Source organism: Stegodyphus dumicola, chromosome 9 (assembly GCF_044657685.1).
Source record: "Stegodyphus dumicola isolate Sdum_Otavi_A_Nest chromosome 9, ASM4465768v1".
Taxonomy (NCBI): domain Eukaryota; kingdom Metazoa; phylum Arthropoda; class Arachnida; order Araneae; family Eresidae; genus Stegodyphus; species Stegodyphus dumicola.
This window is the reverse complement of record NC_140776.1, coordinates 47361144-47649501: the sequence shown is the minus strand read 5'-3', so window position 1 is coordinate 47649501 and position 288358 is coordinate 47361144. Positions and strand designations below refer to the sequence as shown.

Genomic DNA, 288358 nt, shown 5'->3' with positions numbered 1-288358 from the left:
ATAAAGGGTCCGATACGTAATATTCTGGTAAGCATTATAAACGGGATGGTGGATAAAGAGAAATAATAAAATCCATAAGAGGATCGATACCATATTTTTGTTTTCTTTGTTCTGAGTCAGAAGAGAAGAGATAATAATAAAGTAACTCATATTAATTAAAAAAATGGTTCGAAAGGATAAATCCAAATCTGATAAAGCGGAACGAAAATTGCTTCGAATGGAAGCAGCTCCTCCTAATCATGTAGGAGACCCAGTCGTTGACAACCTCCTTAACAATCACCCTCCAAGCAATCCATCTAACCATCCTCCTCCAATCCATGACAATCCTCCTAATAATGATAATGTAGGCAATATTCCCATGGACGTGGATGAGGAAATAATTCGTCGGCATAGGCGAGATCTCCTGAATTACGAAGAATACTACCCCGATCGAATGAAATCAGATAAGCGCTATGCCAAATTGGCTGACGGAAATGAGATTTATGCTAAGAATCGACAAGGAGATGAATTTTATATGCTGGATCCCGATGCAAATATTGTGTTTGCAAAACAAATCTCTCCCATCACCGGTAAAATAACCCCTGTCTATGCCGTCGATCATCTGAACCGTTCTATTTTACCCGTCGACGCTCAAAACCGTCCCGTGTATGGATTTGATAGTGATGGGGAACCCATGTTTCCCATGGAAAACGGAAAAATGGTGTATCTGTTCTACGGAGGAAAAGAATGGTATCCGGAAAATCCTCAGACCAAAGAACAGATCTATGCTTTAGACGAGCACCATCGACCCTATTTTGCCAAAGACGAGCATCAAAAGCCTTACTATGCTCGAAAACTCGATGTCAATCAATTCCCTATCGAATATGCCCCTCTCGATTCCAACGGTCAACGGATCTATATTCCCTTAGAGAACAATAAATTCCAATACCCGTTTAATCTCGTCACAAAACGACCGCTGTTTGAACTCTCTCCGGATCAGGACGAAATGTATTTCCGAAACAATACGCTAGGCGAATATTATCCCGTCAACGAATTCAACGATGAAATTTACGCTCGAGATCGTTTGCACAATGAAATGCCGGCTAGGAACATCGATGGAACCCCTTATTACGCTAAGAGAGCGAGTGGGGACGAATACTATCCCAAGCAACTCAACGGTCTCGAAACGTATATTCGAATTGGAAATAGGGACGAACCGGCCTTAGATGCTTTAGGAGGAGGCATTTATGCGAAAGATGAAAACTTGGACGAATATTATCCGAGAATTTACCGCGACGACAATGACGAATAAAGCAAAACGATTACCAAAGGATCTTCGATGGCAAAAGATGAGTATTATGCAGTCGACAATCTTGGAAATCAACGATATAGAAAGGATCGAAGGGAATTTGAAACATATATTACCACTGACGATCCCAGTCTACTGTATGCCTTAGACAAATATAAAGTTCCCCATTATGCTAAAAAACCCGTGTATATCGGTGGAGAAAAAAAATTTGAGGAGTATTATGGAAAAATCAATAACTTGCCCGTCTTTCTAAAATACCAGGGTCGAGAAATTTATGCCAAAGAGCATTCCGGGGCCGAGATGTATCCCAAAGATTTGTTTGGGAACGACATGATTGCTCGAGATGCCGACGGGCGGTATTATTATGCTAAAGATGAGACAGGAAATGAAAAATATCCCTTGTTGGCCGACGATACGGAACACAAGCCCGAATACATGTCTTACGCCCTCGATAAAAACGGTATTCCGTTCTATCCTATCAATTCTCAGGGTAAACCCATCTACCTAAAAATGCTACAGGCGATGAATTTTATCAAATCCTTCACCCTTTCACTCAGCAAGTCATCTTTGGAAGAGATACCGATCAGAACCAAGTGTATGCGCGGAAAGCGGATGGAGGCGAAATTTACCCGGATAGCGGTCAATTCGCCATGACGAGGCTGAAAGAATTCTTTTATGCTCATGATAAGAACGGGGTCATTATTTACCCGGTCGATCAACACGGCAACGAACGATATTTAGTGACGGACAAAGGATCGTACGATCAATTGATGAAAGATCCGGCCGTGAAACGATACGCCAAAGATGCAGACAATAATGAAATCTATCCGGAAATTATTCATGCCGATAAGCGCATTACCCAAAAACCTTTAGGAAACCGGTACGCTCAAAATAAATTGGGTGAATATTACTACCCGGTCGATCGATATAATAACGAGTACATTGTCCAGTTCAAGAAAGTGAGTGAGGAACAAATCTTTGCGAGTGGATACCCCATCACGTGTGATCAAATCATCATTGTTCCCAATTTAAATGACAAGCCCTGGACGCCTGCGTTTATACGAGACCCTAGAATTGAACCCGAAAATTTGATAGGCTACTTGTACCGATCGCATTCGAAACCGATAGATTATTTGACCAATTTGAGATCTAAACGCGCTTCTCGACACGGGTTCCAACCCTATAAAGTTATATATAATAACTCGGAGGGTAAAGTGGTCGAGAAAGTGGAAAGTGGTCTTCCAGGACAAGAAGATCCAGTGGAAGAGGAAGAGAAAAAGAAGAAAAGAAAGAAGAAAATATATGGCAACCCGATACAGTCTGACGAAAATAATCATCAATCCACCACCAACTGGACTAAAATCATTCTTTCTATGATAGGTATCTTGGTCATACTTGCGTTCCTAATCTGCATTAATATACTGTTTAAAAACTAAAGTCGTGAGAGAAAGAAAAATATCTGAGACAATCCATTCTTAAAAAGATTAGGATGTCTTTTCAATCCAGTCGGTTGGAAAAAATTTTTCAGAACTAAAAAAAAAAAAAAAAAAAAAAAAAAAAAAAAAAAAAAACTTTTTGGTTATTTTTATCATGTCTTCTAGACATGATAAAAATTAACTATCTACTCTTTTTGTCTAGGAATGATGTCTCATCCTTTCGAAAATTAGACCATGACTCACCCTTTCTAAAAATAAAATTCCAAGAAATAAATGAGTCATGGTGTATTTTTAGAAACATGGTGACACATCATTGAAAACAAAAGGGGATAGTTAATTTTTATCATGTCTAGAAGACATGATAAAAATTAACAAAAAGTTTTTTTTTTTTTTTTTTTTTTTTTTTTTTTTTTTTTTCATTACAGAATTTTTTCTTAGCTCTGAGAAATTTTTTACAGCCGACTGGATTCACAAGTCATCACCATTTTTTTTAGGAATGAACTCTTTCTTATCTATTTAAGCATTTCGAGTTTCGCTTCAAATGTGTACGTGCTGTTGAAGAGGGACCCACCTACATCCTAGTTGACTCATTCATGGGGAAGGAAAAAAAAAGTATTCTATAACGTGTTGGATAATGTTGGAGGTAAGTCTCTTTCTTTTTCATTTTTTTCTAAAGATTTATGAATGACAAACGGAAAGGTTTCTTTCTTGTACTCTTGAAGGCGATGAAAATAAAACAAAGCTTCTTGGAAAGCACAATATTTGGTCCGACCTATATGTTTCGGACAAAACGATGAATATTCATAGTTCATTGGTATGGGCGCGGTATGAAACGCCTCCTTGTTCTTGGAGACGAAATTGAAATAAATAGGACGGGCCAGTATCTGGTACAAAACATTAATTTTCCAATAATGAGGGCAGTAAATGTTTTTATATCCTGCCGTTAGAGCTACGAGAAACGGTTTTAATTGATCGTACGGCAAATGACCCTCATTCCATGAAAAGCCATGCGTTATATCCGCTAACGGTAAATGAACACTCGATACACTTTGTTTGGCGGAATAGGATAATTCAGACCACGGTATGGGTGGTTCCACGTAGATAATGCCTTGGGAACGATCATGGGTGATATAAGCCACTTCTTTAATAATATAGTCGGAAAAGTCATCATTATAAGAAAGATTAAGTTCTTTGGCGAGAGGATCACCATTCAATTCGAAACCTTCGAAATTGAGAACGATATAGGATTCCATGTTTTATTTTTATCGGTCATCTTGTTTCAGGAGAACATTGAATCTAAAATCCTCTACGGTTATCACATGAAAATCTCTCAATTTGCCTTTTAGATAGGTGGCTCCAACTAAGTGGATGGATTGAGTTCCATATTTTTTCTTTAATTGTTGGAAACAAATCCGCTCTGATACTTGTACTGCAATAGGTCCTAGACGTATCTTATCCTTGCGAGTGAACAGAGTTATATATTCTATACCCACTCGATGTTGACGAAACTTTTGTAGAAATTGTATTAAGGACCAAGATTGAAGACCCAAGGTCGATTTTAAATCTCTTTCCAAATTAAACGTGGCAGTATGGGAAATAAGAACAATATATCGAAAGGAGGGACCTATTTGTCGATTGAACCGTTCGGTGATTCGCCATGGAAGAAAGGTTGAATGATTCATTTTTTTTTTTCAATTTAATTTAATTTTTTTTTCTTCTTCTTCGGTTCGAAGGATTAAACAAGCATGGCAGAGTATTACGATATTTCTGTTTTGAAAACTATTCAATTACCGATTGATCGACTCATCCGATTCGTGATTGGGCAAAATCCTCAACTTGAAAACTATCAAGCGACGTACCGGTTTCTGAATTTATTTTTTGAGATTACGCCTCGACTCGTTCGAGATTTTCAATCACAGGCCGTTGCTCATATCCGTCACGTGTTAGATAATATGTCGCAATATGGACACCTATATCTTTTAATCGATCAGCAGCCCCTGTTTAATGCCCTGGAATGGAATGATGAAGAATTTATTTTATCGAATGAAGAAGTCTTAGACCCTATTCGCAAAATGGCCAGTCAGTTTTTTCCTAAAGATTCTGCTCATCACCATATCACTTGCATCTATCTCTTATATTTTTACGCACTACTCGCGAATCCGAAATATACTTGGATCACAATGGATTATTTAATGCACGGCAATAAATATCATCAATATTTATTAGCTAAACATGCTCACGAAGAAAAGTAAAAATAAAATCATTAGACGAGAAATTTATTTTTGAAAAGATAAAGCAATATAATGGAATTTTATCCGAATCGATATGGTAGCGAATATTACAAATATCGAAAAAAAGATCCAGTCTTTGTGAAAAGTGAATATGGTCATGAAAGGTATGCCATTCACTCCCAAAAGGGGGAAATCTATCCCGACAAAGGTGATCCTTTCGCTAAAACTCGAGACGGCCTTCCATATTATGCCAAAGATCGGAAAGGAAATGAAAAATATCCTCTACAACGTAAAAAATCCCTCGTTATTCAAATTCAAAACGAATTCGTTCTGGCCAAATACGCGGACGGAAAAGAACGATACCCGGTGGATTTCCGAGGGAACGAATATTATTTAGTGAAAAATGAAGAACCTTACGTCCTGAAAGATGCCCAAGGTGAAATCTACTTTGCTAAAACATGTAGTGGAAAAGTCCTCATTCCCTGGAATTATTTTGAACAGTACAAGTATCTTCTCTCAGAACATTATAAACGCACATGCGATGCTGCAGGAAACTGCGTTTATCAATCCACGGTACCCGTTGAAGAAATTCTTAAAAAGTTGTTTCCATGCCTCTGTTTGTGCTTAGCTGAAATACCTACAATGGCTTTTATTCTAGCAGCTACGTTAATGTCAATACCAGGACTGTAAGAACAACGTTCTTATATATAGTCAGTGAGAAGAGAAAGAATGACTCGAAGCTGGCTGAGAAAAAATTCTATTAAAAAAAAAAAAAAAAAAAAAAAAAAACTTTTTGTTAATTTTTATCATGTCTTTAGACATAATAAAAATTAACTCTACCCCCCTTTTTTCTTTTTGTTGTGAATGATGTCTCACCCTTTCTAAAACTAGATTTCTAAACAAAAGAATGAGTCATATCGTTCTTGGAAATTTATTTTAGAAACATGTTGACACCTGATTCAAACCAAAATAGGGGTGAGGGGTGGTAAAGTTAATTTTTATCATGTCTAAAGACATGATAAAAATTAACAAAAAGTTTTTTTTTTTTTAGAATTTTTTCTCAGCTGTTAAGAAATTTTTCCAACCCGACTCGATCGACCGGACATCACCATGTTTTAAGAATGGACTCTCACTTATATATTTCAGCATTGCGAGTTTCACTTCACATGATTCTGTGTTTTTGAAGAAGAAACATCTTGAAATCTGGCTTTCTTCAGTCAACTTTTGTTTTTTCCAAGTCATTACACAATTAAATGTTGGGAACCTACCTCATGCATATGTAAAAAGGTTAGTAATTCTTGTCTTTTTTCAGATTTTTGATGATAACGTTATCGTAATAAATAACTTGTCTTTTATGCTGAGGCAGATCAATGGGTTCATCGTCCACTTTTAAATGTTTCGTGGTTGAGTGTTCTCCCTCTTCGTCGTCATGCTTTCGTTTGAGAGACGAATTCAATTCGGCATTTTCAAACTGAAGGGGTTCTACTATATCCAAAGAAGAGGAAATATTATTTTCGGCTGAAAAGGAACTGAAATCCATTTCGGTCCGTTTCAAATGTCCAAATTCATCATTGAAACGCATAATGAGTTCCGTTTCGTGGATGGAGGTGTCGCGCATCGTTTTCAAAAATTGTCGAATGGCCGATTTCAGTTCGTTAAAGGTCGTAACAGAACAGGGAATGATTTGTACATCGGCATACTATTTGAATTGTGTAAAAATATCGGTCGAAGATAAAAATTCTTTTTTGAATTCTACTAATATTTCAGGTTCGGAACGGTAACGGATCATGCCGTCCTCCATGTTAATATTGTGGGCCAGATGCAGATAAATCATTAAAAAGAAACCTTTATAGGAATCTTCGACGATAGAATCTTTGGTTTCGAGTAAATATTGATCCTGCATCACTTGTTCTGAGGTGAGGGATGGAGCATTTTTCGTAAACACGGCGTCAAAAGGAATTGCTACCACGCGATCATTAAATGCCTCTGTGGCCGTACACACTGGGAACGTATTGGTAGAAGCCATGAGTTTGGCACTGGGAATCGCTCCTACATTTTGCTCGTACAAATTCCGAAAACTGGTGGTCGAATTACCCGTGATTTCTTTCATGAGGTTTTCGTTTAATTTTCCCGACATTTCTTCAACAGTCACTACTCGACAACAAAATAACGAAGAGGCCAGTTCGGGTTGGGCTGATAGTCCTTGACCACTCGTCGTTTGTAAATTGACGGCTCGAATACCATGACTATAGCCTCCAAAGACCTTCGAAATCATTTGAAAGAATTTACTTTTTCCATTGCGCGTGTTGCCTTTCAAAATAAAAAGTTTGCGACCGTAATTGGTCGCAATGAGAAGACTGGCCAGGACATCTAAAAGGTACATGAACAAATCGTATTCGAAACACGTATATTTACACATGTGCACATAAAAATGAAGCATGCTTTGAATGAGCGGGTTGGTTTCTAGTTTGTCATGAAACTCGCGCACGTTTTCCCGCAGCGTATCCAGTAAATCGTCCGTGAGGTCGAGAAAACAGCTTTTCAGGTATTGTAGAAAAAATTTCCGGTCGGTTAATAAACGATAGATGGCTATCAAATCCGGATCGTGACGAAATTGCATCAACTCGTGTCGACTAAAATTGATGCCCAGACGTCGATCCAATAGGTAAAATTCCGGAACCGTCCCTCCTACATGACCCGTCAAGAGATTCAGAACCCCATCGTGGGTTCGAATATGCCATTTATGTCGATCCATTTGAATGATTTTACGATCAATGTTGGTTCGACTCAGAATGGACGAGACCACATAATTAATGTTGACCTGTTTCATAATGTCTGTGAAAGGACACATGTTTTTAGTTTTATCGGCAAACTGATTCCGAGCATAGGCCTGAATGGAGGACCAGATGGCATTCATCAGGTTTAGAATTTCTATCTGGTGGGGCACTTCTTGCCAGTACTCGTGGATATTATTCCACATATAGCGTTGAGGTTTCTTACAGGAATTGTGCATGGTAATGACGAGAATCGGAAAATATCGCTCTTGAATTCGATGAATTTGTTCCACGAGCTGATCTCCAGACACCGAATATAAAATAACGCCTTTCATGGTTTTGATAATAGCTTCCAGTTTATCTTTAAATTTGTAAATTTTAGGATTGAGATTCGAACCACAAAAGAGGATCGTGTCGAGAGTAAAATCTTGGGAAATGATATCTATAATTTTACTGTTGATTTTTTCTACAGAATCTATGAGTTCGTGAGATTCTAATATCGTACGCAAATGGGATGCGAGTGTATGGGAGGACATTCGTAAATGTTGACACAAGGCACAAAAGACAGGTAAAAAATAGTAACCTTGATTGTACTGCATAATCGTACGAAGGGGATTGGGATCGGAATGCAAACTAGGATTGTCTAACTTGAGAGCTTGATTCACCGTCTGGAATACATCGTTTTCGATGACGATAGAATTTTGACTTTCCCGGTACCATCGTTTTAGAGCCCGGTTATTCGATTCAAAGTCTGAAATCACAAACCCGTTAAACTTCATAAAGTAAAACGTTTTTAACCAATGATGACCTTCGGTTCCAAAATCCTTCCCTTTGTAAATATACATCGGGGTTTTTAGTTTATACACAAATGTAGCCACTTTTTCATCGTCGGGTCCAGCTTCCTCATCTTTGCTAATAAGCGTGGGATACGATACTCGATACAAAGGATCGTACAGTGTCACCACAGGCATCATATATTCATAAAGTTGTTTTTGAATATCCATTGGCTGGAGGTGGAGCAGTTTACGAAAAAAGGAATTGGTATTATCCTTGCGACGTTTAAATTTTGATTGAATGCCTAACAATCGCATGCTGAAAGCATTGGGATTGGTCAAATCTAAACGCCAGGTGGTTTGTTCGTCTACATAAATAATCAGCATGGGTTCGTATTTATTCGTATAGGGCTTGGAGGAATTCACAAGCGTCGCATTCGCTAAAACGTCCAACTGGAAAATAAATTCAGATGTTTCGTGATAGAACCGGGGTTGAAGTTGGCTGCAGAATTGAATATAATCATCATGAGCGATCGAGATTTCCGGCAAATGGACATGAATACCACCTCCTGGACGAACAGCCACAATAAAAGTAAAATGCTTAAGGGATAAAAAGTAAAATTTTAAGGTTGAGAGAATAACAGAATCTACATAATCGTAGAGCATAGATGAAGGAAGGGATGCATCGCATTCGGTTTTAATATCAATATCTAGGATAAGGGAATGATGGGTCGTCGAGCAAAGATCCATCGTTAAAAAAAGATTTTCGGCAGACGTTCGAGTATAAAATCGAGAAAATTGTGCGTAGTCTTTTCGGTTACAGTAAAAGATTCCTCCCGACATCTGGTAGAAAATGTAACCATCGTTGGGCGCATCTCCAACCGAATTAATCCTTGTTAAATAATGGAGGCTCTGCGACATGATTATATATCTTTAACTTGATTAATATTTCTTAAAAAAATACAAGCAATGCTTTGTAAGTAAATATCCTATAAAATCTCCACGTGCTCCTCTAAAGAATAAATAAACTGAGCACTTTTACCTTCATAAAGTCTGTTCCTATATAATGTTGAATTCACGGCACAGAATGATTTAAAGTGAAATTCGTTTCGCACGTCTTAAATAGATAAACCAAAGTTCTTTCTAGCCAGAGCTCAGAAAAAATTCCAAAATGGATATTAAAAAAAAAAAAAAAAAAAAATCTGAAAGGATTCAGATTTCAGATTACGTCCAAAGGGGCATTCTCCCCGAAGGACTTTGATTGTGATTAATGATATGATATTTGTTTTTCAATGCAAATGATTTTTACAATAGTTTTTTTTACTAAGGTCTATTTCAATGGTTTCTTCTTACTGCGGTTGCTTGACTACCGTTTTATTGAGAATGATTACTATTCTATTGTTTCATACAACGGGAAATGGTAACTATATGGAAATGGAGGACAAGAGTGGAGGATGAGAGAGTGTGGATGAGTAGAGAGAGGAGGAGGATTAGAGAGTGGAGGAGGATGGGAAAGCGAGTAGGATGGGAGAGCGAGGAGGATGAGAGTGGAGGAGGATGGGAGAGCGAGGAGGATGAGAGTGGAGGAGGATGGGAGAGCGAGGAGGATAAGAGAGAGGAGGAGGAGGATGGGAGAGCGAGGAGGATGAGAGAGTGGAGGAGGATGGGAGAGCGAGGAGGATAAGAAAGAGGAGGAGGAGGAGAGAGTGGATAAGGATAAGAGAGCGAGGAGGAGGTGAGATTGGATCAGGGTAAGTGCGTTATTTTGAAAAGTGATTCGCCGTCTACAGTTGTCAACGCAAAACGCCCAAACGAAACTAATAGTCCTTCGGGGACAATGCCCCTTTGGACTAAAAAAAAAAAAAAAACTTTTGTTAATTTTTATCATGTCTTTAGACATGATAAAAATTAACTACCTTCCCCTTTTGTCTGGGAATGTTGTCTCACACTTTCGGAAAATAGAACATGACTCATCCTTTCTAAAAATAGAACTCCAATAAAAGAATGGGTCAAGGTATATTTTTTAGAGAGTGAGACATCCTTCCCTGACAAAAAGAGGGGACAGTTAATTTTTATCATGTATAAAAGACATGATAAAAATTAACAAAAAGTGTTTTTTTTTTTTTTTTTTTTAATATACATTTCAGATTATCTGAGAAATTTTTCCCAGCCAGCTTTTACTTTTCTAGACATAAACGTCCTTGTTTATGTCCTTGAATGACGTCATCTCTCATGTATATATAAAGCGTGTAAGTTGGCTCTGTAGACTTATTCCTTTCGAGGAAGAAGGCGAGATAAAGTAAGCTCTGTCATGGATAATGAAAAGTATTACAATGTTTCGGATTATGTGGAAGTGTATGGAAATGTTTATAGACAATATTATTTTATAGCTGTTCGTTTCAAATTACCCATCTTCCATGTCGATACTTTGAAACATTTTAGCCCGGGTCTCGTTCGAGCACCTTGCATTCTCGTGGTCAGTGAAAATCGACTCATTTTCCAAGGAGAAAATTTAGACAAAGACTATCCGTTTCCTCGTGGGTCTTTAGTCTTTTGCGTGCATGGAACAAAAGAGGATCCTCGTTGGATTAACGTCTCTAGAGATACGACCGATCAGTTTTTACAAAGTTTATTTCCCCCTCGAGATTTTATCAAGGTCTCCTATGAAAATAATACCTTATTTGTTTGTTCGACCATCAATCCGTTTTCCTTGTTCTGGAAAGTACTTCCTCGCAATATGGCTTTTCGCGCCTTAAGCGATCTGACGATGACCTACATAAAAAGAGAACCTTTCCAGTTAGAGCATTGCATGCGCCTCCGATTTTTCAAACGAAATACGCACGTCTGGGAATCGTGGTCCAACTGGTATCACTATTTACATCCCATGCTCATCCTCCACTTCATACATTTAACGGGACAAGCTGCGAGTGCTCAATTGGCTGCCAAACTTCATAAATTGTTTAAACGCTCCCTTCCACCTTACCTGCATACGGATTCTATTCCATCGGACTTTTATACTTGTGAAATTACTTTTGACGACACGAAATTAACCGGTGTTTGGTTTGTCGTTTTGAATATGTCTTTAGTGATGTATGTTTCGCCCATGATTGCGTCATTCCATCATGAAACGTTCCTCGACGTGAATCGTGAACAATGTAATTATTGGCTACCGTTTTACCGAAATAATGAATTATGGACCCGAGAAGGATTTAAAATATACGTTTCCCACTTTAGAAAGAATCGTCGCTACTTGAAAGAAGTCATGATTTGGTTATCGTCCCGCTCCGAAGAAAAATATCAATATATGTTGCTCGATTTGAACAAAGTAGCCTACCTTTTAATGATTTAAAAAAAAGCAAAAAGAAAAGAATGTTACGAGAACTGGTTCGATGTCTTATTCAATACCAGTCCGACCCCACTTTTATATCTTTAAATGTCGTTGATGGTCTCAAACAAAATCTTCGAGACGACGTGATCGATGCTTTTCTCCTGAGTCGACCTTTACTCCATCTCTATCCTCAACTGTATAAAAAGAGTTCGAGCATCATCGATTTCTTGTTTCGCATTTCGGGCTTGCATTTGGAAGAGATTGTTCCGATGGAATCGCAGGACCTGGAAAACAAAATCGCTTCTTTGGAAACTCAATTGGAGGCAGATCGGAAAGCTTTTGAGAAACAAATCGAGACGCTCCAACAAGAGCACAGGAACGAAATGCGTTATTTTCTAGCGGAAAAAGAACAATATGTGAATACCGCTCGATTCGGAAAAGAGCATTCAGTCGTGGATTTGCAACGGCAATTGGAACGCCTTACATGGGAGAAAGAAACCCTGCAGACTGAGTTGGAGCAGCTGAAACGGAATCACGAAACCTTACAAACTCAGTGGGAGCAATTGAAACGAGATCACGAAACCTTACAGACACAAATTCGAACGCACGAGTCTGAAAAAATACAATGGCAGAGGCAAATAGTAGAACAACAACAACAACAACAATTGAATAATAATAATAATAATAATAATAATAATAATAATATCGAGTTTCCAAACCGTTTGATGAACGAATGGCAAATGCTCCACCAACGCTACGAAACGGGACTTGAAGAATGGATGCAACGAACGGAAAGTTTAATCCGCCCTTTGCAAATGGCTTTACAAGAAACGATCGAGCAACTGAAACTTCCTCCTTCTTCTACGACTACGGTCATTGAAACTTTACCGCTCGAATCGCCTCCTTCTCAGCAGCTCATGATCGAGTCGTCGCGATCTAAATTAGAGCAATTACAAGAAACCCTCAACCAGTTTTTAACATCGTATCAATCGGAACAAAAACAGCACGTCCAGCAATTGAACGAGGAACTGAAAGGACAATTGACCCTTTGTCAAAACGAAAAACGGATATTGGAAAAGCAGTTGGAGCAGGGTCAGAAAGAACGAACCGACCTCCTGCAAAAATGGAAATTCGAGTCCGAAACACATTTCCAGGAAGGTATTCAACGCGTTCTTGACACGCTGCAAAAGAAAAATCCTCATATCGAGACGATTCTTCGAGACTTATGGCTAAACAAATGAAGGAGTTCCACGAAACGCAGTTTATGACGTTTTTACAGACGATCCTTCCCCCCTCATTTTGGAAACCTTTAGGTGCGAGCCAAGATTGGAAAACGTTTTTCTTCAAGCAAATTCAAACGTACATACAGTATTTACAAAATTGGCAAACCCAGCTTTTGAACCAATTAACACTTCTCGGGAATGCTTTAAATCAATCGCTAACGCCCGACAATTTAGCTCATACCATTCTTCACAGTCTCCCTTCTTCCTCTAAAAGCATGATGGAAGACACGACCATCTTGCAACGACTGCACGATCTTCAACAATCGATTGAGAACCAGAACGAAGCGAAGGAGGTCCTACAACAAATCCAAGCTCAACTCCATCGGGATCGTAGCCAAGAACATAAAAAATTACAGCAAAGTCTAAACGGCAACGCGTCGCTTTGGAAAAGAAACTGGAGGTCCTGAAAACGAATTTGGTAACTCTGATACGGACTAAATGGAATGCGTATTTTGGGGCCACGGATTACGATCAGATTCTCTCGGAACTCGAAAAAGTATTCCATTTCAAAGAAAATCTAGAGAGGACCCTCGAAACGCAATTGGCGCAACTGAAAGGTCATTTTCCCGAAATACCGGTCGTTCAATTCGATAATTTGGCGTCGAGCATGATCGAATGGGCTCGACAGGTCGAGAATCACAACGATTGTGAAGTCGAGCTCCGTAAAACCAAAGAACAACTTTTCGAATTGAAACAGAAACTCGATCAAGTCGAAAGTAATTATACGAAATGTAATGAGTACCTCCTCTACGCCAAAACGAAATTAACCACGTTCCTAAAAACGATCCTTCAGAATGACCCTAGTGATCAAAGAGAAGATTGGCCGCAAGCTGTTGTCCATCAACTCCAAAACGTGATTCACGAGCATCGACAATTTCAAGATCTCGTTTATAAACAAATTGTCACGCTTCGAGCCCAGTTTCCGAACATACCGGATCCCATTGAAGAATTGGCGAATTCGGTGATTTTATATTTCGAGCAGGAACGAGACCTGTATCGACGGCAGTTGGAGGAACGTCCTCACATCACCGAAGTGAAAGAACCCACTACTGTACCGGCCATTACGTATCCTACGGATCAAGTGGAGGAATTACAGCGGGAAGTGAAAGATTTACAAAACCAACTGGAAGTGTCTCGGTCTCGAAACCAAACTTTAGAAAACCAACTGGCTAAAGCTCTCGTAGCTCCGCAGGATGTAGAAATGTCCGATACTTCGAAATATAAACGAAAGCACGTATCGACGGTCGACGAAGACTATGTAAGAGGTCTGTCATTGGATTTACAAGAGGCCAAACACGCTTTAGATCGATGTCTGGACGAAAAAGCCCACTTGCAAAAGGAATTGGAACACATTAAAACCGAACCAACACCTTCTCCCTCCGTATCGTCCGATTTCAAAATGCTCAGCGACCTGTTTTATCAATTATACGTGTCCTATTTTCGATTACGATTTGATGTCGTGTACGGAAAAACCGTTTTTTCGTCGGAGGAATATATTAGATCCGTGCTGAATAAATTGGATTTCGTGGATCGAAGCATTCGATCCAATATGACTGTGAAAGAATGGACCGATGTTTTATTGCAATACATCAAGTGGGACGTACAAACTCTGACAGGAGGGTTAGATTGGCAGGGGTCGCATACAGCCTACATTAAAGATGAATTCTTAACCTATTGCATGAATCAAACGATTGAAATCATTGACCGGTACGCGAAAGAATTGAGGAAACAGACCGAGATGTTTAGAAGTCCATAAAATAATAATAAAGGGAAACTATGGAATATTCAGAGTTAATCGATCGTATTCTTGCGCACCCGATTTTAAAAGCGGGGATTGACGAAATCGTTGAAAATATCCCGAGAACGTTAAACCTCGTGAGCCGGGAATGGAAAAATATACTAGCCAACAATCCTCAGTTTCAAGATTTTCAAGCTAAAGCGATCCCGTTCCAGTATCCCGTAGAAAAAGGTTATATTCAGATTGAAAATATTAAAGATTTCAATCATCATTATAATATTCTCGTAGCGGGGTATTGGGTTCTCTGCGCTACTAATTATAAGAGGAATCTGAATGCCCATTCTTTCATATGTAAACTCTGTCCTCCTCTGGTGGACATTACCAAAGCCGTGGCCGCCGATCATTCCCAAATGCTGATTTCAGAACAATGTCGGTTCTTCATTGAAAAATGTAGACCTTCTCTCTGTAAAGCGTGTCGGCAAATGAGTCAACGAAATGATCAGAATTCTCAGATGTCTCAAAATCAATGGTGTTTACGCAAAACCAAAGTGTTTGATGGAACGACCCTTTTAAACGTGTTTCAAGAAACCCTGGACCAAGAATTTGTGAATAACGATATGTTTATTGGTATTTTAAATATTAAAATTAATTCGCGGTACTTTTACGAAACGGACGCTTTGTATTGTAGAGTAGGAGGCATTTGTAGAGATATGATTCTCTTTCAAGAAGATGCTCTGAATATGATCGAAAAACCCGTGTTTCAGTTAAATATTTTAGAACCTTCTTCGAGAAATATTATTAACGAAACAATTTTCACTACCTTCGATAAAGAGAAAATCAAAACTGAAAAGGTGGATCCAGACCAGGTTCCCATCAAAAGCAAGATCAATCCAGATCTGTGCAAACCATTCAAGAAAGAGAAGCCTAAGAAGGAGGCTGAGGATGTAAAAGGCAATGAGGATCCAGTCTATTTAGGTGAGGTTTCTGCCAGTTCTATGAAGAACAAGTTTAGTAAATTTGCGTATAAACCGTACGCTCTCAGGTCTCGTCGTGATCTGGATTAAAAGTTTAAAAAAAAAAAAAAAAAAAAAAAAAAAACTTTTTGTTAATTTTTATCATGTCTTTAGACATGATAAAAATTAACTACCCTCCCCTTTTTTTCTGGGAATGTTGTCTCACTCTTTCGAAAAATAAACCGTGACTCATTCTTGGAATGATTGCCATTAGAAAGGATGAGTTATGGTCTATTTTTAGAAAGTGTGAGACAACATTCCCGACAAAAAGGGAAGGGGGTTGTTAATTTTTTATCATGTCTAAAGACATGATAAAAATTAACAAAAAGTTTTTTTTTTTTTTTTTTTTTTCAGCCGACTCGATCAACAAGACCATCATTTTTTTTCAAGAATGTGTTCTCACTTATCTATTTAAGCCATTCGAGTTTCATTTCAGATCGTTTGATGCTGTGGCCTGTGTACAAGCTTCTACATGATGAAAACAGATTCTGTGTCAAGGTATATTACCATTTTGTTTTTTTTCCTTTTTACATAATAGAAATTTTTCTGTACTGACTTTTTAACCCCCCCCAACCAAATCAATTTTTTTCTCCAAACCTTTTCGCATTTAGCAAGTTAGGAACCGCGTATCAGAAAACTGCATGGCATTTTTCATAATGAGATTATCGGGCAAATCCTTTCTCGTCAATTGTTTATTTAAAGCCGTTTCTTTGGGATACGTGATGCATTTGGATTGATAGAGATACGAAGATCCTGTTTCTTCTCCCATCACAACAATCGGTTCAGGGTGACAAATATCTTCTAACGTATAAAACCCAACCCCTTTCTTGTACGCGACATTCGAAATGACGGTTTCGGGAACGAGGTCTAAATTGGGTAGTTTATGAAAATCGAATAAACAATGCGCCAGCAGGAAATTGTAGAAAGGAGAGAATTCCGTTTTAGGGTCGACAAAAAGACCTCCATTCGCCATGTCGGATACCTTTATCTTGTCGAAGAGCGTCGCTACATTTGAATTATTAATATAGTGGTATAAACCGCAAAGACGTTGCTGAAGCGTGCTCTTGAAATGCACCATCATTTCTTCTTGCATCTTCGTGGTATTGTTCACGCCTAAACCAATTTCGTTCGTGTTGCCAACACTTAAATTCCGTAGCAGTTCGTAATGGAAACGCCGATCAAACACATCCATGGCGTTATTGCGTTTCAAGTCGGTCGGGTCTTGAGAATACAGGTGGTTGATATAGTGCTCGATGCACGGGTTGAGTTTAAATGTGAGATCGTCCAACTGGACGTCGTGTAAATCGGGTCGGAAATGTTTATCCAGGAACTCGCGTGTCGGTAAAATGACAGTATTTTTCGGAAACGAGAAATTTTCCTTCACAATCAGGAAAGGTCCAATAACCTTGGTATGCGATTCCGATTCCATTCGATGATAATAAATTTGCAATCCATAAGGATTTCGAAGATGGTTCAGGCAGAGAATATTCCGAAACGCCGAAATATTGTCCGACCCACAAGGAATTTTTCGATTACTAAAAATACAATTGGATTCGTTCATTGTCTTGGTTTCTGAAAATCCGGCAAGGGTCAAGAGACATGCGATTTTTTAACAAGTCTGGAGGCAAAGTCGCTAAACAATTTAAACAATTCGACATTCCTGTCAAACGAGCAGGGGAGGTCGCTAAAGTCGTCGCGAAGAATAAACCCCTTCAAAAAGCTTTTGATAAAGTGTTTAGTAAGAAAGCTCTTCTGACCGCAGGAGGGGTGACGGCCGTCGCGCTCGGTTCTCAATATGTCAACCAATACATTCGGGACAATTCGGGCTGTTTTCTCTACAACGGAGGGGACATGGTTTGTAAACTTAAAGAATTGAGTTGTTGTCAACCCGAACCTGTTCACGGGATCGAATCGTGCACGGGATTTCCTATTCAGCAATGGAATGCGTGTGAAGGGTACGACAACGAGAAAGAGGATACGTGTTGTCGATTATGTGATTGTCAATATCACGATTGTACACCGACGCAAGAATTGAAATGCCGTCGACCCACGATCGGAGAAGCTTTAACGCATTTCAGTCAAGACGTGACGGGTTCCATCACGAGTGGTATTTTGGATGTTTTGGGTAATATACCGTACCTAAAACCAATCTTGTTGGGAATCGTTCTTGTCATCATCGGCCTTATTATTTGGAAATTCGTATAAGAAAAGATGGATATCGTTACACTTCAATCCTTAAAGACTCCTATTGATCACCTTCTTCATCATAAATATCGTCCTCGACTGAATACCGTGGTACCTCAATATATCAAATTTCATAAATTTCCGCCCTTCACGAGCCTCGTCACGCTCGAACTGGTGCGCGATCCAGAAGTACGGGAAGCGGTGCGAGACTATATTCAAACGCTGTTTCGAGAAAAAGAGAAATACGGCTATTTGTATTTTTTGAGTGAACAAAACCTCGTACTTCCATTTACAATTCAATGGAATACAGAATTGGTCGTGGATCCATTGAACTTTTTTGAAAAAAAAAAAAAAACTTTTTGTTAATTTTTATCATGTCTTATCATGTCATGATTCTGATAAGACATGATAAAAATTAACTCTCTCTTCTTTTTGTCTGGGAAGGATGTCTCACCGTTTGAAAAAACAAATCATAACTCATCCTTTCTCATGGCAATCATTGCAAGAATGAGTCACGGTTTGTTTTTCGAAACGGTGAGACATCCTTCCCAGCCAAAAAGAAGAGAGAGTTAATTTTATCATGTCTTAAAGACATGATAAAAATTAACAAAAAGTGTTTTTTTTTTTTTTTTTTTTTTTTTAAGTTCTCAGAAATTTTTTCCAGCCGACTCGATTCACAAGACATTTCAAGATGACGTCATCGTTTCAAGAATTGTGTATATCAGTGGATAACTTTCGCACTTCTTGTGAGTTGAGTTCCTAGCTGAGCTAAGGGAATCACCATTTCTCAATCTACAGATATTTGTTTCGTTTTTTTTTCTCTTTACAACAGAACACATGGAGAGGAAACTGGTCGTTCCATAAATTCAATTCTTAACCGGACAATATCGAGAAATTTTCGAGCTTCCCGGCTTAGGCGAATGACGATCGGGGACGATGAATTTCTTGGTACAATGATACCTTCTTCTTCTTCGGTTTCGACCGTTTCGGCCGAAAAGCATATTTTATGTCGAGCCAAAGTTAGAGCCAATTGAAAGAGTTTCAGATTGCCGTACCTGATTTCTGGATCCGTGGAACGATTCTGATGATAAAACTCCAGCCATGATTGAACCAGGTAAGGTAGATGAGCATAGGGTTTAGCAAGTGGAACTGGTTTTTCTTCTTCGATTTTGGTCAGACACCATAAATCATGAGGAATGGAAGCATATCGAACTCGGTGAAGCGCATGCTGACAATCGTATTCGTAACTCTCGAGAAACGTCAATTCGCTCACATCTGTGACGGGATGGAACAGACACGCTGTGTTTCTATTAGCAGGTTGTTTCGGATGAGATTCGAGCATGACATAACTTAAACATAAGAAAGCCTTTTTGTATTCAAACCCGATGATCGTCGAACAGAGTACGACCGGTTGAAGTGGATACGTGGTTTCTGGTTCGTAAAGAATAGGAATCCAGTGCACGGTCGTGGGGATGGCTTGATATTCCATGTACCGCTGATACGGTGATCGAACGTATAAAATCGTTTCCGGTTCAGAACCGTTGACGACGAGTCCAATGCATTTCCCGTTAGGATTCGATCGAGTAGCATTTTCGAACCCGATTTGAAACGGGTATTCGATCAAGAGTCCGACCTTCTCAAGCGAATTTCTCTGATCGTACGTATTCAAAATATCTTGGACAATATATTGAGGATGGTGCTGATAAGTCCATTGTTTTTGAATGAGCGCCGTACTCTTATTGTACTCAATGGGAAACGGGACGGGTTTCTCAGGATTCACGGACGGTAAAAATTCAATAAAGGAAGACGGAAAAGCCGTTCGCGTTTTCAGAGGATCGTAATAAACGTCCGGTCGATCTTTCCATTCGTTGATGAAATTATGGACGAGGTCATTCTCGTGATGGACCTGGTTGGACAAAAAACAAAGACGATACCTTTTCCCTCCGTCATCTTCTGGTAAATGTAATCTGGGCCCGTTATCATCATCAAAGTAATGTCCTCCTGGATACGGTATATCCCATTCGTCTAAATATAGAATTGTATGATTATTTTGGGAGCGGTACACGTTTTCGAACACGGGATTTTGTAAATAACGTTCGATCGTTTTAGGATCTTTCACAAAAAATGGTGTGGCGAAAAGTTTGAAAAGATTGTGGGAAGATTCCGATGAATTCGGGATCGTGGGGAAAATGACCCGTTCGTTTTCTAAAAGAAGGATCCATGATGTATTGCGTTGAAGAAAAACGGTACACGACAAGTCCGACATTTTACAATAGGCGGCTAGGGCGAGAACGAGTGGTTTCTGACTCGGGACGACTTTATCGAAATGAGCGAGTTTTCGAATCACAGAAGGTTGAAGCCGCATATGGGCTAAGGGAAAAAAATCGTATCTTGAATCACATTGAATCCTCCTAAATGCAAGCCATGAAATTGGCTGTAAAGTGTAGCGTATTTATGAATATTCATTATCCTTTGTTTTTGAGAGGGTCGGATTAAAAAAAGAAGAAAATAGACATCTGAGAAAGTATCCGCAAGTGGAAAAGCTTACGATGAGCCGATTTTATAGTTGGCGTAGTATCCGAACTGACATTCGCTAAGGGGTCTAATAAAATCTAAAATCCATGGCTAGAGAATAGATGGGAAAGTCTTTTATGCTTCTGATAAAAACCGCTCGTTGTAAATCCAGAATCCATTGGTTAGAACAGATGCGGGAAATGTATTTGGAATTCTAATAAACAGACCAAACTGCCTTGAGTATCTGCAAGTAAAAAATCTTACGATGAGTCAATTTTATAGTTGAAGTAGAATCTTGGATCCATTAAGGATATTGATAGAACTTGTATGTAAATAGAGAGAAAGGAATGAACAAGATAAAATGAGTTATGAATCATTTCTCCGATCCGTTTTTGGATCTAATTATAAGACATTTATGCCTTTTATTCATACTATTCAGCTTTACTGTTTATTTGTCATTACATTAGTAATTTGTCTGACCATCTACATGATTTATGAAACACAGCAAGATAAATATTAGGAAAACTATGTTCCCCCTTCATGGTATTTGTTTTTCAGACATATATATTATGGATTAAGTTATTTCTTTATCAATAGCGTCAGATCCTGGCACCCATTCAAAAAATCATTAATAATAATTTAATATCATTAATAAAATTTTGAAACCTTCTAGTATAAACCTTTTTCTTAAATTTTTGTAAAATAATAAAAATAACTAAAGTTCTAACCCTTCTATCATAACCCCATTACTTGATCAAGGTGCCTTGTTCGAGAAATGGGGTAATAATAGAGGGGTTAGAACTTTAGTATGCTTTGTATTTTACGGTTAAAGGATATTTAAAAGGTTTATAGAACCCCTATATTTTTTTAATCAATTTAATTTTTAGATACCAAAAAAGGATTAGATTAAAAAAATATAAGACGGAATCAAAAATAACATATATAATAATTAATATGAAGGGATTGAATCAAGATGAATAATGAGGAATCTACAATTTTATCTGAAAGGAAAAGGAAGAAAAAGGCCTATATGAAACATTATTGGTCATTGGAAAGAGTAAAAGAAGCAAATCGATGGAGATTACGAGAGAGGAGAAGAGATCCAAACGTTCGATTCAAAGAGAGGGAATACCAACGAATGAGACGATGGAAATGTTGGGAAAACTCTCTTCCTAAACATAGACACAAGCATGACAATACAGTATTCATACCATGTCCGTCAATGGAGGAATGTCAAAATATTATTAAACGGATGAATATTTCGGAAGCAACACGAACTAATTATGAATTTTATTTTAATGAATTCTTTGACTGGTATCGAAAACATGGTGATGGTATAAAATATCATTATAAGAGAGCACTACAGAAATATGAAGAGTATCTGACTGAGGAAAAAAAGAAATCGCGTAATCAAGTGAAGAATAAACTATGGTTTTTATATCGTTTATTAAGTGTTAAATGGGAGCGTCCGAAGCAAACTAATATTAAAAGGTGTCGAGGCCCTCTTCTTACATTAGATGACCTAAAGAAACTGAAAGAAATAGTTATAAAGTGCTATGAATATGAAGAAATGGCATTATTTATTCTCATCATTCTTGAAACTGATTTAAAAGCAAAAGAAATTTTAAAAATTCTGAACGAAACAGATCTTCGACGGCATTATGCACAAAAAAAATTGGTATCGTCCAATATATGGGATCAACGTAATCGGTTTTTGTATGAATTTCTGGCTTGGGTTATTGCCGGCCCACTTTTCCCTCGAAGATTAGATAGTTGTTCAAGAAAGTTAAAACGATTCTTTCGAAAATATTTTCCGTATCGACCTTTTAATCCTTCCTATACTATCATTAAACGTTCCATGAAAATTGTAGGTTATCGTAAACATATGCTAGAAGAAGCAAAAAAAGAGATGGAATCAAAAACGTAACAGCTTATTTTTTAAAAATATAGTAACTGTTAACGTTTATAGATTGAGTCGAAATGCTTAGAGTTAAAAAAATGAGAGTGAAGAAATATGTCAGAGAATCAGAGTTATGAAAGAATATTCCATGAAAGGAGTTGGTCAGAGAAAATTTCTTTTAAACAAAATGAAAAATAGGTAAAAAGCAAAAGATTTCCTACCTTTACTGAAGTCTTTGTCATAATGCATATGTAAGCCAATTTGGAAGATGTTACCTCCTTCAACAGCACAGGCGATTTTGAAGCGAAAGTCAGATTACTTAAAAAGATAAGAGAGAGTTTATTCTAGAAAGAATTTTGAAATGTTTTGTTGAATGAATAAACTAAAAAAATTGTCTAGGAATAATGTCTCACCTTTTCTAAAAATAGATTTGTGAGAAAAGATTGATTATACCTTTCTTGGAAATCTGTTCTTGAAACATGTTGAGACCTGATCCAAACAAAAAAGGGGAGGTAGAGTTAATTTTTATCATGTCTAAAGACATGATAAAAATTAACCAAAAGTTTTTTTTTTTTTTCCACCCAACTTTATTGACTTGATCCTAACAGTTCATTATGGTTCCCTATAAAACCGAGCTATATTTCTATGTACACATTGAGGTTTTCCTTGAATTATAGCCTTTACTTGTGGAAATTGACACATGCATTCGTGCTGATTGAACCCCCTATAGATAAATGTACCATTTTGACAAACATCTTTCGCCAATTCTCCACAATCTGGTCCATTGTAAAAAGCTGGATCCGTGCAATAACACGACCACTGATAAAATCCATTTTTTTCCGTAAGAATAATTATTCCCCCCTTTTCAGTTTGACACGGGTAAGGGTTCAGTTTGGGCATACAGAGTCCTCGAACACATTGCATTTCTTCCCCGTTTGTGCAAAGAAAATCACATGTATCCACACACCAGACTTTTTCTCGTCGGCAATCTTTAAGCGGTATCGATTCGTTCATGGGGATGGAATCCGATTCCATAACAGAAGTAGGAAAGAAAAATAGAAAGAGACCAAACATCATCAAGAATATATATATTCCAGCCATCTTTTTTCTTTGGACAGAAAACAAAGGATAAGGATATGGAAAGACGAGTTGATCAACACGAAGAACGTCGATCTTGTCGTCGAACGGCTCTTCAGTCTAAAATTAATACTTGGCGAGATGCTTTTACGGCATGCTTTAAAATCATGGATGATTGGGCCACGATCGATTTTAAAAAATTCCATTTCATATTTGAACGATGGGTCTCGATTCTCAATCGTATCTTGGAAAATCCAATTCGTCGATTGGACCGTTACGAAATGTCCATGTATTATTGTGAAGAGCCAGGAGGACCCAAAGAGATTATTCAGTTATATATTAATGAAACCGAAACCGAGGAAGGAAAAATTCCCGTCTACGTTATTTTTAATCTTTTCGAGTTTATTAAAATTCATCGCAATTATTGCTTAAACTATTCCACTTCGAACAAGATGCTGGTAGATCAAAACAGGGGTACGATCAATATGAACACCTATTATGCTAATCAGGTCAATGTAGATCAAACTCGATTTTATCGTAATGAAACGACATGGCAATTATTATTCATTTTTACTTTACATGCCTTGGCTCATTTAGATGTGTTTGATTTATACGATCACGCTTACTATGATACACACCAGCACGTTCGAGATTCAGTTTTCTTCCGATTATATTTCTATGGACAAGTCATTTGGGATATATAAAGCAAAAAAAAAAAAATGTCTTATCCTTCCAAAGTTCCTATTGAGTATGTTCAAAAAGTGTTAGAAAAGGAATTAAATCGAAACGTGCGTCGTTCGGAATTAACAGGGACATGTTCGTTGGGGCACGTTTTATTCGACTTGTCTCATTTACAAAAATTTTTTCCCCGCTATAGTCCAGAAGAGTTTATAAAGTTTCGAGACGATAAATTTATAATCATTCCGGGAAATTACTGGTATGACGCTATGAGTGAAGAACCTCGTGTCCAAGACTATGTAAAACGTTTCTTAAACCGTAATAAAGTAGAAATAAATCCAAATATGCGGCGTCGATCTCAACGTCAACGTTCTAGAAGTCGATCGAGAAGTCCAACGAGAGTCCGAACACGATCTCAAAGTCCAACAAGAGTCCGAAGTCGATCGAGAAGTCCAACAAGAGTCCGAAATCGATCCCGAAGTCGCTCTTCGAGTATAGATATACCCATTCGGCACTACTTGGCTCCTCTACCCAAAAAAAGAGGGAGAAAGAGAAAGTCCAAACTCAAAGCTCGTGTTGGCTACGATCAAAAGTTTATAAAAGCCCTTGAGACAAACGAATCAGGTCTGATTCTAAAACCGACTCGAGGAATGGATCGAGATTTAAATTTGCCGGGATCTATTTGTCGGGGTATTCGCCAAGTCTGTCGCTACAAGGATCCTCAAACGAAACGTTACATCAATTTTGTTCGTGACGGGAGTGAAGACGATGAGTATGTGCTGCAACTGGAATATTAATGAATGATGGGATTTTCTAACGGGTTAAAGGCCAGCGGGATAAGAGCTTTCCAGTGATCCGAATAATGTAAATTATAAGGATCGTAATCGTATATATAAGACGGTAAAATGGCTTTATTGGTATGATTCTTCCAAGCATAATCATCTCGAAGAGACAATAATACTGATTTAGAAGTGCATGATGATAATAAACCTTGAATCATGCGTGTTTCCAGTAAAAGAGATGAACGCGGTCCAAAATATTCGGGATCCATAGCTTGATGAGTGATCTTGGCCGTTTCATAGTTATACACCCACAGTCGTATGGACTGAGGTAAATATCGAGTACTTTCGTCGTAAGTTAAGTTCAAAAATTCTCGAATGGCAGGAATATTACTATTCAGGTACATTATCAAATTATAAATTTGTTCTTCGAACATCTTGTATTTAAACATATCAAATTCAGCAAGATGGTGGCTGGACAGTTTAACACGAAAACATTTTTCCGGATATTGATTTATAATAAAATGTTTAGGATCGATTTGTCGTCGAATAACCAATTTACTACTATCATCCGAAGTGATAAATTCCAGTTTATACGGATTGGGTTCTTCTAAATATCTTTGATTCAGCTCGAAACATGGAGAGTCGAATCGTTTTACTTTCCCGTCTGATTTATAAACCATTTTATAATAAATATCCATAACTACATAATCCACTAAAATGGGATATTTTTTCTGTTTCAATAAATCGAGGACGAGTTGTTTATAATCCATCTTCTTGTTTATCTCGCAGAAAGCCACGTTCGAATGAGTTGACGAATAGGCTCATGGGGCATGAGTTCTTGAAAAGTATCTAAAACCTCGGCCAGACTGCGTTGTCGACTTTTACAAATCAGTTGATGCGTTACATCGTTGAATACGACTTTCTCGGAGAGAATGCATTGACCACGACATTTCTTCTTAAAATAATCCGGATGCATGAGTTTCACGTACCGAATAATGTCTTGAGTCGTTCGTCGTTTCAAGAACCGATGCCATTTCTTCTCGTTTAAAAATTCTCGATGACCGATGCGTTCTCTCTTTTCCACATTCAGAGCTCCAATATCCACGAGCACGGGATGATGGTCCGTGTACACAAAAGAACATAATTTTAAAACGGGAGCCGTTCCTCCGAGTCGATAACAAATACTACACAAGAAAACAATGAACGTGTAAAACGTTTCTGCTAAATATTCCGGTTGAAGAATGCGAGCACTATAAAGTCCAGGATTCATTTCAAAGAGACCTATTGTATATCCCGAACGTTCTCGGAAATGCGTCGCAAAAGGCAACACATACTCCGAACTCAATTGTCGATGAAGAAGGATCAAATCGAAAAAATGTTCGGGCAAGTCACAAGAGCTGCTGGCACTGTAAGATCTCCACTGCATCGAGTGGGAAGTAAACAGGCAGTGGAATCGTCTTTGATTGAAATTATTTAAAATGAGAAAACAGGCATAATCAAAATGCCAAGGACATTTGGAAGGAGCATAATAAACAATTTCTTTCACGTGTTCAATAATAGTATGAGTGGTGGATCGACTCATCTTCTTCTTTCTTTAAAAAAGAAAGATGGTGGTGGTCTGTGTCTTAGATATGGATGAGACGCTTGGATACTTTGAAGGAGAAACATTTCAAATTCGACCCAAAACCAATTTCCTGATCCAGTTTTTACGTCTTTGCAATATCGATATCATTTTGTGGAGTAAAGGTTCGGATGATTATGTCGAGCGAGTGATCAACAGTTCATTGCACGATATTGCACGATATGCGTATCGGATATTTGGCCGCACGCAATGTGAAAAGTCGTGTCTAAAGTATAATATTTCAAAATGTTCGGAACATATCAGAGTCTTGTACGATTACGACATTCTTTTAAATGGGGTCGATGATAACGTCAATGAAAATATGGACGAGCGCTATGATTTAAGAATTCACGTGAAGCCGTACAAGCAGATAGATCCCCGTGATCAAGAACTGTATAAAGTCGTGGAAAAAATTACCCAATTTTGTATAGATCATCAACGAGAGTTGTAGATGAAGCGATATAGGGTTTTTGCTATGTCAGCTGGGAACCCCATTCCGTATAGAGAAGTGAGTACGAGAAAGTTATGTGTATATAGTTCTTGAAGCAATGACGTCATTTTTAAACAAACCAATAGTAAGCCAGTTTTAAAAAATGATTATTGGGAAAACGTCGGTTGAAAATCTGGCTGGAAAAAAATCTGTCAGGAAAATTTACAACCATTAAAAAAAAAAAAAAAAACTTTTTGTTAATTTTTATCATGTCTTCTAGACATGATAAAAATTAATGACCCCCCTTTTTTGTTTTCAATGATGTCTCAGCATCATGTTTCTAAAATACACCATGACTCACCATTTCTAAAAATAAAATTCCAACAAAAGAATGAGTCATAGTTTATTTTTAGAAATGGTAAGACATCATTCAGAGACAAAAGGGTGGTAGTGTTAATTATTATCATGTCTCAAGACATGATAAAAATTAACAAAAAGTTTTTTTTTTTTTTTTTTTTTTTTTTTTTTTTTACTCTTCAGATATTTTTCTTCCAGCTCTCACAAAATTTTTTTTTCCACTCGACTTCATCAACCAAACAAGACATTGCAAAATTCTTTCTAGAATGAATTCTCGCTTATCTATTTAAGTCATCCCATTTTCGCTTCAAATCAGTTTGTGCTGCTGAAGAGGTAACATCTCCTAAGGCCAGTAGTCTAATAACCAAGATACTACATTCTACTTTGTTCGAAAAAAAGAAATCTATTGAGTAAGAATGGATTATTCGTTGATTATCAAGAATATTCTTTCTTCTCCCATCCTTGAGAAAGCTATCGACGAATTAAAAGAACGTCAAGGTGCTCTCAACTTAATATGTCCCGACTGGGAAGATGTTTTAAATCACAATCCGCTGTACGAGACACATTGTCAACAAAAAGTTCAATTTTCCAAAGGAACTCGAAAAGATACTGTTCACATCCGAAACATTATTGGTTTACAAAATTGCTATAATATTCTCGTGGCTGGTTATTGGTATTTGAAACCGGGGGAGAATAATAAAACAGGAACTTCGTTCATGACTCGACTGTGTGCTCCTTTAACTAAAATTGGCGAAAGCATGAAAGAGAATCCGCAACACAAATTTGCGGAGAATTGTCGTTTTTTCATGGACCGGTGCGATCCCGCGTTCTGCTCTGCTTGTAAAGGAGCCCAAGATAAATTTCAAATTCATAGAAATATGTGGTGTATACGAAAGAGTCGGATCTTTAATGGAGAGGGTTTAAAAAATACTTTTCAGTGTTCGATTGAAAATATGTTTGGTACGATGACTTCTTTTCTAGGTATTCTAAACCTTCAAATTTCTAACCGGTACACTTTCGGAGAAAATTCGTACAAGATAGGAGGTTTAGTTCGCGAATTTATCTTATTTAAAGAATCTGTCCTGTTCTCGACCGATCTGGATATTGAAACTCCTCTTTCCCTCCCTGTAGTCGAAGAGATGGAAGAAGGGGAAGAGAAGTGTCCCGAAATTATCGGCATTCCCAATTACTTCAAACCCGTTACTCATTTTTAAATAAGAAGAAAGCATTTAGAAATGGATTTATGGAAAATCCATCGTCGACATTTATTATCCAAACGACGTTACCGATTTTTTGCCAAGATGGCTCAAAAAGAAATGGATCAACTTCCCTATCTCACCCCTCATAATATGTTTATTCATCGAGGTTTATCGGAATCGCTGTTGAGTAACAGTTTTGTGATTACCGATCATATGCTTTCCAGCATTATACACCGAAAAGATAATATTGATCCTCAGTACAGTCAATATTTGAACAAAATCGTTCCTTGCCGCAATTTTAATCAACCTCTCCTCCTTCAGTTAATAGCCACCTCGATCGCGGAAAAGGTGAAAACGGAACAGAAAGAATTACCGATGGACACAAGAGGACTTCCTAAAGACCCAATAGAGGATCCAAACGCTAGGAAAGTAAGTGTTATTAAGGGGGGTCCAGGAACCTCCACGGAGGATGCACTGAATCAAATGTTTGGCGTAAACAAGTAATTTAAAAAATAATGGACGACCCTGTCAAAATGGTGAAGGTTCAACGAAACGATATGGTCTACAGTGTTCGAAAGTATTTATTATCGATCCAGAATCTACAAACCAAATATAAATTTTTGCAATATTTTGAACAAATAGGGGCCCAACGAGATAATGCCGGTCTGGTGCATGAAGATCGAGGCGATAAAATAAAAGTTGTGAACCTCTATTGAAAAAAAGAAGATGACGCTTTGGATATTTCTTCTCGTCTTTTATCTTTACCTGATCATGATCTACCTGTTTCGAAACGAGTCACAAACGACTACAACCCCTCCTTGGCAATCCATTTCTTACCACCCTCCTCAGCGGACGACGCTTTATTCGACTTGCATTCACGCAACCGATTGTGACGACGATCAAATATGTTTTCGGGGTGAATGTCTTCCCAAACTCCTTCCCCATGCTACTTGTTCTTCAGCTACGGGAGAGTGGGTTCTGGTGAATCAAAAAGGATTGAAATTCGCGACCTGTTTTTGTAAATATCCTCATCTCGTCACGCAAAAAGAACGCGGGGGGAATTGTGACGTAGACATTGCTTGCGGACCTCACGGCCGATTAGAAAGTTTAGACAAAGATCCTTTGAAAGAAGGTAAATGTGTTTGCGATTTTGGATACAAACCGCTTTTGCAAGGTTTCGGGTGTGAAGAAATGACCGCTCACGAACGATTAGCGTTTTCGAAGGAAGAAGAAAAAAACAACGTATGGGATCCGACCGTATTTTCCGAAAAGTATCTCGCGTCTTTCCAAAAACCCGGTTACTTCCAGCAGCCCTGTTCCTTCGATGCTTTTACAGGTCAGCCTTTAAAACATACTTTTTATCATGCAGAATTTGGAAGTTGTGTGTGTGATCCGAGGTATGGGAATATTGGGGTGCGACTCGATCATCCCTATTATTTGAAAAATAACGATAAGGGCTATAATGCTTGCGCGAATATTTTTAAAAGCGAACCCGATTCCCCGATCCATCATGTGAAACTGTTTGCCTATTTCTACATGTTTGATTATTCGCCGGTCGCGTTCATCGAATTTGAGAATTTAGACCCGACTCAATTATCCTATCCTTTCAATTATTACGTGGTCCAATCCAAGAAACACCATCTACAAATCGAAGAAACGTGGCCTTTTGACTACATGCAATATTAATTCAGAAGTCAAACAACAAAAATCAGCGTTAATTTACAAAATTTTCACAGGACTAGTTTCGATGGTTTTACCGAACCATCATCTTCAGCTGCAAAACCGCAAATGAACAAGATAGGAAATAATGTTTAGATAAGATAAGAAAGCCCGAACAAGAATAAGCAAGTGGCGCCATCTGTTGGCGAAACCAGAACTAAAACATAATTTCTCTAAAAGCCGAAGGCAAATTTGGATTGGAATTAGGATCGTTAACTAGAACAGAAAGATTTTTATGAATGTGAAATGCCTCTAGAAAATCCAGTTCTCCAATGGAAGATGTTTTTTGAATAATTTTGGCAGCAGAAAAATTGAAAGTGTGATTTTCGGACCAACAATGTTGAGCAACAGAAGACTTCTGTGTTTCCTTTTTTCTAACATATGCCTCATGTTCTTTGACGCGAAATTTTAAGGCTCTCTTAGTTTGGCCAATGTAAATTAAACCGCACTGGCAAGGAATCCTATAAATACCCCAGGAATTCATATCCGGAATGGGGTCCTTGAGTATAGAAGTTGGAATTTTATTGATGGGAGAGTAAACAACCCGAAAGTTAAATTTCTGCAAAATATGTGCAACTTTATAGCTAATTGATGGAAAGAAGGGAATGACAACAGAATTTTTATAATCTCCTAAAATAAGAGTGTGGCTTTTAGTGTGTTGAGATGAGAATTTTTTAACTGCTTGATTAATAATGTTGGGTGAAAAGCCCCTGTCAATAGCTATTGCTTTTAAATAATTTAGTTCTTCATCAAGGGCTAGTTTGGAGGAGCAAACTTGAAGAGCACGGAAAACATAGGAATAAAATGAAGCTAACTTTTGTTTAGTCGGATGACATGATTTAAAGTGTGGTGGAAGGCAAACCGATGAAGGTTTACGGTAAACTGTAGTACTGAAGTTGGATGTGTTACGTGTGACCAGAATGTCGAGAAACGGAAGAGAATTGCAAGTCTCAAGTTCAAAAGTGAACTGAATAGCAGGATCAATAGAATTCATTGTTGAAAGAACTCTATTTAACTCATCTTTATTACCTTCAAACAGGGTAAAAGTATCGTCTACGTAGCGGAACCATGCCGGGAAGTTTAAAGTTTCAAATAATTTTGATTCATAATAATGCATGTAGATATCAGCCAGGATGGGACTGAGGGGGCTTCCCATGGCTAATCCCTCAGTTTGCTTGTAATATTTATTTTGGAAAACAAAATGTGTTTGTTTCAAACAGAGTTGAGCTCTCACTCAACTCTGTTTGAAACAAACACATTTTGTTTTCCAAAATAAATATTACAAGCAAACTGAGGGATTAGCCATGGGAAGCCCCCTCAGTCCCATCCTGGCTGATATCTACATGCATTATTATGAATCAAAATTATTTGAAACTTTAAACTTCCCGGCATGGTTCCGCTACGTAGACGATACTTTTACCCTGTTTGAAGGTAATAAAGATGAGTTAAATAGAGTTCTTTCAACAATGAATTCTATTGATCCTGCTATTCAGTTCACTTTTGAACTTGAGACTTGCAATTCTCTTCCGTTTCTCGACATTCTGGTCACACGTAACACATCCAACTTCAGTACTACAGTTTACCGTAAACCTTCATCGGTTTGCCTTCCACCACACTTTAAATCATGTCATCCGACTAAACAAAAGTTAGCTTCATTTTATTCCTATGTTTTCCGTGCTCTTCAAGTTTGCTCCTCCAAACTAGCCCTTGATGAAGAACTAAATTATTTAAAAGCAATAGCTATTGACAGGGGCTTTTCACCCAACATTATTAATCAAGCAGTTAAAAAATTCTCATCTCAACACACTAAAAGCCACACTCTTATTTTAGGAGATTATAAAAATTCTGTTGTCATTCCCTTCTTTCCATCAATTAGCTATAAAGTTGCACATATTTTGCAGAAATTTAACTTTCGGGTTGTTTACTCTCCCATCAATAAAATTCCAACTTCTATACTCAAGGACCCCATTCCGGATATGAATTCCTGGGGTATTTATAGGATTCCTTGCCAGTGCGGTTTAATTTACATTGGCCAAACTAAGAGAGCCTTAAAATTTCGCGTCAAAGAACATGAGGCATATGTTAGAAAAAAGGAAACACAGAAGTCTTCTGTTGCTCAACATTGTTGGTCCGAAAATCACACTTTCAATTTTTCTGCTGCCAAAATTATTCAAAAAACATCTTCCATTGGAGAACTGGATTTTCTAGAGGCATTTCACATTCATAAAAATCTTTCTGTTCTAGTTAACGATCCTAATTCCAATCCAAATTTGCCTTCGGCTTTTAGAGAAATTATGTTTTAGTTCTGGTTTCGCCAACAGATGGCGCCACTTGCTTATTCTTGTTCGGGCTTTCTTATCTTATCTAAACATTATTTCCTATCTTGTTCATTTGCGGTTTTGCAGCTGAAGATGATGGTTCGGTAAAACCATCGAAACTAGTCCTGTGAAAATTTTGTAAATTAACGCTGATTTTTGTTGTTTGACTTCTGAATTAGTATTTATTCGGCGTGTCATTGTGTCTTAATTACATGCAATATGTTTTTAAGTACCTTCCCTTTACGGTGCATACGCGTCACTGCCACGAAGATCCTATTTTTCATGTTAAAACGTGCTACGAAACCATTATTCGACAAAACCAGCTCACACGTTGCCAGTTGATCGAGAAAGAACTGGATGGAAAATTAAGTCAACACGCGAACGCCTACACACTCCTGTATCGATATCCCGTATGTCTTTTTTCAGAGGAGGATCGACGCGTTCCCGAAATTTATCAAGGCCATGTCGTTCTCAATCCTTTCCATTTACTGTTGAAAGCCCTCCCAAACCTTCTTCGATCGAACGGTATTCAGATGAAACCGAATGAGGAAGGCATGTGGCATGTTACGTTCGCTCGAGCTCCTTATGTAGAAACATATGCGGCGACGTTAGATCCAGCCGTCTTTCCCGATATTAAAGGAGAACCCACGAAAGCGTTGGAAAAAGGTCATTTCTTTTAAAGAGAAAGAGAGAGAAAATCAAAATAAAAGAAAGGGAGACATATAATCAAAATAAAAATGAAACGCGCTCATGAAGAATCCGAAAAGGAAATGGACCATGAAGAGGGGGAAAAGGAGGAAGAAGAACCTACCCATAAACGAATTAAAGAGTCGGACGTGTCTCTATTATTAGAGCTTCAAAATAAACACACAGATCCCGGTCAGCAAATGAATCGAGAATTGGAAACGGCTCGCGAAAAATATCTCGTTTCTTATCTACGGAAAGTCATTAAAAAACTGCCCATGAGTAAACATGTTCTAGATTCAACGACCGAAATTCCAGAAGGCTACGAAGGATTTTTAAAAATGTACAGTATCGCTAAAACATGCGTCCATTCGGAAATTCAGTTAAAAAATTGATGGCGTTTAATTCCATCTTTGACATGTTGAATGGCGTGATCGGGAAAGTCATTCACGATAAATATATTGCTCCATATTTAACGAAACTTGTTACCGATCACGATTTGAATCGGGCTTTTGCCGTATTCCAAGAAACTCTGCAAGCAGACGATACGAACGTATCCACGGAACTCCATTGCGTTTCGTTTTTGATTCAAGACGAATTGTCAAAGAAGGAACGTCTCAAAGTCCCCAATCCTTTGTATAATCGTTTCACGCAGCAAATGTATGCCGTCAGTAAATACGTGACAAGTATATTAATGGCGATCGCAGCGAATCATGCAACTGCATCTACGCCTGACTTTGAAATGATCGGAACACCTAGAAAAGGAGAAAAATAACCAATGAAAAGAAAAAGCTTAGGAATACGAAAGTCCATTAGTAACAAAACATGACAATGTCAGTTGGAAAAATTTTCTAACAGCTGAAAAAAAAAAAAAAAAAAAAAAAAAAAAAAAAAAAACCTTTTTGTTAATTTTTATCATGTCTTTAGACATGATAAAAATTAACTCTACCCCCTTTTTCTTTTTTGTTGTGAATGATGTCTCACACTTTCTAAAACTAGATTTCTAAGCAAAAGAATAAGTCATATCGTTCTTGGAAATTTATTTTAGAAACATGTTAACACCTGATTCAAACCAAAATAGGGGTGAGGAGTGGTAAAGTTAATTTTTATCATGTCTAAAGACATGATAAAAATTAACAAAAAGTTTTTTTTTTTTTTTTTTTTTTTTTTTTTTTTTTTTTTTTTTTTTTAATAGTCAATTCGATGTGGACAAGAAGTTACCCTTTTTTAACCAGAATAAACTTTCACTTAACTATTTAAATCGTCAGTCAGTGCTGTGGACTGGATCCAAGCTTATACTCCATCATAGGAAAAACCTTCTTATTTGGGTCCATATTCTTAAAAGAATTTCTTTTTTTGAATGTCTATTCTCCATTCGATAAACCACGCAACCAACACCAGAAACACGATCCATCGAAACTGAAATATATAGAAGAGTTTAGGAAAGAAATTAAATCCATGGAATATAGTTTCGGCCGCTTCATGGTATCGTAAACGCCGATCAAGGTTGACGAGCTGTTTAACCGGTTCAGGAGCGATTAATAATTGTCTGTCTTGATTCACCAGAATCACGGAATGAGCCCAATCCACCTCATTTAAAGAATCCACGTTGAATTTTTCTGCCGAGGGGTAATTGGGATAAACATGTTCCGTTACATATCGTAAATGCACGTCTAAGAGTTGAGCTGTAAAAATAATATTTTTGGGATACGTCAATAACAATTGACTTCTTAGAAATTCTTCCTGATAAGGAATCCAAGCTGATGAACGATCAAGAATCGTTTCCATCATGATATTATTTCATGTACTCTGTTTTTTTCTTCTTTACCTATTCCAATGTTTCATGTACCGAAATTTACTCGTCTATTATTCGGGACAATCGATCCCTTTTCATTTCAATCTTCTTCAATGGTATCGACAAGTCCATCAAGAAATCACATAATAAAGGAATCATTAGTGGATAAAACAATGTTTGGTTTTAATCTTCGTTCGACTCTCGCCATAACCATTTTAATATGTCTGGTGACAACACTGGTCATCATGGCCCTCATCGTATATCGTCTCTCCTACGGCAGTGTGGCTTTCGTTTACGATGCTGCTGATCCGAATAAAGTCACGACCAAAGGAACGACAGCGAGCGATTTCTGGGCCAACAATAAAATGTTGCTCATTGCTCCAACGGTTGTCAATGTGATCAATATACTAATGGTCGGTTTATTACTTTACGTGTAACCGAAAAGAGAATAAAGACTAGATTCAAAATTACATCACGATGGATACAAAGGCTATCATGGTAATTATCTTATTAGGAATTGTATTTGTCTCGTTACTCAATTTCGGCTACCTGGCAACAGCTATTTACAGTGATGCGACACCCAAAACAGGAGCCGAACATTTTAATCAACGCAATTGGATGTTTTACGGAAATTTAATGCTACATATTATTGCTCTAATGCTAGGTGGAGGCATTTTTATGAAAAAGTAATGATTTAATTTAAAAAAATATGACAAGACCTACCCAAGATGAATCCAAAATCTTTCAGAGAAATGCTTTCATACATAACGATGAGTCACTCGTATTCATAAACACGTTCAAGGTGATGGACGGGCGTAACTTCAATCCAAGAAGAAATATACCAACAAGTGCTTTTATTGACATCTTGCCCACTCAAGAAGGAAGAACAAGAATGATCAGAGTCAGCTAGAAAAATTTCCCAAAAGCTATAAAAAAAAAAAAAAAAAAAAAAAAAAAAAAAAAACTTTTTGTTAATTTTTATCATGTCTTCTAGACATGATAAAAATTCACTCTACCCTCCTTTTCATTTTGAATGATGTCAACATGTTTCTAAAAATAGATCTCTAAGAATGAATCATACTTTTCTTGGAAATCTATTTTTAGACACATGTTGACATCATTCAAAACGAAAAGGAGGGTAGAGTTAATTTTTATCATGTCTAGAAGACATGATAAAAATTAACAAAAAGTTTTTTTTTTTTTACTAGAAAATATTTTTCTCAGCTCTCAGAAATTTTCCCAGCCAACTCGATTGACCAGACATCACCATTTTCTTACAATAATGAACTTTCACTTATTTATTTAAACCATCCCAGTTTCACTTCAAATCAGTTTGTGCTTGAATACAAGCTTCTGTTCAGGTATGTTAATAATATATTTTTTGTTTCTTTGGCTTTTCGCGTTTAGTTTATGTGATTCGTCTTTCGCTATAGAGATCCAATATTTTATAATGGCAATTTTGATTTAAGATGGTCACCATTTTCGCCATTTTCCGTAGCGCTTGATCTGCTCGAGTGTCCATGTTGCGTCTATCTTCATAAGACATATCTAAATACAGCTCATTGGCGTTCGGTTCAATATTTAGGTGATACACTTCATGATTGCGTTCTTTGTCCATGAGAAACTTGAACACATCAAATTCATTTGGTCGGCGATCGGATTTGAACGGTTTCAGGACTCTCGGACTGTAAAGTCGTTTCCCCTTCGGATCAAAGACGAAACCCGGACAAGGTCCACCTTTTTGAGAACGAACTTCCACCTCGTCCGGTTCAACATCTTCTTCGACCTGTCGGCCATTGTCGGAACGATACTGTAATTTAAACCGTCGCCAATTGTCAATAAACGCGTCGAGACTATCCTCCGATTCTGGAAAATATTGTCGGTAAAGCGTTTCGGCTTGAGTTTGTTCTTCGGGTAATAAATTGGCATACTCCACATATTCAGTGAACAATTTCCGGAAAATAGGATCTTTCTCACTTAAATAAGTGGCCATTTCATCCAACGTCATTTCGTATAACTGTTCGACAAAATTCATGATGGAAGTGCTTTTTTCTTCTTATTATTATTATTGAATTTTCAAAGCGGACATTATATCTTCCATTCTCTCACATTGATAGCGGTATTTTAAATATTTGAAAGATGTGATGGCCATGAGCGCTAGAAAAATTACGAGCGTTAAGACCGTGAAATGAAATTTAAAGTGAGTTTCTTCCTCATGCACAATCAACACGCAAATGGAATAGAGTAATCCGCCCGCTAAAGCAAAGATACCGAACGGTTCTAGCTTCGAAATATTCATGGGGATCCTAAAAGCGACTGGGCAACTCTCAAGTTAGTAAATACTTTATTCCAAAATTCTTCGTGAATAGCGAGCGAATTTTCTAAAGAGGCCTGGAACGTTTCGTACTGAGGCAGAGTTTGAGCAAACGATAAAATACAGTCTTTGGGATTCTGCATCGGCGTATGAACTAACCATTCGCGTAACCGGTTCCACGTCTCGGGCCAACATTGAATTTTTTGGTTGAACTGATCGGCAATTGAGGGACCGAACGTTTCATTCAAAAACCAAGAAATGCAAGCTACAGTTTGTTTCATAATCGTTTCTGAATTCATGGTTCCTTATTTTTAAATATTTTTTTTCATTTATTTCAGAAAAAGAAAAAGAAGAGCAAAGAATGAATCATTTAGACGAATTGTTTCAGTACCTTCTCCAACACAAGAAAACAATTGTGTTTGGGAACCTGAGTCTATTACCCTATGTGATCAACGATTACATTTCCAAACATTTATCCCACCTCACCATTTTTGTCATTTGTTCTTTTATACGTACCCGTCTTCCCCTCATGTGCGTGTAATTAAACCGGAAGAATTGAGCACGAACACGTGCGATTTATTATTCTACATTGAACCTTTTCCGCATGCCGTTTTACACCACGACTTTAAAACGGCTCAGCGCCTCGTCATTTTAACGAGCCACATGATTTTTATCGATCGATACCATACGTGTTCCTATTTATCCTATTTTCATTTCCCGGGAAGTTTAGAAAGGTATATGGAAAAAACCAAACAGCTGATGGATTTGGAACAGACGTTCCTTTACAAAACGGATCTACCCGAAGTTAAAGAATCCAAGAAAGCTCTTTCGATCGGTCCTAGTCCTACCCTGGATCGATGGATCAGTCCCGAGAATCCCAATCCGACTCCCTTAGAAAACATGTCATGGATTTTAATCGATCTCACGTCCTTCCGGAATACGTCGTCACTGTTATTTCATTTTTGGACAGCTTTTGATTACATGCTGAATCATATCGATCGCATTGAAGGCTGGCAATTGTGTTTTAAAACGTTCGCGGAAGCTCGTGCTTATAAGAAACTCGTTCAGAAATGGATCGATTATCTCTGTTGTAGGGAATTCCAGCACGGGAACGTGTTACAATTGAATGAAATTCTCTCCCTCACGCCTTTTTATCGAGCAGGGACGGTCGATCTTCCCATTATTTTAGAAAAGAAACGATTCGGACCTTTGGAATATATTCTTTGCACATCGGTTCAAGATGCGTATCGAGCTTCTATGCGATATAACTTAGATCCTGTCGTCGGATCCGTGTTTCGATTGAAATAAAGTCAGAATGAATGATCCTAACGAGGATGATGTTTCGAAGGAAATTCCACCTCTTGGAACACCCGAAGTTATTTATTATGACGATATTCTACCTTCACAAATTCAAAACCAAGTCGACCTTCCCGACGATTTCGAACTTCAATTTCCTCTCCACACGTATGCCAAATCCGATGTAACCACTAGCCCTTACATTATTCGACCGTCCGTTTCTCCTTCTTCTCGAAGTTCGAGTCCAAGTTCAAGAAGAAGTCCAAGAAAACGCAGTCCGAGTCCAAGAAGGAGCAGAAGTCCAAGTCTAAGCAGGAGCAGAAGTCCAAGTCCAAGAAGAAGAAAAAGTCAGAGAAATCGTAGTCGTAGTTTAGAAATACGTCATTCTAGAAGAAGAAGTCCTGTAAGAAGAAGTCGTTCGGCTTCCTTTTCATCGTCTGCATCTTCTTCTTCCTCTCCTTCCAATATCAATCGTAGAGGAACACAAAGACCCATTCGTAGAAGACCTATGAGAAAACGTCGAGGATACGTTCTTGGATCTCAAACCGTTCGTGTGGGTCCTAATCGATTGCTTCATAAATATGGTAACCATTCTATTATGTTTGTGACCGAAGGTGGGGCCCACATACGAAATAAGAAAATTCCCAATAAAACTTGTCGATATCTATTAAGTCATTGCTCACGACGGCATCCAACAGCTCGAGATCGATTGCCACGACAAGCTCGTATTGTTTTGAGAAAGAAAAGAGCTTAAACACAACGAGTTGAAAAAGAAACAATATCCAAGCAATTCACAAAAGCCAAAAAACAATTCAACAAAATAATAAAGTTCACTTACCAAAATGTGTATATAATAGACTTTAACTGAAGATCTTTCGAGGCTGGTATCCAAAGCACAAACTGATCTGAAACCGAAACTCGAGTAATTTAAATAGTTAAGTGGAAATCCTTTTTCTGGTTTTATCGATCGAACCAACTGGCAAAAATTTCCAGAGCTGTATTAAAAAAAAAAAAAAAAAAAAAAAAAAAACTTTTTGTTAATTTTAATCATGTCTTCAGACATGATAAAAATTAACTATCCCCCATTTGTTCAAATGATGTTAATCTGTTGTCTCAATATGTTTCTAAAAATAGAACATGACTCATTTCTTTCTTGGAAATTTATTTTTAGAAATATGTTCGAAAAGATGAGACATCATTCCCAGACAAAAAGAAGAGAGAGTTAATTTTTATCATGTCTAAAGACATGATAAAAATTAACAAAAAGTTTTTTTTTTTAAGCTAAATTTTTTCCTACTACCCAACTTTTGCTTCTCCTTTCTACCTCCCCCCTTTCGTTTCACAGTATATAAACAGCTGGAGCTGAGACGATTTTCTCATTTCATACTGAGGACAAGATGGATCAGGAAAACACTGTAACCCTGGAACCTTTGACATTACCCTTGAAGGATCGTCTCAAGTACGTGTTGGATGAAGTCGTGCTGGAAGAATTTAATCAATCTAATTTGTTTACGACTAAAACCACCGTTCAGTTGAGAGTTTTAAAAAGAATAGCTAATATGATGATGTTTCCGTGGACCTTGATTCAAGATTTGAAACCTCTTGTATCCGTCCATCGATACTGTTTAAATACCATTTGGCGTTTATGGATGGATGTGCAACAGCAGTTGGTACAAAATAAAACCATCTCCACGCCAGATGAATGGAATATGATCGAGAAAGTTTTATCTAAAGACTATTCTAGATCGACCGATCTAATAAGACTTTCCAACATCTTATTCAAACGACAGGAAATACCTAAGATAGAAGTGTATAAATTATTTGCCGTAGACGGATTGCTGGGCGAGGATCTGCAAAAGTATGTTTTTAATCTACAGTACGGAGGAGATGAAAAAACACCTTTAAACGAACAAGAAGTTTATATCACGAAGTTTCCAAACGATCGGAATCTCTTCTCTACGTGGATGTGATTCGACGTACTATAGAAGAAATAATAAACACTACACCTTCTACCAGTGATGAAGTAAGCGAATGGGGTGCATTGTATTTAAAGTATCTTGGAGAGGATCTATTTTCAAATATATTTTACGAAATTAAAGTCTGGAAGACAAAAGAATTGGAACAATACCAGGCGAAAAAGAATCAACAAGAAAATAATTCTCAAAAGAGAAAGAATGTGAGAGAGGATCCTAGAATCAAGAAGAAAAACAGAAATAATATGTCGGACCTTACTTTAGCTTCGAGTGATTATTTCGACCCTTCGATTGTCGATTTGCAACCTGTTCGTTATCCTTCTCCCAAGAGTCCACCTCCATCGGAAAAGGGGGAAGAAGATCCTATTTCTCCCGAGAGTCCACCTCCATCGGAAAGGGGAGGAGAAGATCCTGTAGAAGCTTCCTTCGAAAGACTAGAGTGTGAAGACGAAAATGTAGAAACTACAAGTAGTGAACAAGGCAAAATGAACTCCTAGAGACTCGGAACATTTTTTCCATGGCTCTTTAATGGAATATAAAGAGTGGACAGTCCAATAATACATTGAAGGTATGTGGGAGACTATATATATATTTTTTGGAATAGATTTAAATACTTTAGATGCACAAATATTAGACGAAATGAACTTGTTTTTGTCCTTTACAAGAAGAACTACTAACCATGATAAAATGTTTTTCGAATAGCATCCTTTCCAAAATATTTTTTCATCAGGTTCCATCCTCAACTGTAAAAACTGATTTTGACAAGATTTTATAGATAAGATAGTTCATTAAAAAAAATTTTTGAGAACTGGTTTTTATCGCTATTCCATACGCAACTGTAAAAACTAAAATTTATAGGATTTTATAGTTGAGACAATTTATTTTTTAATTTAAAAAAATTTTTTTTGGAACTGGTTTTTGTATATGTTCCATACGCAACTGTAAATACTGAATTGAATCTCATTTTATACTTGTTACTATACATAAAAAATGAATCCTTTTATTTTTGTTGTTAAAAAAAAGCAACAACATCGAACTTTTTTTCAATATATAGGAACAAAGCCCTCCTTCAAGATGAAATGGGATTCGTTTCAAAATAGAAATGAATATACTGTCACTTCTTACGATCTCGATCACGCTATTCGGTATGCTCAAGAAGCGACTCAACTCTATATTTACGAACAAGCTCTTCAAAGTCAGTACGCTTTTATTTTTAAACATACCACCTTCCAAATAAGAAAAGCCGAATCCAAACGGGATTACTACATACCTAAAACCCTCAATCCGGAACAATGTCACGTCGTCGAAAAATTTGTTTTTACGCAAACGGGATGTGACATGATTGCCTGCTTCCCTTTCCAAGAAAATTTAGAATCGTGTTTCCCGGAAGATGAACCGCGATGGATTCGACTCGGAACGGGTTTCAGTTTAGCTTGCCAACCCGCCTGCGATCGTTTATATTCCAACACGCAGCAGAGTATGGACACGGAATATCGAAATGGAAAATGTGTAGCCGTAAATCTCGCCAAGAAATTATTAGCTCTCTTGCCCGAACAAGTTTTCTTTCAATCAAATCATCCTTCTCTTCCTCGTCATCATGCCGGCCTCAATCTCGTCGAGGGTCATTTACGACTCAACCAGCCTTATTGTGAAGCGTACGGTCTTGTTTTCAACGGGTCTGATTGTGTGACGACGACGGGGCAAGATATTGGCGAATTGTTCTTGGGAGGCAGTATCTATCGATCTATTTCCACTCTGCAAAAAAATCATACGTTACCACCATATCCTCCTCATCTTCCCGACTTTGTACAAAACTGGCCCAAGAAATATGTGAAACGGTCCTTGGTTCATGAATTGGCGATTGATGTAGGGATCGATATCGGATTAGAAGCCGCGCAAAAAATCCTTGAAAAACGGATGCCTAAACTCTTAACCAAATTGAGTATGCAGTCTCTTCCCATTCAATCGGCCATCCTTCAAGCTGTCGTTCGGACCCAATTAAGTACGCTCGCAACACTTTCCAGAATCGCCGCGACAGGATTCTCGGTTACTTCCAATGTGCTGACGGGTATAAGTATTCTGTCCGCCCTACTCGATATATTGGATCCGTTTCATTTCAATAAAGTGCTGACCGCTCGAACTCTTTACGATATCGACTGGCGATTAGACGTTCAGTTTTATCAATCGGAAACGGACCATGTTCTAGAAATCACACCCGATCTTCTATGGGACGTGTTAGAAGAAGATGCGAGCGATCGATACCTCTTCTTTGCCGAGAAAGTGCAAGAATATTTAGATGCTATCCATAAAGTACCCATGACCGATCGACCCCAAACGCGAATGTCATTTCTCCAAAAATCACGAACAGACGAAGGAACCCCGAAAAATTGGATTTATTTCACGATAATTGTTTATTTGTTAACAGGATTCACCTTCCTATTTCAACCCTACATGCATTACTTATGCGTGACCATCTTTTTCCTATTTGTGTTTTATTTTTATCGTCATTCTAAATGAAAGCTGAAGATTTTTGGAGAGAAAAAAAACGAATGACTTGGGGAGTAAGTAACCAGTGAATAAACTAAAAATCAGTTAGTACTTACAAATTATAAGAAGATGTTTCTTCTTTCACAGCACAGAGTGATCTGAAGTGAAACTTGGAGTTTAAATAGATAAGCAAGAATCCCTTCCAAAAACAATTTTGACATGTCTGGTTTTGTGGATCAAGTCGGCTGGGGAAAAACTGTAAGAGCTGAAAAAAATTTCTAGATGAAAAAAAAAAAAAAACTTTTTGTTAATTTTTATCATGTCTTTAGACATGATAAAAATTAACTACCTCCCCCTTTTGTCTGGGAATGTTGTCTCACACTTTCTAAAAATAGACCATCACTCCTTCCTAAAGAATATAATTCCAAGAATGAGTCATGGTTTGTTTTTTCGAATGGGTGAGACATCCTTCCCAGACAAACAGAGGGGACAGTTAATTTTTATCATGTCTATAAGACATGATAAAAATTAACCAAAAGTGTTTTTTTTTTTTTTTTTTTTTTTTTTTTTTTTTTTTTTTTTTCAGCTGTGAAAAATTTTTTCCCAGCCGACTCGATGGACAAGATACCATTTTTTAATAATGGACTCGTTTATCTATTTAAGCTTTCCAAGTTTCGTTTCAGATGAGTCCATGCTGCGAATACTGTTCTCCTGAAGATCTTTCAATAATACCACTTTCTCGGATAAAATTCATCACCATTCGCTTTTTTAGCATAACTTAGATAGATATAGAGAAATTCCTCGTTTTTATGATCTTTCGGGTAATACTCATTTCCATTTTCGTCTCGTGCATATCGGATGTAATTCGTCTCTGGCTTTTCCCGAATTCTATCCTGTATATAATATTCTTTTCCAATGCTGGATTTAGGATAAATCTCTCCTCCCCTGGCATTGACAGCATACGTTTTTACATTTACATCCAATGAATTTAACGGGTATTCTCCTCCATTATTTAATTTAGGATAAAACTCGTCTCCGGAATTGGATTTGGCGTACCGACGAGGAAGCGCTATATATTCATGACCCCGATATTCCACAGCGTAATATTCATTTCCATGCTCGTCTTTGGCAAAAATAGGTCGATTGTCATTATCGAAATAATACAGCTCCTGTTTAGGTTTTTTAGGATCTTTCGGATATCGTTCTTTTCCAAATTCATCTATGGTGTAAACCGAAACCATGTTTTTTTCCTTTACCGATCTTGATATTTACATGAGTCACCTCCGATTATCCAGTTATCTTTTGATACATCTTTCGAATCCAGTCTTCAATCGATTGGCCCGTCGTTTTGAGATGTTCGGAATTATGAACGGTCAAATAAGCCATGTAAGCGGCTAGACCAAACGTGAGGACTAATAAAAATAAAAAGATGAGCCGGTTCGTTAAGAGGGTGACTGCGACTAGGATGATGCTGATATAAACCGTAGAGTAAAACAATATGCCTTGACCTAAATAACGATCCATTTTTTTTCTACTTTATTCCATTTGAATCAACGAGTCAGCCGAGACCGGATAGTCATCGGTCGACGGGCTTTTCGGTCATTTCACCTGTGTACAACAACGTCATGTCAGGATCCGGGAGGGCTTTTAATTTTCGGTCTTCCCAGTAAGCTGAACGAGGATGCGTGACGAGAATTCTAAAAAACAATTTCATGTCGCGCTCGGTCCAAATTTCATAGACTGAGGTAAGGAGGGGGATACCTTCGGGATGCTGCGTCGCATCAAAAACATCTTCTCCTCCATCTATTTTATATCGCGCTCCATGTTCCGGTATAATACGACTCAGCTCTTGAACTTCAAGTCGAAGGGTTAATCCAGCCGGTAAAATCCCTTCATAGGCTTCTTCTTTGGGTACGCATAGGAGTACGTGATACCCGTACGGAGTGACTCGAATTCCTTCTGTGGAGGAAGAAGGACAAAAGACAAAAGGTTGACGCCAATTACAAGTGGCGTATAATACGGAATCGGGAATAAATCGTCCCGATCGTATGCGATGGCCTTCACGACACGTTTCGGGAACACTATAAGTCGAAGCCTGTTTCACGAATCGCTGCGACCAAAATTTCAAACCTTGCCGTCGAACGCGTTTTTTTCGAATTTTTCCCTTTTCGAAAAGACACATGTGAGGAGAAGTGGGTAAATAAATAGCTGTTTTCAATTGTTTGAGGAATGGGTACGGCGTGCAGTCGGGATGAGAATAAATATTATAGCCGGGAATATAAACTTCTTCGTTGGTTTCGTCACAAGAGGAACGAGGTTTATGATCAAGAGTCGTCCAGGGCCGAATCCAATTCGCAACGATCGATAAATGATCGAATTTAAACACATCGTGATGCCGATACTGAAACGCGCCGGGGATGCGCGGTCGACATTCATTTCCGTCAAAAAATGTTTGAGGAGGACACGTTTGAATTTCCCTCTGAGCGCAATCAAAATATCGATCGCTCGTATCGCCTATCGCGAGTTTCGACGACGACGACTTATCCTCACAAGCCCATTCAACCGTATATTGATCCGACACTCGATAGCCTGGTTCTAGAACCGTACGTTTTCGGGTTGGATCACACGTGTAAGCTACAGCTCGATCCAAGGATGTTGAAAATGGATAGGACGGGAGATGTTTCGTATACTCGTGAGCGGGAACGACAATTTCTTTTGAGCTCGGTTGAACATTTTCACAGAAAAGAGGCGGTTGACATGTTTGGGACGTTTCGTCATACACCATCGGTAAATGGAATAAGGCATCGCCGGTCCATGTATCCCAGGAAAGAGGACAGGATATAGTGTCGCGAACCATTCCGTTTTCACAAATCGCGTAACCCGGAGAGTACAGAAAAGATCCTTTTTGGACGATGGGGAGAGGTCGTTGCGTATTATCCGGAAATCCGTCGCAGAGATCAGACACGCATCGCCGATAATGTGTCGAATATTTTTCTCCGGGCGAACATCGAATCATTTTCGGTCGATGGCCACGACACTCGATATACGTCACCTCGTCAATCGGAAAATGTTGACCGTCTTCACAGTAAGATACGAAATGTTTTCGCGAAGTGCAAGCGTCGTAGTAGAAAAATGTCTTGGGCGGACAGGCGATTCGAATCGGTTGTTCGTTCTGGCATTCGTAATAAAAACGTCAATTGGTTGGATCAGGTAAAACCGATCCGTCATGCTGATCGATGCAGGGATTGAGGGGAATGCAGGTAGAAGGAGAATGTTCTTCTTGACACATGAGCACGTCTAGAACACGACCGTGCCGACATCGATAATAATAATACATCATGGACTTTTCGCGGGGTACAAAACTCTGCGATCGTAATAAAAACAGGTAGAGGTTTTTCCCCGTTGCGGGGAGCTGAGTATCATCGGGCTGTCCAAAACATTCATCTTTTTTCCAAATCCGTCCTTCCGCGAAATAATATTCGGGTGGGAGAGGAAACGTCCATGTTTTTCTCGTGGAGGTGTGAAACGAAACCTCGTTGTCGTTTGAGGTCTCGATCTGATATTGGAAACGCGTCGTTGTCGTCCGAGGAGAAGAAGGAACTTTCGGGGACGGGACCGAAAAATTATAGAAATACAAGTAGCAGTAGTATAAACCCAAAACGAATAAAAGTATGGCGAGCATCCAGCCTTTATTCATAAACGAGGTGTGCCAATTATGGAAAGAGCAAAAAATTCCGAAAAAGGACGCAGCAGCGTGTTGTTCCAAACCGAATTATCGACATTTTTTAAAACAAGATCGCGCGTTGGATGAAATGCCGGCTCTGTATCGCGAATGTTTATACTGTCAACAAAAAAGAAAGATCTTGGCGCGATAAAAAAGTAAGTCAGAATGGATTCGTATCGTCTAACCCGACGTTATTTTCGTCAATTGCAACGGCTTCACTTCCTCTCGCAAATGCGGCAACGCGATTGGTATCATCATATCGTCATCCAATACGTGATGGATCCCCAAAAAGGACGCCATTTCACACTTTTTCATCCGGCTATGGATACCCATACAGAAGAGTCGCTAGTTTTCTTTGGAAAACGTCTCTTGTTTCTTACGTTTATGTTGAAACGGATCGTTCACCAAGGTTTGAATGCCGAACAACGGTTACAACCGAACGCGTTATTACCTCTCAAATCGCTCGACGATCCCGTCTATGAAACACAACGCAAGGCTATTCAAAATATTTGGGAGATCGATGCTCATTGGTATACTACGGAGAATAAAAACGATATTGCCGTGAAGAATACGGCTCCTTTCATCAAAACCGAACCTTAAGCTCTGTAATTTAAAATATCCATCGGATGGGTGAGATGATTCGGATACGACACAATTTCAATCGTATGAGGCCATTTTAGCATGTATTTACAATGTAAAAGATCGTGCCGTCTCAGCGTATCGAGCCGGATAGCTGAAATATAGGTTTATCCTTCATTGGTTTTCTCGTACAAATAACAAATACCTTGATCGACGAACACGTAAACGTCTTGAGGAAACAGTTGCAGAAGCGACTTGTCCTTGGAAAAGTGTCGAATCACAGTATAATGAGAACTCGTAGGGATTGGAACCGGTTCTAATTTATAAAGGAGGAAAGAAAGAAAAATGATACACCCGAGCGCGATCATTCTATGCATTGTATTTCTAGTGACTCTCTTGAATCTTTTTTATAAACCCGATCTCCGGATGTCTTCTATTCCTCCCTCATCATCATTAGCCTTACCAGAAATTTCAACCGAGACGTATTGCCCTTTCCAAATCTTTCAGTGTCCCGATAGCCATTGCGATTGTTCTCAGCTCTGTGAAACAAATCCCACGTTTTACGAAAAACTCACTCTTTCTGATAAAACATGGAATCATCTCGAACCGGGTACTTATTGTATTCCCCAAGGAATTCAGACCGCTTGTCTTTCTTCCTAGGAAATTCCTATTTTTTCGGCCTCGGGATGGCTCTGTGCTCCTCGTTCCTCTTTCACCCATCCCTGTCAACATCCAGAAGCCCGTGATCCTTCTCTCAATGTTTTAATAGATCGTCGAACCCAACAACCCGCTCAAGAAGTAGCCGATTATTACGAAACGTTAGAAGATGGATCGTTCCGATACCAGTGTCAATGCCATTCTTTAGATCAACGAGGTAATCGAATGATTCAAACATCTCCGTGGGTCTGTTCTATCGATTACTGCGTTCGAGATTTGTGGAACGTGCCCGGACTAGGATGGGACGCCGAACGACACGTCTGTGCATGTGGACCCTACGTGCATCGAGTTCTGGGCGATCTATCTTCCCCCTGTGTTTTGGAATATACACACATAGACGAAAAGCATAGGTTAACGGGAAAACGAGAATGTATGACCGACCAATCTGTTGAAATCCGACCGATTTATTGTCCAGAGAATCAGTCGGTTTTACGGTTCACAAAACGGGTCTTGCGAGGCAACACAGCGTACGATTATGTCATTGTACATGGAACAAGTGTTCCTAAAATTTCGAGAGGTCAAGAATGACATCTCATTTCAAACGAATCGAGAAAAATTTTCAAACGGACCAAGAATTGAGTCGGTTTGAAAAGGAAGACGAAAGCCCCAAAGAGGAAGGATGGTCGAAGAGACAAACGTTCGCCATTCATTTACTACTGGTAACGGCAGGTCCTACGATTCTTTTCGCTTTACTGGGCAACGTATTGAAGATTCATTATTATGTCGTCTGTTTAATTCTATTATTTTACTTTGGAGCTTTGGCCTACTTGATACGATACCGATTTCAGTGGCTATTGCAAGCTTTTAAAGAAAGCCAGAAATATATTCGTTGAATATGGGACTTGAAGAGTGGATTATATAAAAAAAACTTTGAAAAAAAATGAAGAGGGAGAAGAGTAATAAAAAAGGAAGAAGCAATAATTTAACCATGGCGATGGATCCTGTACTTATTCATCTATCTCCCAAAAATTCTGAAGGTAAAGAGTTAGATTTGGAAATATGGATAAACCCCGATGATACGGATGACAAGATTATAGAAATACATCGTCATGATCGCAAAGACAAAACGAAAGAATTTGAACCCTGTTGTCAAAATCCTTTTTTAACTCCCGCTATCCTCCAACGTAGAGAAAATGAAAAGAATAAAACGATAGATAAAACATTAGAATTGACCAAAGAAGCCATTCACATGTTGAAAGAAGTCTTTTCGGGAAATGGAGAATTCAGTACAATGGAATTTGATGCATCGTCCACTGAGGTAAGAGCTGATTTTAGACAGCCGACCAAAGAACCTGAAGTTGAGAAAGCAACAAGTTGTCAAGGTCGTAAACATAAGAAAAGAGTTAATAAAAAGAAATAGTACATTTAAAAAGACCTCCCCATCCTTCTATGAATTTCTTGAACAATGAACTGTTTTCACGAGACTCAATCCACATCTTTGCTGGATCTAAAGAGAATCTTGAGAGAGACATGGCTTAAACTGTTTCCAGGAGAGTTGAAGTGCAGGCTTTTTCAACAGCACAGAGGGATCTGAATCAAAACTTGAAATGCTGAAATATATAGAAGAGAAATTCCATTCTTAAAAAAAAACTGGGATGCCTTGTCAATCGAATCGGGTGAAAAAAAAAAAAAAAAAAAAAACTTTTTGTTAATTTTTATCATGTCTTTAGACATGATAAAAATTAACTCTACCCTCCTTTTTGTTTTGAATGATGTCTCACCTTTCCTAAAAATAGATTTCTAAGAATGATCATGTTTTTCTTGGAAGTCTATTGTTTACAAACATGTCTAGACAACATGTTGACATCATTCAAAACGAAAAGGAGGGTAGAGTTAATTTTTATCATGTCTAAAAGACATGATAAAAATTAACAAAAAGTTTTTTTTTTTTTTTTTTTTTTTTTTTTTTACTGAAGAATTTTTTCTCCTAGTTCTTAAAAATATTTTTCAACGATATCTAGATACCTCTACCTACTTTTATTTCCCCCTCCTCCTCTCTTAGTATGTAAATGGTTAAAAAAGAAATCGGAGTTCATTCTGTTTCGTAAAAAGATAGCGAACACATGGCAACGGATAACTTAGTCATTTCATGTGAAGAAGATCCCTTTGAGGACATTCCAGATACGGAACCCACTTTCTATGGACCATTTTCACCCGTTTTTAGAGTACCGAAAAAGTCTTCTCCTTCTCCAACTCATTCTTTGGAAATACTGTCTTCTCCTCCCTCGTCATCCACTCATCAGCGCTCTAGAAAGAAGAAGTCCTCACAGACCAAGCTAAACCAAAAAATTGTTCGTGTGTTGGCTGTCACCTCTGATGGATATACTCTTACGAACTGCGTCCGGTTTATAGCCAGATACCTGAAAACACATACGGAGGAATTTATTCAGCAATTGAATGCGGATCTGGAACGACTTCATATTGAAAAACTCTACGTGGCGAATGAACCCACTCGAGAAAAAATTCATCAAAAGGTATATCTCAAGTTTTTATGGACTGTTATTTACAAACCTCAACATCGTCAGCCACAGCAATGTCAATCTTGTCGATCGAAATCTTGTCATCGATTTATGGCCATGCTAGCGCTCCAACAATTAGTGAAATTTGCTGTTCATAAATGTATTCATTGAGTGGATAGGTAATCAAGGAATTTTTCTCTCTTTTTCCTTTTTTCAGATGATCCAGAGAAACAAATACTCTACTTCATATGGTTTAGTGGTAAAGACCTCATCAGGACAGGTGGTGATGATTCATCGAAAAATGCCATACTGTTTTCAAAATTATTTAATTCAGCTTTTAAAAAATAAACGTATCGAACCACCCTTCGATTTGGAAAAAATATCGGTGCTTCAAGATGAATTTGAAAACCATATTTATCCGACTCTCCATCCCAATTTACAAGACGATTATGATCGGTACAAGGCTAAATTAGCTTATGAAGATGAATGGGATTTCCCGCATGGACAAATGGATAAAAGACGTTTCAAGAAAGACGACGACCCTCGATTCAAATGGTTCAGAGTCGCGTATCAGGAATTTGAAGAAGAGTCCGGCTACCGATTCGCCTACCAACCCTCGGACGTGGCTCAGTATCCCTTAATCAAACTAGAATTTACAGGATTAGATCAATGCATTTATACACAATATTTTTTATAGTCGAACATCCTAAACATTTACGCCGTAATACCTACTTTGATAATTATTCTCCTTTCCAATCTCAAGCTGCTTATAGAATGGCTCTCGAACGCAATATCGGGAGTATTGATGATCGGATGGTCTATCGGGGTTACTTAATTAAAATCGAAGAGGCTCTAAAGTATCTAACACGTCAACAGGAAATGAAAAAGGACGGGAAGGATCAAGTGTTGCTATATTTTTTAGAAGGAGATAAATGGAATCCACCCGATTCTATTTGTTATTTAGAAAAGTAAAAAAAATGGAATAAGATCCCTTAGCCACCCCGCATTTCCCACTTGAAGAATCCATTCTATCTATTCTTTTTTTAAATGTCTAGGGATGTCATCCGACGCATTCTCTCCGCCAAAAAAACGAGTTCCTCCCACCTACCCCAAAAAGAAGAAGAAGAAGAGGAAATTTCCCATGAGTCTTTTCGAGAACCCGCCCCCTCTTTCTTCCTATATATAAAAGAAACCGAGAGAAAAGTTGTCTTTTCTTTTTTTTTCCATCTCATCCTCAGGAGAAAGAGAGAGAGAGAGAGAAAACCAAATGCCATGGAGTGGTTACGGCGAGAGTCTTTTTCCCTCGCGATTCGTTTCCGGTTCGCCAAGACAATTCCCCTCACGTTTTACTTGGGGTCGGGCACGCTCTATTTTCGAGGATCGGAACTCGTGACTTGCCTTTCCCAGCAAGGGACTTGGATGAGTCCGAAAGGTCAACGAACTATTCAGCAATGGATCTCTCGAACCCCTTTTCGCCCTTACCGATCCTTAACGACGGATCTCTGGATCGATACGTCGGACCGCCCTAGCCGGATTCTCCGCTATACTCCTTTTATCACCTTCGATTCCCTGGAAATACTGCTCAACGATTTGGGTCCAGACGCTCTCCTCTTTTCGACCTGGCTTCAGAGTGTGATGAGAGAACCTCTTCAAATCCAAGAAGATTCTCAGACCGGGGAAACTTATTTTAGTCCCGTGGAGAACAAGGTGATGGACATTCAGTTTCAAAATTTATCGGAACTGTTTCAATGTGCTTTATGTTTTTATTCTTCTTAAAGAGGAGTGGGGGGAAAGAAAACCTAAAAATTGTAGAATAATCATAAAAAATAATTTTGTTTTTCTTTAAAAAAAATATTGAGATAGTCCAATCTTGTGGAGGAGATGGAAAATTCAAAATTATTATCTAAAACAGATATGGCGGTCAGTCCATTTCGATCCACAGAGGAGGATATGTGTGAGATTCTCTGATCCATTGAGGGTTTCAGGGAAAAAAAACTGCGAAAGTTTCCCCCCTATCTCCAAAAAATGGGTATCCAGGTTGAATGCAGAGTACAGACTGATGGGAAGCCGAAACTCAAGTTCCTTAAATAGAAAAAAATGAGAGCTCCTTCTAGAAACAATTTTAGATGTCTTGTTTGGATGAGTGAGTCGACTGGGAAAAATTTCTCAGCGCTGTAGAAAAAAATTTTGAGTTAAAAAAAAAAAAAAAAACTTTTGGTTAATTTTTATCATGTCTTATAGACATGATAAAAATTAACTCTCTCTTCTTTTTGTCTGGGAATGATGTCTCACCGTTTCGAAAAATAGAACATATCCCATTCTTGAAATTCTATTATTTTAGAAAGGATGATGAGTGATGGTCTATTTTTCGAAACGGTGAGACATCATTCCCAGACAAAAAGAAGAGAGAGTTAATTTTTATCATGTCTATAAGACATGATAAAAATTAACAAAAAGTGTTTTTTTTTTTTTTTTTCTCAGAAAAATTTTTTCTCTGAGCTTTGCCAATTTTTTTCCCAGCCAGCTCCATCCATAAAACAACACCTCTCAAAATCTTTTCTCACTTATCTATTTAAACCACTCGAATTTTTTTTGCTTCCAATGAGTCCACGCATCTTGGCCTTTCTTCCACTCTGCTCTGAGAAAGATAAGGTAGATTGTTTTCGGTGGACCGTCCTGTTGACGCTTCCGATTTATATAGAGAGTTATATATAGATAGGGTCCCTCCTAACTCCCTCTATTATGACTATTAGTCTTTTCTTCTTTTTTTTTCCAAGAAATATACAAAGAATGATCCACAGTGTTTTTTCCGTTAATGAAAAACAAATATGCTTCTACCTTCCGACTTCTTTTTTAGTACCTCTTTAGGTGTCTCCTCCTTCTGGATCTTTTCCTTCTCCTCTCTTCCTCGCGAGCAGGGAATTGGAAATGCTGTTCAGGATGCAACGCTCGTAAAGACTCCATTTTCTTCCTGGAGAGGGCGTCTACGGCAAACACCGTCTTGTCATGAAATTGGAGTTGGTAGTAAAGAGGTCCGTGAATAATGTACACGGAGCGAGCTCGCAGTCGATAGGGAATCATACGATACCCGTCGGCTTCTGATTCCATTTCCCAACCATAATGACGGATAGAAGCTTCTCCGGTTTGAAGAATATGAACCGACTCGGGTGAAACGTAAAACAGTTTTAAAAAAGTTCCAGCATCGACGGCGATCACATTTTCCCATCGCAGATAAGCGTGTAAGCGAAAGGTTCCTGCCTCCATCATCGATTGGAAAGCAAAGTGCTTGAAAACTTCGATGGACGAAAAATAATGCAGTATTTTTCCATCGTAACAGGATAAATAGCACATGGTTTCTTGGACGATTTGTTCCATACGCTCCGGGTCCCGAAACCATTCTTCGAAACGGGAGAGAGGTTCCCATTGATCAGCTACATCGAGATGACAGACGGGCGTGATTTCCACCAGGGTAGGTAGAACTGCAACGGCATCGGTCGACATTTTAGTTTTGCTCGGTTGAGAAGGAAGAACGAGAATGAACCCTGTAGGCAGAAAAACTCGGATCTATACAAATACTAGAGGAAAAAAGGCGGGGGGAAGGGAAGTTCTTCCTTCCTCCCAAAGAATAAGAAAAGTGGGTGGAAAGAAAAAAATCATTTCACTCTCAGGAAAAAAAAAGAATTTTTTTTCTTGTCAACATGTTGTCTAGACATGTTTCTAAAAATAGATTTCCAACAAAGGTTCATTCTTTTCTTAGAAATCTATTTTTAGAAAAGAATTGACATATCCTTCACAACAAATTTCTTTTTTTCCCCCTCCCTCCAGCAGCCAACTGGATGGGCAAGCGTTTCGGGTCAGATCAGTCCGTGCTGACATTATTTTTTTTAAATACAATGGAATTAGTATAGGAATGTACTAGAAACTGACCCAAGGTTGAAAAGAAAATATCAAAATCAATACTCACTTCTTGACGATTTCTTTTTTCCAAAAACCTGTTGAAGAATTCTTGATGGGTTATCCAATCTCTAGACCTGTCTGAAGGGAATCCAATCTAAGGTGAGCGCGCATTTACCTGACGCGAAACTCGGAATATCTGCATAAATAACAAAACGTCCATTCTTAAAAACTCATCGTCTAGTCCATTGAGTTGGTTGGAGGGGGAGAAAAATTTTCTGAGCAATAAAAAAAAAAAAAAAAAAAAAAAAAACTTTTTGTTAATTTTTATCATGTCTTATAGACATGATAAAAATTAACTGTCCCCTCTTTTTGTCAAGGAAGGATGTCTCACCGTTTCGAAAACGAAACCAAAACTCATCCTTCTCATGGCAATTATTCCAAGAATGAGTCACGGTTTGTTTTTCGAAACGGTGAGACATCCTTCCCAGACAAAAAGAAGAGAGAGTTAATTTTTATCATGTCTAGAAGACATGAGAAAAATTAACAAAAAGTTTTTTTTTTTTTTTTTTTTTAATCACTCAGAAATTTTTTCCAAAGCTCTGAGAATTTTTTCCCAGCCGACTCAATGATCCAAACAAGACAGATCCAAATTGTTTCTAGAAGGAACTCTCCCTTCTCTATTTAAACCACTCGTGTTTCCAACTTCAGTTCAGTCTGTGCTGTGAATTCGACCTGGATACACACTTCTCCCTCTTGGAAAGAATTTCTGTGAAGGTATGCGAACATTTTTCTCAGCTCTTAGAAAATTTTACCAGCTGACTTGATCGACGACAGACATCTCGAACATTCTGTTATCTGCGGAAGCCGTTTCATTTTCGTGCAGTCCATGCTGTGGACTCACCTGAATATCCATTGCTCCCTCCCCTTCTGGAAAGGGTCGTAGCTTTTTTAGATCCTCGTCGCTCTTTTTACGTTTCGTTGCATATCTAGGACGAACTTTTTTACCATATTCCTTTCAAACTCTAATATTGAGGTTGGAGAGCCGTCATGGAAAATCAGCCATGATCCTGACGAATCTAAACCGACTCCTTGAAAACAGAGCTATGTCATGTTTTTTTTTTTTTTTTTTTTTTTGATGACAGATTTCCAAGCTCCGAGTAATGAGAAATTTAGAAATTTTGCAGTGTTAACGGAAAGGAGGAGACTGAAACCTGGAGAATGGAAATGAAGCTGAGAAAAAATGCTAAAAGCTGAGGAAAAAAAAGGCTCTTTCCAGGAGGGAGGAGAAGCGCAATTCTAGGTTGAGTGCACAGCACACACGGATCTGAAGTTGGAAACGCGAGGGGTTTAAATAGAGAAGCGAGAGTTTCTTCTAGAAACAATTTTGGATGTCTTGTTGTTTGGATCATCGAGTCGACTGGAAAAAAAATTCTCAGAGCTCTGAAAAATATTTTCTAAGTGATGGAAAAAAAAACTTTTGGTTAATTTTTATCATGTCTTCTAGACATGATAAAAATTAACTGTACCTCCTTTTTGTCTAGGAAGGTTGTCTCACCGTTTCTAGAATTAGATCATGACTCATTCTTGGAATAATTGCCTTGAAAAAGGGTGAGTGATGGTCTATTTTTAGAAAGGGTGAGACATCCTTCCCAGACAAAAAAGAAGAGAGAGTTAATTTTTATCATGTCTAGAAGACATGATAAAAATTAACCAAAAGTTTTTTTTTTTTTTTTCAATCTCATCTAGAGAATTTTTTCTAGCCGACTCGATCGACAAGACATGACATGACCATTGTTTCTTTTTTTTTTAATAATGGACTTTCACCTATCCCTTTCAACCCTCCGAATTTGGCTTTGGATCCGTGTCCTTGCTTCCACATTCAGAGCTCTTTTCTTCAACATTTCGTTGCAGGGGAAGAATCAATTCTCTCACGACGTTTAGATATTCTTTCAGAATGCTAGAAAACTCATTCAAAGAAGAAGTATCTAAGGGTGGAGTTGCCGGTTGAGGAAAATTCACGAGTCTTGGAATCGGATTATGCGAATCCGTCTGTATGCCAAACTGTAAAGGTGAACCACCCGCTTTAGGAGAGCATATAATAGTAAGATCCATCTTTTTCCAATTTTTGATTTGAATATACTTGTTTCTTCTTACTCGGAACATTTTCCTTTTTCTTCCTCCTCATCCAGGAACTGAATTCCAGGTGGAACGGAAGCATTTGTAATAAACTGTTGTTTCTTGGTTCCACACGCCTGACATTTTCCCGTGACCATCGGCCGTCGATTTTTCGACATGCGATAGTGGACGTCGACCGTATCGGTCTTGGTTCGGCATTTCACACACCAAATGGAATACGAAACAGGTTCCGCGTCAGAATGCTCCATTGCAGTAACACACTCTTTATTATTTTTCTTCTCTTTTGAAAGAGAGAGAGAGAGAGATCTTAACCAGAAGTGTAGATATAAAATTTAGGATACGTTTCGGATCCGTCGGCTCTTTTCGCATACCCCACTTCTTCACAGAGGTATTCCGTTTGCTGATCCGCTCTTCGAGGATAAAACTCGTTTCCCCAAGCATCGCGAGCATAACGAATTCGATCGCCGGCCGTTAAACAATATTCGACTCCATCCGCCTTTTTAGGATACATTTCATGCCCCGATTCGTCTTTGGCATAAGGGAATAAAACAGACGTATAAAGCGAATACTCGTCCCCATTTTGAAATTTCGGGTAGTATTCTCGTCCAAAAGCCGTTCGGGCATACCGTCGAGGAGCTAAAATGTATTGGTTTCCGTTTAAATCTACCGCGTAATACTCATGACCGTTTTTGTCTCGAGCCAAGATAGGATTTCCTTCAGGATCCGTAACGTATAATTCGTTGTGAGGATGTTGGGGGTCGGTCGGGTATCGTTCTCTCCCCGATGCGTCTACTCGATAAACAGACATGCTTAGTTCTCGTCGCCTGCTCCTTCCTTCCTCCCACTCGAGACACGTTGAGATGAAGGTATGAGGTTGATATCTATAAAATGGGTTGATCCTTTCAAACTATTCCATTGTTTAAAGACGCGTGGGTTAGGAAAAAAAATATTAATAAAAGCAAATATCTGAACGGTTCAACACAACGGGTGAATGGAAAAAAGGAATAGTTCTCTCTATCCAGTCACAGGATGGTTTATTCTTCTAGAACGGCTCACACTCAACTGAAGCGAAACTCGGAACTCGAAATGTTTAAATAGATCATAGAGTCCATTCCAGAAAGAATCCGGAGATGTCTTGTCCAGCCAAGTTGACTGGAAAAAAAATTTCTGAGTTAAAAAAAAAAAAAAAAAACTTTTGGTTAATTTTTATCATGTCTTCTAGACATGATAAAAACGAGTTAATTTTTATCATGTCTTCTAGACATGATAAAAATTAACTGTCCCCTCTTTTTGTCTGGGAATGTTGTCTCTCCGTTTCTAAAAATAGACCAGAACCCATTCTTGGAATTTTATTCTTTTTAGAAAGGATGAGTGATGCTCTATTTTTAGAAACGGTGAGACAACATTCCCAGACAAAAGGGGAAGCTAGTTAATCTTTATCATGTCTAAAGACATGATAAAAATTAACAAAAAGTTTTTTTTTTTTTTTTTTTTTTTTTTTTTTTTTTTTTTTTTCAGAGTAACAGAAATTTTTTCCAGCCCACTCGATCGACAAGACGTCCCCATTTTTTATTTAAGAATGGATTCTTGTTTATTTGTGTAAGCATTCCGAGTTTCGTTTTAGATGAGTCTATGTTGTTGAAGAGGAAACATGGGTACCCTCATTTTTTTTTCCTATCTGATTGCTAAGATGAATTCAGTGAGTTCACCTTGACCTTTTCAAATTTTGTTTGTTTACTTTTAGCCTAGAGGTCGACGGATAAATCATTCTGATTTTTTATATATTTTTTTTGTGTCCCTCTCTCTCTCTCTAAGAAACCTAACTCGTTCCAAGTCTTCTCGAAGTGCTATTGGTTCGTTTCGAGACGAGGTCATTTCACATCCCCCCTCCTCAAAAAGTATATGTATATAAATAAAAGGAAGTGATTTTCTATACACACACTTCACCTTTTTGAGTGGTGTCACGATGAGCCTATTCAGTAGAGAACGTCTTAGGGAAAGAATGCGTGAACAGAAACGACGCTGGCGAAGCAATTCAGCTAATCGAGAGCGAGAACGAATACTTCAAAGGGAACGTTATGCTGTTCTTAAAAAAAACTCCCGACCGCGAAAGAAACATCTTCCTCCCAAGCAGTGGGAAAGCTATACGAATTTGCAGTATAAGGATATGTGGTCCGAAGAAGCCTATCAAAAATGTATTCGACAATGTAATAAAGAGCAATACAATTTCCTGATCTACGTTCTCGTCCGTTTGTACACCTATTACGCGTTACCTGAATCGAAACGTCCCCCTCCTCTGGATATTATTGTGCAAGGATCTACCGGAACGGGTAAATCTTTCCTGATCCAAGCTTTATACCAAACTCTGATTCGAAAGCCTCTTTTTAGCGAAGCGTGCTCGGTTCTCAAACTCGCACTTAGTGCTCAAGGAGCGGTTTACATTACGGGAGATACTTTGCATCATGCCCTGCGTCTTCAAATGAACGGGACTTTTGTTCGACCTCTGACCCAAGAGACTTTAGACTATTACAGACCCCTGTATGCTCCTTTACGGATGGTGATTTTGGATGACGTTTCCACGATCGGATCCAATTTATTTTCGCGCCTCGACCAGCAACTTCGACAATTGTGTCATGTGCCGGATAAGCCGTTTGGGAATGTGCATATGATTAAATTCGGAGATTTGCAGCAGCTCCAACCGATTCGCGACATGCCCATTTTTTATTCTGAAGGGTGGTGGACGCCTCAATCCACGCTCTACTATGAACTAGTCGAATGTATGCGATTCTCTCTGGATTACGAGGAGAGACTCGATCGTTTAACGAGAAATCACTTTTTAGAACCGGACGATGTGGCATTTTTCCAGTCCCGCGTTCGCAGTTTCGACGAAATTCCTCGCGAAGCTATTATTCTCTGTTTTTCGAGCAAGGATGCAGAGAAATATAATATGAAACGTCTCCAATCCCGAGGGACGTACTGTTCGTGTCTGGCTCGAGACGTGATTTATTCCGAGAGCGAAAAATTGCGGAAGAGGATGATGAAACGGAGTCAACATTTACATCGATCTCAGATGGCGAATCTCGAATCCGTCCTCCATTTACAAAGAGGAGCGCGATATCAATTGACTAAAACGCTCGATAGATCCAAAGGATGGATGAATGGAGCGATTGGAACACTACACCAAATAGACCAGGATGAAGACGGAGTTGTGACGCGAGTCTGGCTGCAATTTTCGAATAGTCTAGCTCCTATCGATCGCGTCTCCATTCGTATTGACACCTGTTCGACGAAAACACTCGCATTTTATAGCGAACAGTTTCCTTTGATGTTAGCCGAAGCGATTACGGCTCATAAAGCCCAAGGAGCCACCTTTCCGTCGATCGCAATTAACATGCACGGACCTTTTAATCGATTTCAACAATATGTCGCTTTTTCTCGAGTGACTCAACCCCAGGGATTGTATATTCTGGACCTGTTTCGTCCCCGCATGAAATTGGCGAGCAAGCAAAAATACGATTGCAAAACATGTCCCGGATTCCGTATGATATATCGGCTCGAGAAGAGAACCAAGATCCGTACGAGTTTCTCATGAACCTTCTTCAATGTGGGAATCGTCTTTCCTTCCATCTTTCCAATAGAAACATCTCCCAAGAAAAAGAAGTCGTCAAACTAGAAGAAAAACCTTCTTTCCATGTAAAACCTGTTATAAAATGTGAATCTTAAATCTTTTTTTAAAAATTCAATAAAAAGAAATATTCTCCATCAAAACCCCTCCATTCTTTCAAAGCTTCACAAAACGCTCAACAATGTCCACACAACGGGAAGAGAAAAATCGATCTCAACGGTCCACACAACATGTTGACTCCTCAAAATATGTCTCTCCCAAGTGACAGGATGCTTCTTCTTCAACGGCTGACACTCATCTAAAGCAAAACTGGGAATGCTTAAATAGATAAGCGAGAGTTTATTCTTAAAAAAAATGGCGCTGTCTTGTCAATGGAGAATCGAGTCGGCTGGGAAAAAATTTTGAGAGCCGGGAAAAAAAAATTCTCTAACTCTGAAAAAAAAAAAAAAAAAAAAAAAAAAAAACTTTTGGTTAATTTTTATCATGTCTTCTAGACATGATAAAAATTAACTCTACCCTCCTTTTGTCTGGGAATGTTGTCTCTCCTTTTCTAAAAATAGACCAGAACCCATTCTTGGAATTTTATTCTTTTTAGAAAGGATGAGTGATGGTCTATTTTTAGAAACGGTGAGACAAGATTCCCAGACAAAAGGGGAAGGTAGTTAATTTTTATCATGTCTAAACACATGATAAAAATTAACAAAAAGTTTTTTTTTTTTTTTTTATATAGAGTTAGAAAATTTTTTTTCCTGGCTCTCAAAATATTTTCCCAGCCGGCTCGATTCTCCAATTGACGACATAGCGCCATTTTTTTTAAGAATGGACTCTCGTTTATCTATTTAAGCATTTCGAGTGTGACTTCAGATGAATGTTAGCCGTTTAGGAAGAAAAACGCAGATTCCCATTTTCTCATTTCCTTCAGAGAGAGAGAGACCTAGATTTTCGAGACTGGATGACATTTCAAGCACTTTTTGTTTAAGCTATTCGACTTCATATTTGTCTGACGTTCAAGAGTATGATCTCTCGTGGATGGATCTCTTCCACCTCATTCTCTTTCCAGTCGATTTAGAAGGGGAAGGGGAGATTTTTTTTCCCTCATGGAGGATGTCTCCTGAATACCGTTCAAAGATTCTATGGGGAAATTATATGGTCAGAATCACGGATTTCCAGGGCAATCTGCTTCTCAACTAAAAAAAAAGGATCTCTCTTTCCCAGTCTGTCTTCGATTGCCTCGTTAACTGTCAAACCCATCGCTTTTCCGATTTTATGGTTCTCCCAGTATAATCAGACAGTCGGTCACAAAAGTATTCGAACACCGGTAGCCTATCAGAAAATGATAAGATGGCGTTTTTTTCCCTCTTTCTCTCTGTGTGTCGTGTTATTTCATCCTAGGTTTTCTTCTCCTCCCATCTTGGAAAAAAACTGGAAAAAATTGGTCACGATCTCTTTTTGAATGGGGAGATGCCATTTTGAGAAAACGCTGACGACCCTATCTTGGAGAATGAACATGACCGCTCTACACACCCTTTCACTCTCTCTCTCTCTTTGAATTGGGAAGCCATTTTGGGAAAAGCGGACCCTCTTCTTTTGATCTTGGAGAACTGGAAATGAACGCTCTACACGATCTCTCTTTGAATTCAGAAGGTATTTTGGGACCTTCTAATGTTGGAAAACTGAAATGGACGCTCTACGCTTTCTCTCTCTCTCTCTCTCTTTCTCTGAAATGGGTAGTCATTTGAAAACTCCCTAACTTTGGAAAAAAAACAGAAATGAACGCTCTACACTATCTCTCTTTGAAAATGGGGGGTGTCATTTTGAGACCTCCCTCCCCTAAACTTGAAAAAAAACTGAAATGATAGCTCTACACTTTCTCTCTTTGGACATGGGTAGCCCTTTGGGGACCCTCTCCTCTTGGTAGGAAAAAAAAAACTGAAGTGAAGGCTCTACACAATCTCTCTTGGAATGGGATCCATATTTCGGGAAACGTGGATCACCTCATGCTGGAAAACTGAAGTGAACCACCAAGATTGGACTCTATATAATATTTTTTTTAATTGACATCATGACCCTCCTCCAATTTGTTATTAAAAAAGTTTTTTTTTGTTTTGGTTTTTATCCCATTTCCGATGTGATTTCAGAAATGCAATTCCATAACAGTTCAATTTCATTCGAGGTTAAATGATCTAAACAGTCTTTGACCCACCCATCCGTATGATTATTTTCTTCTCCTTCCTGTTGCACCAAATTTTGTAAGTCCATATAATCATTCCATACGGGAAGGACTGGATCCTCACAAGGCTGTCTTGAAACACTTGGAGTCTCTTTGGGATGAGTGGAGGGATCTAGGATGTCTGGACCCGGCTGCGATTCTACCTCCATGATTTCTGGACCCGTTGGAACTTGTTTACCCGGCTGAAATTCTACCTCTACGATTTCTGGACCCGTTGGAACTTGTTTACCCGGCTGAAATTCTACCTCCATGATTTCTGGACCCGTTGGAACTTGTGAACCCGGCTGTGATTCTGCCTCCATGATTTCTGGACCTGTTGGAACTTGTGGACCCGGCTGACATTCTACCTCTACGATGTCGGGACTTTTTGAAGCTTGTGGACCCGTCTGACATTCTACCTCTACGATGTCAGGACAGGTTGGAGGAGAAGAAGAAGAAGAAAAACAGGATACTGGAAGAGGTTCTGTCTGTGAGGAGTCCGAAAGAGGTTGCCTGTTTGAACAAGTCGGGGAAGAAGAAGAAGAAGAAGAAGCTTCGGGATTCTGAAGCGGATCTAGCACGCCAGGTAGGTTCCGGTAAGTCGACCGTTTTTTAAGAGGTAATTTTTTTTCTTCCTCCTCATCTTCAATTGTGATGACTTCAATTTCATTCCGTTGCCGGGTCGATTTTGTTTCGGGAAATAACGGTTTGGTCCAGCTCCTCTTATCATCTAAGGAAGGGATGGGTAAAGGTGGCGGAGGGTTTTCTTCTTCTTTTTCTTGAAACATCATCGGCGATTGGAAAGAAATCTCCTCTTTCAATTGTTTCCAAAGCGAGTACGAGCACCGATCGACGAGAAAGAGACTCTTCTGGGTTGTGACGATGAGATATTGCGTTTTTGGGGGAACGACATAGTTTTGAAAAGGTCTTAGAATATATTTCTTATATTTCATCCTGTCGCTGACTTTAAAACTTCTTTCCTTCAGATTGGGGGACGATGATTCGTAATAGGCGAGAGGAGCGGCTGTGGTCTGAACAATATGAACTTCGTCCTCAGCCGTCGTTCTCACTCCAAACGTAAAATATCGTTTTGTGAGAAAAATATTCTTCCACCGAAAACTCGTGCGCGGATCCGTATATCGCCGGTCTGTTTGAATGGGCCGTCTCAAAGCTCGATCCATCCAATTCCAAGAGAAGGGAGATTCCTCTTTGGTTTGTTGCGATTCGAATAAATTTCTGTATATATTCTGAACGAGCAGGTTGGAGGATTCGACATCTTGGTTGAAAGAAACGATCGCTTGATGAGGTGGTAAATGCGGAATAAATGTCGCACAATGACACGCCAAAAAAATTTTCAAGTTGGAGATTTGCTTTAGCGTCTTCAAATCCTCCCCGTTCGAAATCCGTTGAGTTGGAAAAGCGTCTAATAGCGACATGGCTCCCAATGGAAAAGAAATGATCTCGCCCAGTACTCTCGCCTTTTTATATATCTATATAGACACACATAGAGGCTCTATGACGTCCGTTTTATTTGTTTTTTTTTGTTTCTCTCTCTCTCTCTTCTTTCCAAGAAATCTTATCTCCATGACCTCTTTTTCTTTTCTTAAAAAGATGAATGTGTGTGGGAATGAGGAAGTGAAAGTAATAATTTAATAAACAAAAAATTATCCAACCATGACCTTCTTTTTTTTTCAAAGTCAACCTTTCCAATCCAAGGACGTCCAGAGATAGAGGAAGCAGGGAGAGAGGAGGAGGAGGGAAGGGAAGGTCACACTCTCTTTCTCTCCATAAATAAAAGGGGAGAGCCCCAAAGTCGTATTTTTGTCCAAGTGGATCATGAGGAGGCATCCCCAGCTCACTACGTGTATTCCTTTCAAATATAAATATGTTGATCTTTCCTTTTATATCATCCAAGGAGTCGTTTACCTGAAAGCCTCCGATTTTTCAAAATGTGCGGGTTATTATACCGTGGGGAGTTATCAAAAGATGCGGGACGAATTTTTGTCCGACGAAAACGTGTTGATGGCTCGTGACATTCCACCTTTGGATGCACAAATTTTGTTAATGAAACGAGCCAAATATTTTTACACGTCCCACTTTCTAACCGTCTCGCAAATGAATAGGATTATGGATCGTCTTGAGAAGACAAAAGGGATTCTCGTTCATTTTAGTGAATGGTTGCATAAATGTTTGCACGAACCTCTCTCGATCGAGAAGACTGGGAAGAATACCTATTATATTCTTCTCGAGGACTCTCCTCGTTCGTCTCATCATAGAGAGGCCACGACTTTTGAAAAAATCCTCGAGCAAGAAAAAATAGAATGGTGGAACAACTACCCCATCCCTCTCCCCGAGCATCAAGAGGAGCCTGTTCAGAAGAAAAAGAAAAAACCTTTCCAAAAGCCTATCCTCATCCTCCTCGATAATGATGGGGATGAGGAGAAGCCTGTTCAGATTCCTCTCCGTTTGTCAAAACCCGTCGAGGATGAAAAACCTCTCCCTTCCTCAAAACCCCTTGAGGAAGAGAGACCCCTCGAGAAGGAGAAATCTCTCCCATTGTCAAACCTCCTCGTAGATGAAAAACCTCTCCATTTGTCAAGACCCCTCGAGAAGGAGGGACCTCTTCCTTTATCAAACCCCCTCGAAGATGAAAACCCTCTCCATTTATCAAGACCCCTCGAAAATGAGGGACCTCTCGATTTGTCAAAACCCCTCGAGGATAAGGGAACCAAAACTTCTCTCTCTTTCGAAGAGGAGGGACCTCTCAATTTGTCAAGACCCCTCAAGAATAAGGGAACCGAAAATCCTCTCCCTTTCTCAAGACTTCTCGAGGAGGAGGAGGAGGAGGAGAGACCGCTCCATGTCTCAAGACAGGACCCCCCTCTATCTCTTGAGGATCCGAGGGAAACGATTCCTATTGAAAAACCATCTATCGACGATCCCCAGAAAAGGTCTTCGGAGGAGATTAGACTTCCATGTAGAAAACGAATCTGCCACAATCATCATCATCATAATAATAATAATAATAATATACCCCCTTCTCAACAACAGAATCCTACAACATTTGCAGATAAATGCATTCAAACCAATCCCTTTATAGTAACCGTTTTGATTCGAGAACCCGTGCATTAGCCTCGAAAAATAAAATGAGATTCTAGACTGTTTCTATGACCAGAATGTTAAGCCAATAGATAGGTCTAGCTCAGAATTTTTCTTTTAAAAGAAAATAAATAAATAATTCAAAGACTATTCGTAAATATAAATGGTAAAGTCTTGAGTCTTCTGGAAAAAAATTTTCAGAGCTGAGAAAAATTCTACAACTCAACTCTCGACCCTCTTCCCTTTTCGTCTGGGAATGTTGTCTCACTCTTTTGAAAAACAAATCGTGATTCATTCATGGAATGATTGCCATTAGAGAAAGGATGAGTCATGGTCTATTTTTAGAAAGGGTGAGACATCCTTCCCAGACAAAAAGGGAGGGTCATTAATTTTTATCATGTCTAAGACATGATAAAAATTAACCAAAAGATTTTTTTTTTTCATTAGAGAATTTTTATCTCACCTCTGAGAAATTTTTTTCTCCCAGCCGATTCGAGACTTTACCATTTGTTTTTAAGAATGATTTCTCCCTGATCTATTATTTCAAAATTCCAAGTTTCGCTTCAGAACCATCTGTGCTGTTGAAGAAGTAACGTGATATATGTAATTTTTTAATGAGTTCTGTCAAGATTGAATTGTGCAGGATCGACCTTGCGAATTTCTTCTCTGTGTCTTTAAATAATAATGATACCGAACCGCTTTTTGTAGAGCGCAATGGAAAAAACCAATGGTTTATGATCAAGAGCCTTGACCTAAATAACGATCCATTTTTTCTACTTTATTCCATTTGAATCAACGAGTCAGCCGAGACCGGATAATCATCGGTCGACGGGCTTTTCGGTCATTTCACCTGTGTACAACAACGTCATGTCAGGATCGGGGAGGGCTTTTAATTTTCGGTCTTCCCAGTAAGCTGAACGAGGATGCGTGACGAGAATTCTAAAAAACAATTTCATGTCGCCCTCGGTCCAAATTTCATAGACTGAGGTAAGGAGGGGGATACCTTCGGGATGCTGCGTCGCATCAAAAACAGCTTCTCGTCCATCTATTTTATATCGCGCTCCATGTTCCGGTATAATACGACTCAGCTCTTGAACTTCAAGTCGAAGGGTTAATCCAGCCGGTAAAATCCCTTCATAGGCTTCTTCTTTGGGTACGCATACCCGTACGGAGTACGTGATACCCGTACGGAGTACGTGATAGCCGTACGGAGTGACTCGAATTCCTTCTGTGGAGGAAGAAGGACAAAAGACAAAAGGTTGACGCCAATTACAAGTGGCGTATAATACGGAATCGGGAATAAATCGTCCCGATCGTATGCGATGGCCTTCACGACACGTTTCGGGAACACTATAAGTCGAAGCCTGTTTCACGAATCGCTGCGACCAAAATTTCAAACCTTGCCGTCGAACGCGTTTTTTTCGAATTTTTCCCTTTTCGAAAAGACACATGTGAGGAGAAGTGGGTAAATAAATAGCTGTTTTCAATTGTTTGAGGAATGGGTACGGCGTGCAGTCGGGATGAGAATAAATATTATAGCCGGGAATATAAACTTCTTCGTTGGTTTCGTCACAAGAGGAACGAGGTTTATGATCAAGAGTCGTCCAGGGCCGAATCCAATTCGCAACGATCGATAAATGATCGAATTTAAACACATCGTGATGCCGATACTGAAACGCGCCGGGGATGCGCGGTCGACATTCATTTCCGTCAAAAATGTTTGAGGAGGACACGTTTGAATTTCCCTCCGAGCGCAATCAAAATATCGATCGCTCGTATCGCCTATCGCGAGTTTCGACGACGACGATTTATCCTCACAAGCCCATTCAACCGTATATTGATCCGACACTCGATAGCCTGGTTCTAGAACCGTACGTTTTCGGGTTGGATCACACGTGTAAGCTACAGCTCGATCCAAGGATGTTGAAAATGGATAGGACGGGAGAGGTTTCGTATACTCGTGAAAGGGAACGACAATTTCTTTTGAGCTCGGTTGAACATTTTCACAGAAAAGAGGCGGTTGACATGTTTGGGACGTTTCGTCATACACCATCGGTAAATGGAATAAGGCATCGCCGGTCCATGTATCCCAGGAAAGAGGACAGGATATAGTGTCGCGAACCATTCCGTTTTCACAAATCGCGTAACCCGGAGAGTACAGAAAAGATCCTTTTTGGACGATGGGGAGAGATCGTTGCGTATTATCCGGAAATCCGTCGCAGAGATCAGACACGCATCGCCGATAATGTGTCGAATATTTTTCTCCGGGCGAACATCGAATCATTTTCGGTCGATGGCCACGACACTCGATATACGTCACCTCGTCAATCGGAAAATGTTGACCGTCTTCACAGTAAGATACGAAATGTTTTCGCGAAGTGCAAGCGTCGTAGTAGAAAAATGTCTTGGGCGGACAGGCGATTCGAATCGGTTGTTCGTTCTGGCATTCGTAATAAAAACGTCAATTGGTTGGATCAGGTAAAACCGATCCGTCATGCTGATCGATGCAGGGATTGAGGGGAATGCAGGTAGAAGGAGAATGTTCTTCTTGACACATGAGCACGTCTAGAACACGACCGTGCCGACATCGATAATAATAATACATCATGGACTTTTCGCGGGGTACAAAACTCTGCGATCGTAATAAAAACAGGTAGAGGTTTTTCCCCGTTGCGGGGAGCTGAGTATCATCGGGCTGTCCAAAACATTCATCTTTTTTCCATATCCGTCCTTCCGCGAAATAATATTCGGGTGGGAGAGGAAACGTCCATGTTTTTCCCGTGGAGGTGTGAAACGAAACCTCGTTGTCGTTTGAGGTCTCGATCTGATATTGGAAACGCGTCGTTGTCGTCCGAGGAGAAGAAGGAACTTTCGGGGACGGGACCGAAAAATTATAGAAATACAAGTAGCAGTAGTATAAACCCAAAACGAATAAAAGTATGGCGAGCATCCAGCCTTTATTCATAAACGAGATGTGCCAATTATGGAAAGAGCAAAAAATTCCGAAAAAGGACGCAGCAGCGTGTTGTTCCAAACCGAATTATCGACATTTTTTAAAACAAGATCGCGCGTTGGATGAAATGCCGGCTCTGTATCGCGAATGTTTATCCTGTCAACAAAAAAGAAAGATCTTGGCGCGATAAAAAAGTAAGTCAGAATGGATTCGTATCGTCTAACCCGACGTTATTTTCGTCAATTGCAACGGCTTCACTTCCTCTCGCAAATGCGGCAACGCGATTGGTATCATCATATCGTCATCCAATACGTGATGGATCCCCAAAAAGGACGCCATTTCACACTTTTTCATCCGGCTATGGATACCCATACAGAAGAGTCGCTGGTTTTCTTTGGAAAACGTCGCTTGTTTCTTACGTTTATGTTGAAACGGATCGTTCACCAAGGTTTGAATGCCGAACAACGGTTACAACCGAACGCGTTATTACCTCTCAAATCGCTCGACGATCCCGTCTATGAAACACAACGCAAGGCTATTCAAAATATTTGGGAGGTCGATGCTCATTGGTATACTACGGAGAATAAAAACGATATTGCCGTGAAGAATACGGCTCCTTTCATCAAAACCGAACCTTAAGCTCTGTAATTTAAAATATCCATCGGATGGGTGAGATGATTCGGATACGACACAATTTCAATCGTATGAGGCCATTTTAGCATGTATTTATAATGTAAAAGATCGTGCCGTCTCAGCGTATCGAGCCGGATAGCTGAAATATAGGTTTATCCTTCGTTGGTTTTCTGGTACAAATAACAAATACCTTGATCGACGAACACGTAAACGTCTTGAGGAAACAGTTGCAGAAGCGACTTGTCCTTGGAAAAGTGTCGAATCACAGTATAATGAGAACTCGTAGGGATTGGAACCGGTTCTAATTTATAAAGGAGGAAAGAAAGAAAAATGATACACCCGAGCGCGATCATTCTATGCATTGTATTTCTAGTGACTCTCTTGAATCTTTTTTATAAACCCGATCTCCGGATGTCTTCTATTCCTCCCTCATCATCATTAGCCTTACCAGAAATTTCAACCGAGACGTATTGCCCTTTCCAAATCTTTCAGTGTCCCGATAGCCATTGCGATTGTTCTCAGCTCTGTGAAACAAATCCCACGTTTTACGAAAAACTCACTCTTTCTGATAAAACATGGAATCATCTCGAACCGGGTACTTATTGTATTCCCCAAGGAATTCGGACCGCTTGTCTTTCTTCCTCGGAAATTCCTATTTTTTCGGCCTCGGGATGGCTCTGTGCTCCTCGTTCCTCTTTCACCCATCCCTGTCAACATCCAGAAGCCCGTGATCCTTCTCTCAATGTTTTAATAGATCGTCGAACCCAACAACCCGCTCAAGAAGTAGCCGATTATTACGAAACGTTAGAAGATGGATCGTTCCGATACCAGTGTCAATGCCATTCTTTAGATCGACGAGGTAATCGAATGATTCAAACATCTCCGTGGGTCTGTTCTATCGATTACTGCGTTCGAGATTTGTGGAACGTGCCCGGACTAGGATGGGACGCCGAACGACACGTCTGTGCATGTGGACCCTACGTGCATCGAGTTCTGGGCGATCTATCTTCCCCCTGTGTTTTGGAATATACACACATAGACGAAAAGCATAGGTTAACGGGAAAACGAGAATGTATGACCGACCAATCTGTTGAATTCCGACCTATTTATTGTCCAGAGAATCAGTCGGTTTTACGGTTCACAAAACGGGTCTTGCGAGGCAACACAGCGCACGATTATGTCATTGTACATGGAACAAGTGTTCCTAAAATTTCGAGAGGTCAAGAATGACATCTCATTTCAAACGAATCGAGAAAAATTTTCAAACGGACCAAGAATTGAGTCGGTTTGAAAAGGACGACGAAAGCCCCAAAGAGGAAGGATGGTCGAAGAGACAAACGTTCGCCATTCATTTACTACTGGTAACGGCAGGTCCTACGATTCTTTTCGCTTTACTGGGCAACGTATTGAAGATTCATTATTATGTCGTCTGTTTAATTCTATTATTTTACTTTGGAGCTTTGGCCTACTTGATACGATACCGATTTCAGTGGCTATTGCAAGCTTTTAAAGAAAGCCAGAAATATATTCGTTGAATATGGGACTTGAAGAGTGGATTATATAAAAAAAACTTTGAAAAAAAATGAAGAGGGAGAAGAGTAATAAAAAAGGAAGAAGCAATAATTTAACCATGGCGATGGATCCTGTACTTATTCATCTATCTCCCAAAAATTCTGAAGGTAAAGAGTTAGATTTGGAAATATGGATAAACCCCGATGATACGGATGACAAGATTATAGAAATACATCGTCATGATCGCAAAGACAAAACGAAAGAATTTGAACCCTGTTGTCAAAATCCTTTTTTAACTCCCGCTATCCTCCAACGTAGAGAAAATGAAAAGAATAAAACGATAGATAAAACATTAGAATTGACCAAAGAAGCCATTCACATGTTGAAAGAAGTCTTTTCGGGAAATGGAGAATTCAGTACAATGGAATTTGATGCATCGTCCACTGAGGTAAGAGCTGATTTTAGACAGCCGACCAAAGAACCTGAAGTTGAGAAAGCAACAAGTTGTCAAGGTCGTAAACATCAGAAAAGAGTTAATAAAAAGAAATAGTACATTTAAAAAGACCTCCCCATCCTTCTATGAATTTCTTGAACAATGAACTGTTTTCACGAGACTCAATCCACATCTTTGCTGGATCTAAAGAGAATCTTGAGAGAGACATGGCTTAAACTCTTTCCAGGAGAGTTGAAGTGCAGGCTTTTTCAACAGCACAGAGGGATCTGAATCAAAACTTGAAATGCTGAAATATATAGAAGAGAAATTCCATTCTTAAAAAAAAAACTGGGATGCCTTGTCAATCGAATCGGGTGAAAAAAAAAAAAAAAAAAAAAAACTTTTTGTTAATTTTTATCATGTCTTTAGACATGATAAAAGTTAACTCTACCCTCCTTTTTGTTTTGAATGATGTCTCACCTTTCCTAAAAATAGATTTCTAAGAATGATCATGTTTTTCTTGGAAGTCTATTGTTTACAAACATGTCTAGACAACATGTTGACATCATTCAAAACGAAAAGGAGGGTAGAGTTAATTTTTATCATGTCTAAAAGACATGATAAAAATTAACAAAAAGTTTTTTTTTTTTTTTTTTTACTGAAGAATTTTTCTCCTAGTTCTTAAAAATATTTTTCAACGATATCTCGATACCTCTACCTACTTTTATTTCCCCCCTCCTCCTCTCTTAGTATATAAATGGTTGAAAAAGAAATCGGAGTTCATTCTGTTTCGTAAAAAGATAGCGAACACATGGCAACGGATAACTTAGTCATTTCATGTGAAGAAGATCCCTTTGAGGATATTCCAGATACGGAACCCACTTTCTATGGACCATTTTCACCCGTTTTTAGAGTACCGAAAAAGTCTTCTCCTTCTCCAACTCATTCTTTGGAAATACTGTCTTCTCCTCCCTCGTCATCCACTCATCAGCGCTCTAGAAAGAAGAAGTCCTCACAGACCAAGCTCCACCAAAAAATTGTTCGTGTGTTGGCTGTCACCTCTGATGGATATACTCTTACGAACTGCGTCCGGTTTATAGCCAGAGACCTGAAAACACATACGAAGGAATTTATTCAGCAATTGAATGCGGATCTGGAACGACTTCATATTGAAAAACTCTACGTGGCGAATGAACCCACTCGAGAAAAAATTCATCAAAAGGTATATCTCAAGTTTTTATGGACTGTTATTTACAAACCTCAACATCGTCAGCCACAGCAATGTCAATCTTGTCGATCGAAATCTTGTCATCGATTTATGGCCATGCTAGCGCTCCAACAATTAGTGAAATTTGCTGTTCATAAATGTATTCATTGAGTGGATAGGTAATCAAGGAATTTTTCTCTCTTTTTCCTTTTTTCAGATGATCCAGAGAAACAAATACTCTACTTCATATGGTTTAGTGGTAAAGACCTCATCAGGACAGGTGGTGATGATTCATCGAAAAATGCCATACTGTTTTCAAAATTATTTAATTCAGCTTTTAAAAAATAAACGTATCGAACCACCCTTCGATTTGGAAAAAATATCGGTGCTTCAAGATGAATTTGAAAACCATATTTATCCGACTCTCCATCCCAATTTACAAGACGATTATGATCGGTACAAGGCTAAATTAGCTTATGAAGATGAATGGGATTTCCCGCATGGACAAATGGATAAAAGACGTTTCAAGAAAGACGACGACCCTCGATTCAAATGGTTCAGAGTCGCGTATCAGGAATTTGAAGAAGAGTCCGGCTACCGATTCGCCTACCAACCCTCGGACGTGGCTCAGTATCCCTTAATCAAACTAGAATTTACAGGATTAGATCAATGTATTTATACACAATATTTTTTTATAGTCGAACATCCTAAACATTTACGCCGTAATACCTACTTTGATAATTATTCTCCTTTCCAATCTCAAGCTGCTTATAGAATGGCTCTCGAACCCAATATCGGGAGTATTGATGATCGGATGGTCTATCGGGGTTACTTAATTAAAATCGAAGAGGCTCTAAAGTATCTAACACGTCAACAGGAAATGAAAAAGGACGGGAAGGATCAAGTGTTGCTATATTTTTTAGAAGGAGATAAATGGAATCCACCCGATTCTATTTGTTATTTAGAAAAGTAAAAAAAAATGGAATAAGATCCCTTAGCCACCCCGCATTTCCCACTTGAAGAATCCATTCTATCTATTCTTTTTTTAAATGTCTAGGGATGTCATCCGACGCATTCTCTCCGCCAAAAAAAACGAGTTCCTCCCGCCTACCCCAAAAAGAAGAAGAAGAAGAGGAAATTTCCCATGAGTCTTTTCGAGAACCCGCCCCCTCTCTCTTCCTATATATAAAAGAAACCGAGAGAAAAGTTGTCTTTTCTTTTTTTTTTCCATCTCATCCTCAGGAGAAAGAGAGAGAGAGAGAGAAAACCAAATGCCATGGAGTGGTTACGGCGAGAGTCTTTTTCCCTCGCGATTCGTTTCCGGTTCGCCAAAACAATTCCCCTCACGTTTTACTTGGGGTCGGGCACGCTCTATTTTCGAGGATCGGAACTCGTGACTTGCCTTTCCCAGCAAGGGACTTGGATGAGTCCGAAAGGTCAACGAACTATTCAGCAATGGATCTCTCGAACCCCTTTTCGCCCTTACCGATCCTTAACGACGGATCTCTGGATCGATACGTCGGACCGCCCTAGCCGGATTCTCCGCTATACTCCTTTTATCACCTTCGATTCCCTGGAAATACTGCTCAACGATTTGGGTCCAGACGCTCTCCTCTTTTCGACCTGGCTTCAGAGTGTGATGAGAGAACCTCTTCAAATCCAAGAAGATTCTCAGACCGGGGAAACTTATTTTAGTCCCGTGGAGAACAAGGTGATGGACATTCAGTTTCAAAATTTATCGGAACTGTTTCAATGTGCTTTATGTTTTTATTCTTCTTAAAGAGGAGTGGGGGGGAAAGAAAACCTAAAAATTGTAGAATAATTATAAAAAATAATTTTGTTTTTCTTTAAAAAAAATATTGAGATAGTCCAATCTTGTGGAGGAGGTGGAAAATTCAAAATTATTATCTAAAACAGATATGGCGGTCAGTCCATTTCGATCCACATAGGAGGATATGTGTGAGATTCTCTGATCCATAGAGGGTTTCAGGGAAAAAAAACTGCGAAAGTTTCCCCCCTATCTCCAAAAAATGGGTATCCAGGTTGAATGCAGAGTACAGACTGATGGGAAGCCGAAACTCAAGTTCCTTAAATAGAAAAAAATGAGAGCTCCTTCTAGAAACAATTTTAGATGTCTTGTTTGGATGAGTGAGTCGACTGGGAAAAATTTCTCAGCGCTGTAGAAAAAAATTTTGAGTTAAAAAAAAAAAAAAAACTTTTGGTTAATTTTTATCATGTCTTATAGACATGATAAAAATTAACTCTCTCTTCTTTTTGTCTGGGAATGATGTCTCACCGTTTCGAAAAATAGAACATATCCCATTCTTGAAATTCTATTATTTTAGAAAGGATGATGAGTGATGGTCTATTTTTCGAAACGGTGAGACATCATTCCCAGACAAAAAGAAGAGAGAGTTAATTTTTATCATGTCTATAAGACATGATAAAAATTAACAAAAAGTGTTTTTTTTTTTTTTTCAGAAAAATTTTTTCTCTGAGCTTTGCCAATTTTTTTCCCAGCCAGCTCCATCCATAAAACAACACCTCTCAAAACCTTTTCTCACTTATCTATTTAAACCACTCGAATTTTTTTTGCTTCCAATGAGTCCACGCATCTTGGCCTTTCTTCCACTCTGCTCTGAGAAAGATAAGGTAGATTGTTTTCGGTGGACCGTCCTGTTGACGCTTCCGATTTATATAGAGAGTTATATATAGATAGGGTCCCTCCTAACTCCCTCTATTATGACTATTAGTCTTTTCTTCTTTTTTTTTCCAAGAAATATACAAAGAATGATCCACAGTGTTTTTTCCGTTAATGAAAAACAAATATGCTTCTACCTTCCGACTTCTTTTTTAGTACCTCTTTAGGTGTCTCCTCCTTCTGGATCTTTTCCTTCTCCTCTCTTCCTCGCGAGCAGGGAATTGGAAATGCTGTTCAGGATGCAACGCTCGTAAAGACTCCATTTTCTTCCTGGAGAGGGCGTCTACGGCAAACACCGTCTTGTCATGAAATTGGAGTTGGTAGTAAAGAGGTCCGTGAATAATGTACACGGAGCGAGCTCGCAGTCGATAGGGAATCATACGATACCCGTCGGCTTCTGATTCCATTTCCGATCCATAATGACGGATAGAAGCTTCTCCGGTTTGAAGAATATGAACCCACTCGGGTGAAACGTAAAACAGTTTTAAAAAAGTTCCAGCATCGACGGCGATCACATTTTCCCATCGCAGATAAGCGTGTAAGCGAAAGGTTCCTGCCTCCATCATCGATTGGAAAGCAAAGTGCTTGAAAACTTCGATGGACGAAAAATAATGCAGTATTTTTCCATCGTAACAGGATAAATAGCACATGGTTTCTTGGACGATTTGTTCCATACGCTCCGGGTCCCGAAACCATTCTTCGAAACGGGAGAGAGGTTCCCATTGATCAGCTACATCGAGATGACAGACGGGCGTGATTTCCACCAGGGTAGGTAGAACTGCAACGGCATCGGTCGACATTTTAGTTTTGCTCGGTTGAGAAGGAAGAACGAGAATGAACCCTGTAGGCAGAAAAACTCGGATCTATACAAATACTAGAGGAAAAAAGGCGGGGGGAAGGGAAGTTCTTCCTTCCTCCCAAAGAATAAGAAAAGTGGGTGGAAAGAAAAAAATCATTTCACTCTCAGGAAAAAAAAAGAATTTTTTTTCTTGTCAACATGTTGTCTAGACATGTTTCTAAAAATAGATTTCCAACAAAGGTTCATTCTTTTCTTAGAAATCTATTTTTAGAAAAGAATTGACATATCCTTCACAACAAATTTCTTTTTTTCCCCCTCCCTCCAGCAGCCAACTGGATGGGCAAGCGTTTCGGGTCAGATCAGTCCGTGCTGACATTATTTTTTTTAAATACAATGGAATTAGTATAGGAATGTACTAGAAACTGACCCAAGGTTGAAAAGAAAATATCAAAATCAATACTCACTTCTTGACGATTTCTTTTTTCCAAAAACCTGTTGAAGAATTCTTGATGGGTTATCCAATCTCTAGACCTGTCTGAAGGGAATCCAATCTAAGGTGAGCGCGCATTTACCTGACGCGAAACTCGGAATATCTGCATAAATAACAAAACGTCCATTCTTAAAAACTCATCGTCTAGTCCATTGAGTTGGTTGGAGGGGGAGAAAAATTTTCTGAGCAATAAAAAAAAAAAAAAAAAAAAAACTTTTTGTTAATTTTTATCATGTCTTATAGACATGATAAAAATTAACTGTCCCCTCTTTTTGTCAAGGAAGGATGTCTCACCGTTTCGAAAACGAAACCAAAACTCATCCTTCTCATGGCAATTATTCCAAGAATGAGTCACGGTTTGTTTTTCGAAACGGTGAGACATCCTTCCCAGACAAAAAGAAGAGAGAGTTAATTTTTATCATGTCTAGAAGACATGATAAAAATTAACAAAAAGTTTTTTTTTTTTTTTAATCACTCAGAAATTTTTTCCAAAGCTCTGAGAATTTTTTCCCAGCCGACTCAATGATCCAAACAAGACAGATCCAAATTGTTTCTAGAAGGAACTCTCCCTTCTCTATTTAAACCACTCGTGTTTCCAACTTCAGTTCAGTCTGTGCTGTGAATTCGACCTGGATACACACTTCTCCCTCTTGGAAAGAATTTCTGTGAAGGTATGCGAACATTTTTCTCAGCTCTTAGAAAATTTTACCAGCTGACTTGATCGACGACAGACATCTCGAACATTCTGTTATCTGCGGAAGCCGTTTCATTTTCGTGCAGTCCATGCTGTGGACTCACCTGAATATCCATTGCTCCCTCCCCTTCTGGAAAGGGTCGTAGCTTTTTTAGATCCTCGTCGCTCTTTTTACGTTTCGTTGCATATCTAGGACGAACTTTTTTACCTTATTCCTTTCAAACTCTAATATTGAGGTTGGAGAGCCGTCATGGAAAATCAGCCATGATCCTGACGAATCTAAACCGACTCCTTGAAAACAGAGCTATGTCATATTTTTTTTGATGACAGATTTCCAAGCTCCGAGTAATGAGAAATTTAGAAATTTTGCAGTGTTAACGGAAAGGAGGAGACTGAAACCTGGAGAATGGAAATGAAGCTGAGAAAAAATGCTAAAAGCTGAGGAAAAAAAGGCTCTTTCCAGGAGGGAGGAGAACCGCAATTCTAGGTTGAGTGCACAGCACACACGGATCTGAAGTTGGAAACGCGAGGGGTTTAAATAGAGAAGCGAGAGTTTCTTCTAGAAACAATTTTGGATGTCTTGTTGTTTGGATCATCGAGTCGACTGGAAAAAAAAATTCTCAGAGCTCTGAAAAATATTTTCTAAGTGATGGAAAAAAAAAACTTTTGGTTAATTTTTATCATGTCTTCTAGACATGATAAAAATTAACTGTCCCTCCTTTTTGTCTAGGAAGGTTGTCTCACCGTTTCTAGAATTAGATCATGACTCATTCTTGGAATAATTGCCTTGAAAAAGGGTGAGTGATGGTCTATTTTTAGAAAGGGTGAGACATCCTTCCCAGACAAAAAAGAAGAGAGAGTTAATTTTTATCATGTCTAGAAGACATGATAAAAATTAACCAAAAGTTTTTTTTTTTTTTTCAATCTCATCTAGAGAATTTTTTCTAGCCGACTCGATCGACAAGACATGACATGACCATTGTTTCTTTTTTTTTTAATAATGGACTTTCACCTATCCCTTTCAACCCTCCGAATTTGGCTTTGGATCCGTGTCCTTGCTTCCACATTCAGAGCTCTTTTCTTCAACATTTCGTTGCAGGGAAAGAATCAATTCTCTCACGACGTTTAGATATTCTTTCAGAATGCTAGAAAACTCATTCAAAGAAGAAGTATCTAAGGGTGGAGTTGCCGGTTGAGGAAAATTCACGAGTCTTTGAATCGGATTATGCGAATCCGTCTGTATGCCAAACTGTAAAGGTGAACCACCCGCTTTAGGAGAGCATATAATAGTAAGATCCATCTTTTTCCAATTTTTGATTTGAATATACTTGTTTCTTCTTACTCCGAACATTTTCCTTTTTCTTCCTCCTCATCCAGGAACTGAATTCCAGGTGGAACGGAAGCATTTGTAATAAACTGTTGTTTCTTGGTTCCACACGCCTGACATTTTCCCGTGACCATCGGCCGTCGATTTTTCGACATGCGATAGTGGTCTTGGTTCGGCATTTCACACACCAAATGGAATACGAAACAGGTTCCGCGTCAGAATGCTCCATTGCAGTAACACACTCTTTATTATTTTCTTCTCTTTTGAAAGAGAGAGAGAGAGATCTTAACCAGAAGCGTAGATATAAAATTTAGGATACGTTTCGGATCCGTCGGCTCTTTTCGCATACCCCACTTCTTCACAGAGGTATTCCGTTTGCTGATCCGCTCTTCGAGGATAAAACTCGTTTCCCCAAGCATCGCGAGCATAACGAATTCGATCGCCGGCCGTTAAACAATATTCGACTCCATCCGCCTTTTTAGGATACATTTCATGCCCCGATTCGTCTTTGGCATAAGGGAATAAAACAGACGTATAAAGCGAATACTCGTCCCCATTTTGAAATTTCGGGTAGTATTCTCGTCCAAAAGCCGTTCGGGCATACCGTCGAGGAGCTAAAATGTATTGGTTTCCGTTTAAATCTACCGCGTAATACTCATGACCGTTTTTGTCTCGAGCCAAGATAGGATTTCCTTCAGGATCCGTAACGTATAATTCGTAGTGAGGATGTTGGGGGTCGGTCGGGTATCGTTCTTTCCCCGATGCGTCTACTCGATAAACAGACATGCTTAGTTCTCGTCGCCTGCTCCTTCCTTCCTCCCACTCGAGACCCGTTGAGATGAAGGTATGAGGTTGATATCTATAAAATGGGTTGATCCTTTCAAACTATTCCATTGTTTAAAGACGCGTGGGTTAGGAAAAAAAATATTAATAAAAGCAAATATCTGAACGGTTCAACACAACGGGTGAATGGAAAAAAGGAATAGTTCTCTCTATCCAGTCACAGGATGGTTTCTTCTTCTAGAACGGCTCACACTCAACTGAAGCGAAACTCGGAAATCTAAATGTTTAAATAGATCATAGAGTCCATTCCAGAAAGAATCCGGAGATGTCTTGTCCAGCCAAGTTGACTGGGAAAAAAAATTTCTGAGTTAAAAAAAAAAAAAAAAAACTTTTGGTTAATTTTTGTCATGTCTTCTAGACATGATAAAAATTAACTGTCCCCTCTTTTTGTCTGGGAATGTTGTCTCTCCGTTTCTAAAAATAGACCAGAACCCATTCTTGGAATTTTATTCTTTTTAGAAAGGATGAGTGATGCTCTATTTTTAGAAACGGTGAGACAACATTCCCAGACAAAAGGGGAAGCTAGTTAATTTTTATCATGTCTAAAGACATGATAAAAATTAACAAAAAGTTTTTTTTTTTTTTTCAGAGTTACAGAAATTTTTTCCAGCCCACTCGATCGACAAGACGTCCCCATTTTTTATTTAAGAATGGATTCTTGTTTATTTGTGTAAGCATTCCGAGTTTCGTTTTAGATGAGTCTATGTTGTTGAAGAGGAAACATGGGTACCCTCATTTTTTTTTCCTATCTGATTTCTAAGATGAATTCAGTGAGTTCACCTTGACCTTTTCAAATTTTGTTTGTTTACTTTTAGCCTAGAGGTCGACGGATAAATCATTCTGTTTTGTTATATATTTTTTTTGTGTCCCTCTCTCTCTCTCTAAGAAACCTATCTCGTTCCAAGTCTTCTCGAAGTGCTATTGGTTCGTATCGAGACGAGGTCATTTCACATCCCCCCTCCTCAAAAAGTATATGTATATAAATAAAAGGAAGTGATTTTCTATACACACACTTCACCTTTTTGAGTGGTGTCACGATGAGCCTATTCAGTAGAGAACGTCTTAGGGAAAGAATGCGTGAACAGAAACGACGCTGGCGAAGCAATTCAGCTAATCAAGAGCGAGAACGAATACTTCAAAGGGAAAGTTATGCTGTTCTTAAAAAAAACTCCCGACCGCGAAAGAAACATCTTCCTCCCAAGCAGCGGGAAAGCTATACGAATTTGCAGTATAAGGATATGTGGTCCGAAGAAGCCTATCAAAAATGTATTCGACAATGTAATAAAGAGCAATACAATTTCCTGATCTACGTTCTCGTCCGTTTGTACACCTATTACGCGTTACCTGAATCGAAACGTCCCCCTCCTCTGGATATTATTGTGCAAGGATCTGCCGGAACGGGTAAATCTTTCCTGATCCAAGCTTTATACCAAACTCTGATTCGAACGCCTCTTTTTAGCGAAGCGTGCTCGGTTCTCAAACTCGCACTTAGTGCTCAAGGAGCGGTTTACATTACGGGAGATACTTTGCATCATGCCCTGCGTCTTCAAATGAACGGGACTTTTGTTCGACCTCTGACCCAAGAGACTTTAGACTATTACAGACCCCTGTATGCTCCTTTACGGATGGTGATTTTGGATGACGTTTCCACGATCGGATCCAATTTATTTTCGCGCCTCGACCAGCAACTTCGACAATTGTGTCATGTGCCGGATAAGCCGTTTGGGAATGTGCATATGATTAAATTCGGAGATTTGCAGCAGCTCCAACCGATTCGCGACATGCCCATTTTTTATTCTGAAGGGTGGTGGACGCCTCAATCCACGCTCTACTATGAACTAGTCGAATGTATGCGATTCTCTCTGGATTACGAGGAGAGACTCGATCGTTTAACGAGAAATCACTTTTTAGAACCGGACGATGTGGCATTTTTCCAGTCCCGCGTTCGCAGTTTCGACGAAATTCCTCGCGAAGCTATTATTCTCTGTTTTTCGAGCAAGGATGCAGAGAAATATAATATGAAACGTCTCCAATCCCGAGGGACGTACTGTTCGTGTCTGGCTCGAGACGTGATTTATTCCGAGAGCGAAAAATTGCGGAAGAGGATGATGAAACGGAGTCAACATTTACATCGATCTCAGATGGCGAATCTCGAATCCGTCCTCCATTTACAAAGAGGAGCGCGATATCAATTGACTAAAACGCTCGATAGATCCAAAGGATGGATGAATGGAGCGATTGGAACACTACACCAAATAGACCAGGATGAAGACGGAGTTGTGACGCGAGTCTGGCTGCAATTTTCGAATAGTCTAGCTCCTATCGATCGCGTCTCCATTCGTATTGACACCTGTTCGACGAAAACACTCGCATTTTATAGCGAACAGTTTCCTTTGATGTTAGCCGAAGCGATTACGGCTCATAAAGCCCAAGGAGCCACCTTTCCGTCGATCGCAATTTACATGCACGGACCTTTTAATCGATTTCAACAATATGTCGCTTTTTCTCGAGTGACTCAACCCCAGGGATTGTATATTCTGGACCAGTTTCGTCCCCGCATGAAATTGGCGAGCAAGCAAAAATACGAGGAGGAACTGGAGCGATTGCAAAACATGTCCCGGATTCCGTATGATATATCGGCTCGAGAAGAGAACCAAGATCCGTACGAGTTTCTCATGAACCTTCTTCAATGTGGGAATCGTCTTTCCTTCCATCTTTCCAATAGAAACATCTCCCAAGAAAAAGAAGTCGTCAAACTAGAAGAAAAACCTTCTTTCCATGTAAAACCTGTTATAAAATGTGAATCTTAAATCTTTTTTTAAAAATTCAATAAAAAGAAATATTCTCCATCAAAACCCCTCCATTCTTTCAAAGATTCACAAAACGCTCAACAATGTCCACACAACGGGAAGAGAAAAATCGATCTCAACGGTCCACACAACATGTTGACTCCTCAAAATATGTCTCTCCCAAGTGACAGGATGCTTCTTCTTCAACGGCTGACACTCATCTAAAGCAAAACTGGGAATACTTAAATAGATAAGCGAGAGTTTATTCTTAAAAAAATGGCGCTGTCTTGTCAATGGAGAATCGAGTCGGCTGGGAAAAAATTTTGAGAGCCGGGGAAAAAAAATTCTCTAACTCTAAAAAAAAAAAAAAAAAAAAAAAAAAAAAACTTTTGGTTAATTTTTATCATGTCTAGAAGACATGATAAAAATTAACTCTACCCTCCTTTTGTCTGGGAATGTTGTCTCTCCGTTTCTAAAAATAGACCAGAACCCATTCTTGGAATTTTATTCTTTTTAGAAAGGATGAGTGATGGTCTATTTTTAGAAACGGTGAGACAACATTCCCAGACAAAAGGGGAAGGTAGTTAATTTTTATCATGTCTAAACACATGATAAAAATTAACAAAAAGTTTTTTTTTTTTTATATAGAGTTAGAAAAATTTTTTTCCTGGCTCTCAAAATATTTTCCCAGCCGGCTCGATTCTCCAATTGACGACATAGCGCCATTTTTTTTTAAGAATGGACTCTCGTTTATTTATTTAAGCATTTCGAGTGTGACTTCAGATCAATGTTAGCCGTTTAGGAAGAAAAACGCAGATTCCCATTTTCTCATTTCCTTCAGAGAGAGAGAGACCTAGATTTTCGAGACTGGATGACTTTTCAAGCACTTTTTGTTTAAGCTATTCGACTTCATATTTGTCTGACGTTCAAGAGTATGATCTCTCGTGGATGGATCTCTTCCACCTCATTCTCTTTCCAGTCGATTTAGAAGGGGAAGGGGAGATTTTTTTTCCCTGATGGAGGATGTCTCCTGAATACCGTTCAAAGAGTCTATGGAGAAATTATATGGTCAGAATCACGGATTTCCAGGGCAATCTGCTTCTCAACTAAAAAAAAAGGATCTCTCTTTCCCAGTCTGTCTTCGATTGCCTCGTTAACTGTGAAACCCATCGCTTTTCCGATTTTATGGTTCTCCCAGTATAATCAGACAGTCGGTCACAAAAGTATTCGAACACCGGTACCCTATCAGAAAATGATAAGATGGCGTTTTTTTTCCCTCTTTCTCTCTGTGTGTCGTGTTATTTCATCCTAGGTTTTCTTCTCCCCCCATCTTGGAAAAAACTGGAAAAAATTGGTCACGATCTCTTTTTGAATGGGGAGATGCCATTTTGAGAAAAAGCTGACGACCCTATCTTGGAGAATGAACATGACCGCTCTACACACCCATTCACTCTCTCTCTCTCTCTCTCTCTCTCTTTGAATTGGGAAGCCATTTTGGGAAAAGCGGACCCTCTTCTTTTGATCTTGGAGAACTGGAAATGAACGCTCTACACGATCTCTCTTTGAATTCAGAAGGTATTTTGGGACCTTCTAATGTTGGAAAACTGAAATGGACGCTCTACGCTTTCTCTCTCTCTCTCTCTCTTTCTCTGAAATGGGTAGTCATTTGAAAACTCCATAACTTTGGAAAAAAACAGAAATGAACGCTCTACACTATCTCTCTTTGAAAATGGGGGGTGTCATTTTGAGACCTCCCTCCCCTAAACTTGAAAAAAAAACTGAAATGATAGCTCTACACTTTCTCTCTTTGGACATGGGTAGCCCTTTGGGGACCCTCTCCTCTTGGTAGGAAAAAAAAAACTGAAGTGAAGGCTCTACACAATCTCTCTTGGAATGGGATCCATATTTCGGGAAACGTGGATCACCTCATGCTGGAAAACTGAAGTGAACCACCAAGATTGGACTCTATATAATATTTTTTTTAATTGACATCATGACCCTCCTCCAATTTGTTATTAAAAAAGTTTTTTTTGTTTTGGTTTTTATCCCATTTCCGATGTGATTTCAGAAATGCAATTCCATAACAGTTCAATTTCATTCGAAGTTAAATGATCTAAACAGTCTTTGACCCGCCCATCCGTATGATTATTTTCTTCTCCTTCCTGTTGCACCAAATTTTGTAAGTCCATATAATCATTCCATACGGGAAGGACTGGATCCTCACAAGGCTGTCTTGAAACACTTGGAGTCTCTTTGGGATGAGTGGAGGGATCTAGGATGTCTGGACCCGGCTGCGATTCTACCTCCATGATTTCTGGACCCGTTGGAACTTGTTTACCCGGCTGAAATTCTACCTCTACGATTTCTGGACCCGTTGGAACTTGTTGCCCGGCTGAAATTCTACCTCCATGATTTCTAGACCAGTTGGAACTTGTGAACCCGGCTGTGATTCTGCCTCCATGATTTCTGGACCTGTTGGAACTTGTGGACCCGGCTGACATTCTACCTCTACGATGTCGGGACTTTTTGAAGCTTGTGGACCCGTCTGACATTCTACCTCTACGATGTCGGGACAGGTTGGAGGAGAAGAAGAAGAAGAAGAACAGGATACTGGAAGAGGTTCTGTCTGTGAGGAGTCCGAAAGAGGTTGCCTGTTTGAACAAGTCGGGGAAGAAGAAGAAGCTTCTGGATTCTGAAGCGGATCTAGCACGCCAGGTAGGTTCCGGTAAGTCGACCGTTTTTTAAGAGGTAATTTTTTTTCTTCCTCCTCATCTTCAATTGTGATGACTTCAATTTCATTCCGTTGCCGGGTCGATTTTGTTTCGGGAAATAACGGTTTGGTCCAGCTCCTCTTATCATCTAAGGAAGGGATGGGTAAAGGTGGCGGAGGGTTTTCTTCTTCTTTTTCTTGAAACATCATCGACGATTGGAAAGAAATCTCCTCTTTCAATTGTTTCCAAAGCGAGTACGAGCACCGATCGACGAGAAAGAGACTCTTCTGGGTTGTGACGATGAGATATTGCGTTTTCGGGGGAACGACATAGTTTTGAAAAGGTCTTAGAATATATTTCTTATATTTCATCCTGTCGCTGACTTTAAAACTTCTTTCCTTCAGATTGGGGGACGATGATTCGTAATAGGCGAGAGGAGCGGCTGTGGTCTGAACAATATGAACTTCGTCCTCAGCCGTCGTTCTCACTCCAAACGTAAAATATCGTTTCGTGAGAAAAATATTCTTCCACCGAAAACTCGTGCGCGGATCCGTATATCGCCGGTCTGTTTGAATGGGCCGTCTCAAAGCTCGATCCATCCGATTCCAAGAGAAGGGAGATTCCTCTTTCGTTTGTTGCGATTCGAATAAATTTCTGTATATATTCTGAACGAGCAGGTTGGAGGATTCGACATCTTGGTTGAAAGAAACGATCGCTTGATGAGGTGGTAAATGCGGAATAAATGTCGCACAATGACACGCCAAAAAAATTTTCAAGTTGGAGATTTGCTTTAGCGTCTTCAAATCCTCCCCGTTCGAAATCCGTTGAGTTGGAAAAACGTCTAATAGCGACATGGCTCCCAATGGAAAAGAAATGATCTCGCCCAGTACTCTCGCCTTTTTATATATCTATATAGACACACATAGAGGCTCTATGACGTCCGTTTTATTTGTTTTTTTTTGTTTCTCTCTCTCTCTTCTTTCCAAGAAATCTTATCTCCATGACCTCTTTTTCTTTTCTTAAAAAGATGAATGTGTGTGGGAATGAGGAAGTGAAAGTAATAATTTAATAAACAAAAAATTATCCAACCATGACCTTCTTTTTTTTCAAAGTCAACCTTTCCAATCCAAGGACGTCCAGAGATAGAGGAAGCAGGGAGAGAGGAGGAGGAGGGAAGGGAAGGTCACACTCTCTTTCTCTCCATAAATAAAAGGGGAGAGCCCCAAAGTCGTATTTTTGTCCAAGTGGATCATGAGGAGGCATCCCCAGCTCACTACGTGTATTCCTTTCAAATATAAATATGTTGATCTTTCCTTTTATATCATCCAAGGAGTCGTTTACCTGAAAGCCTCCGATTTTTCAAAATGTGCGGGTTATTATACCGTGGGGAGTTATCAAAAGATGCGGGACGAATTTTTGTCCGACGAAAACGTGTTGATGGCTCGTGACATTCCACCTTTGGATGCACAAATTTTGTTAATGAAACGAGCCAAATATTTTTACACGTCCCACTTTCTAACCGTCTCGCAAATGAATAGGATTATGGATCGTCTTGAGAAGACAAAAGGGATTCTCGTTCAATTTAGTGAATGGTTGCATAAATGTTTGCACGAACCTCTCTCGATCGAGAAGACTGGGAAGAATACCTATTATATTCTTCTCGAGGACTCTCCTCGTTCGTCTCATCATAGAGAGGCCACGACTTTTGAAAAAATCCTCGAGCAAGAAAAAATAGAATGGTGGAACAACTACCCCATCCCTCTCCCCGAGCATCAAGAGGAGCCTGTTCAGAAGAAAAAGAAAAAACCTTTCCAAAAGCCTATCCTCATCCTCCTCGATAATGATGGGGATGAGGAGAAGCCTGTTCAGATTCCTCTCCGTTTGTCAAAACCCGTCGAGGATGAAAACCCTCTCCATTTATCAAGACCCCTCGAAAATGAGGGACCTCTCGATTTGTCAAAACCCCTCGAGGATAAGGGAACCAAAACTTCTCTCTCTTTCGAAGAGGAGGGACCTCTCAATTTGTCAAGACCCCTCAAGAATAAGGGAACCGAAAATCCTCTCCCTTTCTCAAGACTTCTCGAGGAGGAGGAGGAGAGACCGCTCCATGTCTCAAGACAGGACCCCCCTCTATCTCTTGAGGATCCGAGGGAAACGATTCCTATTGAAAAACCATCTATCGACGATCCCCAGAAAAGATCTTCGGAGGAGATTAGACTTCCATGTAGAAAACGAATCTGCCACAATCATCATCATAATAATAATAATAATAATAATATACCCCTTCTCAACAACAGAATCCTACAACATTTGCAGATAAATGCATTCAAACCAATCCCTTTATAGTAACCCTTTTGATTGGAGAACCCGTACATTAGCCTCGAAAAATAAAATGAGATTCTAGACTGTTTCTATGACCAGAATGTTAAGCCAATAGATAGGTCTAGCTCAGAATTGTTCTTTTAAAAGAAAATAAATAAATAATTCAAAGACTATTCGTAAATATAAATGGTAAAGTCTTGAGTCGGCTGGAAAAAAATTTTCAGAGCTGAGAAAAATTCTACAACTCAAAAAAAAAAAAAAAAAAAAAAAAAAAAAAAAAACCTTTTTGTTAATTTTTATCATGTCTTAGACATGATAAAAATTAACGACCCTCTTCCCTTTTCGTCTGGGAATGTTGTCTCACTCTTTTGGAAAACAAATCGTGATTCATTCATGGAATGATTGCCATTAGAGAAAGGATGAGTCATGGTCTATTTTTAGAAAGGGTGAGACATCCTTCCCAGACAAAAAGGGAGGGTCATTAATTTTTATCATGTCTAAGACATGATAAAAATTAACCAAAAGTTTTTTTTTTTTTTTTTCATTAGAGAATTTTTATCTCACCTCTGAGAAATTTTTTTTCTCCCAGCCGATTCGAGACTTTACCATTTGTTTTTAAGAATGATTTCTCCCTGATCTATTATTTCAAAATTCCAAGTTTCGCTTCAGAACCATCTGTGCTGTTGAAGAAGTAACGTGATATATGTATTTTTTTTAATGAGTTCTGTCAAGATTGAATTGTGCAGGATCGACCTTGCGAATTTCTTCTCTGTGTCTTTAAATAATAATGATACCGAACCACTTTTTGTAGAGCGCAATGGAAAAAACCTTTTGTATGGTTAGGACAATTCATGTGTTCAATCCCATTGTATTTGAGAATCTCTTGCGTCGATCCCGAAATGCAATAAATGGATCTTTGCAACCATTTCTCTAAAAACCGCCGTTTCATTTCTCCTCGCACCCAAATCATGGAAAAAGGTTCCGTCAACATCGTTAACACCCATGGAAAATAACTGTACGGAATTTCTCCTTCGTACCACGACAAGCCGTGATAATAATCCCTCGCCCACACAGCGGTTCGTTTTTCTTTCTCGGTGAGCATTTGCCATGGAAACGGGGGTTTAAAAACAAATACCCCTCGAGAAGTACCGTCCAATGTGACGTAAGCCAATTCTTTCACAATAAAGGCTCCTTGAGAATCGTAGAAACCTTCAAAGTCGAGCACGAGTTCCATGTTTTTTATTTCTTTTTCTTTCCAAGGTGACCTTTATTATTATTATGATGATGGATGTGTATTGAGATACGCACGATATTATTCAAAAAACAAATATATATACGAATGTGACCTTTCCCAGAATTCATACGACCTGTCACGTGCAACCTTCTCTCTCTCTATATAAAAGAGGAGACGGCGAGAGAACGCTATCCATTTTTTCCTTCAGGACACACAGCGAGAGAGAGAGAGAATTTTGTTTTCTTTTTTTCCTCAATTGAAGAAGATGGACATTTTGAGTGCCAAACCTCTCAAAGATTCCTACATTGTTCTGGACATGGAATACTTTCACTGTTATGATCCAAAGACGGGAGATATATGTTTCATCTTGAAAGAACTGGGCTACATCACTTGCGATTTAACCTTATGCGGATCCATGATTTTTCTCCCTCCTGTCCATTACGATGACTTATCGTCCCGCAATCAAGCTCTGGTCAACCAGACTACAAATAACCGACACGGCCTGCAATGGATCGAGGGTCGTCTTTCCTACGAGCATCTTCCTACGATCCTGAAAATACTGACCGAAAATGTGGAGGTGATCTACGTCAATGGATACGATAAAGCCGAATTTTTCAGCAAGCTCTGCCAGCGATCCGTTTACGAGTTTTATATCCCAGGGAAAACCGAGTGGCGGAACAAGTCGAAATGCACGCGACACCAATATTTTCAAAAGATGATTCATTGTGCCGAGAATAAGGTGAGAAATTTTCGATACCATTTGATGGAGGGTAGTTACGTTTTCCGGAAATTACATTGTTACCCCTTCGAGAGCAAAGCTGTCGAAGAGGAGGCGGAAGAATCTCCCCAGGAGAACTCGTGCGACGATGAGGAGGAGGAGGAGGATGAACTTTCCAATAATAATAATAAATGTCTAAGTTGGGATGCTTTAGAGACCCAAGAATATTGGTCTCAACCCTTATCTCACCTAGACCTGAAAGAGGATCCTCAAGTGTATTCTTTGTGGTCCTCTTCTAAAATTTGGTCTTGGAGAGAACCCTTGAATGTTCATGAATGAAATGGTATGTAAATCCCTAGAGAAAAAAAATAGACGCTCCCACATGATATATGTATAGAGAGAAAAAGATCCTCTGTTCTCTAGCCAATACGTCAAGACTTCCCTAAACTAAGAGAGATCATGAGTACCGAGGAAACCTTAGCAGAGCAAGTGGAAAGACTTTCAAAGAGATTAGAAGAGTTAAGACGGGATAGATTTACAGTTCCGCCGACTAAAGAGGAAACTATCATCGATTTCAACAAACCGCTGTACTTTCATCCCCTACCCCAAAGAATGAGACGAGTGGACTCGCCGTTGAACAGTTCCAATGAGAAACAAAATGAATATTATTTGAATGAATGAATTATTTGAATAGTCAATTTCAACACATGAATATTTCATAAGTATTTTTTCCCTAAAGCGTAGGGAGATCGGATCAGTAGTTTTTCCCTTTTCATCGTCGAAAAAGATTGGGAGGAAAAATCTTTCTCAGCTCTCTCAGAAAAATATTTCAGCCCTAAAAAAAAAAAAAAAAAAAAAAATTTTTTTGTTAATTTTTATCATGTCTTAGACATGATAAAAATTAACTCTACCCCCCTTTTGTCTGGGAATGTTGTCTCACACTTTCTAAAAATAGACCATCACTCCTCCTTTCCTAAAGAATAGAATTCCAAGAATGGGATCTGGTCTATTTTTAGAAACGGTGAGACCCTATTCCCAGACAAAAGGCGGGTAGAGTTAATTTTTATCATGTCTAAAGTTCAGGGTCCATCCATCTTGTTATGTGAAACGATGACCCTGACGAGATCGAGATAAACATGTCCTGTGAGTTGTTTTGTAATCTTGACGCGATCCAAGAAAGACTTTTTATTATTTTTTTTTGAAATAGGCGGGGGGTGGGGAGAGAAAATGTTCTCACGACCCTCAGATATCTTTTCATAAATATATTTTTTATCAAAGTGTTTCTTTCATTCCGATCCTTTTAAGAGGTTGGAATGACCCTGACATTTAGATGGGGTCGCGATCCCCATCCGGTTTTCAGTATATTTCAATACAAATAGAGCTCGATCCAAGAAAGAAATGATGTCTTTTTTTTTTATTTTGTGGACTGCCAATTTGTATTGGAATATACTGAAAACGGGTGTTTGAGTAGGTTTTCAGTATATTTCAATACAAATAGAGCTCGATCCAAGAAAAAAATGATGTCTTTTTTTTATTTTGCGGACTGCCAATTTGTATTGGAATATACTGAAAACGAGTGTTTGAGTAGGTTTTCAGTATATTTCAATAAAAATAGAGCTCGATCCAACAAATAAATGATGTCTTTTTTTTATTTTATGGACTGCCAATTTTGTATTGGAATATACTGAAAACGGGCATTCACGTCGGTTTTCAGTATATTTCAATACAAATGGAGCTCGATCCAAGAATGAAATGATGTCTTTTTTTTATTTTGTGGACAGCCAATTTTGTATTGGAATATACTGAAAACGGGCGTTCACGTCGGTTTTCAGTATATTTCAATACAAATGGAGCTGGATCCAAGAAAAAAATGATGTCTTTTTTTTATGTTGTGGACAGCCAATTTTGTATTGGAATATACTGAAAACGGGCGTTCACGTTGGTTTTCAGTATATTACAATACAAGTGGAGCTGGATCCAAGAAAAAAATGATGTCTTTTTTTATGTTGTGGACAGCCAATTTTGTATTGGAATATACTGAAAACGGGCGTTCACGTTGGTTTTCAGTATATTAAAATACAAGTGGAGCTGGATCCAAGAAAAAAATGATGTCTTTTTTTTATTTTGTGGACAGCCAATTTTGTATTGGAATATACTGAAAACGGGCGTTCACGTTGTTTTCAGTATATTTCAATACAAGTGGAGCTCGATCCAAGAAAAAAATGATGTCTTTTTTTTTTATTTTGTGGACAGCCAATTTTGTATTGGAATATACTGAAAACGGGCGTTCACGTTGGTTTTCAGTATATTTCAATACAAATGCAGCTCCATCCAAGAAAAAAATGATGTCCTTTTTTTTATTTTGTGGACAGCCAATTTTGTATTGGAATATACTGAAAACGGGCGTTCACGTTGGTTTTCAGTATATTCCAATACAAATGGAGCTCCATCCAAGAAAAAAAATGATGTCTTTTTTTTTTATGTTTGGACAGCCAATTTTGTATTGGAATATACTGAAAACGGGCGTTCGAGTCGGTTTTCAGTATATTCTAATACAAATGGAGCTCCATCCAAGAAAAAAATGATGTCTTTTTTTATGTTGTGGACAATCAATTTTGTATTGGAATATACTGAAAACGGGCGTTCGAGTCCTTTTTCCGACTATTTCTATACACATTCCACTATATTAAAATAACGTCATGGTTGAGTCCAAACAGAGTCGTCCCCAGATAGAGTCGTCTCCGGACAAAGTCGTCCCCGGACAATTTTATACCGAATTTGTATAGAAATATACTTAAAATGGGCTTGGAGGGGGGGCGGAGTCCAAACAAAGTCGTCCCCGGACCATCTTGATGACCAGACATATTGCCTTTTCAACAGCCCGTATTATTCTGAACAAAAACGTGGAATACTTTTATAGAAAAGAGAAGAATTGAAAGTGAAAGTCAAAAAGCAAAATGGGATCGGCTGGGAAAAATTTCTGAGAGCCGAGAAAAAATTCTGAGTCAGAAAAAAAAAAAGAAAAAATATATAATATATATATTATATAATATATATATTATATATATATATAATATATATATATTATATATATATTATATAATATATATATTATATAATATATATTATATAATATATATATTATAAATACTTTTTGTTAATTTTTATCATGTCTTCTAGACATGATAAAAATTAACTCATCCCCCTTTTGTCTGGGTATGTTGTCTCACCGTTTCTAAAAATAGACCAGAACCCAGTCTTTTCTTGGAATTTAAAAGGATGAGTCATGGTCTATTTTTAGAAAGTGGGAGACAACATTCCCAGACAAAAGGGGGGTGAGTTAATTTTTATCATGTCTAGAAGACATGGTAAAAATTAACAAATGGTTTTTTTTTTTTTTTTTTTTTTTTTTTTTACATCTTAGAATTTTTTTCTGAGGTCTGAGAAATTTTTCCTAGCCGATCCCATTTCGTTTTTCGACTTTCACTTTCAACTCTTCACTTTTCCTATCCACTGTCGTTGGAATTGTGTTCACTGGAGGCTATTTCTTTTTTTGCAATCTCGCTTTTAGTTTTCTCTGAGATTCTTTAGAAATGGCTATACAAATTTCACCATCTATATAGAGATGATGTCCAAACAAAGTCGTCTCCGGACCATCTTGATGACCGAATATGTATAGAAATAGTTTGAAAATGGGATTGAGGGCCGGTTTCTGGACGATTCCTCTACAAATTCGGCCGCATCCAGAAAAACAAAAATACATAGTTTCTTTTTGGGTGGACAGGAGATGATAAATTTCTTTTCTCTCTCTCTCTCCCAATATTGGAGGAGAGAGTGGCCCAAAAAAATGGGTCTCGGAAGGAATCGAATGCATTTTGAAATGCACTCATTCCTTCCAAGACCCATTTTTTTGGTCTCCTGATTCAACTCTCCAGTCTATGGAATAGGGAAAGCGGAGAACGTTTCCCCTTCTTTAAGCGACTGGAGACCATATCGCATCATCATCATCATCATCACCATCACCATCGTCCTCTTTCTGATAATTTTCAACGAAGGCTTGATGTCTCTGGATGATTTTGGGGAGATGATGGATCCCGAATTGAGTGATGAAAAAGAGAGGACTCTTTTTCCTTTCTTGTTCGTCTTGCACAGTCTCTCGGAGGGTGATATACGTTTCCCCGTCCTCCTCAATTTTCGTCAGAGTTCTCATGAATATTTTACACATCCAAGGGAAGAGCGACTTGTTATGCAGGGATTTCGAAGCGACGAAGGCCGCTTCATTCGAAGTGAGGACAATCTGGTTCGGTTGACCCCATTCTTTGGAGTAGTTGTCCAAATCGCCTAGTCGAAGAAAATGGTGTCGATTAGGAAAAAAGACTTGGAGAACACTCGTCGTATGCGAGACGTTCGTAGGCAAGAGAGTCAAGATATCTTTGGCATTCCAGTACAGTAATCCTAGATCCACATACGCGTGCACGTAATAGTCATCGTTATATTCCAGTTTGAGCAGCATGGCTTTTGTATTTTTTTTCCGTTCTCAAGGCGGAACACTCGTCTGATATGAACAAGAGCTCGCTGGCTATCCGTTTATATAGACTCCTCAGAGAGAGAGAGGGAGAGGGGAGGAGGAGGAACAAGGTTGATGAATTCTAAAATAAAAAAAAATGATAAAACATGAGTGTTTGTGAAGGTCATAGAGAGATGATTATAGAGTTGTTTTATTTTTTATTTTCTCAAAAGAAAAAACCAAAAGGGTCGAATTCCATACGACATGGCCTTTGAGAAGGTGACGGGGTCATGTGTCTACAAAGTTGATAAACTTTAGAATAAAAAAAAAGCTTTCATCACGTAGCTCTCGAGAAGAAAATGACAGGGGTCTCTAGGAGAAGGTCATAAGTAGTATACAAAGGATGGTTGTTTTTTTTTCGTTCGTTCCTCTCAATCCCATGACCTTTGAAAAGGTGACGGGGTGTCCTTTAGGAAAAAAATAGAAGGTCATAGAGAGAGAGATAGACAAAGTTGATTTTTTTTTCTAGAAGTCAACCGTCACGTCGCCCATCACGTGGTCTTCTCGTATATATAGAGAGGCGAGTGGAAGACAGACTCTATTTCCCAGAGAGAGAGACTGCTGTGCGTATCCATATTTCTACTCAAGATGATGATCCGCGTCTTATATAATGAGTTTGTGAGCATTCGCTGTTATGTGGATGACGGAAGATTGTTTTGGAACGCTACGGACATTTTGCCTCTGATTCATACTTCCAGTAAAAGAACCTGGGACATTCTCTCCGTGTTTTTCGACGAACACCACGTCTTCAGGAAAATAAAAGATCTTGAGAGTCTCGGCAGTTCTCAAGAGGGATATGTCCTCTCCAGCGAAGAAATGTTACATCTGGCCGAAAATAATCCTAAAAATAATCAGCTTCTGGCCTGGGTGTATAGCATTTTAACTCAGCCGCTGGTTCGAGTTGTACCCAATCAACCCGTTTACCGACTGCTCTATCCGGGGGAGAAATTTCCCTTCATCACCCTCTTTAATCTGGGAGTGCGCTACATACCGCCTCATCCAGGCATGACGAATTCTTCTACTTACCCTAAACAATATGCCAGCGCTTATTGCCAGACAGACCCCCGTCAAGAAAAGGTCGTCGAGACTCAAACGGATCCTCTGGTGGTCTCTTTAAATGTCACTAAAGTTATCACCTTCTAAAATAAAACAACCACCACCACCCAAAAAAAATTTGCTCCTCCTCCAAATTTTTTTTTATCTTCTCGAAAGAAAAAAAAAAAAGAAACTTTTCCATCTAGCCTCTTTCTTTCAATCCCTCTTAAGAGAGAGAGGGAGGCGAAAAGAAAGAGAGTTCTGAGGAGGCAAAAGAAATGGGTCTGGAAGGAAACGGGTGCATTGCGAGAAAAAGAGGGTCCTCTTTTCTTTTCTCGAAATGCACTCTTTTCCTTCCAGACCCATTTTTTTTATCACTTCTTCAAACCAATCTTGGAAAGGTGGGGATACAATAAATTGTGCGTAAAGTCCATTTCGATCAAGACTGGATTTTTTTTTTTTTGAAAAGAAAACATAATGTTATATATAGATAGCTAAATCTTTATCATGATATACTTTAAGAATTTCTTAGCCATTTGTCAAAGAAGGGGACTATAATTGAAGAATTTATGAATTTGGGAACATGTCACCCATGACAAATCTAAAATCTTGGAAGTGGATACTGGAAAGCCCCGCTCTGATTATAATTCTGAGTTCTAGCATGGGACATTTTTTAGATCAATAAGCTAAACTATTTTTCTAGTCTCATATTCTCTCGTGACTAGGGTTTCAAATTTGGGTAGAGAGAGACACTGTTCTGAACAGAAACGTGGAATGCTTTTATAGAAAAGTGAAGAGTTGAAAGTGAAAGTCGAAAAACGAAATGAGATCGGCTAGGAAAAATTTCTCAGAGCTCAGAAAAAAATTCTGAAATGTTTAAAAAAAAAAAAAAAAAAAAAAACTTTTTGTTAATTTTTATCATGTCTTCTTGACATGATAAAAACTAACTCACCCCCCCTTTTGTCTGGGAATGTTGTCTCCCACTTTCTAAAAATAGACCATGACTCATCCTTTTAAAGAATAGAATCCAAGAAAAGACTGGGTTCTGGTCTATTTTTAGAAACGGTGAGACAACATACCCAGACAAAAGGGGGGTGAGTTAATTTTTATCATGTCTAGAAGACATGATAAAAAAACAAAAAACAATTTTTTTTTTTTTTTTTTTTTTTTTTTTTTTTTTTACATCTCAGAATTTTTTTCTGAGCTCTGAAAATATTTTGCCAGCCGATCTCATTTCGTTATCATTTTTTTTTATTTTAGAATTCATCAACCTTGTTCCTCCTCCTCCCCTCTCCCTCTCTCTCTCTGAGGAGTCTATATAAACGGATCGCCAGCGAGCTCTTGTTCATATCAGACGCGTGTTTCGCCTTGAGAACGGAAAAAAAAAATACAAAAGCCATGCTGCTCAAACTGGAATATAACGATGACTATTACGTGCACGCGTATGTGGATCTAGGATTCCTGTACTGGAATGCCAAAGATATCTTGACTCTCTTGCCTACGAACGTCTCGCATACGACGAGTGTTCTCCAAATCTTTTTTCCTAATCGACACCATTTTCTTCGACTAGGCGATTTGGACAACTACTCCAAAGAATGGGGTCAACCGAACCAGATTGTCCTCACTTCGAATGAAGCGGCCTTCGTCGCTTCGAAATCCCTGCATAACAAGTCGCTCTTCCCTTGGATGTGTAAAATATTCATGAGACCTCTGACGAAAATTGAGGAGGACGGGGAAACGTATATCACCCTTCGAGAGACTGTGCAAGACGAACAAGAAAGGAAAAAGAGTCCTCTCTTTTTCATCACTCAATTCGGGATCCATCATCTCCCCAAAATCATCCAGAGACATCAAGCCTTCGTTGAAAAGTATCAGAAAGAGGATGGTGATGATGATGATGATGATGATGCGATATGGTCTCCAGTCGCTTAAAGAAGGGGAAACGTTCTCCGCTTTCCCTATTCCATAGACTGGAGAGTTGAATCAGGAGACCAAAAAATGGGTCTTGGAAGGAATGAGTGCATTTCAAAATGCATTCGATTCCTTCCGAGACCCATTTTTTGGGCCACTCTCTCCTCCAATATTGGGAGAGAGAGAGAGAGAGAGAGAAAAGAAATTTATCATCTCCTGTCCGCCCAAAAAGAAACCATGTATTTTTGTTTTTCTGGATGCGGCCGAATTTGTAGAGGAATCGTCCAGAAACCGGCCCTCAAGCCCATTTTCAGACTATTTCTATACATATTCGGTCATCAAGATGGTCCGGGGACGACTTTGTTTGGACATCATCTCTATATAGATGGTGAAATTTGTATAGCCATTTCTAAAGAATCTCAGAGAAAACTAAAAGCGAGATTGCAAAAAATGAAATACCCTCCAGTGAACACAATTCCAACGACAGTGGATAGGAAAAGTGAAGAGTTGAAAGTGAAAGTCGAAAAACGAAATGGGATCGGCTAGGAAAAATTTCTCAGAGCTCAGAAAAGAATTCTGAGATGTAAAAAAAAAAAAAAAAAAAAAAAAAAAACTTTTTGTTAATTTTTATCATGTTTTCTAGACATGATAAAAATTAACTCACCCCCCTTTTGTCTGGGAATGTTGTCTCCCACTTTCTAAAAATAGACCATGACTCATCCTTTTAAATTCCAAGAAAAGACTGGGTTCTGGTCTATTTTTAGAAACGGTGAGACAACATACCCAGACAAAAGGGGGGTGAGTTAATTTTTATCATGTCTAGAAGACATGATAAAAATTAACAAAAAGTATTTATAATATATATATTATATAATATATATTATATAATATATATATTATATAATATATATAATATATATATTATATATTTTTTCTTTTCTTTTTCTGACTCAGAATTTTTTCTCGGCTCTCAGAAATTTTTCCCAGCCGATCCCATTTTGCTTTTTGACTTTCACTTTCAATTCTTCTCTTTTCTATAAAAGTATTCCACGTTTTTGTTCAGAATAATACGGGCTGTTGAAAAGGCAATATGTCTGGTCATCAAGATGGTCCGGGGACGACTTTGTTTGGACTCCGCCCCCCCCTCCAAGCCCATTTTAAGTATATTTCTATACAAATTCGGTATAAAATTGTCCGGGAACGACTTTGTCCGGAGACGACTCTATCCGGGGACGACTCTGTTTGGACTCAACCATGACGTCATTTTAATATAGTGGAATGTGTATAGAAATAGTCGGAAAAAGGACTCGAACGCCCGTTTTCAGTATATTCCAATACAAAATTGATTGTCCACAACATAAAAAAAGACATCATTTTTTTCTTGGATGGAGCTCCATTTGTATTAGAATATACTGAAAACCGACTCGAACGCCCGTTTTCAGTATATTCCAATACAAAATTGGCTGTCCACAACATAAAAAAAGACATCATTTTTTTTCTTGGATGGAGCTCCATTTGTATTGGAATATACTGAAAACCAACGTGAACGCCCGTTTTCAGTATATTCCAATACAAAATTGGCTGTCCACAAAATAAAAAAAAGACATCATTTTTTTCTTGGATGGAGCTCCATTTGTATTGAAATATACTGAAAACCAACGTGAACGCCCGTTTTCAGTATATTCCAATACAAAATTGGCTGTCCACAAAATAAAAAAAAGACATCATTTTTTCTTGGATCGAGCTCCACTTGTATTGTAATATACTGAAAACCAACGTGAACGCCCGTTTTCAGTATATTCCAATACAAAATTGGCTGTCCACAACATAAAAAAAAAGACATCATTTTTTTCTTGGATCCAGCTCCACTTGTATTGAAATATACTGAAAACCGACGTGAACGCCCGTTTTCAGTATATTCCAATACAAAATTGGCTGTCCACAAAATAAAAAAAAGACATCATTTCATTCTTGGATCGAGCTCCATTTGTATTGAAATATACTGAAAACCGACGTGAATGCCCGTTTTCAGTATATTCCAATACAAATTGGCAGTCCGCAAAATAAAAAAAGACATCATTTTTTTCTTGGATCGAGCTCTATTTGTATTGAAATATACTGAAAACCGACTCAAACACCCGTTTTCAGTATATTCCAATACAAATTGGCAGTCCACAAAATAAAAAAAAAAAGACATCATTTCTTTCTTGGATCGAGCTCTATTTGTATTGAAATATACTGAAAACCGACTCAAACACTCGTTTTCAGTATATTCCAATACAAATTGGCAGTCCGCAAAATAAAAAAAGACATCATTTTTTTCTTGGATCGAGCTCTATTTGTATTGAAATATACTGAAAACCGACTCAAACACCCGTTTTCAGTATATTCCAATACAAATTGGCAGTTCACAAAATAAAAAAAAAGACATTATTTCTTTCTTGCACCGAGCTCTATTTGTATTGAAATATACTGAAAATCGACTCAAACACCCGTTTTCAGTATATTCCAATACAAATTGGCAGTCCACAAAATAAAAAAAAGACATCATTTTTTTCTTGGATCGAGCTCCATTTGTATAGAAATAGCCTAGAAATCAGTTCGAACGCCCGTTTTCAGTATATTGTAATACAAATGAAATGACATGAAAAATGCAAAAAGAGGAAAAGTAGCCTACCTTGACGGAAATTCTATTCCAAAAGGGGAAAACTTGTATCCAGGTTTGCCCACAGCACGGCCGGAACTCAAGCGAAACTCGATAGGTTGAAATCGATCCATTAAATAACATTCTTAAAAAACAGTAAAGTTTTATTCTATTCCAAAAGGGGAAAACTTGTATCCAGGTGGGCCCACAGCACGGCCGGAACTCAAGCGAAACTCGATAGGTTGAAATCGATCCATTAAATAACATTCTTAACAAACAGTAAAGTTTTATTCACATCGACTCGGCTGGGAAAAGTTTCTGAGAGCCGGAAAAAATTTCTGTGGTTCAAAGTTAGATATAAAAAAAAAAAAAAAAAAATACTCCCCTTTTAGTCTGAAAATTTGAAAATTGATGTCTTCAATTTTCGAAAAATTGAAGACATCAATTTTCAGACTAAAAGGGTTTTTTTTTTTTTTTTTTTTTTTTTTCAGTTAGAGAAATTTTTCTCCGGCTCTCAGAAATTTTTCCGCACTCGACTGGATGAATAAAACATCCCCGTTTCTTTAAGAATGGGCTCACTGTTAACTATTTCAGCATTCGACGTTTCGCGTCCAATAATAACTGCCGGGTGTTCAAGAATGCAGATGCACCTACTAGATTTTCTACAGAGAAGCTTGACTGGATGGAGAGAGTGGATAACTTTTTCCAAGATTCTCGACTTTGGACCGTCATGAGGTAAAGGATCTTTTTGTTTTTTTTTTCTTTTAAGAAAATTTATGGATAGATTCATTTCTTTTTGAATGGACCTAGAAAAATAGGACAAAGTTCTTTTCCAAGATTGGATGAGAGAGGGACCCAAAAAAAATGGGTCTTGGAAGGAATCGAATGCATTTGCACTCATTCCTTCCAAGACCCATTTTTTTGGTCTCCTGATTCGTCTCTCTTTCTCTCTCCTCAGTCCATTTCCATAAATATAGGGAAAGCGGAGAACCTTTCTCTACTTATTTCTAAAAATCTTTTCTTTATTTTTTTTTCTCCTGAGTTTATGTATATATCAATTCAAATACTTTTGAGAACGGTCATCCCAATTCTCTGTCGTCTTTTCGGTTTCATCGTCCCAACACTCAGTGGACATAGTCTCAGTGGATTTTGGAGCATGGGTCGTCCGTTCATTGTCCCAACACTCAGTGGATATAGTCTTAGTGGATTTTGGAGCATGAGTCGTCCGTTCATCGTCCCAACACTCAGTGGATTTTGTCTTTGGATCCTCTGAAGATATTTTGGGGGTCTCATGAGATTCTTTGGAAGGTTCGTCCCAACAGGCTGCTGGATCGTAATGGGGAATATTTTCAGGTATGTCTCCCCAAGCCTCCGTCTTCCTCGAGTTATTGGAGGAAGTTGACGACAAAGAAGAAGAAGTAGAAGAGCCCATCAAGTTTAAAGGCGTATGCTCATCCTGATGTTCCATCACTTGGAAGCAGGACAGATTATCCCATTTCTGGATGAGGTTATCGTACGCTTTTGGGGACGGATCCTTCTCTAACTGATCGTAGGCCTTATCAAAAGCTTGCAGAGGATTGTCTGCTTCCTCCTGAATCCTCTCCTCTTTCTCCGTTCCGTCTGGATAGACGTGATTGATATGAAAATCTCCTTCCATAATATGCCATCGATAGTTGCGCACTTTGTTTTCGGCACAATGGAAATATTTCATCCTTTGATGATGTCGGGCCCATTTTCCCCGATACTTCCAAATGATTCCATCTGGCACATAAATTTCCGTCACGGGTTTTTGATAATCCAAGGCTTTAGCAAAGAATTTAGCTTTCTGGCATCCCACCACATAAATCGTGGAGAAGCTGTGAGTGAGCGATTGGAGAATGCGTCCTAAATGGTTGTAGGGAATATGACGCTCGTTCCAACGAAGTCCGTGCCGGTTTCTTGTCAGCCAGGCATTTGTCTTTTGGTTTTTTTCACTCAGTTGGTGGAAGGGGTGAGGAGGAGTAAACGTCAACGATCCCACAGTCAAAAAATCTTTTGTCGCATAGCCCAATTCTTCTAAAACGTAGGTAAATTCACCCTTCTTGTGGTTGTAGGACTGGAAACCCTCTAGATCGAGCACGATAAAGTTTTCTGAACACGCCATGGCGATGAATACGGTGATGTCTTCCACAAACAGGAGCAAAAAAGAGAATCGAAAAGGTATATATGTATAACAGGGAAGATCTAGAAAGGGGGGAAAAAACAATAAAACGTTTTAGAGTCGTCGTCTTGAAAGAGACATTTTTCTTTTCAAAGGGTTAAGAAGTTTCAAAGGTCTTTTTAAATGAAGTTATGATTATTATCATTATTAAAAAAAAAAAACTAAGAATCAAATCGAGTTTATAGATAACCATATTCATAGGACCAAAGGGACTTACCAGCTCAGTTCACGTCTTCTTCTGTTCTATGAAGAAATCTCGCGGAGGACACACACTTTTATACTCGCGCGACATCTGTGGGGATCGCGACCCCATCTAAATGTCAGGGTCATTCCAACCTCTTAAAAGGATCGGAATGAAAGAAACACTTTGATAAAAAATATATTTATGAAAAGATATCTGAGGGTCGTGAGAACATTTTCTCTCCCCACCCCCCGCCTATTTCAAAAAAAAATAATAAAAAGTCTTTCTTGGATCGCGTCAAGATTACAAAACAACTCACAGGACTTGTTTATCTCGATCTTGTCAGGGTCACCGTTTCACATAAGAAGATGGATGGACCCTGAACTTTAGACATGATAAAAATTAACTCTACCCGCCTTTTGTCTGGGAATAGGGTCTCACTGTTTCTAAAAATAGACCAGATCCCATTCTTGGAATTCTATTCTTTAGGAAAGGAGGAGTGATGGTCTATTTTTAGAAAGTGTGAGACAACATTCCCAGACAAAAGGGGGGGGTAGAGTTAATTTTTATCATGTCTAAGACATGATAAAAATTAACAAAATGTTTTTTTTTTTTTTTTTTTTTTTTTTTTTTTTTTTTTTTTAAAGGCTGAAATATTTTTCTGAGAGAGCTGAGAAAGATTTTTCCTCCCAATCTTTTTCGACGATGAAAAGGGAAAAACTACTGATCCGATCTCCCTACGCTTTAGGGAAAAAAATACTTATGAAATATTCATGTGTTGAAATTGACTATTCAAATAAGTGACATTTTGTTTCTCATTGGAACTGTTCAACGGCGAGTCCACTCGTCTCATTCTTTGGGGTAGGGGATGAAAGTACAGCGGTTTGTTGAAATCGATGATAGTTTCCTCTTTAGTCGGCGGAACTGTAAATCTATCCCGTCTTAACTCTTCTAATCTCTTTGAAAGTCTTTCCACTTGCTCTGCTAAGGTTTCCTCGGTACTCATGATCTCTCTTAGTTTAGGGAAGTCTTGACGTATTGGCTAGAGAACAGAGGATCTTTTTCTCTCTATACATATATCATGTGGGAGCGTCTATTTTTTTTCTCTAGGGATTTACATACCATTTCATTCATGAACATTCAAGGGTTCTCTCCAAGACCAAATTTTAGAAGAGGACCACAAAGAATACACTTGAGGATCCTCTTTCAGGTCTAGGTGAGATAAGGGTTGAGACCAATATTCTTGGGTCTCTAAAGCATCCCAACTTAGACGTTTATTATTATTATTGGAAAGTTCATCCTCCTCCTCCTCCTCATCGTCGCACGAGTTCTCCTGGGGAGATTCTTCCGCCTCCTCTTCGACAGCTTTGCTCTCGAAGGGGTAACAATGTAATTTCCGGAAAACGTAACTACCCTCCATCAAATGGTATCGAAAATTTCTCACCTTATTCTCGGCACAATGAATCATCTTTTGAAAATATTGGTGTCGCGTGCATTTCGACTTGTTCCGCCACTCGGTTTTCCCTGGGATATAAAACTCGTAAACGGATCGCTGGCAGAGCTTGCTGAAAAATTCGGCTTTATCGTATCCATTGACGTAGATCACCTCCACATTTTCGGTCAGTATTTTCAGGATCGTAGGAAGATGCTCGTAGGAAAGACGACCCTCGATCCATTGCAGGCCGTGTCGGTTATTTGTAGTCTGGTTGACCACAGCTTGATTGCGGGACGATAAGTCATCGTAATGGACAGGAGGGAGAAAAATCATGGATCCGCATAAGGTTAAATCGCAAGTGATGTAGCCCAGTTCTTTCAAGATGAAACATATATCTCCCGTCTTTGGATCATAACAGGGAAGTATTCCATGTCCAGAACAATGTAGGAATCTTTGAGAGGTTTGGTACTCAAAATGTCCATCTTCTTCAATTGAGGAAAAAAAGAAAACAAAATTCTCTCTCTCTCTCGCTGTGTGTCCTGAAGGAAAAAATGGATAGCGTTCTCTCGCCGTCTCCTCTTTTATATATAGAGAGACAAGGTTGCACGTGACAGGTCGTATGAATTCTGGGAAAGGTCACATTCGTATATATATTTGTTTTTTGAATAATATCGTGCGTATCTCAATACACATCCATCATCATAATAATAATAAAGGTCACCTTGGAAAGAAAAAGAAATAAAAAACATGGAACTCGTGCTCGACTTTGAAGGTTTCTACGATTCTCAAGGAGCCTTTATTGTGAAAGAATTGGCTTACGTCACATTGGACGGTACTTCTCGAGGGGTATTTGTTTTTAAACCCCCGTTTCCATGGCAAATGCTCACCGAGAAAGAAAAACGAACCGCTGTGTGGGCGAGTGATTATTATCACGGCTTGTCGTGGTACGAAGGAGAAATTCCGTACAGTTATTTTCCATGGGTGTTAACGATGTTGACGGAACCCTTTTCCATGATTTGGGTGCGAGGAGAAATGAAACGGCGGTTTTTAGAGAAATGGTTGCAAAGATCCATTTATTGCATTTCGGGATCGACGCAAGAGATTCTCAAATACAATGCGATTGAACACATGAATTGTCCTAACCATACAAAAGGTTTTTTCCATTGCGCTCTACAAAAAGCGGTTCGGTATCATTATTATTTAAAGACACAGAGAAGAAATTCGCAAGGTCGATCCTGCACAATTCAATCTTGACAGAACTCATTAAAAAAAATACATATATCACGTTACTTCTTCAACAGCACAGATGGTTCTGAAGCGAAACTTGGAATTTTGAAATAATAGATCAGGGAGAAATCATTCTTAAAAACAAATGGTAAAGTCTCGAATCGGCTAGGAGAAAAAAAATTTCTCAGAGGTGAGATAAAAATTCTCTAATGAAAAAAAAAAAAAAAAAAAAAAAAACTTTTGGTTAATTTTTATCATGTCTTAGACATGATAAAAATTAATGACCCTCAATTTTTGTCTGGGAAGGATGTCTCACCCTTTCTAAAAATAGACCATGACTCATCCTTTCTCTAATGGCAATCATTCCATGAATGAATCACGATTTGTTTTTCAAAAGAGTGAGACAACATTCCCAGACGAAAAGGGAAGAGGGTCGTTAAATTTTATCATGTCTAAGACATGATAAAAATTAACAAAAAGTTTTTTTTTTTTTTTGAGTTGTAGAATTTTTCTCAGCTCTGAAAATTTTTTTCCAGCCGACTCAAGACTTTACCATTTATATTTACGAATAGTCTTTGAATTATTTATTTATTTTCTTTTAAAAGAACAATTCTGAGCTAGACCTATCTATTGGCTTAACATTCTGGTCATAGAAACAGTCTAGAATCTCATTTTATTTTTCGAGGCTAATGCACGGGTTCCCCAATCAAAAGGGTTACTATAAAGGGATTGGTTTGAATGCATTTATCTGCAAATGTTGTAGGATTCTGTTGTTGAGAAGGGGTATATTATTATTATTATTATTATTATTATTATGATTGTGGCAGATTCGTTTTCTACATGGAAGTCTAATCTCCTCCGAAGACCTTTTCTGGGGATCGTCGATAGATGATTTTTCAATAGGAATCGTTTCCCTCGGATCCTCAAGAGATAGAGGGGGGTCCTGTCTTGACACATGGAGCGGTCTCTCCTCCTCCTCCTCCTCCTCCTCGAGAAGTCTTGAGAAAGGGAGAGGATTTTCGGTTCCCTTATTCTTGAGGGGTCTTGACAAATTGAGAGGTCGCTCCTCTTCGAAAGAGAGAGAAGTTTTGGTTCCCTTATCCTCGAGGGGTTTTGACAAATCGAGAGGTCCCTCATTTTCGAGGGGTCTTGATAAATGCAGAGGTTTTTCATCTTCGAGGGGGTTTGATAAAGGAAGAGGTCCCTCCTTCTCGAGGGGTCTTGATAAATGGAGAGGATTTTCATCTTCGAGGAGGTTTGACAATGGGAGAGATTTCTCCTTCTCGAGGGGTCTCTCTTCCTCAAGGGGTTTTGAGGAAGGGAGAGGTTTTTCATCCTCGACGGGTTTTGACAAACGGAGAGGAATCTGAACAGGCTTCTCCTCATCCCCATCATTATCGAGGAGGATGAGGATAGGCTTTTGGAAAGGTTTTTTCTTTTTCTTCTGAACAGGCTCCTCTTGATGCTCGGGGAGAGGGATGGGGTAGTTGTTCCACCATTCTATTTTTTCTTGCTCGAGGATTTTTTCAAAAGTCGTGGCCTCTCTATGATGAGACGAACGAGGAGAGTCCTCGAGAAGAATATAATAGGTATTCTTCCCAGTCTTCTCGATCGAGAGAGGTTCGTGCAAACATTTATGCAACCATTCACTAAAATGAACGAGAATCCCTTTTGTCTTCTCAAGACGATCCATAATCCTATTCATTTGCGAGACGGTTAGAAAGTGGGACGTGTAAAAATATTTGGCTCGTTTCATTAACAAAATTTGTGCATCCAAAGGTGGAATGTCACGAGCCATCAACACGTTTTCGTCGGACAAAAATTCGTCCCGCATCTTTTGATAACTCCCCACGGTATAATAACCCGCACATTTTGAAAAATCGGAGGCTTTCAGGTAAACGACTCCTTGGATGATATAAAAGGAAAGATCAACATATTTATATTTGAAAGGAATACACGTAGTGAGCTGGGGATGCCTCCTCATGATCCACTTGGACAAAAATACGACTTTGGGGCTCTCCCCTTTTATTTATAGAGAGAAAGAGAGTGTGACCTTCCCTTCCCTCCTCCTCCTCTCTCCCTGCTTCCTCTATCTCTGGACGTCCTTGGATTGGAAAGGTTGACTTTGAAAAAAAAAAGAAGGTCATGGTTGGATAATTTTTTGTTTATTAAATTATTACTTTCACTTCCTCATTCCCACACACATTCATCTTTTTAAGAAAAGAAAAAGAGGTCATGGAGATAAGATTTCTTGGAAAGAAGAGAGAGAGAGAAACAAAAAAAAACAAATAAAACGGACGTCATAGAGCCTCTATGTGTGTCTATATAGATATATAAAATGGCGAGAGTACTGGGCGAGATCATTTCTTTTCCATTGGGAGCCATGTCGCTATTAGACGTTTTTCCAACTCAACGGATTTCGAACGGGGAGGATTTGAAGACGCTAAAGCAAATCTCCAACTTGAAAATTTTTTTCGCGTGTCATTGTGCGACATTTATTCCGCATTTACCACCTCATCAAGCGATCGTTTCTTTCAACCAAGATGTCGAATCCTCCAACCTGCTCGTTCAGAATATATACAGAAATTTATTCGAATCGCAACAAACGAAAGAGGAATCTCCCTTCTCTTGGAATCGGATGGATCGAGCTTTGAGACGGCCCATTCAAACAGACCGGCGATATACGGATCCGCGCACGAGTTTTCGGTGGAAGAATATTTTTCTCACGAAACGATATTTTACGTTTGGAGTGAGAACGACGGCTGAGGACGAAGTTCATATTGTTCAGACCACAGCCGCTCCTCTCGCCTATTACGAATCATCGTCCCCCAATCTGAAGGAAAAAAGTTTTAAAGTCAGCGACAGGATGAAATATAAGAAATATATTCTAAGACCTTTTCAAAACTATGTCGTTCCCCCGAAAACGCAATATCTCATCGTCACAACCCAGAAGAGTCTCTTTCTCGTCGATCGGTGCTCGTACTCGCTTTGGAAACAATTGAAAGAGGAGATTTCTTTCCAATCGCCGATGATGTTTCAAGAAAAAGAAGAAGAAAACCCTCCGCCACCTTTACCCATCCCTTCCTTAGATGATAAGAGGAGCTGGACCAAACCGTTATTTCCCGAAACAAAATCGACCCGGCAACGGAATGAAATTGAAGTCATCACAATTGAAGATGAGGAGGAAGAAAAAAATTACCTCTTAAAAAACGGTCGACTTACCGGAACCTACCTGGCGTGCTAGATCCGCTTCAGAATCCAGAAGCTTCTTCTTCTTCTTCTTCTTCTTCTTCTTCTGCTTCTTCTTCTTCCCCGACTTGTTCAAACAGGCAACCTCTTTCGGACTCCTCACAGACAGAACCTCTTCCAGTATCCTGTTCTTCTTCTTCTTCTCCTCCTCCAACCTGTCCCGACATCGTAGAGGTAGAATGTCAGACGGGTCCACAAGCTTCAAAAAGTCCCGACATCGTAGAGGTAGAATGTCAGCCGGGTCCACAAGTTCCAACAGGTCCAGAAATCATGGAGGCAGAATCACAGCCGGGTTCACAAGTTCCAACTGGTCTAGAAATCATGGAGGTAGAATTTCAGCCGGGCAACAAGTTCCAACGGGTCCAGAAATCGTAGAGGTAGAATTTCAGCCGGGTAAACAAGTTCCAACGGGTCCAGAAATCATGGAGGTAGAATCGCAGCCGGGTCCAGACATCCTAGATCCCTCCACTCATCCCAAAGAGACTCCAAGTGTTTCAAGACAGCCTTGTGAGGATCCAGTCCTTCCCGTATGGAATGATTATATGGACTTACAAAATTTGGTGCAACAGGAAGGAGAAGAAAATAATCATACGGATGGGCGGGTCAAAGACTGTTTAGATCATTTAACTTCGAATGAAATTGAACTGTTATGGAATTGCATTTCTGAAATCACATCGGAAATGGGATAAAAACCAAAACAAAAAAAACTTTTTTAATAACAAATTGGAGGAGGGTCATGATGTCAATTAAAAAAAAATATTATATAGAGTCCAATCTTGGTGGTTCACTTCAGTTTTCCAGCATGAGGTGATCCACGTTTCCCGAAATATGGATCCCATTCCAAGAGAGATTGTGTAGAGCCTTCACTTCAGTTTTTTTTTTCCTACCAAGAGGAGAGGGTCCCCAAAGGGCTACCCATGTCCAAAGAGAGAAAGTGTAGAGCTATCATTTCAGTTTTTTTTTCAAGTTTAGGGGAGGGAGGTCTCAAAATGACACCCCCCATTTTCAAAGAGAGATAGTGTAGAGCGTTCATTTCTGTTTTTTTCCAAAGTTATGGAGTTTTCAAATGACTACCCATTTCAGAGAAAGAGAGAGAGAGAGAGAGAGAAAGCGTAGAGCGTCCATTTCAGTTTTCCAACATTAGAAGGTCCCAAAATACCTTCTGAATTCAAAGAGAGATCGTGTAGAGCGTTCATTTCCAGTTCTCTAAGATCAAAAGAAGAGGGTCCGCTTTTCCCAAAATGGTTTCCCAATTCAAAGAGAGAGAGAGAGAGTGAAAGGGTGTGTAGAGCGGTCATGTTCATTCTCCAAGATAGGGTCGTCAGCTTTTTCTCAAAATGGCATCTCCCCATTCAAAAAGAGATCGTGACCAATTTTTTCCAGTTTTTTCCAAGATGGGGGGAGAAGAAAACCTAGGATGAAATAACACGACACACAGAGAGAAAGAGGGAAAAAAAACGCCATCTTGTCATTTTCTGATAGGGTACCGGTGTTCGAATACTTTTGTGACCGACTGTACTTCCTTTAAACTTAAGCAAAAAGATTTATTTACACATAAAGACAAGTTAAAAGAATAAAAAATATTTATCTAGCTACAATATCTAACAACATCATGCAAACATCGTTCTTAGCTAACTAAACCGGAACTGTTCGTTTTCCTCTGGCGTCCCCTGACGTCAGTCTCTATCTGGCTTTTTATTCGCTGGCGTAGTGATGCCATTCCCAACAAATAGTTTCTAAAAGCTAAAAGTGTACCCTCATAATTTTATATTGTGTCAGGAGTGTTTTGCTTTCAAAATGGAAAGTTTAAAACCACCAGAGCCGATGAAATTTGATGGAAATCTGGCTTCGAATTGGCAGAGATGGCTTCAATCATTTGAAATATATGAAGTAGCTAGTGGATTACATAATAAAGAAGAGAAGGTAAGAGTTAATACTTTTCTTCATGTAATAGGAATTCGTCGTCTTGAAATATATAATACATTTCCTATAGAAGAGGGTAAAGAAATTAAATTAAGTGAAATTAAAACAAAATTTACAGAATATTGTATTCCTAAGAAAAATATTACATATGAAAGACATTTATTCTTTACTAGAAATCAAACCGCGTCAGAAACCATAGATGAATACGTAACTGATCTTCGAAATAAAGCTAGAACATGCGAGTTTGCACAATTAACGGATAGTTTAATAAAGGATAAAATTGTTTGTGGTATTAAAGATGATATAGTGAGAGCAAGATTGTTACATGAAACGGAATTAACATTAGAAAAAGTTCTTGATATATACAGATCTGCTGAAATAAGTGCACATCAAATGAAAATCATAAAGGATGAGGAAACTGCTGTAAACTTAGTGAAAAAGAAACTAAGTAAATATAATAAGAATACCTACAAAGAGGTAAATACCAATAAACAAAAGACAAAAGTTTGTTCTAAATGTGGAACATCTCATGAGTATCGAATGTGTCCAGCATATGGAAAAATCTGTCATAAATGTAAAAAGGCAAATCATTTCGCGAGTCAGTGTAAAAGCTATATAATAAAAAATGGAGCAGTCAAGGTAAACAAAAAAGATAGACAAATTAAATTAATAAATCATGACTCTGAGAAAGAGTTAGAATTTTATGTTGGCACATTAAACCTTAATTCAGATAACAAGGAAGAGAAATGGACTGTTGACGTTAATGTAAATAAAAGTAAACTAAATTTGCAGTTAGATACTGGAGCAATGTGCAATGTTATTTCTAAAAGCAAACTGAAATTGCTAAATGTTCCGATACAGAAGTCTGAAATTAAAAGATTAGTTACATTCTCTGGGAATAAAATGGATACTTTAGGAAAAGTAGTACTTAACTGCCAATATGGAAAAAATAATTATGTTGTGGAATTCCAAGTTATTGACAAAGAAGTACCTTCTATATTAGGATTAAAATCATGTTTGCAACTAGGTTTGATTCAGAAAGTAATGTCTGTTTACACTGAAGACTTACTGGAGGAATACAAAGATGTATTTGAAGGCTTAGGTTGTTTGAATGGAGAATATAAAATCCAGTTAAAACAAGATGTAACGCCAGTCATTCATCCTCCAAGAAAAATACCCATAGCTATACGTGATAAAGTTAAGAAAGAATTACAAAGAATGGAAAATTTAAATGTTATTGAGAAAGTAAGAGAACCAACTGAATGGGTAAATTCAATGGTTAGAGTTGTCAAACCGAACAAAATAAGAATATGTTTAGATCCTAGAGATTTAAATAAAGCTATAAAACGAGAACATTATCCGATGTTAACCATTGACGAAGTTGTCACTAGAATGCCTAACGCAAAAATATTTTCTGTTTTAGATGCTAATAGTGCTTTTTGGCAAATCCAGCTTGGCGAAGAAAGTAGTAATTTGTGTACATTCAATACACCTTTTGGCAGATACAAATTTAAAAGATTACCTTTTGGCATATGTTCAGCTCCAGAAATTTGCCAAAGAAAATTAAGCCAAATAATAGAAGGTCTAGAAGGCGCTGAATGTATTATAGATGATATCTTAATATGGGGATCTAATGAAAAGGAACATGAGCTACGACTTAAAAAAGTACTCCAGAGAGCACGAGAAAATAATTTGAAGTTCAATAAGGCTAAATGTAAAATGAAAGTTAATCGTGTGAATTATATAGGACACGAGTTAAGTGAAAATGGACTAAAACCTGATTTTTCTAAAGTGGAAGCAATTGTTAAAATGCTAGAACCTACAGATGTGCCTTCGCTACAAAGATTTTTGGAAATGATTAATTATTTAGCCAAATTTATTCGTAACTTAACTACTATTACTGCACCATTAAGACAGTTACTTGAGAAAAATGTCCTCTGGCACTGGACTGAAAAGCATCAAAAAGCTTTCGAAACACTTAAAGAACTGATTGCAAAAGCACCCGTATTAAAATTCTATGATGTTAATAAGGATGTAACTCTTTCAGTAGATGCAAGTTCTGAAGGATTAGGTGCTGTTTTACTACAAGAAAACCAACCAATTGCTTATGCTTCCAGAGCTCTAACAAAAAGTCAGAAAAATTATGCTCAGATAGAAAAAGAGCTTTTAGCTATCACTTTTGGATGTTCTAAATTTCATCAATATATATATGGAAAGCGTATTACAGTTGAAACTGATCATCGACCATTAGAAAGCATAACTAAGAAACCTCTTTTTAAAGCACCACAGCGATTGCAAAGAATGCTGTTAAATTTACAAAAATATGATCTAGATGTACGATACAAAAAGGGGAAAGACTTATTAATAGCAGACACTTTGAGTAGAGCATATTTGAATACAACAGAAGAAGATAATGATGAAGATACAGAAATTTGTACTCTGATTCCAGCATCTGATGACAAAATTTATGAATTAAAGAAAGAAAGTGAATGTGATGCTACACTACATTGCTTAAAGAAATATATTCTGAGAGGCTGGCCAGAAAGGAAACATCAGATAGAACCTCAAGTCAAAGTATTTTGGGACTACAGAGATGAGTTGACAATGGAAAATGATTTATTTTTCAAAGGAGGAAGGGTAATTATTCCTTTATCTATGCAAAGGGAAATGTTAAATTTAATTCATGAGGGTCATTTTGGTATAGAAAAATGTAAGAAAAGAGCTAGAGATGTTTTGTTTTGGCCATTTATGAACAAGCAGATAGAAGATAAAATTTCAAAATGTTCTATATGTAATGAATACCAGAACAAAAACATAAGAGAGCCTATGATACCACATGAAATTCCCAATTTACCTTGGTATAAAGTTGCGACAGATTTATTTGAGATTAACAAAGATGTATATTTATTAATTGTAGATTACTATTCCAACTTTTTTGAAATCTCCAAACTACCAGATACTCGAAGTCAGACAGTGATCAGTTACATGAAATCTCATTTTGCAAGATACGGTATAACCATTGATAGTGATATCTGATAATGGACCTCAGTTTGCAAGTAAAGAATTTTCAGAATTTGAAAAGAAATACCAATTTAAACATAAAACAAGCAGTCCATACCATCCACAGTCGAGCGGATTAGCAGAGCGTTCAGTACAAACGGCGAAGAAATTGTTAAAGAAAGCTCAAGCAGATCATGCTGATCCTTATTTAGCTTTGTTAGCTCATAGGAACACTCCAACAAATGAGATGCTAGGATCACCAGCTCAACGACTTATGAGTAGAAGAACAAGAACGATTCTTCCTACATCTGAAGAATTACTTAAACCTCAAGTTGTGAGAAATGTAAAAGAAAAAATCAACCAAGAAAGAACTAAACAGAAGTCATATTATGATCGTCATACAAAAACATTACCATTACTAAATAAAGGAGATTGTGTTCGGGTATATAAAGATAATCGCTGGAAACCAGCAGTTGTAGAAGAAGTGCATAAGACGCCTAGATCATATATACTTAGATTAGGTGGATCAGTATTGAAAAGAAATAGAAAAGATATTAGAGAAAACAGTTCAGCTGTTGATGAGAATATCAGAGGAACAGAACAAGGAGTTAATACACAGAAAACAGATGTAAAAGGATATGATTCCAGATATTCTCAAGGGCAAAGTTTAGAAGATCAACTACCAAACTCTGCTAACTCAGAAACAAGGAACGGTGAGCTAAGAACTAGAAGTGGGAGACTGATTAGAATGCCGGCCTGGTATTTGGACTGATTTTAGACTGTTAAAACTTTTGAACTCTTTAAAAAAACGGAAGATGTAATATTTAATAATTTGTAAATGGTAACATTTAATATTTAGTAACTTGTAATTGGCAACACTTTGGATACAGATTGAAAAATAGAACTATGCTGGTATTGCAGTTCTCTGTGATTATACATTCTAAGATTGTAAATAAATAGTTTCTAAAAGCTAAAAGTGTACCCTCATAATTTTATAGCCTGGAATCCATCTTTGAAGTCATTTTTAAGCCTTAAATTGATATTAGCTTTCTATGAAAATACCTTGGCAGCTTCACAAGGGCTCATTCATATTAAAATTTGAGTGTATTTCACAGGATAAAAATTTGTTATTTAAATTTAGTGTGGGTGCAATATATTTATCAAAACTATTCAGAATGAACTTATATACACATTAAAAATTCTGAACATGCAAAAACTAAAAAAAAAAAATCTTCCAGTAGATCTTTTGTTTAAATATATTACATGATAGTTTTTGCAGCCAAAGATTATGTAAATAATTTATATTTAAATCAGATTCCTTTCAGATATACAATAAAACAATACAAGTTGTCACATTTATTACAAAATGTTCGTAATTTTAAATTAAATAATTATTCATTTGAATAATATATAGAGAAACTAATTTTTTAATTAATTTCATTTATTTCATTAATTTTTTTCTAATACTATGATGAAATTAAGGCACAAAACACTAATTAATAGAATGAATTTAAAATTGAAATCTCATATGTTTCTCAGTGCTTTAAAATAAACACAAGAGTATATTGGAAAGCTATACATGTTAAAATGTTAATATTTGGTATGTATTTAGTTAGCATCTGTAGTATTTTCAGAAAAATTTTCTCTGCTTCTGAAATTCATATTGCACAAGCATGGTTCAATATATGCGCAGAAATTTACTGAGCGTAAGGGGCGTATCTTTGATGTGACATCATCTTACACGTATTCGAAGGTCACGTGACCTCCCTGTGCGTTTGGGGATTTAGCGCTGACCTCTGTCTACTTTGTCTGTCTGTCTGTGACGTAGCAGTGACTGGTTGCCTTGGTAACGGAGCTCGGCTTTCACCACTTATGCCCTGAGTTCTTGACCGTTCAAAATCATTTGAATTGGAATTGTTGAATATCTTATTTTAATTAAGTGGTACGATTCGATAATAACGACATGGAAAGTGTACGAAATGTATTATCTTCTGTGGAACAGTTTTTGAAAGAGGTTCTTGACAATTACATGGCTTTGTGTTCACATAATTTGTGATGTTGTTTTTATTCCTTTTAATTCATAATTTTTTTTTATAATTCTTTATGTATGTATTATCTTCATCTGAAATTACTTTTTATGATTTTCATCCCTAAATAGCTTTTGAAAACGTGCTTGTCACAGTGTATGCTTTCTGTAGTTCTGTGTTTCTCAGCGTCCTTGCCCTGGCTCGTGGTAGGGCAATTGGATTGTTAATGGGTCATTTTATGAATATCTAAAATAATGTTACGTAGATGGCATCAACTTTAGGGATACTGGGGTTGTTCATGGCCCACCCCCAGAAAAGTTAGTGTGTTTGTGTGAGTGATGCCAAAAAAAATCCAATTCTGACTGTTCCAAATGTTTCGAAAGACATTGTATTGTTTAACATTAGGATATAAAAAGTTTTTTTTCTTACATATATTACTTTATTGTCTTCGTATAGGAAGGATTCAGGCATGTAATGATCAGATCTACTGTATTGTGTTTTCAAACTGAACCTCTCAATTGATAGATGCAGAATGTTATAGTAATGTCACAATAAGAACTATTGTATCTGCTCATCATTTTATAAGGTTATACTACTTGGTCTAGTACTGGAACTTTAGTCCTAACAAAGATTTAGCAAGTTATTGCTATGTCTGGGATAGTACAGCAAAGTTCATGAAGGATTTTAAAACAACTATTTTATTGAAACTAAGTTTAATATAAGGGCATAACTTTGTGCTAGAAATAATCACAATTTGTGAGAATGCAAATTAAATAGTGATCTGTAATCTAAGACTACACAGTCAAATACTAATCTACATGCTGGCTTAACAATTTAAAGACACGATAGTTTAAAGTACTAACATCAAGAGAACATAAAGCTTAGATAGTTACAACTGGCTAGAGCTACCAGAAACTAGCCATGCAACAAGCATACTAGAAATGTTCTGTTCGAAATGGAAAATAACTTCAGCTTAAGTGCACAGTAAATTTACATTCTAGTGAGGAATACAGAAAAAAAGAACTTAAAGATCCAAATGATAATTTAAGAACCTTACAATCTGAAATTGTAATTTATTCAATATTTTCAATTTGAGAATGTATGCAAGTTGCAAGATCTGAACTGTATACTAAATGGTACCCAACCTATACAAAACTTCAAAACGAAGCTTGTATAGAACCTCTTTTTGTTCCTATTCATCACTGGAACTTGTTAATTGTCCAGATAGTCTTTGAGTTGCAAAATACAGAGAAGTCGCAAGGTTCACAATCTGAATTATATGCTGAATATTACCTAACTTCCCATTCAAAATTAAGTGTAGTATGTTCCTCATATGATATTGCATTCATTACCAAGAAGAAATATTTTGCTCTGTTTTTTTTATGCATTTTGGTTTTTGCAGCTTTATTCAAAGACCTCCACATTTGGCAGCAAAAACTGGCTTTAATACTTGTGCCCTTTTCCTTTAACTCATATTATATCTGATAGGTTCTCAGTTATTGAGAGAAGTGGGTCAAGGAATCAAAGACATTACACAAATGACACCTGCTGATGTTATAGATGCATGTAGTTATACCATTTTGAATAGAACTAGAAATTTCCTAGTTGTATTAAAAAATTCTTTTTATTAAAAAAAAACTTATCAATTAGTAATATTTTATTTATATTCTTAAAAGGGTAAAATCCTAGTATACGGTGCAGCTTTGGCGCGATTTTGAAAATTATCGCCAACACCAAAAATGACCCAAACAACGTCTATGTACTATACACTATATACATACCCAAACAACGTCTATGTATATACTATACACTATATACTAAGTATATATTATGTATAACTATATATATTCTTTGAATGACCTGTTTACTACTCATCGTATATGTCCCTTTTTTATTGCTCATCATAAAGTCGCCAAAAGTAGTAGCCAAATCACGTGTGCACCGGATACTAGGATTAAACCCTTAAAAGTTCTTCAATTTACAGAACAAGATATGTTATTAATTTTATTCAACTTTTGTCTTTTTTGTTTTGTTTAATTATAGATTCAGCACATTGGAATTATTAAAGAGTTCCTTTTGGTTCCAACAGATAGTGCAGAGTGTGACATATTAACTTTTAATAAATTATTTGATGATTTTGCCCTCAAGATTAGTACCATGGTAAATATGAAAGTACATTAATAATATTGCCTTCCTCTTCTTTTAAAGTTTTTCTCTGTTACTTAAACATATGCAATTTTCATTTTTAGTGTTCAAATAACAGTTCCTTGAAAGCATCAGAAAAGTCTGAAGAAAATGAAATAATTGATGTTGAAGGAGACATTTCTTCTGACTCATTTTCAAGTGTAAAGAAAAATCTAGTTCAGTTACAAGTTGATCACAATGAAGTATGCTATTTTTTTTTTTTTTCCCCATGCTGTCTATAATATTTCTATACCTAAAATTTTGATTGGAAGTTAATTTTATAATCACTCCTGAAATGTTGTTTTTGCATTTGCTTTGCACTTGTTTTAATAATATGTGGGTAAGGAGGATTTCTGAATTATTAGAAAGGTAAATATGAGAGGGAGAAAAACATAACAAGTTTATTACAAAACAGTGAAGTAATAAAAACATAACATATTTATTAGAGGATAATACAGTAGCATTAGAATGAAAGTAACTATTTTTAAGTTTATGTAGTACAATCTAATAAAATTCTAAAAAAAAAAAAAAAAAAAGATACTTACTTAGTAGTGCAAGGCACCATTGTGATATTTTGCAGAAGAATATAAATAATGATTTATAATAGCACAAAATTATTTATTACATGTATATTTTACATTTTAATTAAGTATTTATCCTGAAAGGTTAATCAATAAACCTACATACATGTTTTTTTAGGGAGGAGTAGAAATTTCGCTACTTTTCCGTTTCGCCGGCGCAAATTTTGCCAAGCAGACTTTATTGGCGACAACATACAGTATGCACATAAAAAATATTAAAAAAGAATGTTAGTTCTAAGAATTCTTTTTTTGAAGGCATAAACATTTTAATATCGCTTACAATTTTATAAAAAGCCAATAAATAAAGGCAATAAATTTGCAAAAAGACATTAAATTAAGAATTTACTATGGTTCAACATCCTGATTCGCCGGTTCATATCACGTGACCCCAAGCGATCTCATCTCACATAAACTACTCTACAAAAATCTAATGCTCTCAGTAATTATCTACATTAATTTGAAGTTAAATCTTAATTTGGAACACAAGTTTAAATGCAAGAAATATTTCAGTTCGTACGAATAACTTACTCAGAAATTATGTAAAAATGCAGTACTTTACTTCGCTAATGCATTCTCATTAGAGTTGAAGAATTTAACCTTTGACTTTACCTTTTCTATATTTTCGGCTTCGGGCAAGCACTGTGATTGCATCCTAACTGACTTAATCCTAACTGACGAAAATGGCCTTAGACATAAAACTGAACTATCTGATAAAAATTCTATGTAATTATATGCCAGTAATGAAAGAAACAATCAATCTGATAAGAAAAAGCTGCGACTTGTTTTGAAAATGAGCCGTAAAAGGTTACCAGCGAGAATATTCCGTTTGGCATCGGTTGTACCATTATTGGCGACTTTATCGCTTGCGCCGGTAAAATGGAAAAGTACCGAAATTTCTTAATCCATTTAAGAATAGAATCTAAATATCATTTCGAATAGTGATTTTGTGGCAAACTACATATTCCTGCAAAAATTTTATTGCAGTTTCTTGCATTGTAAATCACTTAGAAGCATATTTTTTAATTGAATTTAAAACGAAAGAAATGATGATTTTCTTCTAAAAACTATTGGAACTTAGAATACAACAAAAGAAAAGCATGCAAAAATAACGACATTGCTTGTTAGAATGAAGAATTGTTATACATATGGCTGGCTGTTGGAGTATGGCCGATTGTAAAAATTTTATGGTTTCTTTTAAAGTCTTTGTGTTAATATGCAAATACCAGGAAAATTTGCTGGAGGAAATTTTTATTCATCGAAGATAATGTTATCACTAAAAAAAGATAAAAAAAGCAAATTCATACTCAACTATATCAGCTTGCGCTATATCAACTTGTCTTAAACTGTTTCCATTTATTACTCCTTTTCATCATTATATATCTCATATCCTTACCAAGCCTTTATTTCCATAATCACTGGTCGTAGTCATATGCTTCTAATTACAGAAGAATTTCGGATGAGGAAAATATTCATTTTTTGGCAATGTCAAATTTTTAAAAGAATTCATTTTGGACAAATAACAAAATCTAACTTTTAGTGTGGTTTCCTGGTTCCTATACTTATATTTAGGAAAGTTTATACTAATTATGAAAAATAAAAGTACAAGAAGTTTGACTTCCATATGACAAAAATTGACTGGGATATTTTATTTCAATATTTGAAGTTTTTTGTGTCATTTTTCAAACTTGAGGAATTTAATTAAGACACAATAACATGCTGAATAAGTACTAATTCAATAGTCAAACAACAAAATTCAGCGTTAATTTTCAAAATTTTCACAGGACTAGTTTCGATGGTTTTACCGAACCACCATCCTCAGCTGCAAAACCGCAAATGAACAAAATAGGAAATAATGGTTAGATGAGATAAGAAAGCCTGGACAAGAATAAGTAAGTGGTGCCATCTGTTGGTGAAACCAGAACTAAAACATAATTTCTTTAAAGGCCAATTGGTGGTTCGGTAAAACCATCGAAACTAGTCCTGCGAAAATTTTGAAAATTAACGCTGAATTTTGATGTTTGACTTCTTAATTGAGGAATTTAGTTAGAATAATTCAAGGAAATAAGTTTAAATGATGCTATGTGGTGTCCTTATCAGTCGTTTTTTCCCCTGCATGTCTGTGCATGTACCATTGTCAAATATTTCTCTTCATCAGCTTGTCATTCAAATGGTTGAACAGTCTTATTATTGTTTACTTTCCCTTTTTGACAAAAAGTCATCATCTTTGAAGCACTTTCACCCACTTTCTGTCCACTGCTTGGACTCATATAAGTAAGAATGGAACCACAATCATCAGCTGATTAGAAAGGCTTGCAGGTTACAGTTAAACATCACTACCCAATGCTTTGGAATTTCCTTTCATGTGTAATTTTGGTTAATGGTCAGTTATCACAGCACAAGCATCACACATTGCTTTTTTTTTTTTTTTTTTTTTTTTTCAAGATGCTATGCACTCTTTTATTTGAGATGCCTGCTGTCTTGACAAAAATTGCATACTTTCATTTATGGATCTTCTGTTATAATTATGAATTTTTTAATGATATGAATTGTGAAGATTTCAGCCTGATATCCAAGAGGAACTTCATTTTCACTGAATTTCTTTTTGTGCTATAAGATGACCATAAAAAGTATCTGCAGTTTTTCTGAATTGTCTAAAAGTTACGCAATGATGATAATTATGTAAACAGATTGTGGTTCAGTAAAAAGACTACATTCCACATAAATAAAAAAGTGAACAAACAAACCTACTTAAAAAGTTGTATTGAATTATTGAAACTAAGCACAATAACTGGAGAAAAATATGTTTTCTGCAGTGTTTATGTTAAAAGTGTGCAGTTTGTACATCTTTCCTGTTTGAACTGTTAGTAGGGAGATATTCAGGTATATGCAAACTATATGGTTTGTATCACAGCTTGGAACATAGAAATACTTTCTTCATCTAACAGCATGTTGGAGCCTAATGCTGCTACCTCCTTAATGTAAGCAACTACCTTAACAACACATTGCTATATCAATGGAATGGATCCTAATATCTTAAATTTTTTTCTGTGTTAATATGTAAAAGACTTTGTCTGCAAACTATCATTCCCTCAAGATGTGTGTGAACTGTAAGATTGCTTTCGAACTGCTACAGAAACCATTGTTGAAAATATGTTGAAACACATCTTGGAGGCATTAGATTATCATACTGACACTTGGAGTAGGGTGCTGCAACTAGATAAGTAAAAGTTTGAGTTTATTTCACAATAAGCATCAACAAATAAATATATATAGCTATGTTACATATATGCGAAAGTCTCATTTTGACAATTTAAAATTAGATTATAACAAATGTAAATCATTGAAATAACTTTCAAATACTATGAATAATGTATGATGTTAATTAGATAATTAATAATGTTAATTAGATAATGGAATTTCTAAAGAGTTGAGGAATTGTGGTCTTTTTATTGAAAGAAATAAGTTTAACTAACAGTTCAACTGTAATAAATAGAGTTTATGATGCTTTATTATTTTCCACAATAGTTTTTAGGGATAAAACACAAGTGTATAGTTTTGGTTATGCAGGCACATTTTCTTTCATATCAGAAAGTTCCAATGTTAATAATGATTTTATCTTATTTTCTTGAAGTGTTTGATACCTTAGCAATTGAAATCTATATCAGATGTATTGCTTTTTTAAATAGATCAAAAGAAGAATATCGGCCTTTGTATCTAGAAAACGAAAGGAAGTTGATGAGTGGAATGTGCAAGAATTCTGCAATCGACCATATGTTGAGGAACAAAGCCCAGCATGGGGTATGTTGCATAAATTTTAACAATGAGAAAAAGCTTTTTTAATGTACCGTGTGTATCAAAAATCACTAAACATTTAAAAATAATGTAAAAAATGAAGAAGTTAATGTAAAAGGATACAGTGTACAGCAAAATTTGTGACATGAATTTTGAATTTTTTGGCAAAAGATATGTTACTATCTAATGTAATTGATTAATAATATTACACTCTCATCCTACTTTTCAAAAGACATTTAACAAAGGAAACCTTGCTTTAAATACTGTACAGTTACTTCATTTCACTGTGTTTCTCATTATCAGGTGTTCAATATGTCCCCCCACCAATGGAAAAATTTTGATACCTGTCAATTAATGCGGCGTTAGTTGCAATAGTGCACCAAAGGGCCAAATATGAAAATCTACTTAACTCAAGGATAGCTATGCAATGAAATTATTTTAGCTCAAGGATAGCTAATGCAATGAAATTATTTTAGACAGCAAGAATAGACACTGATCCAGTAATTTTTCATCTGAGATCTTCAGTTGCTTTTCTTTTTGAAGTGCTGATTTCTTTATCAGAAAGAATCATTATGAATTGCAATATTTGGCATTTGTCAATTGACAGACAGTTGCAATTAAATTTTTCCATTATAAGGTTTTCGCAATACTAAAAGTCACAAAAATGAAATTAGCCACACAATGTTCAGAAAGCCACAAAATGAAATTATAGTTTACTATTATCAGAGCTGGAATCTTACTGCAACTAGAGATCATGCCTCAAGAAAAGAGGTCTTCAGAATAAATGCTGGTTCAAAGATTTCCTCATTTCTTTTCTAATAGCTGTTGTGGTTTATATACTTCTGATGTCAAGAGCTTATGTTAATAGAATTCTGCCAAATACATCTACGAATGAATCATTGTAAAATGCTCATGTGGAATAATTGCATGCATTTTTATTTATAAATTCCTCTATTCGACTTTTTTTCTTTTTTTAAAACTACTTTAGATTTAACAATATAGCCATTCATTTCCTAAATCTGCGGCCCACCAGCGGCCGAGCAGTAAAGTCGCTGAACACTGGTAGTTCGGTCTGAGGTTGGAATCCCGCGAACGGGCTGGCTGCATGGGCGTTTTCGTGGTTTTCCCCATGTGTAATGTGTATATGAGCCAGTTTCCCTTAGAAAGTCCTCCACAAAAGCATCCCTTCCCTTAGGCAGATAGCCCTAGTGTGCTTTGCCATAATTAAATACACCAAACACCTAAATCTGTGTACATTATTAGGGTTGCCACTGCTATCTATATTTCATGCTAACATTAACATTTAGTGCCAAATGGCATCCTTTTTGACCAAAAAGTACCTTCCCCCCCCCTTTTGAGCAATTGAGATTGTAGTGGCAGACAGTCATTGGCTAAATATCACATGCAAACCATATAGCAGCATAGATGAAGACTAATAACATGATTAAGCAAATGATGTTAGTAGTGTCTGGAAAATTTTAAGAATCGCAAGTCTGCCAAGTTTGTTAGTGATGCAAATATATCTGTAAAAGTGGCATAAACATTTTATTTCAATGATTTGCAACAAACCACTTCATTACAAATTCATTTCTATTTGAAAATCTTTAAACTACTGTTCTAATCATAGTCTCGCGATAAACTGAAGCGTTGCTACTCCTTTTCAAACAAACTATTAACTGAGGTAATTTACTTACCATAAGTGGTGCAACATTCTCCCCACTTGAGTTTTAGAACCTTTGGGAGAACACTCAACAAAATATAAACATTAAATGTAAACTTTATAAAATACATGTAATATTCAAAATATAAAATGTCTATTTCAAGTTAGTGTTCACATTATTATATTTGCATAAAACTTCTTATTTGTCTAGAACCTTGTTTTAAGTATTGCACAGCTTCTGTGTAATTCTTTGGAGAGGCCAGATTTTCCACATCTTGAATAAGATAAAGTTTCTCACCCCTGAAGTAAAAGGGAATTTTGACAAGGTTCAATTGTTCCAAGTTCTCGATTTCTTTCAAGTGTTTCCAACACCTAGAACAGTCAATTAGTTTGCCATCAAATTGATGGAATAAAATTTCTCAAAAATAGAAATCTAAAATTTGGCAATGGTCATCATTTGTAAGTTTGTATTTTACTCCTTCTAAGTCAGAGATGGATGTCCTAAGTTTTTTCTGAGGAGATCTTTAAGTATGCCGATTAGTCTTTCCCAAAATCCTCCCCACCATGGAGCAGATGTTGGGTTGAACTTCCATTTGATTTGACTAACTTAAAGTTCTCTTTGAATTTTTATCCAATCAAGCTGTTTTAAAGAGGAGTTATTCTTGATTTAGCTTGGAGTAGCTGCACCTTTGCAGTACTATCAGAATATTCACATCTTAATTTTCTTAAATCAGTTTCTTTAAATCAGTTTCTTTAGACCAGTAGGTGTAAGGTAATTTGTATCATTTTGTCCTTCAGATGAAGCCAGAGGCTGATCAGATGGTGTGAGGTCTGAATCCCTGTTCTGAGAATTAGGAACTGTTGAAGACTAAGGGCTGTCAACTGTTCCAACACCTTCATCATTGGAGGCTGAAACAGAACACCCATCAGGTGATAAATTTTAAGAATTTGAAGAAACACTCAGGGTCTGTTCCAAGACCTTCGTCAAGGGAAGGTGAAGGATCTCTACTCTCTGTAGGCATCTCATCATCAGTATCACAATAATCTTTCTTTTCTGATTCTTCCTCAATATAATCAGCTGCAGCAGGATCAGAAGGTACCAGATCAGAAGTTAATGTGCATTTATTTAACACAAAATCTCCCTTGTGTGCCACAATTTCTCCTGTTGTATCGAAGATAACATCCCCTTTCTTATCATCTTCCAAAGCTAACAGCAACACAGGTACAAATACACTTTTCATAAGCTGTGTCTTCTTACAGGGTTGCTTATTTACAGCATTTTTGGAGGAACTTTAAACAACTTAAATTCTTGCCAAATCAGTACACAAAAACGGAGCACTTAACTTTTCTTCTTTTTGTTTTTCTTTTTCTTTGGCAGTTTCTTACCTATTTTGTTGCTCAGCTAATTTTGATGCAACTGATTTGCCAAGTTGTACAGTACAAAGTCTCATTCAGACTCATCAGATCCAGACTCATCAGGACTTTGGCAATTCTGGATTAGGGTTTTTTCCCGATTATAGATCATCAATTTAAATCTGGTAAGTTGGCATGCAGAAATTATAAAATTTAAAATATGAAACCATAATTTATAAAATAAAGAGCAATTATGATCTAAAGGATATCAAAATTTACAAAAAAAAGCTTAATATTTATTTGTTTACTTTATTAAACATTTCTTTCAATGTAAGTTGTTTAAGTTGCTTCGTTTTTTGTGCTAATACTTTCTCTTTAATTCTATAAACAGACACAATTTCTTGTTCAGTTTTACTGTTCAAGTCCTGTAATTCTGTGTCGAGAATACCGACTAACTTGTCAATCAAAATATTTTCGTTTTCAATAACCTCTCTGTCACTTTCTTCACTATTGGAAGCAGTACGTTGAAACATGCTTTCACTTTGTAGATCCTTTGGCAGCTCCAGAATCGGAAACTCTTTTTGACATAATCGAAAGTTCAAGCTTACTTTTTATAAAATTGCTCTAACAGTCTGCAAAAAATAATAAGCTGGATCCAATTAGAAGATTAAGGAGCAACGCAATCTGCAACATTAACTAAAATAGATAATTAGATAATTTTAGCCTAGCTTATACTGTCTGTTATACATTAAACACGCATGCGTAAATTCATATGCGCATGCGCGAAGGTATTATGCGCATTCGTGAACACATTATGCATTGATGCATGCGCAGAAAGTTTGTAGCTTTGAGGTCCGGATTAAAGACTTTATACTGTATATGTAATCCACCTTTTACCATATATACAAGAACTTCCTCGAAGCAGCAAAGCAGCTGAATTTAAATTTGAGATCATCAAACCAAGTTTGTTAAATAATCTTGCAGCAGCTCAGCAATGTTGACGTTGAAGGACTTCTCAGGATCTTTAATATGATTCAAAAGTTCCTTCTAATGAGCTTCAATATTTGGTGGAGCCATAATTTTTAACTTTTTCTAGCTTGTCGCTGTTCCAATTAAGCCACCCACCCGAGGGTCAGTTTCTTTAGACTAAAGATACTCATTAAATCAGATAAATGAAATGGCTCGCTTGAAATTGGCAGACAAGAAATTTCATTTTAGGCATAAACATTTTATTTCAATTATTTGCAACAAACTGCTTGATTACAAACTCATTTCTATTTGAAAATCTTTCAACTACTGTTCTAATCATAGTCTCGTGATAAGCTGAGGCTTTGCTACTCTTTTTCAAACAAACGATTAACTGAGGTAATTTACTTACCATAAGTTGTGCAACATTTACATAGAAGAATCATTAGATTTGCTGTGGTTTGGAGTGTGGTGTGGTTTCATGGCCTTTTTTTGAGAAACTATAGACATTAAGTGTCTAGAAAACATTCTGTGCAACGGAATAACATTACCTGCAAATTTTGTGCAAGAAATTTAGGACCATGCTTGAATTTACCTTATAATTTTGTAGAATAATCATCATACATAATCTTAATTTATGTATGATGCACCTTCTGACATGGCAGCTCTTGTGAAATAGTTTCTGGTAAATGCATGTTGTTTAAATTGACTGATTAATTGCTTATAACGTACAGTGTGATCTACTTGCCATCCAGACTGATATAGTGGTTAATGGTGCTAGCTGATATATCATGGGGTCCTGGTTCGAATCCCAGAGAAAGCATGAAAGTTTGTAAATGTATATGTAGCATGGGGTGCTTAAAATACTGGTGAGGCAGAAGTTCTGTCTAATGGTTCGATTGTAAGGGAAGGAGATGGGAGCTCAGTCAAAATTGGAATGGAACTGTACAATCAGTGCAGTTGGACTATATTGTGAAAGTTTGGTGAAGCTCTGGTGTTCTTCTATCCTGTATAGTCTTCTTGCTTACTGAATTTGACACCCATGGATTTTTGGCTGTCTGTTTGAAGTCTCAGGTATATAACAGTGACCACCTTTTAAGCTCACTGAAGGCTTCTGTCTGTTACAAAGTCACTTTTGTAAACCCAGATATTGCTTAGTGCATTGGTGAATATTGTGATCACGTGCTTGCAAAATGTGATTTCCTGTGTTGAAGGACATAGTGAACAGTCAATAATGTAAATCAGCGGTGCCCAACCTTGTGCTCGCCAATCGTTTTGTATGTGCTCACCAGCTCGATTAGGTAAAAATTAATAAAAAATTATTAACAAAAAATATTTAAAAAATAACCTTTCATTTATATTTCTTAATTGTTAAAATATTGTAAGCATTTATAGTCATAAGAGATATCTTGCAAGACGTTATAAAATAATTGATTGCTGACTGATGAACTTGATAGCGAACATGGAATCTTGCTTCATTCCGATGTTTAGATGGCTCAGCTGGGGAAAAGTACTTCAATGGTTTGAAGAATTTCTTTCGCCAAGAAAGCAGTTTTGGGAATCTGGAAACGAAAGTTATGAAGAATTGGACGATAATATTTGGTTATCTGATCTGTATTTTCTCACGGATATAACAGCTAAACTGAACAAACTGAATGAAGATCTCCAGGAAAAAGAAAGAAATTCTTTTTCAATTGACTGGGACTGTAACTGCTTTCCAGATAAAATTAAATTTGTGGATAAATCAGATGAAAGAAAACAATTTCACCCATTTTTCAGAATTTATCAAGCCATATTAATAACCACAAGGCAATTGAAACAGAGAAATACTTGGAAAACCTAAATGCACTAAAAAATAATTTTGAACTCCTTCTCTGATTTCCATAAAGTTCAACCAATATTATTATTAATCTCAAACCCACTTGCCAAAATTAATATTTCAGGTGTATGACCTAAGATTGGAAATATATTTAACAAAAATGTTGATGTTTTGGAAATGTGCTTGGGATAGACCAAAATGTGCTCGCAAGAGGCCAAAATGTGCTCGCAAGAGGCCAAAGGTTGGGCACCACTGTGTAAATTACGGTGTAATGAAACAAGTATACAATATTTAAACAAGCTTTCTTTCATTATCATTTAAATGGTAGAAAAATAGTGTAAGTTATCTGTCAATAAAATTATGAACTTTTTGGCCCAAAAAAGTCTAAATTCATGATTTGAAATAATGCAGATTACATCCTCCTGCAAAAGTATGTTCATTCTTTATGATTGTTTTAAAGTTTAATGATATTTGGTGCTTTCTGTATAATTTTTATGTAATATATAGTGTATAATCAACCAGAATGGTCCATGTTATTATAAAAAAGTAATCTGTTTTGTACTCAATATAGGACTCTATAATGTTTATAATATATTAAAATAGAAATCTTTATATTGTCAAACACTGTACAAAACTGTCTAATACTTAAAAATCAGATGTCAAACTTTAAGTATCTGTGAATGTAATACAAGATGCTTTTCCTGTGTTTACTATTAATTATTATCAGTTGTGTTGTACTTAGATTGTTTGTTAGCAGTGTTCTTAGATTTGTTGTTACCATTTATACCATTTCCATTATCATCTTTGCAAGTCTGCTATCAGGCTTATGATTATAACCAAATTTTCTTTGAGAATTTTACCAGTGGCTCTTTGTTATGATTTGAAATGAAGCATAAATACTGCCTAGAAGGCAAAAAAATTATTATTTTTAAAATTTTTAACAGATAAAACAGTAAAATATCTTTGCAAAATAGGTAAATCTGTGCAAAATAAATAAAGATGAAAAAAGGGAAAGTAAAAAATATGAGTCGATAAAAATACATATGTACAGTAAATAAATATGTACAGATTCGAAAGAGTAAAAATCATATTAATTCTTTGTAAAATACGATGTACAAATGCAACATTAAAAAGTAACAAACATGAACTGCTACTAGAAAAAAAAAAAATCAGCAAGACTTGAATTCTTGATCTTGCGATCTGGAGAAGAATTTTTAAGCCATTGTGCCACTAACTAGGACTCAATAGAAAGTGAGGGAAAATGAAGATAAGCTGTGTGTTGAGACTCCAGGATGAATCATTAAACACAGTGTAGGGTCATTTTTAATGCTTCAAAGCTGTGTGATCATAAACTAAGACTTCTGCAATTTCTACATGGTTAGACGTCAGAATATTTTTAAAACACCTGGCAGATATCTAAATTTTTTTCAAGAATCTTAAGTGCTATGATGGGAATTTTCAGACTATCAATCCATTCCCAGTAAAAGGGGAGAGAAATTAGCAGTCACAGAGTATAATTTTGATCTATTTCCAACTGCATAAATAAATAAAAAGTGGTATTTCCCAATTATCTGCCTAATCCTGCAAAAGAATTCATTAAACAGTGCACTATGTCATCAAGATGCGCAACTCATAACATCACAAATAGGTATTTATGTGGCAGCCTAGGTATACAGGCACATGCAGCATGATTGCAGATTTTGACTTTTGATATTCAAAGATCATGAGTTGGTGTTACCTCCCCTTGTAAAGATTATCATATAAATAGGAATTTAAATTTATGATATATAAATACAAAGATAGCTGCTTATTTATCCCCCAGTCGACTGTGAAAGTTGCAAAGATCTCGCCATGAATTATTTATATGGAATTCTGAATGACACTTCTATCTCCAAGTCGTATAATAAAACATAGTTAGTCTCCGCACAGTCCACAAAGTAAACACTGCTATTGTGGCTTCATTTTTTTGCATCGTAAAAAGCTCTTGTCAATTTTTACTATTCTGCTTGACCCTCTGATTCTACAACCTTAGAATTCTCCCCCCCCCCCAAATGCAAGGGAAAAAAATCATTCAGCAATAACAATAAACTGATATCCTTGTTAATATAAGCAAATGGTAGTTTATAGAGAGTCAGTCGGGGTTACATCAGATGAAATTGCAGATGTTATGAGTGTGTTATGACATTACACCTTACCATAACTGCAGTAATTGGCAGTAAATTTCACTACTTGGTGACAGCTTCATGGTTGACAGGATAATATGTAAATACCTGAAGATATTCAAAGAAATTAAAAAAGTTGGGATAAGTCTTTGATCAATGCAATTGATATGGGATAAAAAACTTAATTTTTGTTTTTATTGTATTTTAGTACACTGTCTTCCCATTAGGTTTTATCTTAGATGTTCAAGAAGTTCAAGGAAAAACAGTGAGATTCTGCAAGTTTTTATTTTAATGTATGATTTTTGTAGTAATATTTGATATAGTACCTGGAATTTTCACATTAAATATTAAAACTTCAGAAAATAAAAAATAAATGTACTAAAAAGTTGAACTTATGGGTAAAAAATTACCTGAGATATGTATAGCAATTAAGTAGAGTTGTTGTAATGTATCATATATATTATTTAAAGTAATACAAAAGTTCTTAATTCTGTTCTCTCCTTTGGTTTGTGTGTGCTAATGACTCAATACTTGAGAAACTTCTGTATCATAATAGATTCATTTCCAAGTCAATTTTTTGCAGTTCTTTTTTTAAATACCATTAAATTTGATTAATTTTTAAAGTAATGCTTTTTAGCTGTTAATGAATCATTGAAGTTCACTTTAAATCTGTATCTGCACAATGTGTTTGCATGAGGTTCGTTTAATTTCTGAAATTATTTTGTCATTTTAATATTTTAAATTATTTTTTACTCATTCAAAAATTTATATAACTTTAAAACTCTGATATGTAAGATTACTATTAAATGCAAAGTGTTTATTAGTTTAAGACTTGCAATTTTATCAGAAACTAAAAATAATAATAATTCTAAATATATAATTTAAATACTGACATTTTAATAATTGAATTGCAATCATTAAATAATTTAAATCTTTATTGTTTCGACGATTTGAGGATATGTTTTAATGTTTATGATACTTTTATGATTTCAGAGCAGATAGATAGCTGTGCTAGAGTTGATGCAGTTTTTATTCCAAGATTTGGCAGCAAGAGCCATGTTAAAGGTTTTGTATCATATTTATTATAACATATATTAATTATTTTATTTCAGGTTGGGGTAATTTGCTATTTTTACCCAAGTTGTAGAGTCATTAGGTTATTTGAAAGTAGGATTACGTGAAATGAGCGATGCCCTCGTTAGAACCCGAACCTGGACCTCTCAAATGCATGCCAAGTGTGCTAACCGTTACACCACGAAGATATGCAGAAAGGAGGGAGAAAATACCTTACATACTCCCCCTTTTAATGTTCGACTGGGGATTAGGGACACCCAGTCACCAAACTCTGGTGGTGAAGAATCATCATCTACCACCTTTTAGTTCGGGCACCACTGTACAGTCATTAGGTTATTTGGAAGTGGGATTACGTGCAATGAGGAATGCCCTCATCGGGACTCGAACCTGAAACTCTCAAATACACACTATGCTAACCGTTACACCACGAAGGCATGCAGAAAGGACAAGGAAAATATTTAAGTGTAATATTACTTAATCCAAGCAAAGTGTAATATTTAAATAAAAATATGTGGTAACAAATGTGTTGTTTGACAGTGTCATATGTATTCTATTAATCTAGAAATCTGCTTTTTTTATTTTTTTATTGTATTAATATAATACACTGAGGAGAAAGGATTCATGCAAATGGCAGTTACCTAATGAGTTATACACTGATTTGGTCGATACTGGTCTCAGATGGGCTTCCCATAATGCGCAAATTCTATCCTTGTTTTAGAATAATCAGCATGTCTGTACATCATGATCTCTATGACTTTCATAATAGAAATAGATGACATAATTCATATGTTATGCAGTATTGAAGACTGTGCAAGAATTTTGGTTTTACTGATCTATAGCTTCAAGAGTTTCTCATAATTGTGTGTGATACTGATGTCTGCTCAATGCCCATAAACTAGTAAACAAGCTTTTGTGTGCATTTGATACATGGCACTATCCCTGGTTGTCATAAGCAGTGTATATGAGATCCTGTAAATTTCACTGCAAGTAACCTACACCGTTTTTCAAAGGGCCACTGCATATCTCTTGTACTTACTGAAGTCGTTTCAAGATTCTGTCATGTTCCATACTTGCAGTTCACAAACTTCAAAAATTGAGTTGAGTTCAAAGGTGTCAGAATTAGATGGTTGGATAGGATAATCTAAAGAATCATGGTTGTAGTTGTTCTAAGCTAATCAGCATTATGAAATAGAATAGGTCAGGGATGGGAAACCCTTTTCTCTTGCCTTTTAAGCTTCAATAGCAGGGCAAAAGGCCATGAGTTAATAGAATCTTGAGTGTTATTGTTCTGCAATTATTATTAAATTATTTTTAAAAACAGATTCTGAATTCAAAACAAAAGTAAAAGAAAAATAAAGCTTATATACGAGTTGTACATAAGGGCATGAAAATATAAGGTAATGGTTTTAGTTTATGTTTATAAAAATATACGGTGTAAATTAATGCAATTTTTGGATTTGTTTGTTGCTTGAAAATTGTCCAGTGCTTGGCTCTAGTTTTGTAATTCGTAGTTTGAACTGATCTTCTAAATGAACATCAGTTATCTGTGATCTTAAATGATATTTAATTTGTGTATTATATAAAAATGTTGATTCATAATAGAAAGTACTTGTAAAGCAGGAAAGCAAAGGGCATGCAGTGTCACAAAAGTTTGGGTATTTAACTGCATTTTTTCATGTCATTGGTATTTTTTTTAATCAAAAAGCTATATGATAATATTATCTTCTTCCAACACAAATTATTCTCGTTATAGTTCCATGAATGCTTTTGAGACTTTGACCAGGTGCAGTTCAAAAGCTAGCTACGTTATAAGAATATGCTCTTCAAAATCTGAAAATCTATCCTTCTAGTTTTCAATTAAGGAATCCAAGACAACTGCACAATTATCAAATTTTTAAGTTCATATTTCTGCTCGTTTTTAAAATTTTTAGTTATAAATGTTCTTCCGATGCATCTGTGCAAGAGAGTAAAATTTTAAAAAGTCAAGTTCTTTCAAAAGATATGAGTTTTTTGGTGTTTATGATGTATTATATGTTTCGTTTTATATTTCAGGGAAATATGTAAATCAATTTAATTTGTCCTCTCATCTGACTGCCAGAAAAATTCTTTGTTCTACAATTTTCTACTAAATTTATCTGATAATTCACATGATTGTCATTGCTTCTTGTAAAATGTTAAAATTTGTTTTCATAAAGCTAAAACTTTATTGAGAATTTGTCCCCTTGATAACCAGTGCGATAATAGTGCAAATCAACACCATGTTTTATCATCTAATATTAGTATGTTATGGAATTCTCAATGGCACATTACATTCACTCAGATAAAGAAATAGAATAATAGAAATAATTTTGTCCATAATATCTTCTAAAATTTTTGCTGTAGTGTGGTGATTTTGGTAATATAATGTGCTACAGAACAGCAATGATTTTCTTTAATTTTTCTTTTCCTTTTTTTTTTTTTTTTTTTTTTTTTTTTTTCAAAGAAACAAATCTTTCTTTCTTGCCTTATCACATTGCAGTCTTAAAACCTCAGTCTCCCTCACCCTGGAATAGACGCACAAGTCCATGAACTATGTATCCTTTCTTTCTGCACATTCTGGCAATAAACCTGTGATGGTGAATGGAAATGCTAATAGGGCTTAGAAAGCATTTAATGAGTTTTAAGCCTTGTATAAGGTAAATGTCTAAAATTGCCTTCTAAGTTTTCTGCATAGTCCCCTTAAATTTTATGCAGTTAGCATAACAATCTGTTAAGCACTGGATTCCAGCTGGAAAAAAAGAAAAGTTTATTACAGCCTTCAAACCATTCTTAAATGATGTTCTTCAAATCATCGTCGTCATTATAATGTAAAACATGCAATACTGCTTTATGTTTTTAAATACAGAAGGGCCATGTCTATAAAACAGTTGATTGGTTGGGAAAAAGCCGGAATTCATATTGCTCAGCAGTAGTCTCAAAAATCTTAGCCGTTAATGTTGGAACACTGTCATGCAAAAGTAACACCTTTCTGTCAAGTTTTGCATGGTGTTTTCCTTTTATGACTTTCCCAAAAAACACTTCAGTCCATAGGTTAGTTTAATTAAACACAATAGCACAGTCTAATATGACATATACTGGGTTTGAGTAATTATGATTTAATTAATGACATTACACATACCTAAATATTTAGCAATGTATCTTTTTAAATATTCATGTTCTAGTTTTAAAGTTTGTTATAAAATTAGGCTGAACATACACATCATTTTAAACAGAACAGTGTCTTTTTTTTTTTTTTTTTTTTTTTTTTTTTTTTTAACTTTTCTTATTTGTTAAAAATATCAATTTTGCCCTGTTTTAATAGAAGTTATAAATATGCTTGTTTACTAGTCAGTTCTAAGAGACTGTTTATAATCTGTAACCACATATTGAAAGTCTAAGCACATTTGATCACTTTTTTGCTCTTATTTTCATTCATTCTTGCAACCTGGAAATACTTTTCTTTAACAAGAAATATATTCTTCAGCTTGCTTAAATGCATCATTTTATACTCTTTCATATGACACATTTGGTAGTCTGTGTAGTTTATATTCTTTCTCCTGACACAGTTGATGGTTGCATTTTCCCAATATATTAAAAATATTGACAGTAATACCATTTCATTAAATTATTCTGAGAGACCATAACAGCTATGAACATGAAAATTGAAAAGAGTTTGTTTCTAGAGTACTCGAAAACCTTTCTTCATTAAGAATGAAACAAAATTGTTGTTTTAGAAGATGTTTTGTCTTCTACAACAACAATTTTTTTATGTCTTTTTTGCATTCTATTTTTTACAATCAGTTGCTATCATTTCCTTAACAAACTTTTCTATTAAAATCTCAAAATGCATATTTTTGTTATTAATTATTTCTGAGTTTGGATTATTAGTTCTAAAATGTTTGTTATTGTATAAATGTTTTATATTTAATAGTTTCAAAGGTGGAAAATAGGTGGGGCCCACAAACTCAGTCCAGAAATGACTCAATAAACAAACGGATCAAGAAAGAACCTGATAGTGAGCAAGCACAAGAACAAAGTGATGAGACATTTGAAGCAATACAAGAAAGATTACAAAATATGGAATCACATCTAAAATTAAAATCAGGTAAATTTATTTGTCTATTTTTTAGTGGTTAACATTCACTGTGAAATAGTTATTTTCTTTGGCTTAGTAGCTTGTGTAAACATGTGTGAAGTAGCATTTCATTTTAGTTCCAGTTCTTTGTGGTTAGGTTGATTGCATATTTTTCTATATAACATAAATATGAACTTGTCTTGTTGTGTACATTATAGTGATATAGGATGTGAATCAAAAAATGAAATTTTATGAACATTTCATTTAAAAAGGTGTACTGTAATATGCTCTTGTGAAACTTATTTTAGAAAATAAAAAAGAGCAGATTAAAAAAAAAAAAAAAATTGCTGATGTTTCAACACTTCTTAATCCTAAAGATGCATAATACCATTAGATATCTGAGCTGTTTACTAAAACTAATTTCATTTTATACTGAGAAGTAAATCAACTGCATATATTTAGCTTTTTTTTCCTTCTCTCATATTCAATACTGCTGATCATTTATATGTTACTTTATTTACAATTATTATATTTTAATAAGTCTCTTTGTGCATTCTGTTTTCCAAGATAGTTTTGTAGAAAATGTATGAAAATTCATTCAATTTTTGTTACACCAATGGAATAAAATAGGTAATGTGTATGATCTCTTTAATTTTATCCTGCTTGATGTTTATTTAAAGAATAAATTTTTAAATAATGCTTTGACAAAAATTTATGAAACTTTCTTTTTCATTTTTAAAAAATTTCTTATATTTATAAATGTTGCAGACAGTTGTATGAGGTACAACATCATGCAAAGGCTTAAAGAACTGGAAAATAGAATTCTGTTCTTGGAAGGCATTTCTCCAGATTATTTTCATGTATCGGTAAGTTATACAAGTGTCATTGGTGCAGATGATTTTCATACTAATTATGAAATCTAACTGATCAGCTTCAAATCAGATGTCAATGTTTTATATACATGAAGTTGTTTTATTATGTTCAGTAGTTAAAAATTATTTTAATAAATAGCCTGCAATTCATGCCTTTTCTATGATTATTTTATCTCTTTATTTTTGCTGTCAATAAATCATATTCACTCTGTTATTGTAAAATTGTAGATTTTATAGGTTAACATATCTTATTAAATTAATGCATTTGAGGTAATTTTCCATTAAAGCCATACCATACATTTTTAGTGCTACAGACGTTGACGTTTTTAGTACTACAGACGTTGACTAATTTCTTTCCCCCACCTTTGGCTTGGTACTAGATAAAATGAAACCTTCAGAATCAATGACAAAAAAAAAAAAAAAAATTCTCTATTTATTCTGTAGTTTTGCAAGAAAATCCTCCAGAAATGCATTTTTGGGAGGGGATAACATAGCCTACATAATTTTTAATATGTTTTCATCACCACAATTTTGTTGTGTTAATTAATTTTAACATTAGGACAAGATAATGAGGAATAGGTACTCACTGCTGTTATGTAAGTATTTCAAGCAGCTGTGGTATTGTGATCAAGTTTAAGCAAACTTTTATATACAGAACTCTGTTAACTCCTAACACTTTAATTTAATGAACTGTACAGCAGTAAAGAAAGATGTGTATGATCCAATGAATCGTGTTTTGTTTGGATACCTTTTTCTTCCCAGCAGGAATAAAGGCTGTATAATATTTTGGCTTCAAAGGCCTTTTTGCTTTCATGAGATGGTTATTCGAACATGCTGTTTTCAGAATCCATTGTAGTAAAGAAAGAATCTATTCAGTAAAGAAGCCAAACCAAATTTGCAACAAACCTTGCATTGAGGAAATTATCCAGAACAAAAATAATGCTAAGTGATATGGCTTTTATAGAAGAGTACTATATTTTGTTATTAATATGCAATATGCATTTGAAATTACCTACATACTAAAAAAAATTTCTACCCTTTATTTTATTAATAAATGCAAGCATCGCTTTTTACTGATCTATTTATTTATGTACATATGTCTGACATTTGAATTTGCTTAGATTGTTTTGAATTATAATGTTATATATATATATATATATATATATATATATAGGAAAAGGAATTAAGAAAAATTTTTAAATATAAATATTATCTAAACAAAAAGAATAATTGTACTTTTGCAGTAAAATTATGTGATAATTATGTTATATTCAATACAAAAATTATAGCGTTCCAAAATAGTAGAGCATGCAACAGGGAAAACTTAAGAATCAGTGAAAACAATTTTTAAAACTAAAGCAAAAAGGAAGAAGTCAAGACCAAATCATTAGAACAGTCAGACTGAAATATCTTTGATCTTGTCAGGGTGGATGGACATAAATAATTCAGTTTCTCATTCTAATTAAATAGTAGCTAAATCAACATTTTTGACACTATGCCATTTTTAAACTGCAAAATTAAGTCGGAACAGTTGCATAGAACCATCCCCTATGCTGATCTAATATATAATAATCAAAAAAATAAAAGTAAACTTTAAAAATGAGCAAAATTCACAAAAAAATGTAAGTGCATAAATCAAATAAATACATCCAAATGTACAACCCGTAAAGGCTTAAACAACTTTTCCCTATGTGGAGTATCAATAAACTCTAAATATGTAGTTAAAAAATGCCAAATAATGAAACAAAGATGGCAAAGCATGCCTATACAATAAAAATAATTTACATAAAGGGCAAATAAAAGTATAATCACTAAACAAAAAAGGGGAAAAAAGTAAAATTTACCACTACTTTGGTCCAAGTTAAAATAAAAGCATTAGGTAAAATGTAAAAATAGTGTGTTCCTAAGTGAATAGATAGTTTAAACTTTGTCTGTTTGGCATGCTGGAGAAAGTAGGGATGGAGAATGATTATAAGCAATCTATGAATCAGAGAGAAGCTTTAAAACAAGGGGATGTAAGCCAAATGCTGTGACTATTAAAATAAAAATGGTGGAAGTTTTTAATTACTTATTGTGGGTTTTTATTTAAGTCTTTTCACTAAGGTTTTATAATTTCACTTACAATTTTTTGGATTATGTGCTCTTAGTTAAAAGGTAAAATTTTGATTTGAATTTTTCATTAAAGTATTTTATTATTTCACTTACAGTTTTAATTGTTTGAATAGAAATATCTTTATTCAAGATTGTGATTTGAATTTACTTTGTTTTTTTTCTTTCTTTGTGGAGAGGCCAGAATTTTTGGGTGAACTATTATTATTAAAATATATTGAAATGGTTCAGCGGCTAATTCTGGATACAGTAAAGCAAGTATTTTTGTGGGAGAGAGATTTCAATTGATTTCAGTGTTCCTCCTCCTGGCGAAGTGACATTGAGGTTGATTGAATTCCTCCTCTGTTACATTCTTTTTCCTTTAAACTCATTGATTTTTTGAATTGCTGTATTGCTTATTTGAAAAGTTTTGGTTTTAACATTTATTAAATTCTTTATTGCATTTATAGGATTATTTGGAATTTATTATGAATTTTAATTTTTGGTCTTTGTGAAAAATTGGTTCTAAATTTCTTACTTTATGTCTTTACTCATAATTTTTCTGCAGCTTAATGCACAAAAATTCTAGGCAGGATTATATTTTGTTTTTAAAGAAATTGTTTTGTAATTATATATATATATATATTACACACACATGTGCATGGTATCGTGGAAAGAATGACGCATATGCCTAAAATCAATGTGTTTATTCCGCTGTGGTTTATATACCTAGGAAGGAGAGCTCAGTATGTTTTGTTCACAAAAAGACTGGAGCAGCGCAGACTTGACCTCTTTAGATTTGCATGTCTGAATTACGAAAGTGAAAGAACAAGATCCCACCGAAGATGCTTTTGAATACATAGAATGAGATATTGTCTAGAAATAGTTCAAACTACAAATAGAGATTTACTAAAACTTTTTTAGTTCTTTCTAGCTATATAAACCACATGCAGTAACACATTAATTTCAGATATATGTGTCTTTTCTTTTTCCATCAGATCTTTCCCACACTATATAATTTTTTATAAAGCAGGGGAAAAGATATGTGTACAGTAGAATTGTTATCTGTGTGACATGTTCTTTTTTCTAGAGCAAGTAAGGGGGGGGAGGAATTTTCCTTCAAATTGTATGTCAAGTGAATTTTCCTCACCATTTAAAATTGAAACCCTTTTGCTGCAACATTTGCGCAGTTGAAAGACTTGTTTTTCCAAAATAATTTTACAGCAAAATGGCTTAACAAGAAGGCAGCCATTTTTTAGAGTTAAATAAGTATTTATAAATAATTATCTGAATTGTTGGCCCTAGTACTGTAACTTTGTTTTTCACAGGATAAAATTTTTATTCTCATACATTTTTCAATATTCTTCTTTTAATCTTAAAAACACTTTGTATATATGTTATTTAGGCTATATTTTCAAATATTTTTGTTGTTTGGTTAAATAACCAATACACAAATGTGTATTCTTTATTATCTTAATTGTTGGTGATTTTGTCAAGAAGGCATACCCCTTAAAAAAATGAGCCCTTTTTCTATGGCATCAACAATAATTATTAGTTTTTTATAAAACGAATCTTTAAGTGACTTCTCTGTTGCAGTAGTTTTCCAATTACAACAGTTTTTGCTCTTCTATTAATGACTAAGAAAACTGACCTAAATATATTTTATGTGCAGTATTTGAAAAATGTTACTGAATTCTATAAGTAATATACTGTCTAGAATGTAAGGTGACTTTTTCTCCCAATAAAACATCCTTTTAAATATTACAGATGATTCATATATGCAGCATAACCTTTTAAAAATGCATTGAAATAATTATTACTCAGCATTTTAAGTTTTACATTAAAAGAAATTAAACTTTTCTTTCTTTCTTTTTTTTTTTTTTTCCTCTCTCTCTCTCTCTCACTCAATGTATTTATGTATCCAATTATACTTAGGGCATTATCCATGATACACTCATAAATAGCGATCCTTATTTAGCGAGCAGTAGCAAATAGCAAATTCAGTAGCCATTAGTACTGATGGTGAAATAACTGAAATTAGCTAATCAGGCAGGACTATTTAATAATGCAAAATGAAGTAATTAGGGGTGAAAAAATAGGTCTTGCCACAGAGTTCTAAAGATTATTTTGAATTAAGGAGATGGAATTATTTGATTTCTGCTTTCATGAAGGTAGTTTTTTTAGTTATGTGCTCTGCAATTAGTACTTACAATCTATAATTCTGAATATAAACTATACTGACAGAAATTATTTAAATTCAAATTATCTGTTCTTTATAAACAAGCAGAAGATCTAATCACTAGCAATAAAAATTAGCAAAAGCAAAAAAAATCTCAGATAAAATGACAACTTATCTGAAGTGTGCTTCCACAGTAATTCAAAAAGATCAATATGGAAAGAAAGCCATAAAATGATAGAAAATGAACACATTTCGATTAAAATATAAATTTAATTTAAAATAATGAAATCTATTGTAACATGCAGAGAGATAAACTTTAAATATAATTAGCGTTCAAAATTTGTTTGATTTGAACAAAAGACAGAGGTAAATGAGTGCTAAAAATCCAAACAGGAAAAGAAAATTATAAACTTACAAGGATGAAATATGTTTCAGTTGAAAAAAATAAAACAATATTTTATTTAAAAAAAATAGATTCATAATCTGACATAAATCAAATACATTTTAAGAGCACTAATTGCTCAAAGATTGGTGATTTAAATATAGTGTGTAATTACAAAAGTTAGTTTTTATTGGCTTTGATCCAGTAACTCCGTGCTCCATAACAGATAGCTAGAATTATTGAAACATCTTGTACGCAAATTGCATGCAAAATGAGCTAAGTACTAAATGCATCCTGAATAAACATTCCTGTAATAAAATGGAGATGCAGAAAATTCAGAATTTCATGGAATAATAACTAGAGCATTAGGAACAGATGGAAAAGCAATGATATACCAAGTTTTCAAAATTAAATTTAATGACGAATATGGCTGTCAAACAATTTTATTGTTTGTATGATATTAAAATCTGTATGCAAATTTTAAGGTATGAAGTAATTAGGATAATATTTTAATGCATTTTAGAATTTAATGAATAGATGTGGAATACTAAATAATACTAAATAAAATACAAACAATTTTGAATGTTATGTTTAGAATTCTAATTTACACGTTAAATGTCCTGTTACCCATAAGTATTAGTCAATGTGGTAAACTGCACTTTTTTAAATAAAATACGTAAACAAATACAAAGGAAAATTTTTAAAAATTTTCTTTCATGGAAGTTTCAGAAAGGTATTAAACTATAAAAGATATATAGCTTGATGATCTCCAATTATGGTTTTTTTCGTCTGAGATATTGGTTACTAAAATATGCCCTAATTTTAGGCATTCTTGAAAATCAAAAATTTTTATAACAGATGTTAAAAAATTAAGAGTACTCTCTGAACTTTGAACACTTTCTTGCAGTACAGAATTATATGAGAATTTCTACAAAATACTATTTAGCTCCACCTTGAACATAAATACATTGGCTATTTTATCTGTACAAAAAACATACCTCCAGGCCTTAAATTTAGCAATCAGCAACTGAATTTAAAGATCGTATTTAATAACTGTGGTGAGAATACCAAAATGGCATATTTAACGTCTCATAATATCCGAATACTATGATTTATTATTCATTTAATGTCATCTTTAAAAATGCCTTAGATCACTTAATTATCTCATTTTTGAATACAGAGGGTGTTCACACATTTTTGTTATGATTTGGCAAAGATTTATATAAACAAACCTTAGAGTTTTATTTTCTAATATGTTCAGTCTGATAGCCCTTTTGGTGAACTATCATATTACATCTTGATTTCCAAGATAAAAATCCTTTTCTTAAAACATCAAGGTTGATTTTATCCCATTCCTCCTTCACAATCCTCCAGAGTCCATCCAACTAGTTTTAAAAGTCCACATGCACAAGAGTAATAGGAGACACATCAAGGAACTTGGATGCATTTAAATAGAAAAGCTTCAATTCCGGTTTCATTTCTCATTTTTTCAAAAAATAAAGCAGTAGATTTAGAGGTATGGCTTGGAGCCATATCTTGATGAAACACAGTGAAGATTGTTTGGATAAAGAGATGGAATTTCTTCTTTAAAAATAGGTGTTAAAACATATTTCTGATAGTAATCCGAGTTAATTTTGCCATTTCTTTCTACTTTTCTTAAGTTTTTTGTTATAAGAAAATCCAGTAATAACCATAAAAACCTTTAGAAAAACTTTTCTTGTTTTCTCTGAACCAACACATTAAGTCTTTTTCTCCTCTTTTTTCGGGAGTAATTTGATCTTCTATTGCAATCAGATAAGTATATCCAAGCCTCATCAAATGTAAACTCTATATTTCAATTTTTCACCAGCCAAATAATTTTCGCACAGCACTCTGCACATAGTCTTACGCTGAGAAACATGTTTTGGCGTTCGGCATTGAGCATCTTTTTTTCTTTTTTTTTTTTTTTTTTAATTAACTTTAAATCAGATTTTATAATTTTGTTCACAGTTCCTACAGAGATATTTAAAGATTTTTCAATAGCTCTTTTATGGTCTGGGTTTTCCTTTAAAAAATGAGATGTGATTTTAGATTTAATAAGAGCTGTACGTACCTTTGTTGGGTATGTATTTTTTGCCATTTTCCCAGTCAAATGCAAATGTAGATGTTAATTTCCTTTCATATTAATTATGTCACTTATTTTACATGTAGAAATATTAAACCCATGCTTATCACATCTTTTTTTTAATAACTGAATAGAAGTATTTCTCTTTGGACAGCACAAAAATATAGCCTTCGATTCATTGTTTATTTTTCAGCGACATTTTAAAGAAAAGAATAGTTTTAATGCTGCAGATGATAATTAAACCTTATTCCAATTTGATGTCTATCATGTTTGTATTTTTAAATTAATATTTAAATTCAATTATCAAAAATGAAAAGCGTTACAAAAGTGTGTTAACACTCTCTGTAAATGAAGCCACCTCATATGAACCCTTTTTTTTTACCTTGAAAACAAAGGGTTATCTTAGATGTGAAGCCTTCTTATTACAGCCAGTATATTTTTTTCTTAGCCATTTTGAAGAAAGTATTATTTTAAATGTTTTAAAACACCGATTTGCTTAAAATACAGGCAAAATGTTTTTTAACCCAGTATTACAAATTACTTAAACTATAAAAGCTAATAATAATGTGTCTCTCCCAGCTAAAAATGAATGTTATATCTTTATTTTCATTTAGGGTCCTAATTTTGCATCCCCCAAAAAAAGAAATATTTCTGAAAAGGAAAAAATTTATTCAGTAAGTTATTTTTATATCATAAATTATGTGTGGTAGGTTAAAAACTTAAGAAGTGTATATGTAAGAGAGAATTTTTCTATTGTTAATTTTTATTAATTATTTTTTATTGTTATTATTCCATTATGATTTATCCATTTCACTGAAATGCCAATGATTATAAATTATGGAGTGCCTATGGTTCAAAACCATGTACCTCCACATTAGAAAAATATCTAATTAGTGAGCAGAAATAGGAAAGTTGCATAAATAGTTGAATTGATGCAAACTAGAGGGAGCCATATTAGTTCGAGAAAGTCACGGACGTAGGAAGTAAGATGGAGTGGCCCTAACCGGTTTCCTCCATACACTGCTTTGAAGCACTGACAATCCCATCGTGGTGACCAAAACATTGGGTCATTTACCACTAAGTTCAATGAGTTTTGACACAATCGGATGTAAATATTTTGTAATTGCATCATAAATATACACATGAATACATATATTTTCTTTTTCTATAATATTTCAAAGTTCTAACTATATGAAAAGAATAGATTTTTAAACAACATTTCATTCTGAATGGAATTAAATGCTATACTTTTTACAGAACAGTGCTCAGAGCAGTTTAATTTGAATGAAATATTTTCACAAGTTTTCGTTAATTACATTAGAAAAAAAATTTTAAGGTAATTCAATTTTATTCGGTTAAGGATTACAAAAATTAAGATCAAAGTTTATTGTATTATTATTTAAAATTATGCATTATTTCTTTCTATTTATAGAAATTATCGTAAAATACTTTCTCAAATATGACATGAATTTTTAACTGAGGCATCTTTTAAATCAAAAAGTTTAAGTCTATTTATAATTAATGCTCTATTCAGTTCATTTCAAATTAGAGTACCTTTTATTTTAATAGGGAAATACATTAAATAGTTCAGTCAAAAGTCATTAATCCGGACTCGTCAGGACTTCTGCGATCCCGGATTATCGATTTTTCCATATTATAGATCATCAGTTTAAATCTCGTAAGATGGCATGCAGAAATTCTAAAATTAAAAATATGAAACCGTAATTTATGAAATAAAGAACAATTATGATCTAAAGGGTATCAAAATTTACAAAAAAAAAGCTTAATATTTATTTGTTTACTTTATTAAACATTTCTTTCAATTTAAGTTGTTTAAGTTGCTTCATTTTATGTGATAATACTTTCTCTTTAATTCTATAAAAAGACATAATTTCTTGTTCAGTTACAAAGTTCCGCTGTTCAAGTCCCGTAATTGCTGTGCCGAGAATACCGACTAACTTGTCAATCGAAATTTTTTCATTTTCACTAACCTCTCTGTCACCTTCTTCATGTCATTATCCATTTTTTGCAGCAATTCCACTTTTTGTTTGATGTACATGGTTTAGGAGCTCCAGCATCGGAAATTCTATTTGACATAATCGAAAGTTCAAGTTTACTTTTATAAAATTGCTCTTACAGTCTGCAAAAAATAATAAGCCGCATCCAATTCGAAGATTAAGGAACAATGCAATCGTCAACATTAACTGAAATAGATAATTAGATAATTTTAGCTTATACCGTCAGTTATACATTAAACGTGCACGCTAAAACATATTCTGCACTTGCGCACATGCATATGCGCAGTCATAAAGGTCTTACGCGCACGCGTAAACGCCTATGCGCATGTGTCAATGCGGCGCATGGGCAGAAAGTTTTTAGCTTTGAGGTCCGAATTAACGATCCATTCCCGATTATGGGTGTCCGAATTAATGACTTTTGACTGTACTTAACTTTCTCTGAATATTTCTGAAAGGGAATAAAAAGACTTTTTTTAAAAAATATTGTTTAAAACTTGTTACTGAGTTATTATAAAATGTAAGGGGAATAATTCTTTTAATTATACTTATCAGATTTTTTTACCCTTAATTTCAACAATACATATTCTAAAACTCTTTCTTAAAACTTTCTTAAGTTTCTTAAGTAACAGATTGCTTTCCATTACGAACAATCCTTGCTTAAATAGTTGTCAACAGGATTTCAATTTATGTTTACAATTCAATGCTTATGTTATTATATATTTAGATATTATTTATAATCCTTATAAATTTAGATACATTTAATATTTAGATTTTTTCACAGTAACTTTCACAGGTGTTTATGAATGAATAAATCCTTCATTTCAAATAATATATAAACAAATATAAATAATTTAATAAATATTTACGTATTTTGTTAAAGGCAGATACATGCTTTGTACAAGCATATGCATAAATACCATACATATTTCATATTTTTCATTTGTGGCATGTGCAAATCTTTAATTTCTGTGCATTCACTATATTTTCGATGTAAAGTAATTTACAATAATTTAGCATATACCCGAAATTTTTACATAAGAAATATGTATAAATATAATTTGAATGAAAATTACATGCATTATTTTTAATACCCACTCAAAGGTCGGTTTTTCTTTGAAATTCCTCCACAATGGCATCTCTTCCTTTAGGCAGATAGCCCTTGCATGCCTTACTTTATTTAATAAAAACCTAATCTGACTTATGTGCCTAATTACAAATATTTTAGCATGCATAATTTTATATTTACATTTAGCCATCAAGTTTCAAACTTTTGACTTAAAACATGTTTTAGGATACATTCATCATCAAATTCAAATCTTCTAGTAAATATATTTTGGCAGAGCACTTAATATCTCTTTTAGCGATTTTATATAGTTTAATAATTCTCTGATAATATGATAAATAATAACAAAGCCTTAACTAATTAAGACTAACTAACTAATAATAACTAAAACTAACTAATAATAACTAAGACTAACTAATAATAACTAGACTAACTAATAATAACTAAGACTTGCATGGGAAACATTTAACAATCTGGAAACCATTCAGAATAAGAGGACCATTCAAGATCAGACCTCCCTTGGCAGGATACACAAAAGTTTTCACCTCCAATTACACATTTCAATTTATGTTTTCAAATTTTTAATAAGCTGTCTTGATGATGTGGCACATTCACATAGTCACATTATCTTGACTGCACATGTTAATTCCGCCGAATTCGCAAATGTATCCATCTTCTGTTCCATACATTTGTGTGAATCTGTACATAATTTTACACAAATGTGTGGTTACAAATCAAGGAAAAGTTAACTTATTGGCATATTTGTGTGTATATTTATTAATTTTGAGAAGGCTTGCAGCATTTGATGGTAATTTTATTTTTTAATTAAATGTGCAAACCCAAAGTGATTATTTTTAAGTTGTATAAAAATAAAATGATAAGTTTAAAGTGAGCAACTATAAAGCCGCTCCTCTAAAAATTTTTAAAAAATACATGTCACAATAATATGTAGATGACAGAAAGAAGTACTTAAAACATTTTGACATGTGGAATATAAAATAAAAGTAGCGAATACTGTATGAAGAGTATTGAAAGATGTGTAGGTACCATAAGGTATTTTTCATTCTTTAAGCATAACATTTTTGCTAAAATCTATATTTTTGTAGCTCAACAGCTTAGAATTTTATAAAACAAATTCATAATCAAAATTGCTGTTGTTAGTTATTGAAAAATAACCAAGATGTGATTTTTGCATAAATGTCACTAAACTATACAAATTGCTATTATCCATCACACAATGAATTTTTCTTTTATGCGGAAATGTCCCGTTTTTCAATTTGTATGGAACTGTTGTGTGTGTGAAAATATTATCAAAGTGCTGTCAAAGGAGCTTCTGAATGTAAACGAAAAACACCCCATCTGGAGACTGAAGCCTCGGAAGAGTAGCTTTACGCCATTTTCCATGTACCTATAACTATGATCAGCGGTCATTTTGACTGCTTGTTCCAAATAGAAGAAAAGGCTCGCCTTTTGTTTATATTATGTAAAGTTAATGTTTATAGAGATACATTTTGCTTATTTAATAAGTAAATAAAGTAAACTGACTAAATATGGGCAACCAAAAGGTAATTCAATGTAGCAAAGAGCAAAATAAAGCAAAGCGAGTAAATATATTAATTGAAGGATAATTTAATATAACAAAGTGAAAAAAATCACTCTAGGTGTTTTTAAACTTCTTATCATTTAATAAACTGCCTCATAAAAATTTTTAATATGAAATAATATATTAAAAATTACACATATTAGTACTTACATTACTGGGTTTTGTAGTGCATGCAGATTACTAATTTTTTAATTTTACCTGTACAAGTTTCACAAACATATTTTTTACAGTTTTCATACGTATTTCAAGTTTTGTTGCCTCCCCATGCATTTATTTAGCATTGTTTATGCTTATGAGAAGGGATGATGCAAGTATCAATTATCTTCTTGTTAGATACAGAAAGTTTGTAAATTTTGGATGAAATGTAAATCTTTTTATGCTCTTCAGCCATATTCAAAATAAAATCACAAAGCACTTATATTCTTGTATTCAGTTGTTATATTCTTGTATTCAGTTGTTTCCTTGTAAATATAATTGTTTCCTTGTAAATATAATAAAATCACAAAGCACTTATATTCTTGTATTCAGTTGTTATATTCTTGTATTCAGTTGTCATATTCTTGTATTCAGTTGTTTCCTTGTAAATTATCCATGTATTTATCATGGTCGAATCAAGAATATTTTTTTAAAAACCTTGAATTGGCCAACAGCTGGATGAGGACTTCACTGAGTATTTTCTGGCTATCGGGTCCAAAGCATCAGCTCCATGTTTCGTAGATGTCAAAATTCACAACTGTCTGTTTATTTTTTACACCAGATGCAATTTCCATCCAATGTTGGGTGCATGGTAGTTAGGAGTAGGATGTTCTTTTTTTTTCCCCTCCGTCTATACTTAGCAATGAACAGAGCTCATCCCTCTTATTTTTGAAAGAATAAAGTACTTCACTTGTTGAACGATTCATTGTGTCAATGCAGCTTGTCCCTGAATTTCTCATTTCTTTTACTAATTTCAGTGGCTCCATCAATCAGAAAGCTTCATGTTCATCAACTCTTTCACCATCTGGTCTTGTTTCGTCTTTTTCCAAATAGGGAAATGCCTTAAATACATATTTTGACTGCACATCAGTAGCAAGCCAAAATTTAATGCCGAATTCATCTGGCTTTTTATACTGAGTAAAATGGCATCGGTCTTCATGGGAAATAATTGTTTATCCCGTGTTTATATTTTTACCCGGTTTACAATGTTTAAGCAGCTTTCTATAAAAGCATTCTAGATATACAAAACAAGGGCAAATGGATCAGTTTGCTGTCTTTGAGATCTTGATCTAAATTTTTGCTTTCCTTTTCTGTTTCATGACCAGGTTCTCCATCAGATGAATCGGATTCACTGGTTTCAGTAGAAACAATCCAGTCATTGTTGGATAAACTGGATATACTTTCAGAATGAAATTTTTGATCAGGTTCAGTTTCTGAAACAAAATTATCATAAGAAAAACTTTCAGCTTCCCTTCCTTCATTAGATATTTTCTACCAACACTTCAACGGGGCATGATAAACAGGTCAGAACAACAAAAACTATCCAAATGAAGTAAAGTACATTTGTGTCTACTGAAAAATAAACTTTGTAACACAAGTGAAATGCACACAAAATTTCCAAACAGGTGTTTTTATTCCCCCTCCTCCACTCACTTCTGTGAAATATGCAATCTTCCTTTCAAAAAGTACACTTGTTTACCTATCAGCATACTGGAAATATCTAAAAAAGCTCATAAAATATTAAGAAATCTATAATTTTCTGGATGCAGTCAAAATGACCGATAGCCATAATTCTAGGTATAAACAATAATATTAATGGAAATAATTACTTAAAATGAACAAAAAAAATGTCATGTAATATTCATAAGTTTATAGAAAAAGTCAAAAAATATCAAAGAAGTAATAAAGGATTTTAAAAAAATATGTCCAATTAAAATGAAGATACGGTTTTCCATAGTTCTAGTGTTAATAGGCGCATTTGCATATGGCGCTAAATAAGAGCATTCCATTGATTTGCAGTTTAATCTTTGCTGAGAAGCATTTTTAAATGTATCAGGTGGCTGAATGTATAATGATCTGGATACTGGAATTCAACCGAGGTTAAATTTTGTGTAAACAGGTTTGCTATGTAGTGTTTTCATAGGGTCCCCCCTTCTGATGAATGAACCTGATTACAAGCCAGTTTCTGATATAAAGTTTTCCACAGAGGCATCCCAGCCTTACATACTTTGTTGTAACCAGTTAAACAACAATCAATAACTATTGCTTCTTGTATTCCTTCAGTACCAACTATTTTATCATGTGATTCCTTCAGGGCCATATATTTTATGGTTAAAAAATGTGTGAGGAGTGTTTTTTGTTTAGAATTGTCAATATTAAGTTCTGTCCCACAGAAATTTGCACAACATTGAAGTATATTTATAGCAATAACATATTTGTAATGCTGGAAGCCTAATTTACAATGCATTAAATATATACTTAAACGTTTTTGATAATTAACATTGAAAATTATTTTAAAAAATCTGTAGTGATATAAAAATAGAAAAAAATTAGCTTTAGATTCTAGTCTGTATATATCCTATTCATGACATTATGTTTTAATTTTTATTCACATATGCAATTCTAATAATTAATTAAAAATTTATTTCATGGATTGTGATTTTTTTTTATGCATTAAATGCCACAATGTTTATTGAGGTAAATAAAAATGTGAGCTTTGAAGCTTTTCCAAGTCCTATTGTTTTCCTGATTCTTTGTGCACTGATATCAAAGATTTTTTATATTTTATTGACAAAGTAAAAAATTATTAAATTCTACCTAAAAATCATTCATGAAGGAGAATCTTGAATGACAGTGGAGTAATAGTTTTACAGTTTGAAAAATCTAATTTTTATTGAAGTAATATATATTTAAGTATTTTTATTAATGTTAATGAGCCTCATAAGAGGACTTCACAGCTTTAAACATTGGCTCCTTAAACCTCCTTAAACGAGCCTTTTGTATACATTTTTTTAAAAAATTATTTGTAATTTTGTCTATTGTAGAATATTTTAAAAGTTTTCTTTATATTACACTGCATTAGAAATCTTTTGTCATTTATTAAAAAATTATGAAGCTAATTATTTTATACTGATTTTAGAATTGGAGTGTGGATGATCTGCAGAAAAGAATTCAGTCTCTGAAGGAATCTCTCAAATTAAAATCGCTCCATTTGAAAAAAGAAACTTCAGATGAACCTTTGGCAAGCTGTAGTAAATGAATTATAATGATAATGATTTTTAATATCAGTTGTTCAAATTGGATTATGAAACATGTCAATTTTGCTTCAAAATTATGATATATGCTAGGGGAATTATAATGTTCTACATTATAGGAACTGCATTATGATAAAGTAATGTAGTCATATTCATTGATAAGAATTCTTTGTTAATGAAAATACAGAAATTCCTCTATTTGTGATTCTTTATCAGCTTATTTTGATATGTATTGTAATACAAAGTAAATATTTTATTTATCAAAACAGAGGTATAGGATTATTAATGAAGGATTCATTTTAATATTTAGTCATGAAATGTGAAGTAATCATTTCTTATAATTCAGACTTATGTTCCAAAATCCTATAAAACAGCAGATGTGACTTCTTTCAGACTTTCAATATTCCAGATAAATTATTATTTGATTGTAGTTACCAAACGTGAATGTCTTTTTCATCAGTATAATATGTATATTTTATGCAAAACATGTAAAATATTATATTATTAATTCTTATGCATTTCTTTGTATATATTAAGATTTATCATCTATAAAATTTTTGTACTTCTGAAAGCAGTTATTGCATATGTGTTATTTTATTGATTTTTGAGAATTTCATTCATCTTATGAAAAATTTTCTGCCAAATTTTACTTTTCCATTATCCAAATGAATACAACCAGGAACAATGGCAGTTAATTCCCCTTAGTTTAATGAATTGAGCATATTGTGTTTCCATGGTTGTCTTCATGACTGATGCAAGTGTGGGCCAGTTTCTTTATTAAAGAAATTCTCTCACCTGAGGCAGCTCTGAGTAACTATACCATAATGAATCAATTAACCAAGTATCTATCAAATTTATGAAAAAATGTGAAAAATTCAAAGTAAAAAATCATCTTCAGTTGAACTTAATATTTTTAATAAGATATTTTTTCATGATATCAGCATTGCTTTCTATGCCAGACTTTAATATTGGTAACTTATTGAAGTTTATTATTGTCATTAAACTCTAGAATGAGAGAGAAATAATGGAAATCAGGAAACAGAATTAACCTTTTTATGCATTATTTGATTTTTTAACTTTGATATAAAAGGTGGTGGAGTGTCACAAATAATAATCTATTTCTTAAAATTCATTCCTTGTGATTTCAATTACCAATTATGTATACGATATCAATCACTTGTAGAGACATTAGTTTTTTTTTTTTTTTTTTTTTTTTTTTTTTTTTTTTTTTTTTTTTTAAAGCAGACAAGATGAAAAATATCAAACGCCTTCACCGGGAATCAAACCACGGACCTCTGGAATACCGGCCCAGTGTGCTACCGTTACACAACGAAGGCACGCTAGGGAAGTGGGAGAAATACCTAATACACTAGCTGGAACATTTAGGAATGGTTTAATTTATATAATTTTTGTAAAAGGGCAATTCTTTTTGTATATGCTGTAAGCAAATGGAAATAGTTATAAAATTTGATAATCTTTGAATCAAGATTCAGAATTGCAAGAATTTGTAAAAAGATAATACATAAATAATATACAGTGTATGTGATGTATAGGGTGATATTATTTTGCTTAATGTGAAACTCTGTGGGATCCTCTGAATTATTTGGTATGTCATTATGTGTTTTTCTGTCATGATATTGTTACTATTTCATTAATAGTGATCTTTTTAGATCGGCTTTTAAATTATGTAAAGCTACATGTTATAGCTATCATGTGCAATTATTCATTCTGAAGAGTAATATTGATATACAAATACTGTGCTAAATATATGAATGTAGAAAATTAAGAGTGTTTTTTATCAGGAGCTGAGTGAATAATATTTTTCAATTATATTTTGATTTTGATAATTTAATTGTATGATGCTGCTTGTTATATAACAAAGGTCAGCTTTATATTTTTGTAATTTCATTTTGAAAGAATACATTTTGAGGAAATGTATTGAAATTAACAATGAAAATAGCACTAAATTTTTCTTTTTAAAAGTTTTATGAATTTTTTGCATTTATTAATAAATAGAGCTCTGTAATGAAATTATGTGTCTTGGTGTGAGTATGAACAGGTTTGGTGAATGTTTGGCATTTGCTGATTCTTTTAATGGTGAAATCTTCTTGCAAAGAACCAGATCAGATTGGAATATCTTGTTGCAATTCAGTTTTCAACTACAAGTACCTGTTATTTAGGAGAACCTAATATTTATTGAGTGGAAAGCTGTTGTGGATCTCTACATTTAGTTCTTTGAAAGGAAATTATTAATTAAAAAGTTTTTCAGTACTGTTCAAAAGGATTGCATCTTTCTTTTTAATTCAGTTATATGTGTTTTATTCAAACTTTCCTTTATAATTACTTAAAAGGTTTATTATACAGAAAATGTATTATGTTTAATTACTTCAAGAAAAGCAAAAGAGACCTGACCCCTTTATTGTGAGATGATGAAATATAAAATTACATGGCAAGAATAATTTTTATTTCAGTAGTTATATAATCATGTTTATTTTTTTAATCTCCTTTCTCATATCAAGTTTTGCATTTAATCTCTCTGTTGTCGTGTATCATATGATACACCTGAGTTTGTTTTGTATGATCACTGATATAGGGATGAAAAATCACAATTGATATTTGATATGTTGAAACAAAGTTTTTGTTTGAATTTATAAAAGTGAATATGAATAGTGTTAAAATGCTGTGAAACTTTGAATAGAATGGCTTGAATATTAATCATGTTGCTAAGTATATTCATTCTTTTGCACTATGAATGTAAAACGCACGATGTAGAACTGTTACAAGTTTACAAATATTTCACATTGTGAAAGTGTTTTATTATTTGCATATAAATGTAATAGTACATAATATGCATTGGCATTTTTGTTTCCTGTGTCATTAATAATAGAAATAAATTTAGTGTATAAATGTAATCATTATTAAAACTTTTGCTTTTTGTCTATTTTTTATTTTAATTGTATTAATCAGGGCTTCTATTTACTTATGAAAAATATAAGCAGTATGTGTGTGTATGCAGACATTTTCATAAAAAGCAGTTTTCATAGAAATTTCTTTAGCATGTTAGATTTACTTATGAAAAGTATTTGAGTGGACAGTGTTGTTCAGCACTTCAAGGTCATGAATATTTACTTCATTTCAAATATAAAATTCTTTTTTTTTGGGGGGGGAGAAGAAAAAATACATTGAAAATAATGTGCATATTTATTCAAATAACATTGAAAGAAAAGAATAGTTAACATATACACATTCATTTCACTTATATTTACATTGTAAATGTTAGTTAATGGTAGAGCCATTATTCTGAATTTTAAAAGCTTTTCATAAATAAAATTAATACAAAATATTTAACATAAATATTTTTGCCAAAAATTTTCTTGCATATGCAAATATTGTATAAGCATATTCTACATTTGTACACTGCAACCAAGGAAGACTTAATAAAGATGATGAAAGAAGATTGAAAATATGAATTTGTTGGTGAAATATATAGCAATACTTTTACTCAAAAAAACTAACAGATTTCTTCTTTAGAACATTCTTTTGAACTCTTGGATAGTGTCCTTTCCTATTGGGGGGGGGGGGAATCTTTTTTAAGTATTACAGAAGTTATTTTCTGGAATAATGGGATTTATAATCCATATACAGATATAATTCTGATCTGTTTACATTCTGTAGTAGACTAGAAAAAAAATTTTTGAAATTGCCTTCAGTCAATCACAGATTTTTATAAATTTTTTACATTAAATGCTTAAAACATTCTTGCTGTTAATTTTTCTTAATATGCTTTAGCTACTTTTTACCTGATGTTATATATAAGTTTACTGTTTTTTTAAACAAGAAACTGATATATAATTATTTACATAAAACATAAGTACTTATTATATTTTGTAATTATTATTATGGAATACAATTGCTGATTTTTTCTAATTTTTAGTTAGCTACTTGAAAATAGTTTTCCTTGTAAGTATTCAGAATTGACATATTATCTTGGATATTTTGGCACCATCACTGTATTAACATGTTGAAAAAACTATTATGTGATTTTGTGTTAGGTACTTTGATAGTAGTTTTCACAGGTTTTCTTGGCATTATCATTGCATTAAAGGGAGAGAAAAATGCTATGAAATTAGGTAATGCCCATCCATTTTCTTTCACATTTCTTTCTTGCAAGATTTTCTTTGACAAATAACTGAAAAAAAAAACATTGTCATTGAACTTAGTTTAAGTTATGTATCTTAGTAATCCATGGCACAGTTTAAATCATTTTAACCACATTCCTCTTAGATTAAAAGGAAGGGCGAACAAGTACTATTGCACATAGCTTTTACTTATTCATAGTTATAATTAATTCTTCTTTCATTCATCTCCACTATCATTTGTATTTTGCTGACGAATGAACTTCCGATGTTCTTTCAAAACTTCTGGTTCATAGTTGAACATTTTTAATTTGACACAATCTGGATCTACAATTTTTTGTCCTTTATGTTTCATGCACATTTTAGCACATCTTGGTCCATTATAAAGACCTGGTTCCCAGTGTTCAACACACATTGCACAACTATTGAGACATAAGTAAAGTTTTGCTTTGTCTGTAGTTGTTGAATCTTTAGATGCATGTAACATATTAAGTAATAGCATCAAGCTAAATATGGAAGTCAGAACTTTAGATTCAAGATTCATTGTGTTCACACTTTCCTAAAAAGAGAAAATAAAATATTTTAAGTATAGAATAATATAAATGATAATTTTGTTTTCAAAGTAGGTTAGATTCTATAATGTTACGGAGCAGTTTGTTGTTCTTTTATTTTAAACAATATGCTAGATACAGTCAAAAGTCTTTAATTCGGACGTCCATAATCCGGAATGATCTATAATCCGAACCTCAAAGCTACAAACTTTCTGTGCATGTGTTAACGCATATGCATAATACCTTTACGCATGCGCGTTTAATGTATAACGGACGGTATAAGCTAAGCAAAAATTATCTAATTATCTATTTCAGTTAATGTTGCAGGTTGCTTTGTTCCTTAATCTTTCTAGTTGCAACTTTCTAATTTCGACTGTGCGTAATGTATGTTTTACGCATGCACCCGTTGAAAGAAATGTTTAATAAAGTAAACAAATAAATATAAAGCCCTTTTTTTTTGTAAATTTTGATACCCTTTAGATCATAATTGCTCTTTATTTCGTAAATTACGATTTCATATTTTTAATTTTATAATTTCTGAATGCCATCTTACCAGATTTAAACTGATGATCTATAATCCGGAAAAACCGATAATTCGGAATCGCCGAAGTCCCGACGAATCCGGATTAAAGATTTTCGACTGTATTCACTGTTCATAGCTACTTATGTCTTCATGTTATTTAAATTGTGGTCAGATTTATGAAAAAACACTTTTTAAGTGAGTTCATTTATTAGAAGAACTGTGCATTAAATAATGAAGTTATAAAATACCTTCTTAATATGCCAAGTTTCTTAGTGTAATCTTTACAGAAAGCTTATAAAATAAAAAAATTACTTCACAAAGGAATTTTAATAGATTTGAAATAAAGATCTTTATAAATCTAAGACTAGTTATCTTAAAATTAGCTATTTGGAAAAATCTGGAAATGATGCTGAATTTTTTTTAGTCTAAAACCATATCTGTTAGTCTTTTTCTAAACTAAAAATAATTTGATAAGGTGGTATTTAAAAACTAATTATCAGTTTTCATAAGCTATATTTTTAATTTCGATCGTTATTTTATGTTTTTAATTTTAGTGACTAGAACATTACTTCAAATAAAAATATCTTTAAATTCCCTATCATCCATATATTAAAAGGATTATTTCATTCAATTCTCTTTAAATTTCGACGATGTACTTAAAAGTTACTTCACCATCAAAGTTTTATCTTTAAAATGCAATATTTTTGGCAACTTTTAGGAATCTGTAAGAACTTCCTCAAAATTTTTTAAAGTCTGCAACCAAAATTACTTATCAAGGAGAACGAATGGAAGAGCCAGACGTGAGAATTAAGAAAAAGTGCAGAACAGTGTGCTTTAGTTAGTTTAATGCAGTGGGCGTCACATGTGATCGCGGTTAGTGTTATCATTGGACTACTGTTATCAAATTGCCGATGCCCCTTCCATTTGTATATAAAAATAGAAAATACATCGTTTATTATGATTACCATGTTAGTTAATGCTATCAAAATATTATAGGATGTGTCTCTTAAACTGAAATAATGTTGCCAAATAAGGTTGAAATAGAGCAAAGAGATCGCCAAATGATAGATCTATGTCGTTAAGTAAAGGATTAAGTCGCCAAGCATCCTTTATTTTCATTTAAGGCTGCATTAAAGTCTTGAAACCGCGAATCAAAATGGGCAATAAACAGTTTTTAGCACGCCAGCCTTTTGATAAGTGATGAAAGAAGATTAAGAATTAAAAACCTCTCCAACTAAACATGAATTGTGAGGAATTTAATGCTTGGATGGTTATTGATGAAAACCTCTGGCTGCACATTCATTGACAGAAGAAGATATCTGCCTGTCGCTTTCGGAAATAAATCCAAGCAATCATATGATAAACTTTCTAAACAAAGTGATGACGAAAATCTGCAAATTTCTTACTAATACTGAGATGAGGATTGCCCTATAAGAATTAAAATTAGTGGTACAACATCGGAGAAATAATTTCCTGAAACATTATGAATGATTAAAAAAATGAACTGTTTTGTAAACAACCCATTATTAATGACTTTTTTTCTAATTAAAATGCTGTGGATGTAAATATTTACGTGATCCTAGTGATATTAAACCGGATAAACTCCATTGATACATTGAAGGATATTTTTAACATCGCGTAATGTTACCAAAATAGTCATTGACAAACGTGATCAGATTAAGTTGTGTAGTAATCAGATTAACTACTGTAGCGATTTTTACTTTTTGATACACTAGCCCCTTGCGCAGCTAGTCCCCTAAAGTGGTTAAATAAAAAAGAAAAAATATGTAATGATTTTAATGAGTCCAGCTATTGTAATTGCATAAAAATATATTTCTATATATTTATGTGCCAGGGAAGTTTCTGTAGGAAAGAGTTTCTAAATTACTTTGGTTTTCTACTCTTATTTATTAATTTTAATTCTACTCTTTTAGTTGCTAATTTCTCAAAATTCCACTTGTTTAAATTTCTTTTTAGTTATTCACCATATTTGGTATTACTTTTGGTTTTGATTTTTACCCTTGTCTTCATGAATGACGAAACACGAATTAAATGATTGAAGAGTTAGGTTTGGAGGCAACTTCCCTTGATACGTCTGTCTCGTACCTGCTTAACAATCAATCACTTATGCGTTTTTATAAATAAATTTCTTTTAGGATTAAATAATTTTTGGAATTTTAATTTTATATTTATTCATGGATTTTGATACTTGCACTTGATTTACTAATGCTCTCAGAATTTAAATGATATTGTAGATTAGTTCGCAACAATAATAATTTGTTTGAATTGAATTTCATTTAAATTTGCATTTTACGAATAGAGAATGTTTGTTAAATTATATTTCTAATTAGATATTTCATAATTAAAATGCTGATCTGTCTACTGTAAACAATTCTACTCTGTCCACCGAAATCATATTTGCAGATGCTTACTCCTCTATTTTACATAGCCTACTTGAAAATTAAACATAAAGAACTAAAGTAAAGGCGTCGTAAAAATTACCATAACAAAATTAGAACAATTTGTGCAGTGCGAAGCAAAAGGCACAACGTTAGTCAACTGGAAGTGAAGCTAAAAAAGATCGTAAACCTTCAACTCAGGCTCTGTTAAGAAGTATACCGGACATTCAAGTTCTTGAGGATATCGAAGTCGCTAGTGAAAGCGTTTGAAGCTCTTGAGATAAGCCTGAAATTTATATTAACTTCATTTAAAACACATTGTGGTGCTTATGTAAACAGTAATTCTACGACAACTGAACAAACGGGAATTTCCGCTTCCCTCTTTTAGCGGTTTGTATTGTAGTAATTTTGCGAATTTTATAGCTCCATTAACAAATTTGATAATTAATAACGAGCAACTAGATGAGTCATAGAAATAAATAAAATGTGCTTTGAAAGGAGAAGCTAAGAATTTAGAATCCGATGATTTTGATTCATTTTTTCAAGAACTTGTTCATAAATATGAACATAAAACGTCTTTTAACCCGCGAGCGCACGCACTGGATCCAAATAACCCGCGCGGTTAAACAAACCTTCTCAAAGCACGCCTATTTTACGCAAATTGTTGAGTGCTTGAAAGTGTCGAGTGTAGTAGTGCTTGAAAGGTCATGTCTTTATGTTTCCGAACTTGTTTTACTGGGGCTTTGATTCGGAGTCTTGATTTTGTTCGGATTGGGCCTTAAACCCAGCGCGCCTATTCGTATTACTATAACATAGTTGATTTGTGATAGTATAGAAAGTGGAAAACATGTCGCGTAATTTATCTTACAAAGGAAGAAATGTTGCAAACGTTATTACATGCATCAACTGGCGAAGAAGGAATGTATTGAAAAAAATGAGGATGGAAGTGATCGTGAATTTTTAGTTCATATAATACTGATTGTCAGAAACTGATATAGATTTTGGAAGCGAGAGAGATAATGACATAAATTGCTTTATAGGAAAAAATATCGGAAACAATTAAAAAAAATTGCAGAGTCAGCCCAGCGAAAAAGCACACAAAACCGAAAACACGCTGCCCCAAATGTGAAAAATATTTATTTGGGGAACACATAAAATTTTGATCAAAGTGCTTTTATCAAAGTCATTTGTTGTTGCATTTTTTCTCGATGTCTATTGTGCTCTGCTAATATAGAACCGATACAGAGTAAAAAACAGAGCTAATAAAAAATCAACACACAGATACAGTATGTTCCCCCTGTGTTAATATATAATAGATTTTCTATACCTTTAAGAAATTTTATTTCATAAAAGCATTTAGAGAAATTAAAAATTTTAATGTAAATTTTTTTAAATTTAATTTAATTTTATTTATTTATTTATTTATTTTTTTAATTTTTTTTTTTTTTTTTTTTTTTTTTTAGTTTGAACATAAAATTTATTATTGGCATAGCTGTAACACTTATTCTGAAGATTTGAATTTTTTTTTTTTTTTTTTCAAAAAATACGAATCGGGTCTTTTGGACCCAGTGCGCGCGCTCGTGTAACTCATGTGAGCGCTCGCGGGTTAATTGATTTCCATATTTATGCAAATTTTAATTACGAAAAAAGTTGATTAATCAGCTAAAGAGTCGAGCAGTTTCATGGATTGTATCAATAAAAATGTAACAGCGTGAAAAGTGCTCGAGTATAATTAAAATAATTTGTCGGATGCTGTATTGATAAATGTAAGTTTACAAAAATTGGATAGTGAAACTTAAACAAGCCATACAATTCCCTTCAACATGAAATCGATTATCGACAAATAATAGATTATTTCAGTAAATTGAAGTAAAAATTTATCTATTTACCGGAGCAGAAAAGAAATCCCAGACATTTTCTGCTCCTCTCTTTTGCCGAGCGAAAGAAAAGTATGTGTAAAGTTAAACACTGCTATAATAAAACTTCAAAAGGAAATAAAATACGTTTAAAGCCTATCTGCGACAGTGAATCTTGTATGAACATTTTAACTGAAAATGCTGCTGAAAGGTTGCGGATATATTTGAAGCGGTTTAATGGAATTGTTACTGAGACGAATGATGCACATCAACCGGTGAAATACATTCTAAATGCCGAGATTTCAAATGAAAGTGAGACGTATTTATAAAATGTAGAATTTTCTGTTTTTCCTAAAATTGCAAATCATATGTCTGTGACAAAACTTGATATCTCAAATTCTATCGATTCCTGGGCACGTTGAATTGGCAGACAGTAATTTCAAATTTCTTCCCCATTAGATGCATTTACTGGTAGTGAATTGTTTTTGATATATTAAAGGGAGAACAAATTCGTTTGGTGAAGGAAAAATGTATTTTGCAAAATATTGAATTTGAGTATTTGGTAACAAGTTTAAGTCCTCAATTACCGAATCATAGCATTGTTACTTAGTGAACGAATCTAATTTAAATGAGACATTGAAATTTTTGGGGCTAACATCTCTTGGTATGAAAGATGATTTTTGCTTATGTGAGGACGATTAGGCCATGAAGATATTTAAAAAAGCTTTAAATATATAGAGATATACGGTAGAACTACCTTTCCGTAACCACTGGAAAGAATTATCAAATAAGTTTTCCTGTAGCCAAGCAAAGATTTCTTAATTTGTGGAGAAAGTTTAAAAAAAAAAACGCAACATGGGAAAATCATTCTTTATCATTTAAATCAAGGAATAGTAGAGGTTTCCGAAATAAATGAAGAGAAACCAAAATAGTTACCTTGACTTTGAGTGATCGAATTCAGAAAATGACAAGGTTGACAGATCCTGATACTTGATTTTTGCTGTTCGGGTGTAAGGATTATGTTAATTTTTCTAACAGTTAATTTTTAGTTTAAAATTACTTTCCTATCTTCCTGAATTTCAGCTTACAACTTCCGGCCAGAACGTATTTTCAGAATCGCGTTTGAATGCAAACGAGGAGAAGTATTTAACTGTGAAGTTCTACTGACTTCTTTAGAGAGCCAGAGATTTTGACTTGCATGCGTTCGTCTTTTCAGGTTACTCTCTCTCTTAAGCTATTTTTACGCTCGATCGTACTTTAGGCCCTTGATAGCTTCGCCGTTAGTTAGCGTTAAGGGGCCAACTCTGTTAGAATCTTGATAGCTTCGGCTATATCTTTTTAGTTAAGATTTAGTTCTAAGTTTCCTGAGTTCAAGCCCGAGTGAAGGCTTTATTGTAATTCCAAGGAGTCACCTGTTAAACTTTATTGGAATAATAAAGGGTAATTTCACTCTTCTTACGCTTTGTTCTCTATCTCACGAACCCAAGCGATTATTCGCTTATCAGTTCTTAAGATTCTTCAACTTTAACTTAAAAGTACACAGGTTAGAATCTTACACCGGAAAGGGCAATCCTTCACATCTCTTGTGTAGAGGTCTGCTGAATCCTTCCAACATGATGAAAAATGGTGGTACGGGCCGTTGGTTTTACATACTGGCGAACTTGCAGAAACCGCTTTTGAGTGTCCAATACCAAACGAGGAGGAGTATCAACCAGAATTATAATCTAAGGATTCTAAAAAAAATATTGTCTTAACTTCAATTTCTAATAAAACGGTTTTGGATATTTAATCATAATAATACGTTTATAACTGTACTACGAATTCTCAGTTTTCTTTTCAGATCCATGTATAATTCCAGCAACTCATCCAACAAGCGAAGAACTACTCTCAAATCTGATGAATTGTCAGATGTTGTAGAATATTTGATTTGGCAATTTCAAGGCAACGACTTTTATGCAGTCTTGAGGTCAAGTGCAAGTGTTTCCAGTAAACGCGAGATTTTCAATTTATCTTCCTTTTTGGACAGTAAGAATTTAATAAGGGTAGGTGGTATTAACACCCCTCTTTGTCACCGTTAAAGAGTAAATTAACTGAAATTATTTTAAAAGTTTATTTTTATAAATGTTTCATCTGTATACTCTGTAAAATAATTGTTGGTGCTCTTCTGTTATCGGAACCGGATTCAAAATAGTAGGTGTGAAAACTAGCAAACGTACAAACAATGTTTACACGAAGCCGTTTAATTATTGTTTAAAATGTAAAGAGTATTTTTTGAATATTCGTTTTGATAGCCTTTTTTATGGACTATAAGTCTGCATCATGATTCCATGACAGAAGGGCTTTTCATAAAATTTTCAGGAGTATTGATTATCATTTTTCTTCCGCTGCTTTCCAGAGTCCATCCATCGCTATATTTTAACACTTCTTTCTAATCTTCTTATTTTTAATTTCCCATTGTTATAGAAATCTCCGACAATCATAAAGCCCTAACTGAAATTTGCTTTACTTTGACGGAATCGGATTTGTACATTTTTTCTGTTTGTTTCCAATAATAAATAGATCTTTCTTTTTTTTTTAAGCAGTCATTTAGATAAACCGATGTTTCGCCATGGGTCACAATATATTTCCATTTATCTCCTGCTAAATAACTTTCATATTGGGTGCTTTTGCTTTGAGCCACATGCCTCGACAAAGTTGGTGAATATTGTTTTTTTTTTTTTTTTTTTTTTTTTTTTTTTTATTTATTTATTTATTTATTGTTACTATAAATGTATTTAAAGACATTGCAATTGATTTCTGCGTTGGCAGGTTTGCTCTTGTTACCAAAGATTTAAGTTTAGAAACATTAGGAAAAACAGTGCGTAACTTTTTCGAGTATTTGTTTTGAAAATTTCTTTCCATGTAGAAGTAATGATGGATTGTTTCCCCCTTTCCCATTAATAATGTTGCCTATTTTGCATTTATACATTTTAATACCTTACATTCCGCCATGTTTTTGAGCTATAAAATCGGAATATTTCTCTTCGGAAAGCGCAAAAACATATCATTGAATCTACAGCTTGTTTACATGCTTTATTTCTCATTTCAAGGAATAAGCTGTGGTCAGAATTTTTTTTTCCAAAACATTTGCTTTAAAATAAATCTTTATCAAAATCATGCTAAAAATGTGTATACACCTTTTGTGTTTATGAAAGTTTGATTTCCAGATTCAGTGTACTGCCTATCGAAAATCAAAATTTATAGAAAATAATGAGAACAAAACTTGTTTCACTGTTCGTCTTGCTAAGGCATGAACCACATTTGTATTTTATTAATTTGAAATCGTAAAAAAGGTAGATTTTTATCAGAAATTTTCGAGTTTTTTTGTGATCAGTTACCTTTAATTATGTTTGCCTGTGTTATTTATTTTACTGATTTTGTTTGCTTAAAATTGTCATTCACATTTGTGTTAAAAGTTCTTGCACGTGAACATAGCAAGGCCGGGCGGAATTTTGATCCGTGTGTGTTTCTGACGTTGTTACGGCATACTTGTACCGGCATCACCTGCGGCCAAAAAACATTGTGGTGAACGGAGATGAATTTGGTTGCGTAGATTGATTATTGTGTGTTAAATATACGTCGTTTCCCACGACAAGTTAGTGATATTTTTCTCCAAATATCTTTCACATCTTTAAATATTTGTTGTCTTCATGACTAGTCTGTAAGCTCAGTGTCTTTAAATACGTCTGCACGACTAGTCAATAATTGTGTGCACGCTAAATGACTATGACTGATCTTAAATAAAGCTTACACAGTTCTCGTTTTTCATTGTACTGAACATATTCTTAAGAATTACGTTTATTGTTTGCAAGTCCCTTAGTTTGTTATGCTACAGTAGACAGATTAAATTTGAAAATTAAATATCTTACGTACTAAACGCTGGCCTGCGGAAGATAAAAGTATTTTATTTCAAGCAGTGGCAACATTTTTTTTTCCAATTAGCGGAGTTTGTTGATTAAAAAACTGAAAGACCAATATCTTACATTTCGTCGAATGGCAACAATATCACCGCCATTGGTCATTGGTCATCAGGATACAGTAGGCATTTAGCATTTAAAATATGTTTTTAACTATATTTGAAATTTTTGCCAGAGGGCGCTGGCGTTATTTAAATGTTTAAGAGCACAAGAGTGATCACGCCGAAAAGGCAAATCCATGGACGAGTGCCGCCGACTAAAAGAGTTTTTTTAACAGAAAGCGAGAGACTATCACGAGCTTGAGCTGTTGTAGGGGGGACTCAGTCAGTATAGTACCACGAAAATATAATTTCCAGTTTGAGAACGTATATTTCTTGTAATATTTGGAGCATGCTGTAATTTTACACTTGGAACTATAATGATTTGAAGATGAAAATATACAATACAAATCACTAAGTCCCCAAACCTGCTTAGTCAGGTATTGCAAGGTCTATAACCCGGTTTGTCGGGGGATAGTCTCCGCCTTGGAGATAATGTTTTATTTAGAACAGTGTTGCCACTACTCACTTTCAAATCTGAATTTATTTATGAAAAAATAATTAAATTCGGACATAAATCAAAAACAAATTCAAAATTCTGCTTTGAAGTGCAGACGTTCGGGTGGAAATTTAAAATTCCGTAGTTCTAGCTATCGCTGTTTTTCCGGAGTGCGAGGAAAATATGTGATTCTTCATTATTTAACGTTAGAGATGGCCAACTTCTGACGAAACGTTTGGCGACAAGAAATTCTTACGTGATAATGTTTACAGGTATCTTAAGGTTTAACAGTGAGTGCCAATTTGCTGATAAAAGTATTATTCTTTTAGCCTTTTTTTAACTGTTTCTAAAGAATTAATATCTGAAAAATGAAATGTAATGAAGATGAATGACACTTTTTTGTTATCGGGACCGGATTCATAAATGTATGGATGTATGTGTTCATGTATGCGTGTATACATACATATGTAAGTATATATATGTGTTCATACACATACACACGTGCATATATATATATACATACATTTCTGAATCCGTGCTGAAAACAAAAGAGTACCAAATGAATAATTAATTCAATTTGTAATTAAATTGATTAAAAAACAGATATTTTTCTTCTCCTTCTTTTTGGAGTCACGTTAAATTTTTGCCACCCATTTTACAAATATTTGTGATTTAAAAAATGAAATCGTGATGCTATAAGTTAATTCGATACTAGAAATAGAAATATGTGGCTTTCCCATTCCTCCACATTTTTTGTATATACTTCCTGTAAGCTATATAATAAGCAATTATGGTCTGACAAATAAAAATGTTAAATTATAATTTTATTTTCTAATGTAGTTAACTCAACTCTGTGGTGTTTTTACTTAAGCGTTCTTATGATGTACTTGGAGCTTGTTTAGGTATAATAATTGAATGTATTTTGGGCTTCGAAATTCGTTAACATTCATTTCATAAATCTTCAGGATAGATCTCAATTGTCTAGCGAATCAGAACTTCCATGATTTAAGATCTAAAGGAAATGAAAGTGCGACTGAATGCTATATGAATCTTAATTGGCCCGCAGTATGAGAATGAAATAAATGCTATCAGAACATATCTGATAGCTTTGGCGTTTGTCCTATCACAAGTGAAAGTATCCATGACTAGAAGTATTGTTAGGAAGATACCATACAGTTTAATTAAAATATAGTTATTAATATAATATTAGCTGTAGAAAAAGTGTTGAATCAATTTATTGCCCATAAGGTGAAAGTGACCGGCAAAATTGCGCGAAGTGCGATTCGAAGTGTTGTGGTGAAGTATACCAGGCTTAAAAAAGTGTTTCAAGTGCTTTCTGAAAGGAATGAAGCGAAAAAAGAGATCCGAAAGAAAATAGTTACAGTTAGCCACTAAAGTCTGCATACAGACTAAATTTTAAATTAAAAAAAAACACTTAAAACATAGAAAAATGTATTTTAATCATTGTATTTTTTTTTCTTTTATTAGCTAAAATGGTAAGCTTAAATAAAAAGTAAATAATATCAGTGTAATACTTTTTACATTTTTTCAAAAATATATTTTGTCAAAAAAACTCAGAAATTCCCTCCAATAAGTCTGCGTACACTTTAAAAAAAAAGCAAAATATAAGTTTTTTACATTACTTAAATACTTTGTAGGATATCCTTTATTCTTCAAAATAGCTTGCAGACGTCTGGGCATTGACTGAACTAGTTTTTCAATGTCATCCGACGTAAATTTCGCACATTCTTCCTGCAATTTACTAATTAGCTCATATTGTGTTTTCGAATTCGTTTCTCCAATTTTGCCCACAAATGTTCGATTGGATTGAGGTTTGGTGACTGTGGAGGAGTACGCAAATGTCTTGGAGTGTGATAGAGGAGATATTCCTTCACAATTTTAGCTATATGTTTCGGGTCCTTGTCTTGTTGGAAAATAAAGGTATTAGAAAGGTTTATTTAAATTTCGGGCACTGTCTCGTAGATTTTTCTTCAGAATATCCAGATAAACATACTTATCCATGATTTTATCAATAATGTGAAAATTTCCAACTTCTTTCGACGACATACATCCCCATATCATCACACCGCCAGCTCCATGTTTGACAGTTGGATTTAAATTTCTCAGATTCAGTTCTGTTCGTGGTGTTCTCCATACAATAGGGTGGCCATTAACTTTAAATATTATAAATTTACTTTCATCTGACAAAATTACATTGTTCCAGAAGTCCTGCGAAGAGTTTAAATATGTTTTGGCAAAAGCAATTCTTTTCTATTTGTTTCTGAAATGTATGGCTTAGACCTAGGTTTGCGTCCATGATAATCGACCTTTCGCAGCATTTTTCGTACAGTTTCAGGAAAAATTTCCTTGTTGCTAGTTAAAGAATGTCTTTCGCAATGCTTGCAGCAGAAAGTTTAGGATTTTGTTTAATTCGTAAAAGAATTTTTCTTTCTTCTCTCTGCGTTAGCTTCTTCGGTCTCCCACATCTTGATTTTACAGCAAGACTACCAGTGTCAAGATAGTTTTGAATAACTCTTTGCACACTAGAAAATGGTTTTCCAATGGTTTTACCAATATAACGAAGAGTTTTACCTTCATCTCTCAATTTGATAATTAGTTGTCTCGTAACTAAAGGAATTTCTTTATTGGTTGTCATTTTCGTCAAAGAAAGTAGAAATAACAACTTCCAATCAACGTGAAATTTGCTTCGGAAGTCAATGGCCTTGAAAGTGTAACCTTCTTTGCATTTTCAATTTTGAAATTTAAAAGTTAGATAAGAAATCCCCTGCCTCCTTCGCGTTGTACGCAAACTTTATTGGCTTTGATTTCTGACCACTTATCTTTTATATATTAGTGTGCATAAATTATTACATATGAAAATATTACAGTTAAATAATTTAGAAGTCCCTTATTGAAACTAAATATTTAAAAAATAACACTTTAAGAAACTACCTTTTTCACACCTTAAAATTTGGATTTGATATTACTTTTCTTGATGTACGCAGACTTTATTGACTAACTGTAAGTCCAAAATTACCTTTTACATGCATGAAGATGTTAGTCAAAGTAGCTGTTTAATTCTTTGATTATAGTCAGGGCTTAATTTCTAAGATTAGAAGTGCCGGAGCCCTATGGAAGACCGTCAGCAAAGAGGAACAAGAGTAAATAAGTAAATAAAATGACTATTAAACTCATTAACAATTTTAAAATTAAAAAGTTAATCATTATCAAATTAATTAATAGCTATTTAATTAATGTTTATAAATTGCCATTTAATCAATAATTATTATATAATTAATTAATTATAATTCAATTGGTAATCATTAGATAATTAATTAATTATAATTTAATTGATAATCATTATATAATTAATTATTATATACTGAAATATTTAATTAAAGATTGAAGTAATTAATTAATTAAAATTAAATGAAATGTAAAGATATAAATTGAAATTTAATAAGCGATTTTTAATATAATTTTATTGTTAAAATAAAATTTTCGAGATAAAATTTCTACTGAAATTGTTATTCAATTACATAAAAGAAGTGCCGAAACCTTCTTATTCAGGGTTCCGGTGCGTTCTGGCTATACCGGTGGGGTCCGGCCTAATTTAAGCTCTGATCGTAGGGGGAGGAGTTCTTTTATCATCACAAAAATTAAATATACTTAAAGTATAACTGATGAAAATTCCATGGCGAAACAGAATGAGGGTATGAGTGGTTAGAAACAAAAAATGAGGGAAATCTTGGTGTGAGAGAACGTTCTCTTTGACCGCGGCTCTCTGCTGATATAATTATAGCCATCAAGCAGATGTGTGTCAGGTGTAAAATGAGTCCTGAATCTGACTCGTAAGGATGAATGTAAAGTTGCTGGTTACGCTTTCCCCCTCCCCCATTAGTGGATACTGTGCGAAGACGATGTATAGGACGTGCTTGAGCAGTTTATCTCAGTATTTCACGCTTATTGTACTCGCTGTCACTTAACGCACATTTAAGAACACAAATTTTCCTTCCTGCGAGGATAACTAACGGTAAGCATCAATAACAATGCACTAGATACGATGGCATGGCGAGAAATTTACGCGTTCCTAAACAAACTCCCCAAATTTATTGCCCTTCTTAAAGGGAAAAGTTTCTGCATGTGAGTGAGGGGACTTTACTTGAATGTGTCATGTACTCATGAGTTCGTATTTCTAGGGAAATAGAGTATTGCAAAGTCTGCTTATTGTTAAACTAAAACGTTGGGAATTCTAAACTTTTTCCCTTTAAATTGTGGTTCAGTTTTATAAAAAGAAGCACCGGAGCTCATCGTATTTAGGGCTCCGGTGCGCTCCGGCTAAAGTTGTAATTTATCTTAAAAATGGAGAAGTACCGGAGCCGGGCTCCGGTGCGCTCTGGCGCAATTTAAGCACTGTCGAAGTCCAATGGGAGATGTTTCTTTTTTCGGGCAACTTTTTGTAATGTTTGCATTTTCGTAATGTTTCGTAGTACATGATAAGTGTAATTAACTTGTACAATTCTACACTACTTTAAATATCATCCGTAAAGGCAGAGAGATGACTTATCGTCCTGTTCTACTTCCTAAGTATAGTTACCACTATTCAAAAGAACGTTTAAAATAAACCTATTTATTCCCCTGACGTTACATCAACAACAGCTTGAAGTAACGCTAGAGCGTGCGGGAAATACCAAACAAATATTCCAGTCAAATCTGAAATATAAATTAACACAAGTAGTAATCTTTGGCTCAGAGCCTAAATATCCGTGAAACAAACACGGCTTGCAAAGCTAAAGCCGAAAAGTCAGTCAAGTAGTAAGAAGTCAATCAAGTAGCAATCAAGTAGTGGTCAGCGGTAGCGGTAGCTGTCAAATGTTTTCTCTCAAACTCAAGAACTCTTGCGCTTATACTCGTAAATAAACTAATTTGCTTCTTGGTGGAAGCTGGCAAAACTAGGAGTGTTATTAAAGATAACAAGATTACTGAATAGACGCAAATAAACGCAAAATGATATAATTTAAATTTGCATTTTTATATTCCTGAAGTTAAAATCAACTTGATAGAATATCCAAATGCTAAACTCAACTAAAAAAAATAATTAATAGATAATATATTTTCCAAACCAGCAGTTTTTAAAACTGCTTTCAATAAACTTTGATATAATAGCTTCAGAAAACTGTCAATGTTTCACTTCACTTCGCAGAAATTTGCAACGCTATGGTTAAATAATTTATCAAGGTCGTCTCAAATAATTATGTCCGTTGAACTAACAAGTTTTGATTACTGTGCTTCTGGACTAATCGCTCTACCCTTCTGTATGAAAATGAATGTCTTTTCGAAACCTAAGCACTTTTTTAAACAGAGTTTTAAATGTATGTTTTACTATTTTTTCATGCTACAATGCGATTTCAGGAATTTTGAATATCCTGATAAATGAACTCATATGAAATGTCATCAATATCCATTCGTCCTTTATAATTAATTTCCACTAAATTACCAGCAAATGCTAATTTATAGCAACTTGTTTTCAAAATCTTACTCTCATTATTTATTAAAAGGTATAGTATTTCTAATTAAAAGTGGTCTTTTTCATGAATGAGAACTTGTATTGTTGGGAAAGAAGATAACTTTTTAATTAAAATATTTATTTCGCTGGAATGGCAATATTCTTTTTATTTACACTTTATCCTCTTAAGTTGCTTAATTTTAGTGCTTTTTTATTTTTTAATTGAAAATTTTAAATTCCTTGTGCACCACATAGGCTTACAGAGGTAAGTAAAAAAAAAAAAATACAACACAACACAAAATAAAATAAACTTACAAATTCACAGATGACACGTACGAGATAAATTTTCAGAAGAAAGAGAAAGCCATTTTATGTTGGACAAATACGCGAAGAGGGGGAGGAAATCTAATATTCACAGAGTTTAACCTAGAAATGAGTTCTTTTCGTCCTTCCTTGAGCTTTGAACAATAGAACAACAAATGTTCGATATTTTACACTCCCCTGAAACTGCATGAACACAAGTCTGTACTAGATAATCTAAATCTCTTCAGATATGAATTGAATTTACAATGTCCATTTATAAATTGAGTAACTTCAAAATTGCAGAAAAAGTGTTTATTGTTCAGTCTGTGAGGAATGGAAGGAAAATATAGTTTAGTCAAAGAGGCAGTAGTAGAATTCCTGTATAGTTCATTCCACTTGAGTATTGTATCATCTCTATTTTTGTTCTTGAAAAATGACTTGGGCAGTATCATTGGAGTATTTACTTGAAAATGTGTAGCTTGTTTTGCCAACCAATCAGCCCTTTCATTTCCTAGATTACCAATGTGGCCACGTACATGAGAAAAGATAACATCAACACCTTTATTATTAAGGTCTTTAAGAAGGGGATGAAAAGTGACAATTGATTTATTATATGAGAAGATATTCCTAAGAGAATATAAGGATGAAAGAGAATCAGTGTGAATAAGAAATTTAGCACTTAGCGAACAGTTGTTAGATATCCGCTTAATTAACTCACTAATGCACAGTAATTCGGCTTGGAAAACACTGCATTCATTGGGAATTCTAAAGAGTTTGTATTCCAGTTCAGAACCATGATGGAAAATGACATAAACTAATCTAACTCGATTATTAATTTTACTGCCATCTGTATAACACACAACAGGGAAATTAGCATCAACAGAATTGTCATAAATGATAGTGTGAATTGGCAAACGATTGGCAGGATGAGGAAGATCTTCAAACAAGATCCTGGTATCGAACATAAATTTGCTGATGGTATCTTTAAACTTTTTGTGATGGTATCTTTAAAACATGAAGGTCAATCGGAGGAAATCCTGAAATTGCGAAACAGGCTTCATAGCTAATTGTTCTGTAGCCACGCACAACTCTTAGTAAAATTCTTCTTTGAATTCTGCGAAGTATACAGGAATTAATCTTTTTTTCTAAAGCTGTTACCACACTCTAGAAGCATATGCTTCTAGATATTTGCTATGCTTTAATTTTAGTTTGGCGATTTTTTAGAGTTCATCGCCAAACATTTCGTCGCAACTCGCCCGTAGATCAAAAAGTAGAGATTAACGTTAATTCATTAATGTAAAGCGGATGAGAATTATCGGGTTCAGTTTGTTTCGGATCCCAAAAGCTATTAACTTAATAACTGATATACTTTGTAAAGTTCCATTTTGTTAGTCTGACCAGTTATTATGATTCAGGTTTTTACTGTCACTTCTCTTTTCCGTTTCCCTACCAGAATGCAAATCAGGTTTCAGTGTATTTGAGTTCCCCCCCCCCACAGATTGTAAAACGGAGCATGTTTCTGCCTCTCAGGGCCACGTTACTAGGTTTCTGCTAACTCAGATAAGATTGTATTTTCGACTTTGCATTATAGTTGCCGACATTTAAATTGTTACGCGCTACACTGGTAAAGATTTCGAGCGAACTTCACGTTAAATCACGACTTTGAAGTGGCTTTGACTTAACTTAAAATTTGAATTTGACTATTACTTTAAGTTACGTTGCCATAAGCGGCGGTTGATTTGTAAGCATGAGTAGTGCGTTTATGTTCAAGTTCTAATTTAATAAAAAATTTTGTTTTAAAAACCTTTTTAAGATTTCTTTTCAGTCTTTCCGTTGTTCTTTTTAAGCAGTGATAATTTGCTCTATTAGGAGTTTGGACTTAGTTTATGCTACCAAAGAATATCAAACTCTGTAACTTTGTGTAAAAAAATATGGAAATTTTTGGTAGCAAATTTTAATATTTGAAACTTTCTTGAACTACTATATAATGAAATCTAGGGAGAAAAATCCGGTTAAATTATAGTGCTGTAGATATTTTATGATAACTTTCTATTCTTAACGAAAATAAACATTTGATAGCATTTTCTTTAAACTGTTCTCTAATTTTTAATATAGTGTTATTTTTTTATGTTCATGAATGAAACTAATTAACTTACGATTTTTAGCGTAAAAATCCCTCTAAAAATTAACAAAAAAATCTATTTATGTATCATAACTTTAAAGGGAGTGGTTGGCAAACTCGCATTTTCTACTTTCCTACTGCGGAAGATATACGATTTCAAGCAGTAGTCAAGGTTGCTACCGCATAATCGGGAATTCTTATCCTGTGACCTTAATAATAACAGATTGTAATCTCGTACGCAATTAAAAAAAAAGTGAAGTGCTCACATATATCATTATAATGACAATAGATTTGCCAGACGTGTGTTCCGCATTTTTGTTTACCTCAGACACTAAAAAAATGTAATTTAAAATATGCTTTTCACGTTCAATATCTGTATTGCTTTTTCCTTCTGAATTTAAAATTAGTATTAGTAGGAAGTAATTTACAACAAAAAAGTGTTTAAGCCGTAACAGTTTTCAAAGGAAATTATTTATTTCATCAGATTATATTCGTGTAGATAAATATTTAGATTGTATTATGTATCATATGTAAGCAAGCTTTTCTTATTGAATAAATTCGTTCAAGGATATTTTCCCCTCCATCCAAAGGCCATTTTTTATATACCGTATTACGCCCGACTTTAATTCGATATATAACGAATTTCGCGAAGAATTTTTAAAAATCAATGGGGAAAGAACTGAAACATAAAATTGTATCATTTCTCACTTCATCCCGAATCTTTTCGCAAGGTATAAATGTGAGATTAAGAATCGGTGTTGGAAGTGCTTTTGCACTTCTTTACTTTGATTTGGTTTGGTCAATTAAGGCGGAGTATTTCATGCTGATAAATAGGTTAGAATATACATTAGAAATATATTTCTAACATCCGTTTTAATTGAAGTTTTGAGTTTATCCGAGATCATGTCAACTCTGACTAGCTGTCATTCACCTTCTCTGATCTGTAGAAACCCAAATATCATCAAACATTACCTAGGAAATTTATAAACACTTTGTATCAGTGAACATCCTCAAGCCATGCAGAATGCTAGCATCTTCAGCGACTGCCTAATTACCATATATTCGGAGAGTCAGTCGTGATTGTCTGTAAATTATGATATTTGCATATTTTCATCTTCGTCTGCAATGACTTTCAGCCAGACAAATTCAGCTAGCTTTTGAAAACTGTTAATTTGCATTGCGTGCCTAACTTTTGGAAGCCAGTCTAGAAATGCATTCAAAATCTTCAGTGTGTGTTCAGACGCAATTACCAAAAATATGAAATCATATAGAGACAATCAGTTGGTGTTTCCATCAAAACCTGTTCCCATTGAGGATGATATAGACGTTAAATTAGAAGTACGGTTATACGTTTTAATCTTATTATGTTATGATAGAGTAATGACTAGGGAAATGAGCTATGTCATTAGAACACGAAGTTTTCACATGGACTAGACTCACATATAGATATTATTCACATCTACTAGGATCATTTTATTACTTCAAACTACTCGCTTTTTCGAACGCTTTGGTTCCTTTCCAATGTTGCTCACCAATGTTATTGCGAGTCATTTCAAGGGAGATTTCCCTCCTGATTGTTTATCGTTGTAAGCAATTGTCCTTTAATTCCTTTCCATAGTTAACAGCAATCACGTCGCATTAAAATCATGTCTTTCAAGTCTCAAGATCATTCTAGACTGTAATCTGTAATTTACCAGATCATTCTGGATGGGCAATAATCAGTTACAGAGTGGGTGATTACAGATTCACACGCCATCATCATCATTATTTCATCCTTTCGACTGTAACTATACCATCATATCATTTCAACTGTTAACTTGCTGCTGCATGTACATCTAGTTTAGGTAGTCACATCTAGGCTAATGGTATAAGCTCGAGAATTAACTTTTATTTAGAAGTGAGAAAAGCTCTTTCAAATTTAATATACTATTCATAAATCCCTTCTTTGTTATACAATAGCATACTACATTCACTTCAAATGTGTAGTCATATTTCTGCCTCACCTTGTACACAGAAATTACAAAATTTGCTTATTAACAATATTTACGCAATATCCATTCTATTTTAACTTAAACTAAATTGTCAGTTGCATTACAGTAATTTATAAAATATAATTGAATTATTTCTAATGAGTTTTCATCTTCTGTGACCTAATTTTAGACATTCTAAAAGTTGGATAAGAATATTTGCATAATATCATTCTAAATTAAACATGTTTTCTTTTGCCGTATCCTTATTGGGGAATATTTATAGCAGAAAATCTGACAGATTAGACAAATAAAGGTTGAGAAGTGGAGTCAACGGAGAAAAGTAAATAATTTAAATTCTTAATTATTTTCGGTTAAAAATGTTTATTTGATCTTCGATGCCAATTAAACTTTTGCATTTAGCTTTAATTTAGGTTAATTCAAACATAAAAGCTATTTAACTTATCCTACTTTAGAAGATTAATGTGATTTCATTTGTACCCGTTTCTCGCCTAACCTCATTAACAATTTTGCTTATAACTCTACGAGATTAATATGTTGTGTATTATTTTCTGTAAAGGAAAGAGGAAGCAAGCAATTATTGATGATTTTTACCACCAGAGGAGCTATATCTCCCCATCCTTACTTCTTTTAAGGTATCACTTTTCAAATAAAAGAATGTTGCCACTAAATATTATCGCTTATTTTGAAAGAAATAACGTAGCGAATATTAATAAATATATGGCAACACTTAACACTCTATCGCCAATTTTGAAGCTATGCTGTTTTAAAATATTTTGTAATTTTGCCGTCGAATTTTATGTGGTGTAAGTGCGAAGAATGATGATTTAATGATAAAGGTTAAAAAGACAAAAAAAGTTGCGAAGGTCATCTTGTTAAAGTAACTGAGTTTTGATGTGATAAACTAAAAAATTCTGAAACAAAAAATAGAAAATGTAAGGTAATACTTTATCAGGAATTCTAAAAATACGCTACTTTCAAAAATTTTATGTGGCGTAGGTGCAAGCAAAACAAAATTAAACAATAAAGTTGAAAAGGGAGGGAAAAAAAAATGTGTTGTCAGGAATGAGTTTAACAGCAGGTTGACAAACTACAAACTCAGCGACCGAATATGATCATCTGGAAGCCCAAATTTGGAATTTGAAATTTGTTTTATTATCGATATTGTAACACTTCAACGAATTTTTGATTAACAAACTCAACGATTTCAAAGCGAGCAATGGCAACACTGTGCGGAAAAAAAAAAAAAAAAATTATCTCCGGTGCGCGAGACTGTGTATCGATAAGTCTAAAGATATGCTCATTTTAAAATTATTTTGCGATATTGCTGTTGAATTGAATTTTATGGTTTTTATATTTAATAAATAAAGGTAACATACAAAACGTTAAAGAAATGCTCTTTTGGGCGTAATGTAAAATCTGAGAGCTTTCATGTTTTTTTTTTCCTTAATCTTTATTTCACAATGTAAATTCAGCTTGTTTTTGCTTTGAAAAATAACGAGAAAGGCTTAACTTTACAAATGTCTAAAGAAATAAAAACTCATTAATAGAACTGAACAAAAAAAGAAGCTTAAATTTTACATTCTGATTATATGACCTGCCGTCTTTTATTTTACTTTTCTCTTTCAAATTAATTTTAAGCTCGGAAAATTCTAAAAAAAAAATTTAAAAAAAAAAAAAATGAAATAAAGTTTGTACTGTATGCTAAGTTCATGGACTGTGGTTTCTGCTGTAATTTCAGTATTTGGGTACTAAAATTTCTTATAAATGTTTCGTTACGATGAAGAATTCGACGAGAAACATTTATGAAATTAATTTTAAAGTTTCATTTCAGAATCTTTCCATTGTTCCTTGAATAATTTATACTGAATAATGTTCTAATAATTTCTAGAATTATACTTTAATTAAATGCCCTTCTCAGATCTGAGAAGGTAAAAGTGAGTAACAGTCATTAATTAAATTTTCTTCGGGAAAAAGACGAGAATTTGAAACATTTTCTGTTTCATTAAATATTAGAAGCAAATAACAATTCATACTTTCTGACAATGGCAAATTTAATGAAATTTCAAGGATTTTCGTTTATTGTTTACGATGAGAATTCATACTTAAGAATGGCTTTTAGATAACCGGTCTTTACATTTTCTGTTTAAAAATTAAGAATAATTTTTAAGCGGTCTTTGCATTAACTTTACATTACATTCTTTTTAATCGATAACCGGTCTTTACATTTTTTGCAAGTAATTTTTTTAATTAATTTAAGAAACCACATTCAGCTTCCGAACGTATATTTCTTTCTTTTACATATATTTTAGGTTTCGAACCAAATTTTCGTCTTAGAACATGATTTTTTTTTCCTAAATATCCTTTTCTAAAATGATAATTTATCACGAAATATCTAGTGAGTTTCTTGACAAGCATGGAACCTATTTATCCTGAGTAAAACGTGAGAGTATTTCCTATATTTCAGATTAAGTTTTAATTTTCTTTTTTTTTAAATCTAGAATAGAGTACAACTATCTTTCGAATGGTGAAAGGTCATTACCCCAAAGACTAGAATCTTGAAAGAAATTGAGTAATCTGCTAGGAGAGAACTCTGTACTTTCGACATGGCATTCTCATCAATTTAAAACGAAAGATAAGAACGCGATCTCTCATTTAATGATAATGTCTATGGTCTACGATCATGTAATTCGATGATACTGAAAGATAACTGATTTAGTTTCTTTAATTAATTACAGCAAACCACCTAACCAGAGGTAATGAAAGAAACAGAAACATAGAACACCGAAGAAATAGATGCAGAAGTGTCATATATACAGGGATAAAAGGATCGCGACGTATTGGAATAGTCTAGATCCTCTTTATTAGGAAGAGAGTTCAGTTTTTAAACATTGTTGATGCTAAAGATGCCTATTAGTTAGGCAATGAACTGACTAATTGACTTTTGGCTCGTTAAATATGGCTGTCGTTGTTATAAGAAGTAATTTTGCCTTTAAATTAATTACAACGTGAAGCAGGTATATCGGATTTGTGACGCAATGTTTTAGTTATCAATAATTTATTATCGATTTACTCTGTGCGTATAATGATTTCAAAAAGCGCATTTTCAGCTTATTATCAAAATCATAAACAAAAAAGAGATAATTACATTCTTAATGCTGTGGTATTGCTATTTTTCGAATATGTAATGACTATCGGGACAGCAGAAAAAGCAAAATACACTCACTTTCAAAAGTTAAACACGAAGATGTAAAGTGCAAAAAAAAATCAACAAATACTGCTTTGATTGACACAAAATTCGGCAGGAAAGTAGCATATATATTTATGCATAAAACAAAATCAATAATTATATACAGAAATGAAAACGATATTAAATTTTTGTAAGTTATCAGATAATGACATACTGGAGACTTGAACACAATTATATATAAAGTGAAAATAAACAGCACAAAATGAAAAAAAGGACAATAATTGGGTATGTTATCCCCCCTCATCTGTATACAAAATTTACACCTTGTGATCATGCTTTCAATTAGGTTGGTCAACCTCCGCAGAGTTAAGCAAACGCCATTCTTCTTGTAGAGCAGTTTCCAGCTCAATAAGAGTGGCTGGAGGTGGGAAACGTGAAAATACAGCACGGCCGAGAGCATCCCAAAAACTTTCAATGGGATTAAAGTCTGGCAAATATGCTGGTCACGCCATACGCGCAATTCCTTCACTCTCCAGGTAGTCATCGACGATGTCAGCTCTATGGGGACGTGCGTTATCGTCCATTAAAATAAAAGTAGGGCCAACTGCTGCAGCGTAGTTTCACAATGGGTTTTAGGACTTCATCTCGATACCGGACAGCCGTCAAAGAATCCCGTTTAAAGATGTGTAGGTCGGTGCGGTATCCTAATGAAATCCCTGCCCACACCATAATGCTTCCGCCTCGGAATGCGTGATGTTCGGTGATGTTTTGGGACTGATTGCGTGTTTGTTGTTCACGCCATATCCTTATACGCTCGTCATCTGGCTCCAGAGCAAATCTTGACTGATCAGTAAACATGACATTGCCCCAGTCAGACACATTCCAATTGACATGTTCCCGACACCACTGTAATCGTACCCCTCTTGATTGGATGGATAGAGGAACATAAACTCGAGGTACCCGGGCGTACAGTCCAGTCATATGTAATCTTCGGCGTACAGTAGCTGCTGATATCGCCTTATCAATGGACGCTGTAACCATAGATGTCACATGTGTGGAGGTCGCGCTGCGATTCCGCTTGGCTACAATAGCTATATATCGATCTTCCGCGGGGATTGTAACCCTTGGTGACCGGCTACGGGCCTTGATTTGGAATTGTTTCCATAAACGTGAAACTACAGAATGATGAACGCCGAAGTAAAGAGCAACATCTGTGATCGACTGTCCTGCTTCAATGCTCCCCACAGCACGCCAGCGCTCAAAATTTTCCATTCGTCTTCTGGAAGTCATAGAAATACGTATGTCTTGAAAACAAATTGTACGAAAGTTTTAAACACCTTCTATCAGCACTTACATTCAACTTCTGTAACCCTTCATAAAGTTGGCTTCATATAAGACTGCCTTTTTTGCATATTTCTTGACATGAAAGCGGGATTGGCTGTTACCTAACATATTTGCATACTTCCATCTACCTCTGCAGCGAATTGCATCCTCTTCAATTCTGATTGGCTTCCGGAAATGAGCATTTTTCTCTCCGCGCTTAACTTTTGGAAGTGAGTGTATATATGCGGCACACTGTGCGAATGATGAATAAATTTGATTGGCGGGCAAGCCCTCCAGGTGAGCGGGCTGCGGTCAAAGAAAAATTGGCTTCTCACAAATTTTTGGAATCCGAAATAATATATTTAATGTTTGACAATGCTGTTTTCATATTGTGTAAAGCTTTCAAATTTTTTATCAACAAACTCTACGATTTGAAAGCGAACAATGGCAACACTTTTCGAAATAAAGTGCGTGAGATTGTTTTTTATCTCCAGCGTATGGACTGCTGCCACTCGGAAAAATGAGTGCGAAATTTCAGAGCTTTTAATTAATATCTCTGATATCTATTAAGTCACACAATGATGAGAATTGTCAAAATGGCTTCCCACGAATTTTTAGAATCCTGGAATACAAACAACTCTCGAAACTCAACTCACCGCCGTTCCGGAGAATATGATTTCATAAACAAGCAGAAACACTGCCGCCCAAAGATTTTTAATAGTTATAGAGTGGAACTTGCAGTGGGGGAAAATGAGAAACATATGAGAATTCATATAGTATATAATTAATTAAATAAATAATTGAAAGTTAGATATGATTTCCGTAGATTAGTCCTCATGTTAGTTCAGTGTTAAAAATAAACTATATTTTTACACAAAAGCTCTGATAAATTGATAGTTCCCTTTAAAATAATTTTCATTACTTTTTAATGGAGTTTCTCCGAAGCGCGTACTCTTCCGTTGCAATGTTTTTATTTTTTCCTTAGGAAAACGTATGGGTTAATAAATATAAGGAATATTATATATAAATATAATTATAGGGAAAATTACCTGTTTTTAAAATTATTGGGTTATAATTGGAATATTTTTTGCGTTATATAACACAAAATGCCGAGTTTTGTTGTAAAGATCATTACTAAACGATTTTTCAATTTCATTCAGTTTACTTTTATTAAAATCGTTTGAGAGTTGAAATCGAAAGCGAAGAATACAAGAAAATGCTTAGATTTGTGGATGTAAAAAAAGTTTAACTAAACTATAGAAATATTTAAATTAATGTATTTTATCACTTTTAAACTGATACGAATATGTATTTGCGGCGTATGAATATTTTTAACTTTTAAAATGTGGCTTGCCCTGCCTTTTAAAATGTGGCTGAAGTTCGACAACTCCTGCTCTATATTTTACAGCTACTGCCATTTAATGTGAAATAAAAATCTTTCTTGTCTGTTAAATTAAAAATGTGCACTATATAACTGAGCGATGTAAAATTAATACACCTACTTTTCTGTAGCTTTTGTTTTTAACACCTTAATTACTGTAATTTATAACATAACTTGTTCATGTGACTTTTAATATACTAACTGATAAATTTTAAAAAAAGTTTTATAAATATTTTTACAATTATTGTAATTAATGAAAGTTTTTTCTTATGCCAAATATTATACAGACGGTAACCATAAAAGTCTTTATTTTTGTAATTGTAGATAATTGCAATATTTCTAATTACGATAATGTTTTAAATGACGCTAATATTTGTATCTTGGTATTTTCAAATTTTAAAAAACCATGTTGTAAAAATTACGAAATCTAACTTTTTATCCGGTCCGTTTAGTTATGTTTAGTAAAAGCTTGTACTTAAAAGGAAAAACAAAATATCAAAAGTTTGACACCTGAAGGACAAAACTCACTCAGATACTTAATTTTAAAAATTGGAACTTTTGTTATCTTTTTCGGCTTGGCTTCAGGAGTCGCTTTAAAAATAGAAGTACTTCGAACTGACTTTTTCCTCCTTTAATGTCTTTCAGTGATATTTTTTACTTTCTTGTACTAAAAGAAAATATTGTAATCGCAAAAAATTTCGGGTAACATATTTCAACGAAAATGTCCATTTTCACCGCTATCGAATGCAATTGAACGATGTTTTCATGTGACATCTAAGGATAGAATAAAGGACTCTTCTTTCTCAAAACGGATCGCAAAATAGATTTAAAATGGATCCAAAAGAGATTTTTTTCGTGACGTCTGTATGTACGTATGTATGTATCTCGCATAACTCAAAAAGAAGTAGGCTCAGAACATCGAAATTTTGTATATGGAATTTCTATAACATATAATTGTGCACCTCCTTTTTTGGTTGCGATCGGCGGCACCAATACTCGCTCTGTTACTCGGCTTGGGAACTCAGTTTTTTTATTCTTATATGTTAGTAAATTGCGCCTTTTTTGCTTTAAAAATGATTGGAAAAAATTTTTACATATTATTTTTAAGTTCTAATTAAGGTTTTATGCCTTTAGTTAATCTGCATGCAATAGTTGTAGAATTAGCAACAATTTAAAAGTTGTTAAGTTCTACGAAGCCTAACGCCGTCATTTGTTTACATTTGAAACTTAGAAGCATAGTGAATTAAATCAATTTCTGCACCAGTTTCAGTGTCTTTTCTGCCACCGAGGCCGAAAGTTTTGAGCACCGAAAAATTTTCCTTCCGGCGTAATTTTAATTAATTTAAACTCTAATTTTAATTTTAAAAAAATTTTAACGGTTTTTAACGCTATTTGCTGTTTTAGGTTTTTCTGTGCTTTACAGTTTTTAATGAATATGTTTTGAGTTTGTATGCATTTTTCCTTGCCGCCAAGTGAGAACTGAATTGACTTAATGAGAAATATATATCTAATGAAATTCGGGGAAATAAATTTAAATGAAATGCGGCAAAAAATATTCATAATTTAATAGGCCGTACAAGGAAGTCATGTGGTGTCCTCATCAGATTTTTTTAAGTAATATTCAGCAAAATTTTCAATGCTTTAGTTTATTCGATTAAAAGCCGTTTATAATAATTATAATTTTTGGACGTGAATTTGTTTAAAAGCAACGTCTTATTGGAAGCATGTAAAATAACAGCAGCTTATTAGTCCAAAGGGGCTTTGTCCCTGAAGGACTATTGTTTTCGTTTTGCGTAACTAATTTTTATGTAACAAACTCAACGATTTAAAAGAGAGCAATGGCAACACTCAACGGAGGGAAAAAAACCTTTTTATCTCCAGCGCGCGGAACTCTGTATCGGAAATTCTAAAGATATGCTCATTTTAAAGTTATTTTGCGACATTGTTACTGAACTGAATTTTATGGTTTAAGTGCAAAGAACTTGATATTTAATAAATAAAGGTAACACACAAAACGTTAAAAAAACGCCCCTTTGGACTTAATTTAAAATCTGAAACCTTTCAGACTTTTTTATTATTTTTTTTTCATGGTTTGTTGCTTGATTTTCAGTAATTAATTTAATGCAACGATTTTAGCTAGCGCTTCCAAGCGAGAAGGTTAAATATGAAACAGTGTTTACATGTTTATCGTTGAAATAAAGCTGATTAACAATCGTCATCTTCAGCCCAACTAATAAAAGTTTTCAGACTGTTTATTTCATTTCGTGAAGGATGCCCGCGGTTGCCTTGACCTCTGAATGTAAGATTTTTTTTCCCGTAGTTATGCTAGGGCAGTTTTTTTTTACATATGAATAGATTTTTTTTTCCTTAGATATGGACGTTAAAACTCAAATTTATTGGGATGTCTCCGATTTCAGAAGTCGTTGACCCCAAACCTCTTTATCATTTCTCAAACTTGACACCTGACTAGTTCATGCTTGTTAAGAAAATATCAAATATTATTCAGTCGCGTATCTGTATCCAGTTTTACAAGAAATTTCTATCTCTAATGAGATATTTCCTTTTTTATTTTTTTAATTCTCCCTCCTCTTAAAAGGTTAAAAAAGTGCCTTGACTCCCGATAATTAATTTTGTTTTTTCTAGTCACACTGCGCTTTGTGATAGGCTTCACCTGACAGTAGTATTTTGAAGACATTTGAAGATATGCGATATTTAAATTGCGCTTCACTGACAAAACATTCAATTATGAAATTGTAAAAATAAAAAGCAAAATTAGATCTATTATTTTTTCGTTCATGAAAGCAATCCTGTTTTCTAAACAAAGAATCATTTACGCTTTTAATCCAATAGTACAATATACATTTATTTTTGGAGATTAAATACGAAACTTTGATTTCAAAATATCACATGGATCGCTGAATGCTAATAGTTCGATCCGGGTTTCGAATTCCAGTGGAAGGGCTCGCCGAATGGACGTTTTCGTGGTTTTCCCCATGTGTAAACTCTATGCGAGCGAGTTTTCCCTTTACAAAGCTCTCCACGAAAGCATCACTTGCCTTACATTCATAACTCTCGAGTGCTTTGCCATAATCAAATAAATCAAACCAAACCCTATTCTAGGCATGAATTTTTACTAAATTTGTAATGGGTTTGTGTGTATTTTGCTGTGCTTATCATATCATATGAGTTGTATGTAGGTATCATAAATATCAATCATTTAGCAGTAACGGTAAAACATATTTTTATCTAGTTATCAACCACACGATGAGCTGCCTTGTCAACTGAAAAATGTTCGATTTCTTCTCTTTCCACATATAAAAAAGTAGCAATATATTTATGTGTAGCAAAACGTTCCCTCACAATAGATTGAAATTTTTATCTTTAAAATATAATCTCTTTCTAGATTTATAACTTTTTGCTAGGCGATGCTAAAAGGCATGAATGCCGACAGCAGATTGTTCATGTCATATTTAAGTGGATTGTTAAGAATTATGGTACTGTTATTTGCTAGAAATCGCTTGAGGAGAACAGAACTGTGTAACGACGCATCGTTGTACAACAGATACCACCTATTTTATTTCAGCCTTTTCGGGCTTAACAAGCTGGATTTATAAGGTATTTTCTTCCTCCTTTCCGCATGCCTTCGTGATGTAACGATAGCATACTCGGCGCGCATTCGAAAGGTCCAGGGTTCGAGTCCGGACGACGGCACTGCTGATTTCTTCGATTTCCTTGCTTCGAAAAATTCTAATGACATTATAGTGGGATGCGAAATAAAAGGTGGTGGATGATGATTTTTTATCACATTTGGCGATTGGGTCCCCTAATCCCCAGTCGCCCTTTAAGAGGAGTATGTAAGGTACCAGAAGTGGGTGCAGTCCGACCCACCTGGCCAAACAAGCTGGTCTTATGGTCATAACAATTTTCTCCCTCCTTTCTGCATTCCTTCGTGGTGTAACGGTTAGCACACTCGGCGCGTATTCGACAGGTTCAGGGTTCGAGTCCCGGCGAAGGCATTGCTCATTTTTCATGTCTGCTTCTTCAAAATAATGCTAATGATTCCACAAATTCTCTTCGGAAGTCTTTTCATTGTGTTCTTCAAAAATATGGAAATCATTCTCTGTTCTTTCGAAAAATGTCCTGATGAATTATTCCTTACCAATCCAGAGCCAAATGATCTTTGCTCGAGATTTCTGAAACCGAAGTTTCTCTGGCCTTGTTCAGGCAAACAGATAATTGCCATTTTGTCTCAGAATCATAAACACCTAGTGTCATTCCGAATCACAATCTGTTTTGAAAAACCAGGATTGATGCTTGGGATTTCAAAACATGACAGAAATTTAATATTCTTTATGTGCTATAATTAATGCGCGAAGAATGAAACGAGAACAACTATTTTTTCCCAAGACCTTCCATGACAGTTTTGTGAGCAGTGCTTTATTGATGTTGAGCTTGAGCTCATCAACTAGCATTCGAAGAGATAAGTCATAATTTTTTAATAATAGTGAGGAATTGTTTGGATGTTCTCATCCGTTCAAGGTTGTGAAAGATGATCACTCCTGCGTTCGTCATCAACATTACTCAGTCCTTTACAAAGTCGTCCGTACCGACGAAAATCATTAAATCCTGTTAATGCTTAATCACTGCATACATTTAAAATAGATCCGATTTTTTTCCCCAGCTTTAGAGCATAACTTTATTGTTATTCTTTTCTCAGTATTCTATCCCATGACAGCAAATATTCATGGAATCAAAGCAAACGATTAATCGCATTGAAACCCCTGTTTATAAGCGGATGATATTTTAAGAAAAACTAGTTTGGGGTTATAATAATAAACAATGTCAATTTTCCTTTGAATATTTTGCTGGAATTTGCTTAATAAATTCCAACAAAATACCCACTGCGGGGTAATACTCCAGTAGTGGGTATTTGCTTAATAAAGCTTTAAACTTAAAATTGATTTCTTATAGTTTTACTGAAAGATTGTAGAGACATTACGATATTTTGGAAGCAGAAGAAGTGAAAAATGAGCAACGCCCTGGCCGGGAATCGAACCACGGACCTCTGGAATACGCGCCCAGCGTCCAGACCACTACACTACGAAGGCACGCTAAGAAGGAAGTAGAAATACATTATATACTCCCCCTTTTAGAGGGCGACTGGGGTTTTTAGGGGACTCAATCGCCAAATCCTGGGTGTGGAGAATCATCATCCACCACCTTTTAGTTCGGGCACCACTGTAGAGACATTAGGATATTTTGGAAGCAGGAAAAGTAAAAAAAGAGCAACGTGCCTGGCCGGGAATCGAACCACGTTCCTCTGGAATACGCGCCCAGCGTGCAGACCACTACATCACGAAGGCACGCTAAAAAGGCGGGAGAAATACCTTATAAGATGCCCTTTGAGCAACGTTATCACAACCTGAAAGCCTATCTTAATTGATATATTTGTTAACTGAAGCTATAGACGCGTGAAAAACATTTCAAGAAATAGTAGTGTGATCTGTATCCAAGCATTCCTATATATTATATGCGGTGTTATTATACTGCAGTAGGTATTTCTAAACGCCAACTTAAATTTCAAAACTAATTAATCTTTTCATTATATCTCTCAGCTATTTTTTCTATATCATAAAGTTTAAATTTGAAACAAAGTTCAAACAATAAGTTACAAATTGTATCCAATCAAATTTAATTTTTATGTGAAAAACGCTAGACGTTTTGCACATAGATGAACTTTACATTCACATTTAACTTTAAGTCCCAAACTGAAAGTGAAAGTGAGTTTGAAGTCAAATCACAGATTTCCTGTAGACCACAAAGCTGCCCTTAGAATATTAAATTCAGCGACAACAGGTCCAAGGTTATATCACTTTCATGAAAATGTAAACAATGGCAAATGCACTGGATAGCAAAGTAATCTGGCGGCGGGAATTAACAGTCAACCAATCGATTATGCCTAAAATATTTTCTGAGTTACATTTAATTAAATACTCGGGCTTTTCTGGAAGCTGCATATGAGGATTTTAAAGAAATGAAGGAAATAAAAACTTAAATGAAAAAAACTGTTCAGTAAGAATAAATAAACATAATAATAATAATCTGAAAGCTTTCAGATTTTAGATTACGCCCGGAGGGGCGTTTCGTTAACGTTTTGTGTGTTACCTTTACTTATTAAATATCATGATCTTTGCACTTAAACCATAAAATCCAATTCAACAGCAATATCGCACAATAATTTAAAAAGAGCATATCTTTAGAATTTTCGATACATAGTCTCTCGCAAGGGAGATAAAAATGTTTCTTTTTCCCTACAGTTTTGCCACTGCTTCCTTTGAAATCGTTGAGTTTCTTAATCAAAAACTCATAAATGCTTTCCAAAATATGAAAGAGATAATAAAACAAATTCCAAATGCCCATACAGGTGGAGACGTATGTTATTCAAAATTTGATAGCTCTACGTACTGTTGTCTTATCACAGTACATACATTCATGCAGATTCTTCATTATTTAATTTCATATACAGGGCGGTAATATTTGGTGGCAACAATTTGAAAAGTTGTAGAGAGATTAGGTTATTTCAAAGCAGGAGATGTGAAAAATGAGCAGTGCCCTCACCGGGACTCGAACCATGGACCTCTCGAATACGCGCCGAGCATACTGACCACTACACCACGAAGACATGCTAAGAAGGCGGAAGAAATACCTTATGAAGTGATTCAGATTTTAAAGATTTCGAAGCAAAGTGACAAAACGAAATCAATAGCCCTTCTGGGCTAACGCCCTTGGCTAATAATATCATATTTATTAAATGAAACCGTAATTATTAATTTTGTTTCATATATGCTTTATTATAATTCTTCTCAATGTAATTCTTCTCAAGTAAGTATTAAATACCATACTTATTTGAGAATAAATAAGTGAAAAATTACTATCAAAATATTAAAATCTAAATTATTGTAAAAACGTACTTAGATGCGTATCAACTCATCTGTTAGTGTTAATTATTTATTTTTACACAATACCATTGGTTTAGTATTTAGAAAAGGATTAGTTGAGAAAAGTCAGGAAGAGCAACATATATATAACCAAGCAAAAATATAAAACCTTTTCTGAAATTTATGTTTCTTTAGCATCTAAATAATGCCTATATTCGTGGAACACGAGAGAAATAGGACTTTATAGAAAGACAAAATATTTCCAAAACATTCTTTCTGTTTCTAATTCTTTCTGTAAGTTCGGTTTCTGTCATTTTCATTTCAAATTTTATTTCAACGTTGACATCAAATTTATGGTGGTGTGGTGGTGTATTTAATTATGGAAAAGCAGACTAGGGCTATCTGCCTAAGGGGAGGGATGCCTTCGTGGAGGACTTTCTAAGGAAAACAGGATTGTATGCACATTACACATGGGGGAAACCACGAAAATGCCCATGCAGCCAGCCCTTTCGCGGAATTCAAACCTCGGACCGAACTACGAGTGTTCAGCGACTTTACCGCTCGGCCGCTGGTGGGCCCCTTCCAAATTTATGGAGTTAGTATATTTAGATCAAGTCTAGCCCTTACCACTAATATTCGTAATAGACTAAAAATCAAATCAGATTTAAAAGTTTTAGGAGGAGGAAGATTAATCTTGAACTGAACTGTTTCACTATTAGTTTAGTAAGTTTTGTAAAAGTAATCTGTTATTTTTTTACAGTGTTCCTTTTCTTTTTCTATTTGCACTAATTTTTTATATTAATGTGAATTTTTGTGTTGTAATTTAAAATTCAAAATTTTATTTTACATTTAATTTATCATTTCACGAATAACAAACAAATAAACTACCACACCACAAGTAAAACAGTGGACTCAAATTTTGTGAATTGCAGATCTTAAAAATAGTAAAGTAGCAATGAAATCTTTAAGTTCGGTTTCTGTCATTTTATGACATAATAGATGCTTAATAAATATTATTCAAAAGCCTCATGACTGAAATCGTAGTTGTGGAGGTACTTAAAGAAAATATGATAAGCTTCTTGAAGAAAGCTTGCCATATTTTCTTGAATGTAAGCTTTACCTTAATTAGACTCTTAATTTTAAGCTAACTAAATAGCTCTTAAAAATAGGAAGTTTGAAGAATTTTAAATCTCTATATACTTATTATTTGTGTTAAATAGTATCCGACTGGATAAGACTACCAAACACTGCTAATTCAGCAGTGTCATCACTTAAGGGCGGACGGCTGATCACATTTGCTTTCGTAATTTCCTTCACGTTAAACGCAGTTATACACTACTATGAAATACGTTTACGAATAACGCGCTTATTTATCTCTGCAAATATGTGAAAATTGCTGAGGAGCAATTTGTTAAAACTTCAACTAATTCCATTTAAATATGTTAGGTAGTCAAGATTTTGAGAGTGCGTTACAATTTTAACGACTACATTCTTGAAATTTTGAGTTGGGTCGACAAGTTGGTGACCGGCGAATATTTTTGTCTAGAACATTTGGGGCCTGAACCTTCTGGAATGGTAAGTGCCACATCAAAATGTATACCAGGTTGAAGATTTGAAAAGATTTTATATACCATCATCCATAAGTAATAAAAGGAAAACTACCGGGGGAAAAAGAAAACGTCTACTTAAACTGTCTCCAGTTGTACATGCCTTAGATTTGAATAAATTATCGGATTCTGAAGTGCTGAGATTAATGGTATCAATGGCAGTAGCACTAGACCAAGATCCACTATCTCTGTTTCACCTAAGACAATAAACGTATAAATGTAGTTTGTCAAAGGCGATGAAAAAACATCTCATTTTAATACAACTATCTTTTTGTGACCCATAAAATGTTACCAGATATTGTTCGTACTGAAACTATTGACTGTACCACTATTAGTGTCGGAAAATGGAAAAGAAAAACTGCTTTTTATACGAACGGTTTTTAAATAGAATTTTAGATAATGTGCTGAAGATATATATGTGAAATATAGCAGATTATGCCTAAAAAATGAATCCTGACACAACTTCAGAATCTATGATTTTTGTAGAAGAAAAATTTGGAAGACAACTCTTTGGCTAGCTTGTCATTATCATATAACGACAAGCTTAGGTGTGTTCTTTGTGTTTAAGACCATCTAGTTCTACAAATGTATATTTGTTTAAACAATTTAAGATTATTCGAAGAAGCATACAAAAAGATGAATTGTAAAGTCTCGAAACAGACTCAATAGACTGCTTGCAATAGACAAAATGCTCTAGAATGTTTTTTCCAAGTAAATGACTTAAAATTGCAGCGTATAAAATTACAGAAGATATATTCAAATGACAATGGAAATTTGGTGTAACCCTCGTTGAAAAATGCATTGACGATGTCTGGATCTGTGCACCACATACCATGAATGAATAAACTGATTATGCAATGAAAATTTATCTTCTATTTCACAGTGAATAAGGTGTTTTCATATTCAGTAAGACAGAAAGATCAAACGATTTTTGATGCCTCTTGTGTACATATGCGTATGGATTTGGATATACTTATCAACCGATGACCCTACGAATGCCTTCAAATTGTGGTTAGACCTAAGAAAGGTATCATCGGAACACTCAGTGAGAGATTTAGAAAGGTGTTTATGGTTATCTCTCAGAATTAGTTAAACTTACTATTTTTTCAGTAGAGATTTGGATTTTAAGGAAAACGGTATTATCAATAAAATAGCCGGCCGTTAAATCAAAACCGCTGATAGGAGGAAGCAACCCAGTTCTTCTCAAACGTAAGTCAGAGTTTAGACGGTTTTGCTACTTCAAGAACAAGACAAACCTTTCACAAAATGAGATTAGAACATCAGTTTTAGTTTTGGAACTGCATCAGTGAAAGTTAATCGAAAATTTGGGACACGGAAAAATAGAAGTAAGGAATCTACAGGTGGTGAATGATACAGCCAATATGCGATGTTAAATTGTTTAAGTTTTTAATGAAATACTAACTAAACAAAAAGAAGAAAAATAGTTTTGTTGCAGTTATTGAGGCTAACAGAAAGGTGCTTCTGCAAAAACTGCAAAGAAAACAGGTTCAGATGTTTTGAAAAATCATCTGTTTAAGTCAAATTTAAATTCAAAATATTACATCATTTTGACTAGTATGTTAATTTTATATCATTGTATTCTCATCTGATATGCGCTAACATGTTACTGAAAGCAATATAATGTATCCAATTCACCTTTGTTTATTATTTTTGCATTCATTGTCATATATACTGTCATTGTCGTTGGCATATATTAAACAATTCTTTTTCAGAAGTATTACAAAACTTTGTTATTGAATAGATTTCCACTGGATTGCAAAGCTATAACTTTGTTATTATCATGTTTATAAGGATAAGTCTAAACTTTTAAAGGTCTTTCAAGATTGAAGCAGCTATTTCACATTTTGCTATACATTTTTTATTGAAGATGAGATTCTGGACCCCGTCTTGTTTATTTAGACTAAAGAGCAGTGTGATTCCTGTACGTTGTTTTTTTTTTTAATCTAAGCCTACACACCGTGAAATCGGTACTTATAAATTTTCAAAACGAACTAAACTTGTGCCAGGTAAGAATACATATAATATGTAATGCGTTTTCAGTATCTCGGTTGCGCCACTGTACGTGATTACGGAAATTGAGAATATTGAACTATTTCAAAATAAAAACGCATGCTCATAACCGTTTAATAATAAAAATATATGAAAAGTAAAAGATGAAGAGGAACGCAAAAAATACAAAGCACAGAAATTAAATTTTTGACTAAACTTTTTTATATTTAACTTGAAATAAAAATTGAACAAAATTAAATCATAAAAGAAAGGAAACCTTAGACATTATTCACTATGATCGAAAGCAAATGAGAGGTTTATTAAGATAGCATTTCTGTAAAGGTATTAAACATATCAATATGATCAATTTGTTAAAAAGTGGTGAAGCAATGTATAACTTAGTGGATGTGCGGTAAAGATGTAAATGAGAAATTCCCCACAGCCTGGTTCAAAATGGATAGACAAGCTTCTTTTTCCTGAGAAGACCCAATTTGAACCAGAGTCGAGGTTTCTTTTCAGAAGTTTTCAGACGTTTTATTTTGCATATTTAAGCAAATGACACACTTTCTATAATGTAAAGACTTTTGATCTCCAGCGCCTATGATAGAAAACAGCAAAAGTGATTTGCAACTGTAACAGAGGACTTAGGATAAAACCTAAGTCATTGACTGTTATGCAGCAGATACCGAAATTTATTAATAAAGAATGGGAAAAGTATTAATGCTGTTTTTATTTCAATTCAGCAGCAATACATTGTCCTGTTTTTATGTATATTGAATGAGTTTGCGCATATGTATTTACAAGTCTGTTGTATTTAATATGTATGTATATATCAACCTTCATTTTCTTTTTATCAAGTCTTATATAGGCTCTAACCTTGCTATTCAATTTTCATTTATCTCAATCCAGTAATAATGCATTGTTCTGTTTTCATGTGTATTTTGATGGACCAACTGGGTTTATAGGCCATTGTAACACAGCCTTCTCAATTCAATTATACTTGTTTGCGTATATCAAAACTGCGTTTTCGGTATATGTATTAATTGCATGGTGTCATGTTTTCTTACGTTTTCCTTCCTTATTGTTTCAATAGAATGATTTTCAGCTACCATATTTCGCTATCTAAACTAGCATATTCTCCATAAATCTAAGATTTCTCCCCCCTTTTTACTTTCTATATTCATGTATACGTTTCATACATTTCTCCGTTTCCTTACTGTAACATTTCTTCTTTCCGCAAGATAAATACATTCAGCACCAACATTGGTCTTTCATGACTTATGAAGATATATGCGCCCTCGTCTCCGCATATAGCAGAAATAAGTTGAAGTTTTATTTAGTAAACAATTCATACTACTAACAAGGCATATCTCCCTTTTCTTAGTTTATGAAATTTGATGAAGTACCGGGTTGAATGCCTGGGATGGACATTCAACAGATTTGTCATCTTTGCACTTTCGTTAAAAGACAAACCAAGGGCGCAAATAATTCAAAATCAAGTTTACTAATAGTTCTGATGGTGGGGTTTAATGGCCGAATTTGAAAACGTCTGATGGGGCCGTACATGACATCCTTGTACGGCCTATTAAATTATATACAGTTTTGCCACACTTCCTTTAAATTTATTTCCTTGAATTATTTTAATTTAGTTAACCTAAAGACAAGTTTAAAATAAGGTCAAAAAGTGGAAATTTTTGAAGTTAAAACAACTCAGTTTTTGTCGTATGGGAGTCAAATTTCTTATAATTTTATTTTTTCATAACTAGTATAAAACATTTCCAGATATCGGGAGCCGAAAGACCACATTAAAAGTTAGATTTCGTTAAGTGAGGAAAATTAATTTTTGAAAATTTGGCATTGCCAAAACATGAATGTTTTAATCATTTAAAAGCCTTGTGTGATTGGAAGCATATGACTACGGCCAACGATGGCGACAATAAAAGCCGGATAAGCACTTTTAAGCCGGGTAAGGGGTTGAATATATATAGAGCGATGGATAGATAGATAAACATAGATATACGTTTGATACTGCCGATTGCAATAAAAAAGGGAGGTGCACACCTGGATGTTCTACCAGTTCCGTATACAAAATTTGAACGTTCTACAGATAACCGTTTTTGAATTATGCGAGATATATACATACGTGCGTACGTATAGATTTCACGAAAAAATTCCTTCTGAATACCTTTTTGGAAAAAAAAAAAGTCCTTTATTCTATCCGTACATACAGACGTCACGCAAAAACAATCGCCCAAATGGATTGGGCGGGAATGCTCAAAATGGATATTTCCGTTGAAATATGATTTCCGAAATTTTCCGTTAATACAATACTTTCTTGACTTCGTGCAAACATGCTGACGAAAACTTCGGACATTTCTGAGCGCTTGACTATTTGAAGCATTTCAGAGCTTTTGATTAATATATTTTATAATTATGCTATTCTTTGTGGATGTCCATAGTTTCAATTTATGTGTAAAAAAATATACATTGAAGCAGATGAAAAAATTCATATGCGAAATAAATATATCTTGATATTTCTAAAAGAAATATTCATTATGATAAAAAATAGTAACAAATATCTTTGAAATTAAGACAAGCTAAGTATTTTGTCTTTATTCTATGAAATATGAACTTTTTGTACGTACTGAATAAAAATATAGAAACAGTAAATTAAATTAATTGATTTAAAAACTGGAATTGAGAAATTTTCTTAGAAAATATTATAATAACAAATAGAAAAATATAGAGAAATAGTAAGGAACTGTAGCAACTCGATGCTTTAAAATTGACTAATTACACTCATCAACAGTTTTTGCTTAAAAGAAAGTCCACCCCCATGCACTTTAGATGCTGATTTCAATTATGAAACCAGAATTTCTCCATTGGCCTCCATTTTTCCGTTACAGAACTTTCCATTGAAGCTATTTTTCTAAGTCAGAGGTCAATTTGGCTTTCCTTCTCAATCCTGACATTCGCTAAATCCAGTCAGTCTGGCTTCACGCTTTTGCTCGCAATCTGAATTTATCAAAAGGTTTGGCTCATCTAGTATTAGCGTCAAGACTAAGAGGTAGAATGTTTTAGAATAAAACTCAAAAAGTAAATTTCGTTACAGGTTACAGGAAGCAAGAGTTAAAGCATTTATTCTAAAACAGAGAATTTTGTATATGAAATGACACTGATTCTCATTTGAAGTTTTGAGACACCAAAAGAGTTTTGATGAATAGAAATTTTTAGAATCCGGGAAATAAATTTAAAAGTAACTCCTTTTCACAGACGAATTGACTTTCTCTTAGAGAAAACACTATTTATTTCGCACTCATGGAAGAATGAAGTTAAAATATGAAACAATTACTCAACAGCATAAATTATAACAGACATTCATGATACGTGTAGAAATCTGGGTAGGAGGAGAAATGCTGTTTTTTGCGGAGATGGTTTTGGAGGCTTGGATAATAATTTAATTGCACAAATTAGTGCTGTTTTCTGTGCATCTGTGCAAGTGAAATAACAGAGGACAGAAATAAACAGTATACACAAAAAAAAAAAAAAAAAACTGAAAGCTTTCAGATTTTACATTATGCCCAAAGGGGGTTTTTTTCTCATTTACACATACATATACGTTTCGAAAGCATTTGGGCTAAAAATATTTCAAAACAGCATGTCTTTAGAGCTACCGATAAAGAGTCTTGAGCGCTGGAGATAAAAATATTTTATTCCGCACAGTGTGTTGCCATAGCTCGCTTTGAAATCGTTTTAGAGTTTCTGAATCAAAAATTGGATATAGTTTTAAAAATATAAATTACTTAAAAAAAACGAAATGTAAGATTCGAGCTTCGAAATGCCACGTTCGGGTGGAGGACTACGTTATTCAAAATTTGATGGCTCTAGGTACCATTGTTATTTCAGAATGGGAGAAAAATACATACATATATTATTTAATTTCTTTAAATTAAATTCTTATTCTTTAAATTAAATTCTTATTCTTTAAATTAAATTCATTAGATTATTCATTACTTAATTTCTTTAAATATAATACAGGGCAATAATATTTGGTGGCAGCAGTTTGAAAAGTGATACAGCAGTTTAATAATGAATGTTAATGAACCAACACTAAAAGACAACCTCTGAAAATAAACAACATTTTTAAGAATATAAATAAATATTGGTACTGAGCATCAATTTTCTAACACGGTCATACCAGCAGAAGATCAAGATCATTTGAATCCTTGGGTGTTTGTCTTAAAAAGGGTTTCTGTATTAAATAATTTTGACCTGGAAGATATTAATGACAATGTTTAAAAATGTGATTTCCAAGTCCTACGTACGTTTTCAAGCAATTACTTATTACATGTTTAAAGCAGACTAAGTTTACTGAAATGCTTTGTGACGGGACGTTAAAAAAGAAGACTTTTCGTTTTATGAAATGAAAATCTTTTCAGATTAACGAAATAAAAATTAAAGAAGGCATCTGTTATTAGTCCTCAACCCAGAAAGCTAATGAGGAATCCTGAATTTGAAGGTCCGTTGAATAAATCTGAATGTGATGCGTTAAAATCTTTCACGTTGTGGTGACAAATATCTAAGATTATCAAAAGGTAGAAAATTAGAAAGGCCCAGTTTCGCAGTGGTTAGCACGTCGCACAGCAGCGGACTACAGGTCCCGGGCTCGATCCCCAGGCGGGGCAAGGTTGCCTCAACCTTTCATCCCTTGAATGGGCCCATAAAATGAGCACCGTTCGCTTGGGGACTGAACATCGAGGGTCCTGAGACAAGCTGATAACTTGTTGCTGTTGTTGTTGTCTTGTCCATATTACATGGAACAATGGTTGCCAGAGCCTACTCCCAAGAGAGATTGGATCTCTATCTTCTACCTCCCTCCCAAGTTTAAGGAATAGCACCCCGGAGGGATCAGAGGGTCTCTCTCCTTCCTCCAATCCACACAAGAGAACTTTCGCCGCAAATTTAGAGTGCCGCCATGCCGAACCGACACTATACATTTACAAACATTTCATGTCTTCTTCGGGACTTCGAATTGGGATTCGAACCCGGGCCCTTCGGTACCTTAGTAGCAGAGTTTAGGGCACTACAGACCATGGCTCACTAAGGTCTGTTGCGCCATTTAGTTCAGTTTAGTTTAGAAAATTAGGAACATCTAATGAGTGCGCTTTTGATATACGCAAAAGGTATTAAGGCGTAACATAACACTTAAGTTCATTTTCTGAACCTCAAGTCACATGCGGTTTCTAAACTCCTTTTATATAGAGTTTAGTAACCACATGTGACAAGCACGGAGAACATTGATTCCTAAGATATGAGTACACTATAAATGCGCTAAAAAAGATCTCTAAACTACTAATAGAATACTCTTGTAGGGTTTTCCTTATTTTGCATAACAAATTTATTTTAATTTAAATCTTTTTTCTAAACTTCTCAACTTCCCCTCACATTCTCTCGCCAGGATGTAAATTTAAAGTTAAGTGAAGTAGTTATTTAAAGGGCTAAATCCCTGACTTTATTCAAAGCATGTTTCGCTAGCCAAGCGCACGTTTCGTTGTTGTTTCGCTGTTACGCTAGTAAGCCCTCTTGGCCGTATCGGATTAATCATCACCCCGGTTTAGGTTCTTTGTGAGTCCACCTGGTAGGGGTAACTTTAATGCTGTCTTGCACTATTTATTTTAGGTTTGACTTAAATTATATTCTACGTTTTAGTTTCACCGCAAGTTGGACGGTCCCTATGTAACGCACGAACACTGTGGCTTTTCTGTTAACTGTTTTGAATTAACAAAGGGTTATTTTTGAACACCTTCGTGATTCAGTAGTTTTCTTCACGCCTGTGAGAGAATTCGTCAAGTCATTTTAGGATCTACTCTAGTTTATGTGGAACAAGAAAGTAAAACTCTATACTTTTAATTCCATAAACTACTAATAAAATTTCTAAACTTCCTAAACTACTATATAATACTCCCTAAATTACTATATAATACTCCCTAAACTACTAATAAAATTACTAATAGGATCTATACTTCCCTAAACTACTAATTAAATTTCTTAGAGCCTAAGACTCTAAGAAACAGAAGAGGCAATTATAAAAAAATATAAAACGAAGAATACCATCTAGAATTTTATTAATATAATTATCACTAATTGTTATGTTTCATACATGTAAAAATAGCGCTATTTTTGTGTAAAATATTAAAATTTGATTACTCAGAAATAATGCTGGAGAGTAGATAGAAACAAAATTGATTTAAACCTTTTTTCGGTAAAGGAGTTAAAACCTGTCGAGTCGACAGACATGAAAATTATACACAAAATGTGAAATAAAAAGCCAAACAATTTTTATCTCATATGAATATGAAAAATCTTAACTAAAGTGGGGGAATGATAAATATTTTTAGGAAAGTAATAACAGAATGCCTAAGAATTAGTTTTCATACTATATTATTGCACAGACCAGAAATCGAGTTTGTGCTATCAACACACACAATCAGTACATTACACATTACAATTAATTTCTTCATGTTAATAAAATCGATTTGATAAAAATAAGTTGTTCTTGCGATTTTCGCGTACGAAATACTGTCTCAAAAATCGACGAATAAATAAGAAATACGCTCGAAGTAGCGTTGTTGAACTCCTTTCTTAGGGTTTTGTTTTTTACACATTTTCATATTTTTCAGCATAGTATCTTGATCTAAGTAATTTTTGAATTTAATTTATAATAGTTTCCTAGAATTCGACAGAGGGAGAAGTTCTTCAATATTCCGTTTTAAATGCCTCCCACAAAGTTTCTGCCCTGCGTTCAAAGTAGGCCAATGAATAATTTATAACTGCTGCGAAACTGGGCCATGAGGACAAATATGTGGAACAAGGGGCCATTGGTGGCAAGAAAGAAACATTTTTCACATTATTTGTACAAATAAAAGAGGTTGGCGAATTCATTTAAAGTAAGGTATTTGATGTATTCTGAAATTTTCAATAAAAGTTTCCATTATATTTGAATAGTATTGCACAAATCCTTTAACGTTGTAATCGAAAAGTGCTCATTTTTCAATTAATGGTTTCGGTACATAATAAATAACATTACACGTTAATGCAATTAAGAACAGCGCGTAGTATTCAAGTAACAGAATTGATTATTAGCCAATTACCATTTAACATTAGAATACTTCTTACTTTTCTGTATACCGGAAAATGAACTTGCTTTCCAGCTACTCACTATTTTATAGATTCTTTCTGGCCGAAAGAATAATTACGAACAGTGGCGAGCTATGAAAATTTTAATAAGGGCTCACACTTATGGAAACAACATATCAGATTCTAGTAAAAAGTTTTATTTTTTACAAAAACAGTATATACAGAGAATTGTGCAACAAAACCTTTTTAAATTAAAAAAAAACTTTAAAATTTCAAAAATGTTTAAATTAAAAAAATCACAAACTGTCTTAGAAATTACATAAAATGAAAAATAAATTTAACTTACAGAGCAATTTATGCCAGAAACTACCACATATTGCTTTCTTCTTCTTCCTCGTCAAATGATATTATTATTATTATTATTATTATTACTTACGTGCTCCGTCCTAAAGCACTACACGGAAGGGAGGGATGCCTACGCGGAGGACCTGTCTAAAGGAAACTGGCTCGTATTAACACATTACACATGGGTAAAACCACCAAAACGCCAATGCAGCCAGCAGGTTCGCGGGATTCGAACCGAAATACCAATGTTCTGAGACCGTTCGGCAGCTGGTGGGCATCAACTGATATTGTAAGAGATTCTAAAGCCAAAAGATGGTTTTTTTCAAAACGTTTTTGCTCAAATTTAGAAATAAATTATGTTAAAAGTCCTCCATTCAAAGAAAGCTTAATACTAATGGAAAACTAAACAACAGGACTTCATCTCAGCGGGTCTTGATATTAAACATTTTGACACCCAACAGTGAATATATATTAAAAATAGGTGGTGTTTTCAACTCCTGTTTAAATTTTATGTTATCTGAGTTTGATTTAACTTGAACGAGATCAGATAAGTTCCTAATTCTCAGGAAGAGAAAGACTAATTTTAAAATGATTATCAGACGCAAGATGCGTTATCGTTTATTAAATAAATAAGCTAACAAAAAGAACAAGGATTCGTAAATTAAGGATACATTTCAACAAAGGGCTAAAGCAAGCCCCCTTTTAGCTCATCACTGGTTGTGAAATTTCTGCTTGAAAAATGTTCCTGGCAGTTGACGCTTTGTACCTAACAATAACTGTCTTACCAGCTCATGAGGCTTACCAACGGCCGAGCGGTAAACTCACTGAACGCTAGTAGTTCGGGCCGGGTTTCGAATTCCGGCTAACGGGCCAGCTGTATAGACGTTTACGTAGTTTTCCCCATGTGTGACGAAGGCGTCCGTCCCCGTAGGCAGATAGTCCTAGAATGCTTTGCCATAATTAAATGTGCTACTCTCAAACAACCGTGAAAAAAAAAAAAAAAAAAAAAAAAAAAACTTACTTTACAAATAACGCCTGAATTGAATTGCGGTGATCTAAATTTTAAATAATTTCGTAGAACTTTCCTTTCGTATATTTTGTTTTTGCAGTGAAGAATGTACCGGGTTATTTATAACTCCTTGAAACATTTTAAAAATTCGTGAAAATTAATTGTTGTGTTATTGCCACTAATCTCACTCGTCTAACCTCATCATTAGAACAAGCACACGAAATTTATCGTGGCAAGGAGTATAAGATTACAACTGTCGTTTTCAAGATGCCTTAGACACCATATAGGCGAGGGTATGATTTTGCCCTATTTCTCCTCAATTTTGAGATGGAGCAGCCCGAGAGATGGGTCCGAACGTCTCCCACCCCTTTTCCCTACCTGCAAACCATACGAGAGAACTTTCGGCTCGCCATGTACTTAGAGTGCCCCATCCAGCAAAGACACTATATATTTACAAACATCCATGCCTTCTCCGATCTCTTCGGTACGGCAGACAAAGTCACTAACCACTACCCCCTTTAGCGGGCTGGAAATAAATTAAGCGATCGATAACGATATTCTATTACACTAAAACAAGTTCAGTAAGTTTTTAAATATCTCCCAAAACTCAATGTGTCATGCAATAGTCGGTTTTATTAATTTCGATGTCAGTGTACACTGACTACCAATAAGTATTTGGACACCTATGCAAATGACGATATCTGCGGTCCTAAGGTACGTCACGGACTCCGCCGGTATATATCGTGTAGGAAACAGCATCGGTTTTAGTCGCATGCAAGATGCCTCGCAGTTCGGAGCTCTCTGATTTCGAGAAAGGTATAATTATCGGGTATCACAAATGTGGCCGATCCTTAAGGGACCTATCTAGCAATCTGAAGTACCCAATATCGACAGTGGCCTATGTGATTAAGAAGTGGAAGGTGAGTGGTGATTGTCGGAATGTGCCCCGAGTCGGCAGACCAACGAAACTAGGGGATAGAGTGCTGTTCAGAGAAATTCGGAAGAACCGCACCCAACCGATAGCCCTCATCCGCGAGGAGTTTCAACAGGCATCCGGGAGTATTGTTTCAATGAATACCATCCGTAAGAAAGCACATCTGCTTGGTTTTCATGGTCGTGCTGCTGCCCATAAGCCTTTGATCACAAAGTCCAACCGCCCTGCTCGGTTAATGTGGTGCAAAGCACATCGAAATTGAACCGTAGATCAGTGGAAACGGGTTCTTTGGAGTGACGAATCAAGGTTCACCGTTTACCTTTCGGATGGCAGGGTCTGGGTCTGGCGTCTATCTGGAGAACGTCACCTGCCAGAATGCATTGTGCCAACAGTCAAGTTCGGCGGAGGTGGAATTATAGTCTGGGGTGTTACTCCTGGTATGGGCTGGGACCTTTGGTCCCCATTCATGGTAAGCTCAACTCTGATGCCTACTGCACTATTTTAGATGACAATGTGCTTCCTACGTTGTGGCAGTTTTACGGGTTGGACCCCTGTTACTTTCAGGACGACAATGCCAGTTGTCATGTTTCGACGTTAACCAAGGCTTGGTTTGGTGCCAATGGAGATCATCGAATGGACTGGCCTGCCCAGAGTCCAGACCTGAACCCTATCGAGAACATCTGGGACGAGTTGCATCGCCGAATTCAGGGGTGCACTACCCGTGCAAAATCGGTGAAGAAACTTCTATGTCTTCTCCAAGCCGAGTGGGAAGAAAATACCACTAGCTGTCATACAAACACTTGTGGAAAGTATGCCCCGGAGGGTCCACGCTGTAATTACCTCTCGTGGAGGCTCTACCAACTATTGATTTTGAATAAAGTTAGTTTTCTTTTCTATCACAGGTGTCCAAATACTTATTGGTAGTCAGTGATTAACAGTCGACCAGAACATAGTTTCAAAGATTTAGGACTTAAGCGAGGAGAAAAGCACACAGGTAACCAAAAAACTTGACAATCCCTTTGCAAAGAAGATCATTTTGATTTTAGTACATCCAAAAACTATGATGGTTACGAACGAACAAGATGTTTCCTCGTTTACATTCTATCTTTCTTGGCGACGAATTTTATTGATATAATTTTACAAATGGCTCGCTCTGAAAACTTATTCTCGCGAGTTATTCTCGCAAATGTTCTCGATAATCTTTCCTAATTAATCTACAAACTCAGCAATTTACAGAAAAGTGTTGCCCTTGCCGAAGTAAAATATTTTATCTTCCGTGCGCCAGTCTATTGTCATTTGGCAACTCCTAAGATATTTTATACATATATATCATTTTTCTTCCAAATTTAACCGCTCTGTTATTAAAAACTAAGCAGTTTAAATCAATAAACTCATTTCTTCACCCCTATTATCATTAACTACATGCTGAAATGGTTAAAGTCATTATATATTCTTTCTTATATTAATTATTTTAAGCGGCTGTTGGTATAAGCGGTATGTGGTTTTTGTGACAGTGAGCCGGACTGATCATTTTGTACGAGTAATCACTGCCATCTTCTCAGTATGCCCAAATAAACTCTCCCAGATCCTCCACATAAATACAAGCCATGAGGAATGTGAGCACACAGAGGATTTTGAAATATATGAAAAATTTTATGAGTTTATTTCAGTGCAATAAAGGCAGGTATCGGTTGCGTTTATTTATTATAAATATTTAAATATATTTCGCGAAATTATGATCAATCGTGTATAATTTTATGAAGCGTTTTCAAAATAGTATTAAAATAACCATACAGCAATATGCAATTTATCTCTATATCAATAAATTAAAAGTTCGCATTCAAGCATTTTTATGCAAGCTAAAATACGATAGGGCTGGCTTTCAGGCATTTTATTTTATTTATTTTTTTTAAAGTATTAAAATATTACAGTTTTATACTTCTCTTTGATTTTACTTATTTATTTATGTACCGATTTTACGTAAACTAGAAAAAAAAAATACATAGACGGCTTTGAGCACTGATATGATGTCTTGAGCAAACAAATTAAAGAAATAAATGAAATAAAAGAATAAATTCTACACTATTTTATTGACTATCCATAAAATTCTATTTTTAAATATCCGGAAAATTTAAGACGTTTGATATCAGTCTGAAAACGAGGAGAAAGGTTTAATGTATGAACTATTACTAAAGACTGATGTTGGTACAGAAACTTTTTTTCTTGTTAGTAATGTTATAGATGCGAGATTGTATAATTAAATATTCTTCGAAATTTCCTCCAAGCATGAGAACTAGATTAAGCATAGCTATATCTGATGTAGTGTTATTAGAATATTATGTTATAAAATTGCACTGTATTTGGTAATTAATATAACTGATGATGATATTTGAAACAACAGTAAATAAAAACGCTTACATAATTCAATACAAACGTTCTATAACTAACGGGTTTTTGGCTTTATAACAGTATGAAAGTGGTACGCATTCAGTGGAAACTATATTTTTGAATTTTGATATTTACTGAGGTAACAAAGTATCGTACGATAGGACATGCAGTATTATCTTGCATATGGAAAAAGCGCTCATAGACAGGCACAATATGTTCTTGCTTACTGTAGAGAAATGCATAATGAAAATAAATAAAAATTTTACAATCAAAACATAAATCTCAACGAAATCAACGTAATCTGCTAAATTCTGAGTAAGCGCCAATTTCCCATTCATTACCTTTTCTAAATTATGCTCAAGCTTCATTAGAAGACACAGAAAACGGTGACTTTATCACCGTAGCATCTCAATGATGTAACAATTAGATTCGATATTTCAAACATTATCTATGTCTAGGATGCTTTCATATATGAATAATAATTTTGAGCACTCGTACACGGAATGCTTGCAAAGTTGTAAAATTAATTTCATTTCCATATTGGTAACTCTGAATTCATAAGAATTTATTTTTGAGGCAAAATTGTAAATTCTATACTTTATACTTTATAATACGTAATGGAGAGACGTTCGAAGAGAATGCAATGCATTAGGCTAGAAGAAGCTCAAATAAATAAGTGGCTTCACTGCTGCACAACAATGCTCCATCACACAATTCCATTCTCTATGTAATTTCTAACAAAAGAATTGTCACAACTCTCCCCTTGTTCACCTAGTTTGTCTCTTGCAAACTACTTTCTCTTTTCTAAATATAAATATGTCTTAAAGGTTTATAATGTTTCTAACAACTTTGTCTATGCTCAACTTAGTAGAAATCTTGTTGAATTATGTAGCGACTTATCGCTGAGTCCAAATGTGTAAATGAAAAGTCCAGAGAAGGGTTAAACTCCCTCTTTATTATCTCAAACTCAGAATACAGATGCTCCCTTTCTTAGGCTTACATAAAATCCCCCACTTGGACTTCAAATCAAGATAAGAAAATAAGAACTTCTCTAATACTAGACTGAACTTAGCCGAAGTTGTACAAAATTATCTAATGTAGTTGAACCTTAATAAAATTAACGGTCGAATATAAGCAGTCACGTTCAAAACAGCTGAGCGTAGCTTTAAACAACGACTCAGCCTAACAGCAAACACGCACCACTAAGGAATCCTAAGCAGTTCTCCTGAAGTAAGCGAAACCTTCCTTTAAATAGTCTTTCTACCTCTTTTACATGTAACGCAATATTAAAAACTTATTCTGGTAGTGAACAGTAGGTGGGAAACGAGACTACGTAGTACAGCACGCTTAAACTTAAAATAACCTCTATATGTTATTATTTGAACAGCAAGAAGAGATTCAAAAATCCGTAACCAAAGAATTATACAGTTCCAAGAGATGAATTCTACGAAGGAATCCAGCAACTAATTCTAAAATTTTGTAGTGCCCTATCTATAAGTAACTATTGTTCACTTTGGGACAACATCGTGTATCCTGCAGGAGATATTCAAAACATTTGTAATAAAATAGTTCCGAGATAAAGCAGTTTATTGTTCTGTATGTTACCATAAATCATAACAGAACATTTTAAAGGTGGTGTGGTGTGGTGTGGTGTATTTAATTATGGCAAAGCACACTAGGGCTATCTGCCTAAGGGGAGGGATGCCTTTCGTGGAGGCATTTTTTTTTTTTTTTTTTTTAAGGAGAGGCTGAGATAAGCTGTAAGATTTGTTAAATTAGATGGCTTTCGATTACAATGACACTTAAATACTAGGAAATTTATCAGGGCGTGTTACAACCGTTGAAGAAGCATGGTACATTCGATTACTTAATGTTATTAATTGCTCTAAGTAACGTGCATCACCAGAGATATACATATAGCATCTAAATCCAGCTGACGTACTTGGTAAAAGTTAATGTACAAATCCTACGTCAGCTGGAAAACGCGCAAAGAATGTTCAAGAAAAAATAATCATAAAAATAAAAAATATCGTGCTTGATTTGGAACTTTCTCGATACTCAGTAACCTTAAATACAAGCTCCATAAATTTAAAGCAAGTAAAACAGAGAGCCAGCTTATGACGCACATAGGAATAAAAAATAGCGAGCGGAATGTATTTTACTCCGTTGTTGTTATTATTTTTATTACTTTCGATATTTTTTCACATTATCAGCAGGTGGATCGAAGAATTCGTTAAGCAGCTTTTAAAATCATAGCTTAGGTCAGCAACGTGACCTACTGAGATTTCGAGAAGTAATTAAGGAGATCAGGAAAAAAGAATGTACAAGGTCGGAGATTTCCTTTTTAAACAGAGAGGTCACCCGCCTATGGTTGTGGCTCTATTAGAAAAAACTTCGTAAAGAATGCAAATAAAGTTACAGCTCTGCATGTTAGTAGAAATGACAAAAGATCAATCTTTTTTTATTTAATTTAGCTGCAGTTGGCAGCATTTAAAAGATTGCTACAAATCATGGTAAACAACGTGACGTGTCGATTACACTTAAAATGACTTGTAACAATTCCAGTCAAATTTAAAGAGATAATGGAATTTTTCAAATGTTTTGAATTCTTGAAAACAAATTTAAAACAAGGCATAGCAAATTTGAAAAGCTTCAAATATATATTTAAATGTATTTTAATTCAAATTTTTATAATACGAGAGCTCAAATTTTATAAAACATGCCTTTATATTCCATAAATGCTTTTTTCTATAGCATATAACCTCAAATTTCATTTTTATGTTACATATTCTCGTATCAGTGTAGAATATACCTCAAAATGCTGGGACATTTTTTTCTGCTGTAAAAATAATATGCAAGAAAGACAGTTAAGAATATGTTCTGTTATTTAAACATCTTTCTTTTATTACAAAACTAGGCACAACTAAAATCAAAATCAAATTTAACAGTACTTTTAAAAATTAATTAGCAATGCAAAAAAAAAAAAAAAAAAGAATCTAATAAAGTCTAAAAGAATTGCTAAGAATCACCGAAAGTAGTTTATATCTTAAGCATTTTTCTTTTATTAAATATTTGGCTGGAATCATTTTTCTTTTATTAAATATTTCAATACATCTGGCAATAAGTGAATTAACTTTTTTTATATTTTTCAATAATACTGTTCCACTCCTGTTTCTTCGAGTTTTTATTTTCTAAGAAAACAACTTTATTTTCTGAGAAAATACCAAAGCTTTTTTCAAGCTTTGGTGAACTTCTTTTTTATACGATTAATTTTTAAAAAAACACTATTAAATTGTAATGATAAATATTATATATAATTTTGTAAAGAATAAAATAAAGGTATTTTTATCAGTGGAAAAAATGAAATGCAAAGAAGATTGTAAATAAGTTTCACTGTCGTGTAAAAGTCATGTAAATATATCACTGTAAAAATGTCATGTAAAAATATCACTGTCATGTAATTGTAAAAACGCTCTGTAAAAAGAATCTTTTCAATAAATAATTTCCACTGGATGGGCTTTTTCCGTTAGGTATCACCTTAGGTCGAAAGCCCTCTCAGTGGTGCAAAGTGCAAAGTGGAAAAAAATATAATTCAACCTCCTTCACATATTGCTTTTGAAGCATGAACTAATGTAGGGGTTTTCAACCAGTGGCCCGCTGAAGGCATTTTAGTGGCCCCACATATCAATAAAAAATGAAGAATTTAAAAAAATCTTGATTTCAGGAAAAATTACCTTGTCAGCTTTTTATCGTAAAAAAAAAAAATTAATTTTCTCTTATTCTTGAAATTTAAAACATTTTATCGATATGCCTTATATTATTTGAGATAAAATTTTCTAAAAATGACGAGTTTGTCAAAAATTTTACTTATGTAATTTTAAAAATTAAAAATTTGACTACGCATAAAATCTCAACTCCGTAAAAAGGGTAGATTCTTATTTCTGTTGTAAAAGTGATTCATCTCATTCCGTCTAAAGGACTTAAACACAGGCAATTTCGACAGTTATTGAGTGATTTGGAAGCTGAATATGGTGACGTTGTGTATAACGCGAAAGTAACGTTGTTTGAGCCGAAGAAAGAGGCTTCAGCGCCAATTTTCTTTGAAGAGCGAAGTTCAAGAATTCATGGAATCTAAAGTGATATCTATTCACGAGTTCAGTCATGAGAAATGGTTGAGGGACTTTGCATTTCTTGTCGGTATAACAGGTCATCTGAATAATTTGAACTACCGCTTACTAGGAAAAGATCTACTTGTTCATAATGCATTTCAAAGTTGAAAGAGGGATTCAAAAGCAGATTTACGGATTTTTGTGAAAATGAAATGAGAATGTCGCCATTTTCAGTAGATGTTGGAAGTGTTCCCACTGAACTTCAATTAGAATTTTTAAATTCACAGTGTGACTCTGCAGTAAAATGCAAGTTTCTTGAAAATCCCGCATTAATTGATTTTTATTCGAAGTACGTGACCGAAGACAAGTATCCAGGAATTCATAAACATGCACTCTTCATGTTTTCTAATTTTGGCAGTATCTGCATATGTGAACAACATTTTAGTAAAATGAAAATCCTAAAACCAAAAACAAGAACATGGCTGACAGACAGACATTTGGAGAAAACTTTACGAATTGCAACAAAACAAATTAAACCAGATATTGAAACTTTCATCAAGCAAAAACAATGTCAAATTTCACATTAAAACTAAAGTAACTACAATCTCCCGCCAGTAAAAAATCGTTTAAATGGATTCGAAAGCGGTCAAAATGGATATTTTCGTTGGAATATGATTTTCAAAATTGTTCGCGATCACAACAGTTCCTTTACTTCATACAATGCAGCAAAAAGCAAGTATTATGAGGAATTGTGAGTAATATGTAGTTACATAGTACTACGTATGTAAAACTGTAAGACTGCTCTTGTAAATTATGCAAAACTGCATTAGTCTTTGCAAGATCTACCTCAGATTGGATAAATTTATGCTTTTAAATTTAGATATAACTAGAATCCAAGAATACGATGATTATAATCATGGAATTATATAACATGGGTACTTTTCCGTTTTGCCGGCGCAAGCGATAAAGTCGCCAATAATGGTACAACCCATGCCAAACGAAATATTCTCGCTGGTAACCTTTTACGCCTCATTTTCAAAACAAGTCGCAGCTTTTTCTTATCAGATTGATTGTTTCTTTCAATACTGGCATATCATTACATATAATTTTTATCAGATAGTTCAGTTTTATGTTTAAGGCAATTTTCGGTAATTAAGTTAATTAGGATGCAATCACAGCACTTACCCGAAGCCGAAAAATATAGAAAAGGTAAAGTCAAGGGTTAAATTCATTAATTCTAATGAGAATGCATTAGCGAAGTAAAGCACTGCAGTTTTACATAATTTCTGAGTAAGCTATTCGTACGAATTGAAATATTTCTTGCATTTAAACTTGTGTTCCAAATTAAGATTTAACTTGAAATTAATGTGGATAATTACTAAGAGCATTAGATTTTTGTAGAGTAGTTTACGTGAGATGAGATCGCTTGGGGTCACGTGATATGAACCGGCGAATCAGGATGTTGAACCATGAAAACATAGTAAATTCTTAATGTCTTTTTACAAATTTGTTGTCTTTATTTATTGGCTTTTTATAAAATTTTAAATTAAAATTAATTAAAATGTTTATGCCTTCTTTTTTAAAAAGAATTCTTAGAACTAACATTTTTTTAATATTTTTTACGTGTATACTGTATGTTGTCGCCAATAAAGTCTGCTTGGCGAGATTTGCGCCGGCGAAACGGAAAAGTACCTATAACATGTTATTTGTATACTATGTAATTGTGTGTATGATTCAAGATGTAACATGATGTATAATGTAAAATATCTGACATATCGAATACCTAATGTGACTGCAAATATTTTAGAAATTCAAATAAATAGCATCTAGTCTGCTAACCTGTCCCTTGGAGTGGTCTAGGTAGTACTGAATAGTATCTATCTTAGAAAACACTGAAAGACTTTTTTCAAGAAAAATTCAGGTCAGTCGTCATCTTTGGTGGTATTAAAGCCAAACTAGAATCGTTAGATTTTTTTGTACAGTAAATCTTGAAAAATTAAGTGTGTCTTGATCGGGACCTAAACCAGTGTTTTCTAACCGCCAGTTGGATGGATATCACTTCAGAAGAAGGATACACTGAAGGAATGATTTCCTTTTTCTATAAGTAATCATATAATTTTCTGAAAGAAAAGGAAGAGTTGTTTAGCTCTCATTTTCAATTTGGAAAGTCAAAACTTACTGGCATGGAAGAGGGAAACATGTTTAACACCGTTCAGAGCGCTAGCTAGGGTTTTCAGAGCCCGGGAACAATCGAAGATTTTGTGCCTTTTTTGTGCCAAGAATGGAAAACATTTCGTTCTAAAATTTCGTAATATAAATTTGACACCTCCTGGATGGTGCGCCCGGTGAGGTGAAATAGGCCTAAAAATAGCCCTTTGACGCTAAATACTTGCCCGAGTTATGAATGTAAAGGAGAAACAGTCTCTTCAAGGGGACTTATTTCAATGAACACGAAAATGAAAGTGAAACAACCTTATTGTTTTATAAATTACAGCAGTGCTTCTCAAACTTATCTTATTTATGCTTCACGATAAAGATAAAAAAAAGTATCCCTGGGTAACTTTTTCCACAAATGACAGGTCTTTGAAGTTTTTAATACTGAGGTGAATCAAAACTTCATATGATTAAACGAACATAACAAAAAGATTTTGGTCACTTTATTTCTTAATGTCTGACTTTATAACGAAAACTTCTTGGCATCCAGTGCATAAGCCATTTGTATAGCACGCATTATTTCTCTTTCTACCAGGTCTTTGATGTCATGGCGATACCAATTTCTATTATTGAAAGCAAAATCTTTTTTCCTAGCTTTCACCTTCTCTAGGTTATTGAAATGCCGCGTGCGAAGTATACAACTTATAGATCGGAACAAATAATAATCCAGCTTTAAGATCGGAGTATACGTTGGACATGTTTTTAGCTCGAATTCCTGGAGATTTTTACGAGTCATGCGTACAGTATGAGGTTTAACGTTATCTTGCTGTAGGAGCAAATGTTTTCTGTTCGCTAGTACGGTGTGCTTTAAAACAGATATATCCGCACAGCTTTTCAGATTGCAGGTTAGAGCTAAGAGTATGATCATTTGGAATGAAATCATAGTATATTATTCCTTCGAAATTTATCCAGACAAAAAACATACTTTTATATTCGAAGCAGCCAAGTTTGGAAAAAGGTTTAGAAAGCAGACTCGGATTCGCTCCTTTTAAAAGTTAAATTATGGGAACAGACCCTCTTATAATCATATGCAATAGCTCTTTTGATGAAATATATATCAATGACAATGAAATTGTATATCCTGTAAATTTTTAGAGATGTCTTGTGCACTTCCGTTCGGAGTTTATTTGATCTAGTATCATTATAGGGAATTCAATGTAGCAGTTTCAGTTGCTCTTATTGAGGTCATAAAGATAACGAATGCCAGTACTCCTGTGATATGACTACCTCGCCTTATAAGTTTCGAGCGTTATACTGCCAACACTTTGTTTTTATATACTTTTTATATCTGTATTCATGTTTTCTTTTGTTTTCGACTGCATACTGCAAATAATCCTTATTTAAAGACCTTGGTCATTTGAAATAGATAAATCCACTAGCAGGACCTGATGAGCCACTACGTCAATGGATTAGCTTGGCTCTACCGACGACGTAAAGTTGGTGTATTCACTTTTAAATCCCTGCTTACGGCATCAGAATGTACGGGTTCATAGCCCAAATGCTGAATGAGTTTCTACACCTCAGCGAAATTTTTGAACTATTCGGTGGTAGTGCTGTTGATCAAGGAATCTATACAAATTGGTTCTTCACTTTTTAGTTGTTTAAGCGGCACACGGAACAATAGAATAAAAAAATAATACAGAGCAAAAAAGCAATCAATGTATAAATAATGCTGAGTATCTTACGCAGATTTTGAAAACGTTAAACATGTGATATAGAAATCACTAAATGTACTTTTATGAAGTTATTGCAAAATTTTCGATTCAAACCAACATAACCATCTAAAAAATTACTATGAAATTCTTAATTTACTGTAAAAATATCTATAACGAAATTATTTCAGATGTGAAATAATAACTATTAAGGAAAACTACTGCTGTCCAAAGTGTATAGTGGTTAGTGAAGCTGACTGCTTCACCGATGAGCCTGGGCTGGAATCTCGGAGAAGGCATGGATATTTGTAAATGTATTGGGTCAATGTGGAATGGAGGCACTTAAATGCGGCCAGCTGAAAGTCCTTTCGAGTGGTATTGTAGTATCGAAACAGCGGAGGGAGACCCTCCGACCCATCCACCGGAGTGTTAGCCATCAAAACTGGAGCGGAATAGGGGCAAAGTCGTTCTGTCACCTACATGGTACTCAAAGCTCATGCCAACGAGAATAGCGATCTTTCGTTTCTTACCATGATAAAACGTGGACTTGTTTTGATTAAGTCAGACAAGTGAGATTAGCCAAAACAACAACACAACAGATATCCTAGTTTTACCCTCAATAAAGAATTGTTAATATCATTAAAAAAATTAAAAAGGACCAGGTTGTGTCTGAGTGCTTGATATATCTTTAAGCTATCATATTACTTAACTGCAACGTTCATTTGGAAGATCGGCTCCAAAACAGATTTCTGTTTTGGATCTGCAAATCTGCATTTTCGCTTCCAATTGTTATTAAACTCATTCTTACTTTTGCAAAGAAAATCTTAAATCAATTCACATAAATAGGAAGTCAACCTTCATTAGAACACAACCTTACTTTGGAGTGAAGATGAAAAATTAATGCTCCCTGCTCATTTCTAGAAAAAGTATTTACCATTCACATCATGTGTTCTGTAAGCTCTAGCATTCTTCTCCCATTTTTAACTAAAATGCTCTTTTGCGGTTGTGCGATTGGACAGCAGGGGCAGTCAGCAAATTTAAAACTTGCATTACACTATGCACACTTAACTTCGCTTAGTTGGCAGAAAAGTATTTCGTGAATTTCAGTTTATTGATGAATTGCTCTTAAAAAGCAATATTAGGCGCACTTGAGATCACGCGAAATCAATAAAATAATGACTCTTCTCCAGTCCTACGGCACTGAACTGTATCACCCATGAACATTATCTAAACAGCTTTTCCTCCTTGTGATGCATTTCTTTGATCTTATACTTAATATCATAATAGTAAATGAAACAATAATTGTAAAATGAACAATTTGTAAAATAAACAATAAGTGTAATAATAATAGCAAATGTTGCTGTGATGGAGAAAATTTGCACACGATAAAAAGAAATATCAAATAAATTATTATAATAATTATTATCTCGCCACTTATTATCAAAAATCAATATAAAGAGCATTATCTCATTTATGGATTTAGATTCGAAGTTGTATAAATATATTGAAAACTACACTCAAATGAAAGATCTAAACTGAATTTACTACGTACCAATGGTACACAAAAACATCCTCTGGCTTTCTGCTGGAAATCAAATGTGACCGTGGCTCCCAGACTGCTCTGGCTAGACTAACAAGTGCCACCTTAAATGCTTTTCATTTGATAGTGGCAGAAAAATCCTCCCCACTTATAAAAAATGCTGTGACCATCCAGCTTTACCGGATCACATTCTGAGCTGCATCGGACTTTCTAAGGGGGACTTAACATCCGGTTCCCTTATTATTATAGATTTTCTGGCGGTCACCAACCTTCTAGAGCGTATCTGACAGATGTCAGATCTTTCGAGGATAAGCAACAACATAAATATATTGAATAGTAAGAATTCAATAGCAGGTACTACAACAGAATGTTAGCTATCAGTCAGTGTTTTGTCTTGGAGAAATACTATGGAAAGACGATACCTGTTTACTATTTGTGTATATTAGGTGTTTTTCATACTTATACCTATCAACGAACAGAGGAATTACATTCAGCGAATTTTCTTTGACCCAGTCTCCAAATCCTGGTGGTTGGTTGGTAACGAGGACGGGGACGCCTGATGTCTAAGAGAGGTAAACAGGCATGTGTCCCGCGCCATAAAAATCCTGGGCGATGACGAAACCACCACCTTTTAGTTCGGGTGCCGCTTGTAGAGTCATTAGATTATTTTGAAGCAGGAGATGTAAAAATTGTGCAGTGCCCTCGCTGGGACTCGAACCCTGGACCTCTCGAAAAGTTTCGAGTTTGCTTCCAACTACAACACGAAGGCATGCAGAAAGGAAGAAGAAAATAACATGTAACCATAAGGATGCACCGAGATTAATTGTTCTGTGCCCTTATTTCAAACTATCTGCCTCGTCGCATCTTCACTGAATGTGACTTTACATGACATTTTTTCTGCTTGCGAAAACCCTTACACCGCAATAATGCAATTACTTCCATTATGTATTTCCAGAGACTGTTCCTATTGTGTATACTGTTCCCTCTGCATTTCCTGGAATATTATGTATTTGAAAGACCACTTTAAGCAATCCACTTACGGCTGACTTATATTGGGTTGCTCGAGTGTAGCTTTCATGGTCTTATTATTGACAACATTATGTAAAATTAAATTCAACGTGATTTTTTGTTGGAAATGAATATTTTATTAATCAAGCATCGATTATTTATTACGTACTTGCACATTAATATCTCTTTTCATATAATTGAATATAAAATTTCTTAACATCAACGCATAATATTCGTCGTCATAATTATTTTTTGGCTGCTTTCAAAAAGTTTAGTTAGCATTCCTTTCATTACTTCTTAGATTTCATTCTTTATATGCACATTTTATACAATCCTTACTTAATACACTTAATACACATTTTATACAATCCAAGTGCTGAGAAAAATTGGAAAAGCGATGTTATCTCTTTTCTTTCTTTCTTATGTTAATCAAAATTCCTTGCCATATTTCACTGCTAATATTTCCTAAATAAGATTTTCGTAAGGTATCTGGACAGTATAAAGACTTTTTTATGTTGATTATAAATACTTCCTTGAAATGTATATCAGATCAAACCAAAAAACGTATATTAAAATTATAAAAGAATGAAAAAATATAAATAAAATTTGTGGTTATGCGTAAAAATCCCCTACATATATTAACTGAAAATTGAGCAATTTCTACATTAAATAACTGATCGAAACGTTTTAATTTTATATATGTTACCTTGAAATGTCAACATTCACCAAATACGTCGGTGAAAGATCGAATATTTCTTTACATTCTTGTACATTCGGACCCTCACCGGTGTATGTCGAAATCACAGATATGCTCTAGTGTAGGTCGAAAAGACAGGAGTATATGTACACGACAGGAGTATATGTACACACTGCCATTCCAAAAGGAAGTGTTCCACAAATAAATGCAGTTGTAAAAGCAAGGGTCTCTTGTGCAATTCAAAGTGTCATAATAGTTTAAGTTGTTGCAATAAATAAGATTTGAATCACATAATTTGGTAAGTTTATAACTTCTATTATTTTCCGTTCTCATTTTGAATGTACTTTGTGTTTTAAGTTCTTATATCCTTAAGTTCATATTCTGAGTCTCAAGTGCGTTTTTTTGCGAATGAATTACGGAGAAGGAAATATAATATTCTTATATGTTCAACATTCACCGTCAGAAATAAGAGTATTTGGAAAATATTTCGAACATACACCAAGCGACTATGTGAATGTTGACATTCACCGGTGAAAGTCGACATTCTCCAGATTTCGGTGTTTCACCGTAACATATACACATCAGAACTCTCATATCTCACACAGTCCCTTCACGAATTCCATTTTATTATTCAAAGGAAATAATGAAAATATTCTCTTTCCAAAAACGAGCGTTCCACATAACAGTTCTCCCAAATATATACAGCCAATGAAAAGTGGTTAAAAGTCGATGTTCTCGATAGAAAAGTGGATTTTAAGGATCAGGTTTCTTATGGCTTTGATAATACCGAGCAATCAAATGAAAGTTATATGATATAGATAGATATTTATGAACAAATCACATGATATAGATATTTAAAGAACAAATCACATGACAGCCACATGAAATAAAAATGACGTCTGTTATCAAAATTGCACTAATGATCATTTGATGTAATATTCATAATGAGAAAATGATCATCCATCTGGCTTGGCAAATTGTAGTGTGGAGAGCAAATGCCGTTTCATTCACTTTAAAATCCTTATTTTATCTTTCAAAGAGTTTTCAACCTCAACATCATATAACTTGGATATAGAATAATCATTTACTCTCCACTTTACAAAGACATAAGTTTATTATCTTTTTATTTTATTACTACTGATTTTTACAAATGGAAATATTGAAATTAAATATATTTGCACAAATCTTATAATAGAAGTTCCGAAAATTCAAGAAGTTTATTTCGTTTTTTTTTAGGTGTATATAAACTATGTTTGCAGAATTTAAATCTTTCAACCACCGTATCATTAAGACATAAAGAATACTTTGATTTAGTTTTCAGATTTTTTACAAATTACACCTTTTACTTGCCACAAAAAATTAAATATTTATAGCAGCTCCCTTTACGTATAATATTATATTTGTTGTTGCAAAGTTTAGTTTCTCTAGATTGGCAGCAAGACAAAAGCGTAAATAAAAAAAGCGTTCGCTTTGATATTGTATTATTGTGAATTAATTAAATTATGCTTAATCCATTCCGGAATTATCATTTAAGTTACTAAATGATCTCATGTATTGACTGAGCATAGCGTCCACAACAGATTAAGCATATTTTAATTCGCAATAATAAAAGAAGACGTTAGGGTTACAGCATCAGTGTGAACTGCTTATTCACAAAGCCTACAGACCGTTTCTGCTGCTGTATGCTCCGATTGGCTAAAAGAGGAAAAGTAGGGTTACAGAATCTAGTGCTTGGCAACTTTTGGTTCATCGCCTTTACAATTTGCATCTGAGCGTCGTGTACCAAAAAGTGTGCATAACTCACCGGAGCAGCCGCAGCTCAGCGGTAACGAGCGCGGGAAAATCTTCTCAGCCTTCTAAAGTCACCGGTTCTATCCCCCCTCGCATAAATTCTTTTCTGCACTGATTAATTTTTATTTTAACTTTATTGAATGTATCATTATTTGTCTTTTCGTCTTCGGGTGCGGTGTTAAAAATTAAACGCCTTTATTTTTCCTATTTTTGTTAATGTTAATTTTTCTTATTTTTATTTACTGGTTTGTACTCTTTGTAGTAGGTACCAGTAGCAAGATTACTACCCAAGATCCCGAAAAGCATTTCAATAGAAATAGCGCATAATGGAATAAAATATAATTTTAGTTATATTTACTCATAATTTAGGTAAAACGAATAGGTATCCGACGTCCTTAAATGTTTAATGAATGTTTTCATTTAGTTAATTTTTTAATGTTCCTTTATTTGTATAGTTTAATGTGTCATGGAAATTTACACAATAGACTCTTTCTAACAGAAATGACGAAAAAGTGCATATGCTATCTCCATGTAAACACCTTTTTCTTGTAAAACAATTACGTACTTTTAAAAGTTTAAATTCAAATACAAATAAACTACTAATAAGACCAGTAGGTTATTTAAAATATATTTTACACAATTTTTCTAAGCTTTCATTCATAAACTAAAAAAATATCAAATGAAATAAACGCTTTTTCCGTTTGTTTGGCGTTAATTACCACGCCTACAGGGCGATAAATCGCTATTCCAAATATGAACGTTAAGCAGATGTTTCCTCCAATGAGAGCAGCCCGTAGAGAAATGGTCTGTAGGCTTTGTGAATATTCGTGTGAACTTGTTTTTATTCATGTTTTTTCTTGTTGCCAATCCAGAGAAACTAAACTTCGCAACATTAAAGATAATATTATACGTAGAGGGAGCTGCTACAAATCCATTCTGGAATTATCATTTAAATTATTAAATTATCTCATGTGTTGACTAAGCATAGCGTCGACAACCAAAAAAGTCTGTAATCAGAACCCATCAGGACTTTTCAAAAATTCAAAGGCTTTTTTTATACACATTTATTACTTATATCTTTTAATTTCCAATTTAATCATTTCTTTTAGTCAATTAAACAGTTAAAAGATAATTTAATAATGTAAAACGAGAAAAAAAGTAAATAGCTAAAAGCTACATTAGATCCTGTTCGCTCGAGCAAACTTTTATCGGCCTCCTGTAACGCGAAACCCCAAGAATCATAAACAAATAAAAATTTCAAACTAACTTTTACTTACTCAGATTTCAATCAAGATTAGTTAACTGGATGTCAACAAAATTGCACTTGCAATGGTGTAAAACTGACTTCATAACTTAAGATTACAGGAGAAGCAGGTACATCCTTTTTGCTAAATCCTTTATGAATCGCATTATGAATAATCACAAGATTACCCATTTTGAACTGGAATCATTATGGAAAAAGAAAGGTAAAAAAAATTATGATTTACAAAATTTTATCTATGAAGGAAATTTTATTAAATTCATGATTTTTGAAGACCGTGAGAATGGATCGAAAATAGCTGGAAAGTTAGTGAATGATTTACGTGAAGGTGAAATATATCATTGGCCTAAAATACGGCATGAAAATTTAGCACCACTCTTAGACATAATGTGTCTCCATGAAAACTTCAGTATTTTTCTAATGCCTTATCTGCAACTGCGTTTAAGAGATATTATTCATCAAGAAGAATTTCTTCAGCATCTCAACTGTTTTGAACGTAAGAAAGCGTACGCAGAAGATATCTTATGGGGTCTGAATTACTTGCATTCAAAGTCCTTGTGTTTGATGAATCTTAGTGACGCAAATATTTTCATTTGCAAGAACTTCGACAAAGCTGTAATTACAGATTTTAGCTGCCTGATAAGGACTGAGAAAGCATCAAAATTTAAATTTACTTTGTCTGCGTTTTATCAAGTTCCAGAACTGAAGAAAGCAGACGAACATTTTGAACCAATTTCTGCAGAAATGTGGGCATGTGGTGTGATTTTGATGGAAATCTTTTTGCGCCATATGGTAACCTGGGCTTTTATTGACTTTGAATTTAGTAATATAATGGCAGTTGTAAATAATATTGAATATGACGTTCTTAAGCTAGCAAACATCGGCTCTGTTTTGTCAAACCAGGATTTAAAAGGATTAAAGAGATTTTTGGGTTTATTCTTTCATATTAATCCTAAACAGCGGATATCTGCCAGAAACGCTGCCATTTCAGGATTTCTTCAGGCTTACAAATCTAAAATTCTAAAATGCATTGAACAGAGTTCATTGCATAAAAGTGTATCCAAAAAGAACTTATCGACTGAAGAATTTAAAAACACATTTGCAGTGACTTCGAAACTTGAGAAAGAATGCTACGACATAGAACTTCCAGAATGTGCGTTATTCTCAGATGTTTGCATCAATGAAAGTTCCTGCAGTTGGGAATCACTCCAGGAATCAGATCTGAAAAAAATTATTTTAAGTACCTCAGATGAAGATACATCGAAAAAATCTTTGACATCTGTAAAATCAAACATTTCTAAACCAGTCTTTTGTGCAGTAGGTGCTGATGAATTGTCCAACCCCAGGTTTAAAAGTCAACCAAACGTCTCTCTTACATATTCTCTTTCTTTATCCAATTATTTCAAACAAGAAACTGAAAGTGAAAACTCAAACTCTGATGTCTCACAAAGTCACTTCACGAATTCCATTTTGTCATTCAAAGGAAATAGTTCTGAAGACAGTGGGTTTGCGATACGAGACAAGCAACAGGAATTGAACCTTAAATGTAGTGAAAATATTCTCTTTCCTAAAATACGTATTCCACATAACAGTTCTCCCAAATATATACAGCCAATGAAAAAGTGGTTAAAAGTGGATGCTCTCGATAGAAAAGTAGATTTTAACGATCGGGTTTCTTGTGGCTTTGACAATACCGAGCAAGCAAATGAAAGTTATATATATCAACCATCTTTTTACAATGCTTGGATTAGTAATTCTGAATGCAAAGGAAAAAAAGCTGCAGAAAATATCAGTAACAAAAACTATCCAAACTTTCAAGAAGAAAAACGTTCAAGAAATATAAAATCAAAATATGGTGAAAGAAACACTGCAGATGAGTTTCAACAACCTACTTTAGAGAATAGCTGTAAGTTTATTAACACGAAAGCTCTTAGTAAGAAAAAGCCAAATGTTAATAATGAAATTCTGGTCAAGGAAAGTAAGGAAATGTTTTCAGGTGATCTATTTGATCAATATGTTCGATACAAAAGGCTCTCTTATGACAAGGCTATCGCAAATGGTGCAGAATTTACCCCTGGTGTTTCAGTAAATATTTTTAACCAACGGCAAACTGACAAAAGAAAAATAAGACAAACAAAGAAATCTGTTCCTCGCTTTCACAGTCCAAATGGAGCTGCAGCTCACAACATTCAAAATAAAACCAAGAATGAATACAAAAATAACTTGAAACACGGGGAGACCAAAAAAGGTAAATCAAAATGCAAACCCCTATCAGGGGAAAATGCTCAAGGTGGGAGAATTACTCCCCAAAGCAACAGCAACAGCCGTGCAGTTCAGTATCAGGACCTCAAATCATTGGAAAACAATGTCTGTGAAAATAACGAACAGTTCAAACAAGCAAGTGAACAGTGTAACCTAATTGCCTGGGAATCACCCAGGCCATCTTGTCTACAGTGCTTCCGCATAAAAAGAAAAGCGAAGTTAAAATTTCTACCTTGAGTAAGGCCAGAAGAAATCTAATTCTCTTCTTCACTGTGTATCAGTTAAATTGATATACAAACGAAACAAAACTTTCACTGACAGTCAAAATATATAATGCTATTTTTCATCAGAATATAAAATGTTCTTTTAAAACATCTGCTTTATAAGCATTCTTCAAACTACCACCGCAGATTTATATTTTCAATCATGCACAGTAAATTAGATTAAAAGTATCCAGTAAAATAATAATTATATAATTAACAATTATATATTAATTTTTCCGGTGTCTGCAGTAAAAAATGAAAGAATTTTTAAGTTAACGAGTAATAAAATTTCAGTGAAATATTTAAAGTTCTGAATAATGTTTAGCACGTATCATGGTAACTAGTTTATTAAATATGCAATAAATGTTTACATTTTAATGATTTTACCATAATTATGATTTTACGACGATAAAAATTTGGCTTAAAAGTTATAAAATGTTACAAAATTTTCCTTACCTGACATGTTCTTAATGTTAAAATTGAAATAGTTAACTGAAAAGTGTCTTATTCTTACTATTTTACAAAATAATGAATTTTATTTTAGCAAAATTTTTTTAAAATCTTAGTAGCCTTTAGATATTGTCTTAAATTACAAGGAATTTAATGCAATTTCGGTACTTTTCCGTTTCGCCGGCGCAAATCTCGCCAAGCAGACTTTATTGGCGACAACATACAGTATACACATAAAAAATATTAAAAAAATGTTAGTTCTACGAATTTTTTATTTTGAAGGCATAAACATTTTAATTAATTTTAATTTAAAATTTTATAAAAAGCCAATAAATAAAGACAATAAATTTGTAAAAAGGCATTAATTTAAGAATTTACTATACTTTCATGGTTCAACATCCTGATTCGCCGGTTCATGTCACGTGACACTAAGTGATCTCATCTCACGTATACTACGCTACAAAAATCTAATTCTCTCAGCAATTATCTACATTAATTTCAAGTTAAATCTTAATTTGGAATGCAAGTTTAAATGCAAGAATTATTTCAATTCGTACGAATAGCTTACTCAGAAATCATGTAAAACCGCAGTGCTATACTTCGCTAGTGCATTCTCATTAGAATGGATGAATTTAACCCTTGGGTTTGCCTTTTCTATATTTTTGCCTTCGGGTGAGTGCTGTGATTGGATCCTAATTGACTTAATTACCGCAAATGGCCTTAGACATAAAATTGAACTATCTGGTAAAAATTCTATGTAATTATATGCCAGTATTGAAAGAAACAATCAAACTGATTAGAAATGGCTGCGACTTATTTTGAAAAAGAGGCGTAAAAGGTTACCATCCAGGATATTCCGTTTGGCATCAGTTGTACCATTATTGGCGACTTTATCGCCTGCGCCGGCAAAACGGAAAAGTATTGCAATTTCTTATATCTAAAGAACAAATTCAAATTTCACATTAATTTAGAATATTATTATAAATTCTTCTTGTGTTCTTTAGTTCTCATTTTCTGCGGGAGAAACTGTAAATCATAATAAAATGTATTGTAGCGTTCGTAGAGGTCCGCAATATATTGAATACAAACAAGATTGATGATAGCTTCATAAAATTTATTTTACCAAAAGTAACAATTCACAGTTCAGGAGCTTTCCACATAACTAGTCATACAACTCTTCACAGTATCACAGAATCAGTAGTTACACTTCAAGCAACTAAAAATGTTAAACACAACGCAATACAAAGCACATCTAAAGAACGGAGGTATCTCAGTATCCCGAATTCATGCTGAACTAACAACTGAGAGCAGATGCTGTCTCCAATCTTATATCGTTTTCACCCCGCCTCCGAGATATTTCTAGTACTTTCTGTTTCTCGAAGTTACTGGAAAGAAATATGACTGTTGAATTACGGTTGTAGCTAATATAGTGATCAATTACGTTTATTCAAGTATAATACTTATTAAAGTGATACAGGGATAAGATCCAGAGAGAGAGCATAGTAAACTAATGGCAGAAAAGAATAACTGCAAAATCTTCTGTTGCTGGTTTACAGATCATTATTTTTTTTTTACTAAGATGAAGTAAAGTTCCTCGAAACATTACTAATCATTTGATTTTATACAAAATAAAGATTGTGAAATTATTTGTATTTAATTCCCCTCCCCCGTCCTTTTATAATATTAAGACCAATATAGGATATTCGAATCAATGTACTTAAGATATTTTTGCTCTTTATGAGTAGGCATTATGCATGCCCTTGAATTATAATGTGAAATGAATGCTTAAACGCCCTCCTCCCCCTAAAAGAATCGAACTTTATCATTTATTAAAAAACAAAAAATTAATTAAATTCCGTAATTTCGTACTAAAAATTTGCATAATGTCTTTTAAAAATTAAATAAAATTTGATTACCGATTTTATACATAGAATAGAAGATGTGAAAGCTTTTGACGTATAAAATCTGATCACTCTAGCCATTGACACTAACACCGATTTTAAATACAAGTTATTAATTATTAAACAACTATATTTATTTAAATAATATTTTACAATTACTAAGGCTTGTGTTGCCAGTTCAAATGGGCCCCATGACCGTTTAACTATGATTTTAGACTCAGTTTCTCAAAGTGAGTCCTACTGTCATTTCGTTTGGAGCGAACTGGGCTTTCGTAGTGTTCGTGCATAGGTTCAAGATGACGATTGTTTCGGTGATATTAGTTTAAGAGTAGCTTTGTGCTAACTAAGCTCCCATTCTTTAATGAAGTATGTTTCTATTGCTTGATACAGAAATGCAGTCTTACGCCTATTTAAAGCTGTTTAAAAGAGTTGTTGGGGGCTTCAGTTTCTTTTAAAATGAACACTACTCAACTTTGTAGAATTGATCTTATAGATAATTGCTGCAGAAAGAGGTTTTTCAAAAGATGCTGAGGTCAGCCAGATCTCCGGACCTAGATCTATTGAAACACGCTTTGGCTTTTTAGATATGAGAAAGCAGGTTGCATTTTGTTAGTTTAACTTCTTTTACCGCTTTCTTAAGGGCCGTTCAGACTGGGGTTTATCTCAGCTAACGAAGACATCTGACATAGTCGACCCATCTCCCAAAACAAGGTTTTGCCCATAGGGTAGCAAGCTGAAAAATCTGAACTGCAGGTATAGAGGAGCTAGTCGACACATGGAACTGACTCCGTTAGCTCAGATAAACCCCAGTGTGAACGGCCATTTAGAGTAATGAAATTATTTGGATTAAACATGATGTTATAGCTTTAAGATTAGTTGCGTGTCACTCTTTTAAATGCTGTCCATGTGTCAGATGTGACTATGTTTTGCATTTTTACCGTGTAGATTTATCAGGTCTTCAATTTAAAACATTCGAGGATGCGATTCAAGGATGTAGGAGATCTGCATGGATCATCTTCTTTTGTAATCAAATATTTAATTTATTTAATTTCAAATGTTTAACTTGGTGAAGAATCTTAATATATCAAAATGTTATATATTATGATAAGGTTATTTCCCCAAAATTCCTTTTAGAACACAAATTTGGAAGCCAGTGTAGTTATGGTTGATTGATACAGAACTGATTATTAATTTCTTCTGAAATTCCATTTCAAAATTTAGAATAACGGAAGGTCTATGAAAACCACTTCACCCAATTCAGATTGATAGCGTGCATATGTTTTACTATACCAGTAGCCTATATGCATAGTATACCAGTAGCCTATATTTATACTTTTAGATGACTATTGTTTGTTGCTTATTTGCTTATTAGTATATAGCAAAGCACGAGGCGGTAATCTGACTAAGGAGGGGGTTGTTTTCATGGAGAACTTTTCAGATGACTAATGAAACTCATTGATTTATGTATTTCAGTATCGAAACTGACATAAAATAGTATAATGGAATTCTAAAATTTCTTCAGAATACCAATTTGATATATCAATTCAGATTATGGAGTCTTATAAATCCTTTGTATAGCAAAGTTTCTCCCAAGCAACATGGGTTTCCACCTTTTGCCAATTAAAGGGTTAATCATTAGATAGTGATACAAATGATTAAATAATTAAAAGTCAGACATTTTTATGCTTTTTCCAGAAAATAATTAATATAAGAAAATTATTAACAAGTTTGGAAATGTACCTTCTAGAAGTAATTTGAACTCAGAAACTATACTAAAATGGGGGGGGGGGGCTTAGAGAGCTAAGTAAAGGAATTTTTAAGAAAAGGTCAAGATGGTGAATGCAAAAATAATAATTTCATCATGGAACGAATAATCCAAATTCGTTAAGCATGTGAAACTGATATGCATTTAAAACGGTGAGAATTTTCAAATATCCGTCTCATTCATATTAAGTTTCTTCTCAAAATAAATGGTAGCACATAATAAAATCTACATAAATTTACAATTAACATTGCAGATGCTCATATTTATTTATCAAGAAAATGAAATTTGTTATTTTTAATAATTCATGCCTTGATGGAAACAATTAGAATAGTATTTCATTGGCTTTTAGCAGGTCAGTCTATGTAAAGTTGTCAAACTGTCTGGGAATTTCATGTTTTGACGGATGAAAGAAAGTAAAACTATTTACGGGAACCACGCGGAAATCGTAAACTGTTGTAGCCATCAAAGGAAAGAGTAGGAACAATAGATGAAATGTTTACAGTCAACGCCCTTCAGTAAAATACGGTTTGCGGTATTCGATCTGAGATAGCTTAACCGCAAACGGTATTACTGCTTGACAGTTCAATGTCATACAGGCCTATGAATTACCGGCTGCATAAACTGCTCCAATCGGTTGTTCGGTGACGCAAATAAATTGCTCGCTTACAATAACCAAATTCGACATTCTCTCGGAACTACTAAATTTCAAACGATCAGGAAATAGATTAATATCTAAACTAAATATTACTTTACTAGGACTTCATTCAAGTAATGCTCATAGATACAATGCCTTTCATGTAAAGTAACAAAAAGTAACTTGCATTTAAAGGACATATAAAAAAGTCTTTTACCTTTCAATTTATTGCAATCAACATAAGGAATAAGACAGGTATAAGCGAAATACAAATACTATGGCAAATTATATAATGTTAGAAACGAAATATGGTTCCTTACATCTATTGTTAATTAAGACACAACAACACGCCGAATAAATACTAATTCAGAAGACAAACAACAAAAATCAGCGTTATTTTATAAATATAACGCTGATTTTTGTTGTTTGTCTTCTGAATTAGTATCTATTGTTAAATTAATATGCAATTCATTCTATTAATACCGCATAACATTTCGTATTGAATATATTTCACTAGTGGCTTTTAACTTAAAAGGATTTTATTGTTTCACGGAAGATTCATCTGACCGATAAAAATGAATTTTACTTTGTGTATATTTATCAAATATCATTATAATGTGTGCATTAATAATTATAAAAGTAATATATATTTATTAAATACAATAAATCTAGAATTAATATCTGTATAATAATATAACAAAATCAAATATTTGGTTTTAACGAAACTCTCCCGCCACCGCAAACATCGTCTACGCAAACAGTTCGCTTTGCCGTGTTCAGTCATATTTTGTCAAACAATTTTTGGCATTTGAAAGAAAGAGACTTGCTTTAAAACACTGTGTTGTCAAATTTGTAAAAAAAAAAATATCGTTTTCATTAAGTACAAGGTGTATGAAATGGAACTATCACGCTGCCAGTTAGAAACATCATTTACTTCCAGTTCTGTTGCAAAAACGTCAGCTACACAATGTCACCAAATCATGTGTCATCACATACTAATGTTGTATCATATGACACTGTATTGGTTTGGTACCGAAAGCTCAAAAACAAGGACTATGACATTCAAGAAGCAGAGTCCTCTGCCCGGCCTGCTAATATTCATGAGGCCCGCTTGCAAGAAATTGTGGAAGTAGATCAGTTTGCAACCACTCGAGAGCATTGCTAAGGAGTTAGAGTGCCATGTCCCTTGGTCGCGCTATGCCTTGCATAAACTTTACGTACAAGTTCAATCGTTCGCTGCCACATGAGCTGACTCAAACAGATAAAAACTAAGGTGTTTAGGTCTGCCCTAATGTTCTCAAATATCAAGGCAAGGACAAACTTCTAGACTGGATTGTCACTTGTGTTGAAAAGTTAATTTACATCAACAACACAGTCCGAAACGTGGGTTGGTCTGCGCCTGGTGACTCGTGGGCAGCGTTGCAAAGCGCAATTTGACTAGCAAAAAAGATCATGCTTTGTATCTGGTGCGATTTCTATAAAGAGTATCTGCAAAAGAGTAAAACCTACTCTTTCTAAAGGTCTACAGCGAGATGCTAGTCCGTGTCGACGCTGCTATAAAGGAAAACGTCGAACTGAGTTCCGGCACGAAAAGGTAATGCTCCATCAAGATAATCCAAGACTACGTGTGTCTGCATTCACAGGCTGGTCTCTGTACGGACTCGAAAGGGATCTTTTGCCACATCGACCTTATAGCCCCGATATCGCTCCTTCGGACTTCTACCTTATTTCACACCTGCAGCTACATCTTGCTGGTTATCTTCCATCCTGCGCACCATTTTGAACTCGCGGCCACCAAGTTTCTGTGCCGAAGGCTTTGAACAACCAAAACGTTGGCAGAAAATCATAGATTTGGATGGTGATTACTATAGCACTAAAGGTACTGCTTTCATTTTTTTTTTTTTTTTTTTTCCTAACTTTGGCAGAACATCTTTTGGAGGAAAACTTTCGTTACAATCAGATATTTTCAATTTTCAATTATCCACGTTATTCGAATACATTTCCTGGAGAAAATACTTAAAAGAATAATGATATTCTGCTTTATGATAAGAAACAGTAAATAACAGAAAAATTTATTATTATTATTATATATTTAACTTTTTGAACTATGAAATATATTAGTACAAGTATTATTAATATTACCTCCCTCTCAAAATATATTATTGCAAGTATTATCTCCTGAAATATTGTTCTTATGTTGTAGAGTCATTAGGTTATTATTTTTGAAGCAAGAGACATTAAAAAGGAACAATGCCCTCGCCAGAGTTCGAACCTAAACCTCTCGAATACGCCGAATGCGCTACTTCACGAAGGCATGCATAAAGATGGGAGAAAATACCTTATAATGCTAATATTTATTAGTCTATGTATACTAATGTAAATATGCGATCTGCTTTCGCCGCATGCCAGTTGCTTTCCTACAATATCATCATAGCTTAAATAGACATAAAAACAAACTTTAGAGAAGGAATACATTCCACGCATCCAAAAGTATGCTACTTTTATTTAATTAAAACATATGTTATTTTTCAAGTTAAATTTAACACAAAATTTGTATTTTCAAAATTAATTAACACAAAATAATGAATAATAACCTGATTATTATTCATAACCCAACGACGGACTAGAATTTCCGTATCCTAGAATTTAACGTAAATTATGCGTTATTCAACAGTATTCGTATGATGCGATTTTACAGACTCAGATATGGGTTTAGGGGAGGTTTAAATGAAGGACCAGACAGAACCTCATCTGATGATGAGAGGAGAACCAGTGTTCTTCATATCTGGGATATCAGAGAGAAGAATGATGCATGTAAACTTGGCTACTTTTAATGAAGATGGAATCAAGAGCCTTTGCCACATTTTTTTAAAGCCTGATACTAACGAGCTATTGCTTTGTTTAAACGCTTCTAAAAAAATCTTTCTTTCATGTAATTTCTACTGTACTCTCAATCAGATGTTATCTGAAATTCTTTACCAAAATTCAGATTCAGATGCCCAGAGGTACACTAAAGTAATCCCGCAACCCAGAGTTTTACAAATAAATATAATCATGATATCAGGCACTTTATTTCCCATCTGCACTGGGCTAACTTTTTATGTGTAAATGATGTCTTATAACAATAAACTGCATGTTCATCACACCTTTATGAGCCTTTTGCATGACAATGCTCCAGAAACAACTTGAATAACATACTCAGTATATCTGAGGTTTTCAACGAATGTCATGACTGGCATAGATGGTTTAAATTCCGTAGCGAAAATTTTAATCTTGTGAACAAGAATCGAATCAAACTCTCTACAACCAGCATAGTACTAAGGTAGGCACTTCAATGTTCAGAATAAACAGCTGCAGTTGACCATGAAATAAATAGGAACATTTTCTCGGGGTTATGGTGTTTGTGTTCTTGAACTGACAACTGAAAACGACTAACGCTTTATGCTATACTAAAAACAACACTTGATTGGTTGAACTCGAATAAAGATGCCCAGACCTACACGAAACAAAAATTGCATCCGAAGAAGGTTTTCCTGTATATATGGTACAATAAAGAACGTGTGACTTATTTTGAATAGTTAGAAAATAACTAGCACATTAATGCAGACATTTAGTGTTATTAGTTGGTTAATATGAATTAGTTTAATCATCAAACGATCTTCATTCGTACGTGGTATGACTTTTCAGCAAGAATGCCCTAAACCTTGGGCGATAAAAATAACTCGACAGAAGCTTAATGCCTTCGAAACGAAATTCTTCGTCTGCCTAATAGCTCAGATTATTCCTTATTTAAGTCACTGAAGGAACTTTTTAATCCTGACTGCGAAACTTTCCACAGTAAACAGCAGATCTAAAATGCAATAACTGAATATTTTATGGAAAAAAATCAACAGAATTTTTCGAAAAAGAAAAGGGAAAGCTAATTAAAAGAGATGGGTAAAATCATAAAATATGCTGGACACTACTTTAAGAATTAAATTTATGCAAGAATGCGTTTTATTTTACATTACAATTCAACCAACATGAATCCACCATCGTCCGAGTGATAAAATCACTCAGTGCTTAGTAGCTCTACTAGGGTTCCCATCCCGTTGGCAGATAGCCCTCGAACTGCTTTGTCTTAATCAATTAGCCAAACCTATGAATATAACTTAATAATGACAGGCGTCGGGAAGTTTTTAAAGCAATCTATTTTTATTCCTTTAACGATTTCCTCAGGCTCATTTGTTATAGCTGACTGCAATGATGATTTTGGTATATATAAACACACACCCATGCATACATACATATACTTACACGCACACCCAAGTACATTTATATTGGGTCATCCAGAGAGTTATCCGATTTTTTTGTGATAAATACAAATGAAGCAGTATAAAACATTAAAAAAAATGTCATGGTATCACATAAGCAACATTTTGTTCTGTGAATGAAATACCATTTCTTCAGCAGGTGAAAAATTCCTTTTTTAAAAAAGTCATTAGATTTGCTCATTAAAAAAAGTTATTATAGAGGTGCTGTATGATACCATTCAAAGAATTTTGAAGTGATCTGAAGAAATTAAAATCCAAAAGAGCAAGATCTAATGAATATTAGTGGTGACACAAAATTCCCCCAGCCATATTCGATAAGTATTTGTCTGATATTCATTTAAATATGGAGTCAGGTATTGTCATGATGCAATATAACACCTAGACAATTAAGCAGTTCTGGGCGCTTTGCTTCAATTTCTGCTTTTAAAACTGCCATTTGGAAAGAGTATTTTTTCAAATTTATAGTCTGATTTGGTGACAACAATTCGTAGTACACAGTTTCTTTGTTGTCTCAACATACAAAAGTCTCCTGTCTATGTTATTAAAGGAGCTACAATTTTGGCTTATCCAAATGACTTTTTTCTTGAAACATTATTGCTTAGTATCCACTTCTCATCTCCAGTAAAGATCCGTTTCACAAAACGAGCTTTAATTTTTTCATCAAACAATCACGTGCCCGAAACTTGGAGCAAGCATATTCTGCTCTGTAAAAATACGGGGTACCCATACGTCAAAGCAGTTTACATATGTAATCTTTTTCTTCAAATATTTCTGAACTATATTTTTAGCTAAAAGAACGTTAGCCCAGAAGGACTATTAATTTCGTTTCGGCATTTTGCGTTGATTCACTATAAACGGCGAATCGCTTTTTAAACTGTTGCCACCAAACATTATCGCCCTGTATTATATTTAAAGAAATCAAATAACAAAGAATCTGCATAATGTATAATTGCTTTGTTTTGTTCGATATGTTTCTCGAACTGTGATAAAACAACGGTACCTAGAGCCATTAAATTTGAATAATATACATCTCCACCCGAATATGGGCCTCTGGAAGCCCGAATTTGGAATTTGTTTTATTATATGTTTCGTATTTTGTAAAGCGTTTATCAGTTTTTCATTAAGAAACTCGACGATTTGAAAGCGAGCAATTGCAACGCTGTACAGAAAAAAAAAAAAAAATACCTGCAGCGCGCTAGACTGTGTTTCGGAAATTCTAAAGCTATGCCTTTTTTAAAATTATTTTGCGGTATTGCTGTTGAATTGAATTTCATAGTTTAAGTGTAAAGAACATAATATTTAATAAATAAAGTTAAGACACAGAACGTTGAAGAAACGCCCCTTTAGGCGTAATATAAAATCAGAAAGCTTTTTTTTTTTTTTTTTTAGTCCAAAGGGACTTGAGTCCCGAAGGACTATTACTTTCGTTTTGGCATTTTGCGTCGGACGGATAAATGTCGGTTCACTTTTCAAACTGTTGCCATAAAATGTTAGAGTCCTGCATTATATTTGAAGAAATTAAATAATGAAAATCTGCGTAAATGTATGTATATTTCTCACATTGTCATAAAATAACGGTACATAGAGTCATCGAATTTTGAATAACGTAATCCTCCAACGAATATGAGCATGTGGAAGACCAAATTTGAAATTTGAAATTTGTTTTATGATCGATTTTCTATTTTTTAAAACTTTGACGAATTTTTGATTAACAAACTCAAGGATTTCAAAGCGAGCAATGGCAACGTTGTGCAGAAAAAACATTTTTATCTCCAGCGCGTAAGTCTCTGTATCGAAAATTCTAAAGATATGTTCGTTTTAAAACTATTTTGCGATATTGCTGTTGCACTGGATCTTATGGTTTAAGTGCGAGGAACATGATATTTAATAAAGAAAGGTAACACACAAAATGTTAAAAAAGGCCCCTTTGGACGTAATTTAAAATCTGAAACATTTCAGATTTTTTTTGTTTTGTTTTGTTTTGTTTTGTTTTTGAAATATTTAATCTGTCTGATAGTTCTGAATTGTATAGTTTGGATTTTCAGCGGTAGCTCCTTTTAATAAACCCTTGTTTACATAAGATGGTGGTCCAGAGAAGGCATCATCTTCAAGGCTGAAATTTCCATGCCTCTCAAATCACCGTGAATTATGTTATGAGAAACAACACTTTATTCCTACATACCACAAATTTCACAAACAGTTTGACTAGCAATTTTTTTTTTCTTTTTTAAAGTAAAACGGCATAATACGACGAAAATGAACTTCTGGTTTCTCCATTCTGAGCACTGCACGGAAACAAAAATCGCGCCACATTAAGACCTAGAGTTACAGAATGTGAGCGAAAAAGGCGATATTTAAAAATTTGCTGCGGGTAAGGCCACTCCTTATCAGCAGTAACAAAATATTTTAGAAGAAAACGCACTTCGATTTAAAATGCAGCTGAACTACTTTCCGGATGACTCAATATATATATATAAAGATTCGAAATGTAAGCGGAAAGGAAATATTTAATAATGCAAGCTTTTGTCGAACACAGCCAGATCGACAGTCATAAAATCTTGGTAACAGTAAAAGTATATAAAAAGGCCGAAAAAGAAAAGTTTTAAATGTAAAATACAGGACAAAGTAAAATATTAACGATGAAATTGTAAAAATGTGAATACTGAAGTAAATACCACTACTGCCCAGAAATAAACAAAAAATTCACAAATTTCCTTTATTTTAAAAATAAAAGGAAGAAGTAAGGTAAAAATGTTAAATAAAAATCTGAAAGGTTTCATATTTTAACGTTCGCCCAAAACGGTTTGTAAAGGTTTTTTTACACTCTGAGCGCGTTGCACTCACTCCTGCTAAACCCGCTTTTTTTTTAGCACTGAAGGGCTATTAGTCTAGAAATAAACACCTGGAAGCCAGAATTTGGAATTTGTTTTCTTGTCTATTTCATATTTTGTAAAACTTTAACGAATTTTTGATTAACAAACTCAAGATTTCAAAGCGAGCAATGGCAACATTGTACGGAAAAAACTTTTTCTCTCCAGAAAAAAATTTTAAAAGCAGCATAGCAGCATATGTTTAGAATTACCCATGCAGGGTTAAATCATCTATAATAATGATAGGAGGTTAATGTGCAACTGATATTCAGCAAAATCATAGACTGAATGTCAATTCTTGTTTGCTTCAGTATCATTAGTCGTTTATTTTGCTATAAAGTTCAACATTTAGAAGTTAGAAGGAAAAGGTTCGGTGTGATCTTTGTAAGTAGTGTAATCTTTGTAAGTATTGATCTTTATAAGTGTGCGAGAATTTGTCTTTGTTACTGACACAAAAAGAATTATTACAGTGACGAATCCATTTTTACAGTTTGGGAGAAATCGTTCTGAGAACGCATTGAAGAAGAGGAAAACTGCGCGTATATTTTTTTAATTTTCAGAACCAGACGCTAAAAGCAGAGGTGGAGATTCGCGAAGAAATACGGTATACGTATGCGTATTTTAGTTTATACTGTTGAATGTATGTGCGTGGGGTTGTATACATATGATGCATTATACTAAAAAAATTAATAGGATAAAGTCTCAAAGGTTTCACCCCAAAATACATAAAGATAATTTAGCCATAACAATACAATTAATAAAGAGGATTAAATTTCGCGAAACCTGATCCCACAAAATTAATATAACAATTTAATTTTTAAAAAAATAATGCAGTTTGTACAAAATATTGCAATAGGTGAGCCAATAAAATCTATGCATAAAAGTTTTAAAATATCAGAAGCACGTGTAAATTTTTAAAAAATTAGAAGCATACAAAAATATTTTATATTCTTTAATTTTTTATGTTTTTTATGCAAAGATTTTATTGACATACCTAGTGTTTCCTTTTGCAACTGCATTTTTATGTTACAGATTTTTGTAATTGCATATATTGTTATTGTATATTTTTTTCTGCATTATTTATTGTAACTACGTTGTTATTTGTAATTGAATTTTCTGTATTGCATATTTTTTATAATTGCATAAATTGTTGCATTTTTCACGCTGAATATTTTTTGTAATTGCATATTTTGTACACTTTTTTTTTTTTTTTTTTTTGGTAATTGTGTATTTTGTAATGTTATATGTATCATCAAATATTTTCTACACGTTACACATTTTTTCTGATTTAATCAAAGAATATTGCTAAGAATCATCAATAGACTTTTATAAAAAGACATTTACTTGCATGGAATCTAACCATTTCACCCACTAATTTATTCTTTTATAAATGGCTTAATTTTTCATATTATGCCATGATGTGTGATCTCTTTTACGATCCAGTTTTTAATGAAAACTGATTTTTTTTACTTAAATTTCAGAGATAATTAGATAAAGGTAACTTAATGGGTTTTTTTTTAATGCAATATAATGTATATCCCAAAGGGCTATTAATTTTCCAAGACATGTGACTCATTCATAAGAGTCAAGATATGCTAATTATTGATAAAATATATGCTTTTAATTAAATATACTTGTTCTAATATGTTTTAAATTCATTTAACGACACAAATTTTTTAAACTCTGTTGGCTTTTATAAGTTATTGGCAAAACGTGATTTGAGAATGCTTATTAAAAATGAAACTGTAAATAAAAATAGGAAAAAATAATAAGAAACTTGCCTGCAATTCCAGAACTTGTTTTGCTTTTGACTTTTCTTGACTTAATTTAGCTTGCTTGATGTTCCCGATATCTGCTAAAAAGGAAGCATTTAAACATTCTAATTATAAGGTTTTTCTATTTTCCATGCACTCTGACCATGCACACACTTAACCTGCACACGCCAATTTACCAATTTGCTACTTAAATACATTAAGTATATTAAATTGTCTCATTCGATTTCAGTCAGTTTTCTGAGATCCTCTTTATATACTGTTGTTACTAAACCTATAAATGATACATATAAAAATGCGAACAAAAGTAAAATTCGTTTATCAATAGTGCTTCTATATTTAATTGAATACAGAAGAGTAATCTTCAATTCAAGAACTAAAATTTTTGAATTCAATTAAAGAGAGATTTGTCGTTTATTGAAAAGGATTTGGCTATTTTCTTCCAAATCGCATTATCATGTATAATTTTTTGAACGTTATATAGACTTTGGTACATGTATAAACTTTTGGTGCATTAGCGTATTAGACTTTTAGTGCATGATTTAACTATACAAATCAATTTATTACGTAAGTGCATATCATTTGGCATTTGATTTAATGCAAGAGCAAATAAATAATTCTTAACGATGAAAAACCAGGATTGTTCAAGAATGAAGATTGCTTAGCCTAACAAACTGTATTTCTAGAATAAGCTAAAGTTCAGAAATCCAGCAGTTAATACTGGTAATACAAGCAGTTGATATCCTTGCAAATTCACAGCTGCAAATTTCAAGGATATATTTTTTGGAGAAAGATAAAATTATTCGATGCTTTTATATTGTTAAACAATTTCGTTTGCTTTAAAAGCTCTTCTGGAAAGTTAAAGATTTCAAATACTTCGTAAATATTTTTAAAATAATAATGTAAAATATTTATGTGTATATATGTCGTGTTTTTATTTGCTAAGAAGTGCAAGAGACATACATTAAGCCTAAAACCTTCTGATAGAAATCAACCTTTTAAATTAGCAATAACACACGTTCTGTAACTATTGGCATTTTCAGTTAGAGTGTGATAATTACTTTAGTTTCTGCGAAAAAGGGCAAAAAAGTAAAAAATCAAACAAAGCTAACAAATAACAAAGGGGATAAAAGAATAAACACTAATATTGTGGTTTCATCATAAGCTGTATTTAATTAATCTGTAATATAGCAGTATAAGAATGTACAGAGGATTGGATAACCAAAGTGTAAACGCAACATACCGTGCTAAAAAAATATACTTGATATGAGTAAAAAATAAAATTAGACTTATAACAGTATAACTTCGTTTAACCGAATTTTGCTTGTTTATATAAATCAGAGAGATCATTAGTATTGTTTCTGCCAGTACAGTATAATTTAGTAAATCAAAACTTTTTGTAATTAATGTGTACCAAATATTAATTTTTAGAAACTTATACTCAAATATCATTTTAATTAAATGCAAAATTACATTTTATTTATTTTGAAATTTGAATTAAAATATTCAGTGCAATCAAAAATATAATAAATCAATCTTTTTTTTTTTCACAAGAGCATAAAGTATATTCAAGGATCAACCAAAAATAAAGCAAAACAAAAGTAATTAACAAATAATATTGTAATTAAAACCCAAATTATATTTTTAAATTGAAACCTAAATTATATTTTAAATTTGAACTAAAATATTCATAAGAATCAAAAATAGAATAAATCAATCTTTTATTTTTCACGGGAGCATATAGCATATTCAAGAATAAAGAAAAACAAAAAATAATTAACAACTAAATAGTGTAATTAAAACCTAACTTATAAATTGCTTAAATGCATGAATCAGATATCAGTTTTTCATGAAAAACCTACGATTACTTATTTCTGAAACATGACGTCATTGAAAACAGCATTGTTAAGCTTATTTAATTCTACAAAGGAAACAAAACTTTGTAATTTTACATGTATATAAATGACAATAAAATATCTGTTGACGTAATTGGCGAAAATGAAGCAATACATCTGCTTTCTCAATAAAACAGTAAACAGAATGTTAAAACGTATTCAATTGATAAAAAAATGAGTGAAATTTTTTAACATTTTTCAAATTCAAAACCATATTTCATATTATAAATTTTGTTTTTCCTTACCAAGTATAAAAAGTGAATACGAGCCAATTTCCAATTGTCTTTCCTGCAGCAGATAACCCTCGCGTGCTTTCCATGATAATTAATCAACGGAACCAACCACGGACAAATGTCTAAAAACGTAACATTTTAGCAGCTAAATCATGTAATAATTTAATTTGCAACAGTGCTTTGTTAATTTGGATAACTAGAAATTTAAGATAATTTGAGGTCCATATCATCATTTAAAAATAGATTAACAGCCATCCTGGGTAGAGTTTGGTCTGGCGAGTTCCATACCGATAGATAGCCGTGAAAGCAACTAGTTAAAAAAAAAAAGTCATTATTCTTGGTTTAAAAGAAGACGAGGAGTTTATAATTTGTGAAAATTTCGAAACTTTACATCAATACATTTTTGAAAGATTGAAATTTAAAATCCTGAAAAAGGAAAAATAATACGCATCACAATAAAAAAGTCAACTTAGAAAACATTTACGTAATCTTATAAATGGAACAAAATTATTAATGATCTGACCAATTTCATTGAAAATAAATTTAAATGCCAATCTATCCTTAAACTCTGTTGTTTTATACAATAATCAGAAACCAAAGATGAAATTAATAAAAAAGCAAAAATCAAAATCTATCTTTAAAATAAAATCTGAAAGGTTTCAGACTTTAACAGTCGACCAAAAAGGTTTGTTAAGGTTTTTTACGTTTTTGCTAAGCTCGCAGCCTGTCAGTCTGCTGTTACTCTCACTCCTACTAATCCAAATGTTTTGTCTTTTTAGCTTTATTATTAAGCATCATTTTCTTCACACTTTATACAATTCAACATCAAAATTATAAGAATTTTAAAACCACCATAGCAACATATGTTTAGAATTCCCCGGTAGAGTGTCGGCGTGTCGGCATACATTTTTCTAGTTTTTTTCGTCTTTTCTCAGTTTATAATATGAATGTTCAGGTTTTTTTTTAGTAAAATGGCTTCGCATTTAAGCCACATAAAATTCAATTCAAAGGCAAAATCACAGAATATTTAAAAACAGCATATACATTTAGAATTTCTGCGGTAGAGATAAAAAAAAATTTTATTGCGTACACTGTTGCCAGTGCTCGCTTTCAAATCTTATAGATTATTAATCAAAAATTCATTTAAGTTTTAAAAAATAGGAAATAGATTATAAAGTAAATACGAAATTCAACATTCGAGCTTCCATGTGCGAATGCTCTTGGAATACCCTCTTTTGGCAAATGTGCAATGCATCTGATTTCTCAATAAAGTGGAGGACTATGTTATTCAAAATTTGATGGCTCTATTCATAAGTTCGTTTTGTCACAGCGAGAGAAAGATGAATGCATCCATGTCGATTCTTCATTATTTAATTTCTTTAAGAATAATACAGGATGATAAAATATGGTGGCAACAATTTAAAAAATGATACGCCGTTCATGGTGATTCAACACAAAATCCCGTTTCTAGAAGATTAATAGCCCACTTGGTCTGACGCGCTCCTTTTGGGCTAGAAAGAAAAGAAAAAAAAAAAAAAAAAAAAGAATGAAGTTTATAGAATGGCAAAAGGCTTCTATAATACGCCTAATTTTTTTGAAAATAATAAATACTAATTGTTTTTAGCAAGGAGGAGAGATCATTAAATAAGTCGATAAAGAAAATTTAGTATCAGAGAAACTTAGAAAAAAATTATGTGACTTGTAATGATGTCGTATCCTCGTAATCACAGTTCCAAGGAAAATCACGTGATGCCTAAGGAAGAATGAGGACTTTCCCTTAAGTCATACTAGACTATATTTTTAAAAAAATCCTAGAAAATCGCCTAATTATTATTTTTCAATCATTCTTAGTTCGAAAGAAGGTGAAGATTTTCTTAAAAATGTTTGAATCTTTATAACAGCTATATTTTTGGTTGTTGGAATATTAAAATAATGTACTTGTAATGGTCGAAAATTCGTTAAAAATCAATAAATTATATTAAAAATTGAGTATAAACATCATTTAAAATTTTTATACAGTCTATCCGATAATACACACAGTAAATTTATGAGATAATGGAAACACTATGTACCTGCATATGTGAGAAAATATTTTTAAATTTTTATTTTGATTGTTTTATTTGTCAGAAGAGGGTATTTTGCATTTTGCTTGACGGAACTTAAATAATTTTATTTTTTTTTTCACTGTACAATCTTTGTTGTAATAAAAATGTGATAGTAGGAAAACATTTCATCAAATTCTATTGTTATGGAAAGAACACCTAATTATCCGAAGTTTTAAAATATCCAGATATCTGAGGTTTCATTTATATATAAAAATGAATCACTTGTACAAATACACTATTTGTGGATATAAGGCCTTTTTTATTATTTAAATAAAATAAGTTCTCCAAAGAAGCGCTACCAAAAATGGCGTAATCCTCAGTAGTTTAGATAAACGAAGTTGTGCTACAACTGAACCAGTTTAAACCATTAAAATATACATATTTTGAATTAATTTTATAAAAATATTAAAAATAGTTAATTTTTTTTTAATTTAATAAATTTAAAATTTAATTTTTCTTAGAAATCCACTTTTTTAAACTGCTATATAGAAAGAATCATCCTTCCTTTTGATACTGATAAAAATAAAGCAACCAGCTTATGACTTCCACACTTTTCGTTTTTGCGAATTCGATAAACATGATAATCACCGGTATGTTGCCGCTAGCCTGTCGTTAGAATTTCAAAGGTATTTGGGCGCAGAGTAATGAATCATTTTCTTGAATAATAAGAACGAATACAGTTAAAACTCGATCCATCATTTTTCAAGGGGATGAAATAAAAAATGATCAGTGCAAGAAAACAATTAAACTGAGTATATACCACATTATAATAAGTGGCATATTACATATAATTAATATTTATTACTTTCAACACGGCCTCACAATGTTAAAACAACTACTTTAAGTTAGAAAAGTCGTATATTATTCATTGCTTCCTGCTCGAGTTTTGCTTCAGTTGAAAAGAGGATTTTTGAAGACATAAAACACTTTCACGATCCTCGTCATTTCCGCTTTGAGCACAGAAAAACTGCTTTAACATTTTGTAAAACTTTGTTAAGTCATGATGAAACTCGACATCTTCTTTTACCCATATTTGTCTTCGTTATCTTTCTTTATCTTGTTATTCCACTTTCCTTGGAACTCAGACTAAAAGTAACCCTGAAACCTTAATATTTAACAAGAATAAACTACTAAACACTAACAGAACTATAATTATTGAAACTTGCAATGAAATAACGTTTGGAAGAATTGCTAATAACACGGACACGAAACTGAGGGCGGCTATATACGAAGCATTGTTGCATTACTGTGTTTTCAGATTTTTAGTCTAAGCAGAAGGTAAAGTGAGAGTCTATAACATTCATATGAATAAACACTTAAGTCTTACAAATGTCTTAGCAGGTGTTGAAACTTTGTCTCTGAAGTATTATGCATACTGTCCCAATATTCTTATTTGATTTACTAAGTTAGCTAATGCTTGATGGATGAAAGTGGTATGTTAAGGACTGAAAAGGCAAGTGCAATGAAATGTTTGTAGCAGTATTATTAATATTCTTTAGAATTAACCTCTTAACTGCAGCTTAGAATAGTTACAAGTCTTCACCAATTGCAGCCTTTCTGATGATAGCTTTCTGGCTGTTTCGACTAGATGAATCTCAAGAAACTACTAGGAAATGGATACTAACTTTCAAATGAAAGTGCAAGACTTCACGTAAAAGGAGTCAATTGTTCTAGTAATCAATTGATTACTAGAAACCTTATTATGTGTTTTACTGATTTACAAAGAGCAGCTCGATTTGGTCAAAAGAACATACCAAACTGGGTAGGCCATAAAGGAGTTCAATAAAATCCATACGGATGAATCAAGGTGTTCTCATCTCTGAATTCCACTGTGTCATCATCTGAAGACAGAACTTCTTTTATGTTCCAACTAATCGAACATTCTATAAAAGAACACTTACAGAAGGGGCACTGTTCTAGTTGGAACTGTGCTTATGCACCTACCTCTGTGGGTTTGCTAATAGGTCTCCGAATGCTTTTATTTGTTATTTATTGATCAGCATGTAAAGGTATGAGCTGTAGTGATTAGTTGATTCATTTATTTTAATGCATGACAATGCACGGCCACGTAGAGCAACTTAATCAATCGGTATCTTGGAGATCATGGAATTCGACGAAAGATGCCTTACTGGATCATTTTTCTTCAGACCAACTAAAAATTTGTATGCTCACCTAAAAAGGACCCTTACCTTCAGAATTACTGAATGAACAACAGTAAGAGTTATGATGTGCATCTGGTTGCCAGTATATAACGAGAAAGTGTCAAACTTGTATTTGTGGTAGAAAAAAGCCTATTTTGCATTAAATTTTATTTTTTGCAATTATTTTTATAAAACACTTTTTCCCATCATCCTTCATGGCAGTTTTGCGAAACAACACTTTGTAATGTTATCAGGACTTGTGTTTCTCTTGATTTGCTTTGGAAACATGATGTGTCCTGAATAAGAACAGGGAGCTTACTCAAGCTATGTTCAAGATTTGTGTGTAACAGACGATGCAAGCAGGAAGGGTATACGAAACCCTTTATTTTCTATACTTTTACAAGTACTCCTGAACTTAGGGATACAAAGACCAACCACTTGTGGTCTGAACGTAAGAATATAAAACTACTAACTAAAACTCTAACTAAAAAAGCTAACTTTGAATTAGTATACAAATGCCTAGCACTAAGACTAGCCTTTATTTAAAAGGGTACGTATGTAGTACGCCGAGCTGCTGAAACTACAATACGTTTACAGTTATCAAGAGGGCTAAACCTCTGGCCGTAAAGGCAACCAGCAACTGAATGAAAACTCGTAAAAACTGCAGTGGCAAGCGGCTTGCTTCCTAAATCTCCTTCTCTTTCTCTCTGTTGGCAAAAGGCCACAACTTAAATACTTGAGCGTTAGCAAGACAATTTGCATAAACAAGTTACAGCATTTAATTCTGGCCGAAAGTAGAAAATAAGAAGTGATAGTACAGTTTTAAAATAAAATAAACGTTAGGGATCCTTACAATGTTCCAGAATGCAGCCACAATATAATTTTATTATTTACAGCTTCGCTAAATTTTATGCTACATTTGTCTTAATAATCATGGTCTAATATCTCTTAAGGTTTTTTTATCCGGTGGCCCCGCAGGCCACGAGTCGCTGCTGAAGGCATTTTAGTGTCCCCACATTTCAATTTGATGAAAAATTGAAGAGTTTAAAAAAATTTGATTTCCAGAAAAATTACCTTGTCCGCTGTTTGTTGTAAAAAGTTCATTTTCTCTTATTTTTGATATTTAAAACATTTTATTGACATGCCTGATATTATCTGAGATAAAATTTTCTAAAAAATGACGGGTTTTTCAAAAATTTCACTTTATCTTATGTAATCTTAAAAATTAAAAGTTTGACTATGCATAAAATCTCAATTCCATAAAAAGAGTAGATTCTTATCTCTGTTGTAAAAGTGTTCATTCGGTCTAAAGGACTTAAATACAGGTAATTTCAACAGTTCTTGAGTGATTTGGAAGGTGAATATGGTGACGTTGCGTATAACGCGGAAGCACGTTGGTTGAGCCCAGAAAAGAGGCTTCAGCGCCTGTTTTCTTTTGAAAGCGAAGTTCAACAGTTCATGGAATTTAAAGGGAAATCTGTTCACGAGTTCAGCGACGAGAAATGGTTGCATTTTTTTGTCGATATTACAGGTCACCTCAATGATTTAAACTACCGCTTACTAGGAAAAGAGCTGCTTGTTCATAATCTTTATTATTTTGTGAAAGCTTCTGAGACAAAATTAATCCTGTGGGAAAGTGATTTGTTAAATAAGAATTCCATTCACTTTCTAAAACTGATGGAGGGTGTGAAGAACTTAACAACATGGAATTCAAATAATTATGTATAATGCATTTCAGGGTTGAAAGAGGAATTCAAAAGCAGATTATCCGATTTTCTTGAAAATGAAATGTTCATGAGTATGTCACCATTTCCAGTAGACGTTGGAAGTGTTCCACTTGGACTTCAATTAGAATTTATAGATTTGCATTCTGACTGCAGTAAAATGCAAGTTTCTTGAAAATCCTACATTAATTGATTTTTATTCGAAGTACGTGACCGAAGACAAGTATCCGGGAATTCATAAACATGCACTCTTAATGTTTTTTAACTTTGGAAGTACCTACACATGTGAACAACGTTTTAGTAAAATGAAAATCAAAAAATTAAAAAAAAATTTTAAAAAAGAACACTGCAGGCAGACATTTGGAGGAAATTTTACGAATTGCAATAACACAGATTAAACCGGATATTGAAGCTTTAATCAAGCAAAAATAATGTCAAATTGCACATTAAAACTAAAGTAACTACCATCTACCGCCAATAATGTAATTTTTTTTTTTTTTTTTTTTTAATGCATTTTGTAACATCGGTTCTGTACAACCATCTTTATACTTTTTTCATAGTTAAAAATGTTGCAAAAGATTTTAATTCGATTTCCGTTTGACTTTATGGAACCTACCTATATATATACAAATGCGTAACACTATCTCTTCGCTTAGAATCAATTGTAGTGTTGCAAAACAAACCTCCCTTCTTCATATAAATTTTCTGACTGCACTATTTTTTGACAGACATGTGGCCCGCGGATCTTTGCGAATGTACTGATGTAGCTCTCGGGCGAGAAAGATTGAAGGCCACTATCTTAAGGTAATGTAGCTCGCTGGAACCTTTGGATCAAAATCTAAAATTTAAATCCGTAAAATTTTGGAATTAAAAAATTTCAACTGCGATCAGAAATATAATTATTAAAAACCTTCAAATACAAGCTCCTAATAAAGTTAACAGAGAAAATGAATCAAAAACGTTTTGCTAAATTCAAGAGAAAATGCATCCAAAATGTTTTGCTAAATTCAGTCTTCCGCAACATAAATGAAAATATGGATTTTGAAAGAATTCCTGTAGTTGTTGTTACTGATTCCAATTGGTTTGCTATTAGGCTAGACTCCAAGAACCATCAATAATTCCTAAACGAAAAACTATTAATAATCATTCAATCCTCATGAAGCTTTCGTGAAAACTATATTGTATTATCATGAAATTACGTAAATGTAATTTCATGATAATACAAATTTCAGACAGCGTTAAATGTTTTATACTTAAGGAATTATTAAATGCAGCAATTTCTTTCTGGCAAAAAATATGACTAAAATACTTTTTTCTTTTTTAATCGTATCATATAATTATCATAAGTTATTTAATCATTTAAGTTATGTTATGTGTTAGACATTTAGAACTAAGAGCACTAAAAGTCAGTTATGCCCTCTTCAGCATTCAAACCTCAGTCTTTTTTCAATTGTTTGCAAGACGTGCTAATTACTAACACCTCTAAAGCACGCGGTGGAAAATGCTATAGTTCATTACAATGTCTCTTAAGTAAAAACACTAATGTTCCATATTTTAGATATTCAAAGAATATTAGATTACTCTTGAACTGGTAATGATACTTAAGACCTAAACTCTAACAGACGTGAAGTGAGTTATCGCTATGTCTGAGAACAACGACAAAGTCTTGAAATAATCTTTTTATTTAAACAGAACATAAGTACATGCTCTTGTGCTACAATAACCACAACTGGTGGTTATACAAATAAATAGAACAGTCGGATTTAAGTTAAATGTTGAGCAGTAGTTGAATACTACACAATTAAGTACTGTACTTAAAATTAGCTCAACTCTATTAGCGCATCAAAATTAAAATGGCAGCATCGACAGATCGCAAAGACGAATAATTGTAGTTGCTAGAGCTGGCAGGAAATTAACCACGTAGCGCGCACCGATGTCAGAAATACTGAATAAGGATTGGGAATGTGATCGTGATCCTCCCTCTGTATTCCTTAACGCTCATTTTCGATTTTGCTGGCTGCGTCACTCGACGATGTAGAAAGCAGAATAACCGATCAAATCACCAACTCAATAAAGATACTAGCTTCACGATAACGTATTTTTTTTTACATGCACACAGAAAAGTATAATAAATAATTTTTAACGTATTAGAACATAGGCAGAATAATCTGCCCCCAATACCGCGCGCACCTCTCTTACCTTAGCGCCGACTCAACTATTCTTTTATCGAAATTTTTACTAGCGCTTCTGCGCCTATGCCCACAGTTGGCGAAGTTCGCTTATTTTGGCGTTTGTTTCTGTTTTTGAATTTTGCATACACTCTTTCTCAAATCCAAAAACCTCAGTTTAAATATGTTTAATTAATTTGCATTCTGGTGAGAAATACGGAAAGCAAAAGTAAAGTTACAGTAAAGGCTAAAATCATAATAGCTAGTTAACTGACATAATATTCCCTACAAGAGTCTAACACTATTTAGTCAAAACTAAACTAAAATGATCCAACAAGTACAGTTAAACAAATCGCAAAGAATATAACAGGCTTTTGTTAACAGTAACAATATTTAGTCATAAAATTACTCTAAATACTCATTCATCCTCAATATTTTAAAGTTGTAATTATTACTTTCTCACTTCATCTTCCGGAATTTTAATCCTCTCTGAAGACCAACCGCATTCTCTTCAATTTAGCGCTGGCCTTGAGTGAGGAATTACGCGCCGTTTTCAAATAACCCTGTGGCAAGGTTTTCATTCTAGTATCACTTCTGGTTTCCGATATTCCTTTGTTGCCAAAGGTTTTTTTTTTTTTTTTTTTTTTTTTTTTTTCCTTATAATTTTATATTTACTCTGAAAATAGCATTTTCTGATAGGTAAAACGGAACCTTGGTGTAAATGCTATTAAACATTACTATTGCTGGTTGAAAAGTTTACGTTTTGGGGGGAGGGGGAGGGAATACATCGAAGAAGATATATCGTTCTTTTATGACAGAATAAATTTTCATAACCGCAATCATTCCTCGGAAACTGAGAAAGAAGAAAGGAAAGAATCCAGAAGCAGCCCTTGGCAAGTATTGCCACTGCTTGATACGTTAAGACCTATAATTTATCTTCTACGAGGTCTCGCGCATAGCCAAAAATATAAACCTAAAATTTTGCCGTTTGGCAAAATATAAGACTTTAACTTTCATATTTAATAAATCTACCGAGCCCTTTAAAAGCAATAGACACACTTATCTAATAATTTAAATATTTATTTTGTTACTTTTTTAATAACGCATCTAATTAATATATATATTTATCTATATATATATAAAGAAGAAGTATGTTTGTTTTCTAATAACTCGGTCACTACTATAGCTAGCGTCACCAAATTTTCTACGATTCATTTTCTGGGTCTTGGAAAAGGTCGACGTCAACTTTTTCCAAAAGAAAGTAGCTAAAATCACAGATATTCATTAAAAACTCGGAAAAACGATAATTTTCGTTCTCATTTTTCCGAGTGGCAACAGTCTCGCAAGCTGTACATGAAAATCAATCTGCTTTATTTCGAAAGTTGTTGCCACTGCTCGCTTTCAAATCCTAGAGTTTGTTAATAAAAAATTTCAGACAAATAAAAAGTCTTACGATGAAATAAAAATAGCATTGCCAAACATTAAATACATTATCACCGATTCCAAAAATTTGTTGGAAGCCATTTCGACTTTAATCAGCCGAAATATTAAAAACTCTGAGAGCACTAATTTTCGCAATCATTTTTCCGATTGGTGTGTCTCGCGTTGGAGATAAAAAGGCTTTATTTCAAAAAATGTTGCTACTGCTCGCTTTCAAATAGTTTAGTTTGTTAATCAAAAATTTGTAAATTTTACAAACTCTCCATAAATATAAAGAAGTCTGTTTGTTTGTTCGCTTTATTGATTTCTAAACAATTACGATAAATTTTTTGCCACATTTAATCGACTAAAATTTAATATAGGTGAAATATTGGATGGAACTTGAGCCTTTATGACCATTTGATTAGAAAGACGAAAATCATTAAAAACTAAAACTGCATGCCATTGTTGCTTATATAATGAGAGAGAATTAGCTTATTTTTCTATCGAAATTTTTATGTGGGTTCCATATCGCATCAGTCTGAAAAATGTATGACTATGAATCGTATTTTTTGCATCGTTATTAGAGAAGGATTACAGCGGTATCGTTCTCTCTGTTGTCATATGCATTACTCTCAATCTAACGTAACTGGCATCGGGTACTTCTGTTAGTATATATACATATTCAAACACATTTAATTTATAATATACTTAGCTGAGAATTTTCATGAACATATGCAGCTTTTTGGAATAAATGAAAAAGGCTCTTAGCGTCATATATTATGCAAGTGGTATGGAACAACTCATGTTTTTTTTCAGTTTTTACGACGTTTTAGAGTTTTTAATTTTTTGAAATTTACATTAGTGAATTTAGAAATTAAATTGCGGCAAAGTCCACCAAGTTCGGCTCCAGTACATCTTAATTTTTTTAGATAAATCGTAACTAATCGGAGCCTAAATAAAAGGGCCCCAGAACATGTAACTTTTTGAAATGGCCGGAAGCTTTATTTAATAGCCATTAGATTTACGCCACTACAGGGGCCGGAAGTGGTGGCCATTTCATTATGGAAACATCTAATAGGTGGCTACTGTTGCTTCCTATGAAAGAGCGGACAGTTACAATCATACCTTCTCCGGGATTTGAACCCTGGTCCATCGCTACGGCAGTCAGGGTCACTAACCACCGTATTTGCACATAAAAATAAACATCTGAGGATGTTTTGTAGCCTTTTATAGGATCTGGAATCATAAAAGCCTTGTACAGAATAACTTCTGTATATCATGTCCATCACAATTGGGTTTAAGTTCCTGTTTTCCAGTAGTGTTCTTAACTATTTTAAGTATTGTGAACTATTACAGCCTTGTACAGAATTCCAAGAGCGGATTTATTTTATTAGCTGGCAAATTGGAATATACTAACTGTAATGAAAAATTGGTTGCAGTATTTGAAACATGTGCATTTATATAGTATGATGAATTGATAAATACTAACGGTAATGAAAAATTAGTTGCAGCATTTGAAACATGTGCATTTATATGGTATAATTGATTGGTATATAATATGTACTGAATAATTTTTGTATTGCATGTTTGTTACAATGGGGAATTGGTTCCTGTTTTTCTGTAGATGTTTTTAATTATTTGAAGAAATTGGGCACTATTATAGCCATTTTACAAGAATGATTAGCTATATTTGAATATGTTCTCTTATACTGTAGGAATACCTGTCAATTTGTATAGATTGAAATTGTTCAATTGTGCTATTTATAATTGTATAGTAGAAATTTATTATTTTAACTGTAATGAAAAATTAGTTGCAGTTTTTTTAACATGTACATTGGTAGTATGATTGATTGGTAAATATTCTAACTGTAATGAAAAATTAGTTGCAGAATTTGAAACATGTTTATTTTTATGGTATGATGATTGGTAAACAATATGTACTGAATAATTATGTATTTTATGTCTGTTTTAATTGGGAATTAGTTCCTGTTTTCCATTAGATGTTTTATTTTAGAATATGTGCTTTATATTGTTGGAATACCAGTCAATTTGTATTGACTGGAATTGTTTAACAAATTTGTAGTTTTGCGCAATTTAGAATTGTATTGAAAAACTTTAAGAATTAGTTTTCTTTCGTTCTTTTTTTTATCATCTGGGAGCCAAGTTATTATTTACAAAACATTTGCTTCTGTGGATAATAGTAAAATAGTGCATATATTACAATGAACTTCCCAACTGCAATTTCGTGATTGCTTTGTGGATAACTGCGACACAGTGTGTAAATTGCTATGGGCACACATAATGAGGTGTGCAAACTATTAAGGACACGAAGTTATGATGTATCGAAGTGGACAAGTAGTATTTACGTGAACAATAAACTTAACAAAAGTGTACTTTGAATTTATCAAAAGTTAGAATTCAGTCTATATGATCATAGAATAGTCTACACAACATCATATACTTTGTGCTATGGAACTATCAACTGCCTGAACTGATGTGATTGGCCTACTCTGTGGATAACTGCAAAAATAATACGGACACATGTCATTAGATGTGTAACTGATAAGAACATGAAGTTATGACGCATTGAAGAAGACATAGGTTTAAAAACTGGTTAATATATAAGTCCCACTCTCCACAACATAGATCCTATCCATGACAATGTAATTATTAATTGATTGTATATTTATTTTCATACGGATTATTATGTAACAATTATTGTATAGATGACATTGTCAATTTAGCATTGTAATATTGCTATCATTGATTCAGTGAATGCCGCCGGCGGTGGATGGTAGATTCTTTTCCGTCGCATGGACATAACTCTAATTGGTTAAGTTGGACCTTAGGTCGGAGGTTCATGCGACGGCGTTTCGGTCACTAACCACCATACCTACTGGTTGGCTCTTTCATGTAGCTGAACCCCAATTTCAACAGAAAATTCTTTTGATCTCGAAAATTTTATTTTAATAATAGATTTCAATTTTTTAAAAAATATTCTAACTTCTGAGTGCATGACAATTTTTCCCTGGGAAACAAACTTATGAAACCTGAGTTGCGACTTAAGTTAGACTTAAGAGAAAAGGGTTTAATAAGGTTTATTAAAAAAAGGAAAATCCTCACTGTATGTCAAACGCTAATTCTCCAAGAAGTGCAATGAATAGCGGGTAAATTTTTCGTTCCAGAGCTAATGCCTTTACGTGAAAAAGAGCATCTACAGAATTTTTGGAATGGTTTAACCAAATACGGGAGACCAGAACTGTCAGTTGTTACTTTAATTCTCAGCTAGTCCTAGAAGGAATTGTCCTCTTTGTCTCATTCTGCGGGACAGCTAGAATTACACCTCGCTGATTTTGATGAAAAAAATATAAATAGTATCATATCTCTGTAATTATATATTATCATTTGTTCAAGTTTACTTATTCTACGGACGGCGGCACAGGAGCCTCCGTCGCTACTAATCTCTGAGTTCTAGCACAGCATGTGCACAAGTACTTCCATATTATTGGATGCAACTTACTCGATTCCTCAAGCATTTAAAAGTAAAGTATAATATATTGGTAAAGGCCGTTAATGGTCGATTGCCTCTTACTAAGTGATAAGACATAGACATAGACAGATAATTATATATTGTCGCTTCACGTCAGAATCGAGAATCTTCTTTGTCTCTGAACCGTTATTTTGAGAACTGAATGTTTACTTCTTTAAATATTTGACTCTATGGGGCAATACAGAAAGAAAGTTATGATTGCTAAATAATAATCGTTTTATGTGCGTCAGACGTAAATGCAAAATAGGGAAAACGCATTTTAAAAAGACAGTTACACGATAATAACAAAAATATAAATTCTATGTTTTCGTACGCTGATGGCGAAATTCTTTTGATAAGAATAGACAATTAATAAAAGCAACAAATATTTATTCTCTTCTCCCAGTTTACAAACACTCTCATTACAGATATATTCCATAAGGCTAAAGATGACGGTAATAATAAATTGTAATACTAATAATTTTATAGACATGGTTGATTAACGAAGATAAGCATTTTGGCGATCAATTTAATAAAGAGATTTAAGGATATTATGGTAGATATAACATTTTTGACGATATGACGGTACAATGATTGTGATCAACCATCATGGAGCTCATCGGAAGTGTCATATCGTCGAAACTGCAAGGACACGGATGTGTAACTTATTCTTTCATAAAAATCTGTTCAAGTACTAATACTGTAGAAGTAGTATTGTATACCGAAATACTTTATATTAAAAAAAATGCCGCTGTTAATACATATTATATATTTTTAAATTCTCTTTGTTGCATTTACATTATTAAAATGTTTTAAATACAATGTCGATATTTTTTCTATGTATGAGTGTCAAGAATGTATGCCATTAACATTTCATTGCTTTTGATGTCAGTTCTCGAAAAATTATTAATTCTGGTGTGAACTGAGGGTTATTTGTAATTGCATTTATGTGGTATAACCAGTAATGATTTTCTAAATTCTATTTAAATGTAAATGAATAACAGCCATTAGAAGATTTGCCCAAGAGGGAAATGAGACTTTTTATAAAATTATTATCTTTTGCAAACGTTCTTCTGCATAGTTATAACATTCTACTTGCAACCTTCAGTGTTCGTATTCCATTAATTAGTAATTGCAAAGCACGAAACGGTTATCTGTCTGACGGATAGATACTGTTCCGGGATTTAAGAAAATTCGATTCATATTCATGTTATATATAGCGAATGTCATGAAAAAAAAAAAAAAAAAAAAAAAAAAAAAAAAAAAAAAAAAAAAAATCGTTTGAAAATTAATACTGGTTGACATTATTTTCAACATAAATTTACATTAAACTTGAAACTATGATAAAGAATAAATTATGTAAAAAAGTTACCTTGTATATTATCCTGGGCCTTATTTCATTTCTGTTAATATCAGGTTGTAAACCAACAAAGTAGATGCGCGATGTTAATGTAAACAATAAAACTATACAACTATACGCCGGTGAATATACCTCAAGAGGCAAACGATAAACAAATTACTCGCTTCGCTGGTTCCAGCGTGCCATTTATACGAAGAGTTTTCTCCAAGGCTGGAGCAAGTAATGATTAAAAAAAAATTACACGCTGCAAAAACCGGACTACAGAAACGCGAACTTTCAATGAAAATGACAACAAAAAAGAAACACCATTATGCTTCAATACATAAACTCAAACACGTGGTTGATCATCGAGGAAGTTATGACTGCATTCGCTTTTAACCTCACCTGCCAAGCTTGTCATGCTCATCTCGCGCGGGGATGTATGAAATTTGTAGACACTCCTCCGTTTTCTCTTAGATCGAAAGGTACGAAGTTTCGTTTTGAGAATGTTCCAGTTTACTCTGAACGTTTATAAGGAAACGAAATTGATTTTCCCGCCTCTTTTTTTATCGTACCAGGAAAGTATCATTTTCTGGTAAACCTTATTAGCAAAACGTTATTGACACCATTTTAGATTCGGATAATGGATAATAGAAAGCATATTCAATTATAACTGTGAAATATACTTTTTTTATTTATAGTTTTCCAGACGCCCCCACATTTTTCGTTAGAATACATATTTGTTAGGAATACACTTTTAATTTTTTTTTTTTTTTTTTTTTTTACCCCAACCAATGACCTTCTTGAAATAAAACCTATTCACTGCCTCATTATGATTAACAGTTTCAATGTTATGTATATGTTGCAAATTTTTCAATGTTATTATATATGTTGTACAGTTTTCAGTGTATAATCAAATAAATAGCTATCTCGGTTACATTAGTATATGAAAAATAAATAGTGTTATTTTTTCACATGCGCGATATGCTTTGGAAAGCATAATCGAATTGTACAATTTTTCATTTCTGTTTTACATAGAAAGACTTTTTTTGAATCGAAATTTTTTTAATAAAATAGAACGAACGTTTCTATTTTACTTAGATAAGCGAATATTTTTCAAAAGAGTTTCTATTGTCGTTTAATTTTTCATCTTGAAGAGCCAAATATTATTTTTTTCACTCCCCCTTTTTCTTTCTCTCCTCCTGAAACGGAAATAAATTTTGTTTTTTATATTTATCTGAAAAATTCAGTACTTTTAAATTATTTTTTTATTTAAAAGCGATGTTTAAAATCGAGTATGGAAATTTTGGTCACGTTACTTACAATCGAAATTTTTTAAATAAAATAGACGTTATAAATTACGTTATAATCACGTTATAAATTACGTATTATATCATTATACACACATGATTATATACACTACCTTCCACAAGTCAAATACGCAATGCATTTTCTCAGTCAGCGCATCCGAGATTAAGGCGAAATGCAACTACTGCTGTCAATAAGCATATGCAAACATCAAATGATGCCTCCAAAAGAGATTTGCTCCTCGAAAAATATGCAAACTAAGCATGGAGGGGGGAACGATTCACTTGCGATTGAACTTCAGACCTTGAAGAAAATCTCTTCAGAGAATGTTAGCGTTGATTGTGGATTAGATTGGTTTTTTCGACATAAAGAAGTTAGAAGATTCTCCGAAGAAGAACATGGCATCCGGTTGGGCGGTACAGTGCCAGATTTACGTTATAAGCTACATAAGCTATAGCTCAGAGGTTCTACTTTCTTGAGAAGCCCCCGAAAAATTGTACTGTACCATATCCTATATAGAAAAATTGTTCCATATCATCCATTATAAAGGGAAGGGCCCCCTGTCTCAAATAGCTTAGGGCCTCATCAAGTCTAAATACAGTGTAAGTTCAATCAAAGAAATGTCATTCCTTTCTTGTGAACCATTCCATTCATCTGTCGTTTCTTGTTTATAAAAAACAATCCTATACAATTAGAACTGTTACTCAGAAACCGGTTTCAGTTATTTAGATACTAGAGCCAAGGGTCATTAGTAACTTACTTAAGCAGTGGTTTCCGCCAGCAGTTAGGAAAGTCAATATCTGAAATTACTGTGAGGCGAAGTTTTAAACACCGAATAATTTCTATGCCCAGGCATCAATAGCTTCTGTCCCCTTAGCGCTAAGTCTAGAGCAGTATGCAAGGCGGGATTAAGACATTTTTGAAGCTCAAAGAATTTAGAAGATTTTGGTGCCCCAAGTATATTTGCATCATTTTCTTGCCTGATTTCTTCTCTCTCGGCCCTAGTTTAATTGTGCTATTCATTCCATAACAAAGCCGGCAATGGGGAAATTTTTGTGTTGCTCCTTTCCTGAGTAATTAAGCATCTTTTTTAAGGTGCCCCTTTCTTTGGTGCCCTAAATACGCACTTATTTTGTTTGATGGTCAATACAGTTTTGTCAGTTCTTTTAAAGTGATGTCGTCAGCATTTAACTTGAAATGAAACAAAATGGTCCAATGTAAGTTTCACGGATGAATCAAGATGATAAATATGTAAGGATATGGAAAGAATTTTGTTGAACACCAAGCTTTAAAAGGTGATCAATATAAGCTTAAATTAGTTATATCGATCGGCATGTGTTCATACTTAAATTTTAACAGCAAGGAGATACCAAGATCAAATCTTTGAACCTCCCGCGAAACTCTGTGCTGCAGTAGTGTTTCCCTTCTTTAGTGGATGAGAGTTCTAGTCGCACAGAACAAGTTTACACACAGACGAACGAGTATATTCAGAAAGTGAATATTGCTCGTAAAAAGTGAACAAATATTCTACTGACCTTACTCCTATCGAAAGTCTTGAAAGAAATACCTCTATCCTTCAATCTTCTCAAACTACTGTCCCAAAAACTGCAAATTGCTTTCTACAAGAATGACATCTTTACTTCTCTGGACCAGTTGACTGAAGGACAAAAACACTGATATGTTAACAGGAATCAAAGTGGAGTAGGTCATATATAGCCTTGTTAATCAATATATAGCCTGTTTTCATATATAGCCTGTTGAGGTTTCTTTATAATCCGTTTGTTTAACATGCAAAACTTTAAGCGGGAAGTAAACATTTAGAACGTAAGAATGCAACTAGACGTATATTCTATAATTTTGCTATTATGCTAACTCAGTTTGTTGCCTTCCTGTCAAATTTGGAATCAATTAAAGCATAATTGTTTTGCATTATTTCGAATACTTTTGGATGTTATTTTAACTTTTGAAATCGTTATACAGGGTTATTCACCAGAAAAAGATATGTTTTAAATAATGCAGAATAAGAGATAGGGAAAAAAGACTTACTAAATTTATTTAGCACTTCAAAGAATTTTGTATTAATACACTTTAACATGTGCACCATTAGTTGTTCGAAGAATATAAAGTGTTTTGTACTTCTCTTCAGAGACTATTAAGATTATTAACAACTGTTGAGTCACAGTTGTTTCTTCTGTGGTGATTCGATTTTTTAATTCTTCGATGCTGAGAATATCTGCAACATAATCTCGTTTCTTCAGATATTCTCAGAAAATCAAGTGGTGTGACGTACGGAGAATGAGTGTCTAGAAATTGATCTTCATCTACCAATTCAATAATCTGGGAATATTTCATCAAAGAACACGTGCATGCGTAGCCCAATGATAGGTGCCCCCCAACTTGTTGGAAAAGAACGTTTGTTTGTATTTCTTCTAATGGCGATACCGAAAGCAATCTCAGTATATTGAGGCAATCATCCGAATTAATTAATGACTCTGAGTAGAGCCAGATTTAGACTTAATAAAGCCCTAAGCTATTTGAGATACGGAGCCCTTTATAAAACTGTTATAATATATTTTAATATTATTTATACTATATTTTAATTTGGGAGGGCCCCAAAAATGTGGCTTGATAATTAGATCTGATTGGTTGACTAATCTACAATTTACATGCAGTCAGTTTCAGTCTTTTATGAACAACTTTATCAACAGTCGACCTGGGAATTCTTGTTTGCAGGTTAGAACGGCGAATGGATTTAAGTTATGTTTGACAGATATCGTCGCGATATCGCGCGAAACGCGACATTTCCTGCTCAGTCAGATAGCCACATAGGCACGTAATGTAATAAGGTCATGACGAATAAAAACGAAGCATTGGAGGGAAATGGATTTACTGCTTATGCAGAGGCTTTACTCTACATCTAGAAAGAGCTAGTTGGCTAGTTCATTCCTTTGATCGAGCGAGCCTCGTGGGAGGAGTTAACTGGAAGTAATCTGACGTCACTCTGTTGCATCTGCTCTGATTTTGCGCGTTTAAAACTGTAGTTCCATTCAGCTTGGACGCGATTTTTTGGAGGTTGCATTTCCCAAATAAATTTAATCATATATGTGGGGATTTTAAACGATGAACAAATTAATTAACGAAAGACATTTTAATTAGACAAACGATTATTACATAAATTTAACATTTTAAGAGAATTAAACAAGCAATGATTCGTCAAAGTTCTTTTTGAACAGAAGCAGCGTCTCTGCTCCCACGTCAATCGTCTATCATCTCAAAACGGTAATTCCCTTAATTTTGCTTGGCGCTTTCGGAGCTCGTAGTATGAATGAGAGAATGACGTCACGGCATCTGCTTCATGGTCTGGTTTTCTTCACAGCTCCAAGCGATCGGCACTACATTTTCGGCCATCCGAGGGTGGACTGGCCCTCCAGAACACTGCAAAATACAAAAAAAAAAAAAAAAAAAAAAAAAAAAAAAAGCAACAAGCAAGTATATACAATAACAGAAATAAATGTTCGTGAAAACGTTTAAGGCGCCGTCCATTTCTTGAAGAATTCGGCACATGTGGTGGTGCATATGGGCCCCTCATGGCACCCTCCCTTTATTATGTCATAGATGTTGCCACCCTTAACTTTCGTGATCTTATCAGGTCCGAAATACTTCGCTCTTAATTTTAAGTGTGGTCCGTATCGAGTCCTTTTGATTGCCACTAAGCCACCAACTTTGTACGGCTGTGCTTGTCTTCTTTTGGCATATGTCCTTTTTATTTTCCTGTTGGACTTGAAAAATTTGCCTCTTGGCTTGCTTTCGTAATTCTTCTCTTTGAGACTCGAATTGAGATTGAAACTCACTTTCTATCAGTTCTTTGAGCTGATCGGTGCCCTTACTGTTCATTTTGGTACCGAAGAGTAATTCGAACGGAGTGGTGTTAATGCTTCTTTGATATGTTGAGTTAAGCGTTCTCTGAACTTCGTGTGTATGTTTATACCATTTGGTTGGTTTTTATAAGGACAGTTTTCGCTAATACTGATATAATGACTTGGTTGATTCGTTCGACTTGTCCATTTGCTCTCGGCAGGCCTGTGGTGATTAGATGATGTTTAATATCTTCTTTAGCACAATTGTCAGAAAACTCACTAGATGTGAAAGCCGTTCCTCTTGTGGAGCAATTCATAACGACAGCGATGAGGCTGTACAACTCCGACGTTAGTTTTTTCCCTCACCCCCGCTAACTGTGATTGGATCCAAAAAAAAAGAAGGAGAAACATTCTCTCCTTGTATGACTCACTTCTCGCGTTATGCAATGGACAGTAAATAACGCTTGTAATCATCGCTATATTTTTTTCTTCTAATACCTAATAAATATTTTATTTTGCGTTTGCTAAAATAATGATCGTGTTCCTTACCTCCGCAGCTTGGATTACACTTTATTAAGGTAAGAACTTTAATTCTGTTTTATTCATCTGCTCGTCTCGATTTAGCGAAGTTGTAACAGTAAACAAAAATGAACCACGAATACCTTGAACAAAAGATTATGAGACCGAAAATATGTTTACTTCAACTAAACGCATAAAATATATCGAGATAAGGCATTAAGAATAAAAAACAGAAAAGATACTTTACCATAAATTATCGCTGGATAATCCGAAAAAGGAAAAGCCAAGCCTGTCTTCAAAAGCGAAACAAAACTGCATAGTTGCGTACTGCGCATTCAAAATACCGAAGCAGAAATGGCTACTAGCTGCGAAAATAAATATTCGATCATGAAACTAAACAATAACAACTATCAAGTATGGAAATACAAACTTGAAATGATCCAGAAAAAGGAAAATTTATGGGATTTAATAGCAGATGATACACCAAAAGAAATAAACGTCGAATGGAGAAAACGAGATCAACAAGCACAAACTACCATTAGTTTACTCGTAGAAGACAACCAAATCGTACACATAAGAAATAAAACGACAGCCAAAGAAATATGGAATGAATTAAAGAAAATACATGAAAGAAAGAATCTTTCCAGTAAACTTTACCTTCTGAGAAAGCTGTATACGTTAAAAGCAGAAAACGAATATAAACTTGAAGAACACGTCAACAAAATGATCGAAATCGTAGACGAACTGCGAGGAATCGGTGAAGAAATAAAGGACAGTCACATTGCAGCGCTCTTACTAAGCGGCTTACCAAAAAGCTACGAAAATCTCATTACAGCTTTAGAAACACGCCCAGAAGAAGAACTAACGCTGGAATATGTAAAAACGAAACTCATCGACGAATGCCTGAGAAGAAAAGAAGGCACGCGAACAGAAGAAACAACTGCCTTCAAAACGAATTTTAACACAAAATTCAAGCATTTGAATCAACGAAGATGCAATTATTGCAAAAAAATAGGACACTTAGAAAAAGAGTGCAGATTCTTAAATAACCAAAAAAAAAAAAAAAAAGATAAAAACGAAAGTAACTCATTTTTCCAGAATGAAAAGCAAACGAATAAAGGAAACTATGGAAATAAACAGAAAAAAGAAAGTTGCTGTAAACGAGGATACACATGAAGATGAAAACGAAAATAAGAATCATGAGAAGACTGAAAATTACACGTTCGAAGTCACCAGAGAAAGAAAATCTCAAAACTCAAACTGCTCAGTTGACACAGGTGCTACTTGTCATATGACCGATAACATAAACTTTTTCACCAAATTGGATAGAAGCAAAACTGAGCAGATAACAATTGCTAACGGCACGCAGATGAAGTCCGAAGGTATAGGAGAAGGATACTTATACTGTACAGACGACGAAGATAACGAAATAGAAGTGAGACTCGTAGATGTTCTGTACGTTCCTGACCTAGAAGGAGGATTGATATCCGTACGAAAAATTACAAAGAAAGGATTCACAGTTGAATTTGAAGAAGATATTTGCAGAATAAAGAAGAAAAATAAAACCATAGGAATTGCTAAAGCAGAAGGAAATTTATATACCGTAGTTGAATCGCAAAGAAAAACAGCCAAAATTGCAGCTGCAGAAAGAAGAGAAAATAGTATAGATCTTTGGCATAGAAGGCTAGGACACAGAAATTATGAAGCAATCAAGAGGCTAAAGAATGATGACCTGGCAACCGGAATAAGAATTGACGGAGAAGCCAAAAAGGAAAAAGAATGCGAATGCTGTATCAGAGGCAAAATGACTGAATTGCCGTATCCCAAGCTAAACAACCATAGAGCAAAATCAGTTCTAGACTTGATACACTCAGATATTTGTGGACCAATCGGTACAACATCACTAGGAGGAAAGAAATACTTCATAACATTCATCGACGATCATTCGAGATACACAACGATCTATCTGCTAGCTACAAAAGATGAAGCTATCTCCAAATTAAAACAATTTGTAGCCATGACGAAGAACAAATTTGGAAAGAAGTCAAAAGTCTTAAGAACAGACAATGGAGGAGAATATACAAGCAAAGAGATTGAAGACTATCTAAAGGAAGAGGGAATCGAACATCAAACCTCCGCAGCATATTCACCGCAACAGAACGGTAGAGCAGAAAGAAAAAATCGATACTTAATGAAAATGACAAGATGCCTGCTGCTCGATTCAGGACTCAAAAGAGAATTTTGGGGTGAAGCCGTAATGACAGCCACCTATCTACAAAACAGGCTACCATCAAGATCAGTTGAAAAAACACCGTATGAACTATGGCATAATAAGAAGCCGAATCTAAGCCATATCAGAGTTTTCGGCAGCACAGCTTATTGTCAAGTTCCAAAGCAGAAAAGAAGCAAACTAGACGAAAGAGCAGAAAAAGGAATTCTTGTTGAACCGTACTAAAGGATATAGAATTTGCATGCCACATGCAAACAACGTCGTGATCAGAAGAAGCGTAATATTCGATGAAAACAAAAAAGAAGAAATGCCTTGTCAATTAAATCAGTATGAGGAAATAGAATGGCCTTTTAAAGAAAATAAATTGACAGAACCACGTCCAAATGATATTACAGAGGAAGTAATTGAAACAGAAGAAATTCCCCCATTACCGAGAAGATCCCACAGAACGACTAAAGGTATCCCACCAAACAGATTCTCATACATGGCTAAGAATGAAGAAATCAAAGTTCCAAAAGACTGGGAAGAACTTCAAACTTTTCCTACCAAAGAAAAGGAACTGTGGTTAAAAACTACGAAAGAAAAATGGAAGCACTAAAGAGGAACAAAACATGGGAACTAGTCGATCTTCCAAAAGGAAAGAAAGCAATTGGAAACAAATGGACATTTAAAACAAAATCCGACGCTTCAGGAAATATTATCAGATATAAAGCTCGTTTAGTAGCTAAAGGATATTGCCAAAAATTTGGGCACGACTACGACGAAACATTCGCACCAATCGTAAAGTATACAACAATAAGGACTATTTTGGCAATAGCAGCTCAAAAGAAAATGCACGTAAATCACTTCGATGTAAAAACAGCTTTTCTATATGGATATCTGAAAAGATATCTGAAAGAAGATATATATATGAAGCAACCAGAAGGCTACATCTCTGCTTCAGAAGCAAATAAAGTCTGTAAACTGAATAAAAGTATCTACGGACTAAAACAGGCAGCCAGAAACTGGAATCACAAGATAGCTGAAATCCTGTGCAAACAAGGATACGTTCAAGGAAAGGCTGATCCATGTTTCTTCACACTAATCGAGAAACACGCAAGAACTTACATAATCGTTTACGTTGATGAAATATTAGTCGCGAGCGACAAGTGTGAATCAATTCAAGAAGTTGAACGAATTCTCAAAAAATATTTCGACATTCGAAATCTTGGAGAAGTGTCTACATATCTAGGAATTGAAATCGAAAGAGAAAAAAACGGAAGCTTTAAACTTCATCAAGCTAACAAGATTAATAGTATGATCGAAAAATTCGACGGAGAGTCACCAAAGAAACTAAGCTATACACTCATGACTACGAATTTTACGAAGAACCAAAACAACCAGGATGACGTTTTTCCCGATAATCGGAAGTATAGGGAAGCAGTGGGAGCACTTTTATATTTAGCAACAGTTCAAGACCTGACATAGCAAATTCTGTTGGAATACTTAGCAGAAAAGTAGAAAATCCATCAACATCGGACTGGAACGGTATCATTAAAATCATACGATATTTGAGAGCGACAATTAATTACAAATTACATCTAAAATCCAATGGTGCACCAGTCATCAAAGCTTACAGTGACGCTGATTGGGCAGGAGATACCTCTGACAGAAAATCCACATCCGGATATATATTTCAAATAGGAAACAGTACGGTATCATGGGGAAGCAAGAAACAAAATTGTGTCGCCCTATCTTCGACAGAAGCCGAATACATCGCTCTAGCCTTAACATTGCAGGAGCTACAATGGATTAGACAACTGATGGGAGATTTAGGTTTCGCTCAACAGGAAGCTAACATCGTATTCGAGGACAATATATCATGCATAAATCTTTCCCGAAAAGAGAAAGGAAGCAGTTACACCAAACACATCGATGTGAAATATCACTACGTATGTGATCTACAAAATCAAGGGATTGTTAAATTAATACACTGCAACAGTAAAATGATGTATGCAAACATGTTCACGAAACCTTTGCCGAGACAACAGCTGGAATTTTTATTAAAAGGAATCGGCCTTATTTCGGATAAAACAGCTCATCGAGTGGGAGATTGTGGAGCAATTCATAACGACAGCGATGAGGCTGTACAACTCCGACGTTAGTTTTCCCCCTCACCCCCGCTAACTGTGATTGGACTTGATCCAAAAAAAAAGAAGGAGAAACATTCTCTCCTTGTATGACTCTCTCGCGTTATGCAATGGACAGTAAACAACGCTTGTAATCATCGCTATATTTTTTTCTTCTAATACCTAATAAATATGTTATTTTGCGTTTGCTAAAATAATGATCGTGTTCCTTCCCTCGGCAGCTTGGATTACACTTTATTAAGGTAAGAACTTTAATTCTGTTTTATTCATCTGCTCGTCTCGATTTAGCGAAGTTGTAACAGTAAACAAAAATGAACCACACGAATACCTTCAACACCTCTATCAGAAATAATCTGACAAGGGCTTCCAAAAATGGCTTTCTGATTCTCTAACTTCGCTATCACCTCGGCTGAGGTCGTAGATTTTGTTAGATAAATCCAAGTAAATTTAGTAAACGCGTCGACCACTACTAATATGTGCTTGCAGTTTTTATGGGTGCTTTCCAGAGAACCCAAGTGATCTATATGATAAGTATGCAACAGAATGTCCACCTTGAATCGCGGATGTAAAAATCCTTCCTTTTTCCGTGCTTTGCGATTTATTAAGATGCAATGAGTGCAATTGGCGATAACGTTTTCTATCTTCTGCCGAAGTTTGGGAATGAAATAGTATTCATCCAGGTGTTTCTCTGTATGTTTGATACCGGTATGCCCTTTCTCGTGAGCATCTTTTATGATTTCAGTCTGCATACTTTCCGGTACGACTATCAATTCTTTACCTTCAATAAACTTGTATAGTACGCCATTTCTATTACAATAATTTTCATAACTTGAGGTTTTCAATAATTCCTTAATGGTTTTTATTTCAGTGTCATTTTCTTGGGCAAGTTTTAATTTAGGTAGGATAGTATTCTTAACAGAAACACATAAGACGTTTACAGGAGCTATACTTAGAGCATCTACATGGGGCATTCTAACACCTTTACGATGCTTTATAACATAATCGAATTCCTGTAACAACAAAGCCCAACGAGCAACACGCGTCGCTAAATCTCTTTTTCCCATCTTCCGTTGAAATGCTGAACAGTCCGTCACTATTTTAAATGAAATTCCCAAAAGGTAAACACGGAACTTGAAGATGAGCCAATATTTCGATTATTAAATGTAGATAATTCAGTGCTTCTACGATCGCGAGGACCTCCAACTCCTAACTTGAGTACTTTTTCTCTGCATCAGAGGTTTTCCTACTCATAAAATAAGTGGGGTGAAAACTGCTATCACCTGGGAGTTTCTGCATTAGAATCGCCCCATATCCTTCTATGCTGGCGTCTGTGTGTAGTTCGGTTTCATAATGAGGGTTATAAATTGCAAGTACAGGCTTCTCAGCTAGCGCTGATTTCAAACGATTGAATGCAATCCTTCGTTCTTCACCGAATTCGAACGTATTACCCTTTTTTAGCAGGTCGCTAAGTGGCTTGGCAATTATAGAGTATTTATGAATACATTTTCTGAAATACCCTGTCAGCCCAAGATAACTTTGGATATGTTTTAAATTAGATGATTCAGGGAAATTTATAACAGCTTGCGTCTTCAAGGTGGATGGGAAAATTTTACCCTCTTCTATGACATGGCCTAAAAAGTCAATTCGTTTCTTTAAGAATTGGGCTTTTTTTAAAATTTATTTCCAACCCGTATTCAATCGCTAGATTTAAAACTTGACTCAGCCTGTCGATTCCCTCTTCGTATGAGGCGAACAAAATGATGATATCGTCCATGTACTGCAAAACGATGTCATCGTTAACTAACGGTCGAAAAATGATATTTATGAATCTCTGGAATACAGCTGGTGAGTTACAGAGTCCAAACGGCACTTTCAAAAACTGGTACTGTCCTTCATGCGTAACAAATGATGTGTACCTCCGACTTTCCTTTTCGACGTCCACGTGAAAAAAGCCATTTTTGAGATCAATAGTGCTGAAAACACGTGCTTCTTGAAGGCGGTCTAGGATATCCTTAATCAGGGGATGGGGAAATCTACCCTTTACGACAACTTTGTTTAAACGATAATCAACGCAGACTCTTGGTGTCCCGTCTTTCTTTTTAACGATGACCAATGGGCTGGAATATTCCGAAGAACTCTGTTTTATAATTCCTGACTTCGGATATTAGCCATTCGGATATTTGGGTTTCAACAATTTTCTTTTCCGCAAACGAGTAATCTACGCGGTTGATGCGCTACTGGTTCGTTATTTTTAACGCAAATTTTGAACTGTATGTCCGTAGATTTGGTCTTACGTGGCATATAGTTCGAAACTAACTGTTGAACAGTCTCTTTAAAGTAGTTTGGAACACTAGGTGCAATGTTTAATTTCGTCTTCGTTACTAGCTAGGTCAACAGGTAAAACAGATACAATATTTACTTCCTCTACACTCTGTGACTTATTTTTTATGGTAACCCCATTTTCGTTTCCCCTTTTAATATTAAGTTTAAGCCTAAAATGGCTTCATGTGTCATCACATTGTTGCCTACAACACAAATATCTGTAGTACACTGGAAATCATTAATTTTAATATTACCTTTAAAGAAACCTAGAGGTTTTACTTGACATTTACCGAAAACCCACTCAGCGTTGAACTTAAGGATACGAGGCCTTCGATATTCAGTTTATCAAAAGTCGATCTACGTAACAAAGTAGTTTGCCTTCCTTTGTCTATTAACGCGGTTACATATACATCATTAATTTTTACTTCTTTGGTCAACTTCGAGACTACATCAATATTCACGGCTGATACTTCTGGTTTCGTATTTGAGCATTCGAAATTTCAGTGCCAAATTTTTACATTTAAAACACTTGACTCCCTTATCTTTATGAACACATTGTTTGGAAATATGACCGCTTTCACCGCAGTTGAAACAGGTTTTATTACGTTTAATTTCAGGAATTGTTCCTCGACTATCGGTTACGTTACGCTATGTTTGGCTAACAGAATTTTTTGAGTCATATTTATATCTAGATTCAATATTTGTTTACTTTCAGATTTTGTTTTTGACGTTCGCGACTTTTCTTCATCATCACATATCTGTTGATAAAGCTTCAAGTTGTTCTTAAAATCAGTTAATGTTTGTGACCCATACAAGCAAGATTTTTTAAACGCGGAGCCTGGTATACCATCTATAGCATATTGTATTAAAGCAACATCTTTAATTTGACCATTTTTAGCTATTCTTTTCATATTTTAAAAAACTCATCAACTGTTTCATTGCTATCCATTTTTTGTTTTGATAATAACTCATGCAGTTCGGCCGAATTGCACCTGGACCGGAATTCATCAAGAATGGCATTCTTAAAAACTTGCTATGAGTTCAACTTTGGTTCACTAAGAACAAATAGTTTTGCTTTGCCTGTCATCAGGCGTTTAGCAAAAATCAGTTTTTGTAAATCATTTAACTGAAGAATGGTAGCTGCATCTTCAAAACTTTCGACCCAACTACTGACATTTTCGTGGCTTTGGCCATCAAACTGAGCAACAAAAGATTTGATGTCTTCAATAATAACATTTATACTACAGTTATGAAATACATTCGACTTGTTTTCAATTGTACTAAGAATATTATCATTAGCACATTGGGAAGGAAGTTGTCTCACTGTGGCACCAGAATTGTTTCTTAGTTTCGTTTCAACTCGAACATTATCATCTACATCATTTTTATCCCCACCATCCACACCCTCTAAATCACCTTCTTCTAAAATTACTTACTTTACTTAAAATTCTAAAATTACGTTTTCACTTTCTTCTAAAATTACATTATTTTTAAGCAATTCTAAATTATTCAGATATGAAACAATTCGGGTTGCTAAGTCATCTTGTGTGCCAGAGCTATCAATGCATAAAACATTGGCGATGGAAATTAATTAATAAGCCTGAAAATCTTATTTGATTTTTTCTAGTTTTTCATTAAGTTCTTTACTATTCTCTGCTAAATAGAAACCACTAAATTGTCTTAACCTTTTTCGATTATTCTGTCGCAGACATCGTTAAATATTATTTTGTGTAATAATTTTATATTATGTGCTTTTTCATTTTTCAGGACATCTTCCATTCCCGGCACATCAACTAGAAACATAGTTAATAAAATTGAGAAATTCACTCACTTCATATAATGGTAATCCACGATGTTCCTGACTCTATAATCCCGAAACAGAAACGAAACAAAGTACTTTCATACCATCCAATAGATCACGAATGGTGTCGGTTAGACCGATATATTTTTGGCCACAATTCACGTCTTGACACATGACATCCAGTATTATTAAAAATTATTCCACAGTTTTTAATAGAGCTGCACACTATTTACTCACTATTACGCAGTTTCGGTTCAGGTAAATCAGCATACATTCCTATGAGTTTGACGAGGTTTTTGTTCGAAACATAGTTCATTATACATCATAAAATAGTCCAGCACAGCAACAGTAAATCTTCAAAACCGGCAGTAATCCAGGAAAGCAGGTAAAATTACAGTTCCTTCGAGTGCTTAATTGCTATCCCACTTCTGAGAAAATTTTTGTGGGGATTTTAAACGATGAAAAAATTAATTAACGAAAGACATTTTAATTAGACAAACAATTATTACATAAATTTAACATTTAAGAGAATTAAACAAGTAATGATTCGTCAAAGTTCTTTTTGAACAGAAGCAGCGTCTCTGCTCGCACGTCAATCGTCTATCATCTCAAAACGGTAATTCCCTTAATTTTGCTTGGCGCTTTCGGAGCTCGTAGTATGAATGAGAGAATGACGTCACGGCATCTGCTTCATGGTCTGCTTTTCTTCACAGCTCCAAGTGATCGGCACTACATATATATTTGTTTTTATAAATGTAAGTATTTAAAATAATATATATATAGTTTAAATTTAAAGTTTTCCTTTTAAATTCTATATTGTAAAGCATCGTTTATGTAATATGGTTCTTGCGCTGTAGCAACGAGCCGTAACACTTATAGAAATACAAAAGGAAAAGACATTGAATTTCATTCTTTCCCAAAGGACAATTTACTTTTGACAAAAGAATGGATACGTACGTGTCAAAGACAGGATTATATTGTTGCGTTTTTCTTTTCTTCTGACACCAGTTGTTACGTTATTTTCTTCCTTCACTTTCGTACGGGGTTTGTAGATTTGGAGTGAATAACTACGACACAGACAGCCTTCACACTGTCAGGCAATAACGGTGTGAAGGCTGCAAAGCACCCGACTCTGCTTTCCGGAGTACAGCTCCAGACTCTGCTTGGTCGTTCTCGGAACTCCACATACTCTCGAGACTCTCCACGCTACAACTCGCGATGCACTGGACAACACACGAGCACAGCTTCCGACTCTTCGTTTCAGTCGTTTCCGGAGCTCAACACGCTCTCTCGACGATGCACTAACCGCGATACATTAACAGACTCCTTGGGTGAACTCGACGACCCACTCGGCACTCGCTGCCCGGCTGTCAACTCGATCGACTCCACAGGGAGTGAGTCGCTAACACACATTCGCCCTCTCCATGAAGCACACACTGCACTAACTGACTGCAGACCAGCAGGGTTTATATAGCTTTCGTTAGGGAACTTCTGGGCTAAACCGGTAAGAATTCGTTCCAGAAGGTTCTCCAACCGTTCATGGTATATCGCCAATTTTGTCGCCAAATGTCGCTAAAATGGGCGATTTCTCGCCAAATGTGGCAACCTTACCCTCCTTTGCCATTTTATGGCAACCCTAAAACTGCTTTGCGGGGAAGCCATTATACCGCGCCTGTACATTTCGCAACAATACTTATAGGAAGAGCACAAGAATTTGCAGCGAACATTTCGATACAGTGATTATGAAGATGATACGAAAAATCGCTTGCTTGGATAGCCTCAAAAAAAAGCTGTTGAAATGCAATGCTGTTCCGAAAGTATATTTACCGTGTGCAGACAAAGAGAAAAGAAAACTAATGCAAAGTCTTTTCGAAAGACTACAAGTATTAAGTCCAAAGAAAATTCATTTAGATGACGGAAACGAAATTGATGATGGCAATAATAAATAAAATGTGAATGATTTTAAATGAAACTCGCAAATGACAATGTAAATGTCTCTGAATGCCCTAAGTGTAAAGATAAACAAGAATGCATTGATAATTTGAAGAACAAAATAATATCCTTAGAAAATTATATTGAAATATTGAAAAATAAAGAAAAGAAAATTTTAGAATGTTTGCTCTGCGACAAAGAAGCTGGACGACATCTAGAAAGAAATTTATATCAGAAATTTAGAAATTAAAATCTCAAACAGCGAAATTTAGAAAAAAAACAGCACAGATCCGAGAAACGTCTAAAGCATATTTTTGCAAAGACGCAGATTAATACATTGCTAGAAAAGAAGGAAAAATTCAGGTGAACTAAAGAAGATATTTCCCCTTGCAATTGTCGTAAGACCTCTGTCATCTAAAAGCTACGATTTTTGAAAAGAAAGATGGATTTACCTAGTACCTAGCGCATAAAGAAATGGTGCGCTAAATTTTTGTGTAGTCCGCAAATTCTTTTTATTGCTTAACAAAAGAAGGTAAAGTACATCTGCCTACGAAAAAGCATCTTTTTGTGGAGGACCTTCTAAAGTAAATCGTTTCGTACTTACGTTACACATGGTTAAAATTACGTAAATATCCATGTAAATATCAAGTAATCTTTTCCCTGGAATAGAATCCGAGCCGTTCAGTGGTCTTGTCTAGTTTAACACTGTGGAGCTCGCAGGTTTCACCATATCCAGTAAAAAAAACAACATTTTTTTAATGAGACATATTTAGTCGTCTCTCAGTATGACATGATAAAAAAAATTAAAGATAAGAGACTCGCAGTTTATAGAACTTCTATTTATACACAGTATGATGCACAAGTTGACAAAAATTGCATGCTAATAATCCGTGAGCTCACAAAGCTCCTCGTTATAAGTATTATAGCGCGCAGCTCTCTTCTTTCTGCATGCTTTTGTGGCTATTACGCGTCGACCGTTGGCACGCTCGACGCGTAATAGAGAGTTCCAGGTTCGAGTCCCGGCGAGGGCATTGCTTATTTTTTATGTCTCTTGCTTCAAAACCTCCTAATGTCTGTTCAGGTTGTAGAGACATGAGGTATTTTTTGGAAGCAGGAGAGATGAAAAAGGAGCAACGCCTTCGCCTGGAATCGAACCACGAACCTCTGGAATATGCCCCCAGCATGCAGACTACTACACCACGAAGGAACGCTAAGAAGGCGGGAGAAATACTTTATAAAGTAACACTTTCTATTTTTAAAAGAGTTGAATTTTGTGTTTCTTTTTCTAATGAAAACAGGACTTACCTCCAAAAACTAATAAAGAACCTAAACGAAAAAATCAAAACTATGTAGCCACATACTGTACAGTTTACTTTACAGATTTATTTTTTTTCAGTCCACATCCAATTACTTTGTCTTTTTCCTTACTGGCTTAATGAACACTTTACAGTGCATTGTAAGTTTCGTTTTGATTTCATTTTTAAATTCTTGTATAATATCGAGCAAACCACATTTTTTTTTTCACTTTATCGCACGGATAAAAAAAATGTATCTTCTATCTCTGATTTATCATCTGAATTGATAAAATACGCAGTACATATTAAACTCTTTCTAAGATGTTCATTCACGTTTCTATATGATTTGATCTTCTACAGCGACGGTCGTCTTAAATAAATGATGTTCAAGAACACATGTGTTATTTACGGTCTTAGAAAGTGTGGTCAATCTCAGTGGTAGTCATCTTAAGTATTTCGCAGGAGTTTTGATTATAATAATGATTGCATTCTTTTTTATTTTAACGCCCCTTCCTCTTTTCCTTTCCGATAGAAATTTCTTAACATTCTAAACTCAATTAATTCAAAATACCGAAACAATATTAGAAGAGATATAATAGTAATGCAATGCTTCCTGCAGAAATAAGATAGGTTTGATCTCTAATAAGTTTTGACCCTAGAGTTCACAATCCTATCGAAAGGTTAATCAGCATTTTTAAATATTACAGTTAAAATTTATTACGTCCGCAGAAAGTAGGTCATTTTGGACCGAACTGAAAATACTAATTAATTGTAGCATGTAAGTGCTATGACGTGCATGGAATATTTTCTTCAAAATATTCACCAATTTATTTTCTTTCTGCCTCAAAAAAGGCTAAGGATTTGCTAAATTTCTTTCATTTCTCTTCTGTGCTTTAGATGGTTTTCATAGCCAAGGCGCTTAGAATAATCTCTTTGTTAGCAGTCTAAGCCCAAATATTATTTCTACACTTCTGAAGTTCTTTTGCTATGGTTATCATTACATTAATTCCTATTCTGGTAATAACTGAACCAAATGTGACAATCTAGAATTCTGACGTCAGATAGACATACACCGATCAGCGTCATCTGTTGACAAAAACCATTTCTTCCGATGCTTTGCTCTAAGCCTTAAAAAATTGATACAGTCAAAAGTCGTTAATTCGGACACCCATAAACCAGAATGATTTATATACCGGACCTCAAATCTACAAACTTTCTGCGCATGCGTCGCGTTGACACATGCGCGTAAGACGTTTACGGCTGCACATATGCGTGTGCGCATGCGCATAATTCGTTTACGCATGCGCGTTTAATGTATAACGGACGGTATAAGCTAAAATTATCTAAACATCTATTTCAGTTAATGTTGCAGATTGCATTGTTCTTTAATCTTCGAATTGGATCCGGCTTATTTATTTTTTGCAGACTGTTAGAGCAATTTTATAAAAGTAAGCTTGAACTTTCGATTATGTCAAATAGAATTTCCGATGCTGGAGCTCCCAAAGTATCTACAAAGAGAAAGTATGTTTCGATGTCCATCAAACAAAAAGTGGAATTGCTGCAAAAAATGGATAAAGGCATATCCTTTGTTTCTCTAACCACTTCGAAATCTGTTTATCAATTTCACGCTGCTCTGCTGCGAGGTGGGGGCGGAAACTCCGCGGCGCGCAATAAATTGGAAGTTGATCTGTCAGCACCATCCTTATCTTCATGGCAGATTTTTTTATTTTATTTGGCTTATATTTCCTTACTAAATGTAGTATTTCATCTCGATGTACTCCGTCTTTGATATGATTTAAATCAAATTCCTCGTCATTATAATTCGCTTCCGATAGTGAAGAAAGTGACACAGAGGTTATTGAAAACGAAAAAATTTCGATTGACAAATTAGTCGGTATTCTCGACACAGCAATTATAGGACTTGGACAGCGGAACTTTGTAATTGAAGAAGAAATTATGTCTGTTTATAGAATTAAAGAGAAAGTATTATCACATAAAACGAAGCAACTTACATTGAAAGAAATGTTTAATAAAGTAAACAAATAAATATTAAGCTTTTTTTTTTTTTTTTTTTTTTTTTTTTTGTAAATTTTGATACCCTTTAGATCATAATTGTTCTTTATTTCATAAATTACGGTTTCATATTTTTAATTTTATAATTTCTGCATGCCATCTTACCAGATTTAAACTGGTGATCTATAATATGGAAAAATCGATAATCCGGAATCGCCGAGGTCTAGACGAGTCCGGATTAACGACTTTTGACTGTATAGAACATTCAACATTCTTTGATAGGCTCATCATATTTCGATAAGTAATAATTTCTCTTTCTTCATTCATAAAATCTTATGGGGGGAGATAGTCGTCCCCCATCTTCGGTTAAGGTAATTCAAAGAAGTTAACATAAGTTTTAACATTAAAGTCTGTTCTAACATTTTCGGGAAAAAATTAATACTTAAACAAAGTTCGGATTCTGTATTAGTAAAACTACATTAAATTAATTCTTTATGATTATTTTATAAGCTCAGTCTCTTAGGTGTTTTAATCTCCCGACCACACGCAGATAGTTTTGGTTAAGTCTAATAAAGATCTTTTATATTTATTTTTCTTTCTGCTCTTGTCATTTTTAGAATTTATTCTTTATTCTTCTTGAATCGTAATATCCAACAAATTCACTTCACTTCACGAGCCATTTTCAATTTCTAGTTCTTTAATGGTAATATCCAACAAATTTACTTTATTCTTCTTGAAACGTAATATTCAACACAGCTTACACTATATGTGAATACATTTCGAGAAATGTTTATACCAGTTTATATGTTCCAGTTGAACGTTCATTAATGATGATATAACGTAGTTTTTCTTCCCCACTGGGATTTCTTGCTCATTTGTTCGATTGTTGGATTTTGGAAAAGATTCCATTACATTCTTTTAGTCTCTGCGGACCTTCCCACCATCGAAATTTTAGCAACAGTTTTGCTCCACATCTCCAAGAAGATAAATCAACAGAATTCTGATCGCCTGGTACGTTTCCACGGGTCTGAGAAAATAAGTTTTCTTACTTCTCTATTACTGACAAAAACTGGCCATTGGTCCTCGCGGCAGGTTCAAGTAAGAACTGTGGTTGAGTCTGTTCAAAAGAAAGATTCTATATCTTCCAATTTAAGAGCTTCCATCATTGACTTACGTAGCAGCTGGAGCTGCTAGCATTTCCAATCTTGGTATGATAACCTTCTTTATAGGAGTAATTCTTGATCGGCCTTGTAGTACTGATATCCCATGTTTTCCTTTCACATCTGATAAATACTACGGCAGCATAAGCTGGATGACTGTCACAGAAAGGAAGTAGACCTAGTTTAACTTCTACTCTCTCCAAACCTCTGGGTACTTTTGATTAAATATGATAGGTCTTCCGTCCACTTCAAAATTCTTCCTTTACATCATTATTCACTTCAGCATCCCCTGTTTCCTTTGTCTTTCAAACAACAGAAGTTTGGGACATAGCTTTATAAAGCACGTAAACTCTTCAGGATCGAAAACTCGATTAAGAAGAACTGACAGGACTTTTCTTTTACTCACCACTTCACCTTCTTTATATTCCAAGCCCTCAACTAATCTCTAGAATATCAGCTTCTCTATCCCATAGGAGTGCTAAAATATTTGACCTGTTGGTTTCATGTAAAGAAATTCCTAAATAACTGTGCTCTCAAAACAAATTGTGTATTTTCATAACCTCGGTTGTTCAACTTTTGGTTTGTTTTCTAATACATTGGTAATGCAGTTATCAACATAAAAGTTACCTTTCGGTTTTTCTATAATGGAATGCGAATAGTGTCTTTTCCCTTGTTCAATAAGCTTAAGCTCCTGTTTTTTAGGTGATGATTAATAACTGTTCCTAATAGAAATGGACTGTAGGTAACATCAAAAACTACTCGATTATGACGTAAAATTTACAAATTTCCTTCTGTGTGAACCACCAACGAAGGTAATCTTATCTCCTTCATTTACGCAAGTGCAAAAATACTCTTCTTATATCTGATATGACATCAATTTTCCAATATCGAAATCTCAGAAGTACAGAGAATATATATTCTATTACGTTTATTTCAGTTTGCAAACAATCTTTCATTAAAGCGTTGTAAGGTATTTCTCCTGCCTTCCTAGCGTGCCTTCGTGGTGTAGTTGTTCTACACGCTGGGCCGGTATTCCAGAGGTCCGTAGTTCGATTCCCGGCGAAGACGAATGCTCATTTTTCATCTCTCCGGCTTTTCCAAATAACCTAATGTCTCTACAGTGGCGTCCGAACCAAAAAAAAGATGTTGGATGACGATTCTCCACAACCAGGATTTGGCGATTGGATCTCCTAAAAACCCCAGTCGCCGTTTAAAAGGGGAAGTATGTAAGGTATTTCTCCCACCTTCTTAGCGTGTCTTCGTGGTGTAGTGGTTCTGCACGCTAGGCCAGTATTCCAGAGGTCCGTGTTTCGATTCCCGGCGAAGGCGATTGCTCATTTTTCATCCCTCCGGCTTTTCCAATTAACCTAATATCTCTACAGAGTAACTTTCACTGATGCATCAAAACCTGGTCTGCTCCTAGTTGTACTATTTTTCTTCAAAACTGGACGATGTGGACTGTATTGTCCAGGTAGAGCTTCTGGAACTATTTCAGTTATATCTTCTTTCAACAACTCTCGAAATATTCACGGATATTTTAAAAGACATCCATCTTTTTCCAGCTTCCGATACGTAGAAACCAATCTTTTCAAAGCCAAATGATAATTGTCAGGTAAATAACAACGAACTGTTTTTTCCGGGGCATGTGAACTATGTATCTTCCATCGCATTTAATAGATACAGTTGTAAAGTCATTAGGTATTTTTGATACGGGAGACGAGAAAAATGAGCATTGCCCTCACCGGACCTCTCGAATACGCGCCAAGTGTGCTGATTATTACACCACGAATGCATGCTAATAAGGTGGGGTAAATACCTTATATACTCCATTTTTTAAAGGGCGACTGGGGATTAAGGTCGTGGAAAATCAGCATCCACAACGTTTTTTAGTTCGGGAGCCACTGTAGAGACACTAGGTTATTTCAAAGCAGGAGACATGAAAAATGTGTAATGCCCTCGCCGGGCCTCGAACCCTGGACCTCTCGAATACGCGCCGAGCGTGGCGACCTTAACACCAGGAAGCCATGCTAAAAAGGTACGAGAAATACCTTATACACTGCCCCTTTTAAAGGGCGACTGGGGATTAGGGGACCCAATCGCCAAATCCTGGTGATGGAGAATCATCATCTACCACATTTTTTAGTACGGGCGCCACTTTAGCGTCATTGGGATCTTTTTAATGCTGGACACATGAATACTAAGCAAAGCTCTTGAGCAATGACATTAGTTTTATATATATATATATATATATATATATATATATATGAAAGGCATGAAACATGTACAATGCCCTTGCTGGGACTCGAACCACGGACCACTCATTGAACAATTTCATTTGGCTACATGAAAACAAGAACTTACTTGGAATAATGTGAAAAAATCATTCGATCATATTACTCAAAATTTCTCATATAGTAAGATTTCCGAAAATGATGTTTTTAATGAGGTATCATTATTAAAAAAATACACTGCTAAGGAAAAGGTTAAATCTTATGGCATCAGCAAAAATCACAATAGAGAACAAATGATTAGAAATATTTCATCGTTTTGAAACAAACCATGCTCAATACAATAATGCACTAAAAATTGTGGAATATGCGCTGTCCTCACCGGGAATTAATGCTGCGACTGAACGTGTTTTTTTTACGGTAAATAAAATTTGGATATCAGAAAAATCGCAATTAAGTGTTGAGACTTTGAAAGCCATTTTATGTGTGAAATATAACTTAAAAAATTCGTGTGAAAAAGTTCATGACCTTTTAAGCAACGACAGCAATCTACCAAAAAAAAAAAAAAAAAAAAAAAAAAAAAAAAAAAAAGTCCTTTGAGAAATATGCCAAAGAATAAAATAATATTACACATAATTTTTAATGTATTTATATTTGTAAATTGTACTTATGTTAAAATTTTAAAAAATATATATTATATTACTATTTTAGGTGTGTATGTGTGTGTGTTTCAATGGAGGCCAGCTAGTTAACTGGGATTCGAACCCGATGAATTTCCGGTTTTAAACTGTAACCATTCAACTATAGATTTAGTCGACATGAGAATTCAAATTAAAAGAACCACAAAAAATTTAAATACGTACAGATTATAAAATAAAAATTTAATAAAGAAAAATTTAAATACGTACAGATTATAAAATAAAAATTTAATAAAGATCGCCATTATTTGAAAAATTCTGTTCCGTCTTTTTGGTAGATAGGTGGCGCTCTTGATGCGCGCCGATGAAAAATATAGCACTTGACGCTTGAACATGAAGAATGACGCATGTCATATTTATTTGATGCTTGATTATGTTTCATGGCCGCTATAGGCGGAAGTAATATAAGTAATATAAGTTTATCGTTAATAAATGTTATTTCTATGTTTAAGAAATCTTGAAGTTTTGATTTGAAATTCTAATGCTCTCCCAACCTTGACTCCTGAAACGAAACGATCTTTGAAATTATGACTCATGAAGAGAGACACCATACATTTTTTGGGGTCTGAAACCCGCGAAAAGGGGAATTACCTTTTGAAAGGTAAGAATTTTGATTCATTTGTTCTTGGTATCGATCTTTGAAAACGAAACATAATGGATGATTTAGCAAAAGAGAAAAAGAAACGTGCTATTGTACGTAGTAAAGTTACTACACTTCTAAATAAACTTGAGAAATTATTATCGGAAGCATTAAGTAAAGAACATGTAGAAGATCTAAATTCATCACATGAATTGTTAATTGAATACCATGAGAAACTTAAAACTCTTGACTCAAAGATCGATGCTCTCAAAATTGATGAAAAAGAATATGATAACGAACTACTTGTATGTGAAGAATATGATGAAAAAATTATAACGTTTAAAGCTAAGATTGTTGGTAAAGTAAAGAAAATTAACAGTAATGAAGTTGTTGAAAGAAGTATAATTTTAACTAGTAATGGTATTAGTAGTACTCTGAATGGTAATAATGTTGTTACAAGTAGTGCTTCAGTAAATTTACCTAAATTAAATATTGAAAAATTTGCTGGTGATTCCAGTAAATGGCTCGAACTCTTTAATTCGTATGATAATGCTATTCATTCTAATCCAAGTTTATCTAAAATAGATAAGTTTACATATTTGAAAAGTTTATTATATGGTTCAGCATATAATTGTGTTTCTGGTTATGCTTTATCTGAAAAAAATTATGATCTATGCATTAAAAGTTTAGAAGAGAGGTTTGGTCGTAAAGATGTTATTATATCAAAATTCATGCAGATGTTGTTACAGTTAGAACCAGTTAAAAGTTCTTCAAATGTTTTTGAGTTAAGAAAGCTCTATGATCAGTTACAAATCTGCGTTAGAAATTTAAGTAGTTTAGATGTTACTAGCGGTTCATACGGACAGTTATTGAACCCAATAATTCTTAAATTGTTACCTGAAGATTTAGCTCTTGAATTCCATAGAAAAAGAACATCTAACCAAAATATAATTAATAGAGTAATAGTAAGTGAATTAATAGAGTTCATTAAAATCGAAACTGAATGCCGAGAAGCAAGTATTTTGATTAATAGCTCAAAAGGTAATAAATACACAGGGGTTAATCCTAAACAAGGGTTCAAAAATTATAAAGTCAAATCACAAGCTTCTGCTTTTAACACATCGGTAAAAATGTTTTGCATATTCTGCAAATCAAACGAACATACATCTGCCGGATCTTTGAAATTTTCCGACGAACAAAAACGAAACAAATTGAAACATGAAGGTCGCTGTTACAATTGCTTTCTGAGATCACATTTGTCGTCGTTTTGTCGGTCAAAAATACAACCATGCGAAAATTGTAACGAGAAAAATCATAATAAACTTTTCTGCCGTTTGAAATCGAAAGAAATTGAAGATGTTAACTCCGCAGATACGCAAAATAAAACTTTAGTATCTACTTCCCACTGTATAAAACCTGAAAATAGTGTGCTTTTACAGACATGTTCTGTTATTGCTCAAAGCAAAACTAAAACGAGAATCGTAAGATTAGTAATTGATTCAGGTAGTGAACGAAACTTCATCACCCACAAGTTAGAGCGCAATTTAGAATTGCAAGTCATTAGAAAAGAATTTCTAACAATTTATTCGTTTGGAAATCAGCGCGGTAACTCGCAAAAATTTGATGTATATAGTCTAAAAATAAAAAAATATAAACGATGATCGCTGCCTTGTCGTAGAAGCTATAGGGATAGAATTAATATCATCAATAAACTTCCAGGCGCCATCAACATGTCAAAACATTAAAGAATTTATGACTAAAAAGGGCTTGGAACTTTCGGATACAAGTCCCGTTAATGAGAACATAAATATTCTGCTTGGCGCGGAGCATTTCTGGTATATACAAACAGGAAGTAATTCAATGATAAATGATGGTTTGTTTATAGTACCGACGATATTTGGATACACAGTGATGGGTAAAGTAAAAAATAATAATACTCGAATTAATGCGTTGTTTTTATCTGCCGTTGAAGGAAACACATTTGATTTGCAGTCAGTTTGGAAATTGGATTCGATAGGAATTGAAAATGAAAACAAAACATTTTCGGAAACTGATTTGGATACTATTAAGCATTTTAACGACAGTTTAAAATTTAATAACGGCAGATACGAAACAAAACTCTTTTGAAGGACAATAAATCACAACTCGCTGATAATTTTTTCGTTGCTAAACAACGATTTCTAGGACTAAAGCATAAATTAAAGGGAAATGATTTCCTATATAATGAATATGATAATACAATTAGAGAACAAGTTGAAAGGGGGATTGTTGAACAATGTAAGTTTGTTGAAAATGAACCTAACTGTTATTATATGCCTCATAGGCCCATTATACGTGAAGGAAAAGTAACAACAAGAATAAGAATAGTTTATGATGCCTCTTCTAAGTCTGAAGGAGCTAAATCGTTAAATGAATGTTTGATATCAGGCCCTAATTTAAATCCTAACTTGTTGGATATAATTTTAAAATTTCGCGTACATAAAGTTGCATTTTGTGCAGACATAGAGAAGGCTTTTCACCAAATTCAAATTGATAGTGAAGATAGAAATTTTTTAAGGTTCTTGTGGTTTGATCATTCTTACGACGACAGTGACAATAGTTTAGGCTTTAAGGTTTTCCGAATGTGCCGAGTGCCGTTTGGAATGACAACAAGTCCGTTTATTTTGTCCGCCACTATCAAACATCATATTAAGGGTTATGAAAAGAAATATAGCAAAGCTGTTGACATGTTAAATAAGTCCTTATATGTTGATGACCTTATCCATGGAGCAGACTCCGTTGAAGAAGTTTTCTCATTATCAACTGATGCAGTTAAAATTCTTCAAGACGCTGGTATGAACTTAAGAAAATTTGAATCAAATTCCGTATCTTTAAAAAATCATTGGCAAGATATTGGTTTAATTAATAAGGAAGATAAGTTGGATAAGAAAACGTTAAAGGTGCTGGGAATAATTTGGGATTTGGATGAGGACACATTGAAATTAGATGTACAAGAACTTTTACAACCAGTTGACTGGAAACACTTACAAAGCGAAAGGTATTACAGATTGTGGCAAAAATTTATGACCCAGTTGGATTCATTGCACCCTTTGTAATCAGAATAAAATTCTTATTACAAGAGTTATGGGAATTGGGTATTGATTGGGACACAATTTTGCCCAGCTATTTGAGTGAAAAATTTAAAACTTGGTACTTTGAAATTGAAGTTATTCTCAACTTGTGTATTCCTAGAAAATACATATTAAATGATGAATGTGTAAATTTCGATAAAATAGAGCTTTTTGTCTTTTCTGACGCCAGCCTCAAGGGATATGGAGCTGTTGCATATTTTCGTGATCCTGATTCTTGCTGTACGTCTTTTGTTCTTTCAAAGAGCCGTGTATCCCCACTTAAAAAATTAACCTTGCCTCGTTTAGAACTTATGGGAGCCATTATTGCCGCAAGAATAGTTAAATATTTAAGTAAATTATTTAATGTCCAAGAAAATAATGTATTTTGTTTTAGTGACTCTTAAATTGTTCTTCACTGGATCAGGGGGTACCGCTGATAAATGGAAACCCTTTGTTGCTAATCGTGTACGTGAAATACAAGATGTATCACCTTCGCAATGGAAATACTGTAAGGGAAATGACAATCCGGCTGACATAGTTTCACGTGGATTAAGAGCTTCTGATCTAGTGGAAAATAAACTTTGGTTCAATGGACCAGTGTGGTTAAAAGAGAAAAATGTACCTTCATCATCTTTTGATCCTTTGATCGAGCCTATGGTGGAGGTACAGGTAGAACAGCGTCAAACTACTGTATATTCTGTTATTAGCCAAGAGGTTGAATTTGAATTGATATCCAGGTTTTCATCCTGGAAAAAATTGAAACGCGTAACTGCATGGTGTTTAAGATTCTGCCACAATATTAAACCTACATCTGTAAAACTCAAGGGTTTTTTAACAGTTCAAGAATTGGATAAGGCAAGCAATTTGATTTTTAAAATCATTCAAAATTCCGAATTTAGAGAAGAAATTAGACTTTTGAAAGCAGGGAAGAAATTGAATCTCAGCAGTAAAATCCTGAAATTAAATCCTTTTCTTGATAGAGAAGAAATCCTTAGAGTCGGTGGTAGACTCTGTAACTCGAATCTTTCAGAAAATACAAAGTATCCAATCATTCTTCCCAAAAGTCACCAAGTTACTGAATTGATAGTCAAACACTTTCACGAAGTGAACCTTCACGGAGGAGCCACATTAACATTATCTGCTCTGCGACAGAAATATTGGATCGTTAATGGCCGAGAAATTGTAAGAAAAATAATTTGGAAATGTATAAAATGTTTTAAAAATCGAACAAGCACATCCAGTCAGATAATGGGCGACCTACCTGCTTCTCGCGTATTGCCGAATAGAACATTCTCGAATACAGGACTAGATTTTGCAGGCCCCTTTTTAATTAAAGCTAGGAAAGGAAGAGGAGGAACGAGATATAAATGTTACGTTTGCCTTTACATATGCTTCACCACAAAGGCCATTCACCTAGAAGTGGTCAGTGATCTAACAACTGAAGCATTCCTAGCATCTCTGAAAAGATTTGTGTCACGCAGAGAAAAACCCAAGAAAATCTTTTCCGATAGAGGAACCAACTTTGTTGGGGCTGATCGAGAATTAAGAAGATACAAAGCTACACTTTTCTCTGAAGAAGCATTTCAAAACTACCTGAGCGGTGAAAATATTCAATGGATCTTCAATCCTCCTGCTGCCCCTCACTTTGGAGGCCTTTGGGAGGCTGGAGTGAAACAAATGAAGATTCACTTAAAGTGAACTATTGGGACCCAGGTTCTGACATACGAAGAATTTCACACCTTAATTATACAGATCAAGGCGTGTTTGAATTCCAGGCCAATACTTTCCATCTCATCTGACCCTGAAGATTTTAATCCTTTAACACCTGGACATTTCCTAATTGGGACTACATTAACAGCAATTTCTGAACCTGATCTTATAATAAGCTAACCCCTGCTGAAAGATGGAAATTGACACAGCAAATTTTCCAGAGCTTTTGGAAACGTTGGTCTAGAGATTATCTTTCACAATTACAAGGGCGTGCCAAATGGTTGAGGGATAAACCAAATTTAGCCCTCAATGACTTAGTCTTGATAAAGGACGAAAATTTGCCTCCATTAAAGTGGCGACTTGGACGAGTAATTGAACTATATCTTGGTGCTGATGGAAAAGTTCGTGTTGTGAAACTAAAAACTTTATTGGGCGAAATGAAGCGTCCTATACATAAACTTTCCCGCTTACCATTGAGTGAATAAGACTCTAAAAAAAAACATTAATTGTATATTCATAATTTGTGTCTTTATTATTATTATTAATTCAATTATGTTTCAGATTCAGAGAATGGACCACAATTGTGGATTATGGTAATTTAGCAGTTTCATTATTTTGTTTTCCTTCTAGAGATTGTAAGTATGTTTTATTTGTAAAATTTTGTGCTAAATTTAATGTTGTTATTCAATTTAAATTTGTCATTATGCATTTTTATTTTATATGATATACTGTTGAACTTTTGGAAAACTTGTTTAAATATAAAATTGAAGATCTTTATAATAATGTTGTAATGAACCAATGTTCATCGGGGCGGAGTATGTTCCGTCTTTTTGGTAGATAGGTGGCGCTCTTGATGCGCGCCGATGAAAAATATAGCACTTGACGCTTGAACATGAAGAATGACGCATGTCATATTTATTTGATGCTTGATTATGTTTCATGGCCGCTATAGGCGGAAGTAATATAAGTAATATAAGTTTATCGTTAATAAATGCTATTTCTATGTTCTAAGAAATCTTGAAGTTTTGATTTGAAATTCTAATGCTCTCCCAACCTTGACTCCTGAAACGAAACGATCTTTGAAATTATGACTCATGAAGAGAGACACCATACAAATTCTTTAACTGATTCTTTTATCTTAATACACATTAACAGAGAGAGTCTGAAATTCTCTAACAAGGCATATGCACGTCTCTGGCATACCGATTTTCCTTAAAGATTTCCCAACTGTTATGGGTATCTTAAAAGAAATGCATTTGCGAACTGCATAATTTTCAGGAAAATGGCAGGAAAATTGAGTCTAAATGTGAAAACAAATATAAAATGGTTTATAAAAAACATATAATTATTTTGTATTCAAACAGTCATACTTTCATCTAGAATGCTCCCATGTTAAGTTACAGTAGATATTTGCAAGAATTCTTTCGCTTATTTAATAGACTATGGCAAAGCCCATGACGATTATTTAGTTGGGATTTTAAGGGTTAGCTGCGTTCACACTGGTCTGTTGTCGAATTGATGAGGCGGATGAATTTATAGCCATTGTTATATATGTAACTGTAACTGTATCTATTATTATCATTAATCATAACTGTAATATAGAATATTATATTAGCAATGTAGAATAAACGATGCTTGTGTACATCTTACAATCATCACTGAGCACAACATACCCAACAGATAAAAAACAACACAGCCATCACTGAACCATTTATCCAAAGTCAGAACATCAAAATATAGCAGAAAAGAATCGTTTGGAAGTAAGGAATATGATATCCCACAAAATGAAAGTACTCGAACTAAAACACTTCTTACAGGAATTGACTTAGGCAACTTGAAACCCAGTCAATTATTACAAAAATTAAAATCTGTTGCAACATCGGATGTGTCTTAAACGTTAATCAAAACGTTATGGTTGGAGAAATTGCCGGATTCTATGCGTAATATAATACTTGTTAGTGACGAAGAATTACCCAAGTTGGCGATCATGGCTGTTAAAATTTCAGATATGACACTTTTTAATCAGATTTGTGGTGTAGTAATTGCTCGAACAACAATGCGCAGTAGAGGAGGCGGCAAGTTCTACTGTTGATTATGTTCCAGAGTGTCGCCAACTTGGCCTATTTATCACAGATAAAAAATCGAAAGTGCGTGTCTTAGTGAATAGTGGTGCAGACATTAGTATTTTACCCACATCAACACAAGACAAACAATCCGCGGATTTCAAGCTGTATGCAGCGAATGGTACCGAAATCGAAACATATGGTATAAAAATGTTAACACTTGATTTGGGACAGGCGTGAATTCCAATTTCCATTTATAGTGGCCAAATTTTAAAGGTATTTTAGGAACTGATTTCCTTAACAAATTTAAATTAATTGATTATCATGACAAGAACTACCTACCATGCCAATTGATGGTGTAACTCAACTAAAGGTAACTGGTAAAGTTGCTTCCATCTGTGAAAATAGCGATATCGTTATAGTAAACCATTCGACAAAATTTCATACTGTTACGAATTTGGTATTTAAAAAGCTAATGTTAGTTCAATTATAAATTAAATGGTTTTATTTCTCGCGTAGTGCAGCGCGTGATGAATATTAAAAGAAAGCTAAGCCGGAAAAATTAAAAATACAAGAGCGCGTGCGTTAAATAAATAAATATCTCTTTTTGATTTCGAGAAAGTGCTGGAAAATTCTAGCGCGTGATTTTAAAATCTTATAAAAGGAGAAAAACATCTCAGTTTGTAGTAGTTGCTTAGTTTGTTGTTGTTTAGAAAACTGCCGTTGTTGATTATAGCGAATTCGCGGATTAGCGTTCTTTAGCTGTTTTGAATTACGTTCTATTGTACATTTAAGTAGTTAAAAGATAACTACTGTGAGATATTGTGATACTGCATGATAATTTGAGAAAATTTAAGCATTTCTGTTGTGATAATAATAAATTTTTGTTCATTTTTCATCGGACTTGTGCATTCATTTCATAACGAACCCGTACGCACGCAACAATACTCTTCTAAAACAATACCTAGACTTATGCAAACCAAATTTGCTCTTATCAGGTTTAAAACATAATGTTCAACATCATATTATAACACATGGTCAACCTGTGCATTCTAAAGTAAGACAGTTGGATCATCGAAAGCTTGCAGTATTAACTACTGCAAGCTTTCGATGCAGTATTAACTACTGCAAGCTTTCGATGCAGTATTAACTACTGCAAGCTTTCGATGCAGTATTAACTAAACTACTACAAGAGTTCCAATTCATGTTGGACAATAACATAATAAGACCCTCTAGTTCTCAATGGGCAAGTCCTCTTCATGTGGTGTTAAAAAAAAGAAGATGGTACTCTTCTTCCGTGTGGAGATTATAGACAGTTAAACGATGAAATAGTTCCTGATAGAAGTTCTATTTCTAGTAGGATTGAAGATTCGCATCATATTTTAAAAGGTACGAATATTTATTCCAAAATAGATTTATTTAAAGCCTACTATCAAATGCCCATTGCCGAAGAAAACAGATGTAAAACTGCTATTATTTTGAATTATGCGAATTTAACGTCATGAGCTTTGGTTTGAGAAATGCACCAGCAACTTTTCGAAGATTTATAAATATTCTTTCTGGTCTAAATTTCGCTTTTCCCTACTTAGATGACATTCTGATAACATCTGTTAGTGAAGAACAACACAGAATCCATTTGAAGCTAGTGTTTGAAAAATGACAATGGACTCCGCATTAACGTTTCCAAATCCATCTTTGGCTCACAAGAGATAGAATTCTTGGGTTATTTAATTACTCCTCAAGGATCACAACCTTTACAAGTCCAAACTATTGTTAATTACTAACTTCCAACAACCATTCACGAACTCAGAACATTCTTAGGCCTTATTAATTTTTATCGGCGATATTTTAAAAATGCATCAAAAAACCAATCTCTCCTACACGACTACCTTAAAGGAACCCGGAAAAAAGATTAAACGGAAAATTCAGTGGACAGATGAAGCTAAGGAACAATTTCAGCGATGCAAAGATGATTTAGTCAATACAACACTCTTATCATTCCCGAATCCTGAACTATCTCTGTCATTATACAGATGCTTCAGACTCGGCGATTGGAGAGGTACTTCAACAATTTGAAGATAGGGTATGGAAACCTATTGCATTTCATTCCAAAAAACTAAACGAAACACAAAAGCATTACAGTACTTACGATATTTACCTCTCCATCAACACTTCCAATTTTTAATGGAAGAAAGTACTTTTAAAATATTCACAGACCATAAATCCATAATCTTTGCATTTAAATAAATGTCAGAAAAAACATTACGTCGCCAATTTAGACACTTACAATACATCTCTTCAATGTTCAACTGATATACAGCACATACATCGAGAAAACATCTTTGCAGATGCTTTATCTACAATTGAAGCAATTCTTTTGATCGACTATGATAAAATTGCAGATGAATAAAGGATTGCAAAATTTAAAGATATCTGCAATTTTCCTGAGCTTTAGGCAGTATCCGCTACCTTCTGGGAAGTCTTTGTAGTGTGAAACTTCAACGAATAAATATCAAACCATATATACCTGACAGTTATGGCAAGAAAATATTCCATCAAATGCATAACGCAGCCCATCCTGGCATTAAGTCATCTATAAAGCTCTTATCGTCTAAATTTATTTGGCCAAGTATCCGTAAAGATGTATAGCTTTGGACTCGATCTTGCATGGCTTTTTTACAAAAAAAAAAAAAAAAAAAAGTAAAATTAATAGGTACACAAAATCAAGTTTCGGTGATTTTCAACTACCTTCAGAAAGATTTTGTGACGTGCCTATTGATCTCATTGGACCTCTACCACCATCAAATGGGAATATTTGCTGTGTCATTTGCATTGACCGATACTCTAACTGGATGGAAGTGATTCCGCTTAACAACAGTTCAGCAGACACAGTTGCCAAAGCATTGTCGCCTAGTCACAGCTCGTGGGGTATCCGCCGATAACATCGCGGCAAAAACAGCGCGGACGAAAACGTCGCAGAGAAAACAACGCAACGCGAAAACGTCGTGCTACAAAACATCGTGGGAAAAAACATCGCAAAGAGAAAACATCGTAGTTCTAAAACATCGTGGTACAAAACATCGTCGTCGAAAATAAAGCGGATCAAAAACTTCGCAGTTTAAAAAATCGTCGTCGAAAATATCGTGGTAAAAAATAAAGTATCTACAAATCATCGCGTGACGATAACATCGCAGACATGCTTTTTTCAGACTTTAATAACTGTAAATAGATATTCCCATAATAATTTGTGAGCGCAAGATGTAAAGAAGGATAATTTTTACTTTCACATTTTTAACTAATAAATTTTTGCTGAAAAAGTAAGAAGGAAACTTAAGCATAGAAAATTAATGCAACTTATAGCACTTAATAGAATTTTAAACCTACATAATTAACAAAGACCATTAATAAATCATTTTTTATAAAGTTTTTACTGGTAATTTTTCATAAAAAGTATAATCTATAAGTTGCATTTAATTTTCTTTGCTTGAGTTTCCTTCTTACTTTTTCAGCAAAAATTTATTAGTTAATAAAAAAATGTGAAAGTAAAAATTATCCTTCTTTACATCTTGCGCTCACAAATTATTATGGGAATATCTATTTACAGTTATTAAAGACTGAAAAAAGCATGTCTACGATGTTATCGTCATGCGATGATTTGTAGATACTTTATTTTTTACCACGATATTTTCGACGACGATGTTTTCAAACTGCGAAGTTTTTGAACCGCTTTATTTTCGACGACGATGTTTTGTACCACGATGTTTTATAACTGCGATGTTTTCTCCCATGATGTTTTGTAGCACGACGTTTTCGCGTTGCGTTGTTTTCTCTGCGACGTTTTCGTCCGCGATGTTTTCGGCTGTAACCGCTCGTGGAGCGCAGTTTAGTTCAGAGTTGTTCAAAAACCTATCAAAAATGTGTGGAATAAAATTAATAAATACGTATTATTAACTTTTCAAAAGTTATAAGTGCTTCCAGTAATGTTCAGAGTTGTTCAACAACCTATCAAAAATGTGTGGAATAAAATTAATAAATACGTATTATTAACTTTTCAAAAGTTATAAGTGCTTCCAGTAATGACATATTATCTTCTAAATTAAAGCTATTTTTCCCAAATATGGCTTCTTTAAAGCAGTTTTTTTTCAAATTGAAAACGTTTATTTCTTTGCTGCGAATTTCGTCTTTGCAGTCAGTGTCAACATGACCACATCATCACTCCTCGCTTCCTGTTTCAGGGAAAAAAGCTCTATGAATTATGAACTAGCCGTTCTGTTTAAGTCCTGCATTTAAGCCCTCCACAAAAGTTAAAGCTGGAACAGCAAAGTAATAACTTTCTTTGGATGTGATTCTTTACGTGTAAGTGTGGAATTTAGCTATGATTCTTCTCGATTGCTTTCACCACAGCAGTATCACTTTTTCTGCAGCATATCAGCAGTTCATGAGTTGATCTATTAGAATGTCAAAGTGTGAGGCATTTATGGAGTTACTACAACACAAACTTGTGTGGTGTATGCTCTGAATTACCAGAGAGGAATAGCAATAAATATTCATATAATAAACGTTTTGTGAAATTACTCAATATTATGAAGGCAACTTCTGGAAAAAAAGTGTGCAACAGATGAATATTCTTCTAATGATGCAGCTTTATTTGCTCATCTTGTTAGTAATAGCCTTTGATGACCTCCACGAGTTTCAGCCTTCTTGCTGTTATATTGTCTTGACAATAAGCTAAGGCTAGTTATTGTTTATTATGATGGATCTAATGTTCGTTAATGCCTACTTAAATTATGAAAGTTAGCCGCTATTTGAAATTAATCAGTTCTACTTTATCTTCCATCGTCACAGTTTCAAGATTTTTGTCACAGAACTCATGATTAGCCTTTAAATATTCTGAAGAAGCTCCAAAAATGCATACAGTGGGTGATCGTTTAACGATCTGTTAAAAGACTATATGTTCGCTATCCGAATTGTTCGTTAACCGATCATCGATTTATCATAGATTTTTTTTTTTTTTTTTTTTTTTTTTTTTTTTTTTTTTTTTTTGTGAATCGATTAATTCGACCCTAAAAATTAAATTAAAAAAAGAATGTATAATTTCATAGTAAGTTTATTAAAAAAATAATACATACATCTAGTCTTGCATATTAATCAGTTCTTTTCATTTTTTGTTTACGGGGCATTAAAGAACATGTCCAATGTCGATTGCTTTTCTCTCTTTTTCAGGATTTTCCGGAAGTGATTAATAGCATGGCCGTTGTAGAGATCAGCAACCTTACTGACATTCTAAGACCATTGCTCTGACATCTTCCCACTTTTTCAAAAGATCTTTAATGGCAGATGTCGGCATTGGTCCTCTTTCGTCTTCTTCTTCCTCACAAGGAGACACATTTCGCTGTGGTTCTTGGTGTTCTTCATTCAAGATTTGCTGAAGTTCATCTGTCGTCAGTTCATCTTCATGTTCCAGTATGAGCTCTTCTATGTCATCCTCGTTCACCTCCAATTCCAGATCTCTAGCAGTTGTCAAAATTTCATCATAATTTCAGGGATATCTTCCCGATCACCTCCGTCTTCTTGAACGAAGAATGGACACGGCTTTCGCTTGGCAGAAATCAACTGTCGCTGCGTGACTTCTGACCACGCCGTTTGAATACACTCATGTCCATAAATTAAGGATAATTCGGAGTCACGCGGAACTCGAACTCTAAAATAAATATATCACCTGTAAAATCACTACACACATCTTCAAGATGTATATGCAAATTTCAGGAAGTAACCAGATGACACCGATGGTACGTCACAATGACGAGAGTGTAAGAGAGTGATATATAAGGAATACAGGCAAAGTAAAATTGTTCGCAGGCGCTTTATACGCATTTCAGTGCAATAACCGAATAGTTATGACACAAAGGACGCATTTGGATGATTTTTTACGTGGTAGAATTATCGGCCGTCTGGAATGTGGGCGTACCCAACTGGAACTATCAGACGAACTTGGAATTGCCTAGAGTGTCATCTCCAGGCTTTGGCAACGATTCCAAGATGATGGTAATGTTAGTAGACGTTACAGCACAGGTCGCCCCAGGGTTACAACGCCGAATGAGGACCGGTATTTGGCAGTTACTGCCAAAAGAAACAGGCGAAACACAGCCTCAGACCTGTCTCGTCAGCTCTCTTCAGCCACTGGTACGACAATTTCAAGGCAGACCGTGTACAGACGCTTAGGGTAGATTGGTCTATATGCTCGTAGACCTGTCAGATGCGTTCCACTTACTGCAACTCACTGTCGCCTGCGGTTAGCCTGGAGTAGAGAGCATGCATTGTGGCCACCGCAACAGCGGGTGTGATGTTTTCCGACGACTCCAGGTTTAGCTTGTAGTCTGATTCTCGCCGGACTTTCATATGGAGAGCTCCAGGTACACGTTACCACCAAGAAAACATCATTGAACGACACCGTTACGGTGGTGCAGGAGTGCTCGTTTGGGGTGGAATTATTCTGGGTTCCAGAACTGACCTGCATGTTCAAATTGGAACCATGAGAAGCCAAATCTATCGGGACGTCATTCTGGAACAACATGTACGTTTATTTCGGGACGCCATGGGCGCACAATTTGTGTTTATTGATGACAACGCCCGTCCTCACCGTCCAAACATCGTAAGCGAATGCCTTCAATCGGAGGATATCACCCGTATGGACTGGCCAGCATTCTCACCGGACTTGAATCCAGTAGAGCCCGTGTGGGACATGCTTGGCCGACGAGTTGCAGCTCGTCAACCTCCTCCTACATGTCTACCGGAACTTCGGAGAGCATTGCTTTTTGAGTGGTGTAATATCCCCCAAGATCAGATCGATAATTTGATACTCAGCATGCCTAGGCGTTGTACGAACTGTATTGCATCGTCTGGGAGACATACAATGTATTAACAACCATACCAACCATGTAATATTGGTTTTTTCTAAATAGGTTTTTTTTGTACTTTGCTCCAGGGAGAAAAAATCGCTAATTTTTTTAATAATTTCAAACATATAGCATTTTTTTTTCTTTGCCTTTTGTTTAATAAATAAGCTTTACAAATAATTCAAATTTGTTTTGCTTCTAACTCTTCCTTTGCCTGATTTTGCATTATCCTTAATTTATGGACATGAGTGTAATACAAATAGCTTCAAGAATGTCCAATTTTTCTTTACATTTTTAAAGTCATTGTTGAGGAGAACTGGCGTGTTTCAAAACACCGACAAAACAGCGCGCGAGTGTATAATTTCTTGAAACCCGCAATAACCTCCTGATGCATCGGCTGAATCAGCGTAGTCGTATTCGGAGGTAGAAGCTGAACTGTCAGCCTGGGAACGTCTGTCAGCAAATTATCTTCAAGGTCCTTTGGGTGTTCTGGTGCGTTGTGCAATAGCAGCAGTGCTTCCAATGGCAAGTCACTGGTATCAAGGTAGTCCTTGATGCTCGGGGCACAAACTTCAAACAATCTTTGGAAAGATTGTTTGCCTGCGTGATCCATGCCCTCTGATTCGATCTCCACATTACTGGCAGTCTTCTCTTGATTATGGAATTTTTTTGAATGCTCTAGGATTCTCAGAGTGGTAAACGAGAAGTGGTTTAAGCTTCGTATCACCACTAGCGTTAGCTACCAAAAGTAACATCAATCGGTTCATGGGTTTATTCTCAGGAAAACTTTTCTCATCTTTGGTTATGTAGGTACGGTTCGGCATGCGCTTCCAAAACAAACCAGTTTCATCCCAATGAAATATTTATTATGGATGATACCCTTCTGTTTCAATGAATTCTTAAAATCTGAGACAGTATAAAAACTTGTTACGATTATGCTAACGAATTCACGATTCTATTTTTCACGAGTTGGGAGAGCATCAAATTAATCAAAAATATACTAGTATAATCAAGAGTCAATATACCATTTCCACGTAAAGACTCAACTTGAAAATAAGAACTTCCAGTTGAAACACAGAAATATTTAATGAAGAGCTTATGTACATTATTCAAAACACAAAATTTGCATATAATATAAATTTCCCATCATAGGGCCAAGATTAGGTTATCAAGAACAATTATTATAATTGCTGATTACCGCTATGCGGCCAAGAACAGATCATTTCAAGCGTCGCATTCAAGCTAACTAAAAGAGTTATTACATTCTTTCTCTGCCGCCAGTCACGTGTCCTAGTCGGCGACAGACGATAAATAATAAAAGAAAAATTGGTTCCATCGGAGGGAAAAAGACATAATTTCAACAAACTCCCCCCCCCGCCGATGAACAATAGGTTCATCATAAATTTAACTTACCATTACAATATTACTATAACAATAAGCAACAAATAAAAATTACTTACATATACAGGTCACATTATATCAATAATTTCTTAACACCAAGAAAATTTTTTCTGAAACTATAGAAAAAACAAAACATTTAAATTAACATTTCTCAAGATCACCACAAATCATTACACCAAGGAAAATAATAAAATGAACAAATGAAAACATTATGAAAAAGAAATTTTTTTTTTTTAATCATCAGTTTATCAGTCATTCAGTCCAATTTTTTTTTTTTTTTTTTT

The 288358-nt window shown here is 34.9% G+C and overlaps 2 protein-coding genes across 4 annotated transcripts; one reads left to right on the top strand and one right to left on the bottom strand.

The window, feature by feature from the left end:
• Positions 1 to 114153: 114153 nt before the first annotated feature.
• LOC118190587 (MAP3K12-binding inhibitory protein 1-like) lies at positions 114154 to 150866 on the top strand. Its single transcript, XM_035361340.2, has 9 exons — positions 114154 to 114389; positions 116446 to 116562; positions 116652 to 116789; positions 120854 to 120965; positions 129913 to 129984; positions 133943 to 134116; positions 134855 to 134952; positions 142326 to 142385; positions 149511 to 150866. Exons 1-9 carry the CDS (start codon positions 114339 to 114341, stop codon positions 149628 to 149630), a joined length of 942 nt encoding a protein of 313 aa, XP_035217231.1. The 5' UTR covers positions 114154 to 114338; the 3' UTR covers positions 149631 to 150866.
• A 2331-nt stretch (positions 150867 to 153197) lies between these two features.
• LOC146995339 (uncharacterized) lies at positions 153198 to 249151 on the bottom strand. 3 transcript variants are annotated; one of them, XM_085823412.1, is made up of 3 exons: positions 248856 to 249128; positions 232276 to 232346; positions 153198 to 154320 (listed from the first exon to the last, which is right to left on the bottom strand). In XM_085823412.1, the coding sequence occupies exon 3, from the start codon at positions 154303 to 154305 to the stop codon at positions 153982 to 153984; it is 324 nt and encodes a 107-aa protein (XP_085679538.1). In that variant the 5' UTR covers positions 154306 to 154320; positions 232276 to 232346; positions 248856 to 249128; the 3' UTR covers positions 153198 to 153981. The 3 variants fall into 3 exon arrangements, with proteins under 3 accessions (XP_085679538.1, XP_085679537.1, XP_085679539.1); XM_085823411.1 differs by having other exon boundaries at positions 232276 to 232349; positions 248856 to 249124; XM_085823413.1 differs by lacking the exon at positions 232276 to 232346 and having other exon boundaries at positions 248856 to 249151.
• Between the last annotated feature and the right edge of the window lie 39207 nt (positions 249152 to 288358).

Bases quoted from the DNA above. Each gene is read 5' to 3' on its own strand.
- LOC118190587 (XM_035361340.2), top strand. From the start codon at position 114,339: ATGGAAAGTGTACGAAATGTATTATCTTCTGTGGAACAGTTTTTGAAA. The intron at 116,790-120,853 runs GTATGCTATTTT...TTTTTTAAATAG, and splicing joins TACAAGTTGATCACAATGAA to ATCAAAAGAAGAATATCGGC. The intron at 129,985-133,942 runs GTTTTGTATCAT...TATATTTAATAG, and splicing joins CAGCAAGAGCCATGTTAAAG to TTTCAAAGGTGGAAAATAGG.
- LOC146995339 (XM_085823413.1), bottom strand. From the start codon at position 154,305: ATGAATCTTGAATCTAAAGTTCTGACTTCCATATTTAGCTTGATGCTA.